This window comes from Coturnix japonica, chromosome 34 (genome assembly GCF_054131305.1).
Source record: "Coturnix japonica strain WE chromosome 34, WE-NBRP24, whole genome shotgun sequence".
NCBI lineage: Eukaryota > Metazoa > Chordata > Aves > Galliformes > Phasianidae > Coturnix > Coturnix japonica.
This window is the reverse complement of record NC_140696.1, coordinates 1,333,850-1,609,012: the sequence shown is the minus strand read 5'-3', so window position 1 is coordinate 1,609,012 and position 275,163 is coordinate 1,333,850. Positions and strand designations below refer to the sequence as shown.

Here is a 275,163-nt window from a genome sequence, read left to right as displayed (position 1 = left end):
GAGTTTCACTTGCCATGAAATGGCAACTGGGGAACTGGGAAAGAAATCTGTATCCTCTGCAATTAATTACAGCAACTTTATTACTCTTCAAAAAGGAATGAAAGTGAGGAAGGTCAGCACACAACCAACAGCACAGTGCTCAGGGCACCGAGAGCCCTACTGAATTAATTGCCAGGCACTTTCATTACTGATTAAATGGGAAATCTCCAAATGCCAGTAGAAAGTGATGATTAAACCACTCCTATAGGACACATCATCTCTCCTTCCTCATCGCACCAGAGGTCACCTTCCAGTTGGCAAATTCAGAAGGAGAAATCTCCAGTGAGGAGGCATCGGTGATAAACAAACAGTCCCATAGAGGTGGAAGCTGTCTTTCTGGAATGAAGTTGCAGACACCTTCACCACACTGCAGCTGGAGCTGACCTGGAGTCGACCAAACTGCCCACCTCCCAGGGCTGCAGTCCCTGGCTTGCCTCACACGTACAAATCCCTCTCTTCCATAGCCCAGATATCCCTTATACCTTTCCCACAATTACTCAAAGAGCCATTCTTACTGCCGCAGGGCCAGGAGAGGTCAGCTCAGCCCCAGCCTCATTTATAGACCCACAGCAGCACCCACACCTGCAGGCAACTCCAGCCCCACACCCAACCTCAGTAGCCTTCAGAGCTGTCCTGAACACAGCACATCCCAGCGTGAAATGGGGACACAGGCATGAGGGCTGTGGCATCTCGCCCCATTGGGCTGTCCTACCATGTCCTACCAGCCATGTCCTACCTCTGCCGGGTTCCTCTGACCCTAATCTTCTCCAGAGCTGTCCGTGCACACTACTGTGGGCCCGGCTGGGACTGCAGAACCACAAACTGGTGGATGTAGAAGGAATCCTCAGGTCCCTCTGGCCCAAGCCCTGCTGCAGCAGGGATACCCAGAGCAGTGCCCACGTCCTCAGCCAGGGCTGTGGAAAGCTGCTGCCATCTCCTGGGCAGCCCGGCACCTTGCCCAGCAGCAGCTCCTCCCTGGGGCTCCCTGAGCTGGGCAGCACGGTGCAGAAGCCCTGCAAGCTGCGGCGGCCATGAGCCCTCTGCAAACAGGGGTGCAGCCTGGTAATGTCTCTGGGCAAACACACTGCCCCGCAAGGCAAATAAAGCACGGGGAGCACTAACAGGTCCCAGCTGAGCTCCTGCTCCACTCTCCAGTGATGTACAGGGCTCCAATCTCTCCCAGGCATACACCTTTCCACGGAAAGCTGATGCAGTGCTGGTGTCTGGCACCAGATCTGCTCGTAATGGCACTGAGACGCTGCACTACCCCAGATGGCTTTCCCTTTCCTCAGCAAAGTTTGCAGGAGGGAGATGGCAAAACCTCCAGGAAACCCCTCAAGTGCTGGGGCTGGAGGCAGCGGGCTGGCAGCACTGGGACAGCCAGGCAGGAGCTGTGCCAGAAGCAGACACCAAACGGGGCCAGGTGTGGGCCAGGAGCTTGCAGGTGGCAGCAGAGATGCCATAGCTGCAATTTTTCCTGCTCCCTGTGATGGAGGATGGAGGGCAGGAGCACGGGCAGCCGCAGGACCCTGACTGGCTCAATGGGGATTTGCACCAGTGCAACCTGCCAGACGACAGAACAGACGTCAGAAGCTGGTAAATGGAAGTGCTGAGAGGCAGTGGAGGCCAGGCAGGAAAATTCCCTTTTGTTAAACTGCTCCCTTTAGGGAAGTGCCTTTTTACAACGCCTTTGTCTTTTAAACAAGATTCCTCCCTTGCAAACACCCTCCTCCCTGCCCTGCAAGCTTTTCTGATGCAGATAACAAAGAGGTCTTCAGGACTTTATCCCTCAGAACCAAATGCAGAGAACAATCCTCCTTTTCTTATTCACGCCCAGATAAAGCCCCTCCAGGGCTCTCAGGCCAGCCAAAAGTCTTTATGGGAAAATCCTACCGCGGGGACTGGGGCAGAGGGCTCCAGTCCATGGGATGTTTCCCTGCAGCAAGCCTGGATCTCATAGGGAAATAGTGGCCTTGCAGTTCTGCTGCATCCTATTAGTGCTGCAGCCCCAGCCCTGAGCTGCTGTGACCCCAGGGAGCTGCTGCAGAGCACGGACAGGGGGGAGGTGCCACACACCGTGCACAGCACAAGGGATCTCTCAAAGCCAGCTCAGCAACCAGGCAGCAATAAAACACCCTGTCGTTACCGAACAAACCAGACCAGTAAACCAATAAAACACCCTGTCGTTACCAGCAAAGCAGACCAGTAAACCTCAACTACCTGCTGTTCAACTCGAGCAAATAAATAGTCCAATAAAGCCATGCAGGGGAGATCAGAGGAAACACACCACCCATGCCTTGGGCAGAGCTGGCAGCCTCACAACACCTTTCTTGCTGCACCAGGGAATGCCCGGCAGGTGGGAAGGAGCCCCACCACGCAGCACAGCCCTGGCCCTGTCCCATTCAACCCCAATGGCATCACCTGTTCCAGCCACAGTGACACAGGACAGATAGTGCCAGTCCTGTTGTGAGTCATGGGAGCAGGTTGTTGCATGCGATGGTTTATTATACCACTGGGTTTTGCTACGGGCACTCCCTCACATGCCGGCTGCTGCTGTGAGTTTCGTTTTCTCACCTTCTGCTCTCCCCCAGGCCAACAGTGCTGTGGGGCTGCAGCTCTGCACCTGCAGCACAGCCCTCACCTCGGGGTACTGACCTGCTCCAGTCCTCCACCTGCGGAGGGAAGGTGCATCTGTCCCTGGGGAAGACAAAAAGGAGATGAGCTGATGTGAAGAAGGGAGTGGGGAGAGGTCCCCATCCTATTGCTCGAAGCAAAGGTCAAAGGTCTGCATGGGCATCCCCAGGGATGGGCAGATCCCAAATCTGGCTGCTCACACACCCTGAAGACAGCCACAAAGGCAAAGTGAGGGGCCCAGTTCCTGTCCCCGCTGGTTCTGGGAGGCAGAAGCCACCTCCTGTGGATACGCAGAGAACAGCACAAGGCTTCTTGTAAATAGTCATGGTTTGACCTTGAAAGAAACATGTGGAATCTGCAGCTTCAGTTTTGCCCATAAATACACAGAAGACAGGGCAGGGAAGGAGCCATGGCACGTGTGCCTGCAAGGAGAAAGAAGGGCAAGAGAACACCTCCTGTCCACCCACCAAGAGGGGACATAAGTCCATCCCCAGATGAATCAGACCATGAAGCCATTTCTGAGCTAAAAATCCCCTTGTTATTGCTTCCCCCAGTGATCCTTCCAGCTGTGTCCTCTCACCATGACAGATTTCTACTCTCCCTTTCCCATGGAAAATACAGCTTTCATCTATCTGCATAGTTGAAGAACAAAACTGAAAATCTCCATGCAGTACATATCGTGTAACGCACACTGCCACTTCCATCACTGCTTACAAAGATCTCTTTTGCTTTGTACTATTATTTGCTATGTGGTTGTAACAGGACTTTCCTTGTGATATATGTGACACCATCACGTCCTGCCTTTTCTTCTCCAAAATTAATTTCCCTCTCAGAAGCAAACTCATCTGTTTCCAACACCCTCTGCTCCAGTGACACTGGACTGACTCATCCTCATCAGCAGAGAATGGCATAGAGCTTTTGCAAAGATACTATGGGTGAAACCCCCAGGGGCAAATAGCGTCATCAGTGAGGCTGTGCTTGCAAAACCGTCTGCTTCCACCTTGCTCTGCTTTTTCCCCTCTCCATCCCCTCATGGCTGGCTGCCTTCCTTTCTTGAGCTCCTCTGGCTCTCTGTTGCAGGACAACAGACCCTGTTTGTGACAGACTGTGACCCTCTGGGCTCCTTCCACCTCTGCTCAGGGACACCTAGGAGGGAGGGAGGAGTGACCAGGTAACATGGCCATGACCTCAGCCAATTTAGTGAGCCCAAAGAACTCGATCTCCCATTTTCTCCACACCCTTTGCATTACCTCTGCAAAGTTTACCTCTGACCCACATCAATGTCACCAAGAACATACCATCTTTCCCAATACATTCCCTTTTTCTTCCACTCTTTTCTGCTTCTCCCTTCTCACCCTGCTTGTCCTGAACCCACCTATTTTCTGACATTTTCTTCCACTTCTGTTCAGCTTTTGTTTGAAATGTTGAACACAACCATGCATAGTACAGGAGGAACAAAAGGGAACCACCTGTGTGAGGTGGTTTGGTGTTGAAAAAAGGGAAGATGAGAAGGGGAAGGGAATGCAGAACTCCCAGCCTAGAAGTGGCTCAGCAGAATTCAGGTGGGCTCAGCAGAACCTCAATGAGGGTCTCCAGGAACCAGCATGGGGCAGATGGAGGCAGGAAGGGCATTCCCTGCTGACTCAGGCCTGCCACCACCACTGATGAGCCCCACACCTCTGATGAGTGCTGCACACCCCGGATTTTGCTCAGGCTGGTGGCAGGATGGAAAGGCACTGCCAGCCCACGCCGTCACCTCCCTGATGGCTCAGGAGCGCTTGCAAAAGTCAGCCTCTGGCATCCTGGCCAACAACCCATGAGAGCACAGAGGGGAAGAATAGCAAAGCTCGGGCTCCTTTGCACAGAACACTGAGGGCTTTCACTGAGCCGGCTGTCTGCAGACACCTCTACCATCATGGGTTGGTTTGATTGCTAAGGAAAGCAGGGTAGGGGTTGGCAGTGGGAGCCCAGCGCTGCTCCATGTCCCCATGGCCTGGGGTTCCTGCAGAGGTCACTGGGACTCCTGCACAAATGTGCACAAAAGTGGCTCAGGGGAGCAGGCAAGCGGGGACTTGCTTTACATCCATGGGACTCCCCCATGATACACATGCTGTGGGTTTTACCCCCGCACAGCTCATCACCCCTATATTTTAGGCAGTTCACCCAGAGGCCAAGAGACCAGGAGGAAGTAATCTCTAAAACCATGAGAGAAACCTCCCACCAGGGGTGTGTACAACGAGCTGGATGGGGAGGGGGAAATATTTGCATTTACCTCATCAAAATCTCCATATAAATAGGCTGTGAAACGGTCAGGCTTTCTCAGTTCCCAGGTGCACGAAACAGGGACATCCAAGAGGATGATGGCAGCTCACTACTTGCTGCAATTCCTCCTCTTTGGGACTCTGCTTGTCCCCGCATACCTGCAGACGGATGTATGTTATTTTCTCAGTAATGCAATGGAGGAGGGCAATTTCTCATTGACTGTGACACCTCAGGAGTACATGGCCAACACAAGCTACCAGGGTAAGCCACCTTCCATCCCACTGTGCTGCCTCTGCTGCCTCTAACCCAGTGGGATCCTTGAATCTTATGCTGTTCTTAGATGTGCTTAGAACCTGTGCTATCTAATGATGTTTTACTTCAGGCAGGAGACAGTTCTCCTGTTTGTACCCTGTGTATTCCTATTCCATGTCTATACGATCAAATTCTCTTTCCTTCCTTAGGGTGCTTTTTTCCACCTTAACCTTTTGGCCAAAACACGAAGGACTCAAAAACATGGAATTTTGGGGGGTGCTATCTTGTGGTTTTGTTCCCTTTCCTCCTTGAGGATTTGCCCTGGTTGGCAGTAATGGCTCTACAGAGAAGAAGTTGCTTTGCAGTTGATGCACATTCAGCATCAATCACGGAAAATGGCTTTTAATCCTGTAAGAAATTTGGTCCCAGCATCCCAGACCTGATGACAGGCGTCCCTTTGCCTTGAGGTTAAGAAAATCTGAACACTGAGAGCAGGGAAACAAGGACATTCTGAGCCCTTCCTTTTCTGCTGGGATGGACAGGCACAGCTTCCCTCGAGCCTCACTCCAGGGCGCACCCACTGCAGATGGCTGCATTTTTCACAGGAGAGGGTTTTGCTTACAGCTGTTACCTTGAGCTGTGATTCTTTCTGAGCACAGGATTTGGGTTTTGACGCTAACAGCAATTTCACACCATCTCCTCTGTCTCTGGCAGTCCTGAGGGGTTTCACTTGAAGCCGTTCTCACCTGAAGGATGCTGAGGGCCAGGAGGGCTACAGCCAGGTGGCACACACAGCTGTATGCACCTGACTGCTGGCAGGCAGGTCTCCCCATGCTCCAGTGTGCTTCCAGTCCCACTGCTGCATTCAGTAGCAGCGTGGTGCACAGCAACATTGCACAGACTTGTCACTGCTGTGAATAAGCAACCTGGGATGGAGACTGGGAGAGCAACAGGGTGGGGATGGCAAAGTCAGCTGCGGGCTGCTCACCAGATCATCCCCTGCGTAATTTCCACCCCTGCCATTTGTGTGGGAGCCAGTTAAGATTTCCTCCCAGGAGCTGTGGTTTGACTTGGTGTCGTCATCCTCCATAGCAGGGGCTGTAGATGGGGACTGAAGAGATCCCCCTGTTAAGAGCAGGGGGGAGGTGAGAGGCTCTTCTTGCTTTGGTGAGGGGACACAACCTTCCCTGAGCCTCTGTGTCACACAGAGAGCACTGTGCGAGCTCCCTTGGCTGAAAGCCCTGAAGGCAGGGGATCTGAGATAGCAGTCCTATGGGACAGACAACTTACTTTGTCTCATTTGCTTTCTTTGCAGTTACAGTAAGTGTTGACAGAAACTACACCGCAGACAGAAATGTGACCATGTATTTACTTCAAGCCTTGTCCCCCCAAAATACCAGTGAAGGAGAATGGCATGGAGTAGAAAATCAAACCTGCGATGATGTTGAGACAGCAACATTAAATGGCGCTGAAGAACTTTCTGCAACAGTAAATTGGACATCTCCAAGCAGTAACCTATCTTCCGTGGAAATAAGGTAATGCTATGTCCCAACTGGGATAGTACTCACCTACACCAGCTCCCAGCAATGCCCACAATCAGGAGCCCACCCCCAGAACAGCAGCTGTAACAAACTCTTGTGCCTGCTCCAGATTTTCACTTGAAAATACAAAGGAAATATTTTCTGCAAAGCCAAATCTGGAGGTCACTCCGCTGCCAGCCTAGTGGTTTGCTCACTTTAGAAAGGATGTAAATTAGTTCAATGGAAATTAAGGGACTGAACACCCCTTATTTCCATGAACACTAATGAAGCTGCACCAATGGAAAATATTTACCAAAGGAAACCATAGCCATTAATCTGATTGGCCTTATCTGCCAGAAGGAAGAATGCGAAATCTCATTACTCTAGTGATTACCAGGAACACTGCTGTTACAAGGAACAGGTGGTCACAGCACACATCCCATCTCATGATCTGCTCTTCATGCCTTTTCCTCTCTTCCCTCCCTCCATAGGGCATACATCATCTTTGACAACAGTTCCACTGAGTTCAAGAAGGTGACCCTGCAGGAAGGTAAATAAATAGGGTGCAGTGGGGTGGTCTCTCAGTGGGGTGAGCAGTGTGCCATGGTGTTGGGTTTCCCATCTCTCCAGTAGCCAGGAGACAAGGCAAAGACACCCAGAGAGGTGAGAAGATCTTCAGGATTAATGCTATACTTGAACTTATAAATTCTTCCTTTCACCTTTAAGGGACACTAAATAGCCACAGAGAAGTTGCAGGTTGGATATTAGGAAGAATCTCCCTTCCAAAAGTGTGGGCAGGCACTGGAACAGGCTGCCCAGAGAGGTGGTGCAGTCACCATCCTTGGAGGTGTTTAAGGAAAGGGCAGGTGGTACACGCAGGGATGTGGTTTAGTGGGCAACAGTGTTGGTAGGTGGATGGTTGGAGTGGATGATCCTACAGGTCTTTCCAGCCTTACTGATTCTATGGTTCTAAGTGCAGAAGGTACATGGAGGCTTGCCATCATGGGTAATGCTTCTGTAGTCCAGGGGATCCCCTGCCCCCAGGAGCCTCAAGCCTAACCTGACAATGCTCCACTGATATCAGTGGATATACTCATACATCCCACTCCATACCACAGGTCTGACACATTTCTGAAAAATGACAGCAAGTAGGTCTGTAGTTGGCCCTGTGCTCTTCTAATCTACCCTGGGGGTTTCTTTCAGATCCACAAACAAATCCAACCATAGCCACGACAACCCCTGACTCCGTCTCCGCAATCCAGAGCAGCTTCTTCTTCATCGCCATCACTCAGCTGCTGATGCTCCTCACTACAAGCAAACTGCTCTCCTAGGAGATGGGGAGAGGAGATGACCCAGCTGTGCTGCTCCTCTCCTCACCCACAGCACAGGTGGGAGGGCAGGCAGCTGATCTACTCAGGAAAATCACTCACTTCTTATGTGTATTAAGATGATAACTGCACTTCTACATTAGATTATAAGGGTCTATGGCCACAGAGCTGATCTCCCCATACTTCCCTCACCCAGGGCCAGCAAACGCAGCAAGATTAGCAAGTCAGAGATCACTCTGCTCTGAACAGCTGGAGGAGGTGATTTAGGAGCAGACCCCTTCTAAGCAGGAGCACTGGATGGGTTAATCCTTTCCTCAGCACCTGGGGTCCCGTGAAGCACAAAAAAAAGCATGAAAGTGCTTAGAGAGGGGAAAGGCCCTCTCCTCATCCTAGTACTGCTGTGTGCTGAGGAGCTGGAGGAGAGGTCTGTGAGCCACAGCCAGGGCAGAGCTGGCTGCTCTTGTGTCCTGGAAAGCTCCCTTGGTTTGGTTCTGGCTCTCTTGAATGGTGGAGAGGGTGGTTGTTTTTATTCTCTTTTTTAATTTTTTTTTTTTATTCAGTTTTTAATCAGCAGCAGTTTCTGCTGTGGGATGTGATTGGACGGGCCATGGAATGTCTTGATTTTTATTATTTTTTTTTTGTGTTTTTATACAGATGGAATTTATGAAGGAAATTGCAGTAATTGCTATTATTTTTATTTTATTTCTGAAGCAAATCTCAATAAACCAAAGAATAAAAGCTGGCTGTTGCACTGAGCAGTGTTTGCTGGCTGGGACATGGCCAGGCTCCAGCCCCAACCAGCACAGTCTGCCCCTGCAGCTCATGGCTGTGTGTAAGGGGAATTTGCTTTCACCTGTCCTTGAACCCAGGGCACAGCCCTCAGCCCTGTGGACTCCAGAGCCTGGCTGCCTCCCCATGATGTGTTCCTCTGCTCCCCACTGAGGCTCTTGTTGCTCTGACGTGGACATATCTCACTCAAGTCCACTTTTGTTCAGATTTTGTCTCAAAAAGCTGTGGTTTGCCTCCAAAGAAGAAATATCCCTCCCTCTCATAGCTGGGTTTTGCAAGGCTGTAGTGAAGCCCCACTGATTTCCACTTATTCCCACCCCTGGAGATCTGTTGGCTGGCTGCTTTATAAAGTCAGCAGTCCCAAGCACAAAATTAAGCACAATATTATGAATGATATTTCCACTGCATGGAGTGATTGATGCACCTGTGGAATGTTTCACAAAATTTCACTGAAATACGTTTCTACGGCCCAGCTATTACAGCTGCCTTCTGTTCTGCAGGCAGGTTAATTAGCAGCTCCTGAGTAACTGGAATAATGTTATACTTTCCAAGATGGCAGTGCATAGCACTCAATAAAATCCTACTTAGCGCAGTATATTGCCTTTCTACTCTAATCTTCCTGTCAATATGACTATCTGGTCAGATAACGTATCAAATCTCCTCCAGGTAACCTTACAGCAACACCCTGTTACCAGGCTTAGGGTGGGGAGCAGGCTGGGATGCTGAGCACTGGGCTGCACCCCTCCCTATGTGCAGAGAATGAGGAACCCCTCGTGCTTACAGCTCCCACAGAATGCCCCCAGCTTCCTGTCCTGGCTTTCCTTCTGTTTAAGCATTGCCAGAATGGCTGCAGCTGTGAGCAACAAAGCACTGCAGCACTTCCCCACCCTTCCATTGCTTCCATTGCTTCCATTACTTCAACTTCATGACACCCAGGGAAGCTCAGTGCTTCGTGGAAATCAGAACAACCCCAATTTCTTGGAGTGCAGACTTAACCTTTTACTGCTATTTCTCACCCTTGATACAGCAGGAGGAAGTATACTGCTCATTCTGAGATCAACATGACCATCAGGATTAAACATTAACCTTCCTTGCTCCATTTCCACCCTTGCAGAACAAGGGGTGGATCCAGCCCAGCTCACCACTGCCCCATCTTTCCCAGCAGCAGCAGCCCTGCTCTGAGAGCAGAACACATAGGGCTGTGTTCTGCTGTGCCAAAGGGCTGTGCCAAAGCCTTGCACACTTCTGCATCACTTTGAGAGCAGTCATTGAGTTTCCCAAGCCCTGCTGCAAGGAGGGAACAAACAGCTCCTGTCTCTGGCGCAGTGACAGCCAAAGGGCTGATGACCCTCCCATCCTAATGGCTTTATGGCACTTGGGGACACACACACCCAAGCAATAAAAGATGCATTGGGTGTCAGGACAAAGCAAGCAAACATCATGTTCGGATGGGTCGGACACACAGCAGCACCCCTGTACGTGTGTTGCAACCATGCGCTCCTTCCCCCTCTGAGCACACAGATGCGGTTCAGCAGCAGATCCACCGCTCCCTGCTCCCCAGCACTGCCCTCCTCACTGCACACAGGGCCCGGAACCACATGCCATGAGCCAGGAACTGCAGCCTGACCTCAGAAGGAAGAGCTGGGCTGCCCCATCAGACACACTGTGTGGGTTATTCATTAACGTGGTCAATGTTGGGACTACAGTGAAATACAAACAACAGCCTTGGGAGTGGCACTGAACTTGGCTCAGCCCCAGTATTTGCCCCCACCCCACAACACTGCCCCTGTGTGGGACAGGAAGGCAGGAGGGGGTCCCTCCACTCAGTCCCTGCTGAATTCAGCACAGCGTGTTTCTGATCTTGCCATCATTACACCGCTATTTGTGTTTCAGTGTGTCATGCTCCTACAGTAGCTCTCCTGGGATTAGCTTTGAAATTTTAATTGCTGTCCCGGACACCCCTGTCACCTGAACAGCTCTCCTGTTTTCCAATTTCATCACTCAGTAACTAAGTCACAGCACTGAAATGCCTAATGTTTAACGATGCTAACTCTACACAGCCCTCCCCAGCCCATGAATTTGGATGTTGATTCCTGCAGACTTTCTTGCACGGACTCACACATTCCTGCAAAGAACAAGACCCCTGTGAGCAGAAGGTGAGCACCAGAACCCCTGGGGCATCACAATCTCAACACTGCCTGCCCCCAGCACCCCCACCATTTCCCAGTCCCTGCTTTATTTCCATCACTCCAGCTTTGCTGCAATTTAAACCTAACAGATCATAGAATCACTGAGGTTGGAAAAGACCTCTAAGGTTATCCAGTCCAACCGCCCACCTACCACCATTACTGCCCACTGACTGTGTCCCTCAGTGCCACATCTCCACATTTCCTGAGCACCTCCAGGGACGGTGACCCCACCACTCCCTGAGCAGCCCGTGCCATTGCCCGACCACTATTTTGGATGAGTTTTTCCTGGTATCCAAGATCAGACAGAAGGACCCGAGTACTTCCTGGACATGCAATGCAGCAATAAATACAAATTCCCCAGTTACTGTGGGACTTTGTCAGTGTTACGTTGTACAGCAGTAAAACTAATGTGGGCTATTCTTTTCTGGCCCAGTACCCAATTTCACACTAAGAATAGTACATTGCTGTACTTTTTCTTGTTTATTGTCATCACTATCGATAGCTACATTATACTTCTGAGAAAGCCACCACGTGGTATGTTTGGGTCCCTGTGACGTACTGAAGATCCAAAGGACCTGTGAATCACACAGCACCATTTATATCACAGTGGTTAGGCAGCCTGATGCATCACACCTGAGAATGAGAGAACAGCAGAACTTGGTGAAGGGGCACAGCTTCCCCAGAACAAAGGCTGCTGTGCCCCACACAGTGAGAAACAGAGGGCTGTGATGCCATCAATGAGATCTGAGCACTCCCACCTGTGTGACACTGCAGAGCATCGGTTTTCAACCTTCTGGCTTTCCTAGGCCACACTGAGTGAAGAGGAAACGTCATGGGCTGTATATACATAGGCCGCACTGCAAATAATGCCTTCCTTTTATTTGCAAGGAAACTACAACTGATAAAAGAGCATAACGCTATTGAATAAAGCAGGTTCTCAGCTACAAAACACTGTTTTTCAACATAGGCACCACCATTAGCTGTGCACTTTCACCAGCAATGAGCAAGAGGTGCAGCTGCACATAACAAAACCTGCACCAGCAGAGGTGACCCACTTTTGCCACTGTTGAAATGCACCACCCACCTCTCACTGTGCTCACATCCACTGTTTGGTCTCCAGACACCTTCAGCAAATGTGGATTTATGACAGTGGGGTCATGATTCCACCCCTTTGCTTCCTCTGCACTTCCACGTCAGACACCGCTGTGTTCAACTGCCCCTCTGCTGCCATCTGTCACACAGCAACAACATGGAACGGGATATTGGTGGGAAGGTTCCACCTCTACTGCTGTGCCACCACCATCTGCCTCCAATGTGGTGGGCTGACATCATAGTACAGGAGGCATTACTTTTGGAGCAGCTCTCATTAAATATACAATGTAGTTAACATACACAAGTAATCAAGCTTATCTTAATTTTGAATATTTTACAACATTAAAAGAAAGAGGGCAGCAAAGCCATTGGGGTCTGTGACCCTGTGGTTGTGAAGCTAACAAACACATCAGTGTGGTTCGGTGGCAGTGGCTTCAGCTCTCAGTGAGGTCTCACAGTGTTGGTCAGAGATGTTGGATGAGATGTTACTCTTCCTGTGCTTCATCCTTGAACACAGTTGCTCTCAAACCCCGTGCCCTGGTTTCAGCCCATGGCACTCTGCAGTGGGCACAGTGAGCAATGGATGCACACCTGGAGCTGGGCTGTGTGAAGCTGTGTGTGGGTTGGACACAAGTGCTGCAGAGCCTTCAGCTCCCACAGCACTGCCCTTAGGAGGACGGGGGCACTGCCAGAGCTCCACAGCTCTGCTGTTGCAGAGGATGAGGTCAGCAGGGCATCCACTTCCTGAGCTGGACCCAGCCACAATGTCTGAGCAATAATGGATGAAGACATGGGACCATCCTCATGTCTAGCAGACATAGTTCTAAATAAAGCAGTCAAAGTATTTTCTGGAGCCATAACCAGCACATTCCAGCCAAAGGTGAACTATTAGGTAAGCTTCATTAAGCCTTTCCAAGTGGTGCTGTTTGCTGTCATTATTCAACCGCAAACTTCCTTGTAGCGCTCGTAAATTATTACTCTGGGTATCACCTTTTAATTATATGCATTTAGTTATTCTTTGCGGCCATACCTCCCAATGACTCTCAGTACCGCTTGGCACATTGCTCATGTGATAGGGAATCACACGCAGAGCTGCTCCAGCCCAGGCTGGCAGGTGGGAGGCCCTCATTGCAGCCAGCTGAACTGTGCTATTGTTCCCTAACTGGCTTTACGCGCATTCCTCTCCCAGTTCTAGGATTTCACAGTATCCTCAGAACTGGCTGCCATTCAGCTGAACACATCACAGCCCCATCCTCTGCAACCACCCAGCTGTGGGAGGCAGTGGAAGCAGCAGCCCCAGTGGTTGGTGCACACCAAAGGTCTACACGAGCTTTCCAGACTGTGGTTCTTTTGGTGGAAAACCCCACATAGCTGCTGATCGCTGCAGTTGGGAGCACCCATTGGCTGCTTCCTCCAGCAAAGGGAGAGCTTCATGCTGTTCCTACAGAATTCCTAAGAAAAGCACACTTTATCTTGCTGCTTGTGCCACAAAGCTTTTAGGAGTCTACAGTCTCAAAGCATCCCAAGTCAAGGGCCAATAAACTGCATTTAGGGTCAACTTTTTACATGGGTAGACAGTGACAGGACAAGGGGAAATAGTTTTAAACTTAAAAAAGGGAGATTTAAATTAGATGTCAGGGGGATGTTTTTCACAGAGAGGGCGGTGAGGCGCTGGCACTGCTGCCCAGAGAGCTGTGGGTGTCCCATCTCTGCAGGCACTCAAGGCCAGGTGGGATGGGGCCATGGGCAGCCTGAGCTGGTGGTCAGCAACCCTGCCCATGGCCGGGGGGTTGTAACTGTATGATCTTTGAGGTCCCCCCAACCCAAACTGTTCTATGACTTTAAGACATATATGCTGCCAAGCCAGCTCCTCTCTGGATAGCTGCTTTATTTAGCATGGTACAATTGCATATTGCACATCAGCTCAGCACTCTGGTTTTATGAAACCGGAATGTCTTGGGTAAAGGCAGATGCATCAGTGAATTGTGATAACCCAAACTGCTGCAAGATCTCTAGCAGAAGAATTCCCTTGGTTGGTTCTTTTGCAGTACATAACCAAGGCTTCATTTCAGAACACAGTGAGCGGGGCTGATGGTGTCACTGACGTGAGCAGGTGTCAGTTTCCGACCAGCTGAGCTTCGGCTCATTTCACCTCTCAGAAATTGTTTCTTCTCCTTTATAGACCACAATGTTCTGGTCCGTTTCATACACTTTGACTTTATAAAGCATTCCTGCAGGCAGAAGCCTCTTGAGGTTTTCCCAGATGAACACTGCAACGTTCTCTGTGGTGCTGGGAGAGAAACATCAGCAGACTCAGAACCATCAGCAATGGCACTCACAGCGCTACCCCAGCTGAGGTCTGAGTCCTGCACTGACTGCTGCCCAGCCCTGCAGCCCCCCCAGACCTCCACCCACCTCACCACCTCAGTGAAGTAGGGCACATCCTTATCCAGGTTTTTGTGGTCGAGTGGCTCCATGATCGCCTGCTGCAGAAAGAGAGGAGAGTCCAGGCTCCAGCACTCTGTACACAAATGTGCAGATATCCCTTCATCCACCCATTAACCTCCCAGCTGAGACATGGCACTGCCTCACATCACCGTGCTAAAACACTTGAGTCCTTAAATCACTCCTTAACTTCTTTGTTTACCACCACTGTTAACTCACCATGTTTCCAACAGACAAACTAACACAGGGGTGTCTGGGAGAGGGGTGCTTTACCTGCATGTACTCCTTCAGGTCTGTCAGGTTTATAACCATTCCCGAAACAGGGTCAATCTGGAGGGAAAACAGAAGGCAGATTAGTAGCCTAGCTACGGGCCCTTGTTACCAAGGCTGCCTTGAGCTGGCACAAATCAGAGCCATAAGAAAAATCCCTCTTCACCTTCACATATTGAGTCCCTACTCTACCCCTGTATGTGCACACAGCAGCCTGCGGCTCTGCTCCCTGACACCAGGGGGAAAAGACTGCCTGCAACACACAGAATCATAGAATCACAGAGGTTGGAGAAGGCCTCGAACACCACCTCGTCCATCCACCTGCCAGCAGTACTGCCCACTGACCACGTCCCTCAGTGCCATATCTCCACACTTCCTGAACACCGACAGGGATGGTGACTCCACCACTTCCCTGCGCAACCTGTGCCACCACCCAACCACTCTTTCCTAATATCCAACCTAAGCAATCCAATCCAATCCAATCTAACCTCAGTAACCTCAGCCTCGTTAGGGGCAAGGTGAACAGCTGAAGTTTGAAAACCTTCCACAGTGATGCACATACCACAGGAAACCCAGCAACTAAACTGAATCTGCTGGAGACAGAGCCCTATTGCCCCACTGCCACTGCTGCAAGGAATGAAGGAACACTGAGCATTACTCACCTCTCCACGCACAGTGACTATAACTGCAATTTAAATTAAAAGGAAAACAAAGAGGAATTATTAGATCATGTGTGTGACACCATGAACCTGAGATCAACCCTACTGGTGATGGAGGCAGAGAACCCATTCAGCAGTTCCTCACCAGGTGCAGGCTGCACAACACTTACAAGCACAACTCTTTTAATTAGAAGTTATCCACTGCATTAAGAGTAGCAGCTCTGAGTCATGCACTCACAGAGGCCATTCTACTGATCCCCAGGGACACCCTCATGTCCATGAAGAGCCACATGCACACATGTACACATGGAAGCCAACTCCTTACCCTTGTAGTTGTGCCCGTGGCCATTGGGATTGTTGCACTTCCCAAAGAGTTTCAGGTTTTCTTCATCACTCAGTGATTTACTGCAGGAGGCAGACAAGGCACTTCAGAATCCACTGCAGATTTGCATGGTGTCACCCCAGCTGCGTGTCCCAGATCCCCCCATTGCTCCCCCCAGGCCAGGTTGGATGGGAATAAGGCCAGGCTGGAAGAGATGCTGCACAGCCCTGCCTATGGCAAGGGGTTGGATCCAAATGGTCTTTAAGGTCCCCTCTTAACCTGCGCCATTCAATGACTCACCCCCTCCCGAACTTAATCCACAATTTCTCCCACCCCGAGGGCAGCACAGAGGGAGCACAGCAGAGCCTGGCTTGGATCACCAAGTCCCATCCCATTCGTCTCATGCAGACATGATGGCATTGTTTGTTTGTTTGTTTTGTTTGTTTTTCTGTCTCGCTTTTGTTCTTAGGTCAGCAGTTCCATACATCCCGCCTGCCTCACCCCGGCTGCAATTCATGCCTGATCAGCACAAAACCATTCGGGTTCCTGGTAAGCAGCGCCAGAACTGCAACAAGCGCTGCGTCTTACGAGCGAACCAACAAACCCAGCGGAACTTCCCCGTGCAATACAAAGCACGGCGACAGGACGCGACCCGGCAGCGCCCGGCGGAGCAGCGCCCGGCGGAGCCCCCTCACCTGTGCAGGCGGTGGCAGGCGCTGAAGCTGGCGGTGCGGGACAGCCGCGCCAGGCGCGCTGCGGGCGGTGCCATTGCGGGGCGGCTCCATCCGGGGCCCGCAGCGAACGGCTCCGCAGCGCCTCCCGCGGTGCCCGGCCCGGAGGGATGCTGCGCTGCTGGGCGGTGCCGGGAGCAGGTTCTGCTCTAGGGAACGGCAGCGAGAAGCAGCTGAGTTTAGTACAGTGTGGGCTGTTAGACCAGGGGGGTTAAGGCCAGAGGTGGGGGTCGGCCTCTTCCCACAGCAATAAGATGAGACAGAATGCCTTTAAATTGCTCCAGGGGAGGGCAGAGTGGATATTAGGAAAAACATCTCAGGAGAAGTGGTTGCGCACAGGCTGCACAGAGAGGTGGTGGTGGTGGAGTCACAATTGCTGGAGGTGCTCAGGAAACATGGAGATGTGGCACTGCGGGACACGGTGATGGGCAGCATTGGTGGTAGGTGGGCAGTTGGACTGGATGATCTTGGAGGTCTTTCCCATAATGATTCTATTATTCAGTGCTGCTTTGTGCAGACCTTCAGATCTACATGCAAACACGCTCTCAGGGCTGTCTGCAGAAGATCCCATTTCTGGATGTGGTCACAGACTCAACATTTGTACACTGTGCACATTATTTTCCCTTTCACCCTTTCATTCATCCTCACAGAGGTGATGTTAGCACTGGTTGGGCCCACAGGGCAGTTGTTTGACCTAGTTTGTTGTTTGTTTCCTTATAAATAACGACAGCTGCAAGTCGTGTTCATAAGGCATCAGTGTACAGGGGTGGGCCTGCCAACTTCCCTCCCAGGTAACAAGTGCACGCTGGACCTTACGGAGCAGTGATACCTGCAGAGATGGGATGGAGAGAGCTCCGCGGAGCCACTTCCTACCCCCGAAGCAGCTGAGCTCGGAGCTCCGCAGCGGAGCCGACCGCCCTCTGGCGGCCCTGGGCGGCTCTTCAGCCCTTCCCTCCGCCGGGACCTGTACCAGGGTTTTGTCCCCAGTCGTGTCCCCCCACCCGGCTGCTGTCAGTGAGGGCCGCAACGTAAGGAAGAAACGCCAGAGGGTTTTATTTGAGGGCACAGTTAGTGTACAGAGACAGCACTACGAGTACAGCTTCTGTGAGCGTTTTCAGCTATTCTCTCAGGCTCACTGAAGGCAATCTTTGTGCAGTGGGGGCATAATTACAGCCCTGCACTGGACCTAGATGTTAGTCCTTGGTTTTATTTCTTTTTTGTGCTTTACATTTTTCAGCCAAAGCCACTGCAACTGACATGTACTACTCTCTTCCCTTCAGAGCACATTGCTACCCATGACATGACAGGTCATGGTCATTTTCTCCCTTGCAAGCCTTATGCCTGGCAGCCTTTGTGAACTGCTGCTATGTGTTCTAGCAAGTTAGACAGAAAACTAAGATAAAGCAGTGGGCTGTTAGAGAGATGGAGCTTCTGTCTTCCTCAGTCCTGTTGAACACGGCAGTAACATAACCCTTAGAGAAGTGGCTCCTTCAGCCTTGGCATAATGTAAAGTTGGAAGGTAAAAGAAAGCAGAGGCTTCTTTCTGAGCCTAACCTTGCCCTGAGATATAGGAGGTGGCTCTCTTTTCTCTCTCTTAGCGTGAACTGAAAATCCCATGGAATCCATAAGGCATTTGCACTGGGACTTCTGCTCGCCCCAGTTCTCTGAAGGTCTCTGCATCCAAGACAAGCAGGAAAGCACTTCGGTTCTGCAGGGTGAGAAGAAAGCCATAATTAACAGCCATGCTGAAATCCCTTCCACTTTCCAAAACACTAAATCTGCCCCAAACTCAGAAGCCCAAACACACAGCCATGCACAACCATAAACCGGTAAAACAGCACAGCCAGGGGCACTGATGGTCACCGGTGTCACACCAACACTGACATTCCCAGCTGAGGTTCATCTAGCTGTGTTTGATAGTTACTGAGATACACACCATAGGAAGCACGTGTCCAGTACTTCCTTACTATATCAGGATCTCCTGTAAGTTTATTGAGAACGCTTGTGGCTGTAACTGTGTTAACAGTACCTCTATCAGCAATGGACCCATGAAATCTCCAACTAGATTTTTGTTTGTATTTACCGTGGGGTTATTGGTGTCTTTATTCACACATTGACATAATTATTGACATTAGTTTTCTTCAGCCTTGTCTGTTTCATTAATATAATTGATCTACTGAATATTTAGATAATAATTAGGTATTTGTTGGGTGAATGACTTCATAAATCTGCATTAGATCAGAAATAGATGTCAAAGAAGAAAAAACATTGGCACCAACTAGAGCTATAGGCAGACATTTCTTTCTCTTTTTCTGTTTTCAAATGATGTATTACATTGCCCATTAGTTTCCTAATGTTAGTGAAATATTTTATGGGGACAGATGTGCTTTACTTAAACAAGAGATCTATCTGCCAGAGAGCCTTAAATTGTTGTGGTTTAGAACTGTGTGACTTGTATGAACTAATAGGAATAAGTTACCTCGTCAGGGGAGATCACAACAGACAAGATGACTCCACTGTCTTCTGCCGTGGCGTTAGGCACTGGCACAAAAACAGGCTCTGAGGGGTAGGATCCATCCTCCTGCCAAATCTATTGAGAACAGTAACATGTGGACATATTTCATTTCATGATGTTTGTCTGCTACAGTTAGCAGAGCTGCAAGTTAGAAACCACCCTGCAGAGTGACCCAGTTGCACCTCATGCCCGAAGGAAACCACAGTTCAACCTTTTGAGTCATCCTTTTGATTTGCACTAAGAGAATGCTGGTGTTGTGACAGAACTCCCATTGTGCCAAGCACTGTGCAAACAGGCAGTGAAAGTGTTCCTGGTACTCATTCCACCCAGCATCTTATACTGGCACAGGTGCCAGCTAGAGGCTCGGAGAACACCAGCATCCAGCTTTACACAGCCAGCTGCACACCACAATGTGCCCAGGCAGAATTTATATGCCTTGCCAGGAGAAATCTATCACTACCACCACCTAAGGGCACAGATTCTGTCCTTACTGCAGTCAGAGCTACAGCACCCAGCGCCAAGATGAAGGAGAGCACTCTTACTGGAAAATGAGTACCTGGAACAGAATGATTCAAGTCAAGCCATCCCTTTCTAAGAATTCCTAACTTCCTCGAGCCCCTGGCAAAGTTCCAAATTCATAAAGGCTAAAAGCTATGGAAATAATTATTTCTCTGTTTATGGGAGACACAGCATAAATCTTCTTTTTGGCCTGAGTTATAAATGCCCTGGCAATGTCTGTGGTTGATTGATGCTATGTGGGTCTTTTCTATTGTCTGGTAAGAGATGACTCTTCTTTGACCTGGGAGAGATGTACATTCTTTATGTTCTGTTTCCCCATCTATTTAGGAACCTGGAGTGATATCCTCTCCTGTTTGGTAGGAGTGCTATGTGAGAGATAACATTAGGAACTTCATCTCATACCCTTGTGGAAAAGAAGAAAACAACACCTAAAGCACATTGTCCCTCGTAGGTGGCAGAACTTAGAAACCAGCTGAGAGGAATGACTCCCAGAGCTGAGAAGAGAGAATCTTATTTCACCTCACCTTGAAATCCTTGGTCTCCACATCAACCTTCATTAGGGAATCTCCGATGAAATGCCGAAAACCACACCCATAGAAGTAACGGTATCTCCTACCACTATACTGAGAGTAGTTAATTTGGGGGAACTCCAAGCCACCAAAGTTTTCAAAGCCATCAGGGTGGAGATTTTCATGTGTGCACCAGACCTAGAAGTATGCAATGCAGGAGCATCAGTTCAGCTTCAACTGGGCAGCAGAGCCTACTGGTCCCAGCAACCTCACATGTTCTATTCTACCTAAAGCTATAGGACTGTTCAAAGCTAGAAGCAAAGCACAGTTTCTGGACGCTGGTGAAAGCATGGGAGATTTTGTCAGTGAAGAACTTCAAATCTGACCAGTTGTAGTAAAGGCTGTTAACACACCTGTGCATTTTTTATAAGTCACAACCTGTCCTTGCTTTCTTGTGTAAGGTAATGTGGTTGTACTGAAACACCAAGTCCCACCCTAGTTATGAACAACTCACCACAGCTGTACATGCAGTTATGTAAGTCTCTAACGCATACCTTGCCATCTGAGTCTTTCACAGCCTTTGCCAGCGTGTAAGTCAGAGGGTTCAGATTCTTCCCCACAGGCGTATCCGAATTCACATTCAGTGGGAGAACAAAGCGACGGGGGAAAGTTCGGGCTACCGACCCAAAAATCTGTAATAGAGCCAGAAAGTTATGGTGATGAAGAGAGCACAGCAACAGTTTATGCAGTCCTATGTGGAGCCAGGAGCTGGACTTGGAGATCCCCATGGGTCCTTTCCATTGCAGGATATGCTGTATATGAACACTGACCATACTACCTGCTATTGATCTGAGTATAAACATTCGTGCTTCCTAAAATTAGTGTAAGTAGGGTTTGTTCCAGAGCGCAACTGGAAATAGCTGACTTAATGCTATATACCACACTCTGGAGGAGCCTTCCTCATCCCTGGAAAAAAAAAAAGCTCTGTTCAAGTACAGTTTAGAACCTTTAATACTCCCAAATATTAAACCTTCCAAATTAAATAAGTGGCAGGGACTCTGTGTTGGAGTTTCTCAGTTACTTTACATGTAACCAGTTTGATGTGAAACTTCATTTTAATCACGTTAATTCCTATACTCTATTTTTAAAACTTTTGTGTTTCGCATAGAAACAAGGAACTGATTGGTTGAGGAGATCTCTCAGACAAATGATGAGTTAGTCAACAAGCAAAATCACTAGTCATAATTTGGGGAAAAGAGACAAATCATGCTTGGGCATGCCTTAGTTTTTGAGTTCAGAGTAATTTTAAGACTCAGTTTTGAAATGACTTGCACTCATGTGTCTGTGTACCATTTAATGTTTAGGCTACCCAGTTTAGAAACATGGGTAGTGGAAAACATGATCTAATGTTCACATACAGGTACCTTCAAATATCAAATGGCAGCTCTTTTGTGCTCAGACAAGACTGAACAAAAGCTAGAATCAGTTTGCAGAACAAATGGCCATATTAACACTATGCTGTACTTGAATTAATGTTCACTGTGTCTTGGGGATAAGAAGTGGGGGGGGAGAGAGGGGGGAAACAAAGCAAAATATCCCTGTGGAGACACAGCAATGCGCTTTTCAGATCAGAACTGGATTGCTTCCAGACAGCTCAGAACATAGAGGAAAATTCTGATCTGTCTGAACAATGTTGCAAAAACTGCCCTTCACCCACCCAAGCAGGACAGTCTGCCTGCGTGGTGGAGATCTGTATAACACACACATTTTCCACTTTCAGGGAAATGCTCTATAGAGATTATCTACTAAGAGCTTTAAAAAAGAAAAAAATAAAAGGATCATAATGTTATCTTTCCTGTACATCTGGTTCTTTCTTTAGTCCATATCCCCTGCTTTGTGCTCTGTCCATCAAGATCTCTATTCCACCAACATAAACTTTGCTTTAGAAAAATAACTCAGCCAGCTTGGGTTCTCTGCAGGTCCAAAGCAACACAAATGTAGAGATCTTACCTGATCTAAATCTGCTCCACTCTTCCTCATGTTCTGAAGCTTGTAGACAGCCAGAGTTTTCCCATCATCCTGGCAGCACAGGTCAAGGACCACACAGCCATGGTCTTCAAAGGCATTGATTTGATGGAAAGTAACAAAGGGCTTAGTATACCATTGCCCTGGCAGCACCTACAGCAACCACAGGAGAGACTGACTTTTCCTCTCAGAAAATGGTAGCCACACTTCCAAGATTTTCTCTTCTTGCCTTCATTCCATTACCCACTTATTCCTTGATATTTGTATAATGCCCTCATGTTGCTACATGATGGCTGCTTTAAGCCAGTTCATAGGCAGAGCCAGATAAAGAAAAGCCAACCTAGGATAGGATCCTTGCTGTCATGGATCTGTTTGTGCTATCCGTCCATGGCTCCATGCACACATGGAGGCATTATTCACAGACTCTGCCTCACCCTTTTATACTTAATAGTACTTAATGGGGACTTCTAATTTCTTACATCTTCCTATTCTTTTAGGGCTGGGAAGATGAATCAAAAGAGCTGAAAATGCGTGAAGTCAGGCTGTTTATAAGAAATCTACTTCCATGCTTGTAAAGCCTATACTCTGGGAACTTCTGCATTGATTCATATTGCTTTCTGTGGCTGCTACCAATCACTCTTCCACTGGGATCTAAGATTCCAGCTATGGCTGCACAGCTGTTGGAAAGGCCAAGGATCTACCTACCTTCCCAGTGCGCTTATCCACCATGTGGAAACGAGTGTTGTACTGAGGCTCCCAGTTAATCCCTTCAGAAATGGGCTTCCCACGGAACTTAGAAGTGATTATCCGCAACAGATTCAGCTTGATGGGCTGCTCAATGAAAATGATATAGTTTTCACTCATCCCTGAAAAGGGAGGGAAGGACGTATCACTGGAGAACTTGACAAATGAAACTACAACAACAAATATTTGAGGCAGAGGGCAGTGAACAGCCCCTTGTGCTGCACAGTAGGTTAAACCCATGGAATATGAGACAGGAAAAATTCTTACCAAAGCTGTGATAGTAGGAGGGTTTCATGTTGTCCGTTGGAGCAATGGAGCACAACACTTTCGCTCCCTCTAATGTCTCGTTGCAGTTTGACTTTTGTGGAGGGACCTCAATGATATTATATGTAGTCCCTAAGAAGTAAAAAGGGGGTTCAACACCACTGAGATGTGGAGCTGCCCGGATTCACAAAGATAAAGTCAGTCTCAGTTCCTTTCTGTTTCCTTAGTGTAGGTAGAAATACAGTAATTATATAAGTGGGCAGAAAACAAACAAAAAGTAACAGTTACAAAGTCAGTAAAGCAATCAGAGGATGACCACCAAAAAAAAAAGATGTCAAATGAAGTAGAAGGAACTTCTCAGTCTGGTTGATAACTGCCATCGGTTTTGTTTTCTATCTGTAATACACTTTTTACATTGACTCTGAGTCATAATCATAAAATAATAGCATCAGGAAGAAAACCAAGTGCATTGCTGAAGTATCAAAGCAAATGAAAACTTCGAGCCCTGGTGATGACTCATTTATGAACTCTGAGCATATGGGCAACTATGAAGGAAATACCTGAATAATAACTGCAAGTTTAGTCTGCCCAGCTGAAAACAGCATATGTTGTAAAGCTAGAAGTTGATAAAGCCAAAAGGAAATGAAAACAGCAAGAATGAAAAACAACCAAAACTGAACAAATGCTCAGTGAATTGAAACAACCCTTAGGTATAACAATAAACAGCAATGGCTCAAGTATCTGAAAAAGAGGGCCTTTGTGTAATGAGTAGTGAATGTCAGCTCTCAGCTGCCATGTAGATGTAACTAGTCTCTAATGCAATGCTTTTCTCATTTTGAGAAAAAAAACATATCCCAGAAATTTCAAGTTTACTGTAAAATAGGCAGATTGCTGTAATTATTCAATTTCTTTCTCCTTATTATTCTTATTAAAAGCCAATTAATCTAACTGGAAAACTTGCATCTAATGTCAAAATTCTTTGGATGAAGCATCAAGGTCAGATGATACTAAGTATGATGATACTAAGTATCTTCCTTCTGTTTCTCATAAAACCTTAGAACAAGACTTGGGAAATCTGTTGGCCAGAATCAGAAGCATCTGAAACAAACTGCCAAGCAAAGGTATTTGTATGGGGCAGACTGACTCCTTGAAAAAAGGACTAACCAGATTTGCCATCATTTTCACACAAAGAGAAGCAGAAATTTCTAGGTCTTTTCAGATAATGAAGCTTTACCAACAACCACTCCTTGCAGCAGCAGGGAGCAGCCTGCATGCAGGCCAGGTGTGGCCATGCCCAGTCTTACCAAATTTCCCATAGGAGTTTCCCATGTTGTATGCTGTCCCATCAGGTGCGTAGTGAGGATGAGCAGTGGCCCCATTCACAGCAACAAACTTGGTCCAGTCTACCTGCAAAAACCGAAGATGTTCAGTCAGAACAGAAGCTTCCTGTTGCTCTCTAGCAAGCCACAGGCTTTCTAAACATTAGTTTTGTTAAAATCTGAGGAAGAATAGATTAATTATTATGGCCCCAGTGTGGGACCTGAATTTAAGCCTTCATTTTACCTGAAATCTTCCTGAAATCCCTGAAATTTAAGCAGGTTCATTCTACCAGCAAAACAGGACCAGTAGCAGCAACCACTTCCATGGGAAACATGAGCACCACTACTGGCCAGGAGCTCACAAAACCATGCCCTATCAAGGCATTTCAGTTCAGAAATTCTTAACGTGGAATCATCCCTTCCCATTCTTCACTTATCAAAAAAATGCTAGTCCGGTCTACATCTAAAAAGAAGCTTAAGGGGATTGGTTCTTTAAAATGACAGGATGGCTGAGCACTGAAACCTGGTACACCACCTACATGCATTTTTTTCATCACAAGATTGTGGTTTACAAAACAGGAAACAGCAAATCATCAAACTCTCAATTTCAATATGCAAGTAGCACACAGTATCTCATAAACAGAGCTTCTTGATCCTGTAGAAAGGTAGGGACTGCTGCAATGCTTCTCTTGGAGCAGTGAACTGAGATGGTATTTTCCAGTACTAAACAATCTGTAGTAACATATAAGGATGACAGTAAGTAATCAGGAGCAGCAGAATCTCTTTTCAGTTCTTCTCAAAATGGTTTAGCTCAGCAAATATCCAAATCCTCTCTAACATTGTCGGCCAGGGAGCCATTTTGTAAGTCATGCTCTGTCCCCAGATACAGCCTTGCTCCTGTGAGGCAAAGCATAGATTGTGCACTCAGCTTTTGGTTTGTTGGCTAGTATGGGGAAGAGTAAACTGTCAGTTGGACTTCGATTTAGCTTTACAGTGGCTTCACCTCTCAGTGGCTACAAAGAGGTTTTAAGACCTTGCAGGGCTGATTTGCAGTGTTTGGAGCTGTGCGTGCATGAAGAGATAAAGAGAACAGGTGGGAAGAATGAAGAGGCTGCAAGAATGCAGATCTGAGACCAGTGATGCTAACTTCTTCCTGTATGCACGTTATTCTCCATACACAGGCAAGTACAGACAAGTACAGACAAGTACGGACAAGCAGTGAGCGTGCTGGAAAAAAGACAATCAGAAACCACCCTGCAAGCCTCTCTTCCTTTGCCTGCTGCAGTATCTGGAGGAGAGCTGCCTTACTGCTGAGCAAATTCTTCAGGAACTCAGGCATACAGAAGATGCTTACAGCTATGGCTTAGAGCTGCACTGATCTTTGTTTTGGAATTCAGTTTCTCCTCTGCTTCTCACACGTTACTGACGGCCTTTAGGAACAAAGCAGAGAGATGCTCTTGTGCCACAAGTCAGCCCCCTCGTCCCACCAGCCCATACCTTTCCCTTCATTTCAAGCGTTTCTGGGTCCACTTTGTACATGCAGTTGTTCTCACCGGTGACATAGTAGTCTCCTTTATAGACAACGTAACTCACATTGGCATTGTCACTTGGCTCTGAAACAAAACTCAAGCTCTGGTTAAGCTTGCACGACATCATATCAAGCTAGACATGTTTAAACAAATAAACCCATTTGCTGTGACATTAATCCTCCTTGATTAGAAGTATCTCACTAATCTACAAAGGCACTCCAGGAAAATGTCTGGACAAGTGAGATCAGGACAAAAGGACAAGAACTGGTGCCTGCTGCATTTTCTCAGCCCACTGCTGGATCCCAGTTACCTATCGGTGCACTGCAGCTTCTTGGTACTAAGAAAAAAGAATTCTCTGCCCAAAGTATATTTTTATGTTGCTCAAAAGCTATTCAATTTGGACACTCGGGCCTTGTCAACATTGTCAGTTGGTCCAGAACCAACCCTCAACTCAGCAGTCACTCACATGGTGCCAGAGTGAGGTTCTGGTGTTGTTTCCTACTGAGTTTGGAAAACTTCTGCAGCAGAACTTAAGTTGAAACCAAAGAAACTGAGCTGTTGGTTTTTTTAAGTTATGGAAATATATATATGTAAGGGAGACTGCTGATCACAACCTGAACCTCTGATATAACCATCTGAGACAAGCAACAAGTCAGCTGCGGGAACACAGGTGAAGGTAATTCAGGTGGAGATTGACTACACCTCTCCTAGATCCCATTTAAGGGCTGATCACCACTAAGGTAGCATCTCTTTCTGGAGATTGTTCGTTGTGGAGTTTTTGTGGTGAGCCTCAACATTGGTGAGCATCCATCTCAACTGAAAGCCTCAGCACTAGTGTCTTTCCTTAGGTACCCTCTGGCTATTTACTCTGTAATTACAACTATACACTTGTATTATTCCAACTATACAGTATACAATGCCACTAATTCCTAGAGACTTAAACAGGTTCAGTTTCTCATGTCTGCAACAAATGCATTGTCTAGATGACATCCAGTAGTAATACAAGCAAAACTGCAAAACTCTGTTATCTTCAGGTAAAAGGCTTGATTTCTGTTTCCATCTACTGCATTTTAACTTGTCATCTTCAAAAACACACCAAGTTATAGTTCTAGTAAGGGAGGTGTGGAAATAACTCTAGTGAAATCAAGATAACCTTGGTGCTCCCATATGCCCTTCACATCTGATCTCTTATTTCTTCACATTCTCTCCCTTTCTTCCCCAGCCAAGATTATCTCCAAGATTATCACCAAGATATATCTGACAGCCATATGATGAGTTCTGTGTTCAATTTACACCTCTGGAAATGAGAGGTAATACTTGAGGCTACAACGGGCAAGAAGTGGGAAGCTGAGGAGCAAGGCAGACCAGTGAGTGAAGGTATAGGCACCTTTAAAGAGAATAGATGACAGGCAGGACAGGAGCCATCACCACAGGAACTTAAGCAGCAGCAAGTTGCAGACTTTTGGTCTGTTCTGGTTTTAGTGACAGACACTTGGCTTAAAATTAAGCCTACTTCTTTTTTGCCATACACAGTATCCCATAGGTAGTGATACTTCCATTCCTGTGCAATACCCTCTGTCACCCTACTTATTATCATCCCCTGCACCTTAGTACAGGAAGGGAAGGATTAGCCCACTTACCCTATAAGCTTAGCAAGGTAAGGTGTTTTAAGGGCAAAGTGTCTCAGGGAGAATAACAGATTGTAATGCCGGTTATCAGGTCTGTATAGGGTGTTCTTCGGGGAGTCTTCTGTTGGCTATTTGCAACAAACTGGGACCAAGTGAGCCAAAGTGGTACTAAAACACTAAAGTGAATGTGCATCTTCCAACTACATCTGATATCAAATGGTTAATGTTCAAAGGGACCACCTTCTAAGAAAAAGATGGACCCAGAATAGGCCTACAGCAGACTTCTTCACAGCTCCCATCAAAGCTAAGCACCAGTTCCCTAAGAAAACCTCAGAACCTTTTGTATTTTTTAGACAGCCTCTTACTTGGTGGGTCAAAGCGTGACAGGAAGCGTGCAAAGACACTCTTGCATGGATCTGGCATTGCCAACGTCCCAAATTCTGAGACCACAATGCGGTTGTGCTGGTTGTTAATCAGGTAGGAGTTGCTCTGCAGAAACTTGCTCTGGTATGTCACCGTGCCATTCCTCAGCTGGAACTGATGCAGCAGGGCCATACCATCAAACCAGTGGTTGTATCTACAAGCAGTAATAAATAGAAGAACAAGAGTTGCACACTGTATTCTGCTGCACTGTTCTCTCTTGCCTTTAGGTTTGTTAATGCCCATGACAAGCTCATGCCGATGAGCACATAAACATACACAGCCTTGTGATGAGTCTCAAGAGAGTGAAACTAGTCAAGTGTATTTGCAGCTTGAAGTTAGGTACTCACCACCAGAGAAATTTGGACTCTCTGTATCATTTCTGAAAATGCTATGTATGGGAGAAATGATTTGATCTGGTTAACCAACCACACTGCAGATTTCTGCATAAGGAGAAAAAATTGTGCATTGAAGGAGTACAAATTATTGCTGAAAGCCTAACCACACAATGAGCCTTTATCTTCCAGCTATTTGCAGGGTGCCATTCTCTCCACAAGGGAAATCTAGGTGTTTTTAAGACACCTCTGGAAATGTAATGATTGTCTTCGGACAGTTGCTGCCGTCATATCTGCAGGAAGAAGAGCTAGAGCTGTGTTTGTCAGTTTGCTAAAATGGCAGATTCCAAGCCAAATGTTTTGATATGTTATTCATAAAAACTTAAATATATTGATATGTTATTCATAAAATGAGCTGTATTTGATTCTAAAGCAACTTGCCCAATTTAGTGTGCTCATCTTTGAAAATTGTTCTCTGGATTTCAGAGTGCTCACAGGATGGACTTCTGTTAGTGACAAAGGCCTGGAGGTATGTACATTTTAATCTCCTTCTCTGGTCTTTCATTACACCATTCTGGGTAGGTCACAGCTTTTCTGTGACTCAGCTTCTCCAGACTTAATAAGTTAACCATGCTTCCTATTTTCAGAGCTCACTGAGCTCTGGTGAGGGAGCAGATGTTCTGAGAAGAAAGATGATGCAAGCCTTTCCTCTTAAGAAACTACAAGGTGCTCCAAACAGTAGTGAGCCATTGAGGGGCTTCCTCTTTGGGTTTAGCTAGTGCTCAGGCTGGAATCTTTTGACAAACTCACCAAACCCAGACTTACTTCTCCTCACCAAACTCAAATTTCCCAGGGCCATTCCTCAGAAGATTCCCATTAATCCATTCAGGAATATGTCCTCTGATCTTGGCTGGGATGGGCTCTGGGGTCTCCTCCACTGTCTGCACTAAGGGAGAGATGCACTGCAAAGTGGGCAAGGTGAATTCCTCTTTCGGTGGACTGGGCAGTGAATTCTTCAGACCTGCACAGAAAGCAATGAGAACAAAAAGCAAGTAACTAAGATTTACACTTGAATGAACAGACAATTTCTAGAGCTTGAGTTTACATATCTAGTGGAATGGTACTCAGAATCTCCCAAGTAGCCAAACAGTAGAGGATGTTCAGACTCAAGTTTTCTTCCATAATATTCCACACATCCACAGGGAGCTACAAGTCTACAGAGCTAGATACTTAACTATACTCAAACCATTAGAGACACTTGTTCTGCAGTCCAAAGGAGGTAATAAAATATTTAATGATAGGAAAAAAAAGAGATCTTCAATTAAGGAAGCTCAAGGTAGGAACTTATTTCAGTAAGTAACTGACAGCAAGATGTGCGTTTATTTGTCAAGATTATCTGTTGAGTTACATTTAAAACAAATAAAAACTGTTCCAAATTGATGCATAGAGTAACACAAAAGTGGAGCCCTACAAGTAATTCCCCTGTGCTTTCTGATGGTAGCCTAGTGAGAAAAGCAACAGGAAAATAGCTTGTCCCTCAGGCCAAAGCTGTGATCAGAGGGATGCACTAGGAAGCAGTGTGCGCAGCACTTATACCACAATGTTGCAAAAAGCAAGGCAGAGCTGGGCATCCTCAGACAGAAAAACCACATTCTAACGCTAACTCCACCTCCGTATCACAGTCACAGTATGTTAAAAAAACAGTAGTGGAATACTTTCCCAGAACATGTAATCTAATCAAACATCACACAAGGAGTTTCCAGAATTAAAGCAGAGTGCATAAAAACAAGAACACATCAGAGATTATTATTCTTGTGCAGGATATGCTGTTCACTTCCTTTATTTTACTACACTTAAAATTTTCTTACAGTCTTTCTCCTGACCAGTGATTAGTGGTTGGCCTTCTGTCTTTATAAGTTATTCTCACTACTGGCTCAAATGCACACCCAAATGTTCTCCCTTTGCTTTGGAAAGTGTTTTAAAAAGTACCTGAATGCAAGAGATTTTGCTCTCTGGCATTAACAGCTGTGAACTAATTTTGTATTGGAATTACTAACTGCTGCTTACGGATGAAGTCACCAATGCAGTGACATACAACTTAAGAAGACTTATTCAGATTTAATCATATTTGATGTTGCTGCAGATACTTCTGGATAGGAATTAGTCTGAGCTGGTTTTAATCAAGGACTTCTGAAACAGCATTGAAAAATCTGTGCTACAAGGCTGCTCACAGTAAGCAGCAGTATACCCTGAAGCTGAGGATAACACATTATATTCCTAATGCTGAAAATTTCACAATGAAGAAATTCTATACTATTATTAGTATTCCTTTTAACCTCAATAGTTAACACTGGAATTTGGGGGAGGGGATATATCATGGCATTAAGTTTCTTCAAATTGTTATTATAATAATTATTGTTATAATAAATCATTCTTTTCTGCCCATAGTACAAAAGCTCTTCCATGGTCAAAGGAAAAAAAATATATATATATTTACGTAAACACACAGCACCACAACTGGCAAGAAACAAACCGCTCACTAGAAAGAACATCCCAGAGAACAAAGAACAACCTCCAGTGCTCCCAGTGCAGTACAGTAAATCCAGGCAAGCTATAGCTTGTTAGACAAGAAGATTTTACAAGCTTGATGTCAGAGAGTTCAAAACCCTGGAAGAAAACAGGCTGTCAAATATAGGTTGCCATGTTTCCTCTCTACATTGCACATGAAGGGCTCCGCCAAGTTGGCAGCACCTGTAATGCGGTAAACCAGAAGCTCAGACTGCTGAAAGGTGCACAGGTCAGTTCTCAAACTCACCGGGACAATCCGATTGCAGGAGCTCAGAAGGTAATCACTGGCTTTTGCCCTTGCAGACCTCCCCCTCCCTGACAAAAAAAAAAAAAAAAAAAAAAAAAAAAGGAGAAAAAAAAAAGGAAAGGAAAGGAAGTGACAAAGAACACATACATGAAACTGAGCCAAGGTACACTGTCATGAGAAGTAGAATAGGCAGATTTACCTGATAGGGAAATAAACAACTGCAGAAAAGGGTCACTTCTGATGTAGCCTCCTGTTTGGATATTGTTAGGCAGAGCCATAGGACAAAAGCATCAGTGAAGCATGAAGAACAGGGAATGCTGTGTGCCAAGGGCACACTGTTAGTTATTAGCTCCAGTAGCCTGGTTTGCAAAGCCTCATCAACACAAGGATTGTTATAGCAATCCATTTAGCAGCAAAGGGGGATTTACCTAGAAAGTGCACAGGTGGTTGCTTTCCCTCCCAGTGCTTCCACCTCCTCACCTGCACTAGGCTCCATTTCCACAGGTCAGAGGAGCTGCTCTGCTGCATTGTTCTATCCTTCCCATGAGGCTATTTAGCCCTGAACTAAACAAGAACAGATGAAGATACAGATGTAAGACAAACACTGATATAAAGGATTGCTTGGCATACATAAATCCATTCCTGAACTCGTTCTAGGACAGAAAAGGCCTCAGGCTGAACAGACTGTAGATTGCTAGTGACATTTTATTGTCGTAGTTTATTCTGATGATGGCAATCACTTTCACCACCGCAGATGCTTCTTCTAACCTACCTTCTTTAATCCAAGTGATTAAGTGAAGCTTCTGCACAATTCACCTGTGAGCCTCTGAAACCACATATTCTCATCTATAGAGAACAAGTGATATTTCAGAGCAGGAGAATATCTGCAGAAGACCTGTGCTGGCACACAGCGTTTCCCTGAGCTCACTTCTTTAGAACATCCTGACACAGAATGAGTGTTAGGCATAGGGGAAATTGAATTGCAAGCTCCCTTCTGTGTACTTCTCTGGCCTGCCAATCCTCAAATCCTCCTCTAGATCTCTAATATGGTAAGTCAGCTAGATAAAGAATTCAGGCAGCTGGGCTAAAGCAATTAACCTCAAACCACCAACATCCTCTTCCTCTTAAAATTCAATTAAGTTCTGATTAAATCCTATATGAAGCACTCAATCTGATCCCAACATTAGTGCCCTTAGTATTTCCTTAGACACAAGGAAGAGGAAGCTTTCCGTATCAACCAATACCTGGCAGGTCTAATGATCATCACCAGTATTTGCAGAAATAAACCCTTAGTAGGCTGAGAAGTTTGTGAAGATGTAAAAATGTAAACAAACAAACAAACACAGGAGCAACATGTCTGTAAGGAGACATTTTTAAAGCCATGCAAAAACAAAGATGACATAACCAAGGATGGAACTACAGAAAAAAGCTTCCTGGAAAGCTGCAGAATTACCTACGGGAATTTAGGAAGCTATACTTCACAAGGACTGAAAGAGATCTCCATCATCTCCTCCCATCTCCTTCTCCAGAAAGTTTTATTTGAACTCCATCTTAAAAATGACTCTTTCGTGGCTCTTACGCTTTACTTGGAAGGTTGCTTTGGAGACAATTGCCCAGATGATATTAAAAATGCTAAGAATTCACAGAGAGAAGTTATTAGTGGGACAGTTTATCCTTTATTTTCTTCTGTTAGCACTGTTGTGTGCATCAGCATTCCTCCCTCTCATGTTGTGTTCTCCATCTGGTTGGCATGTTTTGTATTTGGAGTGAGCAATCGTATCATTTACTAAGCTAAATAAACCAAGTTTTCCTCCTTCTATGATAACCTTGCTATTCACATAATCATATTAGTAATCCTTCTAGAAGTACAGCCTTATTAGTCTTACTACATGCAAGACCTTCTTCATGGTAAGGGTGATGAAGCACAACTGGCTGCCCAGAAAGGTTGTGGAGTCTCCTTCTCTGAAGAAGTTCAAGACCAGCCTGGACATATACCTGTGGAACCTGGACTAGGGAGCCTACTTTGGCAGGGGGGTTGGACTTGATGATTTCTAAAGGTCTCTTCCAGATCCTACAGTTCTGTGATTTTGTGGATTCATCTTTCTTGAACCTAGATAGTCACTAATGAAAGATTTCAAGATGTAGCACAGAAATCATCTAAGATCAGGCTACACACAACAAAAAGCACAGCAGTTATTGCCTTGTGCTATCAGACCACAGAGAGAGCAAGAAGCACAGTCAGACAAGGGACAAGGGAGACATCTTTCCTTCTGGGTACTACTCAAGTTAGATGAAGATCCTGACAGTAAAATGTGCAAAGCGTAATCAAATCATGATGCCCAGATGAGTCAGAACAGACATTTTCTAGGACAATTTTGAAAAGAAGGGGGAAAAAAAAAAAGAAAAAAAGAAAAGGAAAACAAAGTTTGTGCTGATGAGTTGCCTATGAAAAGACTCAGGACAAGAAACAAACAACAGAAATAAGCAACGACCTCCCCCATATTCAGCGCAACACACACAGAAAGAAGTATCTTGCAGTCATGTTATGTAAGCCACCTCATTATTGCAGCCCACTGGACAGCTCGGGGAACAAAGTGGCTGGCAGCCCTCACCTACAAAGTAATGTTTTTAGGCAGTTTGGGCGGGTGTGTGGGTGGATGTGATCAGGCAGGTGCTGGCAGAGACTGAATGCAACCTGTGTTTTTGCGCGTGGGTGATGAATTAATATTTTGTAATGCACCAAGGCGCAACCAGTAGCAGAAAATGCCATAGGATAATTAGAACATGGAAGTAAGACCAGAATGACAGTAAGATCAGCACAACACATTTCTCCTGTTGGCACAGAAAAGGCTTCCATCCACTAAAAAAAATTTAAAAAAATTAAACCATTATAATAGCTATGGCAGGTCAGTACAATACAAAACAGAGAGTTCAAAGGAAATTGTTTTGTTGCCACTCTGAGCCACCGTAGCTGTGTTTAGGAACAAAAAAACAGAACTGCATCTGCCCAATGTGTACTTCCTCCCTGTTACAAGGAAATCTCAATAAAGTCTACCCTCCAGATTTAATCAAAAATTAACACTAAAACCTGTTACATTTATCTGCACCTACTCTGAAATGCATGAAGCAGATGAAACAGAAATGCTTTACAGCCGAAGGCACTTCTCAAGAGCTATTACCATGAAAGCATTTCGTCATCATACTGGAGCTCACATATAAATGTGGAAATTAATATTCTTCACATTTAATATTTAGCCACTTAAGACACAAATCTCTGTTGAAGACAAAAGACAGGCTGGCTTTTCTTGTTGAGCAACAGGTACATAAAATAAATGCTGACTCTGCTGGCAATGGCAAGCAGCTTCTTCTGTGATCTCTGTAAGATAAACCTATGGTTGTTCGAACCACAGACCAAGATGGAAGAACTTGAACAAGCAACAAAGGTTTGCTTCAGCATAATACCTGAAAATCTGTACAAGATTTTAATCTGCCAACTCGAAGACAATATTTCCAGGGTCTAATTTCCATGTTGCTGCCAACCTTTAAAATAAGCTTAAGACCTAAATACAATTTGACATACCAGAGCAGGGGCAAAGCCAAGTACAGTATGTACTTTCTCCTCAAGTCTTTCCCAAAGACTGCAAGCTATTATCACATAAATACCAGAGCCTGGTATTGTTTCTTCATGCACTCTTTCCTTCAAATACAAGTATGCCATGATTTCTCTCCCTGTCACCAACTGCCATTTTGTCATGGATTGTTCATACTCTGAAGAGATAATCCATGCACTTTGGGCAGGACAGCAATGAATCTGACACAAAATAATGGCTAATGTTACCTTCCCTATAAATTATGAATTGGAATTAGAAGACAAGCCAAATAGATTTCTCCCTTCCCCACACCAAACCAAACCAAAGCAGCTGTGGCTATCATTTCACCCATCCAGTCTTTAGCTTTGGCCCCAGCCTTTATCAGGGTTGGATCGCCAGGGCTGGCAGTTCACTTCTGTGCACACAGATTGTTGAACTGAGGCTGTTGCACTTGCCTTGTGACTGCTGAGAGGTCCTCACACTTGGCTCCTCGTTCCATCTAGCCAGGAGATTCCCCATTGCCAGGGAGTCAGCCACCCACTTCCTCGCTAACATGCAGTGAAACAAAGAACAACACACAAAAGAAAAAAAGTGACAGAAAACACAGGGGAAAAGTAATGGAGAAAAGGGGAGGACAAAGACACGACAAAGGACAGAAAAACTCTAAACTTTGGGAGGGTTATTTGATGACCTGAAGGAAGTACAACTTTTTTCTTAAATATTGATCTGCATAATGCAGCCCTTAGAAAACACTTTTTCTAGGAAGATGCCATGAGTAGGGTGCGGGTTAGGAAAATGTATCAGAAAGAACAAATTTAACTCTCGCTTTATGTCTTATGTTTCTCACTGTTTCACTCAAATGCTTGAACAAAATAATGGAAAGCATTCTTTCTCCCAATTTAACATGCCTACTTTTTAGCTAAGTTGAGACAATATTGTATCATCAGCAAGTGTCACTAACAAGACTTCAGTAAAAGTCAGGGAAATTCAGCATTTTCACAAGGATGCAAATAATGAAGTAAATAAATTCCCCAGCTTCTCGTTTTAATTAGATCACCAAAACTAGAAACGTAAATCTTTACATGCCTACACAGTTCAGTTTCAAAGGATAACAAAGGAAGCTGCAGGAGAACTGAGCAAAGAACCGCAGTTTTAACTAAGCAGTATAGCTGTTGCAATCTGTTAACGAGCTAAATAACATCATAAGGGCTTTGTTTCCAGCTGAAATGTACATTATCCAACTCTGAAATGCTATCACAGGTTGTTTTATATATCATTTCCAAAGCTAGTCTCCATACTTAGTCATTTATTTTGCTCTAATTAATTGCTCTGCCCCTGATTGTTCATTCATGTGTGACAGGTTTCAGGCAGGTTCAATGGCCTTTCAGAACTTTATATCCCACAAAAGCAACCCTTGAGTTCTAAGGGGAAACGAACATCAACAAAAATAAGTAACAAAGCAGAGATTCTGGTAAACTAAGTCATGATCTGCCTTGTTTTCCTACTTTGTGGTAACAGGTTTCAGTCTCTTCGACTAAAAAAATGACCACAACTGTTCAGTGACAGCACAGACTGCAGAGTCCCGTGGTGATACAAAATCCCACTGCACCATTTGCCGCTTGCTGCATTCACACCAAATCCTCTAATAATGCCCGAAAAAACGCTCTCCCGAGCCGCGCACACACCTCGCAGCAGCCTCCCAGCGCTAAACCTTCTGCATATGCCCATAATCCGAGAGAGGCTGTGCAATGTGCTTGCCTCTCACACTCATCTTTTCAATAATAGCAGATAACCTCTGGCTTCTAGCAGACATTTCGAACTGCTTCGTTCCTCGTTTCTGATCGCTACCAACAGAACCGCTCCGCCGCCGTGTGCCAGCAGTACCCGCTACAGCGGCTGCCGGCAGCAGCTCGGAGAAACCTCTTTCCAGGATGATGGGATAGAAGGATTTGTTTGTTTATGCGTTTTACCTGGAACGAATTGCATCAAAGATGAGAGCAAATGCCGCAAATTAGCAAGCAGGATGCTGACGGCTGACAAAGCGATTTTGGAAAACATACTCTGCTCTGAAGAAGGCATCGGAGATGGTGCGGGAGGAGAGCGGGGCCGGGGCGGCAGCGCGCAGCGGGGCACTGAGGCTCGCACCGAGCTGCCTGACATCATCGCTTCAGAATAAAAGCCGTGGCTGCACGCCAGGCCGGGATGGAGGATGCGCTGCCACTCCGTTGTGCGGCGCACGGCCTGGCCGCAGCCCCGCAACGCCCGCAGCCTGGCCGGGCTGGACAGCAGCTCAGGTGCCGAGCAGGGAGAGGATCCATCCCCGGGCGGAAACGGGCGTCCGGCCGTTCTGCCGGCTGTAGCTGGAGAACGTGCCGGGAAGGAAAGGGAGAGCGTCCGAGTGCAGGTACACAGGTCAAAACTGTTGTCGGCTTTCCTCGGCTTTTTTCACTTGACACAAAACACTTGGTTTTGTTACAAAAATAGCAGCTTTGCACCTCAGAGATCTCAGGACTTCAAGAACACTGGTTGCCACAAGAGGCAAGAACACCACATCAGGCAGGACCAGAGGTGTGCTGCGTCCTGTTGCTGCTTGGTGTTAAGGTGAACCCATCCCTTTCCCTCAGGACATAAAGAGAAAAGCGCTGCCGTTGTGTGAATGCACTTCTGTGGTCTTGTTAGCTTCATTTTTTCCCAGTATCTCTTAGGAGCTGCAGGGCAGGGCATGTACAGCGTAACCCATCCCACTGTGCCCTTAAGATGGGGCAGATTATTACTTATTCTAAATCTTCCGCCACAAATTAAGCTGATTTCTTCCTGTCCTTTCTGTGAGAAACGTTAAATACCTGATTACTGTCCTTTTTATCACTGATGCTTTTACACCTTCCCTTGTTTTCTGCTTTCTCTAAATTAAACTTCAACCATTCCCAACAGAGCGTGGCTTTTTTGGTCAATTATTATTTCCTTTTCCCACTCCAGACTCTGCCAAGCCTGTTTTCAATTCCCCAGCTGAGACATGGCTGGTACAGAGCAAAGTACAATAGCAATGCTTATATGCCTTACTCACTATCCTTTAGTTAAAGCATCTCCTCTTTTTCTCCCTTACCCAATGTCATCTCAGCAGCTCTGGCCATTGCTTTGCTTTGTAAGGAACACTCCATTCCCCTGGATAAGTGTAATGCTTCTCCCATCTGTTCTGAGTTTTATCTTTATTTTAGGTCCTTTCCTTATCTTATTGAGATTACAAAGAATTTTCAACATACGTTACTGATAGGAACTGTGACCCTGTAACTGCATTCTCCAATGACATTCTTCACCATCATTCAGGATAATACAGAACAAACCAGGCTGGAGGCAGATACCTGAAGAACGCCACCCAAACTGACCTTTCAGGAAATATCAGTATGATTCCTCTGATTAACTTCTAATCTCCCTTGTAGCCCCTTTTTCCTGGTGGCTTGTATTTATATATAATACAACACACAAGTGTCAGTTGCCTTACATCAAGCTACAACACCCCCTTCCATCCCTGTTTTCACATACATATTAAGTTAGCAACTCTGACTAACATTCTTTTTGCTAATGCTTTGCTTCCCAGATGCTTTTGAAGCGGTTGTTAGGAAATTTAGTTGAGAATCAGCACAGGATGAGATACAGACTGATCGATCTATAATTCTTCATCCTTGTTTGTAAGTGCTGCCTTGTTACCAAGTTTTCAAAGAGGATTCAAAGAAAATCCTAGAGGTTCATAGGTGAATTCTGACATGCTTTAGCCTGAATTTCATGAGCCTCAAATACAGCTATGACCCACACCTTCTCTTCTGCTTTTATCCACACTCCTACATCTACGCACAATGGCAATTCCAATTAAAGAGGAAAGTCTTAACTGACCTTTCTGGGTGAAGAGGCTTATTCCCCGAACACCTCAGCTATCTCCGTGTTATTTGCTATTCTCCATTTTCAGCTTTTAGATAAAAGCGGAGCAGTGAGAACAGCTGAATATTAGCTTTTTGTCACTTACAATTTCCAGCTTCTGAAGGCACCCACTGCAAGCTCTGAAATGCAAGAGAGTCACAGCTGAAAATCCCTGCAGCTTCAGGAGGGACAGGACTTCACCTCAGATGCTTCTATGATTTCTAGAAAAATCCATTTATATTCTGTTACTGATCTGTCATCTTAGACCTTCTTGCTAATTTGCTAAGGCAATGCAGCTTAAACAACATGGGGAGAAGCTTAAAGAAAATGTAGTTACCAGCTGAGCTTTGCTGATCAGATTTGGCAGCTTTAAAGCCAATTAATTTTCAGTTCAAACCTCCTTCAGTAAAACTGGAAAGCGGATAGTGATGGGATAGGTGCCAGCACGACTTCATGTGCAGCTTCATCCTTCTAAAAGTACAGTTCTGCCATCTCTTATTGGATTTTAAGTTTTTAAATGGAGCAGAGTACTGCAGCTGTACCACTATGAATCTGTGTTCTCTTGATCCTCTAAGGGAAGAAACTTACAGTATGTGATCCAATACGACTTTTCCATATCATATTGAAACTTGAGAGTAGAGCAAGAGCTTTGCAACTTGTGTTTATGAGCCATGCAAACTAAATCTAGACAAATTGAATCCAGCTGACCTAAAAAGGCTGTGTGATGCTGCTCTCCTCTTTCAGCTTTGATAAGCTCATATTTTTTCTTAGTTCCTTATATAAGTAACTACAAGAAGATTTTCACACACTTTCTAGATGTCAGTTGTAAATTCTGCTTTTATTCGACTTCATAGATGATTCTACATGCACCAAGTGCAATGTTCTAGACTTAGCTTCCAAAACTTCCTCCCCTTTCTCCTGCTCTTCCATTTGAATAGAAATGACTGGTTAAAAAATGACCAGAGCTCAAAGATTATGCATACTTGTGGTGAGATTTTTGTAAAGTCTTTAGATGCTAAAGATGCAGATAGGCATCTTATGGGATCTTTAAAAATTCCTAAGCATCTAAGGCGCTTACATGCGTAGGCACTTTGAAAATCCTACTAAATACGCAACTGCATCTTTAGGTGCCTTGGAAAATCTCTTCACAGATGTCAAGTTTCAGAGTAACAGTGTGAGAGGTGGCACGTTCAGTTGTGGCCTTTCATAGGTAAAAGGGTGAAAGGAGGATTAAGTCTGAAAATATTTCAAGAGCATGGGAAGGAAGGGATAGGTTGAAAAAACTCCATAATCATCCTTAAATAAACTAGATTTAAACAGTAAAAAAAAAATTAAAAAGATCAGAAGAATTGTAGATAGTATTAATATCATCTTTTATTTACTGATACTACCAGAAAAGTTTTGACAATGCATTTTTATATGAAAATGCTCATTTCATTTGAAAAGCTGAAGATGCATCAAAATACGTATTTAAATTAAGACTTAACCCCTTGTTATACACTTCCAAAGTAATGCTCCTAATAGAACTCTCCTGTTTCTAAGCTTCTCTTTTCAGTCATGTTCAATTATGTTCTGAGACAACAATGAAAGTGAGATTCAAGGTACATTCTATTAGGATTTGGGTACCAAAAGTTAATGTTCTTGGGATGGAAGGATGGGGGCAGTCTAAACAATGGGTCAGCAACTAAGAAATGCCGTTCTAATCTGTAGCATCCCTTGAAATCATTGTGGGATTCAAAATAAATATTTAGTGTCTTTTGTACTACTGCTACTCTTTATAGTGCATATACTTATTGAAAACATAAGATGCTGAAGTTGATGAATGTTTCCTGAACTGCTAGAAATATTTACAGAAGATACATTTGAAGCATTCATCACATCCACCATCGTTTATAAACTTTGTGTGTCAAAGCTTATTACAACAATGAGCATTTCCACAGTGTAACAGATTTAGCTTTGCAGAGTGTTTGCAATCACAGCAAATCTCTGCTTCAGACTCTCTTTCTTCTGCTTTAAGTGGTTTTCTAGGGTTCTTGCTTCCTTCAAGATTCCATCAAGCTCTTGCACATACGATGCATCCATTTCTGCTCTCTCACTTCATTGGGAAAATAAAAAGAAAACATATAAGTGAAAGTTAAATTCAAGACCAAGGTCAATGATTTCCTCACTACTTAGATCTGCTTTTGTTTTACTTAAAAATGGAGTCTATCAATACTCAAATGCTGTTGTTACTGTATTGTTACAGAGAACATTGTTTTTATTCCATAATCTACAGTTTATAATTTTTAACAGAAAAAATAATAACAAAAAATTAACTGCAGCCAGACTCATCCATCACAGCAAGAAGAGCTGCCCAGAGAGGCTGTGCTCCATTCCTCAAGGTGTTCAGGACCAGGTTGGATGTGTCCTGGGCAGCCTGGTCTAGTACCAGATCTGGTGGATCCTTGGGGTCCCTTCCAACCCAAGCGATTCTGTGATTCTATGACTCTACAGATGTGCAAATGAGACCACAGTAACTTGCCTTAAGATGTGGGCATACTTTGCCAATAAGTTCTTGATTTCTTTATTCATCTCTGTTAAAAGAAAAAGTGACTTCATTTAAACAGCGGAACAAATCCACCTCAGCATCCAATTAGTGCACTCAGCAGTGGCTCCAGGTGTATGTGTACATCACCATTTAACAGCTGCTCCAGGGGCTCCGGCTTGTACAGGGACTGCAAACCATCTGACAGCACCGGGTCTGCTGCATCAGAGGAGGGCAGCTGAGGGCCTTCTGTATCATCAGCCTGATAACACAAGAAAACTGTGTATATAAATACACACACACACATAGACGCACGCACACAAACAGGTTCTACAGCTTGAAACAAGCTCAGCACCAGAATTTACTTCAAGAGTGCAACAAACATCTGAAGTTGCTTCCAAACAGAGCACAGGTGCTGCTGAGGCCTCTCCTCACCTCCAGCTCTTTCTTGCGTTTACTTCTGCCTTCATCGGGTTTTTGTGCACTGCTCGCCATCGTTACCTGTGTAACAGACAGACAGAATCAAGCACAACACCGGCTGCTGTGTGTGGAGATGGGCGCCCCGCAGCGCCGCTCCCTCCGCTCCCTCAGGCGGCTCTCGGCTTTCCCGCCCTTGGCGGCCCTAATGGCGGCCGGGCGAGCAGCGGGCGCTGCCCTGGGGCGGCTGTTGGGACAGAGTCGGAATAGCGGGGAGGGGGATTTTTCGCATCTTTCGCTTCTGGTTTTAAGGGAAGAAAGACGAGCGCTGCCCGGAGGTGCTCTGAGAGCCAGAGCTGGCGGCAAGAAATGAAACTGCTGCGAGAAGAACTGAGCGCTTCCTCAAAGCGGAGGCGCCGCTCCAGCTGCTGCCGGGGCTGCCTCAGTGATGAGGAACCACATCTAGACAGATATCAGAGCGATACGCGAATTAAATGTTAATTAAATTATCACATGCTCATATGTTTTCATGAGCAGACACCTAAATTTAAATAAATGAAGTACCTGAGAGCCTTTTACCACATTCTGAATGTGATCGTTGATGGAAAGAACGCGGATGGGAAAGAAGAGCATCTAAGCCGTCCCCTCACGAGCAGCTCCGGTTCCTTTGGAACCTGAGATGTTAAAGTGTCAGGAGAAATGTCAGCTCAGAACTGACATCGGAGCTACTTGTTACCAGCCAGACCTTGGTCCTTAAACACACGAGTGTGTAAAGGCAGAAAGAACTCTGGAACCCAGTGACATCTTTATGGTCTCAAAGGTTGACATGAACGACCAGTAATAATAATAACCAATAACCAATGACTTCCTACACACGCTGCAGGCTGGAAGTGACGGGGCTGCACAAACTTTGGGACTGAGTATAATACTGCCATCAAATGTTTGCATGGGCCTAAAAAAATAATTGAGAGTGAAGGAAAAAGCACATTAATGTTATCTTGAATGGGAAGAAAAATTATGCAGGGGTAGAAACAAAGAGCGGAAGCTTTCTGTTTCCATTGGAAAACTACCGTAGTTTATAACTTCTGGAAGGAAGCTAAGGGCTATTGGGACAATGCTGAGGAACTAGAGAACAGGGCAGGAGTCACTTATGTTTTTATTGACTGATCTGTAGATATCACTGCAGGAAACCGCCATTTCTTTTTGTTTATTTTAGAATTACTGTTTTAGAGGAGAGACTGAAAGAAGCTGCTTTGTCCTCAAAATCAGATTCCTCGTTTTCAGGTGTGAGCCTTAAGGGCACACCTGGCTTCCCCCACCGCCCCAAAGCAATAGGTATGGGGTAGGGAGAATGTCTCAGCTTTGGTCTTGGTTTGCTTTAGGGCTTCTTCTTTTTCTCCCACAGACCTGGGAGCAAACCATTATTTCTCCAAGGCTGCAGAACTCTGGTCACTTACGCATTACCAAGTTCATTTTCCTGTGCCGAAGCTTGGAGCAGAACAAAGGGATGGGGGCACCAGGGAACGGACTGCAGTGTGTCGGTGTGCAAACGATGTGCGCTGACATCTGAGTGAGATAACGGGAGTCAAAACAAAACAGTTCCCTTTCTAACCTCACATTTACATGATTGGGTTTGTCCACCGAGGAGGAGGAAGTGCCACCGAATAAATGCAGACGTACACAGACAGCAGCGGGAATGAGCCCTGCATTCTACCCACCGCTGCTGTTCCCGGACGCTGATGCAACCAGCCTGAAGTCCCCCACCCTCGGCCGCTCCTCCCGGGGCTGTGCCGTGCAGGCGGAGGCTCCGAGCGCCGCTCCCGGCACCCGCCCGGCTCCGCGCCGCCTCCCGCCCGCCTTCACCGCGCCGCAGCCGCCGAGGAGCCCGGTAGGATCGCGCCCGGCTGGAGCCCGTCGGGGGCAGCGGGCGGCCGCGCGGCGGGTGCCCCGGGGCCGGGAGCGCGGCGAGCCGGGCGGGACGTGCCGCGTGGGCGGCGGCTCTCCCTGCGCGCTGCCTGTATGGGCACGTCGGGCCGGGCAGCGCCCAGCCCCGCTCCTCGCTGCCCCTACCGTCCCGCTGCCACCGCGTCCTGCGCTGCCCTCCTGTGGCCGCTGACCCCGCTGCCCCGGCTCCGCTCTGCAGGCCGCCCCCCTCCTCCCTTTATCCCCTCACAGCGGGACAGATTGCTGGGTCGCGTTATGTTTGCTATGGGCTTTACCCACTAAAGCGATAGCCGCCTTTTCCTTTAATGCTTTATCACTAAATCTGTCGTGTGCTTTTGTCACTAAATCTGTTGCGTGCTTTATCCTTTGATTTAGAACAAACGAAAAGTCCTCGGTTTCTTGCACTGCTGCGAATGAGGCGTGCTCTGCTGGGGGTTATTTCCTTGCAGCCCTGGGCTGTGAGCCGCACGCCTGTCCCGCAGCCAGCAGCTGGGACCCGAGACCGCGCAGGAAGGAGAAACGCTGCCATTCAGTGCACTCCTAACACTGCTTGCCCAAATGGATGAGGAAATCGCTGTGATTCCGCTGGCTACACTGCCAGGCAGAAAGAATGCCTGTCCTCCCCTGCTGTGCTCTAACTTCCTTTATTCTTATTCTCTCTTTCCTTTACGGGCGGCAAATGCTGTTTGAATTTAGAAGAGGATACACTCATCAGGTTGTTTTTCTTTTTTGATAAATACATTTTAGTGTTTTCTTACAGTTCTTGTTTCCCACTGCAGCCATCCCAACAGCCAGGTCCTTGTCAGGACAAATTTCTCCTTATCACTTCTAGTTTGTCATTTTTTCCCTGGTCTGTTGCAACAATTCAAGTCATCACATAAGCCAATGAAAAGTATTATAAAATAACAGAATTAGAAGGATGCTCTATATAATTGTAATGATAAAAAGGAACAGAAAAAGGGATCCATTTTCCTTTACATACAAACAGTTCTTCAACGTATAGTGAAACATGCTGGCCCTAGCACTGTACTGTGCACTAGGAGAGAACTAACCCTTAGCTCACAAAGAAGCCTGGCTCTTAGCTCCGAATCCTCTTGGTGTGTTTCTGGCAGTGTGAAGATGAGCTGTGAAGAAATTGCTGTGTGTGCAGTACTGCTTAGAGAAAACCTCTGCCTCTATTTTGAAGGTAATTATTAACCACGGCTGAAAGACACGCGATATTTCTGATAACTGCATAGAAGATGAAAAGCTGCCATGGAATTGAGTCCTTTCCTTAAGCAGGCATCCCTGGGTTTGTGGAATCCCTTCTTAAACTCCCACACCACCAGAACAACCCTCAGAGCAATTACTGTCCCCACACACTTATAGAACCATTGTTCTTAGATTATGCAGCCAGGCTGTTCAATGCAAATAACATCTGTGTTTGAGGCAGCTGTCCCAGTGTGGCAACAGGTCAGTACCATATTGATGCTGAACACCTTGAGCTTTTACTAACTTCCTCTGTTCCAATATTGATGAAGCCCAAATTCTTTATTGCTCTGATTTCACGTAATTTTCCCCTAAGCTTCAGTTTGAAATTCTGTCAGCAAATTACTTGTCAGTGAAATTGTTACTGTACAGTATTCCGGTAAAGAATCCTCTGAAGGGTTGGAACACTGTGGGGTGGAGCTGGGATAAATGGCTACCTGCCAATCTGACCTTAGGAAATGCTATCTTCTTTAGAAGTGATTTTAAATTGCTTGTAATTTGCTCACTTGGAATAAAGGTGCTGATGGAAGCATAATTTTGCATGCCGTTCATCACCTGGTTACAGGTCTAAACTGAATTGAGCTGCTCACCCCATAATATTTTGCATGCCTCTTGGTTTGGTGATAACTCCAGTTCTCAAAAGATGTGGCTTCAATGTTGAGCTCGTTGTGCTCACAGATGAAATGCTCTGTAGTGAGAAAAGCTCTGCTTGGTGTGTTACTGGAGGTGCGTGGCTGGCTGGCTGGTTTTCAGTCTTGCAATACAGAACTGTTTAGAAATGGGTTTCTTTTTGTGGGGCAGATATTAATGATGTATTTTTTCCCCCTCATTGCTCGCTTGGGACCAAGATGATGGTAAGCTGAAAGCTCATCATTTATTACTTCATTATCACTTTTATATAAATTAACCTGCTAACATGTACTAACCCACAAAAGCTTTGTGTGCCTTAGAGAACGTATTTTCCAAATGATTAATGGACATACTAAAAATAGTTACAGATCACCTCCTTCTGAATTTGCTGTTGCTTTATTTCCTACAAAGGTACAGGACAGGGGCTTCCCTAAAACAAGGAGCTTTTTGTGCAACTGTAATTGTTGGGCAGAAGAGAGCACTGCTGCCTCTGTATTACCATTAACAGATTTTGTAGCTTCTCTTGCTCGTATTCTGAGAGACTTCTGTCTTGCCTGGGCTGCTACAAGCCAGGGGTGGGAAGAGTGATGGCCTCTGCTCTGTTTGAGATTGCTGTTCAGTCAACTTGTTACACTATCTTTAATCGCAAAATTAAGCCTGCAGTGATCTGCAAAGATCTGAGCAGATCAAAAGCAGTGGTTTTGTTTTTGTTTTTAATTATTGTTTGTTCCCCTTTGCTTAATATTTCTGCAGAACTGGAATGTGATGCCTTTTGTAAGGAAAAAACTATCAAACGATTCTTTCGAAACGTCAATAGCCAGTTGCTTGTGGTTCGTCCAGATTTAAACGTGGCAGCTTTTGAAGATGTAACAGATCAGGAGGTGAAATCTGGTATGCTGCTTTTCGTATCTACACCATAAGCACTGTCCCATTTCTTTATTCTAGATGTGCTTATGTTCTTTGTAATCACCGAGTTGAAATAACAGTACAAAGAATTAAGAAAAGAGGTTTAAGCCGACTGTAATCCGCACTAAATGCTTGTACTTCTAGCAGCAGAACTTACTAGGAATTTATGGTTTTGTTTCTTCTTTGTGAGTGCCTCAACTATTCATTTAGAACTGTATGTATAGAACACACATAAACGACTTAGCACATGCATCTGGGAATCAGGCTACATATCCAGTTCTCACTTTATGCATGAACACAAAAAGACTGGAACAGCTCTCTTCTGAGCAAGCTATTAATAATAACCAACTCATGTTTAGGCAGCGGAATGTACTTCAACATTCACTGTTACAAAACCACCGCGCCTTCAGCAGGGATGCCTGTTGCATTCAGCGTCCAGGTAGAAGATAAGAGTTACTACATGTGTTGTGAGAAAGAGCATGGGAAAATGGTTGTTCGATTTAGGGTAAGTATTTGCTTTCAAAACCCCGTGTATATTGAACCAGGAGGGAAAACTGAGAATGCAAACGTGAGCTGATAGAGAACTGCTCAAATCTTGTCCTGAGACTAACCCGTCCTTTTTTCCACAGGAAGGAGAAGTTCCCAAAGACATTCCTGGTGAAAGTAACATCATATTTTTCAAAAAGACATTTACATCTTGCAGCTCCAGGGCTTTTAAGTTCGAATATTCACTTGAACAAGGGATGTTCTTGGCCTTTGAGGAAGAAGACTCCTTAAGAAAACTAATTTTAAAGAAACTGCCAAGAGAAGATGAAGTTGATGAAACCACAAAGTTTGTAACAAGTCATAATGAAAGGTACAACCTATGATATATTTCTACACTCTTAAAACGTAATTTGGCTTTTTACAAAAGAAGTCTAATTCATTCAAAATCCAAAGGAAAACAATTGTATATTTAATATATTTCCATATAGCCAGCTACAGTAAGACAGTTCAAAAATGAGCATCTCCAAATGCAAAACAAATGCAAGTTCTTGGGGAAAAGCAGCAGAAGAATGTTTTCTAGCAAATGACAGCAAGAAGAACTACAGATTGAATAAACAAGAACACACGTGTGTTCACAGACTTGTATAGTCTGATTTCAAACATCTTTAGAGCTTGTTGAACAAACAGTTTTGAAGTAAATTTCTCATACATAGAGAAGAAGTATTGTGAGGATGGAGAGAAAACAGCTGAAAAAAGCAGACCATGAATCTCACCAATAAACACAGCTTTACTTTAAACCCCCCCTCCCCCACTCTTTATTTCTTGTCTTCACCTATTTCAGTTACACAGGGGCACTGGTCCCTTCAAGAGAAGCGGCAACAAGCTTTTACTGGAAACTTAACAGCATCATTTACTAGAGAACTGGTAACTTACCTCAACAATTGGAATTTTAATGATACTGTTTGTCTTCAAGAGAAGCGGCAACACGTTTTTACTGGAAACTTAGCACCATCATTTACTAGAGAACTGGTAACATACCTCAACAATTGGAATTTTAATGATACTGTTTGTCTTCAGAGAAAATGAAGGAAACGTTCAAAGGGGCTTTGAAACTCGAGAGTAAGCTGCAGATGACTATAAAATGAAACAAACATTGGTGCATGGAACAGGCTGTTAATTACAAAGGTAGAAAGGGCTGTGGGGAGGAAGCTATCTTTGTGTATGGTAACACAGGACATGCTGTGGTCGAGCTGTGCACTCTTTCACATTTGGAGCTGAGTAAACAGGAATTCAGCAAAACATGGTACATGTAACACACTGCAAATATTTCCTCTCCAGAGAGTGTATGAATCCTAGCTTCTGTGTATAATAGAGACATCGCTCCTCCTCTCCCAAGCCAACTGCAGGCTGCATTACCTGGACATGGTTTGAAGCTGAGGTCCTGGATCCTCACATTGCCAGGCAGGAGAGGCAATTAGAGGGAGGGTACAATTGTCCTATCTCACACAGGCAGAAGTAATCAGAGAAAAGAGGAAAGCTTCTGTCAAGAAAAGGAAAATTCCTCAAATTTGCAGAAGACAATAAAAGCCTCAATATTTGCTTTGGTATTAAAAAAAAAAAAAAATCTAATTCAGGGGCTTTAAAAATAAAAGCACAGAGGCTGGAGACATGGAAGTGCTGTGATGACCATCAGTTTTCATGCTGTGCTGCTTCACCAACGCAGCTGCTGCAGGAACACTAGGGGCAAGGAAAGCAGTTCTCTGGAATCACATACAGGCACCACTGAATGCACCACGGCTTAGAAAGAATTCGCTGCAGGTGCTTAAATTAAAAAAATGCATTAGCATGTACAGAGCTGTTTTAACTTGCCCGATGAATATTCAAAAAGGGATGAAACAGTTACAGGTGAGTAATTTAGAACAAAAGAAAAGTACATGGAACCAGCAGAATTGGAACACGTGCTTCTTGCAGAGAAAGCTGTGGCTGTAACCTTCCCATTCTGTCCGCAGTAGCACAGGAAGCTGGTCACAGCACTGCCAGCCTCTCAAACAAGAATACCACATACAGATACAGCCCACATTTGGCCTCAGAAGAGGAAATGTCAATTTCTATTGACAGCTGCTCAGATTCTACAGAGCTACTGAGTCATGAGTCACACTCATGTATCCTCCTCAACATAGTGTTACATCAATACCTACATCAGATCATGTCAGATAGAAACCATCGTCTCAAATCTGGCAGCAAGTTTAGCCAAACTGAAGTGGCAGCTGCACAGTATTTCCTGTGGTTATATGAATGAAGAGAAACAAACAAAAAAAGCCCAATCATTAAAAATATTTTTAAATAAATCAGGAAATCTGCAGAATTCAGCAGCTTACTCATCCTGTCCATTGCCTAATCAAACTGATGGTAACACGACTTTGTGTTCCTCTCGCTATTAATAGAACCACAAAATTACTGAAAGAATGTGGGAACAGCTGCTCCTCACCACTGTGCAGGTCTCAGCACAAAGCTGGAAACAAGAAATGCACTTTTCCCTCTGAAATGATTTCAGATGTAATGACACAGGAAAGAATATCGAGCCTGGAGCCAAACTACGCCATAAAGGTTTATGTTCATTCTCTTTTTGGTCACACAGGAAAATGGGTACCTGTGGTTATTTACAAAATAAAAGGTGCTGCAGATGAACACAGGCTCAGGGGAAACTATGACATCTGTTGGCTATTTACAGCTTCTGAAATTAACCGATGAAGATCTCTATGTCAATTCTTGCTATATTTTTATTATGAACATCGCTCTTATATAAGGTATGTGTTAACTCTTTAGGAATTAAGGACAATGCATATCCATAACAGTATTGCTTGTTTATAATATCTAAATGAATAAAACAAAGCTATAACGGCTTGAATGAGTATTTGAAGTGATTTTAGAAAAATATATAAATACGCAGAGAAAAAGAGCTGTAGTAAAAATCATTGAGAACAACAAGCAATTTCTGCAAATTCTTTATTGCATGGATTAAGAAAAAAGTATTCCCTTTCTACATGAACTCTCAGGGCCCAAAGAGTTACAGGGAGTGTAATACACACAGTTCAGTTGTGACGTCAGAAATAATAGTTCAATTATCACTGAAGTTTGCTTTACAAAACACAAGACAATATTCCAGGAAACCACTCATGGAAGCTGCCTGTACAAGGAAACTACCCTCAGCTGTACTTTATTATTTATGCCACCCCTTCCCATTTGCGGTGCAGCTCACATCAACTCAAAGTGGGACATTACCCACTTTAAATCTACTCCTTTCCTTATTTTTTTTTTCCCACTGTAGCAATAAATCAAAAGAAAGATGGGGACTTATTTCTGAAAGACGAGTTCCGGATTGGCTGCTATATGTACATACTACGGGCCCTTGGTTATTCATTGTTCTCACATTAAGCTTCTTGTTAAAAATATGGTAAAGCAGAGGCAGCAAGGAACAATCATGTTTTCCAGCAACTTGTTGCATCTCAGATGCTCCACAGCATGGCCACAGCCTTGCAGATACCAACATCATAATAGTTGAAGTAGCAGAGGCCAGCGAAGGTAACGGCCGACAGTACGTACAGACCTGTATTGGCCACTTTGATAGGAGTATCTCCATGGACGTAGTCAGTTATCACCTGTCCAAGACCCCTAAAAAACAAGAGAAACAAGCTGAAGTCAAGAAAGAGCTCATGGCAGCATCATGCTGAAGCAGCACTGCTACGAAGGCGCGAATTTTCAGCACCTCATATCAAAATTACCTGGAAGATACCCAGCTCCCACTCAAAGAAGCAGATGCAAGTAAGGAAAAAATATATTAAAATATTCCATACATTCTATTAAAATATATAAACATTGGCTCAGTTTTCTTAATGACAGGGTGGAAAGCGCTGAGTACAGCTCCCCCAAACACAGACGTGACTCAACTAAGCCAAGGGGAGCTAATCTGACTTCAAAGGCCTGAAAAAAACAAACAGAAGGAAACAGACTTTTTGCCTGAACTCTGGGACCAGCCCTTGTCACACTGCGAGAAAGACTCCAAGACACACCTTGAGGTAAGAGCAGTTAGGAATTAGCACAGTTTCTATTCCTACATCTGTCCACCTTGAAGTGAACTCTCTGCTACAGAATAAAATCATTCAGCAACAGGAAGAGAGGATGCTTTCAAACTGATGTTGCAATTCTCTTCCCCATATCACAGCTGTTTAACTTCTGCAGTGACAGGTGCCAATGAGATAAAAAAACTAATCAAAAACAGAAGCACTTTCCATTTTTTTCCTAGGATTTTACTGTACCAAGACTCCCAGTTCTGCAACAGATGCCGCCACCAGAGAACACTGAGCTCAGGTTCATTTAGACAGGACTCTGAAACCTTAACAGTGAGAATTTGAGAAACTGGGGTGCAAGGATAGAAAAGATAGAAGAGAAGCAGAAGATGTAGCAGTCTGAAAGGCAACTACTCCTCCATTATGATGGTCATTGTCTGTAACACGGCAGTGGAATAAGGGTCAGGAGTACGAACAGCCACCCCTAAGCTGCCAGCTGTGCTAACCGAGGTACAGCCAATCCTGCCAAAGGCTGTGGCAGTCACTAGAGTCTGCCTGCATTTCTTTCCAGCTGTTCTACAATGAGAAACCACCAACTCACAGCCACACCCGGTCCTAAGACTTAGGACACCCCCACTCTCAGACCCCATTCAGTTTTGAGGAACCCGCTGTGCTCACCAATGGCCATGGAGAGTCAGAGCTGCAGCCAAGGAGTAATCCACGGCGGCTCCAGGGTACAGGTATGCAGCAGGGAGCAGCCCCAGCAGGAGGGCACTGACTGCTCGCTCACTGGTCCAGTGCAGGGATGCAGCCTTGGAACCGCCTGCAGGGAGAGCGATTTTCAGTGCAGAGCCACGATCAAGTGCTGCAGCCACACGAACGGGCAGCCCGGCCCAACCCACCTCACGGCATTTTCTCATCCTGACTGCGATGCTTTGAGCTGAGCAAAAACAAAATGCTGCTCCCCGCTCACCCCACACACAGCACGGCAGTTCCGCCCGGTCTCGCGGACGTACCGTGGCCCTGCGGGGCGCCGCCGTGGCTCTGCCGGGCCGGAGCGCTGCGGTCGGCGGCCGCCAACACGGCGGGACGGCGGAGGAGGGATCCGCGGAGCAGAGCTGCGGAGAGAGCGGGGCCGGGTGAGCGCCGGGAGGGGCGGGCGGCAATGCGGGGCGGCAATGCGGGGCTGCAGGGCGGGGCGGCACAGCAGAGCGGCACTCACCCGTCGGGACGCCGCGGGGCCGCGCCAGCCCCGCCCGCAGCAGCACCAGCGCCGCCATCCTGCCCTGCTGCACAAGGGCACCGTGCGCCGGAACCGGAGGTATCGCAAACGCGCTTCCGCTTCCGCGTGGCCACGCGTGTGGGTGTGTGCGCGGCTCAGCGGGGCGGGGCGCGGCTCTCGGGGACGGACCCGGCAGCGCCGCCCTGGGCCGCCTCGGGGCTTCATTCCAAACAGCAACAGGAGCGTCAAACGGGGCTTCGATTATTCATCTGGTGAAAACAAGGCCTGGCTGCCACCTGCAGGGACCGCCGCTGCACCCGCTTCCCGTTAATACACCGGGCGGAGCAGAGCCACAACACAGTGCACACTGAGGCACCTCTGGCACCACATTCAGCGCCCCCAGGAGCTGCCGGCACAGCCCAGCGCTGCCAGGAGCTGGAGAGCCCTGAACCATCACTGGCATCTTCCTCATTACAGAAGGGTCGGCGCATTGTGCTGAAGAACATCCCCACGTGCTCCCCTCGGTGCCCCGCTGACCTGTGCACGATCCACGCACATCGTCTGGAGAGGGGAAAGCAGCGCTACCACGGGGCTGAATGCAGGGACATTTCATTTTGTCAGCAGCTGATGGGCTCCTTGTTGCTCCCTGCTCTTATTGCAAGTTTTGGTCATGACTGGGGTAACTTCCCCCACAAAAAACAACCAACAAACAACAACTCCAAACTGGTAAAACTTAATTTAAAAAAAAAGAAATGGTGCAAACATGGCTGTGTTCCCTGCAGACAGCATGGAACTATTCGATCATCAACAATCAACCCAGTCATACAAAGAAAACCTGCAGTTGGCAGAAGTAGCCAATGTGCAAGGCAGGTAACTGCTCCCCTGCTTTCCTCAGTATCACAGCAGTGAAAAGCAGGGGGCAGCTACAGCTGGCTGCCAGGGTTCAGCATCTTCCCTGCAGATGGCAGGATGTATAAACCACAGTGCTGAAAGAAAAACACCTGCCTCTGTTCTCTATGGCATTGTCTGAGCCACAGCCCGAGCTCAGCATCTCCCCTGATATCAGTCCTCATCTGAGCTGTCCTCCGACTTCTCATCGGTGGCCACTTTCCAGTTCTTCCTCTTGCTCCTCTTCTCTGCTACCTCACTGTGCCGCTCCGACACCGAGTTGTGACGTTTCTTTCTCTTTTTAGTGAGCTGTTTCTCTTTTTTCTCCTCATGCCCACTGTCCTCAGAGCTGCTGCTGGTTGAGCTGCTTGCAGGGGAAGAGTCACTTTCCTGCTCAGAGGAAGAGGTAGGTTTCCTAGCAGGCACTTTCCTGGTCTTTTTCTTGCGCTTCTGTTTCCCCTTCTGAGTGCTTGAAGTCTCCTCTTCAGAGCATTCGTTCTCCCTGGAAGAATCCGACGATGACCTTCCCTGCTCCTTTTTCTTTTTCTTTCTCTTTTTGTGCGATCTCTTTTTTTGCTTTTTCTTGTGTGATTTCTTTGTTTTTTTCCGTCTGTGCAACTCGTGGGCACTTTGTTTTCTCAGATGAGATTTCTTCTTTCCGTTGACAGCGTTTTGTTTGCCTCCTTCTTGCTGGTCACTGTAAGAACAACGGATGATAAGAAAAAAGCAAACAGGCAGAAAGCAGCCAGGACTTGACTGTCTCTAAGTTTCAAGCAAGCCCATTGATTCAGTTCCATAGTTCAGGGAAGCACACTTAGTAGCTGTATTTTTGTTTCAAGTGCTGGTTAACAGCTTGAGTCCACACCTTATTAGTACCTCCATTTAAGGCATCTGAGCCAGAACCAAGGAGAGCACATACTGAAAGCCACCGATTGATGAAAAAACAATTCATGAAGGGTTATTTCCAATCTGCAAGTCTGACAAACACTGTATTTGATTACTGCTATAGGTGTACCTCAAAATGATTAGTTCTAAGATCTTATTTTAGAGCTAAGTCTCCACTTTCCAGGGTACTGGGAGAGTTGATTCTCTCCAGATAAGGAGCAAACCAGAAAACACTGGTACATTATAATGCAAAGGGGCACCCTGAGCTGATATTTGATTCATCTGATTTGGATTCAGCCAACTGCTATGGCTCTGTTGGCCCAGACAGACCCCCAGCATTCAGAGTAACTCAAAGCCAAATGTCTAACTAAGAGATACGATCCTCTCCCGAGACTCAGGCAAGAGGGGAACCACATTAATGGACTACATTTTTTTTCAGTGGCTGCCTGAAACCACGTAGTGCTGCTTTGACGTTAAAAGTAGATTCATAACAAATCTCAGTTTGTCAAATTCCTTGTATAACCTGACAAATCTGGGATACAGCTGTGATCCCGTTGGCCTTACCTGTCTGTATCGAACTCTTCAGGGTACAGCTCCTTATAGCCACTGTGGCCCCATCTGTAAGAAAGCAGAATGAGCATTAGTTTAGACAAGAGAGACATCAGAACCTTCCCAGTAACAAGAAGAAAATAAAAGGAAAACCAACTGATTTGGTTAGTACTGTTTAAAGGCACTTTCTGTTTTTAAGCTTTTTCCTACTTCTAATTACAGCAATAATACAACTCATCTTTACTTAAAATAACCCAGGGAGCACTATAGTGCATCTTTAAACGTTTCCTTGGACAAAGTAATAAATACTAAACTCAGATGGAAAATGTAGGGCTGAGCTTTTGTTGCTTACTGTGACTTAAGATTTCTATCAATAAATACAAATGTGGTAAATTCAAACTAGGCGCTCTGTGTGACACAGCAAAGCCTGTGATCTTACTGACTGAATGAGATCAAACAAACTACTTCCTAGTAAATTTTCAGTACAGTACTCCAGAATACAAAGGGGAATGGTTTTAAACTGAGATAAAAGAGATTTAGGTTGGATATCAGGAGGAAGTTTTTCACCCAGAGGGTGGTGACGCACTGGAACAGGTTGCCCAAGGAGGCTGTGGATGCCCCATCTCTGTAGGCATTCAAGGCCAGGCAGGATGTGGCTCTGGGCAGCCTGGGCTGCTGGTTGGTGACCCTGCACACAGCAGGGGGTTGAAATGAGATGACCATAATGGTCCTTTTCAACCCAGGCCATTCTATGACTCTGACTCTACAAAAGATAATTACAGTTATGGCCACAGAATATAAATGCCCTCCACAGACCTGTCTGGCATGTTGGCTTCACATTCGTAGATCTTTTTATTCCACGACCGCATTCTAAAAAGATCATCTTCCACTGGGTCAAGAAAATGGGAGTTCTTTGTTTTCCAGTCAGCCCTGTGACCCTCCTCATCAAAGCCATCACTGCGCATCCGGCTGCTGCAGAAAGAGAACAGTTGTCCTTCAGCTGTCAGTTCTGATGGAGAAACTTTCTGATCAAGGGGTTAGTCCAGCGAGGCGAGCAACATTCCAGCAAGTCTCGGGTGTCCATCTATGCAAGAAGATCAACTATCATTTGAACAGACAGTCATCGTTAGAGCTCTTACAAGAACCAGGTCAGTAACTAACACCGGTTTTCACATTTATTACTGCCTACTGCACACAGTAAATTCTTGGCATGCCGGGATGCTCAAGGCAGGGAACTAGAAGGGGTCACCTCACCTATCACAAGAAACAGCTCCCTCTGCAGGAGACTGACAATCTGCAGTGAGACACAGCTGTTAGAAACACAAAAGATGGGGAACTCAGGGAGCAGAACTGAGCTCACCTAAATTGCAGTTTGATCAGCACCAGACTTTGGAAGATTACAAAGATGGCCTGGAGCATCTCCAATATGAGGAAAGGCTGAGAGCCCCTGGGGAAGAGAGAGCTGAGAGTGCATCTCAACACTGTTCATAACTACCTGCAGTGTGGGAGTTGAGTTGACAGGAGCAGACTGTCTTTGGTGGCGTGCAGCAATGGAACAAAGGGCAACAGGCAGAAAGTGCAACACAGAAGGATCCATATGAGCACAAGGAAGAACTTATTTACTATCTGAGTGATGGAACAGGCTGCGCAGAGAGGAGAGATGGTGGGGTCTCCTCTGGAGATATTCAGGAACCTTCTGGATGCCCATCTGTGTGCCCTGCCATAGGGAGCTGCTTGGGCAGGTGCTGGACTCAGTGAGGTTCTGTCCAACCCCTGCAGTTCTGTGGTTCTTTGATGCAATGTCAGATATAAACCCTACTCTGAACACTTGCACGTGAAAATATAATTATATTATACAACCACTATGGTCTCCATGCAGTACTAAGAATCAGCAATCACAATCACAAAGCGCTCTTTGCTGTGGTAAAGGAGCTGAGCCGTGTCCCGCGGTGCGGAGCCCACCTGGAGGTGTCTGACATCGCCCTGCTCCGCTGCCGCCAGCACGTCTGCTCCATCTGCTCTGCCTGCTTCTCCCACTCGCGGATCTTCCACATCTCCGTCTCCTCCTGGATCTGAAAGTAGCGAGAAGGGAACGGGCGTCACGGGAGGGAACGGCGGCACGAGAGGGAACAGCGGCACGGCGCGGTACGACAGGGAACGAGCGAGTGAACGAATGAGCCCCTGCCCCGCACCGCGAGCCTGGGGTCACGAGTGTGAGCTCAGTGTGAGCTGAGCGGCTCCGAGCGGCCGAGATGCGGACGGACGGATCCCGCCTTCCCACGGCCTGAACCCGAACCCGAACCTGCCGGTACCGCCGGCACCATCCCCGAGCGCTCAGCACCAACACAGCGACCGGGCCGGGCCGTACCTTGTTGTGCGCGCCCGTGTGGCGGATGACGTTCCGCAGCAGCACCTTCCCCACCGGCACCCGCGACATCGTCCCGCCCTCAGCGCGGAGCTCGGCGGAACGGAACGGAACCGCACGGAACGGAACGGAACGGAACGGAACCGAACCGAACCGAACCGAACCGCGCTTCTGCTGCTGCCGCCGCCCGTCCCGCTCCCGGCTCCCGACCGGAAGTTCCGCAGCCCGGCACCCCGAGGGGCAGGCCGGGACCGGAAGAAGGAAGGCACTTCCGGTTGCCGTTGCCGCGCGACGGGACGCGATGTCGGACGCGGTGTCGGCGCTGTGGGCGCTGCTGGACGAGATGGCGGAGCAGCGGCCGCAGCTTTACCGCCAACTGCAGCGGGAGCAGCGGCACCACGCGCAGCGCTACTGCGGCCGCCCCGAGCCCCGGCTGTGCCTGCGGGCTCTGCCCGTCCCTGCGGAGCGGCTCCCGGCCTCGTGCCCGGCTCGGGGCGCTGCCCGCGGGCCGCTCTTCGTCAACGTGTGCGGCTGGAGCCGGGTACCGCGCCCCGCGGAGCCCCAGGGCCGCATCCCCGTCATCGCGGGGCCGATGGAGGCGGCGGGAGGGGACGGTGCGTGCGGGGCTGCGGGCGGGGGGGGCTCAGCGCCATAAAAACCCGACGTGATGGCGGCCGGGTCCTGCGCAGGACACGCGCTGTGTATGTGCGGGTGCTGAGCGCAGCCCCTGCACCGCACACACCCGCACACGGGGAGCGGCTCCGCCTGGAGGCCACGAACCCCATTCATTGCTTTCAAGTGTTATAGAGGGAACCGCGGAACGGCTTGAGTTGGACGGGACCTCAGAGCCCACCCAGTGCCACCCCCGGCCATGGGCAGGGCTGCCCCCACCAGCTCAGGCTGCCCAGGGCCCCATCACACCTGGCCTTGAGTGCCTGCAGGGATGGGGACTGTAGACACAGCAGAATGTGGTGCCAAAGCAGCAGTTCTGACACAGCCCATTTTCTGCAGACTCTTACAGCGTTATAGATATCGCGTATAACCCAGATGTTCTGCAGAGGAGAGAAGAAAACCCAGAAGCAATGGGACATTTGATCCATTTAACGCTTAAATTCATAGAGGATCAATGCAACCTTATTCTTTCACATTCATACGAGATTGAGTCTTTCAAGCTGAAAGGAAGCCCTGACAGAATGTGGCAACGACTGAAAAGCAGGCAGCCACCACCACCCCTGGGTCAGGATACACTAAAAGGTATGTGGGAAGCTGCTTCTGCTGTCTTAAAGGACCCAACTTCTACAGCATCCCTGACCCTCACCTCTCTGACCCCACTTCTTAAGCTTAAACTTCTACAATTAAATTCAGAGTAAGAGGGCAGCGTTCATAGCAGACTGCTGCCTGTTTGTATTTATCTGTGTTGCTTGACTCTATTTTCCTTTATTTTAGGCTTAAGAAACTAGTGACACTGAAGGAGTAAATTCCCTTTTCCTGTAGTCACTAGACATGGGAACTCTGCCAGGGTCTGATCCTTTGTGGTGCCAAGTTTCTTTTCCTCTAGAGTAGATGTTGCTGCTCTGAAAACAGCAACTTTTAACAGCTGGGCAATGATGGCAAGTCATGAGGGAAGAAGCAGCAGCAGTCTGCTTGACTGAAGTGCTAATTGCAGAGCTAAGATTTGTGTGATGCATTTGCCAAGCAGGTAACATTCCAGTTCTTAGTAACTGACATGTAAAAGCTTTACTTCTCTTCAAAGAACTGACACTCGATCAGCTGCTGCACAGCATAGAAGCTGAGGACCACAGCGCTGCTCCTGTCCTGCTGAAGGAAGGAAGCACCACACAGTCTAAAGTGCAACTGATAGAGGAAATCAGCAGCACAGAAGTGCTGGAGGAGCTGAGCACCCCTGCCTATGAGATGAGCACTGTGAGGGATGCAAATAACAAGCCTGTAAGAATTGAACTGAAAGTTGAGTTGCCTGAGGTTAGCTCTGTTTCTGAGTGTGATCTAGGAATTTCCAAGGTAAGAAAAAAGAATAACTTTGCCTTTTCTGTCTGCATCACATTCTTAGCAATACTTGTTGCTAATTCACTGTTAAGTAGTTAATCACTTATTTTCTTGTTTTAGGATGACGTGATCATTGATGTCCCTGAAAAATACAAATTACAGCTTGATCTGCCAGAATTAGTGGATGAAGAAACAACAACAGCGGTATTTAATAAAGGAAAAGGGGTGTTGTTCATCACGATGCCTGTTGCCAAGGCTGGGCAATAAAGGCTGCGTTGTTTAGTTTGTGTTCTCAGACAACAGAATTAAACAACAGCCCAGAATGAGAATCCTGACTCCTGGTTGGCAATGAGTCAATGGACCTTCTCATCTTCAGAGGTGAATATCTCAAAGGAAAGGAAGTCAGGAGGAATACTGGCCCACTGAGCTTTGGAAAACATAAGATTGTAAATACTCGAGAAATAACTGAATACATTAACAGTTCTTAATGCACACATGCACAGTTGTACGTAAATGCATACATACAGTTACTACATCATTAATATACAGCAGTTACAGGTTGGTTTTTTTTTTGTTATTGTTGCTAAATAAATTATTTTGCTTACTGGATTGAGATGTGGTTAGAGCAATTCTCGCATGTACTTGATGCTGCAGTAACCAGGAGAGGCATCGGACACGGTTCTACAAGTCCTGCGTGTCCTGTTTGCTCACAGACAATCTGTGCTGACCTTCACTTTGTAGTTCCATCACTAACTACACCTGACCTCACCTCTTATGAGGTTAGAAACTTGTGAATGAGACCAACAAACAGCAGACTTGTGCTCCTCAAAGCATCATAGGAATTGAAGTGCCAGGATACAAAGAAATTCAAACATTACTAAGGACAATTAGGGGAGAACAGAAGGGAGCTTAGTGCCCATGACAAATTCGCACATCACGTTATTGTAGTGATGATTGTTACATCACAAATCAAGACAAAAGCTGCAACTTTAAAATGCAAACTCCAGGAAGACCATGAAGAGCCAGGTTTTCCTTTGTTTCTCTGTAACCTAAGAGGTCTGTACAGAAGTACCTGGGGATTTGCAGCTATCAGAGCTGGCCTGCTGCAGGCTGCGAGCAGCAGTGTACTCACCACCAGCACTCTAAGCACACACATGAGGCATAGACCTGCAGGCTAACAAACCTATTCCAGAGTCATTTACTGTTCTTACTGCAGGGAGAAAGCCAAAGCTTTAGTGAGCCAGAACTTGAGCTGCTGCTGAGAAGTGCAGCAAGGAAGGTAGGAAGACTCAGGCTTGGTTCTGTGTGACTCAAGACTCAAGTTTGGTGCGACAGTCATTAAGCATGGGATAACCTGGGATATCTGTGATTACAGCTGAGGGTTATTAGGGTGAGTGTCACTGTTAGATGGAAAGGCTGAACAGCTCTGTTTTGCCACAGCGGTACAAACAGCCACACGTGACTCAACAGAAAAGCACTGCAACATGTTTTAGTAGTTGTCAATTCAAAACTTTTAATAGAACGTAGGTTCACAAGAGCAGGTCTGGAACCCAGATATTTTAGAACATTAAAAAAGAACCCAAAAACATAATGCACTTTTTTTTTTGCTTAAGCCAGGCATGAAAACCAGCTAACACAGCAACCAGACATTAAATAGTTCCCACAAAAATATTTAATTTCCACAGTATGTTCTTTCAATATCTTTAGTGAGTTTTGTATCAGAACTTTACAGGGGACTGTACTTAATGCGATACACAGAACGACAGATCAGCTTCATCTGTTTTTGGTTTTTGGTTCAGTTTTTGGTTCACTTCTCCCCCCTGTTCAATTCTCCAGGTCACGCTGAAGTTACTACACAACCCTCCTTTTTACATGAATGTTTCCATGTGGAAAGTGGAATTTAAGCACATTCAGCACTGCACCCCTTTCAGGATACAATGACTGGGGTAACTGGACTCAAGTCCAACAAGCAATTCCAACATCTCACATACAATATATACACGGATAGCACATTCTGCTGCTCACTGAGGCTGGAACAACACAGACAGTTCAGGGAAGAACTTTAGTACAGTGACTAATGCAGAGCTTCCTATGTTAGAATGCCTGAAAAAGTTGTCAAATGTTTGTGTCACCACATGATTAACACCCAGGGGTGGGATTATGAGCATGTGCCATTTGCCTACATGGGTTCCAACACACAAAGTCTCTTGAAAATTCTGCAAAAGTTACTTCCATGGCATCATAGTCTGATACTAACTCAGCAAGAGGAAAAGCAATTAAAGAGTCTTCATATGAGAAGCACACGTAAGTGAAAGTCTACAACAAGACAGCACGTTCCCTGTGGTATCTGAGATATGATACCACAGGTATTGGTGTTCTTTCACCTTTAAAGTGCTCAGAAGGGATCCCAAAGCTGAGAAGTTCCAAACCAGTGCTAAATTCCAAAAGAGACTTGGAATGCTAACACTTGGCCTTTGAGAAATTATTCCCAGCGGCTTCAGTCCCTTTAGTGCATCTGCCATTGCCACCCCATCCCAGCAGGAGAACAGAATAAGGGAATTCAGCTTCTGTGTTTCAGTTACCATCTCATCTGAACTCCTGTGAAGAGATGTTTGCAATTCAAATTTCTGAGAACAGAGGCTGTGAAATCACCTGCTGTGCACCCCACCTCATCCAACATAGTTTAGAAACAGATGGCAGCACACACACTGCCTGGATCATTTTGAAATCGGGGATGCTAAACTGTTTTGAAAGAGTTTGCAAGTTAACCAACTGTATAAACATACAGTACAGCTGTAATATTGCCTTGAATAGCATTTCTGCAAACCTTTTCTCTGTACAGACTGGTAAGAACGTTACCAGATAATATAATACATATTTAAAATTAAAAAAAAAAAAAAAAGGAACTCTTTTAATAAGTCTGAATACTAAAGTCTAAATAGCTCGTTTAAAACAGAACAGTGTGATCCAGGAACATTTTGCTTTGCATGTTTCAATTATAGCAGCATGGTTACTGGCTTTTCAAGGAAATTCTTGAATTCAGCAAGCCACTGTGCTCCAACAGCTCCATCTACAACACGATGGTCACAGCTCAGTGTAACGGACATCATACTGGCCACATCAAATCTGGAAAAGAAAGGAAACAAAAAAACATTCGCAGAATTCTCTACAAATTGCTGCCAAAGGTGGTAACGCTAACAAAGCCAAACTGCTTTTGTCAGAGAACTGGCAACGACAACAGAGCTTGGAGACAGATTCTGTCTCCCTGTAGGCACTGGACAAAACGTTCACACTGGAAAGCAGACCGTAATAACTCCTTTTCTACAAGGGAAAAACACAACCGTGTTTATAGCTGTTATTTCAGAGTTTGAATCCAGAAGCAGAATGCAGAACCAGAGGAATTCTGGTTACTTACCCTTTCTCATTGTCAGCTGGCACCAGCCTTTGCTCTGAGGAACCAACTGCAAGGATGCAGGCTTGAGGCGGATTGATTATGGCAGAGAAATTCTTAATCCCATACATTCCTAAATTGGAAATTGTGAAAGTACCACCCTACAGGAAGACATTCACAGAAAAGTCAGAAGAGGTGTTTCACGTAGAATGACTGAAATATCACAAGACAGGCTTTGCTCATTCTGAACATGGACAGAAGCCAATGGCAGCAGTAATAGCAAATGTAGTTCCTCACCTGGAATTCATGTGGCTGAAGTTTACCTTCTCGGGCTTTCGCTGCCAAAGAGACCACGTCCTTACTGATAGAAGCCAGGCCCTTTATATGTGCATTATACACAATAGGAGTTATAAGCCCTGCAGGAGTGCTCACTGCAACACTAACATCCACTACATGATTTCTGCAAGACACAACAGAGATGTCAGTTACTCAAGCAAGACAAAGAAAAAAAGATAATAAAAAACATTAAGACAATTCTAAGTTAATATTCACTTTGCAACAACTATTTCACCTTGTGCACCAACCTCAGACACAAGATTCTCAGCAATTGGATTGAACCCCCTTGATCTTTGTACAAAACCTGCTCCCCTCCCTTCTTGAAATATCACCAGATCATCTGCTATTGTGCCACGAACTCTCTACTGAACAAATAAAGTTTCTGGCTTCGACCGTACCATAAACTTACTGCCTAATAACTGTGTCCATCCATGAAGAATTTGCCTCAGGCACTTTCAAGCACGCCAGAGCAGAAGCTTTAATTATAAAGTCGTTGACAGAAAGCTTAACATTATCCGAGACCACCTGTAAATGAAGAAATACGAGTTGTCAGTTTGTCCCTCACACGTTAAATAATTTGGATAGTCGCTGCCATGGAGCCTTGTTTAGAGAAAACGTAAGAAAACAGTCATACTAACTGTAAACATTAATATCAGAAGTGCCAAGATAACGTAGGAGGTGAATACACCTCCTTTACAATTTAGGGCACAATTTTTTAGTGTCTATTTTCCCCAGTCTTAGCTTATAATTAATATATTTTGCTTCAAGTTTTTACCCTTTCTCGTCTTAAACACCTTTTCAATCTTTTTCCCTACTTTTTGTCTGAAAGAACAGGACACAACCACACAGAGCACAGAGTGGCTCTCTTAGGGAAGTTCGATGTCAGTGCACTGCCCCTTGGTAATAGTTCTCCTGTCACTGACAGTCCAAAGCTGATCCACAACACGAAGGTAAGACACTGAAAGGACTATTTTTCTCCAAGTCAAACTGACATATCACCAAAAAACGGTTGGCAAACCTGTGAGAGAATGCAGCTTCACCATGGCTCCCCAAATACTTCACCTGATTAAGCTCTTTTCGTAGCACCAGTACTTCTCCCATGTTTACATCAACAGAAAGATAGTAGTGAGGTATTGTTTGTTTAGACTGCATCAACCGCTGAGCAATGACCTGTAGGTACACGACAGAGATGAAAATAAACGGATTTAGGAAACTCTAGATTGCAAATCACAGTGCCAGGAATGGCAAAAATATTCTCACCCTCCGAATGTTGCTGATAGGGATATCTGTGAAGGTCCCCGCTGGTGCTGCTGCAACTGCAGCAGCTGCAGGTATTGCTTCTACTGCTGGAGCCTACAACCAGAGAAGGACAGCACTGTTGATAGGACCATACAAATATCAATTGCAGAGTAGCTCAGTACGTGAGGCAAGCACTGAGGCTATGCTGTCTCTTGCTTCAGAGCAACAGACACTTATTCAATCTCTGGCCACAACTAGATTCATGCCAAACCCTACTACTGATTATTAAGTGTAGTACTTGAGTGATTTTGAAACATGATACTGATATACACAGCTACGAAGTTCCTAAAATGGCAAATCCTGCCAGATGATTGTTCTGCATACCCATTGTTAATGACCTGAAGTCTACTCACTGGGGCAACCTTTGGCGGCACAAATGACTCCACATCTTTCTTTGTGATTCTACCATCTGGTCCAGTACCTGAAGGTGTCAAAGAAAAATGTAAGAGGATTAGTAGCAAAAGGGCATTGCTTCTCAAGGAGGTTTCGTTCAACAGAGATTGGTGGGGACAGCTGCACAGCAAGGATGTTCCCAGCAGGGAAGAAAGCAAAGAATAGACAAATATGCAGCTAGAGGGACAAACAAACACCTGACAGTGAGAGCACCTTACCTTTCACTAGTGAAAGATCAATTCCTTTTTCTGCTGCCAGTTTCTTTGCTAGGGGACTAACCAGGATCCTTCCCTTCCGGGGAGGCAGCCCAGCTGTGGGGACTGTTGGAGCTGGAGGAGCAGCAGGTTGGGGAGGAGGAGCAGCAGCAGCAGGAGTTGCCACCACCTTAATAGAACAAACAAAGCCATCAGCTTCATGACTGTTTTGCAAAACAGTTAGTCAAGGGAATAACAGAACTAATCTGTAATCTAAAAGGATTCAGAAAGGCTTCTTGCACTGGAAATTACATCGGAAACTTCCAGTGCAGGATGTCAACCAACCTATTTAATTATACACCGAAACAGTAAAATAATGAATTTTATGCCCTCAGTTTTCAGGGAGGCATCGGAACTGGTAAGAGCAATAGGTCAAGAAGCATTCATAACAAATGTTGTTCTAGTTTTTGGAGGGCCAACTAGTTGACCTAAGAAGTGATCTCTATCACAAATGCACAAGTTAGCCTTGCACTCACAGAATCATAAACTTTACTGGAGTCAGGGCTTCACAGTCTAACCAGCACCACACTTCAGACCCAGCCAGTGACTCTTAATCGTCCCTGTAACTTTTCTCCCTGCCTAAGAAGGGTCCTTACTGGTGGAGGAGGAGGTGGAACTTGTGCCTTCATGTCAGTTACTGCAGTCTCTTGGTAGTCAGCGAAGGCAGGAATATCAGACTCCTTCTCCACAATGATGCATAGGGTTGTTCCTAATGGCACATCTCTTGTTCCTTCAGGCACCAATATTTTTGCCAGGTAGCCTTCCTCCTGTACTTCAAAGCCTGAAGGGGAAAGAAACAAAATTGTTTTGGTGCCTGTCACACCAAACAGTAACTCTGAAAGACTTCAGTAACTAAAGCTGTGTCTGTATCTGGTAGACAATTCTTTTTTTTTATTTTTTCAGTGTAAAAGGTAGGAAATATCTCTTGTGCACTGTACATTCCTACCAGGGACTGATGGGCAAACAGTTATTTCTGGGAGCTCCAGTGGTTCTCTCTCCAGCAGCATGAGAGCAACAAAACACTTTTTAACTGCCCCACATCTTCATGTCCTGAGCAGCTGGGGAACAGCCAGCACAGAGGCTCCTCTAGATCCTCCCTCATCTGTTCTTGCCTTTGGAGTTGACTCACCTATTGTGGCTTTGTCTGTCTCAATTTCTGCTAGTAAGTCTCCCTCGTTCAGTTTCTCCCCGACCTTCTTTTCCCATCTCTGCACTGTGCCCATTGTCATGGTGGGTGACAGAGCTGGGAGAGCAACCTGTAAGCCAGAGTACGAATGCATCAGATTTTGGAGACTCAAAAGGAACAGTGACATAGTCGAGAACTCTTGACTAAATGATGCCAACGTAAAGGAGCAGAAAACGTTTAACACACTCTTAGATCTGTTTCCATTACAGCAAAGCACAGTTTCGTGCTGTATCTCAAGTTTGGCTTCTTTTGTCAAGGCAAGAAAACAAGCAAATGCAAAAATGAAGAAATCTAGATAATTAGTACCATCATCCCTGGGGACAGTCTTGCAGCTGCTGTCTGTAAGGCTCAAAGGAAGGCTACAGCAAGTTACTTTTGACTCTGACAAACATGCCTCGTTCCTGTAACAGCTATACAGACTTGTCTTCCACTAAGCGCTTAAATGTGCTGTAGGTTTAGACACATACTGTGTAAAACAAACACAGCACACATAACAGCTTTAGAACAGAACTGGGCAGATAATGCAATTAACCAAGTAGCTGAATTCAAGTCAGATCAAGAAGCACTGAATTAATACCCAGTTCATGTATTGACTTTCCATAGCATCTCAGACAAATCAGTTTCTGCACGTCTTTAACTGTGAAAGGAGATATTTTGGATCTCGGGTTTCAAATTAACATCACAGAACTACCCTGCTATAAAGTGCTCAGACAGAACAACGATGGATGCACACTTCAGTATCTAAGCAAACAGATTATCCACAAATAGAGCTCATTTTCAGTTGCTCACAGACACATCTGGTATGTTCAGAGTATCACAGACTTCTGGGTTCTGCTGAGATCTGAGCAGGGCCCTCAGGCCACTCACACTAAGTACAAAGTCTTTTTATATCAGAGCTGTCCAAACCAAAGGAATGCAGCAGTTTTTTTCTCATCTGCTCAAGTAGCCACGAGAAACAAGTTATCTCCTACCAGCAGCTGGGATAACAAAAATCATTGTAATAAGAAAACTTTCTGGGACCACCACAAACAGCTGCTTTAAGCACACACCACTTTGAGAGCCATGTGCTCCTGTGGTTGTAGCTAATGCTCTCCTGTTCCTGACAGTATTTATGACAAAACGTCCTAAATCAAATGAGGCCAAAAAAAAAGAAAAAGCATGCAACAAACCTCAGATGGTTAATAATGCTCTGTTACCTGCATGTGAGGAGGATAAGAGCTGCCAGGAGCCTGAGGAGAAGGCGGAGGTGGGGGTGAGGGTGCTGCAGCTGGAGGAGGAGGCACTGAGGCTGCAGGGGGAGCAGATGCTGCAGAATCCAGAGTGTAATTTTTAAAGGCATCGACATGTTCAGGCCTAAAAAAAACCAAACAATCAGACCAATGACACTGTCATGGCCTTTAGCACAGGGCACACACAAAGCCCCAACAGAGAAAATTCAACTAAAGGGTTTGGAAAATACATACTTCTCTACTGTGATACATATTATGGCCCCAATAGGAACATCTCTTGTTCCCTCCGGTACCAGGATTTTGGCCAGGTAGCATTCCTCCAAACTCTCAAAGCCAACTGTTGCTTTGTCCGTCTCCACCTTTCAAAGAAAGAACAGGACATTGTTATGGAAAGGGAACAGCCGTGAGCTCAGAGCCCTCCAGTGCCATAACGTGGGGTCTGGGAGCACAGAGCCCTGGCACAAACCAACAGCTCGGGAGAGGATTCCTCTCGGAAGGGGTGGGTGCTCCTCCTGCACAGAAGGAACAAACCCAGCAGCCAGTCCTGGCAGGCTGCAGGTAATCCATCTCCAGCAAGATCTTCACAAAACGTGCTCAAGAGAGGGCGGGCAGTGACAGAACCCAGAGCACACCCGCAGCCCAGTGTAAGCCCGGCACACCCCGCGCCCTCCGATACCTCCGCGATGAGATCCCCTTCGCTGATCTTGTCGCCCTCCTTCTTCTCCCAGCGCGCGATGGTGCCCATCTGCATCGTGGGGGACAGCGCCGGCAATGCCACCTGCAGGGGGAGGAGCAGCGTCACGGCACGAGCAGCCCCCGGAGCCGGAGCTCGGGGCAGGGCGGGACGGCAGGAACAGCCCGACTGCCACCTCCCGGCGGGGCAGGAAGGTGGGATGGCGCTAAGCGGGGGAGCTGTACAGAACGGGCCTAAGGGCGCCGGAGGAACGGCGGGCGGTAGCGGGGCTCGGGGAGCGCGGGCAGGAGGGGTGGAGGGCCCGCAATGCCGAGCGGGGCTCGGAGCGGGCGGCAGAGCTCTCACCTTCTGGTGCGCCGGCAGGCTGCAGCGGCGGCACGGCACGAAGCGGGGCCAGGCGGGAGGCGGCAGCAGCTCGTTGGGCCTCAGTGCCGGACCGCGGCCCCGAGACACGGCGCCCACCGCCGCCGCGCGACCGGCCCCGGCGGAGCTGAGCGCCCGGCAGCCCCGCGCCAACCCCGCGGCCCCCGGGGCTACGCGCTGCGCCAACACCCGCCACATACTGCACCGGAGCCGCCGCACCGCACCGCACCGCAGCACCGCTCCGCCGCTCGGTGACCTCCTCCGTCCGGGCGCGGCGCCGCACGGCCCGCACGACACTGCTGCGCTGCAGTAAAGCGCGGACGGAGGGGGGGGGGGGGGGGGGGAGGCGCGGAGTGACGCCGTGTGGGCATGCGCCGCGTCCCGCCGCGCTCCTTAAGGCAGCTCGCACAGAAAATGATGAGCACCAGGTCGAGTTAATACGAAAATATAATGTAACGTATAACGGGGTACAGCGTCAGCTTAAAAGTATGGGAGCGGGCAGTAAGTTGGCAGACAGGCAGAAATAAATACGGATTCCAGCCAACGGAGCGGAGGTCCCGCGTGCAGCATGAAGAGCACGTTTACAAAACAAACCCGCTGAAGTGACTGCGGTGGCAGCACCATTTCATGTAGATACAACAGCTCCTTTCCCATTGCAAACTGGGTACCAAAAGGGCAAGGTATCCCTTAGAAGCTCTGATAACAGCTCCGCCATCAAACAACATGAAGTGGCAGCTACAGACCTTGAGAACTGTCTCCATAAAATCCTGTCCTGGGTGTGTGACCCTTGGCTGAAATAGAACCAATGAGCAAAACTCGATGAAACGCTTGAGAAACAAACTGCAATTGAATTACAACTGATTCCAATAGAACAACCCCATGCTGTATTTAACAACCCACTGAAACACAAGCATCAGAAAACTATTTCCAGGGGGGACGAAAATCCTTCTTTTCCAAGCGAGATGTGTTCCCCTGCCTGCAGCTATTGATGCATTTACACGCTGATGAGCTTTTCTACTGATACCAGCCTCTGTCCATAAAGAAAAAGTCACCACAACAAATCATGCAGAGCAGCAGCTGTGCTGCCCTTTGCCAGGCTGGCACAGGGCCCTGTAAAACCCTTCAGCTCTTTCTTGCTTGTACAAGCGGGCAAAACATAAAATCCAGTGGGAACTAGTTGAATTTCCAAAGTAAAATAAAGTCAAACCCAGTGTTGTGTGAACAGAAGACAATACAAAACATCTCAGGATCCACCAGAGAGAAAAACACCATATAATGCGTGCAGAAATATACAGAAAGCACTTGCACTGGTATAAAAATATCCACGGTCATCAGACAATGTAAACTGGTACAAAATAATTCCAAACAGTAACATATTTACAGAGGGATGTGTTAATATAAAACAGTAAAACCAGGTTCACCCTCTCCCAGCCTCATGCACGGTACAGACATGTGGGCAGGCCGTGAAAGGGCCACACAGACCAAGAATGAGCAGAGCCTTGACTTGCCATTTGAACTTTAAAGTCAACAGTGCCTGCTGCAGACCGGAGCCAGCGCTGCGCAAGTGGAGCTGACAGGTAGCAGGAGGACAGAGCAAAGCAGGGGAAAAACAGAACAAACAAAAGCCAAAACAAACAATCCCCACAAAAGCCTTAGGGATCTGAGGGCTCTCAATCGTCCAGTCTTTCAGAAGCCCCAGCAGTAGGCATAGCAAGGAAATGGTGCCACTGATAGGACTTATCCTATAAGTGTATTTATGTTTGGTGGCTCTGGCAATCAGCAGACAGTAGCACAGTGATGCCTGTGCACAGGAGTTGACAATCAGTTGCTGTGCTAAGAAAGAAGGCAGACAGGGCTTAACAAAGAGGGGGGGGGGGGGGAGGGGTGTCAAAAGTACCTTGAGGAAGCAGCTGATTGCAGTTCCTGCCTCCCCAAATGAAAACTTTCAGCAGAAAAGCAAGTACCAAGATCCCACAGTCCCCTGGCAACAAAACAAACCCAGAGGACCTCAGAAGTACATCTTTGGGGGACAGGCGGGAGAAGCAGGGCTAGGAACCAGAAGCCTGAATCTGGAAGAAAGGGAGCTTTGCCAAGCAGATGATCTTTGCTTCAGATCATGCATAAAACCTCCAGAAGACTGTCTTCCTTCCCCAGGTCCGCTCAGTCTGGACTGTCCACAAAGTTCACTCTGCTCCTGCAACACATGCAAGTTCAAGACCAAAGCTGGTCAAACCTTCTGCTCACATAATCTAGCCGTTTCTTCTGACTCACAAAGGCAAAACTTCATATTTCTGCTATCAGTGTAGATTTATGCAACACTTTGTACAACAAACCAGAGGTGAGATGCTCAGCTCATGGACTGCAGCACATACAGCAGGAATGGAGAAGCAGGGGAAAGGATGCATCATTAAGGCCTTTAGGGTTTAGTTGACAGGAACAAGCAAGGTGTTTCTTTCCCACAGATAACTGTTTCAGTCCCACAACGGTGTCTGTATTTGGCCACAGAAGGTCAGGTGTCCATGCCAGGCCTCCATGCACACAACATGCACTACCCGTTGTTTGCAGAGAAGCCCTTTCTCTTGGCAGCTTGAGTTGGACTCCTTCCAGCACACATGCTTTTTGGTCATTCTCTGAGCTCAGCAGCCAGTTACAGGTTTCCATAGTGACAAGACCTAAAAGCTTGATTAATTCTCCCCATGGTCTTCTTCCACCCAGGCCACAATTTTCCCCTCCCAACCAGGAATGATGTCATCATCATGGAATACCTATGAAAAAAGAGTCCAGTCACATCTGAAGTCTGGACACTGCTCTCCCACATGTGAATAGTATTAGAGGCAGATACCAAGTCAGAGATCCTAGTTACAATTCTACAACACAGCTCACATAACTTACACCTCACCCAATACTGATACACATCTCAGTGTTTTCAGATTTTAAGTTCAAAACTAGTTCAAAACTTTACAGTCATGATTTTTTTTGTTGTTGTTAGAAAAAAATAAACACAGGAAACATGCCCCTTCTTATCCATCAGAATCCAATTCCCATCTGTTTCTGCAGAATAGCTAACTAGTCGGCTGACTGTCCCCAAGGGAAGGTAACCCTTCGCACTTGTCTTCATCAATTTGTGAAACAGGAACCACCCTCAACAACCTTTAATGAATCCAATCCATACCAACACCAGCCTAAGCTCAGACAGTGGTATAGTGCAGCACACAAAGGAAAAGGTGCCACAAACATGGCCACCTCTGAAAGACCTTTAAAATGAAGTAGGAGGATGTTTTTTTGTTTTTTTTTTTAAATAAATGTTGCAACAGATTTCATAAAGCCACTATAAGAGCCAGAAGTGTAGCCTGTATTTTGCCAACAGCCTTTGCCTACAGGGCTCTGGAAACCCCAGACAAGCAATCATGTTAGTATCTTTGCTCTGGCTGCAGATGAAAATATCCCATTTTTAGCTTCTTAGAAGAGGAGCTTAACCTACAATTGTGAAAACTGGCAGTTTGCTTGAAGACACGCTCAAAGATTTTTTTAGTTTAGAGGTGATGTGTCCAAGGTCTCCAGGGCTGTGTCACAACACTAAACTCAGCACTGGCCAACAGTTAAATTCCACACCTACCTCCTCTTTGACTGTGCCAAACTCTGGATCCAGGGCTTTGAAGTGGTACCGGTGTGTTCCTTCACGATCAATAGCTACCTTAAAATCCTTCAGTGTCACTTCCCCTAACCTGCAAAAAGAGTCCAAAACTATTCCATAGTACACTGGACAGGCTTTATCTCAAGTGTTATTGTATGACATGCAGGGGCACAGCACAAGTCAGGCTAAATACTCAGAACATCAGCCACAAGACTGTACCCCTCCAGGAACACACCTGTCAACCCCAAGGTCTTCTTCAGAGGAAGAATTTCCTCCTAGTTTTCTAGGAACCACCTCAAAACAGCCTTTCTCCCTTTCCCATTTTCATTGACTGATGTGTTTTTTGGCACAGGGGTCCTGTACTTCATGCTACATGCCAGAATAGAACTGTTTGGATGCCTTCTCTTTGAAATTAGTTAAAAACCAACAAATTTCCTAGAGCTCTAAAAACAAAAAAGTGTCAGCTAGGGGACTGCTTTAGGCAATTATCCTCATTCAGTGGTATAAAACCTAGTGCCTAAGTTAACGCAAAGCGAACCTGTGCTAGTGGTGACCATACCCAGAAGAGATCAGACTAATATTTTCAAGGAAAACAAGCATCTCCCAAATAACAGAAGCAAGGCAAAACTAAATCTCACCTCTTTGGTATGTTGACCATGAAAGGTGTGAGGGATCGGTCAGTGAAGTACAACACTTTGGTGCAGGCACTGGTACTCATCACAGGTGTGCTGTGAGAATGAGGCAGTTCTGCAAATGAAAGAGCCCAGAGCACAATAATAGGAGAACAAACTGTCTCACACCACAGCAGGAGACAGGAGGTGCTCTTAGCATCAAACTTGCCATCAAGAACAAAGAATCTCCAGGTGGGATGAGATTCTTACAAGGGTAACAATCCCTGGGAGGGACCAGGTATTCCTCTGCTTAATGAAAAGCTTTAGATTTTAAGGTAACAACAAATCCAAATGTATTAGCTTGTAAGATTTTCCTACCAGTGCTCTCTAGGATTCCTATTCTACCTACTGAGCAGCTTGTTGCTTACCATCTACTCCACAGGCAATGACAGGAAAACCCTTCTAGAAGAGGTGACTGAGGAGTAATCCATTCTACTGTTTAGGCTAACTACAGTACCACTTGCCTTCACTTGCAGATGAGTAGAGCAGGATGGTCTGATTAATCACCATCGTTAAGGCAAAAGGTTACCTATATCCTCCCCATCTGCCCACTCAGCTCCACCAGGATGAGTGTTTGTGCACAGATTTTTCTTTGCTAAGTAGTGTTTCTCTCCCTCTGGATACTGCCTAGTATCCCATACCCTTTCAATGTTCTGTGCTGAAAGCTGAAGCTTCACACTGAGGATCTCTACAATTTCAACTCTCAGCATGCAGAAAACAGTACGGACACCAAGTTATAGGTTTTCTACAACTTTTGGAGCCACCTCTTAGAACTCTTTACACCTGAAAGATTTTAGGTTTATGGCTGCCAAACTCAATTTTCCTGCAGTACCACAGGTGACAAAGCCTGCTAAGCCTTAATGAGAAAGGGAGAGGTATAGTACACGTGTAGAGACCCTAAAATCTGCAGTTTATAGGAGAGAAGGGAGAACTCAACAAATCCTCCCCAGCCTCCCTTTCAGATTTCTGAGTATCTGTCCTGCTTTCCTGCACATCCTGTACATGATGCAGGCTACCCTGCTGCTGGATGCTGCAATGCAGCTGAAAGGTGGCCTTTGCCTTTCCCCAGTACCTGGAAACCTCCACAGCTTCCCTCACAGACTTCCCAGGAAACACTTTTAACCAAAGCTTGAAACAAACAGCCTTTACAATGAAAAGCAAATGTGGAGCTGCTGCAGCTGAAGCCACAAAACATCATGTCTGAAATTGTGCTGTTCTGCATACGTGAAAGGAGCCAGACACCGAGGGAAGCAAGAGGAAAGGCATCTGTACAGTTACGTGTCCACTAGATGGTGCAAACCAGCAGTAAAGATGAAATAACATATTTCCAACTCATCCCATGGGTAATTATTTCTACCACAGTACTACCCAAATGGTTCAGACATTTCACAGCATAACAGTACTTTACAAACAAGCTGACCATCTCTGACCTCCTTCCTTTGCTTGGACGCCAAGTGACCAAAGTGGGGATAGTAAACTTAAGTGAAGGGCAGAACAGGTGGTAGATTCCCAAGAAGATGCTGCATCCTACTCTTCACCCAGAAAATCTGAGGAATTAATTCAGAAGTGAAAGAAGAGGAACTGAAAGATGCTTACTGGAGTTTGGAGGCCAGGAGTCTCTACACTCATTTGTTGCTCTGCTTGCTGGTGATTTTCCCCGGATCTAGGGATGTGAAACCAAAAGAATGAAAATGAAGTATTACTTCCCAGCTGGGAAGTGGTAGTTCAGTTCAAGGTTCTGTGTGAAGGGCAGAAATTAAGAGGCAAGCACTAGGAAACCTTTACCCTTCTCTCTTGTCTCTTCTGTGTCTCCATGCGGTGTAGCCGTTCCATCAGACTTGATATGCCCTGCTCCAGGCTATCAATAGTGTGGTGCTGTGGATCATGGCCACTGAAACTGTTCCTCAGGCTACGAAGTGCATCACGAACAAGCTGCAAGTCATTTGTCTTGCCAAGAGACCAAAAGTTAATCAGATTACCTCCAGGCTGCTTTCTTCCTATCTAAAGCCACAGGCCTCAGAAAGGAGAAATAGCCCTTAACAGATTCCAGGACATATGAAGCCCACGCCTCAATCTGGCTGGGAAAACATCCCTTCATACACTTACCCCTCGGTGGGCTGTGGGAGCAGCTCCTTTTCCTGCTGTCTGGAGGAAGCCATTACTCTGAGCATTGTGACTGCTATATGCCATCACCTGTTCAGTGGAAGATGCATGTGGTGCCAGGAATATAAGCGTTAGGAATTCCCTACAGGTCTCAGTTTGCCAACTTCAAAGTGTGATGAGAGGGCATGAAAAACATTCATATACTTTCTGGTAGGTAAGTACATGCACTTAAGGAGCATGCAGGCAGTCCTATAGGCCAGAGCACAAATGAGATTTCTCACGTGTGGGTGAAGAAACACAGGCAGAGACAGGAAATGCCTTCCCACTGCCACAGAGGCCTGTTAAAAACTCTAGAGATCACTGTGCAGGTACTGACAGATACTGGGGCTGGTGCTCTTTCTACCAGAACAGTTCTAAGTTCTCAATAGCTGAGTCACCAGGAAGAGGAGGAGATAAGAAGGTAAGTCCTGGCCTAGCTGCTAGCCTGCATTAGACCTGAAGCTAGAGTCCAGGAATCTTTGATATCCACTTAATCCTGAGCTTTCCTTATTGTTTCATCCCTTATGATTTTGACACCAGAAGCTATGCAAGTGAGCTAACTGCTGAGAGCTCTGGTAAGATGAATGCTTTGTGAAGTAAGCCTGCCTTGCTCAGGGCATGGTCAATTAGACTACACTGAGCTTGGCCTCTCTAGGATGGATATAATTTCTAAAAGACAGTCAGCTAGAGGGTGCTGAACGGAAACACCAGTCCAACAGAGTGATATGTTGACAAATGCTTCAGCTTCCCATACCTCTTCAGCTTCTCTCTTCATGCAGTGAGCTAGCAGGGCTTCTTTGTGCTCCAGCTCCCGCTCCAAATCCACCTGTAAAAGGAACAGAAGAACCAGCACAAAATGAGCCACCAAGGGTAAGTACCAGCTCCCAAGACATCAGCAGCCCACCTGGTTCCACACCTGCTGGTAACTGGCCTCAGAAAGTTGCCTAAGCATTTCATCCAGTTTGGTTTGATGCTGTTGTAAATGTCGATCCTTCTGGCCCAGTTCCTTCTGTAAAAGGAATCAAAGCATGGTAAGGCTCACAATCATCATTATGGAAGGGAATACGTAGTCTGCCAAGACAAGGCTTGTCTACAGTTTGACCTACGCAGTCTGTATCTGCTTAGCTAGATGTTAGATCTGAGTATCAAAGCCTTGTTTGAAAAGGTTAGTCATAATACTGTTGCCTGGAGCCTCCCTGGCCAGTCAAGGCCCATGACTGAGGCCGGACAACTGATGCAGAGAAAACAGATTGATGAGGGATCAGTAGGTAATCGAGTGACAGACTGTAACCTGGCTTCTGCACATTAGACATCCAGCAAGCCAAAAGCAAGACAATGAAAGATCCACTATGAAAATGAGTTTGGGACAGAATACAAGAATTATCTGGTCCCTCTTTCTCATAGCAAACATGCATGGGCTATTGCAACTTATTCACTGCCCACAATGCCATTCCAAGAGGTGAATGAGTGCCAGGAAGAGAGCAGTCACATTCACAGGAGAACCACCAGATACCATCCCCAGCAAAGCCCCCAGTAGAGAGAGAGATTCCATTACTTTGTATTCTGCCAGTAGCCTGTTCCTCTCTTCAACCTTCCTCTGAAGATCAACCTGCAGAAACAACAATTAGGTGTGAAGTCTACATTCCTGAAGAGTTAGCAACAACCTCTTTGTGCCTTGTGCTAACAGAAGGCAGGGTGTGAGGGAGCTGGTCTACTTTCTGGCGCAGCAAACTTTTGAACAGGGCACTTCAGGCAAACACCACGTTGCAGCTCCACCTGTCAGTGTTCTACTTGCAAATGCAGAGAGCAGCATAAGGAAGGAACAGCGCAACTGCACTGAAAACATAATGGGAATCTCCTCCTTGTTTCAGCTGAAGGTCCATGAGTACAGGAAGTGGGGGGTGAGGAACACAGAGGTAAGATGAGGTAAGCTCCACAGACGGCTGTAGATTCTGCAGTGTTTACTGCACAGACCTTTGACTGGTCTTTCACTATCCCATAACCTCAAAAACTACAAACACCATCCTTTGGCTGCTGGAATTCCCAGGGCCACCAAACTCTTTCTAAAATAATAGCAGCAGCAGCAGCATAGTGACTCACATTCTGATTGTGCAACTCTTCCTTGTCCATGTTCGCTCTCAGCAGCTCCTGCTTTAGCTGAAGAACTGAAGCATCCTGTTGAGCCAGCCTCTGCTGTAGAGCATCCTAGGAAAAGACATTGATAGGTAAGTGCAAGACAAAGGCAGAGACCTTTCCATGGAAAGTGATCTAGATCTTATGCACCAGAGCTCAAATGTTGTCAAAGGCCTGAAAGAACAGGAGACATACAGACATCTGCCCCAACAGCCTCTCATAGCCCTTCTGCCTTGCTCTTGCCCAGTGGCAATTTCCCTGCTAATGTTTTAGCATTTAGCATTTGTGACAGAATGATTTCCCTCCTTCTTCCTGAACTTTCTGTTTCAGAAGTGTCCTGACAATTCTCCCTTATGGAAGAAAACAGCAGTGTCTTAGAGGGTGTTTACAGCAGCCTACAGCTCGTGTCTCCAGCTACACACACACAGCAGCTAGAGGGTAGTAAGAGGCCAGTGTCGGGGAGGGACACAAGGAAACAAACTCTCAGCATGATCTAATTGCGCAATGAAATCCTCTCCGAAAAGGCCACAGTCAGGACTAATTCTGTAACTTCTAACTCAGTATTACCCAGAAACTGAGAGCTCTGCCTTGGACAGGTGCTGCTGTCTTCCTTCTCAGAAGCCTAACAGGCAGCTCTAAAATACCTCCACTCAGGAGCAGATTATGAGTGTTCATAACTCTAAAGGGAGAAACTGAGCAAAACAAGACAAAGAGGTGAAAAATGCTGCAGTTGAAAAGGACAAGGATACCTCTTATGCTGTTTTACCTCTTGTCAAGAGTTTGTGTGGCCAGTTCTACTGTGCCTACCCCAACCCTGCAGACAGAAACAGAACCCAGGACTCCTCACTCCTAGCGCCTGTCTCAGCTGCAGTCTCTCCCAAGGACCAGAAACAGAGCACAGGATACCCTACCTCCAACTGCCCTACTACAGCTCCTTCTACTCTCTTGGATTTCACAGAAGTGTAAAACTGATTGCCCTACTTGTACTTATGGGATGTAGCAAACTCCAGAGCTTTAATGTTTATATTTGATGGAGCGTCCTTTTCCTTACCTTTATCCCCTGTAGGTTTCGAGCTTCTTGTTTGTATTTCAACAGCTCCTTCTGTAAATCCAAAAGAGTTTGATTAAATTGCATCTTTTCATCTGTTCAGAATCAACCCAAGTCCACGTTCTCCTTTTCCCACATGGCAAATCAAATAAGCAGCTCCTTAAGCCCCTGTTATTAAAGGCATGACAGAAAAAAGAAAATAAATTCCTCTGACCTTTAGGTCTTGATTTTCTTCCACACTCTGGTCCAGACGACTTCGGATTATGATCTGAACACAAAAACCCATGATTATTACTTTGTAAAACACCTGCCTGTGGCAGAACATTACCTAGGGCTGCTCAGTTAGAGAAAACTAAATGCAACTATGTTCTCACCAGCTGCTCTTCCGGGCAGGCTCCATGTTCACAAAGTTCAAAGGACCCTTCCTGCTCATCCTCAGGTAAAGATCCATTGAGCAGTAAAGCCTGAGAGGATGAAGGAAAAAAAAAAATTCTTCAGAGGTTTAAAAGGAAAAACCAGGCTAGCTAAAGACCCGGCTAATGGTCAGACATATCAACAGTTTCTAGAAGCATGGTGTTAACACCTTCAGCAGCTCCAAGTAGGCCATGTCTGCAGGAGTATGCGAGAATCTCCACTGTAAACTGAATCCAGCCTGAAGGATGGATAATCCTGTACTGTAGAAAGTGTGACTGGTAGGACTGATTTGCTCTAGCTGGTGCTTTCACAGTGACCTTTCTGTCTCAGGCTTATAGGACTCAGTGACATACAGGTATGTGCCAGGATGCTTCACAGTCAATAATTCAAAGTAATGTCTTTTTCTCTTAAATTATTTTTCTATTTTATTTCTGTTTCAACTCTATAGCTACAAACATAATTTGCAGCAATACTCCAGTTCAGCTCCAGAAGATTCAAGGCTGTCAGGCCAGGTTCTGCCTGCTGACAGAATCTTCCCCCCCAGAGTGCTGCAACTGCTGTTGAGTAGCAAGCAGCCAGCAATCTGCATTCAGTTAATGCAAAACCTCTTTGGGAAACTGTTCCCTGAGTGCATCCCAAAGTCTGCCCAGCAGGACAATCAAGCAAGAAGGAGCATAAAAAGCTGTCATGGTTTTACTCCTTATGGGGCACACATACATCAGGTCCCCGGTATTCCAGTCAAACTCTAATGAACTGGAGGCTGTAAGATATTGAACAAGAGGAGGTTGAAGAATAATCAATTAATCAAATCCAATTTCTTGGCTAGCAATATCAGCTGCCTCTTCCTACTCCTATATGATAAGGGAGCAGCAATGCCAGCTGCTCACCCTCACTCCAGAGATGTGGGGCCAAAGGATGGAAGAACGGGACATGCCAGTCCTTCCTGCACTGTCTCTCCCTGCTCCCAGTGGGCACATAATGCAACCGGATTTTACCAGTGCATGAGCACCTATTTTCTTTCAGAGTCTTTTGTGTCCTGTCCATTGTCCACAAGGAAAGCACCCTCCCAGCTGCCTGTGCTTCTCAGACAGTCTCTGCTTTGTTTACTGGCACATAAATATTTACAATTCAAAGCCAGTATGGTTCCCAGCACAAACAGAAAGGAATATTCCTGAGAGAGTTCAGGGTCTTTACCATATGGAACAGGGGCTTTATTCCCCAGGCAGAATCACACAAACACATTGGGTTGAGGGTCATTTGGTCAGAGAGGGACTGGAACAGTGCAGTGAGAAAAAGATCCCCCAAATAAATGGTCATTGGCTGAAGAGGAGTGTGTTAAGCATCATAGTTCAGCCCAGTTCACCGAAAGACTGATGCACACCAATGTGACCCTTGATCACCCTGTGAATCTTGATTGATTTCCCAACATTTCTTGCCTCCTTGCATTACTTCTGATCACAAATCACAGAAAGGCTGCTCTATTCTTCCAGACCACCAGCAAAACCTGCAGGCTGCTAAGTACCCTGGTGAAGAATGGGAACCTCAGCCCATGGGAAAACACTACTGTATCTTTACCATTCTGCATGGCAACATGTGTGCTTTGCATGGCAATAGCATATACACAGGTCAGAGACACAGGGAGGAGCCACCATCCCCACTAAGCAACTGACCTCTTGACAATCACCCCAGGAGACCTCCCTGGGCCAGGACTCTTGCTCAGCTCTCAAGTTCCAGACTCAGCTGCAGGATAATTTACTTCCCAGCTACAGCTGGTATCACAGTATCACAGTCTTGTGCAGGTGGGAAGGGACCTTAGAAATCATCGAGTCCAACCCCCAGGATTCGAGCCTCTGTGCTGCAGAGTGGCACTTCTACCACTTGCGCCACAGGGGATTCGAACCCAGGCCCCCGGTGTTGCAAGTGGCATTCCTACCACTGCGCCACCGGAGGTAGAAAGAAAATGAATGTGTATGGAAAAGCTGGCTGAGAATAGTATCTCTTACCTGCAAACCTGAAATCATCTTCTTTGCTTCTTCCATTTCCTTTTCCAAATGATCCTGTTGTTCCAATAGCTGCTCCTCCCACGAATTCTCCAAACATGACCCCAGGTTCTCTGCTTGCCATTCAGGCTGGAAGTGAGATTCTATCTCTTCTGAAAGAAAGAACAATTGAATGAGGCCATCACATACAGAGAGACAGAAAAGACTTGCACAACACTGTAATTGCCTCTGTCCATAATGTCAATCACATACAAACTGGCATGTGTTCTAGTGGGTATCGAGGAAGCTGCTACAGGTGAGACATCCTGTCTGTTTTCAAGGATTCTCAGTTCTCAATTCTCATTCTTCATGCAAAGGAAGCTTTCCTGAATATGCCTGCATCAAAGATGATCAGTATCCTCCCCCTTCATTAACTTTACTGTATCTGGTGAAGTTTTATGGCTACTTATAGTCGCTACTTAGTTAACCAAAGATGAAACCAGCCAGCTCAAGCTGCTGTGCATCCACAGACACGCAGCTGTAGTACACAGCTGAACAGGCAGCAAGTGCACAGAGAGTGCTGCTAAGAATTTAAGAAAGAGCCTGCCACGGCCTGCCAGCTAATCCACCTGCTGAGGTAGTCATCAAATACTTTTGGAAGAGCACTGAATCAGACTATACTGGCTGAGGCAGCAAAGCATTTCCTAGGAGAGCTTCTGTCATTCGCTGTTGGGATAGAAGCTAACCAGAAAGAGCTATTATTAAGCAGCATTCTTGGAAAGGGAAAAAAAAAATAAAAAAAATCACCTTAGGAGCTTCTTTGAAAACATTTTCTTCAATCTGCACGAAAATTTCAAGTGTAAACTGATGATATCACAAGGCATTTTTGGAAATACAGCAATAACATCAATGCAAACACCACAAGAATACTTCAACTCTTTTCAAAGAGTCACTCAACCTATGTACAGATGCACTGTAAACACAGACTCCTCCAAAAAGTCAAGTTCTGCATCACAGGCTTTACAGGTTCACATGGACTGTGTCTTTAGGAATTTTATTTTTTCTCCCAACACAGCTTAATGATATCGTGATTAAAGCACTGACTCTACAGTGAAAATTGTATGTGATTCTTAAACCTCCAGAGCATGGTGTTTTCCAAGCATCAGTTAGCAAGCCCTCACAAACACTGACATATTAATGGCACCACTGTACTGTTAAAAGTTTTGTGATCTTACTTTATGTGAAGTTGCCCAGTATCCCATTTGCTACATTAATTTCAGTCTCTGGTGAACTTTTTAGTAAACAAATGCAAATAAATCCCAATGAAAGTGCGAGCTGTTAAGTAGTATCAGCAAACTACCTGTTTTAGTTTCTGCTTCCTCAGCATGGATAATCACAAACCCTGCTTTCTCCTCTGCCTGGGTTACAGTGGATTCACTCTTCGTGCTATGGACAGGACTGGGTGATGTGAGACTGCAGAGGATACAAGAAAGAGTTATTTCAGTGCACTGATCAAAACCACTCTCATCTAAGCTAAAAGCAAATATGTGGGAAATCCTGTTAAAAGAATTTTCTTCATAACAGGAATGGAAGTCATCAGCAGTAGGCTGATGATCAAAGTAGGCATGTAACTCACATAGAGGTAACACCACACTCTATTAAAGGTCTGCTCAGAAGCAATTCATAGCAAGTCTTGCATACTGCAAGCTAAACAAAAAGCCGCCTTAACTTTCTTCATGTCTCCCTCCTGGGCTTTAAAAGCATCACTGCAATCAGAAAACAAACTTGAAATTCTAAGGGCAAAACATCTGTAAATGTCAGATACCACTCATCCAGGAGTTCTCAGGTTTAAAGTTCTTGAAAGTATCCAAATAGCTTCATAGGAGCCATCTCAGCTGACTGTGAGGTCCAAACACTAAGCCTTTTCTCAGAAATCCTTCTGAAATGCATCATCCAGATGACATCAAAAGGCAGCTGAAGCTCACTGACCCATTCAACATACATCCCAAGTCTCAGGAACTAATCCTTGCAAGTGTAAGCAGGAGTTAATTTTTCATTCTCCTCAGCATAGAAACAAAGCACAGAGAACAAAAAGGGAAACAACGTGGAAGTAATAGCTCATAGATATTATAGAATATCTATGAGAAGATATTCTCAATATATATGAGAAGATATAGAAGAAAAGCTCCAGCAGCTCGTCTTCTGCATCTTCCCAGCACTGCTGATGCACATTCCATGGCTCTCCCAGAATCAGTGAAGCCTTGCAATATAAATGAAAACTACTTGCTAGCGGCTCTGTCTCATCCATTCCCAGAGTTAGTGCTGGCTTATTTTTCATTTATACTACAGACTTCTAAACAACCTAGTTTTAAAGGTCTGCTCTTTTTAGACTTTCACCACATTAAAGAAAGAGATGAAGGTGAATTAATAAGTGAAAAAACTATAACCTTCTAATGGGGATCTCTAATAGTTGTGCCTGTTCCGTCCTGCTCAAACAGGGCGTGTGGTTGCTTAAGGGCTCCAGGCCACCTGACTTTGCCGAAGGATTTACCTTCAGGAAGACCAACTGCATTACAGCAGTCCTTAATTAAACACATTTTATATATAATATTTGCAACCATTTGCTTGCTACTGCTTATCACTGAATGAGCATACCATGTAAAATAACTGAGAGACCAGTTAATATACCTGGGTTTTGCATTACACAATAAGGATCATAGCTGGAGCTTTCAAACAGCATAAGTACAAAGCTCAGCTGATCTAACAGGTCCATTATCTGAAAGATTTTTTTCCTATGAGCAAGAAATCTTCACTTCCCCCTCCCCCCTCCAACCGAGACTTTGAATGTGCCATCATCCTGATATGGCCACTAGGAAGCACCCTGCTGGTTCTCATCCACGCTAAAGGCTAAAGGATGAGAGACATCCAAGAAAAACAGCATTAGCAACTACTGGATGAGAAGGTGGCAAAACTGAGGTATGAGCAGAGAACTGGAAGGAAAAGTGAACAGAACATGCAAGATATAAAAAACAAGGGAATACAGAACATGGAAATAACATTCCCTCTCTCCCCAAATCTACACCTTTCAGAACTGGATCCACAGCCCAAAAGAAATACAAAGACCCCCAGTTGGGGCAGGGATAGGCTGTACTGTCACTACAGGTTTCCACACCATACACTATTACAGACAATCACTTAGACATTCCTATGTCCATGGTCCCCTGTCTAGGCAGCTCCCTTATTTAAAGAGGCCAGAGGTTTTACATGGCACCAGAAACAAATTCTAAAACCGTGCCAAACAGTGGAAGCGACACTGAAATGCGTGCAGATGCCTGATGAAGCAGTATCAGGGATCATGTGGTTCCATTCATTACGCCATCAATGAGTTAACGCTGAAAACATTGCTACACTTTTTCTATCAGTTGTCAAGTCACTTAGAGCATGAAATATCCACTTACATGATTTTCTCTTTAAAGTATATCATAATTCATGGTTAAAACATGCAGAAATACACACTGGGAAATTAAAGCTATTCCCATTTTTGTGATGCAAACTGTTCCACTTTATTCCTTTCACCACCTCTTGGATTCTTAACCCACATATCCTTGCTCAGCTGAGTCCCAGAGATGTCAGTGTCTGCACAGCCCAGGCTTCAGGGAAACAGCCCCAGCGATAAACATGAACTCCCACAATTTTAATAAACACTCCACCCCCGCTGTTTCGAATGACAATGGCAACAATCGCTCACCATTTGACCTGCTTCCCACCCATGATCCCACTTTAACCTCTCGCCTCACAGAATCCGTTTCCTGGGAAGCCTCAGGATTTGAGCTACAAAAATGTCTCGTTCCTTCACATGCTCAGAATTCAGTGCAGAAGATGCCAGCTCTTGTCAAACTACTGGAGAAACATTTGCAAGCCAGACTGCTTCACATTAGCTGAAATATTCACAGCCAAAAAAAAAAACCAAACCCTCAAGGTCTTTGCAAGAAACCGCCTGATGGCAGATTAGCAGCCCCTGTGCACGGGTTTGATTGCAGAGTCAGGAAATTCTGCTGCCTGGGTTTTGCTTTTGCTGATTTTCCTCCCGGGTTATTTGTCTCTTGCTGCTGCATTTTGGTCAGCTGCACACCCAGTTGTTTGCATCACAAGACTGATCTGGATTGCCAGTGGCGTTTCTCATCCCATTCTGCCCTCTTCAGACTCCAAGCACCTGCTGCAGATGCCAGCAAACAGCCAAGAGAAGGTGCTCCCGCAGGTAGTGGGTTCCCTGCTCCTCCAGACTCTGACGCTGGCTCAGAAGGCGACATGCAGCTCTTCCCAGCCGCGCGCACGGCTCCTTTTCCTCGCTGGCTCCAGCTCCCTCTCCCTCCTGCTGTCACACGGCTGTACGAGGCACAGCCTTTCTCCGAGCTGCCTGCCTCAGAGAGGGGGAGGGAGGGCTGCTGGAAGGGGAAGGAAGGGGAGGAGGGATGCGCGAGGGGCTCGGTGGCCTGGGAATCAGCCTGATTTCGGCAAAATTTCCATGAATCATTTCTATTACATATGGTTATTAGATATCTTGTCTCTGGGAATTCTGATATTCAGGCTGCAAACTCCCTGAAGAGTTAATGCAGAAAATAGCTGATATGGAAAGGAAGTGCTGCCCTGGGACAGGCTCAGCAGCAACACAATTATTAGGAGGGGGTGGCTGCTGGTACAGACCTCATCTCACTAATACAATGGCTTGTTGCTCAGCTACTTTGCAAAGCTAAGCTTGTAAATTTTTCCATAAGGGAAGAGAAAGAAGAATCTAATTTTCACCACAGAACCCGCTGCCAGCAGAAGACACTGCCAGGAGCTGGTGGTCACGTTGCTCCTGTTTTCTTTGGGCACATCACTGACCAGAGCTAGAAGAAAGCACGGCCATTGTGAGCATCAACACATCAAAACAAAATACAGAGTATCGCTGCTACTGAGTCTTATTTCTGAGGCACCAGGCGGTGACTGGTGCCCTGTAACAGGGCAATATAGATATTCCTGATTTCGTAACACTTGATATAAATAGATCCTTCCCCACTTGGCAGTTCTTCCTGCAGTTCAGCAGCCAACCTATGTGTTTGTAATTGCTCTGCCTCCCGTTAACGGCGTCAGATAAGCCCAAATCTACTCTCTCCTTGCTCACACACAAGTTCTGTGTCAAAGCTATGGTCTTGCCCTTTGGCGACAGAGAGAGCCCAGCACTCACACGTCTCTCCCAGCCTGTCTCCTAGCTGATAAACACAGCACAGCTTCTGACCCTCTTCTCTGAGGTAACAAAAATCCATGATAGGTAGGGAATTTTCCTATTCTCTAGATACTGTGATTAAAATTTAATTACATATTGCAGCATATTCCCAGTTTTAATTAAAATTGTTTTAGCCCCAGCTTGATCCAATCTCTGATCATTTCCTGTTGAGCTGCCAGTAGCTCTCTGTGCATCCCATAGCACAGGATTAGCAGAACTGTAGGATAAGAAAAACACTGGGCAGCCTGCAAAGGCTCAGGCCCCCCTTCTGCTCCTTATGCACAGATAAATGAGCACAGATTGATCACTGAGAACAATTTTTGGTAGTTTCAAGACCTTAAACTCCAGATAAACAGCTCCTGTTAGTGAAATTAGGCAACGCAAAAAGTGTTTCTGTGCTTTTTTCCTTCTTCCCAAGCACCACACAGAGTTTCCAGAATTAAAGCTTTGCCAAACACATCAGCCCTCACTATTTTGGCCCCAGGCCTCTATCCACCCACATCAGCTCACATTCACAATGCCTACAAGACACACTGTGCTCCAGTGTAGAGATGTGCTATTTTTCTCCTGGAAAAAAAACAAAACAGGTTTTAAAGTTCCAAACAGAAACAGACCTGCGTGGCAGAATGTTTTTTGAACCCACAGTAAATTTTGGAAGTCAATGATGACATAAAGGCTTTCACCATGTTATGTCCTATCAGCAACAGTGTCACCATTTCCATATGGGAAAGGAACTCCTGGCACAGCAGGGAAAAAACAAAGCGATGTAGGATTTGTACACAGAGTTTAACTGAACAGCAAAATACAGCCACAAACAGCTGTTGTCCTACAACCCCTGCCTGACAGGACAGGAGAGTACCTATGGCTACCATAAAATGAACAGTGAGTGCAGGGAGGCAGCATAGTTCAGTCATTATCCTGCTGAGATTTCAGTTCAAGAATTAACACCAAAGTCCTGTGACATTAACCAAGAAAGTGCTGTGTCCTGGACCAGAATTTTTTTTCCTTCCCCTGAAACAACAACTTCAAAGTACACTCTCTACTGACATCATGTGGAGGCACTAGCTCACAGGGAGTTTCCACACCCATTCAAGTATGTGTGCCTATGTTTAAAGCAGACCTCACATTTACACAAAACAAATTTTGTGCAGAAGTACAAATGGTTGTGTTTCCTTTTTTTTTTTTTTTTTTTTTCCTTCTCTGTTGGACAAGTGATCCTAATGCTCAGGTATTCAGAGGCCTCTTCATAGTATGGAGCTGAGAAATCCTGTGTCCCGAGAAACTGTCAGTGGCAATTAGCCCTAAGAAAATGAACCTTCTCATCTCTGCATGAGAGCCCAGCTGAGACGCTCTCAGGGAGTGGCCCTGGCAAGACAGAGAGGCAATGAAATGGAGTTAGGGCTTACACTGGGGACAGGAAATTTTGAATCAAATTGCTGCAGCCATGCCTACACAGCTCTTAGCTCCTGAAGAGTGTAAATGGAGCAAAGGATCATACCCAGAGGGAAACCTAGTATGTTCAGTCAGTGTGCAAGCTGGTTTCTTGTTATCTGGGGAAAAAGAGAAAGGCTGTTCTTTACCAGAAATCTACCCACAGTAGATCAACTCCCCCATCATAATGTAGTTTTTCTTCTGCTATCTACAATGTCTCTCCTATATCCATGAAAATCAGAGTAGCCACGTGTTCTCCCTGCCTGCTGAAGTAAATGGGGGCAAGAGTTCTGAGTTATTCCCTAAAGCAAAGAGGAGTGAGAAGGGCTTGTAAGGCACCAGTCTATGTGTTGTGACTGGCACACGCTCCCCAGCTTCACAGCTGCAAGTTATACCACCTCATACTGGAAATGTGTTACATGCTGCTATTTTAACCAATCCTGGCTTCCACAGATTCTGTTTTTTAGAAGGCCTTCCACTTCCCCCAGCTTGGCCCTGCTTTACTTGCGCAGTCAAGAAACTGAAGGCAGTTTATAGCACAGAACAGGTACTTCACAACATCCAAGTCTGCCTTTAAAGAGCAAAGCCAGCTCCAATGGAAACTACAGTGAACTCCAACTTTTGAGGCATCAAAGCAACACGCAGGAGATTTTTCAGCCAAATAATGTTGCATTTTAGATTGAAAGTGAAAGCCTGGAGGATGGAAGGGTAATAGACATAACTGTAAATCTAGAAACAATTGAAGCTGCTGGATGAGAACATGATGCCAATGAAGACAACTGTAGATCATCCAGGGACTGCAAGACTGGATTAAAGAATGTTGTGTGCTTCTAAGAGCTGTTCACATCCACACGCCCCTCACGCCCATTTCCACCAGCAACAACGTTTGTGTGATTTAAGTTCCTTTCCCCCACATTTCTTCCATTACAATGACAAAGAGCATTTCAGGCAGTGCCTGACAAATAATCGTGACAGGTCATGACTTGGCAGTAAAGTTCCTTACCTGGAGGACTGGGACTCCAAGGGTATGTTATGCTGTCCTTCATACTGCTGCACCAGTGCCCGAACACTCCAGTAGGGGGTTTCAATCTCCTCATCCATACTGCTGTTTCTGGAATTAACAATCAAAGAATGAGTGATGCCTCATGTAGTAGGGGGCAGAAATTCTTTTGGTCTTCAAGGAAGAAGGGAGGAAAGCTAAAGGCAGGAGGGAGGGAACAGCTAGAAAACTTCCAACTAAAAAAGCTTTCCCACAGGGAGCTCCACTTCATCATCTTGGTGAGAGGGAAACAAAGGCAAACAGAAGCCCCCCCTTTTAAACTCACAGAATCATAGTATTGTTAGGATTTAGAGATGTGTTTTTAGAGTTAGGGTAGTATGGTTACGTTGAGGTTGAACTTGATGATCTTAAAGGTCTTTTCCAACCTGAGTAGTTCTCTGATTCTATAATTAGGTTTCAGTTCTCTGATTCTATAATTAGGGATAAAGATCGTCTAGTCCAACTGTCCACCTACCACCAGCACCCATAGGTCCTCTCCCTCCACACAGCCTTCCAGCTACTCTGCCTCAAGCCTGCAGTGACTGGTCACCAGCTGGATGTAACTCCATTCACCAGCACACTCTGGGCCCAGCCATCCAGCCAGTCTTTACCCAGCAAAGAGTGCACCTGTCCAAGTCATGGGCTACAGCTTCTCCAGGAGAATACTGTGGGAGACATTGTCAAAGGCATTGCTGACGTCTGGTAGACTACATCTACAGCCCTTCCCTCGTCCATCAGGTAGGTCACCTGGTCACAGAAGGAGATGAGGCTGATCAGGTAGGATCTGCCTTTCATGAACCCATGCTGGCTGGGTGTGATCCCCAGGTTGTCCTGCATATGCTGTGTGACTGCACTCAAGACGATCCAGATGATCCTTGCATAACCTTTCCTGGCACCAAGGTCAGGCTGACAGGCCTGTAGTTTCCCAGATCCTCCTCATGACCCTTATAGATGGGCATCCCATTAGTAAGATTCCAGGCATCTGGGACCTCTCCAGATGACCAGGACTGCTAATAGATGGTGGAAAGCAGCTTGGCAAACACATCTGTCAGCTCCCTCAGCACCCCTGAGTGGATCCCACCTGGTGCCATGAACTTCTGACAGTCCAAGTGGAACAGCAGGTCTCTAAATGTTTCTACCTGAATTGTGGTGGGGTTTATTCTGCTCCCCACCCCAGACATCCAGGTCAGATAACTGGTCTAACTATTAAAGACTGATATAAAAAGAAGGCATTGCATTCATCCTTAATTTTGTGACTAGAGAACCAGAAAAGCTCTGTGAAGGCAAGGAAAAGAGCAAAATTTGCAAACAGAATAAAGAGTGTGTTTCTCTGACAAACCCCTAACCCAATATCTTTGGAAGAGAAATCTTTAGCATTTAATTAAAACAAACAAATAAAACAAACAAACAAAAAACCCACCATCAATAACAAAAAAACAACTTCAACCTCACTTCCACGCTGCCTCATGGGTACACCCCTAAGCCAATATAAAATGAGCAAATGACCTTTAGCTGTGTAAATGAAACCCTCAAAAGACAGCCATCTGGCCTCCATTTAAATGTCATTACTATTATAATCCACATTGCACCTTTTGCAAGTGTTAAATGTGCATTCAAAATTACACATTCCTTCTGTACATGGATAATTTCCCCTCATTATCACCAGAACTCCTCCATTTACATGGTAGGATGCATCATCTGATTAACAACACACAACACTGCATCTGCTGACATAGCAGTAAATGGAACACTGGGGAGAGCAGAACGTTGAATGCAGAACGAATATGTACAACAGGACCGAGACCGCAGTTCTGGCAACAACTGCTTGCAAACCTTTAAGCAGCATATGTAGATAAGATGTTAGCTTTGTTTCATTTGAAATGGGAACTTCTGCAAGAAGAAAGCACCTAGATGGCACTGTGTTCAGCTTGAAATGGGGAAGATGTAGCAGCAGAGGTCCCTTTGTCTTGGCCATAAAGACATGTGCTTTTTCGGTGAACACAAGTTCAGAAGTTGTTTTGCTGTAAAATCCAAAAAAGACCTGGGATACCTGTAATTTCCATTATGAGGCATCTGGGCTACATGAACAATCCCCTTTGTTAGGCCACCAGCAATTCAGGTTTTAGTGAGACAGCAGTGGTTTGTATCTTCTTGTATCTTGACACAATTTAAGCTGCCTTATGTCAGGAATTGTCAGGATAAAGAGGCATCTATTTTGAAATGAATTGTGTCCACCTGCTAACACTGTCTGACCACACATAACTAGGAAAAATTCATTACCTCTGTCTGTGCCGGAAAACATCCCGGCCAGACTGCAATACATCTTGGCGAACATCTGCCAGTGCAGCCACCGCCCCTTGGGCCACTGCAGCAGCTGAGCAGGGCCTATGACTGACAAATGATGCTGCTGAGCTCTTCCCCATCATGCCAGCAGGGCTGTGATTCACAGCTCTTCCAGAGCCTGGTTTGAAGTGAGCAGCTAAGGCGAGGATCAGCCTCATGATAGATTTTAAGTTACCATCGACAATATCTACAAAATACAAATAAAACCAAGGACAATAACATTAACATTACATGCCACCAGAGCTGCATCTGACCAACAACATGAATGTAATTGAGTGAGATCACTCCAGTGAATAAGGACTACACAAGAAGAACTGCATTACAGCACTGATGTTTAGCTCTGCTTGTTTTGTTCACAGCAAACTGACTGCCACCTACTGATCACATGTTTAAATGCTTTGGACAGTCTTAAGCCTTCCTCCCCCCTGTGGCCATTTCCAACAGTCCAGCAGGTCAAATTACAGTATATTATAATTTCTGAAAGCTCCCTGGAAAGAGCACAGTAGTTACTGAAAAGAACCACTGTAATGGCAGTCACTTCAGTAAGTGCACTTTTCTTTAATACTGAAGACCAGAGATTAGCAACATGCTTCTTCAGCAATAAGGTACCTTAAACTGTTTGTAGCACCTTGCAAATATTAACTGATTAGATTTAGTTATTTCATGCAAAGCATTTCCTCCAGCATACAGGTTCAAGCATGTTGATCTTGTGTTCACTGCATTTTCAGCCTTTTTAAAATTCTTTCAGGATTTTTAAAAAATATCTTAGTTTGAGATACTCAAAATCTATTAACATAAAAGGGATAAGACTTCCAAATTTCAGAGACAGCCTTAAAATAATATCACAGGCACTGGAAGTATGAAGGCTGGTTATTTGCTTTGGTGTCTGAAGAATAGAACTAGCAGGAAAGAAAAAGACACAGACTGTCACCTCTGTTAATAAACTACAGGGGAAAAAAAACTCCTCCTCAGATCAACATACTGTCTGTTTCATATGAAACAAAAGTAGAACTAGGCCTTCAACACTTAGAATCACTTGTGGCAACTGCCAGGGGCTCATACCTTTTGCTGATGTCTGATGCATACGTATTTTTTTTGACGCCACAAACTGTAAGACTTTCTCCACATTTTCCCTCATCTCCTGCTGGCTGGTCGGGTTGACCTGAACACCATTCAGCTTCTCACCAGCTAAAGAAGCAAAAAAAATTATTACAGACAACAGTGTAGTGACAGTGTCACTTCCAGTACTGATAGTAGGTGTGATACTGATTTTATGTCTTGTCATAGACTGCAAGAAGACATGCATTTCTTGTCCTGCTTATACTTCGTACCAGGAATAACTAGGTAGACCTTATAATGCACTATTAGCAAAGGAGCATTTTTAAGTGTACTTCCTTATTCCATGATTACTCCTGAGCCACAGTAACCTTATGAGTGGATATATTACAGTGTTTTGCAAAGAGACAGGCAGAATTATCCCTCAGAGCTGATTCTGCTCTCACTTCTTATAAATATCAGAATTTCAGCAAGCAGATCACTCTTCCAACAATACCATACACTAACACCATTCCCTTATAAGACAAATGCTTCTATAACTGTTCCAGCCTTGTGGGAGTTACTGGGTCCTGGACAGGATTCCATGTGTTTGTCACGTGATACCTGAGAGACCACATACATAGTTCGTAAGGTCTGCAATTTGGCTGTTTAGCAGCTGTCTGCTAACACATATGGCCTTTAATGGAACTGTATTTATGATTTGCTTTATGATTGTTTTCTTTCCAAGTAACCCTCCCCCCAAGCTCTGCTGCCATCATTAGCGCTCTTCAATCTGCCCAACAGATGTCAGAGCCAAGGCCAGACCATTTTACTGGAGCCCTAAAACTGCAAGATGAAAAATAGTGCCATATGGCATTACTGACCTACAATCTCGATAAGTGAGGCAAGGATGACTCCATCTCTGAGATCTTGTCTCAGGTCTTGAACTGGCTTTATTGTTGGCTTCTTCTTCAGCTGGGAATTTACCCAGGCCGCATATGCCTGTAGCTGTTGCTGAAAATGGAAAACAAAATGCTTGCACATCATTGCCATTTCAGAGGGGAGTTGCACAGTTGTTACTTTTCTGTCTTTTGACTTGGAAAACAAATGGTCTGAACCCCAAAGCCTACTGAGCACAACCCTGACATCATGGCACGTTGTGGTGCAGCTCGCTGCATGCCAGGACAGGAAGAGCAAGCAGGCAGCACGACAGTGCCAGAACTGATTGGCTCACTGCATGTCACGTCCCCACTCCCAACTGCATTTTTTCCAGGTATCTATAAAGTAGAAAACCCACAATGCAGAATCAAGAAAAATCTATGCTATTCCCATTAAACTCTGCCATCTATTAAAATAAACAATGAGGATTATTTCCTGGAAAATAAATAAGCCTTTCCCTGTAGCACGGATCACTCATGGGAGCACACAGCAGGGAAGGGGTATACTGTTCTAAAGCTTTTCTCCCAACACCAATTCCATAGAACTGCATCAGCATTTCTAATAGACCAAGTTCGTGTCTGCATAGTAACCTATACACCAGCAAACTGGCTTGCCACAGCACTTAACTACCTGCAAGACCTGACAGCAAAAAGCACCGCCTTTCCAGTGGGTCACACTGGGTGCTGCTTCATCCAGCTGTGAGCATTACCAGCAGAGGAAGAAATTCAGGGTTCAGGTGAATGTTAGAAGTGCAGGGACAGCAACCTGCAGGTCCTCTATGCCTTCATTTCCACCCCACCCCTGCAGCACTTCCACAGCCAACACGAGCCCTGGTGACACTGAAATCCCTTTGGGTTGGGCTGGTGTAGCACACAGAGGGTAAACAAACTGATCCATTTATGGGATTACATCCTGTTTCACTAAGCTTCCCATTATTCAGCCCATGCAGCAGGTTTTAAGACTTCATTCCATATTATCTCAGCAATGTCAGAGTTTATGCTTTTACAACCCATCAAAGTCACAATCTGATCACGGATTCACTTGTAATTATCCTGACATAGGAAATCCAACATTAACCACACCATGGCTCAGTCTGCTGGCTCAGAAAGGTGCTTGGACCTCCATGAGGCTGTTGCTGCTTACTCAGCAGAGATGGAGAGCAGGATAGAGGATGTGAGCTTCAGGGACTGCTGCTGGCTTTTGGAAAGAAAGCAAGCAGAACTGGAAAAACTGTGCAGACATGGCCTTGTCATATGGACTGACTCTGCAAACTTTTCTTCTGTTGTAATGGCAACAGTGCATGCCAGTTTTGCCTGCAGTTTCAGTCTATTTTCAACCTAACGGGAACTGTGAAGAACCAACAAGTGCTAACTTCTCTCTCCTGTACAAGTGAGTAATTCTGTGTCGATTCCCAGAACAGCAACGACAAGTCTTGCCAGCCTGCAAGAAGCTGCTCTGTGTCTTGCAACAGTATTTTAACTGATGCTGGATTTCAGTGCCCCTAATCTCACAACAGTCTGATTCCAGCACTAGAGAGAGCACAATCCTTCTATTACTCATATTCAATAAAGCTTTATTCAAGCAAGTACCAGTACTAATGAGGTAGGCTTGTTTACAGCAATACAACATTATTATAGAATTATCCAGATTCAATAATGAAGACCTACTGAATAGGATTGCATGAAAATTGTACCTGAAGTCTCTGCAATTTGGGAAACTAATCTCCCTGTAACAACTGGGTTGACTGCCTTGCTGTCATTTTTCAAATCATTTTACAAAGTTCTGAACTGGAATGTTATATTAATTCCACAAAGGCAAAATCCTTTCTGGTCTACACAAAGTTTGCAATTTTACACCGGAGTTTACATGCCTCTTCCATTCAGATACTTTTTCCAGTCAATGTGAAAAAAAAAGACTATTTTCTCTCATCCTCATGCAGTAAGAAAACATTTTGGCAATCTTTTAGTCTCCGTGTCTTAAAAGCACAAGAATTAAAATTTTATTATTAGAACAAAAAGAAAAATCTCTCCTAAAGTTTGGTGCACTTCCACTTTTAACAGTGTTGATAAAAGGAGGATTCTAAGGCAATGGGAGATGGATGTCACCACCACAAAGGAAAGAATTTCATAGCAGTAGCTGCTGTAACACTGCAGACTAACATTTCATTAGCAGACTTACAGGTTTTTATATTTTTTCCACTAAAGCAAAAGATTTTCCTGTGTAAGCTCAAATGGTTGGAGTGATCAGAATTTCCTGAATTGATATCAAAAAACTAAAGAGCTAGTGACTTTACCAAGAGTCCGAAATAGTTGCAAAGCAAAAAATACCCCAGGTATCATCTTCCAGCACATACCAACAAAAAACAAGATTTGCTACACTACCCTGCCAGGAGAACTGCAGCTCCACACAATTTACCTCAAACAGCTCCTGTCTGACAGCTATATCCAAGAGCAATCAGAGAGGGAACAGCAATGGTTGGTCCTGGCTTGTCCCTTTCTTTTCCCTGAGTAACTCTTCGCTCAGCTATTTACCACTGAGGAGATTTCTGCTACTTCTTTATATGCTGGTCTGAACTTTTGTTCACCTAAATCCTGAACTTAATGGAGAAGACACTAAGCTCAAGCCCTGCATCAACATTTCTTTCAAAAACAGCATTTTCAGAGGAAAAACAAAGCAGCCTAAGGTTTGCTATACAGAGCAGTTTATCAGGATTGTGGCGGACTTGGGCTTAATCCTATTTATATTAACAGAGCTTTGTGTTCCAAAAAAAGGCTAGGTTTCCTTGCACTCTGCAACTGGAAGAGTAACTCTCCTACCTGCAGGAACCTGGAGCCCAGACTGCTTCAGCTCCTACACAGATCATTGTAGAGTTCTTGCATTTCAATGACTCTGGAAGCCCTAACAGAATTTTCACCGAGGAAGAGGATTTGAAAGCTGGGCACTAAGGGCCATCTGCAGTTGTAAGGAGTTCAACAACATAAAGGTACTTTTGTTAGCAAATTACAGGTTCTTTAGTAAATACACTTTGCAGTGCAGGATTTCATTTTACAGCATTTTACTAGCACATACTCTGAAGAAGGGTCTTGGACCTCCCACCTATTGGAAAGCATTCTTCTGAGGAGCAACTTCGTGCTTTCTCTCCACAGCCCATGATAATGGTGTCTTCAGGGTCAGCACTTTATCTCATGTTCTGTGAGCCCCTACAGATAATTATAATTAAAAGCCATTACCTGACATTTTCCACAGGTGTAAGAAAAGTAGCAATTCTGCTTCAAATCTGCCAGTTCTAGATCTCTATGCTGTTCTCATTTAAGCAGCGCAATTCACCACCTGCTGCTTAGGGCTCATGTTTCTTTCAACCATGCATCAGCACAGTCTGCACTACAGTAAATATCGGTAGATCATGGTGCTTTGATATGCTACTCTGTCTTTTACTTTCAGTGCCATCTATGTGGCACTGTATCACGTTAAATTTTCACCTCCTCTGAGATTAGGGGATTGCAGTTTTTGAAGCTGTCCACATATTTCTTGGCAAAGTCATTCTGTAGTTGGTAGGTGCTTTTAAAGGGCCTGACATCCTTGCTGTCATGTTAGACTCCCAAGTTCTAGAAGAGAATTCATCTTTTCTGCACACACACAGTTGATGAAAACGAATCTATTCTTATTGTTGGATTTAGGGACTCTGCCTTGTAATCTTCACTCTGTTTTTTTCTTCATAGCCTGGTGGATGTTACCCAAACACCAGCTCTAACAAGGTCAAAAATAATAGGCCTTGTGCTACAAGTATGGTCTCAGTACGAAAGGTGTTTAGTGTCCTGTCTGTTTAGAGCACTGAACCAAAAGTCAGCAACAACAGAGTTCAAAGAACAGACTAATTGCATCAGGATGTAATTTTAAGGCCTTGTGTAATTTCTATGCTTTCTGACATTATTACCTTAATTAAATAAGCTCTGTAATTTGCCACCCTGTGCCCCTCAAGTTTGAGGTTTCTTTTGCTTTTGTTTGGGAGGCCTTTGTAGAAGCAGACTATAAAAACTTTAATGCAAAGAAAACAATGTTTCTCTCAAAGCCAGCAGAAGATGCTTTTCTTTTTTTTTTTTCCTCTTGAAAATCACTGCTTAAGAAGTATGACACTCGTGTATGTTAATCTCCTCTGCGCAGATTTGGAAAGTACATCCTTGTATTCCAAGGTATCTAGTCACCAAGAGTCACCTGGGCAGAAAGGATGCTCTATCAAAAGAACAGCAGGCCCTGGGTTAGCAAAGCAGTTCCTGCAATACCTCAGTTCATTGTGTGAAATGAAGTCTGACAGGAGAGTGAAGGTCAGTTTTTATGGGGGTAGAAGGACTTTTTTCCACAGCTGAGCAGCCTAAGGGTAAAACCAGATGCTCTGAGTGGAACTAGCACTGAACATAAAGTTGTTCTTTGCTCTTATTAATATACAGATTACAATTAGCTTACACCAGGGAAAGATCAGCTGCTCTCAAGAACAGGAAGCCTCCACAGCTTAAACTAAAGCTACTAGCTACGCTACTAGCTAAAAGCAAGACTGAGATACTCTGTGGTGGAGGGGACGGAGTATTTATACGGTCAGTCAAAGCAATCAGAGGAGACCTGTGGCTGGCATGAAGCTGTGAGGCTCACACTTCATACCCAGTTTGCTTTCCCCTTAATGACCGGTGGTGTTAAGTCCAGGATGGATGTGTGTTTTCTGCAAAGAATGGAGCATGGGAGTGGAACAGACAGGTGGTGTCTGGGCCATGAAGGGATGAAAAGAACCAGGAAACACAAACAAAACATAAAATAATAAAAACACACCAAGAGACCATCCCTGCCACCATGTGAGAATGGACAAAGCAGCCAATGTTTGCTTTCATCGTGAGCCCTCACGATAGTCCTTCCTCCTCAGCGTACTGGCAGCTAATGGTGCTCCAGCACAGTTTGCATAAGGAGTGCAGCCAGGTAGCAGCTACCCAGGCATTCTGTACTGAGCGCACACAGAGTCCAACCAAACCAACTTCTTGTGCTCCCTGAACTGGGAATTCAACAGTGACCTGCCTTCCCGCTGCAGTCACAGGATTCCCAGCTCTGGAATTTCTTGTTAGTTCTCACTCCGTCTGATTTATCTGTCCCCCCAATGCTACAATAATGAAAAAAAGAGCACTTTAAAAGCAGCATTTTCGAGAGCCAGGTGAATTTTGATCCCTCTGAAATTCAACCTACTGAAGACGATGGGAAACAAAAAGACACCATGCTCATTGTCAGCTTCTCCCAAAAGCTGTGTGTTTACAGGCTTTCTACGAGCCATCAGATACACAGACCTCACGTACTCAAGAAAGGAATCCATTCCATAAAATAAGCCATTCTCCATAACTCGTCGCAATTTATATTATTTTCTTGTACAAATGTAAAAGCTATATAGAGAAAATAAAAATTCCAAGTTAAAATCATCAGCTGTAATCCAGCCACAAACTTTTTAGAACTACTGGTTTGCAGCCCCCCCCGTGGAGCTGCCCCATATTGCCTCCTGTTAGTAAACAGCTCTCCCTGCTCCCTGGCCACAAAATCTTGCTCATTTTTCTCCTTTTCTTCTCCACAAAACACTAGGAGACACATCAGTTCCTAAGAAACGCTGCAGAAAAGCACACTGCCTCACCCTGGAAAAGCTCACATGCGATTTGGATGCATGCATTTACCTCTGTGAAGCCCTCCTGCAGAATATCCAGTAAATTCCCCCTGGCCAAACAGGCAAGCATTCTCCTCGAGCCCACTGAGGGGTGAGGGTCTCAGAGGGCGTTTGGCAGATCCTCCAGCTCTGGGCACAGCCTCTTCCTCCTCCTCCCAAAGACAAAGAGTTGGAGCTCATCAGGAACCGCATTCATATCCCATATGTGCAGCCCGTTAGTGCACGCAGATAGTTGAGCCGAAGTCAAGGCTTGCACTGGGCATGCTCACGAGAGAGCTGCTGGGGGAGCAGTGGAGAGATGTCATACGGTTCCTATAGAAACGCCTCAGCTTACGAGATGCAGCCCAAACGCTGAGTTAGGGAAACATCTGAAACCTATTTCCAGCAGTTGTACTCACATGAAACCTGCTGCGGAAAAGAGGTTTTCAAACCCACCAAACACAGACAGCCCTGTCTGGAGTGGGGGCAGGGAGCGAGTCAGCAAATAGCAGATGTCTTGCTTAGCTAGAAAGCGAAAGACTGTAAGAGCTGGCCAACTTAAACTCCACAGCCCCGAAGAAATGGCACCATTTTTAGCAACCCTGTAGAGACAGGAAGCTGCAGAAGAGGCCACAACACAGCAAATAGCATCTGCACAGTGCTGACCTCCACTCTAGCTGCTGTGCAAATGAAGATGAAAGAAGAAATAAGGAAGAAAACTTTAGATTAGAATGAAATACAATCCCCAGCAATGTTTCTAAATCAACAGTAACAACGTTCATTCCAGAAAAAAACAAAACAAAACAAAAACGTATTAAATATCTTCAGGCAATCTCCCAAACTTCATCTCACATTAGAAGAAGTGCCCTGAAAAAAGAAAGAACCCATGGAGAACCTCCTGCCAGGGGCTGCCTGCCAGTCCTCATGGGCAGTACATCAAACCCTGCCCAGCAATACACCGTGCCTTCACAGTTTTGAATACCTGGCCAACCATATCTAAGGGTAGAAACAAACATGTTTTTCTGCCTAAGTATTGAAGGCTCTGGAGGAAAAAGTCACTGCATAAATTTACCATGCTAGTTTTTTCTCCATCAGATATGGAAGATGCAGGTAAAATACAGAAAGACAAATAACAGCTGATTTCCTTCTACAACCAAGACAACTAATTAAAAAATGAATCACTTTCCACTTGTGACATGAGTTTTAAATATATTCCTGTTTGTGATTCCTATTTATTTTTTCCAAACTCAGTAGGAACTGAGACTTTTGTTTTCTTTAATTGCTATGTCCGATCTGTTAAGCAAAACAATACAATATCATGAATCCTTGCAAAAAATCTTGCAAGGAGGCAATGCTGGTGGTTAGCACCTTGATCCAATTTGCTCTTGAGACTCAAAATGACTCATAATACCATTAACTAGATGACAGTAAATATTTCTCCCCATTTTGTACAGCGCAGACAAGTAGGTTGTGCCTTGCAATTTCAATGACATTTCATGGAAAACTTGAATGAAAGGGTCCTCCGTCAGCAGATGACTTTGTTTGAAAAACAAAACTAATTTGAGCCTTTTCTGTGAACTTCATAAAAATCTTAAAGAAAAAGTAATATTTATTAACTGTTTTTCTATGCTACACAGTAACATTCACTCATAGAAAACATTTACAGGTCAGAGTACTGAGCCCATTCCTTCCTTATACCCCTTCAGTTTCTGGAAGTAAACACACACACACAAAAAGCCAAATAAACTGTGGAAGTACTAAAGTGAAACCAAATGTACTTTGGCTGTACAGAGAGGTGGCAGATGGCTGAGAGGTGTTCTCTGATTGTGTTTGGAATTGGTTTTATGAATCTGATGGCAGATTGAGAATTATGTGCTCACAATCCCTACAAGCTCTAGATACACTTGTCCTTTGAAGAGGAGATAAGCCACAGGCAGTCCCCCACCACAGACTTTATACTGGAGACATGACCCAAATTGTCAGGATTTCGAAATGGGAGTAAAGAGATAATCTGTGAAAACAGCAGAGAAACAAAAAGTGTAAAAAGAATTTAATGTGTAAATAGTATTGTTTAAATCATAGTAAACTGATAGACTGCAAAAAGAGTTCACTGATTATGGAGCTTGGTGGCATTTAGTAGAAATTACTTAAGAAACAACATTTTTTGTTATCATAGCAATCATTTCTCTCACCCCTACTCCCCATTCCCCTATTTCCTGGTACAAAACAAAGGACTTAAAGCTGGATGTGTCACTCATAGTGTGGTAGTGCCATCCCTGAGAAATGCAGAAGATTGTCAGCTGAACATCCTGGGGGAGCAGTGAATAATTTTGTTTGGTTTGGAGACAATGCTCAGGTCAGACACCCTCCCCTACATTCCTTTTTGGAGCAACAAAGAAAAGCGGGGACTGAAATCTGAAATTCAGGTGGGCTCTTTCCATCTCATATCCCTACCAAGGAGCTTCCGCGCACTAGAACATGGCAGGGGGTGGTGTTCTCCTTACTCAAGGCAGGTCCAGGGTCTGACCTGCTCACAGTCCATCAGAGATTTTGTCATCAGAAGATTTGGTTGCGACATGGGGATCCTTATCTCTGAAACAGAACTGCCTCTCTTTGGCAACAGAAATACCAGAGAATAGAAACTAGGTCATTTCTGATGGCTAGAATGAATGGCAGAGTATGCCGGGCCATTCTTGTGTTTATCGTGGCATCACATGTGCATTTGGGTACGTGTGTGTGCTGAAAATAAGTTTTAAAAATCAAATTCCATTTTGCATTTCACTCATAAATATCAAGCCTCTTGTAGCAGGAATCATATTTTCCTTTCAGTTTTATAGTATCATAAAAGATCCCTTTGAACGTTTTGTTTGCAATAAGAAAAAAACAACAAAAAAACGTTCATCTCAACTAAAAATAATTCGTTGTAATTCTTACTTTCAAGAAGGACTTTTAAAATTCCTGAAAAAAACAATTCCAAAATGAAGGGAATGGGAGGCAGTGATGCAAAAAAGGTCTTGGCTCTACTGCTCCCCATAGCGGGCCTTCAGAACAAACACACAGCCCCGATTTGGTTGGCAGCATTGCCCTCTCCTGGCCACTTTCAGCGTAACCGTCGTGTTGAAGCCTGGGCAAGATGCAGGACAAAGCACCTTGGTGCACACCGAGCTGAGTGGTGCAGCTGGTACAATAGAAAGAAGGGATGCCATCCAGAGGGATTCTGACAGATTTTAAAGGTGGGCCCATGTAAACCTAAACATGCTCAACAAGGCCAAGTACGAAGTGCTGCGCCTGGGTCAGTGCAATCCCAGATATGCATACAGACTAGAAGAACTCCTTCAAAGCAGCCCTATGCAGAAGGATTTGAGGATCCTGGCAGATGAAACTTAACATGAGTGAGCAAGTGTGCATTTGCAGCCTAGAAGGCTGACAGTATCCTGGGCTGCAATGCCAGCTGGGCAAAGTGGTAGGTGTTTCCCTCTACTCTGCCCTTGCAGCCCCATCTGGAATACTGCCCCCAACACAGGAATGATGTAGAGCTTTTGGAAAGGGCACAGGGATGGTCAGACGGCTGGAGCACCTGCCCTACAAAGACAGGCTGAGGGGAGCTTGACTTGTTCAGTCCGGAAAAGAAAAGGCTGTTGGGAGGCCTTGTTGTGGCCTTCCAGTATATAAAGAGAGACCATAGACAGGAGGGAAATCAACTTTTTACATGGGTAGACAGTGATAGGACAAGAAAGAGGTTTTAAACTAAAGGAGGGGGTTTGGATTAGATGTCAGGGGAAGTTCTTCACAGTGAGGCAGTGAGGTGCTGGCACTTATGGGTGCACCATTCAAGGCCAAGCTGGATGAGGCCCTGAGCTGGTTCTTGATGTCAGCAACACTCCCCATGGTGGGGGAGTTGGGACTAGATGATCTTGGAGGATCTTTCCATCCCAAGCCATTCTGTGATGCAGTGATTCAGAAACACAGCTCTTGGAGTTTCCCCTTCCATCCTCCCCACACAGCGCCCCACAGAGCGGTCACACTCACAGAGGCTGCAGGCTGCAGTGGGTGTCGGAGCCCCACACCCAGCGGCGTTCCCATGCCAGGTGTCACAACTCAGCGCAGCAGGAACGTGCAAGCAGGACAGCACCCCTTCTGTCCTCAGTCCTGATGGGGAGAAGCAAAGGCATCAAACAAAGGGAATGAACGCTCAGCAGTGCAGTGCCTGTATACACCCTTCTGTGCCGTCCTACATGCTGTCCTACAATGCAGTGGGTGCATGCAGGGCACAGAGGGAAAGTTGCTGCCTTCTGTAGAAAAAAAAAACACAAACACTTAAGTTTTAACATTTGTGGACTTAGGGAAAGTTACTCATCTTTTGTTTTCTTCCACGTGTAAAGCAAGGATAAAACAGGACAGCTGATGACATCGGCTTATAGCACGCTTGGGATCTAACCATCTCCTCTTCTGGAGGAGGAATCCAAATCAGCACTGCCAGTGCGGCAGTGGGGATTACTAATTACACAGGAAGGCAGATAGGTGCCGGGCAATGACAGGCCGGGCAGTCGGAGTACGGGGAAAGAGCGGAACCCCGGAGAAGGGGTTCCGGGGGCTGCGGAGCCCCGGTGTCATGGTTATTACAAACCCATGACACCCGGGGAGGGGATTCTCAGAGAGGTCGGGGCTCCGGGTGAGGTCCCAGCCCGCTCCCTACCTGCGCCCGGCCCGCGCGCGTCGCCGCTGCCATGGGGACGGGACGGGAGCGGGGCGGAGCGGCCGCCGGAGGGCGGGAAGCGGGCGGGGGCAGAGGCGGGAACGCGTGAGGGGCGTCCTCCTGTCAGGGCCGGGAGGGGGAAGAAAGGGCGGGTTGGTCAGCTGGAATCAAAAATCGATCTATTAACACTCATTTAACTCCTACGCAGGCCGATCTTGGGAAACAGAGGAGACAGGCTGTTGGAGTCTGTTTTCAGTGCCAAAAAAAGGCTTTTCGGAAAAAAAAACTTGTGTGACTTTGGCTACTTATCAGTTCGGGGCATAGCGATCAAAACTGAATCATTACCGCGGTTCTCAGCGCAGGGCACTGGGTCACATTAAGGTCTTTTCCAACCTAAATGCACCCTTATGTTGCAGGCCTTCCAATAGCCCAGCTGAGCTGAGCCCAATAGCACAGGCAGAAAGAAAATATCCTGTTCAGGTAGAAAAATAGAATGTCTCCATTCGTTATTTAAAATGGTCTTTTTGTAAACCTTAGTCTGGCCTTACAACAGCCCCGTTAATGTCTGCTGGACAGCACGAGCAAAAAGACCTGTTCAGGTGGAAAGTCTGTGTGATTGATCCTCACAGCACTTTGGTCTCAGCACACAGTTCCCGTACCAGCTTTATTTTCTGTTACAAGGAAGAACTCCCTCATGGTTTTCCTTTTACATTTAGATGAGCCATAATATGCAAAGCTTTGCACATTTATAGAAGGTACCAGGATGTCCATTTTTCAACACTGGCAATAAAGAGGTCGCTCCACGACCCGTGTTTGGCTGTGCAGACCATTACTTAGGAACAGAACGTGACAACTACTGACTTAGAGCCCAAAGACACTGCTTGGGAGCCCTCTCAGCTGCCAACACCGTCAGATGCAGACCCATGGTAGAAGATTGTGGACGACTGCTGTCCTGCATTGCTAGCACTATTTTAAACCCATAAACAAATTCTCCAAAGCGTCTTTGGGAGCTTTCACAGAAGACCCCATGTGGCACGTGCTCCAAGTTGCAGGGTTTATAACTAAGGCTACAACACAAAATAAAAAATTAACGGAGAAAAAGTGTAAAGCCCTTTTTAAGGTTGCCCAGGATCCATTCACAGTGTCTCAGGCATGAAAACAGCTACTGCAGCCCTAGGACTGGGTAACTACCCTAAACATAGGCTGCCTTTCAGATCAGCTGCAGGTTTTCCTTCTTTCATTATTAGAAAGAAGAGCTCATTGCTCACTTCTGTGAATGTGAAGGTAAGAATGTGTGTTGGTACCACCCTTCAATTGAAGTAATTGTTCTGTACCCCTCAGTTAATTCTTCATTCTGGGCCTTGGCCTCAGTGTGTTGTGCACTGAGACAAGGAGATGCACTACGTGTGTAACTACAGTGTGAAGCTGGTACCAGAGGAAGACCGTATGGCAGTTACTGCAAGAACTGCAATCTCCTCCCAGTATCAACCACATTCTGTTCTTGATATCAACATAAAATCCCATGGCAACATCTCCTTTTCCCCAGAACAGAATTCTGTATGCTGCATTCCCACACAAAGCTGTACAGAGCCAAGGAGAACAGGTTGGTTTTTGGACAGAAGAACCAGAGGCTCCTCAAGTGAGAGTAAATGCATCTGTGTCCTCGTGCAGGTGGAAGACATGGCCGCTCTACTCTGCAGGCAGGCACAACACGTTCATGAGGTTAGTCTGAGCCTGCAGCATCTCTATGTCTGTGGAATCCTTTAGCTGCTGAAGGAGGCAGGGTCTACCAAGCTTTTTAAACCAAGGTCCCATTCTTGCTGTCGTATTTCAGCCTGGGCCGGGGGAAGTTGAGGGTGGCATACTCTGTGGCATTCTGCATTTGCAAATTCTTCACCTCTTCCGCAGAGCGCTCCCGCACCTTGGTGAACACCTGGATGTCTGCATAATGAATGCTGTCATCCTGCTTAGTGTTCTTGGCTTTATTCATGGTAGTGTAGACTGGAAACTCTGTGACATTTTCATACGCCGGAGCCTTTGGGAAAAAAAGAGCTTAGAGTCAGCTTCTCCTGCATGTCCTACACGCTGCCCCCACACCACCCGGCCCACTGACACCTCAGGCTCAGAGACAGGCATCATCCCACTGCTTCTTTTGCATTTCAGTGAAAAAGAGTATCACAGTGCAGCAACACACACTGCTCCCACAGCCCTCCTAGCCTACACTGGATGAGCCATCACAGCTCAGAAGGAACAGCCCAGGTCCGTCTGACCCTTCTAGGCCAGGAAGCGATGGTCAACTCTGTTCTGCAAACATCCAGTCAGGAAACAACCCTGTGAAGCTGTTTACCTTCCCGCCAGGCTGGTGCTGTTGGTTCTCATGTCTCACACTGTCTCCTGAAAAAGAGACACCAGCGGATCAGGTTAACACAGCTGTTTATTGTTCCAGCTTTGAGTTCTAAAAAGCAGCATCTGGCACATGGGCTTTCTCCCCTGGACACAAATCAAATTTCCACCCCATCTGACATCCTCAGCCCTCACGCTGTCTCTGAGGCCCACCTCCAAGAAGAAAGCCTGGGCTTGTTTCTTTGGAAAAAATAAGGTTTCCTGGGATGACAACATGCTGTGGACCACAATGTTCTTGGCAGAACCCAGAAGGATGTACACAGCACAGAGAGCCTCCTTGTCAGGCCTTTGGAAAAGTCACATCCAGATTTAACTTTGTTATTTCCTCTGCTGCCTGCAAACGTATTTTGCTTAGCATGGTCCAAAGGCCACAGGACACAACTGGGCTATTAGTTCATCCCTGCTTTATTCTAAGCACTGATGTCAGAATGTTTGCAGCTCTTATGGGAGTTTGATTCAGTTCCTGCTGTGCTGCATGACAGAGTACTTACACACTTTTTGGTGCACAATTCAGATATTTTGGAGATACCAATGAAGCCCCTTCCCATCCTCTTGCCAAGTCCCATGGCATATCAACCCCCTTTAAGTTGTAATGAAATTTTTCCTTTTCCTTTATCAGGCTTCTCTTGAGAAAGCTCAAGGATGGAAGAGTCTGGGAGAGGATCTCAGCTACGGGATCCATCTGCAGCCAGTGCTGATGAATGCCAGCTATCCAGGAGCTGATGCTCCCATTGTTCTTGCACTCTACAGCACCTCCACAAATCCTTACCTTGCTTTTTCTTCTTCCTTTTAAAAAGTGAAGGACAGTTCCTGGAATCAGAGAGAGATGTCAGCTTCGAGAAGCTTCACCATCTGCTTTCATCACATGCAAACTCAGAAGCACATCCCAAGGTTCTGCATTTGTGCAGGGAGATAAAAGAGCCCCTCCATCCCCTCCCCCAATCCAACCAGCCTTGTTTGGGTGTCTGGGACTGCCAGGGTCCACTGAGAGCTTTGTGAGCAACTGTGCAGACTCCAGCCCTGGTAAGGAAACGAGGCACCTTCTGAATGTGAGTGAATTTTCCAGGGGTTCCTCTTCTATGACTCCTATGCACTACAGACACCCCCAAGGCTCCTTGCCTTTCAGCCCTGCCTGGCAGTCCTATTAAGCACGGTAATCAGTGTGAAGGAGAACAGATTTCACTGCAACTATGTGTTCACAGCTGTATAATCAAAGTTACAGGATACTGAACATTATCTTCACTAGCACGAAACGTTTCTCTTAGAACAAGACACTCTGACAGCCCTGTGCCCGTGCTTTGGCTTCCTTGCCCACAGAGCAGCTGTGCACAGCCAACATGCTAGTTTAATCTTTCAGTGTTTTTTCCTGATCGCAGTTTTCCACTTAGACACAACCAAACCAAACAAGCTGCACACTTTATATAAGCCAAGCCAAACACAAATCTTGTCTGTACCTGTGTGACCAGAGAGACAAGCCAAACACAACCATGTCCCAGCCATGGAGCAAATGTCAGCCAAATTCATTCTGGATGCAACAGCAGAGCTGAACTCCCACAGGCTGGTGCTGGCCAGGCAGCAAGGCCAGAGCAGAAACGTGTCACATTCCAGGCCAGATGCATGCGACAAATGTTATCTTTGCAGCATGAAGCAAATGTTATCCTTGCAGAATGCTCATATGGCTAGAAGGAAGCAGGTGCCAGCCCTGGTGCAGCTGCTGCTGTGCACACACGTGCACCTAGCAGAGCACAGCTGAATGTGAACAGCCAGTGCTCAGAGGGGGCTGGAGAGCTCCCGGAGATCACCCAAAGTGCATAGCACTTCCTGCATTTGCTGGACAGATCTGCCACAGTTAGGAGCAAAGAGGTGCATCAGGCACAGCTTTTAGAGGCAGTTTTGGGAGCAACAGAGCTGGGCTGAGTGTATGGTAATGGCTTTGGTGTTCTAATGGCAAGAGGAGAAAAGGAATGGCAAAGAACCAGGAGACCTTCAAAACAGCTGGTAATGATTAACCAGGAGCTGGGAATTCAGGAGTTGCTCTGTAGAATGTAATGGCTGTACAAAAGGATCCAGCTCAGCTTCTTATGGCTTTGTCCTGGTGTAGTTCGCACCTGCAGATCCCTCCTCCACTGTTGCTATAAGCCTGCAGGGTCTCCCTGCTGGAGCTCTTTGCATCTTTGCAGGCAGGTTGTGTGCTGTAATTAAAGCAGCACCAAGATCAGCAGGGTCCAAAGTCTCTTTGCTGGGAGGCACGTTCCAAACCCAGCTTTCCCAGCTGCCTTGGCTTGTTTTGATTGCCTTTGCAGAGTGAGCATTAGCAGCCAGTGTGTAGTCTGGAGCTGTTCTGAGACTGTCTGCAGGCTAATCACAGCCAAGCAGGAGACAGCATCTCTCTGCCTCAGATCTGCAGTAATTAGAATGGATGTTGCAAGGGAAATAAGCAAGGCAAACCTCTCCGCTCTTCTCAAAATCAGGTCAGATGAGCTGTAACTAACTCACAGCCTGCTGGATGCAAGTTGTATTCTGCATGACAGCATGTGTCCCTGCTCCTGCATTGCTGTTTCTCCTTTCTCCATTTCCTTACCAACTTAATTTCTGCTTCATGCTGGGTCCCAAATTCTGGCATCCTTTGCTGCCCATGCACATTGAGGTGAGAATCGTACCCAGGGCTGAACTTGCACCCAGACCCCAGGGCACACTTTCCTTCACTGGCAGCTTCTGTTTTGAAGGAGTTTACTGAAATGGATCTTCTTACGACTTCAGGAACCTTCCATGCAAAAGGCAAGCACCTACCTTACCTTTTATAAGTCTCAGCTTTAGTTAGGAAGCCCAGCTCTTTGATGTTGCTGTGCAAATACCCAGAAATAAAAGCATTACTTGTGCCTGGAAACACCTGAACTAAAATGAAGCAGCATCTTTTTTACCTTTGTCACAAGGCAAAGCTTCTAACTTTCCATTTGGGAAAAGCACCCAGAAGGACACAGCAGTCCTGGTCCTGCAGCCTCGGGACAGCAGAACTTGGCACTGACCGTGAGCAGGCAGTCACAGCCAGGCTGCCACTACACTGCTCCTCAAGCACAGCAGAGGGCTGCTGCCCTGCTCAGCCCTGACCGGGCAGGTGACCATCCAGCCTGGGTCTGGGCTTTCTTTAGGAGGCAGAAGTGTTTGTGTACGGACTGGCATTGCTCAGACCAGGAGGTGTCACACGATGCGTGCTGACAGTGCTCGAGTATTCTTTTGTTCACTGCAGCCATGAAGAAAGTGCCCTGAGCACCTTGTTTAACCCCTGCCATAGGGAAGTGGAAGTGGAAGACAAGGAGATGCCAAGAACCAGCCTCCCCCCTTTCATCTGCAATTCCTATTCCCGAATCCCAGACTATGGGTGCACACCCCTCCTTCGGCTCTAGCCACTAGGTGATGCTGTGCCTCTTAATTATTAAAAAGCTCCGATGATTTCCTATTACTTGAGCAAACGCGGTGTTGGAAACAACTTTCCCTGCGCTTCACCTGACACCCGCAGCTCTCCCCGCGCCCTGCTCTCAGCGCTCCGTGTTCCCAGCCGGCACCGTGCGATGCTCCCCGCGCCCCCACCCCGCACGCTGGGCCGGCACAGCGTCAGACGGGGAGCGGAGCCTCCCATCCCTCTCGGGAGCCTGACAGCACCTGAACGGCACGGCGCGGACCGCGCAGAGGGGCTGGAGGAGCCGCTGCCCTTCGGAGAAGTGTCGCAGCCTGGAGGTTTTACCTCCCTTGAGGCACTTATAGGGATTTCAACTCCATCCTCGCAGAACCCAGCTATAGCAGCAAGGAGGCGAGCCCCCCGGCCCGCCCCGCCCCGCCCCGGGCAGGTGCGACGTGCAGCCCCGCTGCTCCACCGCTGCCCGAGTCTGGCTCGTGCCGCCGCCCCCCGCCCCGCCGCCGGACTCACCGCGGGCGCCCGCAGCTGCAGCAGTTGCCCATGTCGCTCCTTCCTCCATGAAGCCGGAGCGTTCTGTGCACGGGCACGGCTTCTATTTCCTGGTTCCCCGCTCGGCCCCTGGCTATTCCAAGGGAGTGTCTGCAGGATCAGATTTCTCGCCGCCGCGCCGGGCCCGTGCGTGCCATCTACCGGGGGGCTGCCGCCGGTTGCCCGGGGCTGGGAGGGGGGGCAGCTGCAGGTCCCAGGGCCTAGGCCTGGCGCTGGAATTGTGCCTCCCGCTGCACCGCTCCCGGCGTGCCGGCAGGGAAGGGGTGCAGGAGGGGCTCAGGTGTGCGCTAAAGAGGTGCTCTAAAGCGGGAGCTCGGGGGGGAACAGGAGCTGTCAGTTCTATTCATGAGTATCAAGTGGAATGTCTGGAAAATGTGTGGCAATACATGGGGAAGGGAGTGGATCTCCTGCGAGGGAGGCAGTGGCCCAGCAGAAGTGGGAGTAGCTTCATTGAGTACAACTGGTAGTTGAGCAACTCAATATCAAGTCGATGTTGCCCTGGAACAGAAACTGCTACACAGCCTCAATTTGGCAGCTCTGTGTGGGTCTGAGCACCTCAAGGGATGTGCTGACGGCTGGGGGAGCTCCCATTCTCTCTTCTGGTGGGCTGAGGGGTGGCAGCCCTGCTCCCAGCCCAGCATCGCTTGTTTGCCTGAGCACAGAGCAAAGCCTGGGGCTTTCCAGCAGCAGCAGGAAGAGGAGAGTTCTACTGTGGGTCAGCCAGGGGCACGGCTGCTTTCCTGGGGGAGCTGCACTGGGTCTTGAGCTGAATCTGCTGCCCTACACGGCTGGGCTCCAGCAGAGCCCTGCAGCCTGGGGCTGACCAATGTGGGCGGGTCAGCTTCAGCCCTGCTCCCAGCAGGACCAGTTCTTGGGCTGCTGCGCAGCCAGGGTGGTCTCAGGAGTCTGAGCACCCTTGGGAAACCACAGACTCTCTGTCTCGGAATTTGTCCACAGATGCTGTTGATTCAGTGAGCCACTGTTTTGATTTCTGGGATAACTACGTTGCTTTGTGGAGAGGAAAAACAAAGAGGCTGGGAGCCTTTTCCCATCAGTCCCAAACACGAATGCTGGAGCTGCTGCTTTGAGCTCCACTGGAAAAACAGAAAGGCATTGAAAACATTGGCAGAGCCGGGGAGCCCTTGGCTGCCGCTCTGCATTCCCCTGCAGACTGTCAGCACAACAGGAGCCGCCTGGCTCCAGCGCCAAGCAGCGAGCGTCGGGCACAGCCCCGGGTGGCACCAGGCAGTGACAGTCGTCCCCTCCCCAGCAGCTGCCCTCGGTATGTCTGGGTGACAGGCTGCGAGCCTGGCACAGCACGAGCCTGGAGAGCCCAGCGGTGGGGAATGAACTTTCTGAAGAGCGTGGATGTGGCTCATAAGAGAGGGACGAGAACTGTATAATGGTTGTATTGCTGTGTTAGCACTGCTCTGTGTCAGAGACTGGGAGTGCACTGCGATAGGTATGGGTGCAAGGCAAGCTGGCATCACCACAGAGAGAACTGTGAGCTGCTACAGGCCCGCTTCTCTTAGAACCCATGCCCTGCATAGACCCAGCCGAGGCCGTATGACTGCTCCAGGGGCAGGGGTGGTTGCTGTGAGTGGGAAGGGGTGTGCTAGGGGCTGCATGCAGTGGGGCAGTCTGATCCGGAAGGAGCAGTCAGTTCTTGCCCTTCCAAGCAGGTGACTGGTAGTCACTAATGTGGGACTGTCTCTGGAATTATTACTAATAACCTCGACAAAACCTGCTGAAAAGGTGATTTTTATTTTGGCGTCATCTGAATTATTCACTGGCCCTCCTTCCTAACAGAGAGGAGTGCAGAAGACTGCAGCCACATTCTGGCAGGAAGAGGCTTTTCTCTATCCCATAGGAGGGCTGCACTGATCTGTGCCAGTGCCCCCATATTTGGCCAGTGACACAGCATTCTGGCTGCTTTAATTGGCACAGACAAGGATTGTGCCTGACGCCTGCTGAACCCTGGGGCTGGCTGGGCAGCAGGTGCCACTGACAGCAATACACCCGATCCCCGGCCCCACGTCACAGGGCTGTGAGGACATTTCTCATGTAGCTGGTAGCTTCACCATGACTGAAAAAGGGGCAGAACTCTCATTTATGGGACTCTTCTCCAGACGAGCTCAGCATGAACTCTCCACTGTTCTGCTCCTTGCATCCCAAGCCACCAAGACATCATCCATCCTTCCTGCTGCGAGTACTGTGACCAGGAACAGTGTGAATCCAAGGAAAATGAGAGAGGCTTGGAGGCAGATTTATTCCTCTTTCCATTCTAGAGCTGTGGGTACTCAGCAGCATTGCATCTCCACACAGGCCAGCCACCAGCAAGGTGCTGGGATTGCACAGGCAGGTGCAGAGCCTCAGAGCATTGGGTGAGAACATCCCTTGCACTGTGGGGCAAGAGAAGGCCATGGTGCTTGATGGGCACCCAGGAGAAAAACTTGCATTAGAGTCCCTCCCATGAACACTTTAGTCCCCCTGTTTTTTCATTTCCAAGCCCCTTCTTCCAACCATCAGCCTTGAGAAGCAGAAGTCTGGCATATGTACAGCTGTATCCCAGCCCTTCTAAACGTTGATGGTGAGAAACAGGGGCCTGGCACAGTAACTCCCCTCACTACCCTCCCCCCCTTCCCTGCTCAAGCCCAGCTTTGGGGCCTTTAGGATTCTTCCCTCCCTTTTCCTTCCTCAGACAGTTCTTCCTGCCCCGTTGTGTCCTCCTGGATTATTTTCACTTTGATGATCCTGGCCTTCACCTCCTTTCCCGTTCGGGGTGCCACGATGCTCAGAATGCCATCGTGGGACAGGGTGGCTCTCATCAGCAAGGGGTCGACGTCCAGCGGGAGGATGTAGGTCCTGGTGAACTCTCTGGAGATGAAGCCGTGGCGGTCAGCCCTCTGGGGGTGCTGCCCCACCACCTCCAGCAGGTTGTCCACAGTGCGCACTGTCAGCTCATCAGGCAGGAAGTGGCAGACATCCAGGAACACCTGGTACTTGTGGTCATTGAGGCTGACCTCTGAGGTGCCTCGATCCAGCTGCTTGTTGATCCGAGGCCTGATGTAGTAGCCATGGTACAGGGCAGGGGCTAAAATCTCGCATGGGGACACACCTAGAAATAAGACCCAGTGGGAAGTGTGAGGTTTCCCAGGGAAAGGGGTGGAGAAAGATGATCAGTGGGGAGGCTGGGTCCTGCAAACACCTTGATTTTGCTGCTGCATCGGTTCTGCGGTGGGGACAGAAGCTCTGCCATTTCCTACCTTTGCTCCTCCAAATTGCACACTCAGTGCCAGACGCCCATCTGCCACAAGCTGAGGGCTGGCTGGGCATCTGCTGGGTGGACTGGGAGAGGCTGGTGGATGCATTGGGTGCTAAGCAACGCAAAACCCATGGCTGGGGCTGGGCATGGAAAATGCTGATGGTGAAGACACTGCCCTGAAGAACTAAAGGCCTTTTGTTTGCCATTGTCCGGAGGGCTTTCTTTGGATCTTTTTGCCTTTTCACGCTGTTGTGCCGATGCTGAATGGTTCTGCTGCTGCCCACATTCTTTCCTCTCTGCCAGCCATTGCCAGGCTTTGTACTTAACACCCCAGCTCAGCTTTTCTCCACGGTCCCTGGCTACAAAATCTCCCCCACGCACACCTCCCCAGCAGTAGTTTTCTAAACTCCCCCTGTCCCGCTGTAGGCAGGGTGGGACTGCTGCTGGCTCATCTCTCCCATGAGCAGGGTGCAGCCTCCACTGGCAAAGGAGATGAGCACTGGAACATGTCCTGCATAGCCTCAGCCTCTGTGAGGTGTGTGTGAGGCAGGGGGCATGAGGGAGCAGCGCTTTGCTCCATGCTGCAGAGCATGTGCATGAATAACAGGCCACTGGAGGCACAGGGGAGGGACACAGGAGCCAGCACTGGGCATGGAAGGAGGAGGTGGACCTTCCTCAGAGAGTCCCTGACTGTGCCTTGGCTATCCTCCTGGTTTTGCCTGGGATCCCATGCTTGGTCTTCCTTGGATCCTGAAGCTCCTCCCCAGAGGGACTCTATCAGCCCCCTGCACCTGAAGACAGAGAACTGCTGGGGGTCCCATCTCCCTGCTTACCTTCTCCAAAGTTCTGGTCGTAGATCTTGCTGGGGTTGGCGAACTCGTACTCTGAGCTCATGGGGTAGGCGTGGGGCACCGTCCGCGCGGCCATGGCAAGCTGAGGAACAGGCCTGTCCAAGCTCTCACTGCCTCTGAGAGCGAAGGCTGCAGATTGCAAGGTTTTAGTTGGGTGAATTCCACAGGGAGGAGTGTGTGATAAAAAGACGGACCAAAATAGCTGTGCACACAGGCCCCGGGCCGCCTCGCCAGGGTGACGAGGGCAGCTCCTCATTGCATTCCTGTAGAGCTGCAGGCTCTGACTGCCGGCGGGGTGCAATCCTGCACCCCCTGGCTCACCACCTTGGGCAGGGAACAAGAGGCAGGAACAGGGCACCCAGCACTGCCCCTGCCAACCCAGCAGGGCACAGGGCTATGCCTAATGGTGGCTGATGCTTGGTCAGGTTGTGTGCAGTCATGCAAAGTCATCGCTGTGAGTTTATCGCTCATATCAACCCCACAGAAAGGGATCTGTTTCCCCCAGAAGCTGAGTCTTTTGTTCCTGGGAGTGGTAAGGTGCTGCAGACCGCTAAGTGGCACTGAACAGGGTGCAGACCCTGATGCTGACACTCCAGAACTGTGCCACTGTGAGCCAGCTGACCAGGCTGTGCCTTGGCCAGGGCTTCAGTGCTGCTCAGTGGGACCAGAGAAATGCCTGTGCTGGAGGTGGTGCATTAACCAGAGTCTGAAACTGGCCTAGATCCACTTTTACTGAACTGGGTGTTAGTACCCATTTAAGCTCCTTGTACTCTGAAACCAGAGATTTCCATGTCTCTGCAGTGCGAGAGAGCAGGTGCACTACTGCTGACGTAACATGGAACTGGATAAAGTATTTATGGCTGGGGCTTCTGCAGAGAGAATTCTACACCCTAATCTTGCAGGCAAGTGAACAGGAAGAGAGTCAGGCCCTTTTGCAGGGGACCGGTGGTGCTAGCAGTGAGAATCATGTGCCCTCAAGCCAGAAGTCTGTATTTAAGTTGCAGATAATCAGAGCTCTTGTCCTTAAAGGACAGCTGCTGGGCTGAACCCAGCCTCATGATCTGAACTGATAGCTGCTGGGCACAGGCAGATCAAGGTAGTTTGCATCCCAGAGAAGGCAAGCAGTGGTGCAGCTCTGCAGGGCTGCTGTGTGCCTGCTTTATCTCTGCTCACAGGGTGCTGGGCTCTTCTGCCCTCTCCAGCAGAGCGATTTCTCGAGTGGGCAAAGGACAAGAGTTGTCAGCTGATGCTCTGTGGAAACCATCCTTAGTGTGCACACACCAGCAGGTGCTCAGGTATGGTGCTCACCAGGCTGCAGAGCTGCACACCAGGGTACCTCAGCACAGACCTTTTGGGGTCCATGTTGCCCTCTCATTAAGGCCTGGGGCTTCCTTCACTTTAAGGGAAGGCAGAGCCCTTTCTTGGCGCGTGGGTGCAGTGGGGAACTGTAGCCTTGGTGCCGTCACTGGGAACAACAGTCCCTTGTCCTTTTCCATGTGAACCAAAGATAGGAGCTGCATTGATCCTGCTGGCATCCAAAGCAGCTGGGAACATCCGCCAAGCCTGCCTGGGACTCAACAGATAAACAGCACGTGGGGTGCAGAGAGGGTGGCTGGGCAGCTTGGCTTCTTGCTGTCCCATTAGTGTCCTTCTTCTCCCCTTCCCCCTCCTCCTTAGCAGTCTGTTCAAACCCCCGGACGCTCCTGGGCACTGCTGAAGGGACCAGTCCCGGACTGGGACAATAAAATCCCTGACACCACTATTTGAGAGGCCTCGGGGGGAGAGGCCCCGCCAGCCGCACGGGTATAAAGCTGCCCCCTGTGCTGGGCACAGCACCGCAGCAGTTGTTTGCTTGGCTCCTCTGTCGCACTCCGATGGATATCACCATTCACAACCCCCTGATCCGCAGACCTCTGTTTTCTTGGTTAACACCGAGCCGTATCTTTGACCAGCTATTTGGAGAGCACCTGCAGGAGTCAGAGCTGCTCCCTACGTCCCCCAGCTTCAGCCCCTTCCTGATGAGATCCCCCTTCTTTCGGATGCCCAGTTGGCTGGAGACGGGACTCTCAGAGGTAATCTTCCTTGCTTACTGTTTCTTGTTACCACTAGGTGCACATCCTGACGGGTCTGGAGCTGGGGACCCGGGAGAGCTGGGACACTGCTTGTAGGTAGTTAATAGGAAATCTATTATGAGGAAAAGAGTGCTGAGTTCTTGCCTCTGCTCCTTGGTGTTAGGCAAGGACCTCTGCACTCTCTGCTAATCACTTGTAACTGAGAGCAAATATTGCCACAGCCATGGGCACAGAGACAAACTGAGCTGTGTGTGTGCTGTGAATGACTGTAGAAGCCAGCAAGAGAAAGGAGGAAGCCTGATTTCTCTGTCTGCCCTGAAAAATTTTACATTCTGCGTCCTCCTGAGAAGCAGAGGGGCAGTGGGACCCCGTGCCAGGCAGCATGGGAGCCCCCAGATGCTGAGTAGAAAGGCCCAAGCTAAAGCATCTCTGCCAGGCAGAGCAGTGTTTTCAGAGAGATATGGGATGGGAGGACCTTTAAATGGCCATCTGCTTCGGGGGCTGAGGCACGCAGCTCAAATGACTTTGCTCAGCATGCAGGTCAGATGCCTATGTGCAAATCTGAACTGATAGCTGCAATTACAGAGTTACTCAAAGCCAGTGGAGTGAGAGGGAAGTATTTTCTTAATCTTTGCTTAATGTTTCCCTTGGTTTAGTCACCTGGTCTGGTCATATGCTGAAGCAGCCATAATAAGCACCACAGGTAACAACATCAACATCTGACTTTTTCAGTGGAGAAATCTTCACAGTAATCTAGCAAAAGGAGCAGGAAGCCCTCCAGGTAAAACTGAGGAAACCAGTAACCAGAAAGCTAGAACTGGCATGGAAGCTGCCTCCATGTCCCAAAACAGAGCTGCAGGAGGCTCGCGTTTTCCCTGACTGTGACTGCAGCAGGAAGGCAGAGACAGCCAGCCTGCATTGCCGTGTCCCACTGACTTATCCAAGACAGGCAGAAAATGCAAATTCAACCTCAGGAGCAAGCAAAAAGCAGCATTTGCTGGAGATGATAAAGTGCAGAATGGAAGGTAAGGATGCAAGATGAGCAGCAGGTGACTCAGAGTTTCAGCAGTAGCCCTGCTGCTCAGATAAGAGGGGTGAGCTGGTAGTGCTGCTCAGCTGAGACACGCTATTTTTGTTTTTAAAGAGTGACAACGCAGGGGAAAGCCTGCAAGTGACACAGATGAGCTGCAGCCAGCTGCACACTCTGTTTCTTTTTCCAGAAAGACTTAGCAAAATCCAGCTGCAGAGACTGGAAATCTCCAGACACCTCAGAAAAAGTAGATAGGAGTCAGTTTTAACAAATTCAGATTGAGAAAGTCTCTTTCTTATTTCCCAGAAAATATCTATTCTCTGTTTATCCTGAGAGAAAGCATCATGTTTTATGTGCTGTAGTGGTGGGCATGAATGGAGCAGGCTAGCAAGAGCCAGATGAGAACCCCAGGACTGAAAACAGGAGGTCAGACAGTGCGTGTGGGGAGCCCAGCGTGAGCGTGACTTGCTGCATGTTGAGAGTCTGATGAAGCTGAAACCTCTGCCTGAAGTCGTCTCCTTGTTTTACAGATGCGACTGGAGAAAGACAAATTTTCTGTAAATCTTGATGTGAAGCATTTCTCCCCCGAGGAGCTAAAAGTGAAGGTGATTGGGGACATGATAGAAATTCATGGGAAACACGAGGAGCGCCAGGTACTTCTGTGTCACTGTTAACCAATGTGTGCTTCTTCACCTATGGTTAAACAAGGAAGCTGCAGAACAATCCTCCTCTGTGCTCTTCTGAAACACTTCCAGTGTTTTTGATCAACCAGTCCTAATGGAAGATGCTCTATGCAAACCCCCAGCTGATCCCAGACTGGGCAGCAGCAGAGTGGAGATTTAGTGCTGGTATTGCATGAACTGTGAACTGAACTGGAAAATCAACTTTGAAATAAGCATTTCTGGGCCTCCCTCTTTCTGGAAGAGGACAGGAATGCAGAGAAGCATTCAATAAGTTAACAATGAGCTGTAATAATTAAACCGCATAACGAATGAATGCATTGCCATGTTCCATTAGCAAGAAGCTATCTCTTCTTGAAAAAATACCCATTTACCAACTTACAGTCCTTAAAGGCTGTACTCTGCTGTCAGCCATCCCATTGCTTACTGGCTCTGTGGCAAAAGGTCAAAGAGAGGCCAAAAGCCACGTCCAAAGCTGTATGTAACAGGGATTACCTATCCTCCTATCCTTGCAAGAAGGAAACAAATCCTAAAGTACCTGTGTCATTGTACCCATCAGCTCCAAAACTTCTGGGTGCCCAGATCTGTCAGTCAAATGCAGCACTACTCATAGACACTGGAAGCCTGTAATTCTGAAATAGCTTCTGCGGGGTTTTTTTTGTTTGTTTGTTTTTTGTTTGTTTTGGCTAAGAAATGAATCCAGAGCTAGAGCTGAGATGAGCTCACTGGGGAGCTGCATATGCTGTGGGCCCTGGAGACCCTCAGGAGGAGGAGCTGCTGGTTCTGCAGGTAGCTGTAACTCCTGCATCTTAGCCATGACAGCACAACACTGTGAAACGAAGCTGGCAGACACAAGAGCTGGAGGAGAAAGCCTCATCCTGCAAAGGGTGCCTGCACCACCTGCAGGGGCAGGGTAATCTCACTTCAGCTCTTCTCAGATTTTTACAAAGGCAATCTCATAATAAAAACTCTTTTAACTTACTGAAAAGTTTTCTTTTGGGAGCTGAAGCTTTCTCAACTCAGACTATGTGCTGAAGGCCCATAGTATAGGTGGAGCTGAGGGAACACTTCTAATCAGGGCTGTTTCTTCTCTTCTCTTTTTGAAGGATGAGCATGGCTTTATTGCCAGGGAGTTCAGCAGGAAATACAGGATCCCAGCTGAAGTGGATCCCCTGACCATAACCTCATCACTCTCTCTGGATGGAGTCCTGACAGTGACCGCACCAAGGAAACAAAGCGATGTCCCTGAGCGCAATATTCCTATCACCCGTGAAGAGAAGCCTGCCATTGCAGGATCCCAGAGGAAGTAGGCTGCTATATAACGTCATGCCAAGGCCATTCAAGAGCACTTCCCATCAGATGCCAGCTGTACTCAATGGCCACTCTTGTTTATTTATGCTGAGTAAATTTACTAACAAATAAAACACGAATAAGCACTCTGTATTTTTTCGTTTGGAGCACCTGAGACAATGGAAGTGTTGGCTCAAGAAAGCCATGTAAGTTTGCTGTGTAGGGAAACATACCTGGCATCATTCTTGCTTACAGCTTGAGTGGCAGGTGTGCCCAGGAGAGCTTGTCTCAGTGTTCAAAAATACTTTACTGGTATAACTTCATTTACTCTGATGTTTTGCAAACATCTAACTGCATGAGCCTTTCCTTTCAGTGTTTTCTGAGGATTTCTGGGTGTTTCACAAACAATAGAAGAGTTTCTCCAGTGGAGATTATGCCGGAATGACAATTTCATGACAATCAAAACCTATTCAAAGTGTGGGTGTCAGATAAAAACTGAACAGGGAACAGCTGTATCTTGTATTTCTAGAATGATTCATGCCACACAAAAGCATTCAAGTGCTGCAATCACTTGGGAGCGGTTGCAGATGACAACTGCATAGCTGCAGTAAACAAAGATACATCCAGAGAGAAGTAAAATGTCCTGCTCTCATGGTGCAAACCACATCATGCTGAAACTATGTTGTCTGTGCCCTTCAAACAATAAATAGCATCTGAAGTCTAGAGTATTCATCTGATTTATGCTAATGCTTTTGAATGGTGCAAAACAATACTAAGTCCTTCTCGTGTGTCAGAATCTGCTTAGCACCTCTCTTCAAAGAGATACATGCAGAAAGGGAAGTCTGTATTATTACTGGAACAATTTCTATAATTCTTGAAAAAAGAAAAATGAGAGGAGAGGAGAGGAGAGGAGAGGAGAGGAGAGGAGAGGAGAGGAGAGGAGAGGAGAGGAGAGGAGAGGAGAGGAGAGGAGAGGAGAGGAGAGGAGAGGAGAGGAGAGGAGAGGAGAGGAGAGGAGAGGAGAGGAGAGGAGAGGAGAGGAGAGGAGAGGAGAGGAGAGGAGAGGAGAGGAGAGGAGAGGAGAGGAGAGAGAAAAAATGCAACTGATCTGTTGCACAGGTCATTGTACTCAGCTATCACTGATGAGGTATTGGAACAGACTGTCCAGGAAGGGGTGAAGTCTCCACACCTGGAGGTGTTTAAGGAAGGGGTAGATGTGGCACTGACGAGCACAGCTGGCAGTGAATGGTTGGACTGGATGACCTGAAAAGGTCTTTTCTGACCTTAATGATTCTATGATTCTATGACCCATTTTCTACGTCCCTTATATCTGCTAAGACAAAAAATTAGAAGAGATTGGTTAAAATATCAGATAAACTCAGCATGCAAACTTCTTCCATGGCTTTAAGTGAAAGGAATACAATGAGCACTCAGTGATGTGGGATCATTTTCAAATACACCAGATCCCACCTGAATGCCAAGCTCTAGTTTAAGAAGTTCTACCAGATAAGGTGTTAGTTGAGCTTCAGTGACAAGGTGCAGCATGACAGAAACTCTCAGGTTAATGACAAACAATACAGCTGAGAAAGCAGGAGCAACATATTTCACAAGATGCTATATTTGGCTTTAATGCAGGACAGGTTGTTTTGGTTTGAGGGATATCTTTGCAGCACTGCTAGCAGACAGGCCTCCTGTTATCCTGAAGTCATAGTCTGCAGATTCCTTCACCTATTGCTTTTTCTGCATCCTTTTTGTTCCTTCTCTGAGTGCTGGACATGAGCAGTTGCTAAGCAGAGGCTTGTGGTCTATTGTGTAGCAGGACCGGGCAGTTGATTTGAACAAAGGAGGTTCCAACTCAGGCTGGTGGCATGGAAACCAGTGAGGTTCTTGTTGAAATCCTGAAAGAAAAAACAGCCAACTTGAGAAAGAACATTTAAAATAGTAAGAAGTTTTCCAACAAGTGTAAATGGGGGAATCTTTTCTACAGAACAGGGATTTGTTAGAATCACAGAATCATTAAGGTTAGAAAAGGCCTCCAAGATGATGTCGTCCAACCCACCACCTACCACCAATATTTCCCCACTAAAACATATCCCTCAGTACTATATCGACCCTTCCCTTGAACACCTCCAGGGGCAATGACTCCACCACCTCGCAGGGCAGCCTGTGCCAGCATCCAACCACTCAGAGAAGAAAAGCCAGCTCCTGCTGCTGACGTAACCAGGATGCTGTTGGCCTTCTTATACCACCTGGGCACACTGCTGGCTCACGTTCAACCTGGTGCCAACCACCACCCACAGGTCCTTTTCTTCCACAAAAGCTCAGACTCAGAAACAAGAAATGGGACTTTTCAATGTAAACTTCCCAGGAATAAGTGTGATGAGGGCAGGTAGGCAAGAACACATGATATGCGAGCGCTGCTCCCTGAAAGACTCAGAAGATCTGTTCTGTGATGGTGCAGGTATACAGCTCAACAGTGAGAGAACAGCAGTCTGTCATCTCTGGGCACAATGTCATACAGAAGATCCTCCTTAACCTTGCGACAGAACAAACAGGTTTTGTTTCAGTTTTGCACACATACTTCTTCTTCTCTGATCCTTGTCCTTGTTGTAATCCGAAGAGTACGTTGTTTCAAAGCAGTGGGAGTACTGGAAAGAAAAACTCACATTTAACGCCGCCAAATATAAACTAAAAACTTCAGCATTTTGTATGTTACAGGAGGATCAAAGTATCTGCAATCACACCCCTACTTTAAAGTCTGCCTGAGGTAAGATCACAAAGCTTGGGTGACTTCTTTTCTTTCACCATCTGAAGGCAAAGAGTAGGGCTGAGAAGAAATGAAGAAGCATTTCTCACAGCTTCTGCCCTGCAGTAGAACTATTGTAGAGTGCTCACCAGAGGAAAGGGATTGGCTTTGCATTTTGAAAATCCAATAGAAAAGAGCAGGAGCAGGGCAGCAATAAGGAAGCTATTCATGGCAGGCTCACCTCTATGATACCCAAAGCTGATGGAATGGATAATGCCCTGTGTATGGGACTAATTCAGTGATCAAGGAATATCTCAGCTGAGATTTGCTACATCCATGAAAGGCCCAGCACGTACTTGCGAAGGAAGTGGTTTGTGTTGTGCAAAGTTCCGGATGTCATAGCGCTCTTCATTCCAGTTCCCTATAAGTACTTTGGGTGAATAATCGCTCTCATTGGTGGTGCACCTCCAGCCAAACTGGGAGAACTTGTTGGTTTCTGTCCACACCTCCCCATAGCCAGTTGCATGCTTAAGGCCATTGAGGAAGCTGAACATGGTCTGAATTTGATCTGGGTACAGAGCGCAGCAGTGAGCAGTTTAGGCTTAAGCCACACCTAACAGCACAGAATGTCACACTTTCACTACCCCGGTAACCTGGCAGGGACCACACCTCTCTGGCTGTGACAGAAGCCAACAATCCTAGAACTGTTTGAGTTGGAAGGGACCCTGAAAGGCCGCCCAGTGCCACTCCGTGCAGTGCACAGGGACACCCACAGCTCCAGCAGTGCTCAGAGCCCCGTCCAGCCTGACCTTGGCTGTGTGCAGGGACGGGGCACCACCGCCTCTCTGGGCAACCTGTGCCAGTGCCTCACCGCCCTCAGTGCCAAACTTTCTTCCTTAACTCCAGTCTCAATCTCCCCTCTTGTAGTCTGAAGTCATTTCCCCTTCTCCCATCTCACAGACACCACTACAGAGTCTGTCCCCTTCCTTCTCACAGCCCCTTTAGATACTCACAGGCCTCTCTCAGCTCTCCCTGCAGCCCCTCTTTTCCATGCCTATGAACACATGCTGGGTCCTCTCATAGGACCCAGCCCCAGCTCTCAGCCTGTCCTCGCAGGGAGGGCTTTCATCCCTGGCCCCATTTCTGTGTCCCTCCTCTGGACTCGCTCCAGCAGCTCCACGTCTCTCCTGCCCTGAGGACTCCACCTGTGGACGCAGTGCTCCAGGTGAGCTGGCACAGCACAGCAGAGGGGCAGGAGCACCTCCCTGCCCTGCTGCCTGCACTGCTCTGGGTGCAGCCCGGGCTCCGCTTGGCTTTCTGTGCTGCGAGGGCACACTGCTGCCTCATGTCCAGCTGCCACCCACCAGTACCCCCGGCCCTTTTCGGCAGGGCTGTGCTCTGTCCTTACGTCCCCCAGCTTGTACTGACAGCGGCTGCTGCCATGACCCAGGTGCAGACCTTGCACTTGGCTTTGTTGAACCTCCTGATGTTCCCCTGGGCCCAGAGCTCAGCCTGTCTGGGTCTCTCCGGATGCCATCCTGTCCCTCAGGTGTATCAATGGCATCACACAGCTTGGGGTCATCATCAAACTGCTGAGGGTGTACCCGATCCCACTGTCAGTGTCACCACTGATGATGTTACAGATCACGGGTCCCACCACTTGCCACCCGTGTCCATCTGGACATTGACCCATTTACCACCACAGCCAGCGGCATCAGAGGACGGCATTCATTCATTCCAGACGTGACAAAGCTTTCTGGGTGGTACATTAAGCATTTACTTTCCTAAAAAAAGGAACCTAAACAAGAATTTCTCCGCTTCACACGCAACCACGAGGTAACTCAGCCACCTTACAAACAGAGGCATTCATTCACCCAGCCCGCAGAGCACCCACGCCCAGACCAGCGCTGCCCTCCCGGCTGAGCCCCGCGCCGCCTCCCGCACGGCTCGCGGCGCACACGGAGAGCGGCGTCACCGGGCGGCGCCGGGCGGAAGCGCAGCCATCGGGGAGCGGAGCGATGGCGGAGAGCCGCGTTCTGCTGCTGGGCGAAGGCAACTTCTCGTTCGCCGCCGCGCTCTGCGAGGCCGCCGGGACCCGCGTGGTGGCCACCTGCTACGAGAGGGAGGAGGAGGTGGTGGCGCGGGGCCGGGCCGCGGAGAACATCCGGAGACTGCGGGACAGGGGTGGGTGGGCGCTGCGGAGCATCGCGGGTCCCGCGTGCCGCTCGGGGTGGGGCTGCCCGGGGTATGAGCGCCCACGGGCAGAGCGGCCGAAGGACCCGTTAGTGGAGCTCTGCGCGGAGCAATGGGAGAGTGGACGCGCCCGCTTTCCTGACACGTGGGTGGCGAGAGCACGGATGGGCTCTAATGTGGGCCAGTCCTAGAATGGTTTGAGTTGGACGGGACCCTGCAAGGCCGCCCGGTGCCACTCCGTGCAGTGCACAGGGACACCCACAGCTCCAGCAGTGCTCAGAGCCCCGTCCAGCCTGACCTTGGCTGTGTGCAGGGACGGGGCACCACCGCCTCTATGGGCAACCTGTGCCAGTGCCTCACCGCCCTCAGTGCCAAACCTTCTTCCTTATCTCCAGTCTCAATCTCCCCTCTTGTAGTCTGAGGCCATTTCCCCTTCTCCCATCACACAGACCCCACTAAAGAGTCTGTCCCCTTCTTCCTTGCAGCCCTCCTTTGTATACTGAAAGGAGAGCTTTAATTGCTGGCTTATTTAAAATACTCCGTAACGAGATTCTTGGTTTTTGTTTACTTTTGAAGGAGCTGAAGTTCTGTTTTCTGTGGACTGCACCAAGCTGAAGGACTATTTTTTACAAGCAAAAAGAGAATTTGACTGCATTTATTTCAACTTCCCTCACTGTGGGAGGAAGGCTGGGGTGGTGAAGAACAGAGAGCTGCTCTCATGCTTCTTCCATAGGTGAGTCGAGCAGAGTTAGTCCTGGGCTCACTGACTGCAATTGTGAAGGTTGGATGAGACCCCTACGATCATATAGTCCAACCACACACCTACTGCCAATGCTGCCCAGTAATTGTATCCCTATATACCACATCTCCACAGTTCCTGAACACCTGCACAGACAGTGGCTCACCACCCCCCTGGGCAGCCTGTGCCAGTACCTGACCACTCTTGGAGAAGAAATTTTTCCTAATATCCATCCTGTGGTGTAACTTGAGGCCACCATCTTTCATGTTGTTGCTGTTTTGTAGGAACAGAGGCTGACACCCACCTCTCTACAGCCTTGCAAGGCAATATACCTTCCTAGCACCGCTGCAGCTCCTTGCAGGCGTTGCATGATTTCTGGATGTGCTAACATGATGCCTCTTGTTGCCTGCTTCCTTTCCAGCTGTGCAGAAGTGCTGACGCAGGATGGAGAGGTGCGTGTGGCTCTCTGCAGGGGGCAGGGTGGCACACCTGCCGATCAGCCCAAGAGAGAGTGGCACAACAGCTGGCAGGTGGTGGCAGTGGCAGCAGGAGCCGGCTTCATCCTGAGTGACGTTCATCCCTTCCAAGCAGAGACTGCCCATGGCTATGAATGTACGGGGTACAGGTACCTGCGGTGTGGCAAAGCTGAGAAGATACATGTCCATACATCATGCCTGTCACACTCATATGACCTTTTAGTATGTTGTTTATTGGAGAGAGAAACTATTTAATTTCCCTAAAACAGCTGCAGTTCATCTTTGCCTGTAAGCAGAGTAGCCCAGAAGGAAATGCAAGCTTATTGAGAAAGTACGCTTTAAAAGATAAAGTTATCTTAGAACTTTAAAGGTCAGAATGGTCTGTTTCAGAGCAAAAGTCAAACTTAGCCTAAAGACAACGTGGGGACTGGGGTATATGTGTCTGACTGAGACAGCCGCAGCATGGTTGGTGTTGGCAGGGACCTCCAGCAATCAGTTAATTGCAGTTCAACTGCAGAGCCAGGTAGAACAAGTCACTCAGAGCAAGATGCAGACCAAACATTATTTGTGCAGGTTGTTTCAGTATTGGACCATCTATCCATAAAAAGCTAAGTTGCATTTTTGTTGTGTAACAAGATCAAAAATTCAGCAAGGGTTGTGTTAGTGTTAGGGTGAATTATCTTTGTCACCCTCACATTAAGTCTAGGAAAGAGTCAATGATTTTGCTGTGCTTTTATGTATTGCCAGGAGTCAAGATAAATCCTTCTGTATAGAGGGTGCTTTAAATCATGTTTTTACACGAAGCACGCCACTCCTGTATTACAAACCTCTGATCTGTGAGATACAACTGGAAAGACAAAGAATTTCTTTTCAAGTACCACAAGTACTTGTGGATAAAATTAACAGGTAAGTTATACAGCTGGTATCAGTTTGGCTTTAACACACACGTACTCTCAGTGGGAATGACCAGGATGGGCCTCTGATAAAAAGGAACTATTTCATATTCTCTTCTTTTCCCTGTATAGAATTTTCTTTCCCATTTCTTCTTGAGGTCTGCTTCATGTTATGGTTATAGTTATGGCCTACTTAAAAAAAGTCTGTGGAAGAAAAAAGAAACTCTGTGGTTGAGTCTGAGCTACTGTATGCTTGCTCACACAGATAATGAAACCTTTTGATCTGTTTTACTGTACCTTGGAAGAAATGAGGAGCTGACTTTGTGTCTGCTGCTACTACAATCCTAAGGCTAGCTAGGGTAAAGACTACTCATCTCTTACATGCCCTGCTGTCTGCCTTGGAGACTGTGCAGGGGTAGGAAAAAGTGACTGGTTTCCATAGCTTGGTAATGCCATCGATGACTGGAAACTTGGTGATGCTGACAGTTAAGTTCCATTCCTTTCCACCAGCAAAAGCGCAGGTTATGTGAGGTTGCAGCCTAGAGATGTACCCAGCATCCTGACAGCATGTTAGTGGCTGCTGCACCCCATGTGAAAGGCTTGACTAGTTGCTGGAAGCAAGCTTAATGTCTGATATTACTTTGGGTAAATTGATGTGCTCAGATTCTGACAGGAGAGCATTGCAGGGAAGTCTGTCTGGTTTGTAATTTTCATTTTTGTTTTTCACAGGGGTTTCCTGGAGCGAAATTCAAATCATCCAGTACGGACAATAAAGGAGAAGCTGACTGCAGCGCTCAGCCAGGCCTTCCGACTGCAAAGCATCGACTACTGCCTTTCTCTGCTCCTCCAAGGTGACCTCAATGCCACTTGTCACTCAAACATGTTTTGGATCCCTCTGAGCCCAGAGGAGACTCCCAGTGCTGAAGAAATGGCCAGTGGGCGAGCAAACGCAGTTCTGTTTTCCCATGTTGATTTTCATGAGGACACAGGTAAGAATGTACAAGAGGGATGTCAAACTCCAAAACAGTGTTATCTTAGGCCTTCCCTTCTGCCTTATGGTCAGGCAATAATAAGAAGTACATCCTTTGTCCCGGGGACACTTTACGTTTTTTCTGGCCCAGTCTTCAGGAAGTGCCATGTCTCTCCTTCCTCTATGCCTGTTTTTCATGAAATGGTTCTTGTGTGTGCAGTTAACAGAGGTTCAGAGAACAGCTTCATACAGATGGTAGTGGACACAATTAAAACCAGCGTACATTCTCTTCACCAGACCATTTCTGATCATAAGCTGACCTTCAGTCTGCAGGAATCAACAAGCTTGGGAACAGCCGAGCTCAGTGACTTTGCCACTTTTGAATCTAAGCTTGGTGAAGTTCAGTTCTTCCTCTGCATGGAGGCAGATACTCGGGACTGCTCTGAGAAGGGTTCTTGTGTGGGTGCAGTAAGGACTGCTCCGTATGAGCCAGCAGGCAGTGATTTGGTTGTTGTCTCTGCTTCACTGAATCTGGACCTCGTGGCCATGCTCATCTGTGCCATAGATGACTGGCGCATGCTCTGGACATCAGACTCACGCTTCCTCCGTCAGTTCCCTGCAGGAGAGCTACGGATTTTCAGGAGCTTCTCTCTCTACCCACCTTCTTATGTGCATGATGTCAGCTTCTGGCTTCCTGACGAGAAACAATTTGACGATGTTGCTTTTCACACCATTGCCAGAGAAGTATCAGGTGAAGCAGTAGCATCCATCCAATTACTTGATAACTTCCAGCAGCCGGGGACTGGTCGAAACAGCCTGTGCTGCCGGCTCACCTTCCAGAGCTGCGACAGGGCGCTGGGCCACGGGGAGGTGGCAGCCATGCAGCTGCGCTTCAGGGAGGAGATCTCTCAGCGGCTGCGTGTGACCCTGCGGTAGGGCTGTATGGTGCTGGGCAGAGCTCTGCATGGCCCTACAGTAGGGCTGTATGGTGCTGGGCAGAGCTCTGTATGGCCCTACAGTAGGGCTGTATGGTGCTGGGCAGAGCTCTGCATGGCCCTACAGTAGGGCTGTGTGGTGCTGGGCAGAGCTCTGCATGGCCCTACAGTAGGGCTGTGTGGTGCTGCTGTCTGCAGAAAGTGGCTGCATCTCGCAGTACTGCGTGGTGTTGCAGTGCCTCCTACAAAGGTGGGGTTCAGCATCTGCATACATTGTAAATGGGGAAAATAAAAACTGGACACTGCCGTGCTGTGTGTGTGTGTGTAATGAAAGCTCGTTTCTTAAAGGAGAGCCTTTCTTTGATAGGGTGAGTTGATAAGTGACTGGAAAAAAGGGAAACATCACTCCCATTTTAAGAAAAGGAGAAAGGAAGATCTGGGGGAACTACAGGGCAGGGAGTCTTACATCTGTGTCTGGGAAAATCATGAAGTGGATCTTCCTGGAAGAGAGGTTAAGGCACATTGAGATGAGGGGGTGATCGAAGACAGCCAGCACAGCTTAACTAAGAGCAGAGTGTGCCTGACCCATCCCATGGCCTTCTGTGGTGGAGTGATGTCATCAATGGGCAAAGGGAGGGCAACTGTTGTCATCTACCTGGAGTTGTGCCTTTGACACAGTCCTGCACCACATCCTTATCTCCACATTGGAGATAAATAGATTTGAAAGCTGGACTATTCAGTGGATAAGGAATTGTTTGGATGGTCACAGCCAGAGGGCTGTTGTCAGTGGCTCCATGTCCAGGCGGAGGCCGGTGATGAGTGGTGTCCCCTGGGGTCCATCTTGGGACCGGTGCTGTTCAGCATCTCTGTCAGTGACAGATGATGGGATGGAGTGCACCCTCAGCAGTTTGCTGATGCCACCGAGCTGAGTGGTGCAGTGGACACAACAGCAGGAAGGGACACCATCCAGAGGGACCTGGACAGGCTCTGAAAGTGGGCACATGAGAACTGATGAGGGATGTGGAGCTGCTGGAGCGGGTCCAGAGGAAGGCATGAGGATGCTCAGAGCCCCGCCGTTCCCTCTCGCACTCTCCGGCCGTACCGGCGGAGCAGCCCCCGCCCCCGGCAGCCGAGGCGGGCGAAGCTCGGCCGTGCCCACACCCGTCATGGCGGCCGCGGCTTCAACGTCGCTCCCGTCGCGTCCTCTGGAGGAAGCGAAAGTGTGGGCGGCCGCCCGCAATCGGCATGGCGGCCAAAGGGGCCCGGCAGCGGCCGCGGGCAGGGGGAGGAGGGGGCGGTGTGGAGGCGGCCCGGCCGCGGCCGGAGGCGGCTGTTGCGGAGGAGGCCCGGGCAGAGTAGGTGTCGGTGTGAGCGGAGCGGGGCTGCGGGACGCGCCGTGTGCCCGGGGCGGGCGGGAGGCGGTGACGGGCTGCGGGTGGAGGTGGAGCGGCCGAGCCGGAGCCGACGGTCCGACGGGAGAAGGACGGAGCGGAAGACGGGGAATGTCCTGGGGGGGGGGGAGGTGTTCGGAAATGCTGCGGCTTCTGGAAGCCTTGTGTGCTAAAGGGACGTTCCGTGCGGGCCAACGTCAGCCTCTGCCCCGTGTCACATCGGCGGTTCTGCTCGTGTTACGGTGTCTTTGCAGTGTGTGTTTTGTGTTCTCTGCACCAGACCGTCCGGGAGCAAAGCAGGGCAAGTGTGGGCCCCTGAAGGATCCACGGCCTTCAAGTGTCTCATCTCGGCCAGGTTCTGCGCTGCGCTCCTCAGCAACATCTCTGACTGCGATGAGACCTTCAACTACTGGGAGCCGGTGGGTGGCAGCTGCTCCTGCAGCACTGCACAGCTTCACCGAACGGCTCAGGTTGGAGGGAACCTCAAAGCCCACCCAGTGCCATCCCCGGCCATGGGCAGGGCTGCCCCCACCAGCTCAGGCTGCCCAGGGCCCCATCCCACCTGGCCTTGAGTGCCTGCAGGGATGGGGCACCCACAGCTCTTGACACCCTTTTGTTAAGTTGTGTGTTCAAACTGTGGTGTGAGGCACTTTATAAACATATGTTAATTTCCATTTTAGACACACTACCTCATTTATGGGAAGGGGTTTCAGACATGGGAGTACTCTCCAGCCTATGCCATCCGCTCCTATGCGTACCTGTGGCTTCACGCCCTACCGGCCTTGTTCCACGCTAGAGTCCTGCAGACTAACAAGGTAAATCAGGTGCATCAGAATTGTTCTTGTGATGAATAAATGCATTTTTAGTTTGCAGTGCGCGGCTGCTTTATTGTCAGAATTAAGAAAGAAGTTAGTGTTTTTATGAACGCTATGTGTACGAATGCTGACCTCTCTGTAAGGATTTGCAAGGGTTTGTGAGGCAATTGGTGAATAACCAAGGAAGAGGGAGTGGTTGGTTGTAGGGAGGCTCTGCCAGGGTTTGGTTTGGTTGGGGAACTGTCCCAACATGGCAGGTGTTTCCTGGCCACTTTGAGTGTAGTTACTCAGTAGCCATGGGCTCTCCTGACTTCTGTGGGCTGCCTCTGTTCTCTCTGTCTTAGAAGCTTCATTGCAAACCTTGTTCTGACTCTGAGTATGTCTCCTAGGTTCTTATCTTCTATTTCCTACGATGCTTCCTGGCATTCCTGAGCTGTGTTTGTGAACTCTACTTTTATAAGTGAGTATTAGAATCTGTCTGTTATGAATAGTTTGGAGCAATGTGGGTAGCATACTGTTATTGCCAGAGGAAGTACCCCCTTTAAGCTGATGTATAAATATGCAAATTGGATTACTTCACAGTGAAACTTCAAAATACATATTTGCAGGGTAACTTAATGAAATACTGCTGAATGTACAGTTACCTTGTCTGGGCTGAGTTTTTACTTTTGCTTGCTGCCTCTTCGTTTGTGACTTTCAAACTATTGTGTTCCAATGTGTTTCTGTTGGTAACAGTATGGTTTAAACAGTGTGAGCAGGGTTTTTTTTGCACAACTCTGTGATCGGTGCATATCTTAGACTGATGATGATACAGTTTCTTCCTGAAACTTTCTGAGTGGAATTTACACTGGCAGAGGCCAAGTTTTGCACTTATTATAACTTAGGAAGGTCTTAAATACAAAGCCAGGGGCAGCCTTCAGAGTGCTTTTGGTGTCTGAGTAATGAGAATCACTCACCTTAAAGCTCTTGGGATGCTCTGTGTATTATTTGTGGCTTTGCATGCATTGACTACTATTATTTCATGTACTGGGATTATTTTCGTGATTTCAAATTCTCTTTTGCTTTCTTAGGGCTGTGTGCAAGAAGTTTGGACTGCATGTGAGTCGTCTGATGTTGGCTTTCTTAGTACTCAGCACAGGGATGTATTGTTCATCGGCAGGTGAGTTTATGTAGCAGTGATACCAGGAATGACCTTGTCTATAAAAAACGAAGACATTTTAAGAGAATTCGTATTGTTCTGTATGCAGTGGTCCAGGATATTTAAAGGGGGTATCTGTCTGCCTTCCTTGAACATGTTCTGATCCAAGGAGGGACTTTGTCTTTTTGTACTTTGGCACTGTCACCTGCCTTTGCATCCTGCCCACTGGCTGGCTGTATGCATTTGCCAAGCCAGCTACTGTAAGGCTGATTTAGCACCTGCTGTAAGTATTGAGTGAGGTGTGAAGACAGGCTTTGAGGAAAGGCTTGTTCTATTGTGTGTATGCAGAAACTGAAATGGAACTATAACAGCTTCTGAGTATTAGTATTTCCCTTTTGTCTTTTATTTTTCTGTGGTGAATGTGGAAATGATGCTGCAGGAGCAATGTAAGAAGTCCTCAGTATACTTGTGCTTTGCTCACTTTTCATGAGTCTATACCCAGTTGTTTTAGAGACTGCCCTGTCAGGTCACGTTTCCTGCTGCTGCTTGAGCAGATACTTTTCATTTTCTTTCTCAGTCTAGCAGAATGTAGAAGGTAAAGCAGGTGTTGCAGGTTGTGTTCCACTGCAGGCTTGGGTGCTGTCAGCAGGTAATCAACCACTGCTGGGTACCACTGAGGAGTATTTCTGGCCTTGGCAGAACTAGAATCCTCTCTGAAGTGTGAATTTGCAATATAGCATCCCACTTCCAGTGGAGCAAAGAAAGTGTTAGTGGCCTTATTTTGTATCACGTAGTTTTGCATTGTGAGAAACCTGTGCTAAGCCCTTTTATTTATTTGTTTGTTTGTTTGTTTGTATTGCAGCTTTCCTCCCAAGCAGTTTCTGCATGTATACCACAGTAATTGCCATGACTGGTTGGTATATGGACAAGACCTCTGTAGCAGTGCTAGGCGTAGCTGCTGGAGCACTAGTAGGCTGGCCCTTCAGTGCAGCTCTTGGGTAAGGAGATGGGAACCCAGGAACTTGGCATTTTGTCTGATGTTTCTTGCCTGTTTGAGAATGATATTCTCCAGTTGATGCTTGGTCTCTGTTTCAGGCTTCCTATTGCCTTTGACTTGTTAATACTGAAGCAGAGGTGGAAAAGCTTCTTAAACTGGTGTGTGGTGTCGTTGATCCTGTTTCTGGTAAGTCCCTGTAACAGTACAGAGATGGACTGATGGAGAAGGTTGCGGGGGAGAAGAGAAGGTTGTGGGGTGACCTCATTGCAGCCTTTCAACACCCAGGAGGGGAGTAAACTCTTTGAAAGGGCTGACAATAGCAGGACTAGGGGAAAAGGATCCAAGTTGAAGGAGGGAAGATTTAGGTTGGATGTCAGGGGGAAGTTCTTCACTAGGAGAGTGGTTAGGCCCTGGAACAGGCTGCCCAGGGAGGTTGTGGATGCCCCGACCTTGGAGGTGTTCAAGGCCAGGTTGGACGGGGCCATGGGCAACCTGATCTAGTAAAGGTGTATGTTTGGTGGCCCTGCCAGGCAGGGGGGTTGGAACTACACGATCCTTGAGGTCCCTTCTAACCCGGGTCATTCTGTGATTCTGTGACTGGATTTGGTTTACAATGGAAGGGTCAAGTTCAGTTAACAAAATTAGTCAGAGCAGTTGGGTGATCTAGCTGAGAGCTTCTGGCACCCTGCAAATAACAGATGCTTTCTTTCAGGTGCCCCTGGTAGTGGTGGACAGCTATCACTATGGGAAGCTGGTAGTTGCACCTCTCAACATTGTTTTATACAATGTCTTCACCTCCCACGGACCTGATCTCTATGGTGAGCTTAAGAAAAGATGTGGGAGGCGATGGTTTTCTTGCTGCTGTCGGGGGCAGTTATACACCAGGTTTTGATGTCTGATCTTTTTCTGATGCATTCAAAGACATACTGCAAGCTCTGAAGGGCTGCAGTTTTGGCTATTTTGCCACAGAATGTCTCCCTCAAGCTGGAATTTGACAAGGCACTGTCGAATATCTCAAGCTGCTTCTCTGTGCTGTGAATTAAGCAGCCTTTGTTCACTTTGAAGCCCTATCAGCCATCATGAGGTGTCTCAACAACACAGTGTCAAAGCAAAGTGCTGTTAATAGCACATTTGTCTGCATGTAACACAAGTGTAGTAAGCACCCACTTCTTGGCTATGATTTTTCCTTGCAGTCAAGCTGCAGAACCCTGGGAGGGTAGATAGCAGTGCAGAACCATAGTTCCTTCAGTTCATATCAGTTCCTTCTATGCTCTGGGGTTACCATAAAGGCATCTTTGAGACTCTGGAGAAGAAAGAAAGGGTAATAATTCCACCTGCTGGAATCGTGCTGCGTTTCAGCCAATCTGACTTACAGAAGCAGCACCTGAGCTTTTGGATGAATAAATTGAATTGTCCTGAAGATTGATGAGTTAGAGAGAGTCAGTGACAAGGAATGATAACCATGCTTCAGTTCCTCCTGCTGTCTTTCTAGGAGCTCTTTAAAGAAAAAACTTTCAAGATATTCCCCTATATGCTTTAAAGAGTTTATAGATACTCCCTCCTCTTTTTATTTTTTTCCATAAGCAATGCAAAAATTATCTGTGCTTTTCCTTTGTAAAGCTGGTGCTTTGCTTAAACTTATGGAGACAGAGCTAAAGGCAGTATTAATGTTTCATTTAGTACAGTTTTATGTTAGCAAAAACTGAGAATTGATGCAGAAGGCCGTTTCAGACAGCGTGTAGTTAGACATGGAAATTACTGCTCTGAGAAATAACTAAGCTGGTGACCTCAGTAGAATTCCTGAAGACCTTAGAAGTAACTGGTGAATGTCAAGGAGCATCAGAGTTGTCGTCAATGATATCTAATTAATAGGAAACTCATCTGCCTTTTAGGACTTTCCAGGTATTGGCCCTTTGGAATATTGAATGACCTAGGTTAGGTCTGAACCATGGCAGTACCATGGTGCTTACCTGGAAGCTGCTGCTGCATCGAGTAATTCACACTATGTACTTCTAGAGATGGAGAGATTACATTTCTAGCAGGGCTCCAGAGAGGCAAATAGAGACTTTGGGGTGCTCAGGGCAGAGGTTCTCTGCAGTTCTCTGCAGCATCTGTCATGTTTTTTGGAGGTACTGTAGGAAGGATTTGGCAGTGGTTGATAGTGAGGCTTTCTCCGGATGTGCCCTGCAGGCCATATTCAGTAGTTTATTTGAGGGGCTGTTTTGGGTCATGCTGAATGGTGACTTGTTCCTTGTCTTGGGACACAACGTGGCAGCAGCTGCTTTGCTGTGGTCCTTTGTCTCTGCAGGAAGGCTCTGAAGTCTGTTGCTGTGAATTTTCTGTAATGAGAACTTCAGGCCCTGCCTTTGGGTTTTGGAATAGGCCCGTGCCAGACATTTTCAATGCTGGTGCATGAGTTCTTTCCAGGAGCCTCCATGGACCAGTCTGTTCTGAAGTGTTTTATTAGTAGTGACATTTGTATGTCATCCTCAGACTAGTAAAAGATTCTGCTAGAAACTGCTCTTCAGTGCAGTGTGGCCAGGACAGCGTGAGTTTGGAACTTCAGAACACTTTGTTGCAAGGGAAGATGAAAGGCTGGCCAGTACCTTATGGGTTTGCAGCTGGGATTTCCCAGCTTTGGTGTGATGGGAATAATTAACCTATATCATCTTCAGCATAAGCACTGCAGTATTTTTTTGGTTTGCATAAAAGCTTGAATCCTAGAGAAAAGGCTGTGTGTGGTTTTTTTGTTTGTTTTTTCTTTAGCAATGTTCTCCTGGACTAATGTCTCATATTCAGACTCTCACATGATGAGGATTGTACTGCTGTGGGACTGGAAAGAATTATGAGGCACGTGGAGGGAGAGAGAAGATGAGCTAATTATTCACTCCCTTCATGATCTCTGCTTCCCTAAACCTGAGCTTGTAAATGCTGTTTGCTTTCAGTGCTAACAGCTGCATGTTTTGTATATCTCAGTTGCTTGGAATTTGATGTGGTAACTCCAGCTGCATGTTTCTGATGTTAATGGAGCATCTTCTAATCATGTTAATAGTAGGAGCTGCAGAGGATTGTGTTTTTTCTTGCTGCTTTTCAGTTGTCTGATTAATTGCAACATCTACCCTTCTCTAAGTGTCTGTAAGTGCAGGAAATTGCTGTGGCATGTGACTCTTGTCACAATTTAAACACAATTTTTAAACACCGTCCTGCCACTCACTGACTGGTTGAGATCATCACACTGCAAAAGTGGCAAGTGTGTGGAGAGGACCCGGCACTCCTTATTGTTCAGAATTTTAAGCATCATGAATTGAGAGACCAATTAGGTGGTAGTTTCTGTCAGTCCTTCAAAGCTTGCAACTAATACCAAAGTGCAAAGTATTAGGAGGCTTGCTCCTCTTAAAAAGTACCTTTAAACACCAACTGAAGCAGGGAAACCTAAAAAGATTTTGCTGCTGAGGAGGTAGCAGAGCTAGCATCTGGATGAACTTCAGTGACAGTCTTTGTTGTTGGGGGTAAGTGTGAATGTGAACTCTTAGTCTGTTTTCTTTTCCTGCTGACACGTTGTATATACACATCATCACTCCAGGGTGGTAATTGTCTCCTATTATCATTGTGTGGTTTTGTGTTGCATCTTTTGCTTCTCTACAATTAGAATGAGTTTTGAGTAGAATTTCCAAATTTCACAAGTTTCAACCTCCTTTCTTGCTTTGGAGGCTTTCTTGGAGCAGGGGTGAATTCTGTGTTGCAGAATCTGTTTGTTACTGGGCAAGTCTGACTGTTAAAGTGGCTTTTGATACATGAGCAGCACATGTGATGTTGATAAGTGGAAAAAAAGAGAATAGTATTTTATGACAAAGAAAACAATTATATTTTGTACACACCTTTTCCATTCTTTGCTTTCAGTATGCCTGCAGTGCAGAGTACTGCTGTCTGCTGCTGGATATGTTCCTTGTGTCAGGCAAGAAGGAATGAAGTTGCTATGTCATCCAGATCTCATGCATCCTTGTGCTTAGAAACTTTCCCTTTCTCTTCTTTCAGGTACAGAACCCTGGTCCTTCTATTTCATCAATGGCTTTCTGAATTTCAATGTGGCATTTATTCTGGGACTGCTTGTGCTACCACTTACTTGTCTCATGGAGAGTCTGCTTCAGAAATTTCATGGTGAGTGCAGGACAGATATGAGAGCCAAGAAAAGACAGATCACAGCCTTACTAGTAAAGGGAGAATTTGCCAAAGAGCAGCTTTCCTTTATTGGAAGTGAAACCAGGATCAGAGAAAGTCTCTGGAATGAAAGCAAAGTTCCTAGACATCATTACTTGGTTCAGTATTGACCCCACAATAGAATTTGTGTAGAAAGTTGAGGCAGTGAGATGTATCTGCTTTTGTGGTGTCTACAAAAGGGCAGGAATATGTTTTTCCTGTTTAAGGATAACTCCTGTCTTTTCTGTCTTCACCTCAAGAATAATAACACTGTGTTGTCAGTGCTAAATTCTTCATATCTGAAATAGGCTTAACAAGAGCCCTGGCAGACAGTCTTGCTACTGTCTGCACTGGGAAGTATTCCTGCAGGCATGGGTATACCAATGGTAGAGAAAGGAGGAAGTGGAACGTCCCTTCCTTCATACTGGGCTTTCTCTTAAGTAAAATAACATCAGTTGAAATGTATATTGTCTGGCAAATGACTATGTAAGAAAAGATGTGTTGAAAGCTTGAATTTTCCCTTGCTGTTTTCCAGAGGAGGGCTCACTAAGTGTCAGCTGAGGCCTCCAGTTTCATCAGCCCATTTGGGGTTCTGCTGTCTGAATTTTTATTTATTTATTCATTTATTACCGAATACAAGAAACAGTAATATCATAATCCTTGCTGATAATGTATGTTAGTGGCTATTTGCAGATATGTGTCCTTTGGACGTGGCTGACAGACTGTCAGAAACAAGTAGGTGCTCAGCAGGAGATCCTGTAAGTGCAAGATTTCCTGCTGTTCGTTTGGTGTTCTTGCTTTTAACAGCAGGAGCCACTCTGCTGAGTGCTGTGTTCTTATTGTCTGTGACACACTATTAACTTAATTGTTTCTCTCTGCTGCTGGCAGTGGCAAAGAGGCAGAAAAGGACTGAAAATTGTTAGGTATTATGGGGTGCCTCCTCAGTGTGACTAAAATTCAGGGTAACTTTTGTTATTTTTGAATCAGTTGTTTCTTGCGTTGAGCAGAAGGTACCTAAGGGACCTCTTGTGCTGTTATTTTTGTAATGACGCTACAAGGGTTGTAGAAACACCAGAGCCCAAACAGACTTTTAAAAGAAAAGTATAGATCCAGAGGAGGCTTACTCTGATCTTTGCATGCATAGCATAATGCACGGCAGGAACTGCGGAGTTTCTGCCTACCTTCTTCGACATGTCAGTTCTTGGTGGATTTTGTCACTTACGTGAATCCAATAACCTATTCACTTATCTCTGCATTTGTCTTCAAGAGTTTGTTGACAGTGTTATGTGAAGCAATGACAGCTGTCTGAGCAGAATTCTGTGCTGACTGGACGTATTACCTAAATTTTAGCTGTTCAGAACACAGCGTGTTTGTCTGAAGGCTGTGAGTTGGTTTTGAAGAATGGGCTTTTGAATATAGGATGTGATAATGCACTCAGTGGGTGTGTGCAAGAGGAAGAGTAGTGTAGGCATGTGATGTTGCTACTCTGCTGAGTGCCTGTTTCTTTCAGTTCAGAATCTGGGCCGTCCCTACTGGCTGACACTAGCTCCTATGTACATCTGGATCGTCATATTTTTTAGCCAGCCCCACAAAGAGGAGAGGTTTCTTTTTCCCATCTATCCTCTCATATGTCTCTGCAGTGCTGTAGCTCTGTCTGCTCTTCAGGTAAGTTTCTGGAATATGGGTTTTATTGTTTCGTTATGAGCTGATAGCTTTAGGGAGTTAAGTGCTACCTCTGTTTTTTAACACTGTTTCTGAAAGTTTGGGAATGTTCGTAGAGTATGTGTGACACAATCTATAATGATTACATAGTTCAGGACTGTCCCATGCATAACTTTTGGTCACTTTTGATCTGCTAACTAATTTTCATTTTTGGACCATGTTTCATAGATAGGTCTTGAGACTCTGGAAGCAAAATGCATTAATACTGAACTGTGTGATGCTGATTTTACAACATAAACTGTAGTCTCCCAGTATAATTTGACTGAGAGTACGTCAAAATCTGTTAGCACTCTGTAAATTATGGTTACAACAGCAAAGATATTTAGGATTTCCCTCTCTGGATATCATACTGAATGCTCTTATCTAGTAATTTTAGCCTCCAATGCAGAATTCATAATAGTCTGGAATATTAAAATCCCCATCCAGAGTTATGTTAAGTGATAAACAGTTGAAATTATTTTCTCAACTGATTATTTCATGATGACTTTGAGTTGTTCTGTTTTCCTGGGGGAATTGCTGGTGAGGAGCACTTCTGATGTTCTGGTGCTGACATAACATCCAAGAGATGTCACAGTGATTAGTAACTTCCTTATAGTAGTCTCACTGATTTGAAAAAGTAATCTTGTTTAGGCGTAAGGAAGTTGTTTTGGGCATTTGAAGAACCAAAAACTATGTTGGGTAAAAAGCAGCTGTGATGTTTGATAAAGAATCCTAAACTGATCAGCCTTCCCAAAGGTCCATATTATTCATCTCTCTTCTGTGAAAGAGGAGCAGGATTGCAGTTACTCATTCCTGTTAGAACCCATTGCAGCTGTTCTGCCTCATTCTGTTTGGGCTCCTGCCCTGAGCTTCCCTCACCCCCACAGCTTGCTGCTCTTCTGGCTCTTGATTTCTCCTCACTTATTGCTGCTTTGCACTGCTAGGCTGCCTTGCAGCCTGACTAGAGGCCTTCCTAGCGGAAACAACTGAAAAATCTATAAATACCCTAGAGTTAAGAAACCTGACTGAACCATGGAAGTTTCTTCATATTTCTTAAGTGTTAGAATGAAAAATGCTGACACGGACCAAAGACTGGGTGAGAGATGTAGGCTGTGCTTTTAGGTCTGTTGGAAAAACCATTTTGATAAAATTGCTCAAACTCTGAAATGTTTATATGCTCTTTTTTTCTTCCTTTCCTCAGAAGTGTTACCACTTCATATTCCAGCGCTATCGCCTGGAGCACTACACAGTCTCTTCCAACTGGTTGGCACTGAGCACTGTCTTTCTCTTTGGCCTTTTATCATTGTCACGCTCTATTGCCTTATTCAGAGGTTAGTATTTTACCATTGTTCTGGGCTTTCATGGGTATTAGTCTTGGCAAGTCACAAGGCCAGCCAAAGTCAGGCTGGCCAAACTAGAGAGCACAATAAGGAATCTGAAAGCTTGGATGTTGTTGAAGAGAGAAAAATGGTGTCCTCATTCCTGTGTACATGCACATGTGTGGTGTGTATCTATGTGTGTGTCACTAGAGTTGTACCAGTTAAAATTTTTCTGACTTTCACCTTCAGCCAGTACTATATGTATGTACTATACAGTACAGTGTGCACCCAGGCTACTATTTAGGTAGAAATTAGAAACTTGCAGACATTGAAATAATATTTTCCCATGAAAAACACGTCATTAGGTTCATTTGTCCTTGATGGAGATGAATTAAGGACTGTACCTAAGTGTTTTCCTGATTCACAGCTGTGTAGCATGTTTCCACCTCATTGAAGTTAGGCAGCATCAGTACTTTTTGCTTGATACTAGACACTGACAGTCAGGACAGGAGAATGTGAGGAAAAGTTTTTTAGTATAAGCACCCTTTATAGGATAGGGAATGTTGGATTCCAGTTACTTCTTAGTACATACAAATTATTATATTCAGTAAGTAACCAGTTTAAAAATATAACTGAGTATTTACTTGTAGTGTTTTAAAAGAAGTCGTGCAAATATTGTCTATTTATTTAGCTTTATTTACAAACTTCTGTCTCCCATAGGCTACCATGGGCCTCTGGACCTGTACCCAGAATTTCACAGGATTGCTACGGACCCAAGTATTCACACTGTACCGGAGGGGAGGCCAGTTAATGTCTGTGTGGGGAAGGAATGGCACAGATTCCCAAGTAGCTTTCTGCTGCCAGACAAGTGAGTTGTGTAATGTGAAAATTATGATTTGGTGTTGATCCAGAAGGAGGGTCATTTCACACAAGAAGTATTTTGGGAGTAACCTTCAAAATCTTGCATCTCTGTTGACAGCAGCACATCCAAAACAAAACATTTAGAAGTTTGGTGTTAACAGATTATTGGTCACAACTCAGTGACAGTTTTTATAGTGTGTTTGCTCATCTAGAAAAGCTGTCTGTCCTTGGGAATGAAATTCCCTTTGTTAATGCTTCTGTTTGATTCTGTACAAAATGTTACTGCCTCCTGCAGTTTCCTGCTGGGATATCTGACACTGTTCTCTGCAGTTGGCAGCTCCAGTTCATCATGTCAGAATTCAGGGGCCAATTACCCAAACCATTTGCCAAGGGACCAATGGCCACGCGGATCATTCCCACAGACATGAACGACCAAAACAAGGAAGAGCCATCTCGATATGTGAGGATTACATTCTTGTTTTACATTCCTCACCTTACTGTGCCATCCATATTAATGCAGTGCCTAGAATGTGGTTGGGTTTCTCCATTTTGTGTTCTATGGGCAGTACAGTTACAAACAAAAAATGGGCTCTCTGCTGCACTTAGAAATTCTTGATTGATGATGCAAGTCTGGTATCTGTTTGCACTTCTGTATGGGAAATTGGTAATCACAGCCTGAGCCTCTGATTAATCAGCTGAGGCAAGTTTCAGGTCAGCTGTGGAAGCACAGGTGAGGGTAATTCAGCTGTGCTCCTGGAAGGGGTGGAGCCTGGCTCCATCTCCTCCAGACCTCATTTAAGGGCTGACCACTGCTGAAGCAGCATCTCTTTGAGATTGCTCCTTGGTGGAGTTTGCCTCAGCATTTTCCAGCAGGCTGAAGGCCTCTATTGGGTGAGTCTTTTTTTTAAATAACCTTTTGAATGCTTATCACCACCTCTCTTGTACTGTCTTTGTGTTATTGTCACTATACATCACTGTACAACTTCATCTTCTTATTTTCCATTTAAAGAGGTTGGAAAAAAAAAAAGGTAATTCCTAGTTATTGCAGTTTCGAGTTCACTACAATGTTACTGTGATAACAAAAAAGTGAATTGGTTTGAAATTCCCAATAGAAGATATTTGGAGATGGGAATTTTCCCTTCTACTTTCTTTAAGAATATGAGTATACTTGATGTATTTGCAACAGAGGAAGAGGACCATAATTTGGGAATCAGTGAAACAGTTGTGTTGGTGATTTCTATGGGAAGCTGTTAATGTACACTGCTATTACTGACTTGTTTTCATATTACCCAAACAAAAATAGTTAATGCTTACAAATATTTTTAAACTTTTGTTTGCAGATTAAGTCTTAGGAGTGCGCTGAATATTCTCTGTGGTACAGATATTTAATTGTCCTTTCTTTTCTTCCTCAAGAGTGAATGAGGGGGGACTGCTCATATACATCTGTTCTTTTCTTCATCCTCTCTCAGTACCTCAGAGGATGGTTTTGATATTTGGATAGGGAAGTGATTGCCCCCCTCTGCTCGGCTCTTGTGAGACCCCACCTGGAGTACTGCATCCAGGCAGGATGTGGAACTCTTTGAATGGGTCCAGTGGAGGGCCACTAAGATGATCAGAGGGTTGGAGCTGCTCTCTTATGAAGGAAGGCTGAGGGAACTGGGCTTGTTTAGCTTAGAGAAGAGAAGGCTCTGGGGAAACCTCATTGTGGCCTGCCAATGTTTGAAGGGAGTATATAAACAGGAGGGGGAAGAGGCTGTTTAGGAAAGTAGATAGCGATAGGACAAGGAGGAATGGTTTTAAACTGAGATAAGGGAAGTTTAGGTTGGATCTTAGGAGGAAGTTTTTCACCTAGAGGGTGATGATGCACTGGAACAGGTTGCCCAAGGAGGCTGTGGATGCTCCATCCCTGCAGGCATTTAGGGCCAGGCTGGATGTGGCTCTGGGCAGTACCCTGTACATAGCAGGGGGTTGGAACTGGATGAGCTTTGTGGTCCTTTTCAAGCCAGGCAATTCTGTGATATTCTATCAGTACGTTAGGAGCACTCCCATAATGGATCAGGTCTCTCCTTTACATGAGCAGCGTATCCTTGTTGAGGACAGTGGACATGCACTTTTTAATGTGTCTCATTACTCTGGCCATTTAAACATTGCATGAGCACTTGTGATCGCCTCAGAGGAGTAGATGGAAGGCAGCACTGTGACACAGGAGCAAACCACGTGGATAAAAATCTGCTGAATGAAAGCTCTCTGATTTTGGAATTCGTTAGGTAGTTACTAGAAATGGAAGGAGGCAAATTACCACCTGCAGAAAGTTCTCTGCTACACTGCATTTAATTTAGGAAATCTTCAACTGTGGCATGTTTATAATGGAGACAAATGACTGGCACATACCCTGTTACTGATGCAATGAGAGACACTTTTGTTTCATGATTGTTTCTTAATATCATCCTTTACTATTTCTCATGCAAGCAAAAGGGCCTGGAACATGTTTAGAAATTAGCTACTTCTTGTGAATTTTAAACACATTTTTAAGACTTTTGCTTCTGATCTGTTAATACCAGGAGGAACAGGATCTTTCCTCAAGGACTGCAGGCATACACAAGTTAAAAAACAAAACAAAAGTCAATAGGAACTGCAAAGGACCATCCTAGCAAATATATGTAAATAAAGCTCAATGTCTGCAGAAATGAGACCAATTTCAATATTTCACCTGTGAGCATCTATTACTGCTCTGCTTGAAAACTGAAGATTAAGTCTTCAGTCTTCTCCACGTTGTTTGGAATGTGACCAAACCTAGTTCTCAGTCACTTAGTTGTATCAAATAAAAAGACTGGGAGGAGGGAAAGGAAAGAAGAACCAAAGGGAGTAGGACGTAATTAGAAATTCATTTAATCTCTGTTTACTAAGACTCATTTAATGCAGAAAAACACTTCAAGATTTGGACACTGCTAAAATCTTGTGTAAACCCTCAAATAAATAGTTCTGCTGGCCCTCTGACCAGGACGAATGCTGTTATTAGCTTCAGTGTGACTTGTAAGAGGACACTGTGTTCTGCGTGAAATGGTAGAAGTGGACGCCCGTTTGTGTGTCAGATGATTCATAAGCGTTGGAGGTGCAGCATTTGGAGTAGAAGTGGTGAGATCAGTCTTAGTGCTCAAAGCAGTTACTTTTGTTTCTCCAAGAGATTCTATGTAACTTAGATGAAAAAAAAAAATTAAAAAAAAAAATCTTGGTTAGTGGTTTAGGTGTCCTTGCTAATGGCCAGAGCCTCTCCCAGGGCCTGGAATGTTCTTCTGATGCAATGCAAGAAGTGGATTCAAGATTCGCGTTAGCTAAGTTTCCTGTGGTGTAATTTCATTTACCTCTCAGTTATGATGCCATAGAGCCATCTGGTGGCAAAAAAAATCTGCTTATATTTTAGGCAGTCAGAAAATCAGTCTTTCGTCTCTCCCTTGTGTTTCACAAGGTTGAAACATCAATGTGGCTGATGAGGCTGTTGTTAGTTTGCAGTTGTTTATTAATCAGGAATTACAAACTATCTTCTGTTCCACTTAACCTGAGTAGAGATTCTGCTTGGGACATTTTCTGTATCTAAATGCATGTATTCTAGTTCTGTGATGTCTCCCAGATCAAAATATCCCGAGAAGTGGAGGAACAGCCTATAGTTAATAGGTTGTTCTGTATTCCACTGGTGGCTTTTTTCCAGATATTTCAAAACACCGCTACGTTTTAATGTCAAATGCTCAATGCATAACAGTGGCAGAATGGGAATCATTAGGCCCTTTGGTATGTGGGAGCACTGACATGTTGCAAGGAGGGGGTAGTAGGCCCAGAAAACCAGAAGCAGCATCCAAGAGTTACAGGCATTCTCAGTTGGCAGAAAGAAACACTAGAGGTGGGCCATCCAGATTGGGCATATCTGGGGGGAAAATAACTGCCTCTGAGGTCACTACTGTGAACTATTGCCAGAGTGATTAGTCTGCGTGCCAAATATGAGAATGAGTGGCCCTTGGTTTACGAAACCTACTGCCAGCAACATATGCAAGTACGGAGGCAATAAGTGCTAGGAGTTGCTTTGGTCCAGTGGCTGAGTCATAATGTCACCAGAAGCTCAGCCTCACTGCTGCACCTGTGGGAGGTTCCATTCATTGGTGCATTGCAGGGTGCAGCCATCCTGATAAAATGTAAACATGGCCTTTAGGCTCTAGAGTTCTTAATTCACTTTTGAAAATGACTTTTGGTGCCACTTAGACACAATTAGATGTTCAAGAGGAGGTTATGAGCCTTTATTCATCTATACCTGTCTTATTCCAGTGTTTTCTGCCCTGTGTTGAACTGTCTTGTACAAAACTTATCCAACATCTCATGCTTATTGTTAAAAGGGAGTTTGTCCTGATAGGAGCTCAAATCTTCTCTGTATCTGATAGCTGATATTTATCTCAGCAGCTCACATGCGTGTCTGCAGGGGAACCTGGAAGGAGTGAGGAAAACAGGGGCAGGAGGAGCATGCTGTTGCCTAGAAAGGACAGTGCTGTGTATGAATGAGCAGTATTCCCTGCTCATTCTCAAGAGCACTCTTCCCCCACTGGAAGGAAACACAATGTGAGGACACTTGCCCACAGCTCACTTAACAGAGAGGTCGCACACACATAAATAATTTATGACATTGCTACCTTGAATACATTTCCATAATTTAACCAAGTGTTACCAAACATTTTGGTCAGGCAAAGAAGTTAATTGGGTCATAGGCAGCTGACAAAGGCATGACTGCACTGATAGCAAGTGCATGTGGTCTGAGAGGTGCAATGGGATGTACATCTGCTGCAAGAGAGATAGTGGGCGTCACCAGTGCTACAGACCAGGTTATTCCTGCACAAACCCAGCATGATTTGCACCAGATAACATGCTTGCTGTGCTGGGACTGCTTGCTTTCCATGATTTGGTCTTGCAGAGTCAACTAGTTATGGAGTTTGTTTAATCATTTATTGGTTTTGTTTTCCATGTTCGTGGTGGAAAACAAGTAGGAATGGGTAAAAACTGAGACAAAAAAATATTCAGTTGAGACACCAGGAAACCTTTCCAACAATAAAGATAATTATGTCTTTTGTCTGGGGAGCTCATAGAGTCAGCATTATGAGAAGTCTGAGTTTGTTAGAGTTGTTAGTAATGAGAGTCTGTTAGACAACCTCAAGTTAAACACCAGCAGAATTGCTTCTAATGCCTCAGATACCTCCTCTGTGACTTGGTAGTTCCTCAATAATAGTAGTAGTACTTCCTCATACAGGCAGACCAGGTTTCTCTTCCTGCGGTAGCAGTAGTGAAATTTTTTATTCCTCAAAAAAAGTTTTACTTAAAGACACTCAAAATCTTTTACCATAAAGTATTTCTCATGTTGCTAGAAATTTAAACCCATTCTCGTAGGTAAGTAGCAGCTTGTATGAATAAAAATGCCTACAGGAAATAAACAGCAAGAGTCTTTATTTTTACAGATCGACATTTCTAGATGCCACTATCTAGTGGACTTGGATATAGCAGCAGAAACCCCAAGGGAGCCAAGATACTCCGCCAACAAAGAGGAGTGGGTAACCATTGCCTACAAACCATTCCTAGATGCTTCCAGGTATGTCTTACTGTTTGAAATTAGTGACAGACTGACAGATCTGTGAACTAATTTTGTGCAATAATCTGTTTACAACAGCTATACACAGAAAAGAAAGATACACTGGCAAATGCCAGCTTGAAATCCAGTTTCCTGTAAAGGCAGCTTGTCTGGCTACAGTGGAACCTTAGTCAGACTTGTATGTGCAGTGTTAATTACGCAGGTTGCTTTAGAGGGTGAAGCAAGCCAGGAAGAGGGGGGAACAAAGATTATTTTTACAAGGAGTCCTTCCTTGGTCCTTCTTGCTGATGTAATGTTTCTTTTCCTTTCTAAAGAAGTAAGGTGTACATCATCTTTTACCAGTAGACTTTTGAATTTGCAGTCTTGTTTCAGTCAAATTTGGTAGATAGATGGATGTAAATGAAAGATGTTTGATAGAGAGGGATGTGGTCCCTCTGAGCTGCAAAATGAGCTGGTCAGACCAGTTATCCTCAGGGTACCCTGCACTCTGACCTGGTAGTCTTGGCTGGGGGGCACACTAACCCCCCTGTGATTCTGGAAGGAACGGTCTGAGACTTTTCCAACTGGACTGCCACAAGTCCATGGGGCTGGATGAGATCCACCCAAGAGTGCTGAGGGAACTGGCAGAGGTGACAGCCGAGCTGCTTTCCATCGTCTATCAGCGCTCCTTGTTGACTGGTGAGGTCCCGGAAGACTGGAGGCTCACCAACGTGATTCCCAACTACAAGAAAGGTCGTAAGGAGGATCTGGGGAACTACAGGCCTGTTAGCCTGACCTTGGTGCCAAGGAAGGTTATGGAGCAGATTGTCTTGAGGGAGATCACGTGGCATGCATGGGATGATTGGGGGATCAGGCCTAGCCAGCATGGGTTCATGAAGGGCAGGTCCTGCTTGACCAACCTGATCTCCTTTTATGATCTAGTGACCCATCTTCTGGATGATGGAAAGGCTGTTGGTGTGTCTAGACTTCAGCAAAGCCTTTGACACTGTCTCCCATGCTATTCTCCTGCAGAAGCTGGCAGCCTCTGGCTTGGATGGGTACACTCTTGGCTGGGTAAGGAGCTGGCTGGATGGCCAGGCCCAGAGAGTGGTGGTGAATGGAGCTAAATCCAGCTGGTGACCGGTGACAAGTGGTGTTCCCCAGGGGTCAGTGCTGGGACCTGTCCTCTTCAACATCTTTATTGATAACCTGGATGAGGGCATTGAGTGTGCCCTCAGTAAGTTCTCAGATGACACCAAATTGGCAGGGAGTGTGGATCTGCCTGGGGGTAACGAGGCCCTACAGAGGGATCTGGACAGGCTGAAGAGCTGGGCTGAAGCCAATGGGATGAGATTCAACAAGACCAAGTGCTGCATCCTGCACTTTGGCTACAACAACCCTGTGCAATGCTACAGGCTTGGGACAGAGTGGCTGGAAGGCTGTGTAGAGGAAGTGGACCTGGGGGTACTGATTGATGCTGGGCTGGACGTGAGTCGACAGTGTGCCCAGGCATCCTGGCTTGCATCAGGAACAGTGTTGCCAGCAGAAGCAGAGAGATGATTGTCCCCCTGTACTCAGCACTGGTGAGGCCGCACCTCGAGTGCTGTGTCCAGTTTTGGGCCCCTCACTGCAAGAAAGACATCGAGGCCCTGGAATGTGTTCAGAGGAGGGCTACAAAGCTGGTGAGGGGTCTGGAGCACAATGGGGGTATATGAGGAGATGGTTTGGTGGAAGCTATTGGTAATAGGTGAACAGTTGAACTGGATGATCTCATAGGTTTTTTCCAACCTTGGTGATTCTGTGATGCTGTAAATCAGTCTCACAGTAAACTCCTAGATGTCTTATGAAAGCTGTCATATAAAGAAAGGAGGCGGCAACAGTGAGTGGAAGTGACCAAGGTGACACCTTTATTAGACGTTGGAGAGCTCCTGTAGCAGACCTTTGTTAGAATCAGCTCTTTGTTGGTTCTGCTGCTTACTGAGTAACTGTTGGTGTATTTGATGAGGAGTTATTTTGAGAAGCAGGGGTTGAATTTGCCATCCTTCAGGCTAACTGTGTAATCCAGTTAGTTAAAATTGGAGTATTTCTAATACATGCCTACAATGACAGAAACTCTCAGCTCTTCGGGGATGGGTTTTTAGCCATTTAAAGCTTTGGCCATACAGCTGTCATATCAGGTTGGAGAGCATAGGGTTCAGTGCCCTCTGGTATCCTATATGAGATGTTATTACCTCCCTGTAGTAGATCACTCCAGGGAGCAGGGCTGGTGAAAGCAGTTAGACAGTGAGAAATAGTGATGATATGCTTTTCCGAGGGGTTGCTGTCATGTTCCTGCCTTTCTCAGATGAATGAGTTTCCATGACACCTTGTCATGGCTTTTTGTTTGCCTAAAGAAATGCTGTTATGTAAAAGCAGGACTTCAGGAAAGGAGAATGAGGTGACCAGTAACTCATTAATGAGGCAACAGAAGCACCTGCAGATTACTGCAGAGGACTCTTTGCAGCGTTTGCACCCCCAAATGTCTAAAGCTCTGTGCATTTTTGCTTATAGATACATTCAGGTGTTTCTGCAATGCTGCCTGGGGTCAGCACACGGTGTTATATTAGAGAGAAGTGCATAGCTTAGTACTGAAGTGAGTCTTTGTCATTCTTCCCTCCTGTAATCCTGTTTCCATGAAGTTTTTCTTCCTTTCTTTTTCTTTCTTTCTTTCTTCTTCTTTTTTTTTTTTTGTTAATTCCTCTTCTTATTAGGGAAAATGTGTAAAATTAGATAATTGCCCTATTTACATCTAAACATTAGCACATTGCCAAGCAAAAATATCTGGCTGGCTGCTCAGGAATGTGGCTGAATCCGCAGGTAGGGGGATTTACAGCTCGGTGCTCCTGGGGGAAATACTGAGTGCTCCTCGATAGTAACTTATTTACAAAGCAGTGGAAACTTGTATGATCGTTTTGCTTTGGGTAACAGGTTGGGTTCTTATAGCAAAAGTAGAATCTCACCGTGGGGCAGCAGCTTGTTGTGAGGAGTCTTAGATGCTCAAACTGCAGAGCGTTCTGACTGAGGAAGCAATGAGGTGAAAGGGCAGGAAGCATGTTAGGTGCTGGAAATTGGTGAGCTGAAAGGATCCAGAGCTAGTGGGTCTGTGGGGAGAGGTCTTCCTTGAGTGTGATAAGAAGGTTTGAGGGGAGGGTTGGTGGAGGTGCATCAGGAGCTTCATGCAGTGAACCAGGCTGTGTGTTTCTCTGAGCACATGCCTCCCCTGCCAGCTCAGTGGAATGATGCAGTTCTTAAAGCTGGCACCTGCTTCCCTGCAGTGAGTGGAAAAGTACCCCTTGCTACCTAGGAAGTGAGTGTAAAAGCACTGTGAAAATGCAGCTTTTTTTGATGAAAGGGAGGAGGGAATAGGACAGTGTTACTTCAAACTGAGCTGTGAGGGAAGCAGCCAGTAGAGATTTCAGGTCTGCAGCTCAGTGGCTGCAGAGCAGGGAGCACTTAAAAACAAAACAAAAATCCTTGCAGATCTTATTCTTTGAAAATAAATGACTCCAGCAATTCCATTCACTCCTGCTGAACTGGAGACTTCTGGAACTCACTGTGAGTCTTACATTGGTGTCAGTAAGTGTAAATCTCAGCTGCCTCTGAAAAATAGGGCTGCTTATTAAATTAGAGAGCACTCCCAGCTGCAATTATGCTCCTCACGAAGCTGCTTTGTTCAGGTCCATTTAATTCTGTACTGGCTGAGCACTCCAGTTCTGGGACAGAAGAGGGAGAATAGCTGACGGCTCCCTGCTGAGGAGTACCCGTTCCAGCTCTTTAGGTTGAACTATTTGCTCACTCCAAACACTTGAGCTCTCACCCTTAGATTTTCCATCACAAAATAAATAAATATGTTCTTAGTGTAAGTTTAATGATGCAGTCACCTTGTGCTAGAATATCATTACCCTGGTTTAATAGGTGACCTTCTCATTCCCGTCAGCGATGCTTTCCTTATTTCATGAAATAGTTTCCCTGCTTTTGTTTTACAAGTAGCTAGATCACTTTTCTGGGGCACATTTGGTGCAATGCGTGATATATAGAGAGCTCTCAGAGAGCTTTGGTTGTGAGCTTCTGGTGTATGCCCATGTCCTGAAAGTGTGAGGTCTGGCCCATGTGGCAGAAATTGAGCTTCCTCCCGCCTTTTCTTTTTGCCTCTTCTTCCTTGTCGAGCTTCATTCTAAATTGTCTGAAGTGAGAAGTTTGGGTTGCAAGACACAGTTAAGAAGAGCCCACACCCTCATGTTTCCAGCTGTTTCTATTCCATGTCAACCTTTGCATTTGGGAAGGGTGACACAAGAGTCACAGTCTCACAGACTCGTGTGGGTTGGAAGGGACCTTAGAGATCATTGAGTCCAACCCCCGGGATTCGAGCCTCTGTGTAGCAGAGCGGCACTTCTACCACTTGCACCACAGGGGGATTTGAACACCCAGGTCCTGGTGTTGCAACGCGGCATTCCTACCACTGTGCCACCGGGGCACATGCATCTTCACTTTATTCTTGCTTCCACTGGTGTTAGTAGAACAGGGCTGCTGAGAAGGCCAACAGGTGATTTGCAGAAGTCTGCTCAGCACTAAGGAGCACCTGTGGTCCCAGTTCTGCTGGGCCTACTGGCTGTAGTAGAACTCTGTCATGACTGGAAACTGCTCTGGGTGATGCAGCTGTTGTTTCTCTACAAGCAAACAACTTGACCCTGCCATCTTTGGGCAGAATGTGCCTGGCTCTGACCTGGAGCCAGCCTTTCTGCAGCTGTGTTGCACATAGCTTGGAGTGACTGTGGACTTCATCTTGTTACCAACACATTACTTATGAGCAGTGCGCTGATTAAGGCTACACGCTCATGGTCTCCTAGGTCCAAACTGAGAAGCAAATACAAATAGAATGTTATATATGTTAACTGTCCTCTGTCATCTTCACCCCTTCCATGTGCTATCTGTTGCCTGAGCCTGATGAAGTGAGGTGGCAGGAGGTAAAGATTTGACTGACCTCAGAGTTGTCACATGAATTCTTGAGCAGGAGCATCATCTGCTGTGGACTTCTTAATAGAAGCAAGGGCTCTGCTCCATTGTTACTGGCAGCAGAGAGCTCTGCCTTGCCTTTGTGCATGCTAGAGTCTTATTGAGAAAGTTGTTGCGTAGCATGCACAGAGGCTGAGCTTATATCACTGTGGTGTGATACGGTGGTGCTATCATTTGCCATGCCATTTTCAGGAATTCTTATTTGAGATGTGATTATCTCATCACTTATGTTTTTAGTAAAACATAAAGAAGAGCAATGAAGCCATCAAATTAGTGGAATTTGTGACCTTGTTGTTATGAAGCTAATGCATCAGTCTGATTCGGTAGCAGTGGCTGCAGTTCTCAATGAGGTTTCACAGTGTTGATCAGAGATCTGTGATGAAATTTTGCTCTTTCTGTGCTTTATCCCTCATTGTGGTTGTTTACAAGTGTATGTGCTGCCAAAAAGGGAATAAGGTGCGATTATGAATTGAGGGATGTTTATTATCTCTGATAATAGGGGGCCTGTATATGTCTGTTAGAGAGACATGATCAGATCTTTGACTTCTTGAAACACTCTCAGATTCCTTTATTAGAACAGAAAGCACCACTTTGTATTTTTCACTGCTCACAGGACTGTGTTTAGTCACTGTGTCACAATGTGCACTGCTACTAGTCGTCACTGGGGTCAGCACTGTCCTGTGTCCTCTCTGTGTCTTGGGTTCAGAGCACACAGTGCCCATCACATGGTGCTGTGTGGCTGCTGGAAGCAATGGGTGCACACCAGGGCTGGGCTGTGTGTGGGCCAGGGGGTGGATGGGTCTGCCTGTATTACAGCAAGGCTGAGATCCCTGGGAGTCCCTGAGAGATGTAGTTCATAGTGGCACCTTCTGCCATTTCTTCATAGTTTTTCGGAGATATCCAGTGCTGCCTTACAATAAGCAGACAAAATACGATCTTTCTTCTGAAAGATTGACTTGAATTGGAAGACTGGAACCTTGGCTATGTTATCAGCCAAACGGTGTGAATTAAAATGGCCAGCAAGTACTGGCAGCCTCCAGCAAACTGCTGTGTAGGCTTCAGGATGTTCCATCCCTCTTTAATGCAATACCTGCAACAGAAGATCTGCAAAAGAGCTAAACTCCATAATTCTAGTGCCCATCAAAATTTGTCTGCCCTTCAGGCACTTGTGGAAGAGTAGGTAATCAAAAGTATTGGCTAGAGAAGAGGCAATGCCAAGAGTTAAAACACAGCCTTGCTATCTTCCACCTTCAGGATGTGCTCTGATGAGTGGGAGACCTGCCAAGCTGTATGGTGCTGAAGGCCCTCAGGGCTGTTCTGTCTGCTCTTTGGAACCTGGTATCCCAGAGCTAAGCTTCTTAACCCTAATGTCCCACTGGAATGGTTAGCAGGCAGGCTGAAGAATGGGGCAAGCTGATGCCCTCAAGTTGGTGATGCTGGCACAAGCCAGCTTTGGTCCCACAGACAAGAATAAAAAGAGACTGGGCTTTTTGTGTTTGTTCCATTGACATTCCTTGCATCACTGACTCACCGGCACAGCTCTTTTGCAAACCTTCTGTTTTTGTTGCTTTGAATGTATTAGCTAATGAATAATTTAAAGATTACTTATCTTTTTCTTTCTGGTTTCAGGTCCTCAAGGCTGTTGCGTGCATTCTACGTCCCTATCCTCTCAGAGAGGTACACACAATATGCAAACTATACAATTCTGAAATCCCGGAGGTTGAAGCAAACCAAGAAAAAAATGGGAGGCTAGTAACACACCTGGGTAACAAAAACCAACTGATACTCTGGGACAGCTGCCTAAACCTTCTTCCGTTTCCTTTCTGAAAGACTGTGCTTGTAAGATCCACTAGCAAAGATTTCCATGAGGTGATTTCACTCTGCAGGTTTCCTGCTGTAAGAAGGATACATCATCTGCTTTCAGTTCTCAGAGTCAGGTGTCTGCTCTGCCTGCACAGAACCTGTTGATTTAGAACCAGCTGGAACATCTAACACCACCTACAAACATATTATCTTTGCTGCTCCCTGTGTTTATACCTATTATACCAGAGAACAGAAAAATGGAAAATAAAAAGAAATTACAGTATCAGGTTCTGGTCCAGGTTGTGGTCTGGCATGTGGAAAATCCGGCTTTACTCCTCATCTCTCTGATCCTTATCTGTTGAAGTGGTGTTCAGTTTCTTATAGGGATATTTTTTTTTCCGACAACAGATCTTACAGTTGCTTTCTGTTGTTTCTGCTTTTTCTTTTTCAAACCGAAAAGAAGGGGGAAAAAGGAAAGCACTTGAAAGACAATTAACTGTGAAATGCACTGAATCATTGAGTGATGTAGCGTACACCATGGAGAAACAACCTGAAGTTGCTCTGTACAGAAGATACTCTCAAGGAAAAACTTGCACTTTTGGGAAAAAAGAAGGCTACAGCAAACTTACAAATTGAGCCAATTATCTTTTCTCAGTGGGAGCGGGTTGCATTTGTTATATATGGCACTGTGAAACACAAAGGATTAGCTCATTATTTATAATTTTTAAAGATGCCTGTAACATGCTTTCAGTCCTAAATGCAGCTTCTTAAGTTTATGGGTTAAGGCAGAGAAGAAAGGTTGATTTTATTTTATTTTTTTAATCTGTTTTCTGATTATACCAGGTAGAGTGTATTTATTCTGTTGTTCTAATATGCTCCAGAGGAATGCTGTACTTAATTTTGTCTTCATTTTAAAAGCATGCAGTATTATGGGCTTAATGGAATCGTTTTCAGCTGCTTTCTTGGAGTTGTGCAGGAATAGGATGGCATGAGATTGGAGCAGAGAGGAAGTTCCCTTTGCAGAAGAGGCTATGCAAACTGCATGCTTTGCTGAAATTGATTACATGTGATTACATTAGAGTGTGTATGCAGTGACAGAATGCTGGTGCAGGAGGATCAGGGAGCAGATGGGTTGATATGCAAATGGGAAAGCACCTGTTCTTGAGCGCCATGTGTCAGTGCAGAATATTAGGCAGGTCTCAGCCAGTCTGCAGGTTAGCACCTGAACAGGATGGCAAGGGCAAGTGGCACCAGCCGGGCTGTGATCTAATGTGAGACAGAGCAGGATGAGAAGGAATGCAGAGGTTGAACTGTAGGGGAAACTTGGAAATGTAGGCAGAGGCATTTTGAATCCTCTGCCTTTCATTTGGAAGATTTTCAGCAGTACTGTGCTCTGGTAGAGACAGCCTATGATAAGAGCAAATGCACTTTGGTTGATTGCAGCACGGAGAATATAGTATACTACCCCCACTGTATGCAGAAACAGACTGAAGCTGGGACTGTGAATTTAAACTTGGAAGGTTTAGGGTAATCACTTGTGACGTTGGTGACCTGGCCCTGCTTAGAGAATAGACTTTACCTTCTGTGAGTATCCTAAGGGTCAAGCGTGGAGCTCATGGATTTCTGCTGAGCAGTTGGTGTGCTTGGTGAGCCAGTGTGGGGGTGATGCTCACAGCATTCCTTCCCACCCTCCAGCCTGCTCTTCCCCTCATGCAAACATACATCAAACAGGGCTCAGTAGTGGTGAACCAGAACCAGATCCGTGGCCCTTTTTGTTGCCTCTCCCCTTGCTAATCTCTAACCTTAAATAAACAAATGTAGTTGAAGAATCAGCTGCACTTCTCACTGGTGCTGTTTGTGTGACTGTTCCATGCTGTTGTAGTCTTTGATCTGATGTGAAGACAGTCAGTGAAGATGTGTTTTAAATGGCTGTGGCTGTCCCACCTTCCTCTCTAGTTTAATTCATAAGTACGGGCTGTTGTACACTGTCCAGTTTAAATGCAGTTGTGTGTGCAAAGAGGTTTGTTCCAAAAGGTGGAAGTGTGTCCAAAAAAAAAAAAAAAAACAACAAAAAACCAAAACCCAAAAACCCAAAGGCTTTTGTAGATTGCTTTTCTGATTTTTGTTAGCAAACTTGTGGGGAGGGGTTTTAATTTTTTTTTCTTTGTTGTTGCTTTGACCTTTGTTAAGGCAAATGCATGATCTTGTTACAAGGGGACAGGTTTGGAACATCAAATTTATAATCTGTATTAAAAAAAAAAATAAAAATCTTGTGGTTTGCAACCTTGGGGACAAACAGTCAGACCAGAGACTGCTGCATGGGTTCCCAGCCCTGGGCAGGAGGGCAGCTGTGCCTATACCTGCTGGGGAGCCTGCTGGGACGCTGCCTGCAGTCTTGGATTGATTTTTGTTCTAAGAGCTGTGCTTGTTCACTGTTGCTTGCAGAGCAAGTATTGATATGGTTATCACACGAGAATAAGAGGTGTGGGAGGAAATATCATCTGCTCACATCAACATCCTGGTTGGTTACGTTCCAACCACTTATCTCTTTAACATCACAGCTCTGGGCAATGTGTTCACAGCCTCGTGTTTGTCAGCTGTATCTGAGTACCCAGGGTTTGGGCCAAATGGTATATAGACATCCAGCTGTCATCCAACTTCAAAAGCCTTAAAGCAGGAGGGGGGATGCTGTCCCTCATGAAGGCTGGTGCAAGTTGAGATGTTGAGCTCAGAGGGGTGGCCTTGCCAGAGCACAGTATTCCTGAGCTTAGCTGATACACTGTGACATCCTCTGACTCTTCTGCTTGGAGGGAAGCAGACTATGTGAATGCCTGAATCATTGAACAACTAGCCAAGTTGATATGCTCCATTCTGAAGCCTGGATCATTGTTTGGCTCAGGTGCTTTGCATGTTCATCTTCCCCTGGCAAAACTCTAGCCTGCTGTGGGCTGTTCCTGTTCAGCCAAGCTAATGATAAGTTTTTGCAACAGAAATGATGGAAAAAAAAGCACCATACAGACAATTATGAGAGGTGTTGGAAAAGAAAATCCTCTTCACCTTTCCAGATGGAAAGTTAATGACTGTGTTGAATTTCCCCTGTAAAAACGTGGGGCCAGTGTCTGCTGTCTGACACAATGGGAGAGTTGCGTCGCCTCCTCTGGTTTGAGCAGCTTTGTGGAAGAAGAAAGCACCCACAGGCACTTGGCCATAAAAAAGAACTGTGTGCTGTAAAAGAAAACCACAGATAAGAGGGAGGATAAGAAAGCAGCAGCACAGACACCACAGTTCTGGGGGAGGTGCTTTATTTTTCTAAGACTTGATAAGATAATGTCAAAATAACCATTTTGTTTTACAGTTTCACCCTTTGGATCTCTATTAAAAAAATGACTTAAAGAGAATGAGGACCAGAAAAGGCATGCATATGTATGTGTACATGACAGGCCATGCCAAGAGGCCCAGGGAAGAGGTAAATGAAAGACACTGCCTTGTATTTACTGAGAACTTCTCATACAGTTGGTTGGTCAGCAGAAGGTTTGGGAGCTCCCTGAAGTATATTTTGCAGAGGGTGCTCATGCTGCGAATGTCACGTACAGCTGTCCTGGGTTAGGTCAGGAATCTGCCTGGAGTCAAATTCATGGCTGGAGAGAAGGACGCAACAATGGGCAGAAGGGGTTGAAAAAGAGGAAAACTGCAAGTCAAAAGCAATACAAAATACAGTCAAGAAAAGGAAGGGGTTCCTGATTTACAGGAAAAAGCAGTCACTAATGTAAGCCATGCTAGATGTTTCCAAAAGGAGACCTTTCTTTTTGCTAAGGCATTTTCAGTTACGCTGACAACTGGCTGCCTAGTCTACAATCACATGCCAGGAGCCCAGACCAGCAAGGAGGACTGTGTCCTGCTCCAAAGGGCTCTGCAAACAAGAGGAAACTGGAATGAGAGCTGACAGCAGTGATACCGCATTCCCAGAGCCTTCCAACACTCCATCCTGAAGGAGAACTTCCTGCACCAGCAAGTCTACTGAGCATCCTGTGTTCTACAGAACAGCAACAAGCCTGGTGCACCACTGCTGAGTGCACACTGCCTGCACAGATCTGCCCCACAGCACGGGTCTTTGAATGCCCAGAACATGGCACATGCCCCATTCTACCCCTACTCACTGCAGCTGTGTCAGTTGCAGCACTCTTACTGTAGTTTGTGGATGTTGGACGTGGTGCTGGACAGGCGGTACATCCCCTGCACCATGCCATGCTGCCCAGTGCATCCAGTGCAGTTCTGGGGGACCCAGGGGGCTAAACAAGTGCCACCAGTTAGTTGAGCTTGTTATTCACGTTCTGGTTCAGGCTCTTCTCATATCCCACCTACTAAGCCCAGCTGGGCTACTGCTTTGTTCTATGTTAGAGGAGAAAGCTGTCCAAGATGCCACTGCAGGAGCCGGTGAAGAAACTTGACAGTGATGTGTATTTGGCTTTAAAGAATTGTCAGGACCTATGAATCAGCCCTGAGAAAGCAATTCTAGGGAAGCCAGAGACATTTCAAGTTTCAACACAGCTTACACAAGAACAGTGATGTTAAATCACATAGAATCATAGAATTGCTCAGTTTGGAAAAGACCTTAAAGATCACTGAATCCAACCTCAACCTAACCATACTATCTTAACTCTAAATCATATCCCTGAGCACCACATCCATATGTTTTTTAAGTACATTCAGAGATGGTGACTCAACCACCTCCCTGGGGAGCCTGTTCCAGGGCTTAACAACCCTTTCTGTAAAGAAGTCCTTCTTGATCACAGAATCACAGAATCACAGAATTGTAGGGGTTGGAAGGGACCTCTAGAGATCATCGAGTCCAACCCCCCTGCCAAAGCAGGCTCCCTACACCATGTCACACAGGAAGGTGTCCAGGCGGTTCTTAAATATCTCCAGAGAAGGAGACTCCACCACCTCCCTGGGCAGCCTGTTCCAGTGCTCCGTCACCCTCACTGTAAAGAAGTTCTTCTGCACATTTGTGTGGAACATCCTATGCTGTACTTTCATCCCATTACCCCTAGTCCTATCCCCATGCACTACTGAAAAGAGACCAGACTCACCACTATGGCTCCCACACCTCAGGTATTTATAAACCTGAATCAAGTCTCCTCTCAGCCTTCTTTTCTCAAGGCTAAACAGACCCAGTTCCCTAAGTCTCTCCTCATAGGGGAGATGCTCCAGGCCCTTCACCATCTTAGTGGCCCTCCGCTGGATTCTTTCCAAGAGATCCCTGTCTTTTTTTGTACTGGGGAGCCCAGAACTGGACACAGTATTCCAGATGAGGCCTCACCAGGGCAGAGTATAGGGGGAGGATCACCTCCTTCGACCTGCTGGACACGCTCTTTTTAATACACCCCAGTATGCCATTGGCTTTTTTGGCTACAAGGGCACACTGCTGGCTCATGGTTAATCTGTCGTCCACCAGGGCGCCCAGGTCCCTCTCAGCAGAGCTCCTCTCCAGCAGGTTTTCCCCCAGCCTGTACTGGTGCATGCAATTATTTCTACCCAGGTGCAAGACTCTACACTTGCTTTTGTTAAACCTCATCCGGTTTCTTACTGCCCAGCTCTCCAGCCTGTCCAGGTCTCGCTGAATGGCAGCACAGCCTTCAGGTGTATCAGCCAATCCTCCCAACTTCGTGTCATCAGCAAACTTGCTGAGGGTGGTCACTATCCCTTCATCAAGGTCGTTGATGAAGATGTTGAACAAGACCGGACACAGCACAGACCCCTGGGGGACGCTGCTAGTTACAGGCCTCCAGCCAGACACCGCACCACCAACGACAACCCTCTGCACTCTGCCAGTCAGCCAATTCTCGACCCACTTCACCATCCACTCATCTATCCCATACTTCCTCAGCTTTGTTATAAGGATGTCATGGGGGACAGTATCAAAAGCCTTACTGAAATCAAGGTAGACTACATCTACCACCCTCCCCCTGTCCACCCAGCTAGTGACATCTTCATAAAAGGCCACCAGGTTGGTCGAGCACGACCTACCCTTGGTGAACCCATGCTGAGTACTCCTGATAACCTCCTTATCACCCAGTTGTCTGGAGATGGCATCCAGCACAAGCTGTTCCATCACCTTCCCTGGGACAGAGGTGAGGCTGACTGGCCTATAGTTACCCGGGTCTTCCTTCTTGCCCTTTTTGAAGACTGGAGTGACACTGGCCGTCCTCCAGTCTTCAGGCACCTCCCCAGTTCTCCAAGACCTCTGACAGATTACTGAGAGCGGCTCAGCAACGACTTCTGCCAGCTCTCTCAGCACCTGCAGATGCACCCCATCAGGTCCCATGGATTTATGGACCTTAATGTTTCCTAGGCACTCACAGACCACCTCTTCCCTGACTAAAGGGAAATCTCCCATTCCCCAGACTCTCTCATCAACCTCCAGGGTCTGGGATTCCTGAGGGGAATATTAGGTTGATATTCAACCTAAACCTCCCCTGGTGCAAATTGATACCATTTCCCCTTGTCCTGTCACCAGTGAGAAGTGAACAACCCCACTCTCACTGCAATCACCTTTCAGATACTGGAAGAGAGCAATAAGGTCTCCCCTCAGCCTCCTTTTCCCCAGACCAAACAGCCCCAGTTCCTTCCATCACTCCTCGTAAGCCATATTCTCCAAGCCCTTCACCAGCCTTGTTGCCCTTCTTTGGATCTGCTCCAACACCTCAATGTCCCTTCTGCACGGAGGTGCCCAAAACTGAACACAGCACTCAAGGGGGAGCCTCACCAGTGCTGAGTACAGGGGCAGGATGACTTCCCTAGTCCTGCTCACCACACCATTCCTGATACAAGTCAGGATGCCATTGGCCTTCTCGGCCACCTAGGCACACTGCTGGCTCATATTCAGCCAACTGACCATTAGTACACCAAGGTCCCTCTCCATCAGGCAGCTTTCCAGCTGCTCCTCCCCAGGCCTGTAGGATTGCCTGGGGTTGTTGTGAGCAAAATGCAGGACCCAACACTTGGCCCTATTGAAACTCATACAATTTACCTTGGCCCATTGATCCAGTGTATCCAGGTCCCTCTGTAGTGCCTTTCTTCCCTCAGGCAGATCAACACTCCCTCCCAACTGAATGAGGGTGCACTCAGTCCCCTCATCAAGATCATTGACAAAGATGTTAAACAGGAGGACTGAGTACCAGTACGGAGCCCTGGGGGATACTGCTCATGACTGGCTGCCAACTGGGTTTAACTCCATTGACCACAACTCTTTGGGCCGGGTCATCCAGCCAGTATTTCACCCAGCAGAGTGTATGCCTATCCAAACCGTGGGCAGCCAGCTTTTCCATGAGGATACTGTGGGAACAAGATTTTACTGAACTCCAGGTAGAACACATCAACAGCCTTACCTGCATCCACTAAGTGGGTCACCTCATCATAGAAAGAAATCACGTTTGTCAAGCAGGATCTACCTTTCATGAACCCATGCTGACTGGGCCTGATCCTGTGGGAATATAAGGAAGACTATTCAGAGTGGGAATACAAGGAAGACTATTCAGAGCAGCAGCTGAGGAGCAAGATAAACAGCATGGAAGAGCAGTGCTGAGAACCAAAGATATCTCCTGAAGGAAGAGAAAAGCAAGTCAAGTGAGCTGCATATAGCTGTGTGATAATTACCCTCATGGCTCAGTTTGGATAAGTGTCTGGGTGCACAGTGAAGGAGTATTTGTGTGATGTTCTGCTGGCATCTAAAGATGGGTGGGAAAGTTAAAAGAGGAAACCTGTGGATGTATATAAGCAATGATAGAATCTGTAGTAAATGATTTGGATCATTCACATCTGAGTCAGTGCCTCATTGCCACATGATCCCCTGGCTGACCTTTAATTAATCTGTGATGGCTCCTGAGATTATCTGTTCCATAACCTTTCCTGGCACCAAGGTGAGACTGATAGGTCTGTAGCTACCAGGATCATCTTTCCTGCCCTTTTGGAAGATGGGTGTCACGTTTGCCAGTCTCCAGTCTGCTGGGACATCCCTGCTTAGCCAGGACTGTTGGAGGATGATGGAGAGGGCTTGGCAACCACATTTGCCAACTCCCTCAGCACTCCAGGGTGCAGTCCATCTGGCCTCATGGACTTGTGGGTGTCCAGCTTTTGAAGCAGGTCCAAAACCATTTCCTCATGGATCATGCAGGGCCTGTTCTATTCCCCATCCTTATCTACCAGCGCAAGGGGCTGTGAGCCCAGGAAAGAACTAGCCTTACTATTAAAGACTGAGGCAAAGAAGGCACCGAGTACCTCAGCCTTATCCTGATCCTTGTTCACTGTGTTCTCCTCTGCATACAACAGGGGTGGAGAGTCTCCTTTCTTCACTTTCTTCTGTTTTTCCTACTTTCTCTCCTTTCTTGTCTTCCTTTCTTTCTTATCTTTTTAACTTTTTCTTTCTTTCCCTTCTTTCTTTCAGCCTAGATGAGCCAAAGAGGAGGAGGCCATGGGGGAGTTGTGCCATGGGGGAGTTGTGTTGGGCTCGGCAGTGCTCCAGCACCATGGGGTGGGCCCGGGGCTCAGAGCGCCACCTCAGCTTCTAATGGGGGGTGTTCAAGGGGGCACCAGGGTGGGGGCTGGGATTAAGGTGTTGGGGATCCAGGGGGGGGGGGGGGGGGGGGGGCTATGTGCCTCTCTGTGTTGGCCCCATGGGGCCTCTGAGGTGCTCAGGGCTTCCACTGGTCACCCACAACCCCCTCCTGTACCTCTGTGTAACCCCTGTGTTACAGTGTCCTGCTGTTCCTCCCCCCCCACCTCCAGTTCCCCCATTCTGATCACAGAATCACAGAATCACACAGAATTACCCGGGTTGGAAGGGACCTCAAGGATCATGTAGTTCCAACCCCCCTGCCTAGCAGGGCCACCAAACATACACATTTACTAGATCAGGTTGCCCAGGGCCCCGTCCAACCTGGTCTTGAACACCTCCAAGGACGGGGCATCCACAACCTCACTGGGCAGCCTGTTCCAGGACCTAACCACCCTTCTAGTAAAGAACTAGAGTCTCCTACCACCACCCAGTCCCCTTTATTTGACCCCCAGGGTCCCCTGTTCTTCCTTCTCCCCTGACCTCCTTACCCCTTTCTCTGACCCCTAGAGTCCTCTGTACCCCACATGCCCTCCTCCCTGACCCCTGGAGTCTGTTCCCCCATTTTGATCTCCAGTCCCCCCAACCAGACCTTTTTTCTGCCCAATAGAAGCCCCAAACAGCCCCTGGCTCTCCCCTCCCATCCCTCCCTCAGCCCCCAGATGCCCTTTCTGCCTTGTAGAGACTTTGTTCATCCCTTTCCCTCCCACAAACCACCAAGTTCCCCCCCAGACACTCTTTCGACCCTATCAAGACCCCACTCTCCTATTCACCCCCCCAGTACCATCCTAAGGTCTCCCCCAGACTCCCTTTCCACCCCACAAAAGCCTCACTAACCCCTTTCTCCCTCTAACAACCTCCCATATCTGCCCCTGGAGTCATGCGGAAGAATCTGGAGATGTCCTAGAGGGGTTTGAGGCATCCAGAGGGTCCCTAGATGGGTCCAGGGGGTCCTTGGATTCATACAGAAGGGTCTGAAGATAGCCCAGAATGATCCTGTAGGGTTCAGTGGGTCCTCAGGTGGGTTCAAGGGGTCACGTCATCCTCTGGAGATGTCCCAGAGGGGTTTCAAGGTGACTAGGGGGTCCCTAGGAGTTCCTGGAGTCTTCCAGAGGTCTCAAATGGGGATTCTGAGGACAATGTCACATAGTGACATGGTCTTGCTCAGCTTTGTCCCTGTGGGGACAAAATGTCTGTTTCCATTAAAATAAATACTGTGTCAATTGTATTGTATTTTTTATTCCACTTCCCTTCAGAAATAGATTGTTCTTACCAAACCTCTGTGCAAAGCCCCACCAAAACAACTTCCCAGAGCCACTGGGTGACACTGGGACAACCGCTGGTGGTGTTACCACTGGGACAACTGCCTGCTCCTGAAGGTTTCACTGTCACTGTAACTATGGAACCTGGGGCCGTACCAACCAGTCTACCTCGAGAGCCCCTTTTCCCCTTTCCTTTCCCCTTCCCCTTCCCCTTTCCTTTCCCCTTCCCCTTCCCCTTCCCCTTCCCCTTCCCCTTCCCCTTCCCCTTCCCCTTCCCCTTCCCCTTCCCCTTCCCCTTCCCCTTCCCCTTCCCCTTCCCCTTCCCCTTCCCCTTCCCCTTCCCCTTCCCCTTCCCCTTCCCCTTCCCCTTCCCCTTCCCCTTCCCCTTCCCCTTCCCCTTCCCCTTCCCCTTCCCTTCCCTTCCCTTCCCTTCCCTTCCCTTCCCTTCCCTTCCCTTCCCTTCCCTTCCCTTCCCTTCCCTTCCCTTCCCTTCCCTTCCCTTCCCTTCCCTTCCCTTCCCTTCCCTTCCCTTCCCTTCCCTTCCCTTCCCTTCCCTTCCCTTCCCTTCCCTTCCCTTCCCTTCCTGTCCTCATAAGCCCTGTGCTCCAGACCACTCACCAGCTTTGCAGCCGAGCAACGCACCGCCAGCACCAGAACACACGGTGCTTCATCCGCACACAACGCATCACCACACACTATAATGAACACACAGCCAGCACCGAAACACACGGTGCTTCATCCGCACACAGCACAGCACCACACTATAACCAACACACAGCCAGCATCGGAACACACGGTGCTTCATCCGCACACAACGCATCACCACATACTATAACCAACACACAGCCAGCATCGGAACACACGGTGCTTCATCCGCACACAGCGCAGCACCACATACTATAACCAACACACACCCTGCATCGGAACACACGGTGCTTCATAAACACACTGTGCAGCACACACACTATAACCAACACACAGTCAGCACCGGAACACACGGTGCTTCATCCGCACACACCACAGCACCACACACTATAACCAACACACAGCCAGCACTGGAACACACGGTGCTTCATCCGCACACACCACAGCACCACACACTATAACCAACACACAGCCAGCATCGGAACACACGGTGCTTCATCTGCACACAGCACAGCAACACACACTATAACCAACACACAGCCAGCATCGGAACACACGGTGCTTCATATACACACTGCGCAGCACACACACTATAATTAACACACAGCCAGCATCGGAACACACGGTTCTTCATCCGCACACAGCGCAGCACACACACTATAATTAACACACAGCCAGCATCGGAACACACGGTGCTTCATCCGCACACAGCACAGCAACACACACTATAACCAGCACACAGCCAGAATCGGAACACACGGTGCTTCATCCGCACACAACGCATCACCACACACTATAACCAACACGCAGCCCGGAGCTCCCACCTCCCCACTCCCAGTGCTGTGATTTACACCGTCCCACCCACACTTGAACTCAAGGGGAACCACGGCTGCCAGCGTGCAGCTGGGCTTCCTAGGGCAAACAGCAACACACAGTGCATCAGAAGCTGAAAGAGCCCTCAGGGAAGAGAGGCCAACTCAAGGGGCTTAGCACGGGGACACTCTTCTTCCTTCCGCGCCGCTTCCCCTCCTCTGGTTTCTTTCTGTCGGTCCTCAGAGAGCAAGGAGATGATCACAGCCTGTCAGCAGCATTTACGGGTTGACTGAAAGGCCACAGGTTGGCAAGACGAACAAGAAAATGGGGGAAAACCTGCACCGTGTCAAGGGAGAGATGTGAAGCCGACCGCTTCATCGCCCTGTGATTGCCAGCCCGAGCGTGGGACGTTCTGACCACACAGAATCACAGAATCACAGAATCACAGAATGACCTGGGTTGGAAGGGACTTCAAGGATCATGTAGTTCCAACCCCCCTGCCTGGCAGGGCCACCAAACATATGCCTTTACTAGATCAGGTTGCCCAGAGCCCTGTCCAACCTGGTCTTGAACACCTCCAAGGATGGGGCATCCACAACCTCCCTGGGCAGCCTGTTCCAGGACCTAACCACTCTCCTAGTAAAGAACTTCCCCCTAACATCCAACCTAAATCTTCCCTCTTTTAACTTAAAACCATTTCCCCTAGTCCTGCTATTATCAGCCCTTTCGAAGAGTTTACTCCCCTCCTGGGAGTAAGTTCCCTTCAGGTACTGAAAGGCTGCAATGAGGTCACCCCGCAACCTTCTCTTCTCCAGGCTGAACAAACACAACTCCCTCAGCCTGTCCTCATAGGGGAGGTGCTCCAGCCCCCTGATCATCTTCGTGGCCCTCCTCTGGACCCTTTCCAAAATCTCCATATCTTTTTTGTACTGAGGGCTCCACACCTGGACACAGTACTCCAGATGGGGCCTCACAAGAGCAGAGTAGAGAGGGACAATCACCTCCCTATCCCTGCTGACCACCCCTCTCCTGATGGAGCCCAGAATCCCATTTGCTTTCCGGGCTGCCAGAGCGCACTGCTGGCTCATGTTAAGTTTCTCATCTATCAGGACCCCTAGGTCTTTTTCTGCCGAGCTGCTCTCAAGGACCACTCCTCCCAGCCTATACAGGTGCCTGGGGTTCTTCTGGCCCAAGTGCAAAACCTTGCACTTTGCCGTGTTGAACCTCATTAGGTTCACCCGAGCCCAGCTTTCCAGCCTGTCAAGGTCCCTCTGAATGGCACCTGTTCCCTCCACCGTATCGACTGCACCACTCAGCTTGGTGTCATCAGCAGACTTGCTGAGGGTGCACTCCATTCCCTCATCGATGTCATTAATAAAGATGTTAAAGAGCACCGGTCCCAAGACAGACCCTTGAGGGACACCGCTCGTTACCGGCCTCCACCTGGACATAGAGCCATTGACCACCACCCTCTGTCTGCGGCCTTTCAACCAATTGCTTATCCATCTAGTTGTCCACCCATCAAATCCACTTCCCTCCAATTTGGAGATGAGGATGTGATGGGGGACCATGTCAAAGGCCTTGCTCAGGTCCAGGTAAATGACATTGGTCGCCTTCCCTTTGTCCACCAACGCTGTCACTCCATCATAGAAGGCCACAAGATTAGTTAAGCATGACCTTCCCCTGGTGAAGCCATGCTGGCTGTCTAAGATCACGTGCTTGTTCTTTATGTGATCAAGCATGTTGTCCACGAGGATCTGTTCCATAATCTTCCCAGGCACGGAGGTGAGACTCACCGGCCTGTAGTTACCCGGGTCCTCCCTGCTCCCCTTCTTGTAAATGGGAGTGACGTGACCCTTCCTCCAATCATCCGGGACCTCACCTGACAGCCACGACTTCTCAAATATGATGGAGGACCAGCTACTGAAAGAGGCAGAACCACTTTTAGAAAGTTCGCTTCACTTTTATTGTGTACAAATGTATTTGTCTTCTATTTATTACCCCGCCCCCACCCCAAAATGAAACCCTGGTGCCGAGGATTTCTGCTTAGCAATCAGTCACTCAGCCTCCAGTCAGACCCAAGGAAGAGCCTGACCCCGGGGCTACGTCACCTCCTCTCTCTCCAGTCCCAGACAGCCCTATTTCAACCTAGCCCTACACTGGCCCTGGCCTTCAAGAGACACACCCTGAAGGACCACAGCATCTCCAGCTCTTGCCATACATCAGGTGCTATGCAGGTGAAGCCCTCTTTGCTTCTAACGCAGCACAAGCCCTTCCCTTCCAGTTCCCTTCCTTCCTCTGCTCCATCCATGACAGGGAAAGCATGGCTGTGCCAGAAAACCAGACTGTTGAGTCAGCTGCCTTTGGAACCACCTCCAAGGAAGCGTTGCAGGTGGTTCTGCTGTCCTTTGTGGCTTCTTGCTCAAGCCCTCATCATTGCTTTTGGCTTCCCTTCTCAGCTTTCTTCCTCAGCTGAGCAGCGCTTGCCTTGCCTCAGCTTTCTTCACTCTCTCCCAAGTCTCAGTCCCCAAACTCTACGAGTCCTACAAGAATCAATTCAGAAACGCTCAGGGAACCTTCTCAGCTAACAACTGGCTGACAGCTCGCTTTGGGAGCTCAAGTCACCCTCCTGGGCACGTTGGGCTGCCAAAACCGGGAACTGCCTTCCTGACAGTCGGGCACACAAGAAACTCCACCTCTGTCTCATTCCCCGAATCCCACGCAAACCAGAGTCTAAAGCCCTTTCCTGCCAGGCGGTTCCTGCACGGGCAGGTGGACCCTCTGCCTGGCAGCTCATAGGGCGCAGCAGCAGCTGCAGGATAAGACGAGCTGGCATCTCCAGGCTGCTGGCATGTGGAAGGAAGGACAGAACCAAGTGCGGCACTCTCAGCAGTGCTGGGGCACACTGCCGTAGGCAACAGCTACAGACGGTTCCCTCCCAGCTGGTTGCCTGTGCCTTTCTCTCAGCCTGTGAGAGCACCACTTACTGCCTTTGGGGACTTGGAAACTGGCAGCATGACGGCCAGCACACACACAAGCTGCAAAACAGATCCATAGAAGAGTCTGTGGCGCAGCACGTTCTCCATTAGTGTGGGCTCAGGGATCTCAGGTGGCCAGAAATGCCGTTCCGCAGCCATAGCGCAGACAGCTGCTGCTCTACTGCTCTCATGGAGGCAGCTTGCTGCAAGAGGGAAAAAAGAGGTATCGTTACTCTCAGGCACTGTGATGGGGTTGCTTCCTGCTAGAAACATTTCCAGGCTGACTTAGAGAGATGCTCTGAAGATATCCTTGGGCTACAGACCCGAGAACAAAGAAAACAGGGACATCAAACTTACACTTCAGTTGCCCTTTAGCGCCTGCCTCAGAAAAGAGCCCTCACACTTCAGTATTGCTGCACTTGCAGGTGAGGGGAAGAAAGAGCAGACAGGTGGAGGTCAAAGAAGGGAAAAGCTTACCAGGCAAGAATAAACCTATCCCTGAGCTCCATAACACACGCATGAACACTGCCTTACTACTATGAACAATAACGTCACTCACACGGTCAAAGTTACCCACGTTCATGAACCTGGTTGTGGATGTGTTCACGGCCTCGTTGCTGCTGTGCTGTACAACGCTGGCCACAGCAATAAAGCGCACAGAAAGCCCATCTGTTGCAGACAGAGGAATGAGCCGTGCTTAACCAATACTGCTTCAGCGCATGCTTACAGTAAGGCACACCTATCTTGCGCTGGCCACGCAGGAAGCTCGTGATGCAGCTCCAGACTGATCTCCTGAGGCCCAGCTTCATTTCACGGCCACTCACGCTCTGCTGCTGGACATTCTGCAATGGAAAAGCCACAGGATGCAAGTCCCATCCCTCGCAGATGGCATCAGACCTCTGCTCTCATGGCAGTTACTCTCACGACTCCGTGGGAGAAAGCAGACGTGTGCTTACCGAGTGAGCGCTGTTTGCTGCCAGCTGCTGTTAAGAACCCACACATAACTAGACAGACAGAGGAGTGAGCTGTGCTTAACCAACACTGCTTCAGAGCACACTTACAGGAAGGCACACCTACCTTACAATGGCCACACAGGAAGTTACAGACACAGCTCCAGACTGTTTCCATGAAGCCCAATTGCATTTCACAGCCACTCACGCTTTGCTCCTCGACAATCTGCAACAGAAAAGTCACAAGATGCAAATCCCATCCCTCGCAGATGTCAGTAAACCTCCACACTCATGGAGCAGCACTCATGTCATTGGTTGAGAAAGCAGATGTGTGCTTACCGAGTGAGCACTGTTTGCTGCCAGTTGCTGGTAGGAACCCACCTAACTCTAAGTACAAACAGTAACCTATGCCTAACTCTAAAATAGAAACAAAAACCTAGACCTAGCAATAAAATATGAACAGTAACCCATACCTAACTCTAAAACAGGAACAATCATCTACTTCTAACACTAAAACGTGAACAATAACCTACTCATAACTTAAAAACACTAACAATAACCTACTCCTAACACTACAACTAAACAAGAAAATCAACAATAGAAACAGGGTTAAGGTGGAACCAGCAATTAGCAGAGCCACTGCCTGGCATGGCTGGAGCCAGCCCTGGGGAGCAGCGCAGCCACGGGCTCTTGCCTGGCTCCTGCTGTGCTGCCCATCACCCCCTACCCAGCAACACCCCCACGGAAGGCAGGCCCCAGGAAGTGTACTACAGGGCCGTGGGGACACAGCCTGACTTCTTGCTCCCAGCGCTGCTCAGTTTGGGTCCCATCTCTACCCACTCACCTGCTCCGCGTGCTTGCCACGGAGCAGCACAGCTCTCCTGGATACTCATGGCCACCAATAGGAGGAAGAGGACAAGGCGGGCAGGGTCCATGGCTGCCCACACTTGCACCACGCTTCCAACACCACCGCTGCAGCCACAGTGAGTGTCGCACAGAGCCAAGTCTGTGGCCAGGCAACAGTAGAAACCGGGGGCCCGCAGAGATCTTGAAGGAGGAGCTGATGTTAAATGAAGCCACCCAGCTAATGCCGGGGGTGGGGGCTGCGCAGATGGTAAGGAACCCAGCACCTGGACCAGCGATCCTGCTGCTGAGATGGTACTGATGCGGGGCCTGGCTCGGCGGTGTGGTGCCAGGCCAGCTGTGCCGTGGGCAGATCCACCTCCATGGGCTCATCTGGAGGTAGATCCACCTCCATGGACTCATCTGGAGGCGGATCCACCTCCATAGGCTTATCCTGAGGTGGATCTACCTCCATAGGCTCCATGGAGGTGGTCATGTGGCTGGCCCAGGAGCGATGGGAACGGGGTCTCTTGCCTGTCTGCCTCCTGATGGTCCTGGCAGGACCTCTCCTCCTCCTCTTCAATCCTGCAGTCCCCGGCACCATCTTCCCACCTAATCTCTCGCCATCCTCCAGCCTCGCTCTCTTTGGTCCCCACATGGCTGTTAACCAGCAGAGCTCTCAGAGGCGAGAGAAGAGAGAAAGAGAGATGGGCACATGCAATGGGAACATTTCTCCTCTATCCGTGATGACAGCTGTGCCTCCAGGAAGTGGCTTACCAAAGCCTAGGTTTACCCCACTCCATGCAGTTGAGTTTAGAGCTGGGGTGAACTCCAAGAGGGCGTTCCTCTGGGCAGTTCCACGCAGGATTAGTTAAGTACGATGGTGAGGCCCCTGTAGGTAGCCAGGAACTGTTTCCGAGGCGCTCCTGTGCGGAAGGGAGAGAATAGTGTTGTGAAGGAATCCCTGGCTTTAATTGCATCCTGCGTCCTTCTGGCTGAAAGGATGCTCAGTAGCAGTTGCTCTGTCCTGCGTTCGTTTGCAGATTTCACTAGAGGAGTTGATCCAGCTTCCTCTCTGAGATCTGGAACTGAAACTCTGTCAGATCGTGCAGGTATGTCATAGCTTTGAAATTCTTTAGAGAGCTTTTGCTGCCCGTTTCATGGCACAGTCCCCTGTACGCTCTGCTACTCAGTTGATGCTGTAGTGTGTGACTGAAACTTTTCATGGGTCTTTGGTTGCAGAAGTGCCCCCAGTGTGGGCCTTGCCCGGTCATCGGTTTCCTCCCGTGCTGGAGCCCAGCTGGAATCCCAGCAGTGAGTACTTTGTCTTCACTGATTTGGGTGACTCGACGCTGATCTTCAAAACTTCATGCACATGATATTTAACTTCATATGTTCTGTTAAGGTCCGGAAAGAGAAGAGGATGAATCCAAACGTGGAAAATACTCTCAGGGCTCATCCTGTCTCCTGAAGCGACTGCTGAAGGAAATGGAGAAGGCAGAGCGTGGTGGGTATACTTCAGTCTGTTCACTGTGGGACCTGGGAAGCTGAGGTGTGATATACAGGTGTGGGCAGGCTGTAGCCTGCACAGCAGGAAGGGATGGGTCAGAGCCGTGCTGCAGCTGTGTTCCATGTATCACCTTACAGGTGCTGTCAAGCACCAGAGCTGGTCTGCTGCCAGATGGTCTGCATCCAGCCAAGACCCAGAGGCAGCTGCTCCCCCAGCACAACTATTACTTGTCAGAGCTGCTTTGTGCAGTCGATGGCAACCAGATGGCAGCAAGTGGCAAAGTGGCAAGCGCTGTGCTTCTGTTCATCCAAAGCCCTCCGTGCAGCTGAGCAAGTTCAAGGCAGGAGGAGCATCCCGAGCAGGGTTGGCTGCTTTTGCTAATGCTGGAAATGAGGTGGAGATGCTAATTCTGAAGGCTTGGACTGTGTGTTAGAGCTTGGATTTCAGCCTGCAGCCACCTGGCTGTGATGGGCTGGTGACAGCACAGTGTATGAGGGCCTTGCACAGGAGCTGATTCCTCAAGAGGTGTGAGGGAGTCAGCATTGTCCAATAGCTGGGAGGGCCCAAATGCCCTTGGGTAACAGAGGGGCTCACAGTGTACTGGGGGGGGGCCTGGACTTTACCTGAGCTCAGGATTGGAGAAGCTCAGTTTTTGATGAGGGCATGTGACATCCCAATCCTACTGCCCCGCTTTCTTTCTAAAGGAACGGACCAACAAAGTGAGCGGGATGCACTCCAGGAAGGTGGATATCCCACACTTCCGGTCCCGGATGCGCTGCAGGAAGGCGGTTATCCCACACTGCCCGTCCCGGACAGAGGAATGCAGGCAGCACCAACCGGCATGCCGGGTAATTTCTGTCCCATGATCATACGGTGTCACAAACCAGAGTCACTGCATGCCTGCAGGCTCTTGCTGCCAGCTCTTGCACACCAGGTCAGCAGCCAGACCTGAGCGTGTGAGCGTAGAGCACATGTAAAAGAAGCCAGGCGTGGCTCTCTGAAAATGGCTGGCCTTCGTGGGGTGTGGAGAGTTGTTCCAGCAATGTGCCAGAGAAGGTACTTACAGACCTCTGTGACCCTGCTCAGCTCCCACCGCTCCCGGATCCCAGAGTTTGCCCTTTTGGAACGAAGCCACCTGAGGGTAATGAGCAGGGTCTTGCGTGGTAGGAGCCTGCAGGAGTGTTTCTCCCCTGGGCTGGCTCTGGCTGTGCCCTGTGCTGGCTGAAGCCTGACCTTCAGCCTGGGGGGGCGTCCCACAGGAGAGCTCAGGACACGCATGCCGGGAAAAGCGTGAGGGATTCTGCTCTGTAGCTCTCCCCATGGACCAAGCCCAGACCCCAGGGTACAGCCCCAGCTCTCGGCCCAGAGGAGAACACGGGTAGTGCCTGTGCAGCCTCTCCCTACGCAACGAGAGGTGGAAGCAATCCTTCTTGTCCTCCGGTGCTTCGGCACCAGAGACGGAGGCACCCACTGACAAAAAAGACCTCTTGGTCCATGAAGCACACTGAGAGATTATCTGTAGTGCAGCTGAAGGTAATGTGGGACATTGTCTCATTTCTTCCAGGGATGAACACAGGCAAAAGCACAGAGGCTGCTGCTCACAGATCTGTGCGGAAGCGCCGCATTCCGGTGACGGTCTCAGCGATGCTGCTGCCTGCGCTGGTACCTGTGTAGTTTTTGAAACTACAAAAACTACCTGCCTTTCCCCAGAACACCTTATTGCTGCATTTGGCAATGAAGCATTTGTGGTGCCAGGATCCTGGACGGCCAAATCAGCCGCTGGCAGTACACTGCCAGGACTTAGGTTGCAAAGTCTTTCAAGTTTCCCCTTATTTCCTGTCAGTGAGTAGTGCCTTCTGAAACTCATTCTCACAGAGTGCGCAAGAGGGAAAAGAGAGCAGCAGAAGCAGCAGATGGAGCTGGGGAAGGCAACGAGACAGACTCTGACCCAATCAAACAAGAATCTCCGTAATAGCTCCAGTCCGTTCCATTCTGCCATTGAAGAGGCCAGAAGTCTTCAAGGTCATCTGGAAGACCTGGAGCTTGAACTCAAAGCCATGAAAGAGATCCTTGGGAACAGTCCTGAGTGCTGCCTTCTGTCAGAGGACGGCCCTGAATGTGAGAGCAGAGCTTTTGTCCTTCATCCTGCATTCTCCAGGACAGGTATCACCAGCAGTTTGAAGATTCTTAGCTTGACACAGCTACATTCTTGTTGAGGGTCCTAATGAGGACCCAGAAAACGAGCTTCCTCTGACTGCCGGACAATGCGTAATGTCTTTGGAGATGTGGGTGAGAATGGCTGGTTTCAGGGAGAGCTGACAGATGGCACAAGAGGACTGGTCCCTTCCAATTTGATTGCGGACCTTTCAGATGGTGAACTGGATACACCTGGAGATCCTGTCAGAATTCCTGCACTGCTCCATCTGCAAGACTACCATTGCTCCACTTGATGTTGAGCAGAATGTGGTTGAGCTCCTTCGGGAACTCTCTGAGGCGACTGACAGCGGAGCTGCATAGTTTTATTGTATATTAAAAACAATCAAACAACTGTCTTCTCTACCTACCCGCCCCCCTTTCCCCACCCCCCCCTCCCCCCCCCAAAAAAAAACAAAAAAACCCCAAAAAACCCCCCAAAAAAACAACAAAAAACAACCCACCCTCAATAAAACAAAAAACCAAAACCAATTAAAATCTCAACGCTGTTCTTTTTCTGGGATACACTGAGGTGACGCTTCTTCTAGCTTAGACTTTACGTTTGTGTCACGGAGTTCTCTCTAGAGCTCACTCGGTGACAGCGGGAACAAGCCCAGGGAGAAAAGGAACAAAGAACCTTCCCTCTCTAACAGCGCGGTGCGGCGTGGTTGAGAGGGGAAGGGAAGGAAGATTGCGAGTGGGTCTAGGAGGGAAAAAATGAAAAAAAAACAACGATCTGAGAATGAACAGCAGTTTAACGAACCCAGTGACACTAAACAACAACGAGAGAGTTTCAACAAGGAGAAAAACAAGTCCAAATCTCACCGGCGGGCTGTGGGAGGCAGGAGGTTCCAACCACGCTGCCTCCACACAGGGAACCGGGCAAAACCCCATCCCCTTCCCGACCTCCTCTCTGTTGCTGTAAAGCTCAAGTTGTCCCAGACATGGTCTTCCTCTGTCATGCTCAGCCTGCAGGGAGAAGTTCTTCCTGTGTTTCTGCAGGCTTTGCTCACTTTCTCAGGCACAAGATTCAGTCCAGAGCTCAGCTCAGTTTACCTACAGCAGAAATCCAGGCTCTGCCAGCCAGGTTTTTCTCTCTGCTGAAACACCGAAGTCCCTTTCTTGTAATGTCATGCAGTTCTCTGGATCAATCCATGACCATGACAGGAGGGCAATAGGCCCGTGGGCCCCTCGGGTCCCAGAAATGTGAAAGGAAAAGGGAAAAGGGGTAGGGAGGTGGGAGCTGTCCTGTAGGAAACATGCAGCAGCCTTTTTTGCTTACTATGATATCGGAATGCAAGATAACACAATATAAATGACCTTGCTCCTGGCCCTTGTCCCTGCCTACCCATGCCCTCAGAGTGCAGCCACCTTCTCTTGAGGAGGGTAAAGAACTGGGATAATTTATACTTGCTTATCCTGGCAGTGTCTGTGGGCCGCTAAGAGAAATCCCTGCATTCCAGAAAACAGAGACAAAAAGGGAGAGATAGAGGATGTGTTCACGGCCTCGCTGCTGCTGTGCTGTACAACGCCAGCCACAGCAATAAAGCGCGCAGAAAGCCCATCTGCTGCAGACAGAGGAATGAGCCATGCTTAACCAACACTGCTTCAGCACATGCTTACAGTAAGGCACACCTACCTTGCGGTGGCCACGCAAGAAGCTCGTGGTGCAGCTCCAGACTGCTCTCCTGAGGCCCAGCTTCATTTCACGGCCACTCACACTCTGCTGCTGGACATTCTGCAATGGAAAAGCCACAGGATGCAAATCCCATCCCTCGCAGATGACATCAGACCTCTGCTCTCATAGCAGTCGCTCTCAACTCTGGGGGAGAAAGCAGATGTGTGCTTACCGAGCAAGCACTGTTTGCTGCCAGCTGCTGGTAGGAACCCACGCCTAACCCTACAGTACCAACAGTGACGTATGCCTAACTCTACTATGGGAACAATCATCTACTCCTAACACTAAAGCATGAACAGGAACAAACTCCTAACAGGAAAACACCAACTCCTAACACTAAACCTACTCCTAAACCTAGTTCTAACACTAAAACATGGACAATAACCTATGCCTAACTCGAAAATATGAACAACAACCTACACCTAACTCTAAAACTAAACTTAACCCAAAAACCAACAAGAGAAACAGGGACTGGGATATACAGGGTAAAGATGGGACTGGGGGCCCACAGAACTTGCCTGCAGAAGAGGCCCAAATGAGGTGCAGACGTTAAATAATGCCACCCAGCTAATGCCAGGGGTGGGGGCTGCGCAGTGAGTAAGGAGCTTAGCACCTGGACCAGCCACCGTGAAGCTGCAATGGTGCCGATGTGGGGCCTGGCATGGTGGTGTGGTGCCAGGCCAGCTGTGCTGTGAGCGGATCCACTTCCATGGGCTCCTCTGGAGGTGGATCCACCTCCATGGGCTCCACATGGGTGGTGGTCACGAGGCTGGTGCAGGCGTGATGGAAACAGGCTCTCTTACCCTTCCTCTGCCTGATGGTCATGGCAGGACCCCTCCTCCTTCTCAGTCCTAGTGCCCCCAGCTCCATCTTCCTGCCTGAAACTGGGGAAACTTCCAGACTCGCCCTCTTTGCTGCTGACATGTCTGTTATCTGCCACAGCTGTCAGAGGCGAGTGTGTTGCGTGAGGCAGTGGTGACCAAGGTGACGTGGAGAGGGCTCTAACATGGCGGTCGCACTGCTGGCACTGGCATTCCACATAGGATGAGGAGGGGGCTGGAGGACAGGGCACGGCACGGGAGCCAGAATGCACTGCCTGTGCCCAGCGGGTAGCCCTTCTCTCCAACCAGCATGAGGGCACAGAGGAGCCGGCCCCAAGTAAAGGGTCCTCGGCCTCCTTCACCCTCCTCCTTCTTCCACAAGGGATTCTTTTCAGGCTGCCATACTGTCGTGGTTTTGCAGTTTTTCTATTGCTATTCTACATTATAACATCATCTGGAGATCATAGATTGATCTATCAGTCATAGATTGATCTAGATAAGTCCGTGACACAGATGCAGCACGCAGCGGCACGCTGACGGGGCTCCTGAGCTCAGTGCCAACAACGGCAGACTCCAAAGGGACCTGACTACGCCTGCCTCTGGGGACACACAAGCTCTGCTTTCCATAGTCTCATCCAGTGTCTCTCCTTGCACAGCACCTTGGCGGATTCAACCCTTACCTACAATTAAGACCTCAGACTGAATTGGGATTCTAGTCACTCTGATTACATCCCAAATCCCTGCTGCAGGCCCTCCCACAGGCCCACGTGATGCACCCAGCCACACCGGCTGCCCCAGCTCCAACCCCGCAGCCCTCCTGCAGGCGGCACAGCCCCATGCACTGGACTCGGCCCCAGCCCCCAGGAGCTGCTGCACAGGACTCAGCCCCCGCTGGATCCAGACCCACACCTAAGATGCAAAGGCCACTTGAAGTACTTGGTTTCCCTCCTCCGCAACCAGCTCCATTGCTTCACACAACCCGACAATCCTCTCTTTCACCTCCAGCAGCGCTGCTTGCTGCCAAGCACGCAGGCAGGCAGGCAGCAGGAGGCAGTGCCTCGTGGCTCGCTGTACCAAGTCCACTGTGCAGGCTGGTGGAAGGAGGAAGACACCAAGGCGCCAATTGAAAATTGCCACCAGACACTCTTGGCATCCAGCCTCTTCTCTTTGGGCTCTGGCTCAGCAACGTGCCCTCACAGCACCCTGGCACTAAACACACAGCACTGCTCATCATGAACCATTGGAGCTGAAGCAGCGCAGCACAGCTTGGGGCCCTCCTGGCTCCCAGCTCAGCTCTGGGCCTGAGGCGTGTTCACCTGCAGCCCTCCCACTGCCCTCTCCTCCTCCACACGTGCAGCTGGGCTTCCCAGGGCAAACAGCAACACACGGTGCATCAGGGCTTGGTCCGTGGGGAGAGCTACAGAGCAGAATCCCTCACGCTTTTCCCGGCATGCGTGTCCTGAGCTCTCCTGTGGGACGCCCCCCCAGGCTGAAGGTCAGGCTTCAGCCAGCACAGGGCACAGCCAGAGCCAGCCCAGGGGAGAAACACTCCTGCAGGCTCCTACCACGCAAGACCCTGCTCATTACCCTCAGGTGGCTTCGTTCCAAAAGGGCAAACTCTGGGATCCGGGAGCGGTGGGAGCTGAGCAGGGTCACAGAGGTCTGTAAGTACCTTCTCTGGCACATTGCTGGAACAACTCTCCACACCCCACGAAGGCCAGCCATTTTCAGAGAGCCACGCCTGGCTTCTTTTACATGTGCTCTACGCTCACACGCTCAGGTCTGGCTGCTGACCTGGTGTGCAAGAGCTGGCAGCAAGAGCCTGCAGGCATGCAGTGACTCTGGTTTGTGACACCGTATGATCATGGGACAGAAATTACCCAGCATGCCGGTTGGTGCTGCCTGCATTCCTCTGTCCGGGACGGGCAGTGTGGGATAACCGCCTTCCTGCAGCGCATCCGGGACCGGAAGTGTGGGATATCCACCTTCCTGGAGTGCATCCCGCTCACTTTGTTGGTCCGTTCCTTTAGAAAGAAAGCGGGGCAGTAGGATTGGGATGTCACATGCCCTCATCAAAAACTGAGCTTCTCCAATCCTGAGCTCAGGTAAAGTCCAGGCCCCCCCCCAGTACACTGTGAGCCCCTCTGTTACCCAAGGGCATTTGGGCCCTCCCAGCTATTGGACAATGCTGACTCCCTCACACCTCTTGAGGAATCAGCTCCTGTGCAAGGCCCTCATACACTGTGCTGTCACCAGCCCATCACAGCCAGGTGGCTGCAGGCTGAAATCCAAGCTCTAACACACAGTCCAAGCCTTCAGAATTAGCATCTCCACCTCATTTCCAGCATTAGCAAAAGCAGCCAACCCTGCTCGGGATGCTCCTCCTGCCTTGAACTTGCTCAGCTGCACGGAGGGCTTTGGATGAACAGAAGCACAGCGCTTGCCACTTTGCCACTTGCTGCCATCTGGTTGCCATCGACTGCACAAAGCAGCTCTGACAAGTAATAGTTGTGCTGGGGGAGCAGCTGCCTCTGGGTCTTGGCTGGATGCAGACCATCTGGCAGCAGACCAGCTCTGGTGCTTGACAGCACCTGTAAGGTGATACATGGAACACGGCTGCAGCACGGCTCTGACCCATCCCTTCCTGCTGTGCAGGCTACAGCCTGCCCACACCTGTATATCACACCTCAGCTTCCCAGGTCCCACAGTGAACAGACTGAAGTATACCCACCACGCTCTGCCTTCTCCATTTCCTTCAGCAGTCGCTTCAGGAGACAGGATGAGCCCTGAGAGTATTTTCCACGTTTGGATTCATCCTCTTCTCTTTCCGGACCTTAACAGAACATATGAAGTTAAATATCATGTGCATGAAGTTTTGAAGATCAGCGTCGAGTCACCCAAATCAGTGAAGACAAAGTACTCACTGCTGGGATTCCAGCTGGGCTCCAGCACGGGAGGAAACCGATGACCGGGCAAGGCCCACACTGGGGGCACTTCTGCAACCAAAGACCCATGAAAAGTTTCAGTCACACACTACAGCATCAACTGAGTAGCAGAGCGTACAGGGGACTGTGCCATGAAACGGGCAGCAAAAGCTCTCTAAAGAATTTCAAAGCTATGACATACCTGCACGATCTGACAGAGTTTCAGTTCCAGATCTCAGAGAGGAAGCTGAATCAACTCCTCTAGTGAAATCTGCAAACGAACGCAGGACAGAGCAACTGCTACTGAGCATCCTTTCAGCCAGAAGGACGCAGGATGCAATTAAAGCCAGGGATTCCTTTACAACACTATTCTCTCCCTTCCGCACAGGAGCGCCTTGGAAACAGTTCCTGGCTACCTACAGGGGCCTCACCATCGTACTTAACTAATCCTGCGTGGAACTGCCCAGAGGAACGCCCTCTTGGAGTTCACCCCAGCTCTAAACTCAACTGCATGGAGTGGGGTAAACCTAGGCTTTGGTAAGCCACTTCCTGGAGGCACAGCTGTCATCACGGATAGAGGAGAAATGTTCCCATTGCATGTGCCCATCTCTCTTTCTCTCTTCTCTCGCCTCTGAGAGCTCTGCTGGTTAACAGTCATGTGGGGACCAAAGAGAGCGAGGCTGGAGGATGGCGAGAGATTAGGTGGGAAGATGGTGCCGGGGACTGCAGGATTGAAGAGGAGGAGGAGAGGTCCTGCCAGGACCATCAGGAGGCAGACAGGCAAGAGACCCCGTTCCCATCGCTCCTGGGCCAGCCACATGACCACCTCCATGGAGCCTATGGAGGTAGATCCACCTCAGGATAAGCCTATGGAGGTGGATCCGCCTCCAGATGAGTCCATGGAGGTGGATCTACCTCCAGATGAGCCCATGGAGGTGGATCTGCCCACGGCACAGCTGGCCTGGCACCACACCGCCGAGCCAGGCCCCGCATCAGTACCATCTCAGCAGCAGGATCGCTGGTCCAGGTGCTGGGTTCCTTACCATCTGCGCAGCCCCCACCCCCGGCATTAGCTGGGTGGCTTCATTTAACATCAGCTCCTCCTTCAAGATCTCTGCGGGCCCCCGGTTTCTACTGTTGCCTGGCCACAGACTTGGCTCTGTGCGACACTCACTGTGGCTGCAGCGGTGGTGTTGGAAGCGTGGTGCAAGTGTGGGCAGCCATGGACCCTGCCTGCCTTGTCCTCTTCCTCCTATTGGTGGCCATGAGTATCCAGGAGAGCTGTGCTGCTCCGTGGCAAGCACGCGGAGCAGGTGAGTGGGTAGAGATGGGACCCAAACTGAACAGCGCTGGGAGCAAGAAGTCAGGCTGTGTCCCCACGGCCCTGTAGTACACTTGCCTGGGGCCTGCCTTCCGTGGGGGTGTTGCTGGGTAGGGGGTGATGGGCAGCACAGCAGGAGCCAGGCAAGAGCCCGTGGCTGCGCTGCTCCCCAGGGCTGGCTCCAGCCATGCCAGGCAGTGGCTCTGCTAATTGCTGGTTCCACCTTAACCCTGTTTCTATTGTTGATTTTCTTGTTTAGTTGTAGTGTTAGGAGTAGGTTATTGTTAGTGTTTTTAAGTTATGAGTAGGTTATTGTTCACGTTTTAGTGTTAGAAGTAGATGATTGTTCCTGTTTTAGAGTTAGGTATGGGTTACTGTTCATATTTTATTGCTAGGTCTAGGTTTTTGTTTCTATTTTAGAGTTAGGCATAGGTTACTGTTTGTACTTAGAGTTAGGTGGGTTCCTACCAGCAACTGGCAGCAAACAGTGCTCACTCGGTAAGCACACATCTGCTTTCTCAACCAATGACATGAGTGCTGCTCCATGAGTGTGGAGGTTTACTGACATCTGCGAGGGATGGGATTTGCATCTTGTGACTTTTCTGTTGCAGATTGTCGAGGAGCAAAGCGTGAGTGGCTGTGAAATGCAATTGGGCTTCATGGAAACAGTCTGGAGCTGTGTCTGTAACTTCCTGTGTGGCCATTGTAAGGTAGGTGTGCCTTCCTGTAAGTGTGCTCTGAAGCAGTGTTGGTTAAGCACAGCTCACTCCTCTGTCTGTCTAGTTATGTGTGGGTTCTTAACAGCAGCTGGCAGCAAACAGCGCTCACTCGGTAAGCACACGTCTGCTTTCTCCCACGGAGTCGTGAGAGTAACTGCCATGAGAGCAGAGGTCTGATGCCATCTGCGAGGGATGGGACTTGCATCCTGTGGCTTTTCCATTGCAGAATGTCCAGCAGCAGAGCGTGAGTGGCCGTGAAATGAAGCTGGGCCTCAGGAGATCAGTCTGGAGCTGCATCACGAGCTTCCTGCGTGGCCAGCGCAAGATAGGTGTGCCTTACTGTAAGCATGCGCTGAAGCAGTATTGGTTAAGCACGGCTCATTCCTCTGTCTGCAACAGATGGGCTTTCTGTGCGCTTTATTGCTGTGGCCAGCGTTGTACAGCACAGCAGCAACGAGGCCGTGAACACATCCACAACCAGGTTCATGAACGTGGGTAACTTTGACCGTGTGAGTGACGTTATTGTTCATAGTAGTAAGGCAGTGTTCATGCGTGTGTTATGGAGCTCAGGGATAGGTTTATTCTTGCCTGGTAAGCTTTTCCCTTCTTTGACCTCCACCTGTCTGCTCTTTCTTCCCCTCACCTGCAAGTGCAGCAATACTGAAGTGTGAGGGCTCTTTTCTGAGGCAGGCGCTAAAGGGCAACTGAAGTGTAAGTTTGATGTCCCTGTTTTCTTTGTTCTCGGGTCTGTAGCCCAAGGATATCTTCAGAGCATCTCTCTAAGTCAGCCTGGAAATGTTTCTAGCAGGAAGCAACCCCATCACAGTGCCTGAGAGTAACGATACCTCTTTTTTCCCTCTTGCAGCAAGCTGCCTCCATGAGAGCAGTAGAGCAGCAGCTGTCTGCGCTATGGCTGCGGAACGGCATTTCTGGCCACCTGAGATCCCTGAGCCCACACTAATGGAGAACGTGCTGCGCCACAGACTCTTCTATGGATCTGTTTTGCAGCTTGTGTGTGTGCTGGCCGTCATGCTGCCAGTTTCCAAGTCCCCAAAGGCAGTAAGTGGTGCTCTCACAGGCTGAGAGAAAGGCACAGGCAACCAGCTGGGAGGGAACCGTCTGTAGCTGTTGCCTACGGCAGTGTGCCCCAGCACTGCTGAGAGTGCCGCACTTGGTTCTGTCCTTCCTTCCACATGCCAGCAGCCTGGAGATGCCAGCTCGTCTTATCCTGCAGCTGCTGCTGCGCCCTATGAGCTGCCAGGCAGAGGGTCCACCTGCCCGTGCAGGAACCGCCTGGCAGGAAAGGGCTTTAGACTCTGGTTTGCGTGGGATTCGGGGAATGAGACAGAGGTGGAGTTTCTTGTGTGCCCGACTGTCAGGAAGGCAGTTCCCGGTTTTGGCAGCCCAACGTGCCCAGGAGGGTGACTTGAGCTCCCAAAGCGAGCTGTCAGCCAGTTGTTAGCTGAGAAGGTTCCCTGAGCGTTTCTGAATTGATTCTTGTAGGACTCGTAGAGTTTGGGGACTGAGACTTGGGAGAGAGTGAAGAAAGCTGAGGCAAGGCAAGCGCTGCTCAGCTGAGGAAGAAAGCTGAGAAGGGAAGCCAAAAGCAATGATGAGGGCTTGAGCAAGAAGCCACAAAGGACAGCAGAACCACCTGCAACGCTTCCTTGGAGGTGGTTCCAAAGGCAGCTGACTCAACAGTCTGGTTTTCTGGCACAGCCATGCTTTCCCTGTCATGGATGGAGCAGAGGAAGGAAGGGAACTGGAAGGGAAGGGCTTGTGCTGCGTTAGAAGCAAAGAGGGCTTCACCTGCATAGCACCTGATGTATGGCAAGAGCTGGAGATGCTGTGGTCCTTCAGGGTGTGTCTCTTGAAGGCCAGGGCCAGTGTAGGGCTAGGTTGAAATAGGGCTGTCTGGGACTGGAGAGAGAGGAGGTGACGTAGCCCCGGGGTCAGGCTCTTCCTTGGGTCTGACTGGAGGCTGAGTGACTGATTGCTAAGCAGAAATCCTCGGCACCAGGGTTTCATTTTGGGGTGGGGGCGGGGTAATAAATAGAAGACAAATACATTTGTACACAATAAAAGTGAAGCGAACTTTCTAAAAGTGGTTCTGCCTCTTTCAGTAGCTGGTCCTCCATCATATTTGAGAAGTCGTGGCTGTCAGGTGAGGTCCCGGATGATTGGAGGAAGGGTCACGTCACTCCCATTTACAAGAAGGGGAGCAGGGAGGACCCGGGTAACTACAGGCCGGTGAGTCTCACCTCCGTGCCTGGGAAGATTATGGAACAGATCCTCGTGGACAACATGCTTGATCACATAAAGAACAAGCACGTGATCTTAGACAGCCAGCATGGCTTCACCAGGGGAAGGTCATGCTTAACTAATCTTGTGGCCTTCTATGATGGAGTGACAGCGTTGGTGGACAAAGGGAAGGCGACCAATGTCATTTACCTGGACCTGAGCAAGGCCTTTGACATGGTCCCCCATCACATCCTCATCTCCAAATTGGAGGGAAGTGGATTTGATGGGTGGACAACTAGATGGATAAGCAATTGGTTGAAAGGCCGCAGACAGAGGGTGGTGGTCAATGGCTCTATGTCCAGGTGGAGGCCGGTAACGAGCGGTGTCCCTCAAGGGTCTGTCTTGGGACCGGTGCTCTTTAACATCTTTATTAATGACATCGATGAGGGAATGGAGTGCACCCTCAGCAAGTCTGCTGATGACACCAAGCTGAGTGGTGCAGTCGATACGGTGGAGGGAACAGGTGCCATTCAGAGGGACCTTGACAGGCTGGAAAGCTGGGCTCGGGTGAACCTAATGAGGTTCAACACGGCAAAGTGCAAGGTTTTGCACTTGGGCCAGAAGAACCCCAGGCACCTGTATAGGCTGGGAGGAGTGGTCCTTGAGAGCAGCTCGGCAGAAAAAGACCTAGGGGTCCTGATAGATGAGAAACTTAACATGAGCCAGCAGTGCGCTCTGGCAGCCCGGAAAGCAAATGGGATTCTGGGCTCCATCAGGAGAGGGGTGGTCAGCAGGGATAGGGAGGTGATTGTCCCTCTCTACTCTGCTCTTGTGAGGCCCCATCTGGAGTACTGTGTCCAGGTGTGGAGCCCTCAGTACAAAAAAGATATGGAGATTTTGGAAAGGGTCCAGAGGAGGGCCACAAAGATGATCAGGGGGCTGGAGCACCTCCCCTATGAGGACAGGCTGAGGGAGTTGTGTTTGTTCAGCCTGGAGAAGAGAAGGTTGCGGGGTGACCTCATTGCAGCCTTTCAGTACCTGAAGGGAACTTACTCCCAGGAGGGGAGTAAACTCTTCGAAAGGGCTGATAATAGCAGGACTAGGGGAAATGGTTTTAAGTTAAAAGAGGGAAGATTTAGGTTGGATGTTAGGGGGAAGTTCTTTACTAGGAGAGTGGTTAGGTCCTGGAACAGGCTGCCCAGGGAGGTTGTGGATGCCCCATCCTTGGAGGTGTTCAAGACCAGGTTGGACAGGGCTCTGGGCAACCTGATCTAGTAAAGGCATATGTTTGGTGGCCCTGCCAGGCAGGGGGGTTGGAACTACATGATCCTTGAAGTCCCTTCCAACCCAGGTCATTCTGTGATTCTGTGATTCTGTGATTCTGTGTGGTCAGAACGTCCCACGCTCGGGCTGGCAATCACAGGGCGATGAAGCGGTCGGCTTCACATCTCTCCCTTGACACGGTGCAGGTTTTCCCCCATTTTCTTGTTCGTCTTGCCAACCTGTGGCCTTTCAGTCAACCCGTAAATGCTGCTGACAGGCTGTGATCATCTCCTTGCTCTCTGAGGACCGACAGAAAGAAACCAGAGGAGGGGAAGCGGCGCGGAAGGAAGAAGAGTGTCCCCGTGCTAAGCCCCTTGAGTTGGCCTCTCTTCCCTGAGGGCTCTTTCAGCTTCTGATGCACTGTGTGTTGCTGTTTGCCCTAGGAAGCCCAGCTGCACGCTGGCAGCCGTGGTTCCCCTTGAGTTCAAGTGTGGGTGGGACGGTGTAAATCACAGCACTGGGAGTGGGGAGGTGGGAGCTCCGGGCTGCGTGTTGGTTATAGTGTGTGGTGATGCGTTGTGTGCGGATGAAGCACCGTGTGTTCCGATGCTGGCTGTGTGCTGGTTATAGTGTGTGTTGCTGTGCTGTGTGCGGATGAAGCACCGTGTGTTCCGATGCTGGCTGTGTGTTAATTATAGTGTGTGTGCTGCGCTGTGTGCGGATGAAGAACCGTGTGTTCCGATGCTGGCTGTGTGTTAATTATAGTGTGTGTGCTGCGCAGTGTGTATATGAAGCACCGTGTGTTCCGATGCTGGCTGTGTGTTGGTTATAGTGTGTGTTGCTGTGCTGTGTGCAGATGAAGCACCGTGTGTTCTGATGCTGGCTGTGTGTTGGTTATAGTGTGTGGTGCTGTGGTGTGTGCGGATGAAGCACCGTGTGTTCCAGTGCTGGCTGTGTGTTGGTTATAGTGTGTGGTGCTGTGGTGTGTGCGGATGAAGCACCGTGTGTTCCGGTGCTGACTGTGTGTTGGTTATAGTGTGTGTGCTGCACAGTGTGTTTATGAAGCACCGTGTGTTCCGATGCAGGGTGTGTGTTGGTTATAGTGTGTGTGCTGCACAGTGTGTTTATGAAGCACCGTGTGTTCCGATGCAGGGTGTGTGTTGGTTATAGTGTGGTGCTGTGCTGTGTGCGGATGAAGCACCGTGTGTTCCGATGCTGGCTGTGTGTTGGTTATAGTATGTGGTGATGCGTTGTGTGCGGATGAAGCACCGTGTGTTCCGATGCTGGCTGTGTGTTGGTTATAGTGTGGTGCTGTGCTGTGTGTGGATGAAGCACCGTGTGTTTCGGTGCTGGCTGTGTGTTCATTATAGTGTGTGGTGATGCGTTGTGTGCGGATGAAGCACCGTGTGTTCTGGTGCTGGCGGTGCGTTGCTCGGCTGCAAAGCTGGTGAGTGGTCTGGAGCACAGGGCTTATGAGGACAGGAAGGGAAGGGAAGGGAAGGGAAGGGAAGGGAAGGGAAGGGAAGGGAAGGGAAGGGAAGGGAAGGGAAGGGAAGGGAAGGGAAGGGAAGGGAAGGGAAGGGAAGGGAAGGGAAGGGAAGGGAAGGAAGGAGAGGGGAGGAGAGGGGAGGGGAGGGGAGGGGAGGGGAGGGGAGGGAAGGGAAGGGTAGGGAAGGGAAGGGAAGGGAAGGGAAGGGAAGGGAAGGGAAGGGAAGGGAAGGGAAGGGAAGGGAAGGGAAGGGAAGGGAAGGGAAGGGAAGGGAAGGGAAGGGAAGGGAAGGGAAGGGAAGGGAAGGGAAGGGAAGGGAAGGAAGGGGAGGGGAGGGGAGGGGAGGGGAGGGGAGGGGAGGGGAGGGGAGGGGAGGGGAGGGGAGGGGAGAGGAGGGTAGGGGAGGGGGGGAAGGGGAGGGGGAGGTGGAGGTGGAAGGAAGGGAAGGGAAGGGAAGGGAAGGGAAGGGAAGGGAAGGGAAGGGAAGGGAAGGGAAGGGAAGGGAAGGGAAGGGAAGGGAAGGGAAGGGAAGGGAAGGGAAGGGAAGGGAAGGGAAGGGAAGGGAAGGGAAGGGAAGGGGGATCCAGTATGTTTACTGGAGAGTCGGGAATATTGTGAGCCTGAAGTACTCAGCCAATGAGGAACCAGGGGAGAGATCAGCGTGGAATAACAGGGCCTAAAAATGCAACGCTGCTTTCTGCATGCTCTCCTGCTTGCAGGGGACCTGCCATTGCAATTACCAATCAAAGCTGCTTGATCACAGATAGCATCCTGATAAGTGATCTGGGTGTTTCCAATAGCCTGAGGCCGCAGCCACAGCCCAAGAAGCCAGCACCAGCCCTGGGCCATAAAGCTGCACTACCAGCCACAGATGCTGGCACCACTGCTCGGACTAAAGCCACAGCCACAGGCAAACAGTTCGGTTCTAGCCCTAGAGACTAAAGCCACAGCCTGGAAGAGCTGGAACCAGTCCAGGGCCTTAAAGTCATGGCTGCAGTCAGACAGGCCAGCACCAGCCCTGGTGTGAAGGTACAGCTGCAGCCCAATCGGCCAGAACCAGACCAAGGCCTAAAGCCAGAGTCACAGCCCAATTGGCCGGAACCAGGCCAAGGCCTAAGGGCAGAGTCACAGCCCAAGAGACCAGAACCAGTCCAAGGGCCTAAAGCCAGTCACAGCCCAAGAGGCCTGCAGTGGCTCCAACGCCAAAAGCCACATCCCGGGAAGCCTGCACTGACCACAGGGCCTAAAGACCCAGCCACAGCACAGAAGGCCAGCTCCAGCTTTGGGCCTAAATCCACAGCCACAACTCAAGAGGCCAGCACCAGCCCAGGGCTGTAAGACCACAGTTACAGCCACAGAGGCTGGCACCAGAACCAGAGCCTAAAGCCACAGCCTGAAAGGCCGGCACCAGCCCTGAGGCATACAGATGTGTATTCCTGTTTGTTCCTACAGGTTCTCCTGGGACTCCATTGATCACTATGAGGCCATGTTGGTCATTACTGGTCTTTATTGGGCTGCACAAGAATCATCTTAACTCCTCTGTTATTTTGCTTCAGATTAACCTTACTGAGTGACCGTGACATTGGTTTGGATCCGGGAGGCACTCTCTGAGCTCACAACCGTTGCCAGGTGGGAGCATTTGTGCCACAGCTGGTGAGCAGAGCTGGTGCTCTGGTGAGTGTCTGCACGCAGACCGAGCTCTGGGCCCTCCTTGGAGCTGATCACCCTGTGAGAGCCTGTCTGAAGCAGCGCTGCAGTGTGTGCGAGAGGCAGTTGTAGGGAGAGTGGATCCAGCTATTCCCAAGAGTGCGGGAGGTTCTCTCCTGTAGAGAGAGCCCTCAGAACTTGGGCTTCGTCTGAGACTTGAGCAGCCATGGCTCAGCAAGGGGCCAGCTGCTCTTCCTGTGTCTGCTCTGCAAGAAGGAAGGTGAGGCTGGATTTCCTTTGATTGGGTTTGCTTTCTTTATCTCTTTTTTAAGGGAAGGGATGGAGCAGGAGGAGCCCCACTGCTCCTTTGTGCCCTCAGTAACCAGTTGGGCTCTGTGCTCACTGCTGACAGCCTGGGCTAATGCCGTGGCACGGCTCAGGCTGTATTATCCCTTAGTGATAAATGATGTCTCAGCACTCTGATATCCCATGTCTGGCACCATCTGGAAGCTCTCTGCAAGACTGGGCTGCCTGTTCCCACCACCGTTTCTTCCTTTCTCCATTCAGAAGCAGCCAGCAGGCTGCCAGAGATCCAACTGCACCTTTCATCGCACAGAGGGACGTGATGGGGACAGCCTGTTTTCACTGCCAGGCAAAAGTGAGTTTCCTCAGCCCTCTGTCAGGAAGTGTGGAGGGATTTGGGTATTTTACTTCTGGGCGGGGGCAGTGCTGCAGGGGATGTCAAGCAACCATCCATTTGGAGCGCAACAAGGAGCAGCAAGAAGTGAGTAAACAGACTGTGTCTGGGCTGTCAAAGTAGCATCCTTCTGTTCTGGGGGGGGGAAGACATGGGCTTACTGGACAGTATTTTTGCTGCTTTCTGGTACCTATGAAATCAACACGTGACCTGTTGTTGTAGGGATGGAGCCTGAGTGTCCGTGGAATGGAGCGAAGCAAGGGGGGAAACAGAAAGCCTCTGTGGGTAGGAAGCTCTTGTGAGCTGTGGTGTGGGTACCTGCCTCTAAACAGGGCCGCGTGAAGGGAAGGGCAGGATGTGTGATGGAGGAGAGAGGAAAGGGCACTACAGAAGTGGCACAACACTGTAGCAGTGGAAAGGCAAACTGAAGAAACTGCTCTTGACCAGAAGCTTGTGGTTGGCTGTGCTCAGATCCTCCTCCAAAGAGATGCTCTTCATGCATTTCTTGTCTCCTTTCTCTCAGAAGCTGATGGAAGCAGCCTTCCAGCAAATGGCAGCCTTGCAGAAAGCCAGGGGAGGAGCACAGAGCCAACAAAAGATGAGACTTTGTCACCAGGGAAAAGGGAAAGGGGTAGGGAGATGGGAGCTGGGAGCTGGGCACAAGGAAACAAAGAGAGCGGCAGCAACGATCTAAGGAGGAAAACTTATTTCACTAACTATGATAAGTGAATGCAAGGTAACCCAGGCCCCACAGGCCGGACAGCCGGCTTCTAGCCTGGCAGGGAGCCTTGGTCTGGATGGGTTTTGGCCTGGCAGGGACCCCGGCCTGCAGGCTTTTGGCCTGGAAGGGCTTCCCCGGTCTGCAAGCATTTGAGCTGGCGATGCCCCCCAGAGCAGACAGCTCTTGGGTGATAAGGCTGTGAAGCAAAGCCAGCCGGGCACTGCTGATGTATCACTGCAGGGCTAGGAAAGGGCAAAACAGAGCAGAGTCTTTCAAGAGCACAAAGCAGTGAAACACAGACATTTATTGCCTGCTTAAGTGATCTTCTGTGGGCAACTTTGAATTATTCATGAGACCAGTAGGGGGCTTCCCCCGGCATTCACTCTTAGCGAGTAAAGAGGTCCAAGAGGGACCCCTCACTGCAAGAAAGACATTGAGGCCCTGGAATGCGTTCAGAGGAGGGCTACAAAGCTGGTGAGTTGTCTGGAGCACAGGCCTTATGAGGAGAGGCTGAGGGAGCTGGGATTGTTCAGCCTGGAGAAGAGTAGACCGTGTGTTCCAGTGCTGACTGTGTGTTGGTTATAGTGTGTGTGCTGCACAGTGTGTTTATGAAGCACCGTGTGTTCCGATGCAGGGTGTGTGTTGGTTATAGTGTGGTGCTGTGCTGTGTGCGGGTGAAGCACCGTGTGTTACGGTGCTGGCTGTGTGTTCATTATAGTGTGTGGTGATGCGTTGTGTGCGGATGAAGCACCGTGTGTTCCAGTGCTGGCGGTGCGTTGCTCGGCTGCAAAGCTGGTGAGTGGTCTGGAGCACAGGGCTTATGAGGACAGGCTGAGGGAGCTGGGATTGTTCAGCCTGGAGAAGAGGAGGCTCAGGGGAGACCTAGCTCTCTCTAACTTCCTGAAGGGAGGTTGTAGTGAGCTGGGGGTTGGCCTCTTCTCTCGTGTAATCTATGATAGAACTAGAGGGAATGGTTTTAAGCTGCGCCAGGGGAGATTTAGGCTGAACATTAGGAAATATTACCTGTAAGAAAGGGTAGTCCGGCATTGGAATGCACTGCCCAGGGAGGTGGTGGAGTCACCGACCATGGGAGAGTTCAAGAAATGTCCGGATGTTGTGTTGATGAATATGATTTAGCCGGGAAGTATGGGGAATGGTTGGACTGGATGATCTTCTAGGTCTTTTCCAACCCTGATAATTCTGTGATTCTGTGACCAGCCTGCCCAAGGAGTCTCCCACCATCAGATCTGGATTGCTGCCACCCAGACGGGAAAAAACGGGGTCTCCCACTGACAAGATGGCGGCAGCTGCATCACGTGTGGAGCCCAGCCGGCCCGAGGAGCCGTCTGCCCTCAGATCCAGATCGCTGCCACCCAGCAAGGAAGGAACGGGGTCTCCCACAGAGGAGATGGCAGCAGCAGGGGCTGACTGATCATTGGTCAGCTGCTCATCCCGCCCATGCCGGCCTCTCATTGGTCAGTGGCAGCTCTGCCCCGCCCCTGGCCTCTCATTGGTTAGCAACAGCTCCGGCCCCGTGTCGCTGTCTCATTGGTCAGCGGCAGCGCCGACGCGTGTCGCCCTCTCATTGGCCAGCGGCAGCGCCGGCCCGCCCCCGCCCTCTCAATGGTCAGCAGCAGTGCCGCCGGCTCCGATTGGCTGAGGCTCCGCGCGCGGGAGCGGCCGCTATATTGTGGCTCGGGGCCGCCCCGCATGGCAGTGCCGCTGCAGCCGCTGCGCGCCGGAGCTGTCCGGGCAGCACCGAGACGGAAACGCGGCACGACGGGAGCGGTGCTGAGGACGGCGATGCCGGAGGTGTGCGGGAGAACGGGGCCGGGCCGGGGCCGGGGAGAGGAAGCGGTGCCCCCCGGGCCTGAGGTGGGCTGTGTGTGTAGGGGGCAGTGGAGGGGGTGGGAGAGTTGAGGGGGCTGTGGGGTAATGTGTGGCTGTGTGGGGGCTGTAGGGAGGGTCTAGGGTAATATGGGGCTGTGGGGTCAGTGGGATGGATCTAGGGGTGAATAGTGGGGGAGATGGGGTTGTAGTGGGCTGTGTGAGGCTATCGGGAGAGATCTGGGGCTCTAGGGAGCACAGGAGGGGCTGTAGAGGGATATAGAGCTGTGCAGGGTTTCTAGGGGGATATGGGGCTGTACGGTTCTAGGGGGACTGCAGGGGTAGATGTAGGAGTATGTGGGGCTATGGGGAGCTTCCTAGTGGCCATAGGAGGGGCATGGGGTTCTAGAAAGTTGTCTGGGACTTTTGATGTGGTGTAAAGGTATATTGGACAGTAGGGGCTCTGGGGAGAACAGAGATGACTGTGGAGGGGATAGAAGGCTGATGCTGGGCTGTGGGGGGCTACAGGGGATCATGGAGCTCTAGGGGTCTGGGGTGCTCTATAGGGCTGTGGGGGAGCTCTAAGGTTCTAAAGGGGGGGCGTAGGGTGCTCTGGGTAGGCTATAGGAGGATTATGGGGGACATGTGTCTCTAGGGCGCTGTGGGTGGGCAGTAGGAGGATTCTAGTGGGATGCAGGGTTATAGGGGATGTATGGGGCTATACAGTGGGTTATAGGGGCATGTGGGGCTAGAAGGTTCTCCCTCACTTTCCCCTTTCCTTTTCACCTCCCTTTTCCCCTTCCATAGCAGGGTGGGTGAAATGCTAGTCCTGAAATTTAAATTAGAATTGGAAGAGAGAAGGGAACGCAGGAACGGATCAGCCGGGCCATGGGCAATACCTGCTGGGGAGGTACCGGATTTTGGGGAGATGCTGCCCCCAGTACCAGGTGGGGGGGTTGGGAAGGGGCTGGGGGGGGGAGGCACTGAGGGGGTTGGGGTAGAGGGGGGGTCCGAGGGGGGGGCTGGAGGGGATAGTGGGGTGCTGTAAGCAGGGGAGCTGCTGCCTGCATTGCCCGGTGGGGGGACCAGGGTATTGGGTGGGGTTATGGGGTGGGGCGGGGTCAGGGTTGGGGTCATGGGGGGGGGGGCGTTAATGGAGCCAGGGGTGGGGGATTGTTATGGGGGGGGTGTTACTGTTGGGGATAGAGAAATATATTGTGGGGTCATGGGAGAGAGATGGGGATGAGAGTGGGCCGTGGATCACGTGTGGCCATGGTGCCATGGATCACCCTGTGACCCCTCCACCTCTAAACTGTACCCCCCCACACAGACCGTTCTCATACAGGACCATTAGCCGCAGCTCTATTGTGTCACCTGACAGGAGCTGGAACGGGGTGAGGTGTGGGGGGGAATTGGGGGTCAGGTAGGGGATGGTGGACGTTGGGGATGGGATGGGTTACAGGGTGGGGTGGGTGGGGAAGCAGGGGGAAGGGGATGAGATGGGGGGGTTATAGAGGTTATGGGATGGGTTTGGGGTTGGAATGGGTTATGGGATGGTGCTGGGGTGGTTTACAGGGGTTATGGGGTGGGATCGGGAGGGGGCGGGGGCTCACAGGGAATGTGAGCAGTCCCCCTCCCCCTTTAACTCCCATCCCCCTAGAGGCAGGGACACCTACCTCCAAATGAGGTTGCTCTGAGCCTGGTCCAGCCAGGCCTTGAATGCCTGTCCGGGCACCCAGCACCTCTCTGGGCAAGACATCCCAGTGCCTCACCACCCTCCAGCTAAAACCTTCTTCCTCCCACCCAAAGCCAGTCTTCCCTCTTTCCGCCTGAAACTGTTTCACCTTCTCCTACCCCAAGTGACCCTGCTAACAGCTTTAGAAAGACTTCGTGCATCATGAAAACGTGCTTGTGAGCAGACGAGCAGAGAGAGCAGCAAGGATTGCTGCTGCACTGCCTCACACCGCTCACTGCCTTCTCCTCGCTTACAGGTTCCAAATGGAGTTAGTCCCCAAACTGCTGCCCCTGCTATGCCGCAAGTCCTCCGGGAGCTCATTTGGGGCACAGAAGTCAACAGAAGAAGAGACTTTGCCACCTCTTACTGGGGACAAGAAAGATAAAGTGGCTTCCAGCTCCTTTCCACAGCACGGGCAACCAACTGGAGGTGGGCAGTCCCTTGCTGACCATCAGCCCAGGGCTCTCACTTGCAGCAAACCTTCCTGCCAGCTCAGAGATGGTTTCAGGGCAGGTTGTGGGAACAGGCCTGAGTTTAGTGCTGCTTGTGAGCGAGCCAAAGGCTTGACGGCTAATCTCCTCTTGCTTCCCTACTGCAGTCAGATTTGATAACAAACCAACCTACATCAGATGCCTCAGCATTATATTGTATAATATTGTGTTATCCTGTATTTCGATATAGTATTTAGTAAATAAGTGTGCCTCCTTAGATCGTTGCCGCTGTTTTCTTTTCCTAATTAACTTTTTTTCCTTGCAACCTAGGGCCCCTCCGGGGCCCACGGCCACTGTCACGGACGCAGGTGGATTTTTTCGTTCAAACCTTGGCAGAGGTGGAAGTTGTGGGGCGGGATGTGGCACTTGTGGGGCAGGAGCTGGCACTTTTAAGGCAGGAGGTGACACTTGTGGGGAAGGAGTTGGAAGTTGTGGGGAAGGAGGTGGAAGTTGTGGGGAAGGAGGTGGAAGTTGTGGGGAAGGAGGTGGCACTTGTGGGTCTGGAGGTGGCACTTGTGGGTCTGGAGGTGGCACTTGTGGGTCTGGAGGTGGCACTTGTGGGGCAGGAGGTGGAAGTTGTGGGGCAGGTGGTGGCACTTGTTGGGCGGGAGGTGGCTATTGTGCGTCAGGGGGTGGCACATGTTGGGCAGGAGGTGGCACTTGTGGGGCTGGAGGTGAAACTTGTGGGGCAGTAGGTGGAAGTTGTGGGGCAGGAGGTGGCACTTGTAGGTCAGGAGGTGACACTTGTGGGGCAGGAGGTGGAACTTGTGTGAGGGGAGGTGGAAGTTGTGGGGCAGGAGGTTGTGGGGCATCAGGTGGCTCTTTTGGGGCAGGAGATGGCACTTGTGGGGTATGAGGTAGCAGTTGTGGGGCGGGATGTTGAAGTTGTGGGGCATCATGTCGCCCTTGTGGGGCAGGAAATGGCACTTTGGTGCGGGAAGTCGAAATTGTGGGGCAGGAGTTAGCACTTGTGGGGCAGGAGATTGCAATTGTAGGGCAGGAGGTGGAACATGTGGGGCAGGAGGTGGCACTTCTGGGGTGGGGGGTGGCACTTCTGGGGCGGGAGGTGGCACTTGTGGGACAGGATTTGGCCCTTGGGGGGCGGGGGGTGGCACTTGTGGGGCAGGAGGTAGAAGTTGTGGTGCAAGAGCTGGCACTTGTGGGGCAGGAGGTGGTAATTGTGAGGCAGGAGGTGGAAGTTGTGAGGCATCAGGTGGCCCTTGTGGGGCAGGAGGTAGAAGTTATGGTGCAAGAGCTGGCACTTGTGGAGCAGGAGGTGGTAATTGTGAGGCAGGAGGTAGAAGTTGTGGGGCAGGAGGTGGAAGTTGTAAGGCAGGAATTGGTACTTGTGGGGCAGGAGGTGGCAATTGTGTTGCCTGAGTTGGCACTTGTGGGGTAGGAAGTGGCACATGTGGGGCAGGATGTGGCACTTGTGGGGCTGGAGGTGCCTCTTGTGAGGCAGGAAGTTGCACTTGTTGGGCGGTAGGTGGCACTTGTGGGGTAGGAGATGGAACTTGAGTGGCAGGAAGTGGAAGCTGTAAGGTAGGAGGTGGCACTTTTGGGGCAGGAAATTGCACTTGTGGGGCAGTATGTGGCTCTTGTGGGGCAGGAGGTGGAAATTGTGGGGCAGGAGGTAAAACTTGTGGGTGGGAGGTGGCATTTGTGGGGCGGGAGATGGCACTTGTGGGGCAGGACGTGGCACTTGTGGGGTAGGAGGTACAAGTAGTGAGGCGGGATGTGGCACTTGTGGGGCAAGTGCTGGAACTTGTGGGGCAGGAGGTGGAAGTTGTGGGTCAGGACATGGTAATTGCAAGGAAGGAGGTAGAAGTTGTGGGGCAGGAGGTGGCATGTGTGGGGAAGGAGGTGACAGTTGTGGGGCAGGAGGTGGGAGTTCTGTGGCAGGAGGTGGCACTTGTGGGGTAAGTGGTGGCACTTGTGGGGCAGGAGGTGGCACTTGTGGGGCAGGAGGTCGCAATTGTGGGGCGGGAGGTGGACCTTGTGGGGCAGGAGATGGAAGTTGTGGGGCAGGAGTTGGCAGTTGTGGGGCGGGAGGTGGCACTTGTGGGGCGGAAGGTGGAACTTGTTGGGCAGAAGGTGGCTCTTCTAGGTCAGGAGGTGGAAGTTGTGGGGCGGGAGGTGGAAATTATTGGGCAGGAATTGGCACTTGTGGGGCAGAAGGTGGCAATTGTGGGGCGGGAGGTGGCACTTGTGGGGCGAGAGGTAACCCTTGTGGGGTGGGAGATGGAACTTGTGGTGTAGGAGGTGGAAGTTGTGGGGCAGGAGGTGGCACTTGTGGGGTAGGTGGTTTCACTTGTAAAGCTGGATGTGGCATTATGCAGTAGGAGGAGGCGCTTTTGGAGTAGTAGGTTACAGTTGTAGGGCAGGAGGAGGCACTTGTGGGGCAGGAGATGGAAGTTGTGTGACACGAGGTGGCAATTTTTGGGCGGGAGGTGGAAGTTGTGGGGCAGGAGGTAGCACTTGTGGGCAGGAAATGGAAGTTGTGGCATAGGAGGTGGCATTTGTGGGGCAGGAGGTGGCACTTGTGAGGCAGCAGGTGGAAGTTGTGTGGCAGGATTTGGAAGTTGTGGGGCAGGACATGGCACTTATGGGGCGAGAGGTGGAACTTGTGGGGCTGGGGGTGGAACTTCTGTTGAAGGAGGTGGAAGTTGTGGGTCAGGTTGTTGCAGTTGTGGTTCGGGAGGTTGAACTTGTGGGGCAGGAGTTGGAAGTTGTGGGGCGGGAGGTGGCAATTGTGGGGCAGGATGTGGCACTTGTGGGGCGGGAGGTTTCACTTGTGGGGCGGGAGGTGGAAGTTGTTATCTCGATCCAATTTAGGAGTGAGGCAAAGGTTCTTTTGATATGTTATGCCTGGCGTGAGATTAAGAAGAAGAGCATTCAAATGTTGATCTGACCAGGTGGAATCATTGAATTTGCTACAGACACCACCCTGTGATTCTTCAGAAGGGGTGACACAAATATTTCATAATGAATAAAAGGTAGAAAGTGAGAAGGAACAGCCGTACACTGAAAACAACCATACATTTAACAATAACCAATAGTAATAAATAAACAAGTAAAATAGGAATATTTATATCAAGAGAACTTTCCACTTGAGCATTTCCAAAGCAGTTCAATTGTTGAGAGATATAAATACTAGTCTGGTAAGTTTAAGAACTGTTGTGGGAATCAAATGTTGTTTCTGCATTTAGAATAAGATAAGAATATTTTATTTCAAGGTCTCATTATATAAGTGAAGCAGTTTGTAGTTATTAGGTAGAAGTTATTAGGTACAAAGACTGCAGCTCCTGTCTGTCCAGCTGTCTGAAATAGAACTACTGGTTTTTGGTGCTGGACAAATAAGACCTGAGTAATAAAGGATCCAAAGAGGAGAAGTTGAAATAATTAACAATATGCCTGTATAAACCAGCAACAATGTATGTTTTAGTGTTTTGTTGTACGCATTGTAAAAATACCTAAGGATGTGCCTGAAGAGATATCGGGAAGGACTGGAATCACCCCCCCCTCGGGCTCTTTATTTAACGACGGTCTCTGGGACAGAATGAAAGAAGCTTCAAAGGAAATCAACATATCAATGCGATAAGATACCGAGACATCTTGGAAAGAAAACCAGCGGGATGGCGACTGACTAACACAAGATAACGTGGGAATTTACAATTGTCAGAATGTGATTAACTAATGCAAACCTCGAGTAAAATTGTAACGTGGAATACTCAATCAAAGGGGTAACAGGAGGGGAAAATGTATGGGAGACAAGGTATAAAAACTGTAACATCATGTCCATAGGGGCGCTTCTGCCATCAGGGCGCCCGCCATTGCAATCGCGAATAAAAACTGCTTTTATCAGAGATACCGTCCTGACCAAAAATTATTGAGGATATTTCCAACACTGTTAAAGTCACAACATAGTGTGGGATACCCCACAATTTAAATCATAGGGAGCAATCCCAGAAACATACACATCTCCTATCAAAAACTCAGACACTTTCCAACAACCGTGTTTTGGATGGAACCCCTGGACTGATGAGACACTGGAAAGCATCAGTGCAAAGGGTTTGGATGATAAATTTCACTTTAGTGACCACACCTAACAGATATTAGATAGGTCCCATTGCTCATTTCCCAATTCATTAGGAATTTGGAAAACCATGGAGATACATGCAAATCATAATCAAGTTAGACCAAAAGAGGTGAAAGAAGGGGTCAAAAGGAATGATTATCACTGTACAAAGAGGACCAGAAAGCCAGGATGACCTGAAAAAAAAACTCTGAACCCAACTGTGAAGTTTAAACAGATCCAAAGACTGATATCAATCACAACTCACAACTACAGCAAACAAAAACATAATACTATTGCAACAAAATATGTAATAAAGAGGTATATCAGTATTCTAGCGTGATCACATCTTCAATCTTTCTGTCGCAAAACACAAATGGTTCAAATCAGCTACAAGTCATTCTGTTCTGTGAAGGTCCTACGGGGATCTTCTGAAAATAAAACAAGACAACTCGCCCTTTGGGGGCTTTGTTAATACAATTATCTTCTCCTTTTGTTGTGAGCTTTCTAACACATCCACCCTTCACTGCCTTCCCCCCCCCACCTCCCTCTCACCTGGGGGGCGAACGTATCAACCTTCCTTGGGCTTTTGTTCTGGCCACAAGTTAACTAATTTCTCTAGCCTGACTGTGGGTAATCCATTCATCGAATCTCGTGGAACACCCTTTTGCCAGCCCAGTGTCCAGAGACTATTACGTTTATGATCTATATTTCGCCTACCTGTTCTTACTGGCAATGAGACCCTTCCAGTTCCACTGAGGTTTGGGCTGGGTGGCCTAGGAGCAAGGGTGGTTGCTGCGAGCCTTACTTCCCTTGGCTCAGATTTACTGGAAGAAGCCACAGGCCCAGATTTCCTTTCATAATTAATCAACTCTTGGGCAACCTCCCCCCATGTCCATACCTTATACCCTGACTGCAAATGGCCGGAGGTGCTGAATCCCAAAACCAGGAAAAAGGATAGGGAAAAGATGTTTAAATATTGTGTCAGATATGGCCTAGAAAGCCACTACAGGGAAAATCAATATTTGGCCAAAATATGGATCTGATGAAGGTTGGGTTTGTCAGATCTCGAATTTATATGTAAAGAACAAAACCCCTTTTCAAAGGAGGAATCAGAATATGCTGCCTGTTGGATACAAGAAATCAGCCTGTTATTAGTAAAAAGAAAAAGGCCCGGACCAGGAAGGAGAGGAATTAGAAAAGGAACTAATCAATGGGACCCTCCTGAGAATCTCTCCCCCATATAACCCCAATGTAGCACAAAGGGAGACAGGCACTGCCCCAGTGAGGGGAAATGGTAAAGCACACAGGGACATTTCACAGAAAAGGGGGGAATGCTGGGCTCAGGAGAGAATTAAAACAATGTGAAAGGGATATCAAAAAACTTCTCCTTTCCCAAACACCAGCTGTACCGGCACTTCAGTGCACCCTTTATGGGAGGCTCCACTGGGACAAGGACAAATACGCTATGTAAACTCCCCACTCACTAGTGGAGAAATTAGAAATTTTAAGAAGAAAATAAATTCTTTAATTGAGGATCAATTAAATAAGAGTAAGATTAGCAGAACAATTAGATCAATTTCTGGGGCTTTCAAAATTTTGGACCCACCAGGAGCCCCTGGTAAATACAAAAATGGGACCTGAATGGGAAGAAGTTGTGGTTTTAGTTGACAGGGGGGCAGCTCATTCATTGTTGGCACATAAGGTGTCAGGACTCAAATTAACAAATGAGGCCTTAAAGATAATAGGAACCTGGATGACAGTACCACTTCTTGAGAACACTGAATTCAAACTAGGGGATAAAGATGAAATTGGGAATCAAGAAAAAAAATGAAAAAAGGCCATAAAAATAAGGGTGGAACAGACCAAGGAACTGAATGCTATGGATTGCTAAAGGAAAGTTATATGGTACTAGGGTGTTTGTGGAAACTGAAGAACTATATTGTTTGATCTGTGGGTTCTGAAGGGAATGGGACAAACTGCTTTAATGGTATAAGAAAGTGTAATTGTTAATAATGTAATTGAGGGTATGTGGAAGTGTAACGGAGGGTACAAATAGTTTACAAAGGAAAAAGGGTTAAAGAGAAAGTGAGTTTCTGCACTGGTATGAGAGCAACCCCCTGCAATGCTCCCTCCCCCCCCCCCCCAAGAACTCTTGGAGACAGAGAGAGAGAGAGAGACAGCCAGAGACTGCTGCTGTAAACCACAAAGGGGGAGGTGGAAAGGGGGAGGTGGAGAGGCCAGGGCACTGGAAGTGAGAACAGTCTTCATGTGCAGAGGTCCGGGAAACGTGAAATTCCAGTGTTAGCAATGGACACCTCTGGAGAGGAGAAGATGAAACTGAAATAGGATGTTAGTAGTTTATGTAATGATGAGAGTTTGGAAAGTGAGAAAGTTTAGAACAGACACAGGCTGAAGAAGGCAAGGACTGGCAAGGTATAACAGGGATATCAGGACTGAAAAAAGTGAACGATATGAAAACAAAACAAAACTAGATTGACAAACAGATAGTAAGGGAATTGGTGATAATAACAGCTGTTACTGTTGTGGTGTTACAATGGGGCCGTAGGACCCAGAGGTCCCCTCAGGGAGAGGTGGGGGCAGTGGGGGCTTGAAGTGCCCAGGGAGGGCTCTGCCCCACTGGAAGGAAAGCGGGGTGCAAACTGCAACCAGAAATTGCATCTAGGGAAGCAGGATAAAGAGGTTTATTTTCTGGTGGATATGGGTGCTTCTTACTACTCATAGATGGTTTTGTAACAGTAGTTACAGAAGCTATTGTCCAACAAGAAAAGATTTACATTTTTTCGGATTAATTAAATATAAACTAAGTAGGAATGCAGAAATTCTTGTACCTGCCAGGTTACTCTGGCAAGAAATTTAATAAAACTGGAGCTAAGGGTCCAACAATACTGACTGATTAAAAACTGCAAGTCTGACTTCAACACAAATGGGGAAAAACAATGTTGTACCCCAGGAGTCACAGCAATATCAAACATGAGGCACTTAGGGGTGTGGGCATCAGGGCCAAACATGAAGCCCTGAATAGAAGTTAAAAGCAAGAGATTGCCCAGTCAGGATAAAGCGGTACCCTAAAAGGATATGTAACTGTAGAAGGATAGAAGGAATAACAGATAACTTTTTGGAGTTTGGACTCCAATTTTGCAAAAATTTTTGATAGCAAGTGCCGTAGTTTGGTACAAGACTTGAGGGCAAGTAATAGAATTGTTGAATGCATACACTCAGTGGTGGCAAATCCATGCACTTTATTAACGCAGTTAAGGAATGAATGGGTGGAGTTTACCTTCTGGAATTGAAGGATGTTTCTTCTGCCTGCTTTGGCCAATACGGGGAGAAGAGACTCAGTTAACCAGGACAGTGTTACCCAAGGTTGTGAGAACAGATGAATGATTTTTGAGAACTGGTCAGCTCTGAGCCTGAGATCTGGGATCCTCCATCCCAGGGTGGAACTTCACTGCAGCATGTGGATGCCAGAGCAACAAAAGAGAACTGTGCAATGGTCTGTGAGTTTGCTGAGTTTCTTGGTTTACAGAAAGCACAAATAACTCTAACAGCAAGTGACATATTTGGGAGATTACAGCTGGACTTTGAATCTTAAGGACTGCCAGGAAAGAAGCCATCTGCCAAACCCCTGAGCCGCAAACTGCCAAGGAAGAGAGTAAGGGATGGCCAGGGTGCCTGAGGGTGGTGACTGCACTGGTGCTCAATATTCAAGAAGCCTGTAAATCTACACTGGGCCAGAGGATACCAGTTTTAATGACTCATACAGTGTTTACAGTATTGGAGGCAAAAGGGGGACACTGGATCTCACCCCAAAGATTCGTGAAATACCAGGCCCATCCTGGTAGAGCAGGATGATGTAGAAATAACTGTGACTAACATTGTCAACCCAGTATCTTTCCTTAGCAGAACTCCTGGAGAACCAGTATCTCCTGACTGCTTTGAAACAACTGAAGCTGTACATTGCATCTGGTCAGTCGGACCTGAAGGACAAATCCTTAGAAGATGCAGAAGATGCCTGCTTTACCAACAGCTACAAGGAGACTTTTACCCATTTCAAGCCAGGGACTGGATCCTGATACAGTCTGGGAAGGAGACAAAGCTGCAACCTGACTGGGAAGGACCATTCCAAGTACTTTTAATGACTGAAACAGCTGTGAGGACAACCGAGAAAGGATGGACTTATGACACTGGTAAAAGCATCCACTAGCCTTGAGGCATGGGAAGTGTTGCCACAGAAAAACATTTAAAATATAAGAATTAGAAGGAAATCATAAAAAGTTTTTTATATTATTACTATTATTTTAAATTACCTTTGACTTCTCCTTGAATAGGTAAATAAATTGATTATTTAAGTGGGACCTGGAAAAGGTGAAATTTGACAATAATGCAGGGGAAGGACCAACTGATGGTTTTGATATGAATAAGGGACTCTTGTAGTGTATGGAATGATGTATGGTGGACAACTGCCAATTGAGGCTGGACAGATACACTCCTTGAAAATACCCAGAATGTCCAGGATAGGGAAGAGCTTAAAAAGGGGTAGAAAATCTTCCTAAAAACCCTGCAGTTATGACAATTGAGGAGATAAAAGACGTTAATGCCTGGGTAGAATGGACTAAGTATACTGTCCAGAATCTCAACCATAGCAATTGCTGTGCTTGTGCATCGGGACGGCCCATAGCTCAGGTGGTACCCATTCTGCTGGGATGGACCAAGGACCCCAAGAGAATGTGATGCATGATTGCCCTGTACCAAGAGAAAACTGCCTGAGGAAACAGAGACTGCAGATCTCTCTCCCTCTTGTTTCCTCCAATGCCTGATACAGATGTCAAGATCCCTCCTGCAGTCTCTACAGCGTTAGGTAACCATACAGCTTGCCTCTCACGGCAGGGTGTGAAGGCTACCAGGCCTATAGGAAACTTTTCCTTATGCAGTGAGGTCTTGAATGTTATGGAGGATTCAGCAGGAAATTATTCAAGATTGGGAATCTCCAGGGCAAATCTCTGGTGGTACTGTGGGGGAAAGATTTTATGGTCCAGCGTAACCATCTAACTGGGGAGGCACCTGTGCACTTGTTCAATTAGTTATACCATTCACCCTGGCATTTGAAAAAGAAATGTATATAGATTCAGTTGGGGTACCTAGAGGTGTCCCTGATAAATTTTAGGCAAGAAATCAAATTGCTGCAGGATTTGAGTCACCTCAGATGGTGGTGGTGTGACAATCAACAAGAACATAGACTAGATTAACTACATATAAAATATACAAAAATGCAATTAAGGGAATGGCAGAATAGCTAGATGCCACACACCGGAAAAGGAATGATCTAGCAGGAGAGAAATCCTGCTAGATTAAAGAAAAGGGGGGAATGAACAGTGATGCAGGAAACTTAAAGGTAGTTTATAGAAACAAGTAAAGGAAACTTAAAGGTAGTTTATAGAAATAAGTAAAAGAAACTTAAAGGTAACAAGTAAAAGAAACAAGGGGCCTGGGAGAGCAGGGAGGATGCAGATAAGGACTGAGACCTCACGGACGAGGAGTTGCATTCCCCCTGATAAGAACAAGAGGGGGTCTGCATGCTAAAGACAAGAGGGGGTCTGTATGCTAAAGAGCTATTGAATATGTACCAGAATTCCTAGAACTATTGACTATGTATTAGAAGTCTAAGAAATCATTGAATATGTATCAGAATTCTGAGAAATCATTGACTATGTATTAAGTGTACCTATATTTGTGTCATGATTTTACAAGTCGGTGTGCAAGTTTGGAGGAGCTATCCCCCTTGCACCCGGCGCTGCACAACGCTGGAATAAACACACCTGCTTTATAACCCATCTCTGGATTATAGAGTTTCATTCCGCAAGTCAGTGCCAGTTCCTTCTAATGCTGCTTGGGTTCTTTCTCCCTGAGGCACAGCTTGTATTTTTCCCTGTAGTTGTATGCCTATAGGTTTCAGTGATTCTGGAAGCCCCCTGATTAAAGGAGTCATCCGTTCAGGATCAACAGGCACCATCATAGGTGATTCATGATGTGGCTGCAGCTTTCTATCACACATCATTTACAGACAAGCAGCCTTTTGAACACTCTCAACCAATTGATCAGTTGTCCCAGTAATGGCAAGAGGGTCTCCCCTTTCTAAAGGGTTAAGACTACCTGCCCAATAGGCAGCCCTTTGTGTTAGGGACCAGGGAGCACGGTTGTTACCAGTAGTTAAAAATACTCCTGGCTCCCAATAACCTTCAGCCTCCTTTTCGGTTAACATTATTTGGTCTCCACCAGTTAGACCGACTCTCCATACATATTCTGTTTCCGATTCCTTTGGAGAGCGGCTAAAATCTTTTCTCAGTTTTGCTAATTCAGTGGCAGAAAAGGGAATTTCTTTAACATTCATTTGAGGATCCAGGTCCTCACCATTATCAAATGTATATTCTGTTTCTATTAAAGGGCGCAGAGGGGCTATTGGGGTTTCGGTCTTTTTAAAACTTTCTTTCGTTTCTTTCAGTTCTTCCTGAGGATCCAGTTTTTCTTGTGGTGCACCATGAATATCAGTGTCACCCGTATCTTTATATGTTAACATTTCCTTAAAAGCCATTTGTAACAAGGCCGAATGATGTCTCTCTCTTTCCAATTGTACTTCTAGATTTCCAATTTGGTTTTGCAAGGATTTCACGAGTTCCTAGGTTGTAAACGACTGTATAGTCTGGTTTTCCGCCTCGAGCTGCTGGTCTCGGAACTCCACTTTTAAAGCAGCGCCGAGTACCGCACAAATAAATGATTTGCCTTTCCCGGCTCGGGTACGAGCCCCATGTTGTAAAACGCAAATGCGGTCAGAAACAGCCTGCAAGTTGTACCAGTTTGCACGTGCCCAGTCCATCCCTGATGACGATGGCCGAGACACGTGCTTTTCAAGGATATCAAACAACATATTTTCACCTTCTATAGCAAATGTAATTTTACTCACAACAAAATCTACAGGCAACGAAATCTACGCTGAGGGGGGAGGAGGTGATTCCTTATCTCCTCAGAGAGGCAAACACTGAACAAAACCAACAACTGCTCAAAACACTCCTTTACACAAAAGACCAAACGACTCAATCAACACTTCCAAAGAAAGTGTAAACACCTCAATCGGTCCTGGCTATCCTGTCAAGCCACAACGAAAAACTTCAAGCTTTGAGCAACAAAAGTTAGAAATAACTTCTAAGTTTCTCAAAAGTAATAAACTTCTTGGAGAAGCACACACCACTTCCCCAAGAAGCGCACACACAAAACTTTTTAAAACCAAAGGTACGTCACAAGATTCTTAAAACCATCACGTAGAGAGGTATCTGATGACAGAAAAGCTCCTTGTTTCCGTAGTGAGGCATCTGGTGTCAGAAATCCTCAATTCGGGGTTTGTCCGCGCCCTTTTTATCCTACTTCTTCCCAGCCTTCCTGACATTTCTGAAAGGCTCGGGTCAGAGTCATGTGAATCCCTCGGAGATGGCCATTTCCTTCAGAACGGCCCACACAAAAAGACCACTTTAGGGCCATTAATCTGCATCTTAGCTCTCTTTGTAGCTCCCAGACTTGTCCATCTCATGAACAAAGGGATTTCTCGAACCTTGGTTCCTGTGTGTCTCAGACAAAGGGAGTCCTGCAACCTTGGCCAGGACTTGCCTGAACTTGTCCATTTCAGCAAACTTTGAGACAGTACTGTAAAAAGCATGGCCTCTTACACGTCCTGAACCTTGAGAATTCTGTGATTCTGTGAGGCAGCATCTCTTGGACATCGCTCTGCAGTGAAGACCGCCCCAGCTTCCTCAGCGAAGGCATCACCACTGGTGAGTTTCTCTCTCGCTTAGAACCTCTGTACATTTGTTACCATCTTTGTTACCATCTGTATAGTTACCACCTAGACAGGGGGACATAGAGAGACACTGGGACCCATAGGGACCCATAGAGATCCAGAGGAAGACATTGGGACCCATAGAGAGACACTGGGACCCATAGGGACACATAGAGACCCATAGACAGTCACTGGGAGCCATAAGGATAAATTGAGACCCATAGAGACCCCATTGAGACTCATAGTGCCCCTTAGTGCCTCAAAAAAACCCATAGCGACCCCATAGTCACCCATAGCGACCCATAGGGACACAAAGATACCCCATAGAGCCCCATAGACACCCCATACACACCCCATAGTGAGCCATAGGGGCCCAAGGAGACCCCATAGCACCCCATAGCTACTCCATAGTGCCCCATAGCAGCCCATGGAGCCTCATAGACACTCCATAGTGCCCCACAGCACCCCATTGCACCCCATAGGGACCCATAGACACAACATACTGCTCCATAGAGCCCCACAGCACCCCATAGCACCCCATAGTGCCCCATAGACACCACATAAGGCCCTACAGCCACCATATAGAGCCCAATTGAACCATATAGACACCCCATATCGCCCCATAGTGCCTGTAGACACCCCATTGAGACCCATAGAGACCCACTGAACCCCATACAGACCCCATGCAGACCCCAAAGATCACCATAGACACCCCATAGTACCCCATAGGGACCCCATAGTGCTCCATAGACACCCCAGAGATCCCCATAGAGAACCCATAGCCACCCACAGAACACCATAGAGCCCAATAGACACCACATAGCACACCATAGACACCCCATAGTGCCCCATAGAGACCCCATTCTTCCGCAAAGAGCCCCATGGGGAACCCATAGTCACCCATAGCGCCCCATAGGAACCCAAGGATACCCCAAAGCACCCCATAGCCATCCTACAGCACCCCATAGCCAACCCATAGAGTTCCATAGACGCCACATAGTGACCCATAGCGCCCCATAGGGGCACAAAGAGACCCCAAATCATCCCATAGCTACTCCACAGTGCCCCATAGCAGCCCATGGAGCCTCATAGACACTCCCTTGTGCCCCACAGCGCCCCATTTGTTATGGTTTTGCAATTTGGTTGGTGTTGGTATTCCACATCAGAACACCATGCTAATAATGGGAGTAAAGGGGACAAGTTTTTTTTTCTGTGAACTGCCTTAATGAGCATGTGGGGTGGGGCACCGGAAGGGAAGTGAGGAAGGGGACGGCGTTGCTGGACCGGCTCCCTGCGAGGAGACAACGTGGTCAGAGCTTCCTGCCTTCCACAGCTCCATTGGTGAGATTTGGGACTTGGTATTCTCTTTGTTGAAACTCTCTTGTTGTTGTTTAGTGTTATTAGGTTATTAAACTGCCATTCGTTCTCAGATCACCTTTTTCCTCCCTCATTTTTTTGTTAGACCTAATCGCAATCTCCCTTCCCTTCCCCGTCTCCCTAAACGCACGTGGCTGGGCCGGGCCGCGCCGCACTGCCGCTAGAGAAAAGGGGGGGGGCTTTTGTTCCTGCTGCCCCGGGTTTGTGCCCACTGTCCCGGAGTGAGCTCTATAGAGAACTCCGTGACATTTTTGGTGGAGAATGCGGGCAGAGCTCAGAGCAATGTTTTGGGCAGTAATTAGGTGGTTTTTTTCAGCAGCCCTGTATGTAGGACTGATAGTCCCTAGGTTCCTGTGGTCCTGGCTTAAGGACTTCCTGATGTTGGGGGTAGGGGTAGATTTATTAAGCCGATGGCTGGCAGGGATAGAGATATCTGCCTGGCTCCTTTCCAGACTAACGAACATCACAGGCACCGTGCTTGAACTGGCTCACGAATGCTCTGAATTCCTTAAGTATGACTGGGGTGTCAATTGGAATACTGTGTTGTTAGTCTCTCTAATTGTAGTAGTTTACTATAAATTGCAGAGAGACTTGCAAAGAATAGTGCAGAGAGACCCAGGAAAAGGGCCAGAAGCATCGGGACCCCCAGTATCAGGTAATCTCACCCCTGAACACCAGAGGGACCTTGGGAAATTAATAGAACCCCTGAGTGAGTGTGGGAGATCAGGGGGATCTCAGAACGAATGGCTTATGAAAAAGATAGAGAGTCTCGAGAATGAGATCCAAATCCTAAGGGGAAGGCAACAAGTTAATCCCAGCCAACCACAGGAAGCACCAGCATCAGTGTCAGTCGCCCCAGTGGAAGGCCAGAGATGGGAACGTGTGTCCTCACGTCTGGAACGGATGGAGGAAGTAGAGGAAGATCCGGGCGAGGGACCCTCCCCAAAACCACCAAGGAAGGCAACTCAGAAGACTAACAGACATGGAGAAGATAGTGACGATGAAGGCCAGAGATGGGAGCGTGTGCCCTCACGTCTGGAACGGATGGAGGAAGTAGAGGAAGATCCTGGTGAGGGACCCTCCCCAAAACCACTGAGAAAGGCAACCCAGAAGACTAACAGACGCGGAGAAGATAGTGATGATGAGGGAAAAGTCACTGCTTCCTCTACTCATAAACCTCTGAAAATTACTGAAATCCAAAGTGCGAGGAAGGAGTTTGCCCGACTCCCAGGTGAACGCCTTGTCACTTGGCTGCTCCGGTGTTGGGACAGTGGGGCCTCCTGCATGTCCCTAAGCTGCGATGAGGCTCGTCAATTAGGAAACATTGCTCGAGACTCATCTATTGATAGAGGGATCAGCAGATGTCTCGATGGAGTCGCCAATCTCTGGGAGAGGATTCTATCAGCTGTAAAGGCAACCTGTCTTCTCAAAAGTGATTTGGAGCCTGTACTGGAAAAATGGAGTACAGCTGAGGAAGGTATCCAGTACCTGAGAGAAATGGCTGCGGCAGAAATGCTGTTAGATCCCACGTTTGTCCCTGGGGACCCAGAGGATTACCATGACCCAGAAAAGGTGAGCGGTACTCCGGAAATATGCAAGAAACTCATACGGTCAGCACCAGTGAAGTATTCCAGTATACTATTAACGAACTCTAACAGGTATGATGAGCTGGATAGGAGACCTGAAATTTTTGAGCTCATCCTTTCACTGCAAAATATCGAATACTCACTACTGCCACACCGTACCACCATCGCAGCCATCTGTAAAATGGTGGATAGAATGGACCGAATGGAGAAAAGACAGGACAACATGCAGAAGAGCTGGTCTGCGGCAAGGAACCACAGTGAACCTGTGGCAGTCTCAGCTGTCAGACGCAAACGCACACCTGTCCGAGTGAAGGACCGCAGTGAGCCTATGTCACGTGGTGCCATGTGGAACTACCTGCGTGACCATGGAGAGGATATGAAGAAGTGGCATGACGAACCCAATTTTGTACTGCGAGCACGGGTAAGAAAATTACAAAAGAGGTCAGCCACTACTGAGGTTGCCTCTACCGCCTCAGACAACCAATAGAGGGGCCCTGCCCTCAGCCAGGGGGGGAGAGGGATAATAGAGTGTATTGGACTGTGTGGATTCGGTGGCCTGGCACATCAGAACCACAAAAATATAAAGCACTGGTGGATGTCATCAATTTATAAGCAATACGCCAATGAGTCAACGATATTCCAATCAGAAAATTTTATTAATTGTAGCGGGTAAAACAAAAAGGCAATTCAGCGCTGGACGACAGGGGATTATCGTTCCTCCAACTGCCGCGCGTTCCTGTTCCTTGCAACTTCTTTTGTATTGTCAGGTCCCGGGTGTGCTGGTATCCGACTGGTCGGCCGTGGTCGTTAGGCTAGTGTGTCGTTAGTTGATTGGTCCTTCCTTGAGACTTGCTGAGACTTGCAAAATCCACCTGCAAATTCGCGCGCTTTGCAAACATTGTTGCCACATCCTGGTCTTAATGAGCAAACACTTTATCACAGTCCCCCCTTTTCTTTTATTGTACCATTTTGTTTTGCTCATTAAACCGTTTTAGTTCTTGTCGACTCCATTCTAGAGCATCCTCTTCTGGTTCCCCATTAATGGGTTCATATTTTTCCCTAACCACCATTAGGTGGGCTGCCTCAAGTCGATTCTTAACGATAGTTATTAGTTTATTAAAGATACAAGGTCCGAAAGTCAGCCCCAATATTATTATAACTACCGGTCCCATTATTGTTGATAATAAGGTGGTGAACCAAGGGGAACTATTAAACCAATTTTCATACCAGATACTTGACATTTGAGAACGCGAGCGCCTGGGGTCATATTTGTACTTATCTGTACCTCTGTGCCCCATCCTCCATTAATGAGACTTAATGCCATTATTAAGTGAAATAGTCTTAGATAGGCGGTTTCCCCACTGCAGTAGCAGGTCTTTAATTGTTTAGGGGGGTTATTCCCAGCCTTGGGTCGTTTCCTGGATCCTGAGTCTTTGGATCCATTCGTAATGGAGCAAACCCCTCCACACACTTTATCTCCTCTGCCTCGCCCATCGACTCGGTTGCCTCGAGACATGGGGTGTATCATCTTCTCGGCAGCAAGAGTATTCTTCAGGAGGGGCAGTTGCTTGCTCTCCTTCTAAGTGGGTCTTAAGGTACAAGTAGTTCAGTTCTAATCCCCGATCTTTAGGATGCCACAACCTGCTCCTTTTACCCACCGATGACACACCCACGTAATGCTAGTCAGGATCCGGATTTACCCCTTTTCTTTTAAATTTTCCCTTCTAAGAGAATCCCCGTTTCTGCAATGGGTCCACCACCTCTCTAAGTGTACAGATAAATGGCAATTGTGTCTACAATAAACGTATTACAAATTATTTATACATGCTAAGTCTAAGTATTCCACTCTGGTACACTTATATAATCAATGAACCACCAACAATACACTAACTCATATTTTTATGTTCCCCATCGGAGGTCTTCGTGACAGTTTTACTCTCAAATCACCTGCTGGACTAGTGACTCTCCATTCGTGATTTTGTATCGGGCCCTTAACACGACTAGCATGTGTCCATCCTTTTTCGGCAGTCCTGATGGCCGTATTAGTAGTCAATAGTACCAGATAGGGACCTTCCCATCGAGGCTGCAGTGTGGTTTCTCTCCAGGTCTTTATCAGAACCCAATCTCCAGGCTTTATTTGATGGAGGGTAATGTCCAGAGGGGGTCTTTGAGTCAATTGTCCCTTTTTCCACAATTCCTGTTTATACTTCATTAATTCCGTGATATAAGCTTGAATGTTCTTATCTAACACCCCCGGGTGATCTTTAGGGGTTCCCGCATCATATGGCATTCCGTATAACATTTCGAAGGGAGATATCCCTATGTCAGCCCAGGGCTGGGCCCTAAGGTTTAAGAGGGCCAGGGGGATGCATTTTATCCATGAGAGTTTAGTTTCTAACGTTAATTTGGCCAGTTGCTTCTTTAGTTCTCCATTCATTCTCTCTACTCGCCCTGAACTCTGTGGGTGCCAGGGAGTATGTTCTTTCCATTTTATTCCCAAGGCTTCAGCTATATTTCTAGTGATTCTTGATGTAAAGTGTGGTCCTTGATCCGAATCTATTACTTCTGTTACCCCATACCTAGGGATGATTTGTTCGAGTAATATTTTTGTTACTACCTGAGCTGTTGCTTTAGTTGTGGGGAATGCCTCTACATAATGTGTGAGGTGGTCTATTATGACTAATACATATTTATATCTTCCTACTTTAGGAAATTCGGTAAAGTCAATTTGGACTCTAGAAAATGGCCTAGTGGCCAAGGGTCTTCCCCCCATAGGCAGTTTTTTTTGTACGGCTCTGTTTATCTTTAAGCACGTAATACATCCTTGAGTAATATGTCTAGCTAAATTATGTAGGCCTTTACACATGTACTTAGTGGCAAAATGATCTATTAAAGCTTGGCTTCCCCAGTGGGTCCGTTCGTGCAACTGGGTCAGCACCTGAGATGCTATTGACTTAGGCAGTACCTCTCTTCCATCAGCTAAGTGCCACTTTCCTTCTGCGTTTTTCGTTATTCCCATTTGATTAAGTTTTTGTTCCTCCTTCGGAGTAAACGAAGGGGCCTCATCATGTGTCAATTCTTCCTGCCTCTCCTGCCTCAGGACCAATTCCCTGAGGGCAGCTTGCTTAGCTTCTAGGTCTGCTGCATTATTTCCTCTAGTTTTGTAATCGGTCCCCTGTTGGTGTCCTCTAAGGTGTACCACCGCTATCTTCTTTGGTTTTCGTAGGGCCACTAAAAGTTGCTTTATTAATTCTTGATGTATTAAGTCCTTTCCTTGGGAATTTATCAATCCCCTTTCTTCCCAAATCTTCCCAAAGGTATGTATTACCCCATAACTATATTTGGAATCGGTATAGATAGTGCCCTCTTTTCCCTGTAATCTTTTTAGTGCCTGTAAAACAGCATACAGCTCGCAAGCTTGAGCTGACCAAGTGTTACTCAAGGGTCCTGATTCCAATACCCGGAGGGTCTTTCCATCTACTATTGCATAACCTGATCTTCTCTTTCCCTCCACTACTCTAGAGGATCCATCCACAAATAATTTTTCCCCTTCTCTTAATTCTTCTTCCTCTAAATCTGGTCTGATTTTTGTTTGTTCTTCTATCGTATGTAAACAGTTATGAATGAGTCCCACATTTTCGGGTTTTCCATATAAGAATTCTGCAGGATTCTGGAGACTTGTGGTCTCCAGGGTTAAGTTAGGGGCTTCCAGTAAGATACCCTCATACTTTAGAAGACGAGAATCAGATCTCCATTTTTCAGCTTTTTGTTGGAGCACATTTCTAATATTGTGTGGAGATAGTACCTTTATATTGCTGTTAAAAGTAATTTTCCTGGCTTCTTCTACCAATAACGCACACCCAACAATTGCTTGTAAGCAAGTGGGCCATCCTCGGCTCACAGGGTCTAATAATTTTGACAAATATCCAACGGGTTTCTTCTTCCCTGCCCAATCCTGTGTTAAAACCCCATACGCTGTACCACTGTCTATGTTAACGAATAAATAAAAGGGTCTTTTTAAGTCAGGCAGGCTCAAGACAGGGGCATTGATGAGATCCTCCTTCAGCTTTTGTAGATTCTCTTCATCTTGTCTATCCCACTTTATTAATCCATCGGTACTGAGCTTTTGATATAGGAACTTTACTTTACTGCTATAATTTTCAATCCATTGTCTACAATATCCCACTAATCCCAGCAATTGTCTTATTTGTCTCTTATTGCTTGGCGACGTCAGGGACAATATTCCTTGTATCCTTTCAGGATCTATCTTCTTTTCTCCTTTACTCAGGTAATGCCCTAGATATCTAACCTCCTCTTCCACAAATTGCAATTTCCTTTTTGATACTTTAAGTCCTTTCAGTCCCAAAAAGTTCAGCAATTTAATACTTTCTTTCCGAACCTTTCCCTCATCCTCTCCAGCAATCAATAGATCATCTACATACTGTATTAATTTGGTATCAGGATCTAGCTGATACTCTTGCAGGATCTGTTCTAGGGCTTGCCCAAACAAATTAGGGGATTCTGTGAAGCCTTGGGGGAGTACAGTCCACCTTAATTGCTGTTTTCTGTTAGTATCTGGGTCTTCCCACTCAAATGCAAAAAAATTGCGGCATGTCTCATCTAAAGGGCAAGCCCAAAAAGCATCTTTTAAGTCTATGACACTATACCACAAGTTGTCGGGCCCTAATTTACTTAGCAACGTATAGGGATTAGCTACAACTGGGAACCTAGATACAGTGCGCTTGTTAATTTCCCTCAGATCATGAACCAACCGATATGTTCCATCAGGTTTCTTTACCGGTAATATAGGGGTATTAAATGGGGACATACAGGGTTCCAGTAATCCTTTGCTCACTAATCTATCTATTTCTGGTTTGAGACCCCTCCTTCCTTCCAGGGAAATAGGATATTGTTTTATTTTTACTGGGATTTCAGGATTCTTGATTTTTACCGTGAAAGGGGGTATTTTTAGTTGTCCCACACTCTCGGGGGTATACCAGACATCAGAATTGATCTCTTGTTCATCCTCTACCCTAAGAGGGCAGAGTTTGATTCTCAATTCTTTGTTCTCTACTTCTAGTCCTATGCCTAATGCAATAATCAGATCCCGTCCTAACAAATTGAACTCCGCTTCAGGCAGTATCAAGAAATCACCCAACCCCACTTTGGACTCTGCTTCTATCATTACATTTTTAACTATCCCTACTGTGAAGGGTTCTCCCTTTGCTCCTATTACTTTGGTAGTTTCCCGGGAAGGTTTGCATCCGAGGGGGATCTGTTGTATAGTAGACCTTTCTGCTCCTGAATCTACTAGAAACTCTACCTCCTCAGCTTGGGGACCAATTTTCAATTTTATCAAGGGCTCCTGTTGTTTCTGCGTCCCCAATATATATAGCCCCTGACACCCCTAGTCTTCTTGGAAGGACTTTTCGTCTCTCATTCTAACCCTGCAGTCCCTCTTCAGGTGTCCCTTTTTCCTGCAATAATAGCATATTCTCTCCTCCTTCCTGTTTTCAGGCTTCCTAAATTTTTGCTGTCCTGGAATTCGATTTTGCGTCCATCCCCCCATTTTCCTTTCCAATTCCCTACTTTCTCTGACTGCCGCTACCATCATCCTAACCTGCCTATTCTGCCTTTCTTCTTCCTGTCTTACATATACTTTTTGAGCTTCCCTCAAAAGTTCATCAAGCCCCCGATCCTGCCAATTTTCTATCTTCTCTAGTTTCTTGCGGATATCTTCCCAAGCTTTAGCTACGAACTGTGTTTTGAGCAGAGCCTGGCCTATCGGTGCATCAGGATCCAATCCTGAATATAGTTGTAAATTCTTGCGTAACCTTTCTAGCCATTCAGTGGGTGTTTCCTCCTTCTTTTGTCTCTCATTAAAAGCTTTATTGATATTTTGACCTCTTGGGACCACCTCCCTAATGCCCTGGATAATAATAGTCCGTAGGTCCTGCATGTGAGTCCTATGATTCTGGTTCTGATGGTCCCAATGAGGATTTTGTAGAGGCCACTTATCATCTGCAGCAGGCCCATGGGCATGTTGGGCATCCCAAATGCGCATCCCCGCACGCCTAATCATGCCTTTTTCTTCCACTGTAAATAATATACTTAAAATAGACTGTAGTTCCTCCCAAGTGTAAATATTTGGCCCTAAGAATTGATCTACTCTGTCCGCCACCCCCAGGGGATCTTCCAGTATGTTGCCCATTTCTTTCTTAAAATCCCTGACATCCCCTGAATTTAGAGGCACGGATATAAATCCCATCTGGGGTTGTGGGCCTCCCATGGGCATTTCTCTTAAAGGAAAAAGGTTGTTCTGTCGTGCCCTTGCTCGTGTCAAAGGCCCTCCTCTGTCTGTTCCTCGTGCTTCTTTCTCCTCTCTTGGGTCCAGTTGCCCATAATCCATTTGAGGGGGAGAAGGAGGAGGCAAGGGAATTGCTGGTGGTGTTGCATATGGTGGGGGTCCTACTAAGGCCTCCTCTTCCTTTCGGGATCTACGTTTTTCAATGCCTTTTTCTGTTTGTGTCAAATTAAAAATTGAGAACCCTGAACCTTCTGGATGTGTGACCCATACGGCTGCATAGTCGCTTTCTTCCTGATTGAAAGGGGTTCTGGAATTTACCCAAAAATTTAACTGTTGTTGTACCCAGTCTTCACTGGAACCGTATTTAGGCCACCATACTGCTGGGCCAATTTGTTGCCCACCCCAAATTTCTACGCAATAATATATCATCTTTGCCTTATCCTTATTTTCCGTCCCTGGGTAATGTGTCCAGACACTTAACATGAATCCTAGAGGCGAATCTCTAGGAACGGGTGGCTGCTTAGGAGGGGCAGATGGTTTGGTTTTACTTTGCCCTATCTCACTTCCTACTTCTTGATCTCTTGCCTCACCTAGTAACCCTCCCTAGTGCCCGTAGCTCTAGGGGAATACCTAATAATAACCCTCCCTAGTGCCCGTAGCTCTAGGGGAATACCTAAGAATAACCCTCCCTAGTGCCCGTAGCTCTAGGGGAATACGTAAGAATAACCCTCCCTAGTGCCCGTAGCTCTAGGGGAATATCTGATAGTAACCCTCCCTAGTGCCCGTAGCTCTAGGGGAATATCTAATAGTAATCCTCCCTAGTGCCCGTAGCCCTAGGGGTTGTGGTGGTGAAAGGGTCCCGCTTATACCCTGTACCCACCCTTCAGCATGCCTTCAGTCAGTGTTGCATTCACTCGCTTCCCCCAGGTCGTGGCCCACGCCCTCGCGGGCAATGGGAACCGCACTACTGTGGGGTCCACACTCGCTCGGGTTAGTGCCGGCTGCCGGCCCCCCTTCACAAGCACACAACACTCGCCACACGCTGGATTCCTGACCCAGACCAGATTATACTCACTTGTCCTGTGTCTTCGTCCGGACTTTCGTGCACGAAATTTAAAGGGTTAACCGGTTTTTCCTTGCCTTTGTGTTTTAAATTTCGGATCGTCAGCGGGAGTAGGGCGGGAGGATAGGAGCCGAGGCCACCTATTTAGGCGGGGCGCCCCCTCAGGCTCCTTATACCTACGCCAGTATTCCCATCCGAGTCACGGCACCAAATTGTCATCAATTTATAAGCAATACGCCAATGAGTCGACGATATTCCAATCAGAAAATTTTATTAATTGTAGCGGGTAAAACAAAAAGGCAATTCAGCGCTGGACGACAGGGGGATTATCGTTCCTCCAACTGCTGCGCGTTCCTGTTCCTTGCAACTTCTTTTGTATTGTCAGGTCCCGGGTGTGCTGGTATCCGACTGGTCGGCCGTGGTCGTTAGGCTAGTGTGTCGTTAGTTGATTGGTCCTTCCTTGAGACTTGCTGAGACTTGCAAAATCCACCTGCAAATTCGCGCGCTTTGCAAACATTGTTGCCACATCCTGGTCTTAATGAGCAAACACTTTATCACAGTGGATACCGGTGCACAGTGCACTCTGATACCCTCAGGTTTCGAAGGGACAGAATGGATACATATACATGGGGTGACTGGGGGTTCGCAGGAACTGTCTGTATTGGAGGCCGAGATAAGCCTCACTGGTAGAGACTGGCAGAAACATCGTATAGTGACTGGCCAGGGGGCTCCTTGCGTACTTGGAATAGATTACCTAAGAAGGGGACATTTCAAGGACCCCAAAGGATACAGATGGGCTTTTGGAATAGCTGCTATAGAAACAGACAATATTAAGCAGCTGTCTGATTTGCCTGGCCTATCAGAGGACCCGTCTGCTGTGGGGTTACTGCAGGTGGAAGAACAACGGGTGCCAATTGCCATGAGAACAGTACACAGACGACAGTACCGTACTAATAGGGATTCCTTGCTCCCTATCCATAAGCTCATTCAACAACTAGAAAGTCAGGGAGTAATTAGTAAGACCCATTCACCCTTCAATAGCCCCATATGGCCAGTGCGCAAAGCCAGTGGAGAATGGAGGCTGACAGTGGACTATCGTGGCCTTAATGAGGTCACACCCCCATTGAGTGCTGCAGTGCCAGACATGTTGGAACTCCAGTATGAGCTGGAATCCAAAGAGGCAAAATGGTATGCCACCATTGATATTGCCAATGCATTCTTCTCTGTCCCTTTGGCCACAGAGTGTAGGCCACAGTTTGCCTTTACTTGGAGGGGTGTTCAGTACACTTGGAATCGTTTGCCCCAGGGGTGGAAACACAGCCCGACCGTCTGCCATGGGCTGATCCAAGCCACATTGGAACAGGGTGGTGCTCCAGAGCACCTGCAGTATATAGATGATATTGTTGTGTGGGGTGATACAGCGACGGAGGTTTTTAAAAAAGGAGAACGGATAATCCAAATCCTCCTGTCTGCTGGTTTCACTATTAAGCGAGACAAAGTGAAGGGCCCTGCCCAAGAAATCCAGTTTCTAGGGGTGAAATGGCAAGATGGGCGTCGCCACATCCCAACGGATGTGATCAACAAAATTACTGCAATGTCTGCGCCCACTGACAAAAAAGAGACACAGTCCTTCCTGGGTGTGGTAGGCTTCTGGAGGATGCACATCCCAAATTATAGCCTCATTGTGAGCCCCCTCTATCAGGTGACCCGAAAGAAGAATAGCTTCGTGTGGGGCCCTGAACAGCAGCAGGCCTTTGAGCAAATCAAGCAAGAGATAGCCCGTGCTGTGGCCCTGGGGCCAGTACGGATGGGACAGGATGTGAAGAACATCCTTTACACTGCTGCTGGGGAGAAAGGTCCCACTTGGAGCTTGTGGCAGAGAACCTCAGATGAGACCCGAGGCCGACCCCTAGGATTCTGGAGTAGAGCATACAGGGGGTCGGAAGAGGGCTACACTCCAACTGAGAAGGAGATCCTAGCCGCATATGAAGGGGTCCGGGCTGCCTCTGAGGTAATTGGCACCGAAACACAGCTTCTCTTGGCACCTCGACTTCCAGTGCTGAATTGGATGTTTAAAGGGCAGGTTCCCTCCACTCACCATGCCACAGATGCCACATGGAGTAAGTGGGTTGCACTAATCACACAGCGGGCCCGGATGGGGAACCTCAGCCGTCCAGGATCCTAGAAGTGATCATGGACTGGCCCGAAGGTAAAAAGTTTGAAGCACCACCAGCAGAAGAGGTGTCACGCGCCAAAGAGGCTCCCCCGTACAATGAACTCCCGGAAAACGAAAAGAAGTTCGCCCTGTTCACTGATGGATCGTGCCGCATTGTTGGGAAACATCGCAGATGGAAGGCTGCAGTGTGGAGCCCCACACGACAAGTTGCAGAGGCCACGGAAGGAAGAGGAGAATCGAGTCAATTTGCGGAGGTAAAGGCTGTCCAGCTGGCCCTAGACATTGCTGAGCGGGAGAAATGGCCAGTGCTTTACCTCTATACTGACTCATGGATGGTGGCCAATGCCTTATGGGGGTGGTTGCAGCAATGGGAGCAAAACAACTGGCAGCGGAAAGGTAAACCTATTTGGGCCGCTGAACTATGGAAGAACATTGCTGCTCGAATAAAGAATATGGTCCTAAAGGTGCGTCATGTAGATGCCCACGTGCCCAAGAGTCGAGCGACAGAGGAGCAACAAAATAACCACCAGGTAGATCGAGCTGCCAGAATTGAGGTGGCTGAGATAGACCTGGATTGGCAGAATAAGGGAGAGTTATTCCTAGCTCGGTGGGCCCATGAGACCTCAGGCCATCAAGGCAGAGATGGAACACATAAGTGGGCTAGAGACCGAGGGGTGGACATAACTATGGACGCTATTGCGCAGATCATCCATGATTGTGACACCTGTGCCATGATCAAACAGGCCAAGAGGATGAGACCTCTCTGGGGAGAAGGGCGATGGGAAAAGTATAAATATGGGGAGGCATGGCAGATTGATTATATCACCCTGCCAAAGACTCGTAATGGTAAGCATTATGTACTCACCATGGTGGAGGTAACCACCGGGTGGCTTGAGACATATGCGGTACCCCATGCCACTGCCAGAAACACCATATTAGGCCTAGAGACACAAATCCTGTGGCGACATGGCACCCCAGAGAGGATCGAATCAGACAATGGGACTCATTTCAAAAATTCACTGGTGAGCACTTGGGCCAAAGAACATGGCATCGAGTGGATCTATCACATCCCCTATCACGCACCAGCTGCTGGTAAGATCGAGCGCCACAATGGTTTGCTGAAAACCACGCTGAAAGCGATGGGTGGTGGAACCTTTAAGAACTGGGAGAAACATCTAGCAGAAGCCACCTGGCTGGTAAACACCCGAGGATCAGCCAACCGAGACGGCCCTACACAGTCCAACTCCCTGCGTACCGTGGAGGGAGACAAGGTTCCTGTGGTGCATGTAAAGAATATGCTGGGAAAAGCGGTTTGGGTCCTTCCAGCCTCTGGAAAAGGGAGGCCCCTCCGTGGAACTGTCTTTGCACAGGGACCTGGGTGCACCTGGTGGGTGATGCAGAAGGATGGGGATGTTCAGTGTGTGCCACAGGGAAATTTGATGCTGGGGGAGTGCAGCCTGTGATTCCATGTGTGTATATATATATATATATATCTGTATGTACATATGTAATGCATGTTAACTACTGTTCTGTTTATATGTTGATAAAAGTTAGGCATGATGTGATGATGTGTAATAAGGGGTGGAATGTTATGGTTTTGCAATTTGGTTGGTGTTGGTATTCCACATCAGAACACCATGCTAATAATGGGAGTAAAGGGGACAAGTTTTTTTTTCTGTGAACTGCCTTAATGAGCATGTGGGGTGGGGCACCGGAAGGGAAGTGAGGAAGGGGACGGCGTTGCTGGACCGGCTCCCTGCGAGGAGACAACGTGGTCAGAGCTTCCTGCCTTCCACAGCTCCATCAGTGAGATTTGGGACTTGGTATTCTCTTTGTTGAAACTCTCTTGTTGTTGTTTAGTGTTATTAGGTTATTAAACTGCCATTCGTTCTCAGATCACCTTTTTCCTCCCTCATTTTTTTGTTAGACCTAATCGCAATCTCCCTTCCCTTCCCCGTCTCCCTAAACGCACGTGGCCGGGCCGGGCCGCGCCGCACTGCCGCTAGAGAAAAGGGGGGGGGCTTTTGTTCCTGCTGCCCCGGGTTTGTGCCCACTGTCCCGGAGTGAGCTCTAGAGAGAACTCCGTGACACCATTGCACCCCATAGGGACCCATAGACACCCTGTACTGCTCCATAGAGCCTCACAGCACCCCATAGTGCCTCACAGCACCCCATAGCACACCATAGCGCCACATAGACACCACATAAGGACCTATAGCCACCCCATAGAGACCCCATAGAACGCCATAGAACCCCATAGACACCCCATAGTGCCCATAGACATCCCATAGAGCCCCATAGGCAACTCATTGTGCCCCATAGAGATCCCATAGCCACCCATAGAAACACATTTTTCCCCATAGACACACCATAGCCATGCATAGTGCCCCTTAGAGCCCCATAGACACACCATAGCGCCCCATAGACACCTCATAGAAACCTCAGAACGCCTCTTAGAACCCCATAGAGCTCCATAGACACCCCATAGAGCCCCATAGAGAACCCATAGCCACCCACAGAACACCATAGAGCCCCATAGGCACCCAATAGCCACCATATAGTGCCCCACAGACATCACATAGAGCCCCATAGTACCCCACATCGACACACAGTGCCCCATTGAACCTGATACAGACCTCATAGAGCCCCATAGACACCCCATAGTGCTCCATAGAGCCCCATAGGCACCCTACAGTGCCCCATAGCCAGTCCACAGCACCCCATACTACCCCATAGAGCAACATAGACACACATAGCATCCCATAGAAACACATAGGGACACATAAAGCCCCATAGCACCTCATAGACACCCCATAGTGCCCATAGACATCCCATAGAGCCCCATAGGCAACTCATTGTGCCCCATAGAGATCCCATAGCCACCCATAGAAACACATTTTTCCCCATAGACACACCATAGCCATGCATAGTGCCCCTTAGAGCCCCATAGACACACCATAGCGCCCCATAGACACCTCATAGAAACCTCAGAACGCCTCTTAGAACCCCATAGAGCTCCATAGACACCCCATAGAGCCCCATAGAGAACCCATAGCCACCCACAGAACACCATAGAGCCCCATAGGCACCCAATAGCCACCATATAGTGCCCCACAGACATCACATAGAGCCCCATAGTACCCCACATCGACACACAGTGCCCCATTGAACCCGATACAGACCTCATAGAGCCCCATAGACACCCCATAGTGCTCCATAGAGCCCCATAGGCACCCTACAGTGCCCCATAGCCAGTCCACAGCACCCCATACTACCCCATAGAGCAACATAGACACACATAGCATCCCATAGAAACACATAGGGACACATAAAACCCCATAGCACCTCATAGACACCCCATAGAGACCCCATAGATGCACATAGACACCCATAGGGAGAAATTGGGACACACAGGGGGACACTGGGACCCATAGAGACCCATAGACAGACATATGAACCCCATAGACACCAATAGAGACCCCATAGGGGAACACTGGGACCCATAGAAATTCCATAGGGACCCATTGAATCCTCATAGAGTCACACTGAGTACCATAGAGACCCATAGAAAGACACTGGGACCCATATGGGGACAAAGGGAGACATCATAGAGACTCATAGGGACACATTGGGACCAATAGGGACCCACAGAGAGACATAGAGACCCCATAGAAACCCATGGAGACCCCATAGAGGCACTTAGTTACACATACAGTGAAGTAGGGACCCATAGAAACCACATAGAGACTCCACATAGACATATAGGAACACATAGAGACACATTGGGACCTATAGAGACCCGATATAGACTCATAGGGACACATTAGAAGCCATTAAGACCCATAGGGACACATAGGACAACTTTGAAACCCATAGATGTGGGAATACAAGAAAAGCTGTTCAGAGCAGCAGCTGTGGAGCAAGATAAACAGCATGGGAACCAAGGACACCTCTGCAAGGAGAAGAAGAGTCTCACAGCTCTGATTGGTTATGTGCCTGCATGGACAGTTGAAAAGTGTTTTGTAGAATGCTTTGTTGACATGTAAGGTGTTTGGGAAAGTTGTAAGGGTGGATGGGAAAGTTAGAAAATAACAACTAGTGAAGGTATATAAGGGATGTGAGAACTTGTAATAAACGATTTGGATCGTTCACATCTGAGTCCGTGCCGAGTCGCTGCACATAGAGACCAATAGGAAGACATTAGGGCCCAGAGAAACCCATAAGAGACCCCATAGAGACCACATAGAGGAACATAGCAACGCATAGGGGGGACATTGGGACACATAGGAACACTTAGTGATCCATAGGGAGACACTGGGACCCATAGGGACCCCATGGATTACAGTGGGGTACAGTGAGACCCATAGAGACACATAGGGACCCCGCTGAGACCCATAAGAGACTCCATAGAGGCACATAGGGACCAAATTGAAACCCATAGATACCCATAGGAAGACATTTGGGCCCAGAGATACCCGTAAGAGACCCCATAGAGGCACCTAGCAACCCATAGGGGGACATTGGGACACATAGGGACTCCATGGATTACAGTGGGAGACAGTGAGACCCGTAGAGACACATAGGGACCACACTGAAACCCATAGATACCCATAGGAAGATATTTGGGCCCATAGACAAGAATAAGAGACCCAATAGAGACCCCATAGAGGCACATAGCAAACCATAGGGAGGATACTGGGACAAAGAGGGACAAATAGTGACCCATAGGGACACACTGGGAACCATAGGGGGACACTGGGACACATAGGGACCCCATGGATTACAGTGGGGGACAGTGAGACACATAGAGACACATAGGGACCCCGCTGAGACCCATAAGAGACCTCATAGAAACACATAGGGACAACATTGAAACCCATATATATACATTGGAAGACATTTGGGCCCAGAGATACCCATAAGAGACCCCATAGAGGCACGTAGCAACCATTAGGGGGGACATTGGGACACATAGTGACACATTGGGAGATACTGGGACCAATAGGGTGACATTGGGACACATAGGGACCCGCTGAGACCCATAAGAGACCCCATAGAGGCACATAGCAACCCACAGGAGGGACATTGGGAATCATAGGGACACATAGTGACCCATAGGGAGACACTGGGACCCATAGGGGGACATTGGGACACATAGGGACACCATGGATTACAGTGGGGGACAGTGAGACCCATGGAGACACATAGGGACCCCGTTGAGAACAATAAGAGACCCCATAGAGGCACAGAGGGAGCACATTAAAACCCACAGATACCCATAGGAAGACATTTGGGCCCAGAGATACCCATAAGAGACCCCATAGAGACCCCATAGAGGCACCTAGCAACCAATTGGGGGGACATTGGGACACATAGGGACACATATTGACCCATGGGGAGTCACTGGGACCCCTAGGGGGACATTGGGACACAGAGGGACCGCATTGATTACAGTGGGAAACAGTGAGACCCATAGAGACATTTAGGGACCCCATTGAGACCGATAAGAAACCACATAGAGGCTCATAGGGACCACATTGAAACCCATAGATACCCATAGGAAGACATTTTGGCCCAGAGATACCCATAAGAGACCCCATAGAGAACCCATAGAGGCACATAGCAACCCATAGGGGGGACATTGGGACACATAGGGACACATTGTGTCCCATATGGAGATACTGGGACCCATAGGGGGACATTGGGACACATAGGGACCCCATGGATTACAGTGGGGTACAGTGAGACCCATAGAGACACATAGGGACCCTGCTGAGACCCATAAGAGACCCCATAGAGGCACATAGGAACCACATTGAAACCAATAGATACCCATAGGAAGACATTTGGACCCAGAGATACCCATAAGAGACCCCATAGAGACCCCATAGAGGCACATAGGAACTCTTAGGGAAGACATTGGGACACATAGGGACATATTGTGACAAATAGGGAGACACTGGGTCCCATAGGGGGACATTGGGACACATTGGGATCCCATGGATAACAGTGGGGGACAGTGAGACACATAGAGACACATAGGGACCCCGCGGAGACCCTTAAGAGACCCCATAGAGGCACATATGGACCACACTGAAACCATTAGATACCATTAGGAAGATAATTGGGCCCAGAGGTACCCATAAGAGACCCATATAGGCACATAGCAACCCATAAGGTGGACATTGGGACACATAGGGACACATAGTGACCCAGAGGGAGACACTGGGAACCATATGGGGACATTGGGACACATAGGGACCCCATGGATTACAGTGGGGGACAGTGAGACCCATAGAGAAAAATAGGGACCTCTCTGAGACCCATAAAAGACTCCATAAAGGCACATAGGGACTGCATTGAAACCCATAGATACCCATAGGAAGACATTTGGGCCCAGAGATACCCATAAGGAACCTCATAGACACCCCATAGAGACCCCATAGAGGCACATAGCAACCCATAGGGGGGACATTGGGACCCATAGGGACTCATTAGTGACCCAAAGGGAGTCACTGGGACCCATATGGATACATAGAGATCCATAGGGGGACATTGGGACACATAGGGACCCCACAGAGAGACATAGAGACACATAGGGACCCATTTAGAGGCATAATAACCCCATAGAGACCTATAGGGACAGCTAGAGACCCATAGGGAAACATTGGGACCCATAGGGGCTGTATGGGAGATTGGTAATCACAGCCTGAACCTCTGATTAATCAGCTGAGGCAAGTGTGGGGTCAGCTGCGGGAGCACAGGTGAGAGTAATGGAGCTGTGCTCCCGGGAGGGCTGGAGCTCGACTCCACCTCCTCTGAGACCTCATTTAAGGGCTGACCCTCACTCGAGCCGCTTTCCATTATCTTTCCGAGCTCCCTGTTACCGGGTGAGGTCCCAGAAGACTGGAGGCTTGCCAACGTGACTCCCATTTCCAAGCAAGGTTGTCAGGAGGATCCGGGCAACTCCAGGCCTGTTAGCCTGACCTCGGTGCCAGGGAAGGGAATGGAACGAATTGTCTTGAGGGAGATGACAGATGCGGCAGGTGTGGGATGAGCAGGAGATCAGACCTAGCCAGCATGGGTTCGTGAAGGGCAGCTCCTGCTTGACCAATCTGATCTCCTTCTACGATCCTGTGACCCATCTGATGGATGAAGGAAAGAAAGAAAGGCTGTTGATGTGCTCTACTTGGACTTCAGCAAAGCCTTCACAACTGTCTCCCATGCTATTCTCCTACAAAAGCTGGCAGCCCTTTTCCAACCTTGAGAATTCTGTGATTCTGTGAGGCAGCATCTCTTGGACATCGCTCTGCAGTGAAGACCGCCCCAGCTTCCTCAGCGAAGGCATCACCACTGGTGAGTTTCTCTCTCGCTTAGAACCTCTGTACATTTGTTACCATCTTTGTTACCATCTGTATAGTTACCACCTAGACAGGGGGACATAGAGAGACACTGGGACCCATAGGGACCCATAGAGATCCAGAGGAAGACATTGGGACCCATAGAGAGACACTGGGACCCATAGGGACACATAGAGATCCAGAGGAAGACATTGGGACCCATAGAGAGACACTGGGACCCATAGGGACACATAGAGACCCATAGACAGTCATTGGGAGCCATAAGGATAAATTGAGACCCATAGAGACCCCATTGAGACCCATAGTGCCTCAAAGAAACCCATAGCGACCCCATAGTCACCCATAGCGCCCCATAGGAACACAAAGATACCCCATAGAGCCCCATAGACACCCCATAGTGACCCATAGGGGCCCAAAGAGACCCCATAGCACCTCATAGCTACTCCATACTGCCCCATAGCAGCGCATGGAGCCTCATAGACACTCCATTGTGCCCCACAGCACCCCATTGCACCCCATAGGGACTCATAGACACAGCATACTGCTCCATAGAGCCCCATAGACACCCCATAGTTCCCCACAGCACCCCATAGCAGCCCACAGTGCCCCATAGACACCACATAAGGCCCTACAGCCACACCATAGAGCCCTATTGAACCACATAGACACCCCATATCGCCCCATAGTGCCTGTAGACACCCCATAGAGCCCCATAGAGACCCACTGAACCCCATACAGACCCCATGCAGACCCCATAGAGCCCCACAGACAACTCATAGATCCCCAAAGACACCCCATAGACTCCCCATAGAGCCCCATAGGGACCTCATAGCGCCCCATAGAGACCCCATTCTTCCGCATAGAGCCCCATAGCAAACCATAGCACCCCATAGTCACTCATAGCGCCCCATAGGAACCCAAGGATACCCCAAAGCACCCCATAGCCACCCTACAGCACCGCATAGCCACCCCATAGAGCCCCATAGACACCACATAGTGACCCATAGCGCCCCATAGGGGCACAAAGAGACCCCAAATCATCCCATAGCTACTCCACAGTGCCCCAGAGCAGCCCATGGAGCCTCATAGACACTCCCTTGTGCCCCACAGCGCCCCATTGCACCCCATAGGGACCCATAGACACCCTATACTGCTCCATAGAGCCCCATAGCACCCCATAGTGCCTCACAGCACCCCATAGCACAACATAGTGCCACATAGACACCACATAAGGACATATAGCCGCGCCATAGAGCCCCATAGACATCCCATAGAGCCCCGTAGGCAACCCATTGTGCCCCATAGAGCTCCCATAGCCACCCATAGAAACTCATTTTGCCACATAGACACACCATAGCATTCCATAGACACCCCATAGAAACCTCAGAATGCCCCATAGAACCCCATAGAGCTCCATAGGCGCCCCATAGAGAACCCATAGAGGCACATAGCAACCCATAGGGGGGAAATTGGGACACATAGGGACACCATGGATTACAGTGGGGGACAGTGATACCCGTAGAGACACATAGAGACTCTGCTGAGACCCATAAGAGACCCCATAGAGGCACATAGTGACCACATTGAAACCCATAGATACCTATAGGAGGACATTTAAGCCCATAGATACAAATAAGAGACCCCATAGAGGCACATAGCTACCCATAGGGGGGATATTGGGACACATAGGGACAAATAGTGACCCATAGGGTGACATTGGGACCCATAGGGGGACATTGGGACACATAGAGACCCCATGGATTAAGTTGGGGGACAGTGAGACCCATAGAGGCACATAGGGACCACATTGAAACCCATAGATACCCATAGGAAGACATTTGGGCCCAGAGATACCCATAAGAGTCCCCATAGAAACCCCAAAGGGGGCCATTGGGACACATAGGGGGGACATTCGGCACTTAGGAACACATAGTGACCCATAGGGAGACACTGGGACCCATAGGGGTATATTGGGACACATAGGGACCCCATGGAACATAGTGGGGGACAGTGAGACCCATAGAGACACATACGGACTCCGCTGTAACCCTTAAGAGACCCCATAGAGGCACATAGGGATGTAATGTAACCTATGGATACTAATAGGTAGGTATTTTGGCCCAGAGATACTCATAAGAGACCCCATGGAGACACTTAGCAACACATAGGAGGGACATTGGGACACATAGGGACACATTGTGACCCATAGGGTGACATTGGGACACATAGGGACACCATGGATTACAGTGGGGGACAGTGATACCCGTAGAGACACATAGAGACTCTGCTGAGACCCATAAGAGACCCCATAGAGGCACATAGGGACTGCATTGAAACCCATAGTCACCCATAAGAAGACATTTGAGCCCAGAGATATCCATGAGACCCCATAGAGACCCCATAGTGGCACATAGAAACCCATAGGGGGGACATTGGGACACATAGGGACACATAGTGACCCATAGGGGGACATTGGGGCACATAGGGATCCCATGGATTACAGTGGGGGACAGTGATACCCGTAGAGACACATAGGGACACTGCTGAGACCCATAAGAGACCCCATAGAGGCACATAGGGACCACATTGAAACCCATAGGTACCCATAGGAATACATTTGGGTCCAGAGATACCCATAAGAGACCCCACAGAGGCACATAGAACTTGTGGGGCAGGAGTTGGCACTTGTGGGGCACGAGTTGGCACTTGTGGGGCAGGTAGTGGCACTTGTGCATGGGAGGTGGCACTTGTGGGGCAGGATGTGGCACTTGTGCGTGGGAGGTGGCACTTGTGGGGCGGGAGGTGGCATTCTTGGGGCGGGAGGTGTAAGTTGTGATGCAGGAGGTGGAACTTGTGGGGCGGGAGGTGTAAGTTGTGATGCAGGAGGTGGTACATGTGGGGCGGGAGGTGGAAGTTGTGATGCAGGAGGTGGTACATGTGGGGCGGGAGGTGGAAGTTGTGATGCAGGAGGTGGTACATGTGGGGCGGGAGGTGGAAGTTGTGATGCAGGAGGAGGTACATGTGGGGCGGGAGGTGTAAGTTGTGATGCAGGAGGTGGTACATGTGGGGCGGGAGGTGGAAGTTGTGATGCAGGAGGTGGTACATGTGGGGCGGGAGGTGGAAGTTGTGATGCAGGAGGTGGTACATGTGGGGCGGGAGGTGGAATTTGTGATGCAGGAGGTGGTACATGTGGGGCGGGAGGTGGAAGTTGTGATGCAGGAGGTGGTACATGTGGGGCGGGAGGTGGAAGTTGTGATGCAGGAGGTGGTACATGTGGGGCGGGAGGTGGAAGTTGTGATGCAGGAGGTGGTACATGTGGGGCGGGATGTGGCACTCATGAGCAGGGAGGTGGCACTTGTGGAACTTGTAGAAGGTGTAACTTGTCGGGCAGGAGGCGGCTCTTGTGGGGCTGGAGATTGATGTTGTGGGTCAGGAGGTGGCACTTGTGGGGCAGGAGGTGGATGATGAGGGGTAGGAGCTGGCACTTGTGAAGCATGAGCTGGCACTTGTGGGGCAGGAATTGGCACTTGTGGGGCAGGAGGTGGCACTTGTTGGATGGGAGGTGGTTGATATGGGGAAGGAGGTGGCAATTGTGCGGTTCGAGGTGGCACTTGTGGGGCGGGAGGTGGCACTTGTGGGGCGGGAGGTGGCACTTGTGGGGCAGGAGGTGGCACTTGTGGGGCGGGAGGTGGCACTTGTGGGGCGGGAGGTGGAAGTTGTGAGGCAGGAGGTGGCACTTGGGCAGATTGTGTCACTCGTGGGCAGGGAGGTGGCACTTGTGGGCCAGGAGGTGGAAGTTGTAGGGCAGGAGGTGGCACTTCTGGGGCAGGAAATGGAGCTTTTAGGGCAGGAGGTGGAACTTGTGCAGAAGGAGGTGGTACTTGTTGGGCGGAAATTGGAACTTGTTGGGAGGGAAGAGGTACTTGTGGGGCAGGAAGTGGCTCTTGTGGGGCAGGAGCTGGCAATTGTGGGGCGGGAGATGGCACTTGTGGGGCAGGAGGAGGAAGTTGGTCAGTCAGTGACACTTGTGGGGCAGGAGGTGGATTATTTGGGGGGGAGGAGGCAGTGGTGTGGACAAATGTGGCACTTGTGGGGCATGAACTGGCACTTGTGGGGCAGGAATTGGCACTTGTGGGGCAGGAGGTAGCACTTGTGCGTGGGAGGTGGATGATGTGGGGCAGGAGGTGGCACCTGTGGGGCAAGAGGTGGCACTTGTGGGGCAGGAATTGGCACTTGTGGGGCAGGAGTTGGATGATGTGGGGCAGGAGGCTGTCTTTGTGGGGTTAGAGGTGGCACTTGTGGGGCAGGAATTGGCACTTTTGGGGCAGGAGGTGGAACTTGTGGGGTGGGAGGTGGAATTTGTGGGGTGGGAGGTGAAACTTGTAAGGCAGGAGTTGGCACATGTGGGGGGGGAAATGGCACTTGTGGAGCAGGAAATGGCACCAGTGGGGTAGGATTTGGAACCTGTGGGGTAAGAAATGGCACTTGTTGGGCAGGAGGTGGCACTTGTGGGGCGGAAGTGGAACTTGTTTGTCATGTGGCCACAATTGTTGGGCGGGAGGTGGCACTTGTGGGGCAGGAGGTGGCACTTGTGGGGCAGAAGGTGGATGATGTGGGGCAGGAGCTGGCAATTGTGAAGCATGAGCTGTCACTTTTGCGGCAGGAATTGTCAGTTGTGCGGCAGGAGTTGGCACTTGTGGGGCAGGATGTTGCACACGGGCAGGAGTTGGCACTTGTGTGGTGGGATGTTGAAGTTGTTGGGCAGGAGGTGGCACTTGTGGGGCTGGAAGTGGCAGTTGTAGGGCTGGAGGTGGCACTTGTGGAATTGGAGTTGGCACTAGTGGGGCAGAAGGTGGAAGTTGTGGGGAAGTATTTGGCACTTGTGGGGCAAGAGGTGGAACTTGTGGAGCAGGAGGTGGCATTTGTGGAGCATGAGTTGACACTTCTGGGGCAGGAGGTGGCACTTGTGGGGCAGGAGGTGGCACTTGTGGGGCAGGAGGTGGTCCTTGTGGGACAAGAGGTGGCACTTGTGGGGCAGGAGGTGGAACTTATGGGGCGTTACGTGGAAGTTGTGGGGCGGGAGGTGGCTCTTTTGAGGCAGGAGATGGCACTAGTGGACCAGGAGATGGAAGTTGTAGGGCGGGAGGTGGCACTTGTGGGGTGGGAGGTGGTAGATGTTGGGCATGAGGTGGCACTTGTGGGTCGGGAGGTGGCACTTGTGGGGCAGGAGGTGGAAGTTGTGGGGCGGGAGGTGGCACTTGTGGGGCGGGAGGTTGCACTTGTGGGGCAGGAGGTTGCACTTGTGGGGCAGGAGGTGGCACTTGTGGGGCGGAAATTGGAACTTGTTGGGCAGGAAGAGGTACTTGTGGGGCAGGAAGTGGCTCTTGTTGGGCAGGAGGAGGCACTTGTGGGGCAAGAGCTGGCACTTCAGGGGAATGAGCTGGCATTTGTGGTGCAGGGGGTGGCATTTGTGGGGCAGGAGGTTGCACTTGTGGGGCAGAATGTGGATGATGTGGGGCATGAACTGGCACTTGTGGGGCATGAACTGGCATTTGTGGGGCAGGAATTGGCACTTGTGGGGCAGGAGGTGGCACTTGTTGGGTGGGAGGTGGACGATGTGGGGCAGGAGATGGCACTTGTGGAGCAGGAGGTGGAAGTTGCAGGGCAGGAGGTGGCATTTGTGGGGTGGGAGGCGGCACTTGTGGGGCAGGAGGAGGCTGTTGTGGGGCAGGAGGTGGCACTTGTGGGGCATGAGCTGGCACTTGTGGGGCAGGAATTGGCACTTGTGGGGCAGGAGGCTGTCTTTGTGGGGTTGGAGGTGGCACTTGTGGGGCAGGAAGTTGATGATGTGGGGCAGGAGCTGGCATTTGTGAAGCATGAGCTGGCACTTGTGAAGAAGGAATTGGCACTTGTGGGGCAGGATGTGGCTCTTGCCGGGCAGGAGCTGGCACTTGTAGGGCAGGAGGTTGCACTTGTGGGGCAGGAGGTTGCACTTGTGGGGCAGGAGGTTGCACTTGTGGGGCAGGAGGTTGCACTTGTGGGGCAGGAGGTTGCACTTGTGGGGCAGGAGGTGTCACTTGTGGGGTGAACGGTGGCACTTGTGGGGCAGGAGGTTGCACTTGTGGGGCAGGAGGTGGCACTTGTGGTGCGGAAATTGGAACTTGTTGGGAGGGAAGAGGTACTTGTGGGGCAGGAAGTGGTTCTTGTGGGGCAGGAGCTGGCACTTGTGGGGCAGGAGGTTGCACTTGTGGGTCAGGAGGAGGAAGCTGGGCGGTCAGTGACACTTGTGGGGCAGGAGGTGGATTATTTGGGGGGGGAGGTGGCAGTGGTGTGGCAAAATGTGGCACTTCTGGGGCAGGAGCTGGCACTTCAGGGGAATGCGCTGGCACTTGTAGGGCAGGAATGGGCACTTGTAAGGCAGGAGGTGGAACTTGTGGGGCAGGATGTGGCACTTGCGGGATGCGAGGTGGCACTTGTGGGGCAGGAGTTGGCACTTGTGGGTCAGGTGGTGACATTTGTGGAACAGGAGGTGGCAATTGTGGGCCGGGAGCTGGCACTATTGGGGCGGGAGCTGGAAGTTGTGGGTCGGGAGGTGGCACTTGTGGTGCAGGAGGTGGCACTTGTGGGGCGGTTGGTGGATGATGTGGGGCAGGAGTTGGCAGTTGTGGGGTAAGGGTTGGCACTTGTGGGTTGGGAGGAGGCACTTGTGGGGCGGGGGGTGGCAATTGCTGGGTGGGAAGTGGCAGTTGTGGGGCAGTAGGTTGAAGGTTTGGGGCAGGAGGTGGCACTTGTGGGGTGGAAGGTAAGAAGATTTGGGGTGTGACGTGGAAGTAGTGGGGCGGGAGGTGGCACTTGTGGGGCGGGAGGTGGCACTTGTTGGGCAGGAGTTGGCACTTGTGTGGCTGGAGGTTGAAGTTGTGGGGCGAGAGGTAGCACTTGTGGGGCAGGAGTTGGCACTTGTGGGTCAGGTGGTGGCACATGTGGGGAGGACGCGGCGAATGTGGTGCAGGAAATGGCACTTGTGGGGCAGGAGTTTGCACTTGTGGGTCAGGTGGTGGCTCATGTTGGGCGGGGGTCGACGTTGTGGGGCAAGAGGTGTAAATTGTGGGGCAGGAAGTGGCTATAGAGGGGTGGGAGGTGGCACTTGTGTGGCGGGAGGTGGCACTTGTGGGTCAGGAGATGGCAATTGTGGAGCAGGAGGTGGAAGTTGCACGTCAGGTTTTGGCACTTGTGGGGCGGGAGATGGCACTTGTGGGGCGGGAGATGGCACTTGTGGGGAAGGAGGTGGCAAATGTGGTGCAGGAAATGGCACTTGTGGGGCAGGAGGTGGATGATGTGGGGCAGGAGCTGGCAATTGTGAAGCATGAGCTGGCACTTTTAGGGCTGGAATTGGCACTTGTGCCACAGGAGGTGGCACTTGTGGGGTGGGAGGTGGATGATGTGGGGCAGGAGGTGGATGTTGCGTGGCAGGATTTGGCCCTTGTGGGGCGGGAGATGGCACTTGTGGGGCAGGACGTGGCACTTGTGGAGCGGGAGGGGGCACTTGTGGGGCCTGAGGTGGCACTTGTAGGGCAGGAGGTGGCATTTGTGGGGCGGGAGGTGGAAGCTGTGATGCAGGAGGTGGTACATGTGGGGCGGGAGGTGGAAGTTGTGATGCAGGAGGTGGTACATGTGGGGCGGGAGGTGGAAGTTGTGATGCAGGAGGTGGTACATGTGGGGCGGGAGGTGGAAGTTGTGATGCAGGAGGTGGTACATGTGGGGCGGGAGGTGGAAGTTGTGATGCAGGAGGTGGTACATGTGGGGCGGGAGGTGGAAGTTGTGATGCAGGAGGTGGTACATGTGGGGCGGGAGGTGGAAGTTGAGTGACGGGAGGTGGCAATGTGGGGCAGGTTGTGGAAGTTGTGGGGCGGGAGGTTGCACTTGTGAGACAGGAGGTGGCACTTGTGGGGCGGGAGGTGGCACTTGTGGGGCAGGAGGTGGCACTTGTGGGGCGGGAGGTGAATGATGTGGGGCAGGAATTGGCACTTGTGGGTCGGGAGGTGGCACTTGTGGAGCGGGAGGTGGCACTTGTGGGGCAAAATGCAACACTTGTGGGGCAGGAGTTATAACTTGTGGGGCAGGAGGTGGAAGTTGTGGAACAGAAGGTGGCACTTGTGGGGCGGGTGGTGGCACTTGTGGGGCGGGATGTGGCACTTGTGGGGCGGGAGGCGGGACTTGTGGGGCCAGAGGTTGAGGTTGTGGTTCGGGAGGTGGCACTTGTGGAGCAGGAGCCTACACTTGTGGGGCAGAATGTGGCACTTGTAAGGCAGGACGTTGAAATTGTGGAGCAGGTTGTGGAAATTGTGGGGCAGGAGGTGGTAATGGTGGGGCAGGAGGTCGCACTTGTGGGCCAGGAGTTGGAAGTTGTGGGGCGGGAGAATGAAGTTGTGGGGCGGGATGTGGAACTTGTGAGGCAGGAGGTGGAAGTTGTGGTGCGGGAGGTGGAAGTTGTAGGGCGGGAGGTGGCACTTGTGGGGCGGGAGTTGGAAGTTGAGTGACGGGAGGTGGCACTTGTGGGGCAGGTTGTGGAAGTTGTGGGGCGGGAGGTTGCACTTGTGAGACAGGAGGTGGCACTTGTGGGGCGGGAGGTGGAAGTTGTGAGGCAGGAGGTGGCACTTGGGCAGATTGTGTCACTCGTGGGCAGGGAGGTTGCACTTGTGGGGCAGGAGGTGAAAGTTGTGGGGCAGGAGGTGGCATTTGTAAGGCGGGAAGTGGCACTTGTGGGGCAGAAATTGGCACTTATGGGGCAGGAGGTGGCACTTGTGGTGCGGGAGGTGGCACTGATGGGGCAGGAAATTGAGCATTTGGGGCAGGAGATGGCACTTGTGGGGCGTAAGGTGGAACTTATGGGGCAGGAGGTGGAACTTGTGGAGCAGGAGGTGGTACTTGTGGGGCGGGAGGTTGGAGTTGTTGGGCAGGAGGTGGCATTTTGAGGCAGAAGGTGGCATTTGTGTGGCAGGAGGTGGCAATTGTGGGGCACGAGTTGGAAATTGTTGGGCAGGAGGTGGAAGTTTTGGGGCAGGGTTTGGCAGTTGTAGGGCGGGAGGTGGCACTTGTGGGGCAGGAAATGGAGCTTTTAGGGCAGGAGGTGGAACTTGTGCAGAAGGAGGTGGTACTTGTTGGGCGGAAATTGGAACTTGTTGGGAGGGAAGTGGCTCTTGTGGGGCAGGAAGTGGCTCTTGTGGGGCAGGAAGTGGCTCTTGTGGGGCAGGAAGTGGCTCTTGTGGGGCAGGAGCTGGCACTTGTGGGGCAGGAGGAGGAAGTTGGTCAGTCAGTGACACTTGTGGGGAAGGAGGTGGATTATTTGGGGGGGAGGAGGCAGTGGTGTGGACAAATGTGGCACTTCAGGGGAATGAGCTGGCACTTGTGGGGCAGAAATTGGCACTTGTGGGGCAGGTGGTGGCATTGTTGGGTGGGAGGTGGACGATGTGGGGCAGGAGGTTGCACTTGTGGGGCAGGAGGTGGCACTTGTGGGGTGGAAATTGGAACTTGTTGGGAGGGAAGAGGTACTTGTGGGGCAGGAAGTGGCTCTTGTCGGGCAGGAGCTGGCACTTGTGGGGCAGGAGGTTGCAGTTGTGGGTCAGGAGGAGGAAGTTGGTCAGTCAGTGACACTTGTGGGGCAGGAGGTGGATTATTTGGGGGGGAGGTGGCAGTGGTGTGTCAAACTGTGGCACTTGTGGGGCAGGAGCTGGCACTTCAGGGGAATGAGCTGGCACTTGTAGGGCAGGAATTGGCACTTGTGGTGCAGGGGGTGGTCGTTGTGGGGCAGGAGGTGGCACTTGTGGGGCAGGGGGTGGATGATGTGGGGCAGGAGGTGGCACTTGTGTGGCAGGGGGTGGATGATGTGGGGCAGGAGGTGGTCTTTGTCGGACAGGAGGTGGCACATGTGAGCAGGAAGTGGATGATGTGGGGCAGGAGCTGGCACTTGTGAAGCATGAGCTGGAAATTGTGGGGCAGAAGGTGGAAGTTGCAGGGCAGGATTTGGCATTTGTGGGGCGGGAGGTGGCACTTGTGGAACAAGTATTGTCACTTGTGGGGGAGGAGGTGGATGATGTGGGGCAGGAGGTGGTCTTTGTGGGGCAGGAGGTGGATGATGTGGGGCAGGAGGCTGTCTTTGTGGGGCAGGAGCTGGCACTTGTGAAGCGTGAGCTGGCACTTGTGGGGCAGGAGCTGGACTTGCAGGGTGACAGGTGGCACTTGTGGGGCAGGAGGTGGCACTTGTGGGGCAGGAGGTGGCACTTGTGGGGCAGGAGGTGGCACTTGTATGGCAGGAATTGAAACTTGTGGGGTGGGATGGGGTACCTGTGGTGAAGGAAGTGGCTCTTGTGGGGCAGGAGCTGGCACTTGTGGGGCATGAACTGGCACTTGTGGGGCATGAACTGGCACTTGTGGGCAGGAAGTGGATGATGTGGTGCAGGAGCTGGCACTTGTGAAGCATGAGCTGGCACATGTGGGGCAGGAATTGGCAGTTGTGGGGCAGGAGCCTACACTTGTGGGGCAGAACGTGGCACTTGTGGGGCAGGAGGTTGAAGTTGTGGTGCAGGATGTAGCACTTGTGGGGCAGGAGCTGTAAATTGTCTGGCGAGATATGGCACTTGTGGGGCAGGAGGTTGCACTAGTTTGGCAGGATGTGGCACTTGTGGGGCAGGAGGTGGCACTTGTGGGGCGAGAGGTGGCACTTGTGGGGCAGAAGGTGGATGATGTGGGGCAGGAGCTGGCAATTGTGAAGCATGAGCTGTCACTTTTGGGGCAGGAATTGTCAGTTGTGCGGCAGGAGTTGGCACTTGTGGGGCAGGATGTGGCACATGGGCAGGAGTTGGCACTTGTGTGGTGGGATGTTGAAGTTGTTGGGCGGGAGGTGGCACTTGTGGGGCTGGAAGTGGCAGTTGTAGGGCTGGAGGTGGCACTTGTGGAATTGGAGTTGGCACTAGTGGGGCAGAAGGTGGAAGTTGTGGGGAAGTATTTGGCACTTGTGGGGCAGGAGGTGGCACTTGTGGGGCAGGAGGTGGCACTTGTGGGGCAGGAGGTGGCACTTGTGGGACGAGAGGTGGCACTTGTGGGGCAGGAGGTGGAACTTATGGGGCGTTACGTGGAAGTTGTGGGGCGGGAGGTGGCTCTTTTGAGGCAGGAGGTGGCACTTGTGGACCAGGAGATGGAAGTTGTAGGGCGGGAGGTGGCACTTGTGTGGCGGAATGTTGAAGTTGTGGGGCTGGAGGTTGCACTTGTCTAACAGGTATTGTCACTTGTGGGGCAGGAGGTGGCACTTGTGGGGCAGGAATTGGCACTTGTGCGGCAGGAGGTGGCACTTGTGGTGCGGGTGGTGGCACTGATGGGGCAGGAAATTGAGCTTTTGGGGCAGGAGATGGCACTTGTGGGGTGTAAGGTGGAACTTATGAGGCAGGAGGTGGAACTTGTGGAGCAGGAGGTGGTACTTGTGGGGCGGGAGGTTGGAGTTGTTGGGCAGGAGGTGGCATTTTGAGGCAGAAGGTGGCATTTGTGTGGCAGGAGGTGGCAATTGTGGGGCACGAGTTGGAAATTGTTGGGCAGGAGGTGGAAGTTTTGGGGCAGGGTTTGGCAGTTGTAGGGCGGGAGGTGGCACTTGTGGGGCGGGAGGTGGCACTTGTGGGGCAGGAAATGGAGCTTTTAGGGCAGGAGGTGGAACTTGTGGGGCGGGAGGTGGAACTTGTGCAGAAGGAGGTGGTACTTGTTTGGTGGAAATTGGAAATTGTTGGGAGGGAAGAGGTACTTGTGGGGCAGGAAGTGGCTCTTGTCGGGCAGGAGCTGGCACTTGTGGGTCAGGAGGTGGCACTTGTGGGTCAGGAGGAGGAAGTTGGTCAGTCAGTGACACTTGTGGGGTAGGAGGTGGATTATTTGGGGGGGAGGAGGCAGTGGTGTGGAATAATGTGGCACTTGTGGGGCATGAACTGGCACTTGTAGGGCAGGAATTGGCACTTGTGGGGCAGGAGGATGTCTTTGTCGGTCAGGAGGTGGCACTTGTGAGCAGGAAGTGGATGATGTAGTGCAGGAGCTGGCACTTGTGAAGCATGAGCTGGCACTTGTGGGTTGGGAATTGGCACTTGTGGGGCAGGTGGTGGCACTTGTGGGGTGGGAGGTGGCACTTGTGGGGCAGGAGGTGGCACTTGTTGGGTGGGAGGTGGACGATGTGGGGCAGGAGGTGGCACTTGTTGAGCAGGAGGTGGAAGTTGCATTGCAGGATTTGGCATTTGTGGGTTGGGAGTTGGCACTTGTGGGGCATGAGGTGGAATTTGTGGGGTGGTAGGTGGAACATGTGGGGCAGGAGCTGGCACTTGTGGGGCAGGATGTGGCACACGTTGCCAGGAGTCGGCACTTGTGTGGCGGGATGTTGAAGTTGTGGGGCGGGAGGTGGCACTTGTGGAACAGGTATTGTCACTTGTGGGGGAGGAGGTGGATGATGTGGGGGAGGAGGTGGATGATGTGGGGCAGGAGGTGGCACTTGTGGGGCATGAGCTGGCACTTGTGGGGCAGGAATTGGCCCTTGTGGGGCAGGAGGTGGATGATGTGGGGCAGGAGGCTGTCTTTGTGGGGTTAGAGGTGGCACTTGTGGGGCAGGAAGTTGATGATGTGGGGCATGAGCTGGCACTTGTGAAGCAGGAATTGGCACTTTTGGGGCAGGAGGTGGAACTTGTGGGGTGGGAGGTGGAATTTGTGGGGTGGTAGGTGAAACTTGTAAGGCAGGAGTTGGCACATGTGGGGGGGGAAATGGCACTTGTGGGGCAGGAAATGGCACCAGTGGGGTAGGATTTGGAACCTGTGGGGTAAGAAATGGCACTTGTTGGGCAGGAGGTGGCACTTGTTAGACGAGAGTTGGAACTTGTGGGGCAGGAGGTGGCACTTGTGGGGTGGGAGGTGGCACTTGTGGGACGGGATATGGAACTTATGGGGCAGGAGTTGACACTTTTGGGGCAGGAGGCAGATGTTGTGGGGCTGGACATGGCACTTGTGGGGCGGGAGTTGGATGATGTGGAGCTGCAGCAGGCACTTGTGGGGCAGGAGGTGGAAGTTGTGGGACGTTACGTGGAAGTTGTGAGGCGGGAGGTGGCTCTTTTGAGGCAGGAAGTGGCACTTGTGGGCCTGGAGATGGAAGATGTGGGGTGGGAGGTGGTAGATGTTGGGCGTGAGGTGGCACTTGTGGGTCGGGAGGTGGCACTTGTGGGGCAGGAGGTGGAAGTTGTGGAGCGGGAGGTGGCATTTGTGGGGCGAAAGGTGGCACTTGTGGGGCAGGAGGTTGCATTTGTGGGGCAGGAGGTGGCACTTGTGGGGCGGAAATTGGAACTTGTTGGGAGGGAAGAGGTACTTGTGGGGCAGGAAGTGGCTCTTGTCGGGCAGGAGCTGGCACTTGTGGGGCAGGAGTTGGAATTTGTGGGGTGGTAGGTGGAACATGTGGGGCAGGAGTTGGCACTTGTGGGGCAGGATGTGGCACTTGTGTGGCAGGAGGTGGCACTTGTGGGGCATGAGCTGGCACTTGTGGGGCAGGAATTGGCACTTGTGGGGCAGGAGGTGGATGATGTGGGGCAGGAGGCTTTCTTTGTGGGGTTGGAGGTGGCACTTGTGGGGCAGGAAGTTGATGATGTGGGGCTGGAGCTGGCATTTGTGAAGCATGAGCTGGCACTTGTAAAGCAGGAATTGGCACTTGTAAGGCAGGAGGTAGCACTTGTGGGGCGGGATGTGGCACTTGTGGGATGCGAGGTGGCACTTGTGGGGCGGAAATTGGAACTTGTTGGGAGGGAAGAGGTATTTGTGGGGCAGGAAGTTGCTCTTGTGGGGCAGGAAGTGGCTCTTGTCGGGCAGGAGTTGGAATTTGTGGGGTGGTAGGTGGAACATGTGGGGCAGGAGTTGGCAGTTGTGGGGCAGGATGTGGCACTTGTGGGGCAGGAGCTGGCACTTGTGGGGCATGAGCTGGCACTTGTGGGGCAGGAATTGGCACTTGTGGGGCAGGAGGCGTATGATGTGGGGCAGGAGGCTGTCTTTGTGGGGTTGGAGGTGGCACTTGTGGGGCGAGAGGAGCTGGACTTGCAGGGTGACAGGTGGCACTTGTGGGGCGGGAGGTGGCACTTGTGGGGCAGGAGGTGGCACTTGTGGGGCAGGTGTTGGCACTTGTGGGGCAGGACATGGAAGTTGTGGGGCGGTAGGTTGCACTTGTGCGTGGGAGGTGGATGTTGTGGGGCAGGAAATGGCACCTGTGGGGCAGGAGGTGGCGCTTTTGGGGGAGGTGGTGGCATTTGTTGGGCGAGAGGTGAAACTTATGGGGCAGGAGGTGGCACTTGTAGGTCAAGAGGTGGAACTAGTTGGGCAGGAGGTGACACTTGTGGGGCAGGAGGTGTCAGTTGTTTGGTGGGAGGTGGCACTTGTGGGGCAGGTGGTGTCAGTTGTTTGGCGGGAGGTTGCACTTGTGGGGCAGGAGGTGGCACTTGTGGGGCAGGAGGTGGACTTTGTGGGGCAGGAGGTGGCACCTGTGAGGCAAGAGCTGGCACTTGTGGGGCAGGAGCTGGCACTTGTGGGGCATGAGCTGGCACTTGTGGGGCAGGAATTGGCACTTGTGGGGCAGGAGGTGGATGATGTGGGGCAGGAGGCTGTCTTTGTGGGGTTGGAGGTGGCACTTGTGGGGCAGGAAGTTGATGATGTGGGGCAGGAGCTGGCATTTGTGAAGCATGAGCTGGCACTTGTGAAGCAGGAATTGGCACTTGTGGGTCAGGTGGTGGTACTTCTGGGGCAGGATCGGGCACTTGTCTGGCAGGATGTGGAAGCTGTGGGACGGGAGGTGGAAGTTATGGGGTGGGAGGTGGAAGTTGTGGGGCAAGAATTGGCAATTTTGGGGCAAGAAGTGGCAATTGTGGGGCAGAGGGTGGCACTTGTACGGCAGGAGGTGGCACTTGTGGGACAGGACGTGGCAATTGGGAAGGACGTGGCACTTGTGGGGTGGGAGGTGGCACTTGTGGGGCAGGAGGTGGCACTTGTGGGGCAAGGGGTTAATTCTTGTGGAACTGGAGGTGGCAATTGTGGGCCTGGAGTTTGCACTTGTGAGGCGGGAGGTGGAAGTTGTGGGGCGGGTGGTCGCAGTTGTGGGGCTGGAGGTATCACTTGTGCGGCAGGAAGTGGCACTTGTGGAGCAGAAGGTGGCACTTGTGGGGAAGAGGTGACACTTGAGGGGCAGGAGCTGGCACTTGTGGGGCAGAAGTTGGCACATGTGGGTCGGGAGGTGGCACTTGTGGGGCAGGAGGTGGCACTTGTGGTGCGGAAGGTGGAACTTGTGGTGTGGGAGGTGGCACTTGTGGGTCAGGAGTTGGATTTGTGGGGCGGGTTGTGGCACTTGTGGGGCGGGAGGTGGCACTTGTGGGGTGTGAGGTGGAAGTTGTGGGGCGGCAGGTGGCAATTGTGGGTCAGGAGGAGGCATTTGTGAGGCAGGAGGTGGATGATGTGGGGCAGGAGGTGGCACTTGTGCGGCAGGAGGTGGCACTTGTGGGGCAGGAAGTGGCACTTGTGGGGCAGGAGGTGGCACTTGTGTGGCAGGAGGAGGCACATGTGGGGCAGGAGGAGGCTGTTGTTGGGCGGGAAGTGGAAGTTGTGGGGCAGGAGGTGGCAATTGTGGGCCGGGAGCTGGCACTACTGGGGCGGGAGCTGGAAGTTGTGGGTCGGGAGGTGGCACTTGTGGTGCAGGAGGTGACACTTGTGGGGCGGTTGGTGGACGATGTGGGGCAGGAGTTGGCACTTGTGGGGTAAGGGTTGGCACTTGTGGGGTGGGAGGAGGCACTTGTGGGGCGGGGGGTGGCAATTGCTGGGTGGGAAGTGGCAGTTGTGGGGCAGTAGGTTGAAGGTTTGGGGCAGGAGGTGGCACTTGTGGGGTGGAAGGTAAGAAGATTTGGGGTGTGACGTGGCACTTGTGGGGCGGGAGGTGGCACTTGTGGGGCGGGAGGTGGCACTTGTGTGGCTGGAGGTTGAGGTTGTGGGGCGAGAGGTAGCACTTGTGGGCCAGGAGCCGGCACTTGTGGGGCAGAACGCGGCAAATGTGGTGCAGGAAATGGCACTTGTGGAGCAGGAGTTGGTACTTGTGGGTCAGGTGGTGGCACATGTGGGGCGGGGGTCGACGTTGTGGGGCAGGAGGTGGCACTTGTGTGGCGGGAGGTGGCACTTGTGGGGCAGGAGATGGCACTTGTGGAGCAGGAGGTGGAAGTTGCACGTCAGGATTTGGCACTTGTGGGGCGGGAGATGGCACTTGTGGGGCGGGAGATGGCACTTGTGTGTCCGGAGGTTAAACTTGTGGGGTGGGAGGTGGCACTTGTGGGGCAGGAGGTGGCAAATGTGGTGCAGGAAATGGCACATGTGGGACAGGAGGTGGCACTTGTGGGGCAGGAGGTGGATGATGTGGGGCAGGAGCTGGCAATTGTGAAGCATGAGCTGGCACTTTTAGGGCTGGAATTGGCACTTGTGCCACAGGAGGTGGCACTTGTGGGGTGGGAGGTGGATGATGTGGGGCAGGAGGTGGAAGTTGCGTGGCAGGATTTGGCCTTTGTGGGGCGGGAGATGGCACTTGTGGGGCAGGACGTGGCACTTGTGGAGCGGGAGGGGGCACTTGTGGGGCCTGAAATGGCACTTGTAGGGCAGGAGGTGGCATTTGTGGGGCGGGATGTGGAAGTTGTGGGGCGTGAGGTGGCATTTGTGGGGCGGAAGGTGGCACTTGTGGGGGGGGGTGGCACTTGTGAGGCACGAGGTGGCACTTGTGGGGCAGGATGTGGCATTCTTGGGGCGGGAGGTGGAAGTTGTGATGCAGGAGGTGGTACATGTGGGGCGGGAGGTGGAAGTTGTGATGCAGGAGGTGGTACATGTGGGGCGGGAGGTGGAAGTTGTGATGCAGGAGGTGGTACATGTGGGGCGGGATGTGGCACTCGTGAGCAGGGAGGTGGCACTTGTGGAACTTGTAGCAGGTGTAACTTGTCGGGCAGGAGGCGGCTCTTGTGGGGCTGGAGATTGATGTTGTGGGTCAGGAGGAGGCACTTGTGGGGCAGGAGGTGGATGATGAGGGGCAGGAGCTGGTACTTGTGAAGCATGAGCTGGCACTTGTGGGGCAGGAATTGGCACTTGTGGGGCAGGAGGTGGCACTTGTTGGATGGGAGGTGGTTGATATGGGGAAGGAGGTGGCAATTGTGCGGTTCGAGGTGGCACTTGTGGAGCAGGAGATGGAAGTTGCGGGGCAGGAGTTGGCACTTGTGGGTCGGGAGGTGGCACTTGTGGGTCGGGAGGTGGCACTTGTGGTGCAAAATGCAACACTTGTGGGGCAGGAGTTATAACTTGTGGGGCAGGAGGTGGAAGTTGTGGAACATAAGGTGGCACTTGTGGGGCGGGTGGTGGCACTTGTGGGGCGGGATGTGGCACTTGTGGGGCGGGAGGTGGGACTTGTGGGGCCAGAGGTTGAGGTTGTGGTTCGGGAGGTGGCACTTGTGGAGCAGGAGCCTACACTTGTGGGGCAGAATGTGGCACTTGTAAGGCAGGACGTTGAAATTGTGGAGCAGGTTGTGGCACTTGTGGGGCAGGAGCTGTAAATTGTGGGGCAGGAGGTGGTAATGGTGGGGCAGGAGGTCGCACTTGTGGGCCAGGAGTTGGAAGTTGTGGGGCGGGAGAATGAAGTTGTGGGGCGGGATGTGGCACTTGTGGGGCGGGAGTTGGAAGTTGAGTGACGGGAGGTGGCACTTGTGGGGCAGGTTGTGGAAGTTGTGGGGCGGGAGGTTGCACTTGTGAGACAGGAGGTGGCACTTGTGGGGCGGGAGGTGGAAGTTGTGAGGCAGGAGGTGGCACTTGTGGGGCGGGAGGTGGAAATTGAGAGGCAGGAGGTGGCACTTGGGCAGATTGTGTCACTCGTGGGCAGGGAGGTTGCACTTGTGGGGCAGGAGGTGAAAGTTGTGGGGCAGGAGGTGGCATTTGTAAGGCGGGAAGTGGCACTTGTGGGGCAGAAATTGGCACTTATGGGGCAGGAGGTGGCACTTGTGGTGCGTGAGGTGGCACTGATGGGGCAGGAAATTGAGCTTTTGGGGCAGGAGATGGCACTTGTGGGGCGTAAGGTGGAACTTATGGGGCAGGAGGTGGAACTTGTGGAGCAGGAGGTGGTACTTGTGGGGCGGGAGGTTGGAGTTGTTGGGCAGGAGGTGGCATTTTGAGGCAGAAGGTGGCATTTGTGTGGCAGGAGGTGGCAATTGTGGGGCACGAGTTGGAAATTGTTGTGCAGGAGGTGGAAGTTTTGGGGCAGGGTTTGGCAGTTGTAGGGCGGGAGGTGGCACTTGTGGGCCAGGAGGTGGAAGTTGTAGGGCAGGAGGTGGCACTTGTGGGGCGGGAGGTGGCACTTCTGGGGCAGGAAATGGAGCTTTTAGGGCAGGAGGTGGAACTTGTGCAGAAGGAGGTGGTACTTGTTGGGCGGAAATTGGAACTTGTTGGGAGGGAAGAGGTACTTGTGGGGCAGGAAGTGGCTCTTGTGGGGCCGGAGCTGGCACTTGTGGGGCGGGAGATGGCACTTGTGGGGCAGGAGGAGGAAGTTGGTCAGTCAGTGTCACTTGTGGGTCAGGAGGTGGATTATTTGGGGGGGAGGAGGCTGTGGTGTGGACAAATGTGGCACTTGTGGGGCAGGAATTGGCACTTGTGGGGCAGGAGGTGGCACTTGTTGGATGGGAGGTGGACGATGTGGGGCAGGAGGTGGCACTTGTGGAGCAGGAGGTGGAAGTTGCATTGCAGGATTTGGCATTTGTGGGTTGGGAGTTGGCACTTGTGGGGCATGAGGTGGAATTTGTGGGGTGGTAGGTGGAACATGTGGGGCAGGAGCTGGCACTTGTGGGGCAGGATGTGGCACACGTTGCCAGGAGTCGGCACTTGTGTGGCGGGATGTTGAAGTTGTGGGGCTGGAGGTTGCACTTGTCTAACAGGTATTGTCACTTGTGGGGGAGGAGGTGGATGATGTGGGGCAGGAGGTGGATGATGTGGGGCAGGAGGCTGTCTTTGTGGGGCATGAGCTGGCACTTCTGAAGCATGAGCTGGCACTTGTGGGGCAGGAGCTGGACTTGCAGGGTGACAGGTGGAACTGGCGGGGCAGGTGTTGGCACTTGTGGGGCAGGTGTTGGCACTTGTGGGGCAGGTGTTGGCACTTGTGGGGCAGGAGGTGGAAGTTGTGGGGCGGTAGGTTGCACTTGTGCGTGGGAGGTGGATGATGTGGGGCAGGAGGTGGCACCTGTGGGGCAATAGGTGGCACTTGTGGGGCATGAGCTGGCACTTGTGGGGCAGGAATTGTCACTTGTGGGGCAGGAGGTGGATGATGTGGGGCAGGAGGCTGTCTTTGTGGGGTTAGAGGTGGCACTTGTGGGGCAGGAAGTTGATGATGTGGGGCATGAGCTGGCATTTGTGAAGCATGAGCTGGCACTTGTGAAGCAGGAATTGGCACTTTTGGGGCAGGAGGTGGCACTTGTGGGGTGGGAGGTGGAATTTGTGGGGTGGTAGGTGAAACTTGTAAGGCAGGAGTTGGCACATGTGGGGGTGGAAATGGCACTTGTGGGGCAGGAAATGGCACCAGTGGGGTAGGATTTGGAACCTGTGGGGTAAGAAATGGCACTTGTTGGGCAGGAGGTGGCACCTGTGGGGCGGAAGTGGAACTTGTTTGTCATGTGGCCACAATTGTTGGGCGGGAGGTGGCACTTGTGGGGCAGGAGGTGGCAATTGTGGGGCGGAAATTGGAACTTGTTGGGAGGGAAGAGGTACTTGTGGGGCAGGAAGTGGCTCTTGTCGGGCAGGAGGTTGCACTTGTGGGTCATGAGGATGAAGTTGGGCGGTCAGTGACACTTGTGGGGCAGGAGGTGGATTATTTGGGGGGGGAGGTGGCAGTGGTGTGGCAAAATGTGGCACTTGTGGGGCAGGAGCTGGCACTTCAGGGGAATGAGCTGGCACTTGTAGGGCAGGAATTGGCACTTGTGGTGCAGGGGGTGGATGATGTGGGGCAGGAGGTGGTCGTTGTGGGGCAGGAGGTGGCACTTGTGGGGCAGGAGGTGGAAGTTGAAGACAGGACCTTGCACTTGTGGGGCATGAAATGGCACTTGTTGGGCAGGAGGTGGCACTTGTGGGGCGGAAGTGGAACTTGTTTGTCATGTGGCCACAATTGTTGGGCGGGAGGTGGCACTTGTGGGGCAGGAGGTGGAAATTGTGGGGCGGGAGGTGGCACTTGTGGGGCAGGAGGTGGCACTTGTGGGGCAGGAGGTGGCAATTGTGGGGCAGGAGGTTGCACTTGTGGGGCTGGAGGTGGCACTTGTGGGGCGGAAATTGGAACTTGTTGGGAGGGAAGAGGTACTTGTGGGGCAGGAAGTTGCTCTTGTCGGGCAGGAGCTGGCACTTGTGGGGCAGGAGGTTGCACTTGTGGGTCAGGAGGATGAAGTTGGGCGGTCAGTGACACTTGTGGGGCAGGAGGTGGATTATTTGGGGGGGAGGTGGCAGTGGTGTGTCAAACTGTGGCACTTGTGGGGCAGGAGCTGGCACTTCAGGGGAATGAGCTGGCACTTGTAGGGCAGGAATTGGAACTTGTGGGGAAAGAGGTGGATGATGTGGGGCAGGAGGTGGTCGTTGTGGGGCAGGAGGTGGCACTTGTGGGGCAGGAGGTGGAAGTTGAAACACAGGACCTTGCACTTGTGGGGCATGAACTGGCACTTGTTGGGCAGGAGGTGGCACTTGTGGGGCGGAAGTGGAACTTGTAAAACAGGAGGTGGAAATTGTGGGGCTGTAGGTGTAACTTGTGGTGCAGGAAGTGGAACTTCTGGGGCAGGAGGTGGCGATAGAGGGGCAGGAAGTGGCACTTTTGGGGCGGGATGTGGCACTTGTTTGGAAGGAGGTGGAACTTTTGGGGCGGGAGTTGGCACTTGTGGGGCAGGAGGCTGCACTAATATGGCAGGAGGTGGCATTGTGGGGAGGGAGGTGGCAGGTTTTGGGCAGGAGGTGGCACTTGTGGGGCAGGAGGTGGATGATGAGGGGCAGGAGCTGGCACTTGTGAAGCATGAGCTGGCACTTGTGGGGCTGGAATTGGCAGTTGTGGGGCAGGAGTTGGCACTTGTGGGGCGGGAGTTGGCACTTGTGGGGCGGGAGTTGGCACTTGTGGGGCGGGAGGTGGCACTTGTGGGGAGCGATGTGGCACTTGTGGGCGGGAGGTGGAATTTGTGGAGAGGGAGGTGGCACTTATGGGGCGGGAGCTGGAACTTGTGGGGCAAGAGGTGGCAGATTTGGAGCAGGAGCTGGCACTTTCGGGGCAGGAGCTGGCACTTGCACGGCAGGAGGTGGCACTTGTGGGTCGGGAGGTTGCACTTGTGGGGCAGGAGTTGGATGATGTGGAGCCGGAAATGATATTTGTAGGGCACAGGTGGATGTTGTGGGGCAGGATTTGGCACTTATGGGGCTGGAGGTTACACTTGTGGGGCAGAAGGTGGAACTTGTGCGACAGGAGATGGCACTTCTGGGGCAGGAGGTGGAAGTTGTGGGGCAGGATTTGGTACTTGTGGGGCTGGAGGTGGCACTTGTGGGATGGTAGGTGGAACTTGTGGGGCAAGACTTGGAACTTGTGGTGCAGGAGATATCACACGTTGGGCAGGAGTTGGCACTTCTGTGGCGGGAGGCTGAAGTTGTGGGGTGGGAGGTGGCACCTGTTGGGCATGTAGTGGCACTTGTGGGGTGGGATTTTTCACTTGTTTGTCATGTGGCCACAATTGTTGGGCGGGAGGTGGCACTTGTGGGGCAGGAGGTGGATGATGAGGGGCAGGAGCTGGCACTTGTGAAGCATGAGCTGGCACTTGTGGGGCAGGAATTGGCAGTTGTGCGGCAGGTGGTGGCACTTGTTGGATGGGAGGTGGATGATGTGGGGCAGGAGGTGGCACTTGTGGAGCAGGATGTGGACGTTGCGTGGCAGGATTTGGCACTTGTGGGGTGGGAGGTGGAACTTGTGGGGCAGGAGGTCGAATTTGTGGCGTGGTAGGTGGCACTTGTGGGGCAGGAGCTGGCACTTGTGGGGCAGGAGGTGGATGATGTGGGGCAGGAATTGGCAATTGTGGAGCAGGAGGTAAAAGTTGCGGGGCAGGATTTGGCACTTGTGGGGCAGGATGTGGCACACGTTGGGCAGGAGTTGGCACTTGTATGGAGGGATGTTGAAGTTGTGGGGCGGGAGGTGGCATTTGTGGGGCTGGAACTGGCTCTTGTGGGGCAGGAGGTGGAAGTTGTAGGGCAGGAAATGGCACTTGTGGGGCAGGAGGTGGCACTTGTGGGGCAAGAAATGGCACTTGTGGGGCAGGAGTTGGCACTTGTGGGTCAGGTGGTGGCACTTGTGGAACAGGAAATGGCACCTGTGGGGCAGGAGTTGGAACCTGTGGGGTAAGAAATGGCACTTGCTGGGCAGGAGGTGGCACTTGTGGGGCAGGAAGTGGAACTTGTTTGTCATGTGGCCACAATTGTTGGGCGGGAGGTGGCACTTGTGGGGCAGGATGTGGCACTTGTATGGAGGGATGTTGAAGTTGTGGGGCGGGAGGTGGCATTTGTGGGGCTGGAACTGGCTCTTGTGGGGCAGGAGGTGGAAGTTGTAGGGCAGGAAATGGCACTTGTGGGGCAGGAGGTGGCACTTGTGGGGCAAGAAATGGCACTTGTGGGGCAGGAGTTGGCACTTGTGGGTCAGGTGGTGGCACTTGAGGTGCGGGATGTGGCACTTGTGGAATTGGAGTTGGCACTAGTGCGGCAGAAGGTGGAAGTTGTGGGGAAGTATTTGGCACTTGTGGGGCAAGAGGTGGCACTTGTGGGGCAGGAGGTGGTCCTTGTGGGACGAGAGGTGGCACTTGTTGGGCAGGAGCTGGCACTTGTGGGGCAGGAGGTGGCACTTGTGGGGCAGGAGGTGGTCCTTGTGGGACGAGAGGTGGCACTTGTGGGGCAGGAGGTGGAACTTATGGGGCGTTACGTGGAAGTTGTGGGGCGGGAGGTGGCACCTGTGGAAATGGAGATGGCACTAGTGGGACAGGTAGTGGCACTTGTGGGGCGGGATATGGAACTTATGGGGCAGGAGTTGACACATTTGGGGCAGGAGGTGGAAGTTGTGGGGCTGGACGTGGCACTTGTGGGGCGGGAGTTGGCATTTTGGGGAGGGTGGTGGCACTTGTTGGGCAGGAGGTGGCACTTGTGGGACGAGAGGTGGCACTTGTGGGGCAGGAGGTGGAACTTAGGGGGCGTTACGTGGAAGTTGTGGGGCAGGAGGTGGCTCTTTTGAGGCAGGAGGTGGCACTTGTGGAACAGGAGATGGAAGTTGTAGGGTGGGAGGTGGTAGATGTTGGGCGTGAGGTGGCACTTGTGGGTTGGGAGGTGGAAGTTGTGGGGCAGGAGGTGGAAATTGTGGAGCGGGAGGTGGCATTTGTGGGGCGAAAGGTGATACTTGTGGGGCAGGAGGTTGCACTTGTGGGGCAGGAGGTGGCACTTGTGGGGCGGAAATTGGAACTTGTTGGGAGGGAAGAGGTATTTGTGAGGCAGGAAGTGGCTCTTGTCGGGCAGGAGCTGGCACTTGTGGGGCAGGAGGTTGCACTTGTGTGTCAGAAGGAGGAAGTTGGGCGGTCAGTGACACTTGTGGGGCAGGAGGTGGATTATTTGGAGGGGAGGTGGCAGTGGTGTGGCAAAATGTGGCACTTGTGGGGCAGGAATTGGCACTTGTGGTGCAGGGGTTGGATGATGTGGGGCAGGAGGTGGTCGTTGTGGGGCAGGAGGTGGCACTTGTGGGGCAGGGGGTGGATGATGTGGGGCAGGAGGTGGTCTTTGTTGGACAGGAGTTGGCACATGTGAGCAGGAAGTGGATGATGTGGGGCAGGAGCTGGCACTTGTGAAGCATGAGCTGGCACTTGTGGGGCAGGAATTGGCACTTGTGGGGCAGGAATTGGCACTTGTGGAGCAGGAGGTGGAAGTTGCAGGGCAGGATTTGGCATTTGTGGGGCGGGAGGTGGCACTTGTGGAACAAGTATTGTCACTTGTGGGGGAGGAGGTGGATGATGTGGGGCAGGAGGTGGTACCTGTTGGGCAAGAGGTGGCACTTGTGGGGCAGATGCTGGCACTTGTGGGGCATGAGCTGGCACTTGTGGGGCATGAGCTGGCAATAGTGGGGCAGGAATTGGCACTTGTGGGGCAGGAGGTGGATGATGTGGGGCAGGAGGCTGTCTTTGTGGGGTTGGAGGTGGCACTTGTGGGGCAGGAAGTTGATGATGTGGGGCAGGAGCTGGCACTTGTGAAGCATGAGCTGGAACTTGTGGGGCAGGAATTGGCACTTGTGGGGCAGGAGGTGGAAGTTGCAGGGCAGGATTTGGCATTTGTGGGGCAGGAGGTGTCACTTGTGGAACAAGTATTGTCACTTGTGGGGGAGGAGGTGGATGATGTGGGGCAGGAGGTGGTCTTTGTGGGGCAGGAGGTGGATGATGTGGGGCAGGAGGCTGTCTTTGTGGGGCAGGAGCTGGCACTTGTGAAGCATGAGCTGGCACTTGTGGGGCAGGAGCTGGACTTGCTGGGTGACAGGTGGCACTGGCGGGGCAGGAGGTGGCACTTGTGGGGCAGGAGGTGGCACTTGTGGGGCAGGTGTTGGCACTTGTGGGGCAGGAGGTGGAAGTTGTGGGGCGGTAGGTTGCACTTGTGCGTGGGAGGTGGATGTTGTGGGGCAGGAAATGGCACCTGTGGGGCAGAAGGTGGCGCTTTTGGGGGAGGTGGTGGCATTTGTTGGGCGAGAGGTGAAACTTATGGGGCAGGAGGTGGCACTTGTAGGTCCAGAGGTGGAACTAGTTGGGCAGGAGGTGACACTTGTGGGGCAGGAGGTGTCAGTTGTTTGGCGGGAGGTGGCACTTGTGGGGCAGGAGGTGGCACTTGTGGGGCAGGAGGTGGCACCTGTGGGGAATGAGGTGGCACTTGTATGGCAGGAATTGAAACTTGTGGGGTGGGATGGGGTACCTGTGGTGAAGGAAGTGGCTCATGTGGGGCAGGATGTGGCACTTGTGGGGCAGGAGCTGGCACTTGTGGGGCAGGTACTGGCACTTGTGGGCAGGAAGTGGATGATGTGGTGCAGGAGCTGGCACTTGTGAAGCATGAGCTGGCACATGTGGGGCAGGAATTGGCAGTTGTGGGGCAGGAGCCTTCACTTGTGGGGCAGAACGTGGCACTTGTGGGGCAGGAGGTTGAAGTTGTGGTGCAGGATGTAGCACTTGTGGGGCAGGAGCTGTAAATTGTCTGGCGAGATATGGCACTTGTGGGGCAGGAGGTTGCACTAGTTTGGCAGGAGGTGGCACTTGTGGGGCGGGATGTGGCACTTGTGGGGCGAGAGGTGGCACTTGTGGGGCAGAAGGTGGATGATGTGGGGCAGGAGCTGGCAATTGTGAAGCATGAGCTGTCACTTTTGGGTCAGGAATTGTCAGTTGTGCGGCAGGAGTTGGCACTTGTGGGGCAGGATGTGGCACACGGGCAGGAGTTGGCACTTGTGTGGTGGGATGTTGAAGTTGTTGGGCGGGAGGTGGCACTTGTGGGGCTGGAAGTGGCAGTTGTAGGGCTGGAGGTGGCACTTGTGGAATTGGAGTTGGCACTAGTGGGGCAGAAGGTGGAAGTTGTGGGGAAGTATTTGGCACTTGTGGGGCAAGAGGTGGAAATTGTGGAGCAGGAGGTGGCACTTGTGGAGCATGAGTTGACACTTGTGGGGCAGGAGGTGGCACTTGTGGGGCAGGAGGTGGTCCTTGTGGGACGAGAGGTGGCACTTGTTGGGCGGGAGGTGGAACTTATGGGGCGTTACGTGGAAGTTGTGGGGCGGGAGGTGGCTCTTTTGGGCAGGAGGTGGAAGTTGTGGAGTGGGAGGTGGCATTTGTGGGGCGAAAGGTGACACTTGTGGGGCAGGAGGTGGCACTTGTGGGATGGAAATTGGAACTTGTTGGGAGGGAAGAGGTACTTGTGGGGCAGGAAGTGGCTCTTGTCGGGCAGGAGCTGGCACTTGTGGGGCAGGAGGTTGCACTTGTGCGTCAGGAGGAGGAAGTTGGGCGGTCAGTGACACTTGTGGGACAGGAGGTGGATTATTTTGGGGGGGAGGTGGCAGTGGTGTGGCAAACTGTGGCACTTGTGGGGCAGGAGCTGGCACTTCAGGGGAATGAGCTGGCACTTGTGGGGCAGGAGGTGGTCGTTGTGGGGCAGGAGGTGGCACATGTGGGGCAGAAGGTGGATGATGTGGGGCATGAACTGGCACTTGTGGGGCATGAACTGGCACTTGTGGGGCAGGAATTGGCACTTGTTGGGTGGGAGGTGGACGATGTGGGGCAGGAGATGGCCCTTGTGGAGCAGGAGGTGGAAGTTGCAGGGCAGGAGGTGGCATTTGTGGGGTGGGAGGTGGCACTTGTGGGGCAGGAGTTGGAATTTGTGGGGTGGTAGGTGGAACATGTGGGGCAGGAGTTGGCACTTGTGGGGCAGGAGGTGGCACTTGTGGGGCAGGAGCTGGCACTTGTGGGGCAGGAGGTGGATGATGTGGGGCAGGAGGCTGTCTTTGTGGGGTTGGAGGTGGCACTTGTGGGGCAGGAAGTTGATGATGTGGGGCTGGAGCTGTCATTTGTGAAGCATGAGCTGGCTCTTGTGAAGCAGGAATTGGCACTTGTAAGGCAGGAGGTAGCACTTGTGGGGCGGGATGTGGCACTTGCGGGATGCGAGGTGGCACTTGTGGGGCAGGAGTTGGCACTTGTCGGTAAGGTGGTGGTACTTCTGGGGCAGGATCAGGCACTTGTGGGGCAGGATGTGGAAGCTGTGGGACGGGAGGTGGAAGTTATGGGGTGGGAGGTGGAAGTTGTGGGGCAAGAATTGGCAATTGTGGGGCAAGAAGTGGCAATTGTGGGGCAGAGGGTGGCACTTGTACGGCAGGAGGTGGCACTTGTGGGACAGGATGTGGCAATTGGGAAGGACGTGGCACTTGTGGGGTGGGAGGTGGCACTTGTGGGGCAGGAGGTGGCACTTGTGGGGCAAGGGGTTAATTCTTGTGGAACAGGAGCTGGCACTTGTGGGCCTGGAGTTTGCACTTGTGAGGCGGGAGGTGGAAGTTGTGGGGCGGGTGGTCGCAGTTGTGGGGCTGGAGGTATCACTTGTGCGGCAGGAAGTGGCACTTGTGGAGCAGAAGGTGGCACTTGTGGGGAAGAGGTGACACTTGAGGGGCAGGAGCTGGCACTTGTGGGGCAGAAGTTGGCACATGTGGGTCGGGAGGTGGCACTTGTGGGGCAGGAGTTGGCACTTGTGGTGCGGAAGGTGGAACTTGTGGGGCGGGAGGTGGCACTTGTGGGTCAGGAGTTGGATTTGTGGGGCGGGTTGTGGCACTTCTGGGGCAGGAGGTGGCACTTGTGGGGTGTGAGGTGGAAGTTGTGGTCGGCAGGTGGCAATTGTGGGTCAGGAGGAGGCATTTGTGAGGCAGGAGGTGGATGATGTGGGGCAGGAGGTGGCACTTGTGGGGAAGTAGGTAGCACTTGTGGGGCAGGAAGTGGCACTTGTGGGGCAGGAGGAGGCACATGTGGGGCAGGAGGAGGCTGTTGTTGGGCGGGAAGTGGAAGTTGTGGGGCGGGAGGTGGCAATTGTTGACGGGGTGGTGGCACTTGTGGGGCAGGAGGTGGCACTTGTGGGGCAGGAGGTGGCACTTGTGGGGCAGGAGGTGGCACTTGTGGGGCAGGAGGAGGCTGTTGTTGGGCGGGAGGTGGGACTTGTGTAACAAGAGGTGGAAATTGTGCGGTGGGATGTGGCACTTGTGGGGCAAGGGGTGGCACTTGTGAGGCAGAAGGTGGCACTTGTGGGGCAGGAGGTGGAAGTTGTGGGTCAGGAGGTGACATTTGTGGAACAGGAGGTGGATGATGTGGGGCAGGAGGTAGCAATTTTGGGCCGGGACGTGGCACTAGTGGGGCGAGATGTTGCACTTGTTGGGCGGGAGGTGGCACTTTTGGGGCATGAGGTGAAAATTGAGGGACATGAGGTGGCACTTGTGGGGCAGGAGTTGGCACTTGTGTGGTAGGAGGTGGCAATTGTGGGGCAGGAGCTTGCAGTTGTGAGGCGGGATGTGGAAGTTGTGGGGCGGGTTGTGGCAGCTGTGGGGCTGGAGGTGTCACTTGTGCAGCGGGAAGTGGCACTTGTAAGGCAGGAAGTAGCACTTGTGGGGCAGGAGGTGGCACTTTTGGAGCGTGAGGTGGACGTTGTGGGGCAGGAGTTGGCACTTGTGGGGCGAGAGTTGGCACTTGTGGGGCAGGAGGTTGCACTTGTGGGGCTGGAGTTGGCACTTGTGGGGCGGGAGGTGGCACTAGTGGGGCAGGAGGTGGCACTTGTGGGGAGCGATGTGGCACTTGTGGGCGGGAGGTGGAATTTGTGGAGAGGGAGGTGGCACTTACAGGGCGGGAGCTGGAACTTGTGGGGCGAGAGGTGGCACTTTCGGGGCAGGAGCTGGAACTTTCGGGGCAGGAGCTGGCACTTGCATGGCAGGAGGTGGCACTTGTGGGTCGGGAGGTGGCACTTGTGGGGCAGGAGGTGGCACTTGTGGGGCAGGAGTTGGCACTTGTGGGTCGGGAGGTGGAAGTTGTGAAGCAGGAGGTGGCACTTGTGGGGAAGGAGGAGGCACTTGTATGGCAGGAATTGGAACTTGTGGTGTGGGATGGGGTACTTGTGGGGAAGGAAGTGGCTCTTGTGGGGCGGGATGTGGCACTTGTGGGGCAGGAGGTGGATGATGTTAGGCTGGAGCTGGCGCTTGTGAAGCATGTGCTGGCACTTGTGGGGCAGGAATTGGCACTTGTTATGCAGGAGGTGGCACTTATGGGTTTGGAGGTGGATGATGTGCGGCAGGAGGTGACACATGTGGGGCAGGAGGTGACACATGTGGGGCAGGAGATGCCACTTCTGGGGCAGGAGGTGGAAGTTGTGGGGCAGGATTTGGTACTTGTGGGGCTGGAGGTGGCACTTGTGGGATGGTAGGTGGAACTTGTGGGGCAAGACTTGGAACTTGTGGTGCAGGAGATATCACACGTTGGGCAGGAGTTGGCACTTCTGTGGCGGGAGGCTGAAGTTGTGGGGTGGGAGGTGGCACCTGTTGGGCATGTAGTGGCACTTGTGGGGTGGGATTTTTCACTTGTTTGTCATGTGGCCACAATTGTTGGGCGGGAGGTGGCACTTGTGGGGCAGGAGGTGGATGATGAGGGGCAGGAGCTGGCACTTGTGAAGCATGAGCTGGCACTTGTGGGGCAGGAATTGGCAGTTGTACGGCAGGTGGTGGCACTTGTTGGATGGGAGGTGGATGATGTGGGGCAGGAGGTGGCAATTGTGGAGCAGGATGTGGACGTTGCGTGGCAGGATTTGGCACTTGTGGGGTGGGAGGTGGAACTTGTGGGGCAGGAGGTCGAATTTGTGGCGTGGTAGGTGGCACTTGTGGGGCAGGAGCTGGCACTTGTGGGGTGGGAGGTGGCACTTGTGGGGCAGGAGTTGGCAATTGTGGAGCAGGAGGTAAAAGTTGCGGGGCAGGATTTGGCACTTGTGGGGCAGGATGTGGCACACGTTGGGCAGGAGTTGGCACTTGTATGGCGGGATGTTGAAGTTGTGGGGCAGGAGGTGGCATTTGTGGGGCTGGAACTGGCTCTTGTGGGGCAGGAGGTGGAAGTTGTAGGGCAGGAAATGGCACTTGTGGGGCAGGAGGTGGCACTTGTGGGGCAAGAAATGGCACTTGTGGGGCAGGAGTTGGCACTTGTGGGTCAGGTGGTGGCATTTGTGGTGTGGGAGGTGGCACTTGTGGAATTGGAGTTGGCACTAGTGCGGCAGAAGGTGGAAGTTGTGGGGAAGTATTTGGCACTTGTGGGGCAGGAGGTGGCACTTGTGGGGCAGGAGGTGGTCCTTGTGGGACGAGAGGTGGCACTTGTTGGGCAGGAGGTGGAACTTATGGGGCGTTACGTGGAAGTTGTGGGGCGGGAGGTGGCACCTGTGGAAATGGAGATGGCACTAGTTGGGCAGGTAGTGGCACTTGTGGGGCGGGATATGGAACTTATGGGGCAGGAGTTGAAACTTTTGGGGCAGGAGGTGGAAGTTGTGGGGCTGGACGTGGCACTTGTGGGGCGGGAGTTGGCATTTTGGGGAGGGTGGTGGCACTTGTTGGGCAGGAGGTGGCACTTGTGGGGCAGGAGGTGGCACTTGTGGGGCAGGAGGTGGTCCTTGTGGGACGAGAGGTGGCACTTGTTGGGCAGGAGGTGGAACTTATGGGGCGTTACGTGGAAGTTGTGGGGCGGGAGGTGGCTCTTTTGAGGCAGGAGGTGGAACTTGTGAGCCAGAAGATGGAAGTTGTAGGGCGGGAGGTGGCTCTTGTGGGGTGGGAGGTGGCACTTGTGGGTCGGGAGGTGGCACTACTGGGGCAGGAGGTGGAAATTGTGGAGTGGGAGGTGGAAGTCGTGGAGCGGGAGGTGGCACTTGTGGGGCGAAAGGTGGCATTTGTGGGGCAGGAGGTTGCACTTGTGGGGCAGGAGGTGGCACTTGTGGGGCGGAAATTGGAACTTGTTGGGAGGGAAGAGGTACTTGTGGGACAGGAAGTTGCTCTTGTTGGGCAGGAGCTGGCACTTGTGGGGCAGGAGGTTGCACTTGTGGGTCCGGAGGATGAAGTTGGGCGGTCAGTGACACTTGTGGGGCAGGAGGTGGATTATTTTGGGGGGGAGGTGGCAGTGGTGTGGCAAAATGTGGCACTTGTGGGGCAGGAGCTGGCACTTCAGGGGAATGAGCTGGCACTTGTAGGGCAGGAATTGGCACTTGTTAGGCAGGAGGTGGAACTTGTGGGGCGGGATGTGGCACTTGTGGGGTGGGAGGTGGCACTTGTGGGGCAGGAGGTGGCACTTGTGGGTTAGGATGAGGCTGTTGTTGGGCGGGAGGTGGGACTTGTGTAACAAGAGGTGGAAATTGTGCGGTGGGATGTGGCACTTGTGGGGCAAGGGGTGGCACTTGTGGGGCGGGATGTGGCAGTTGTGGGGCAGATGATGACACCTGTGGGGCGGGAGGTGGTTGTTTTGGGGAAGGAGGTTGAAGTTGTGGGGAGGGTGGTGGCACTTGTGGGGCGGTAGGTGGCACTAGTGGGGCAGGAGTTGGCATTTGTGGGCTGGGTCATAGCACTTGTTGGGCAGGGGTTGGCACTTGTGGGGCAGGAAATGTTACTTGTGGGGCAAGAAGTGGCTCTTGAAGGGCAGGAGGTGGCACTTGTGGGGCAGGAGTTAATTCTTGTGGATCTGGAGGTGGCACTTGTGGGCCTGGAGGTTGCACTTGTGAGGCGGGAGGTGGAAGTTGTGGGGCAGGAGGAGGCACTTGTGGGGCAGGAGGAGGCACTTGTGGGGCAGGAGGAGGCACTTGTGGGTCGGGAGGTGGCACTTTTAAGGCGGGAGGTGGCAGTTGTGGGGCGGGAGGTGGCACTTGTGGGGCGGGAAATGGAACTTGTGGGGCAGCACGTGGCACTAGTTGAGCAGGAGGTGGAAATTGTGGGGCGGGAGGTGAATGATATGAGGCAGGAGGTAGCGGTTGTGGGGCAGGAGGTGGCACTTATGGGGCAGGAGATGGTATTTGTTGTGCAGTAGGTGGTACTTGTGGAGTGGGAGATGGAAGTTGTGGGGCAGGAGGTGGCAATTGTGGGCCGGGAGCTGGCACTATTGGGGCGGGAGCTGGAAGTTGTGGGGCGGGAGGTGGCACTTGTTTTGCAGGAGGTGGCACTTGTGGGGCGGTTGGTGGATGATGTGGGGCAGGAGTTGGCACTTGTGGGGTAAGGGTTGGCACTTGTGGGGTGGGAGGAGGCACTTGTGGGGCGGGGGGTGGCAATTGCTGGGTGGGAAGTGGCAGTTGTGGGGCAGTAGGTTGAAGGTTTGGGGCAGGAGGTGGCACTTGTGGGGTGGAAGGTAAGAAGATTTGGGGTGTGACGTGGAAGTAGTGGGGCGGGAGGTGGCACTTGTGGGGCGGGAGGTGGCACTTGTGGGGCGGGAGGTGGCACTTGTGGGAAGGAGGTGGAACTTGTGGGGCGGGAGGTGGAAGTTGTTATGCAGGAGGTGGTACATGTGGGGCGGGAGGTGTAAGTTGTGATGCAGGAGGTGGTACATGTGGGGCGGGAGGTGGAAGTTGTGATGCAGGAGGTGGCACTTGTAGGGCAGGAGGTGGAAGTTGTAGGGCGGGAGGTGGCACTTGTGCAGCGGGAGTTGGAAGTTGAGTGACGGGAGGTGGCACTTGTGGGGCAGGTTGTGGAAGTTGTGGGGCGGGAGGTTGCACTTGTGAGACAGGAGGTGGCACTTGTGGGGCGGGAGGTGGAAGTTGTGAGGCAGGAGGTGGCACTTGGGCAGATTGTGTCACTCGTGGGCAGGGAGGTTGCACTTGTGGGGCAGGAGGTGAAAGTTGTGGGGCAGGAGGTGGCATTTGTAAGGCGGGAAGTGGCACTTGTGGGGCAGAAATTGGCACTTATGGGGCAGGAGGTGGCACTTGTGGTGCGGGAGGTGGCACTGATGGGGCAGGAAATGGAGCTTTTGGGGCAGGAGATGGCACTTGTGGGGCGTAAGGTGGAACTTATGGGGCAGGAGGTGGAACTTGTGGAGCAGGAGGTGGTACTTATGGGGCGGGAGGTTGGAGTTGTTGGGCAGGAGGTGGCATTTTGAGGCAGAAGGTGGCATTTGTGTGGCAGGAGGTGGCAATTGTGGGGCACGAGTTGGAAATTGTTGGGCAGGAGGTGGAAGTTTTGGGGCAGGGTTTGGCAGTTGTAGGGCGGGAGGTGGCACTTGTGGGGCAGGAGGTGGCACTTCTGGGGCAGGAAATGGAGCTTTTAGGGCAGGAGGTGGAACTTGTTGGGCGGGAGGTGGCACTTGTGGGGCAGGAGGTGGATGATGTGGGGCAGGAGGCTGTCTTTGTGGGGTTGGAGGTGGCACTTGTGGGGCAGGAAGTTGATGATGTGGGGCTGGAGCTGTCATTTGTGAAGCATGAGCTGGCTCTTGTGAAGCAGGAATTGGCACTTGTAAGGCAGGAGGTAGCACTTGTGGGGCGGGATGTGGCACTTGCGGGATGCGAGGTGGCACTTGTGGGGCAGGAGTTGGCACTTGTCGGTAAGGTGGTGGTACTTCTGGGGCAGGATCGGGCACTTGTGGGGCAGGATGTGGAAGCTGTGGGACGGGAGGTGGAAGTTATGGGGTGGGAGGTGGAAGTTGTGGGGCAAGAATTGGCAATTGTGGGGCAAGAAGTGGCAATTGTGGGGCAGAGGGTGGCACTTGTACGGCAGGAGGTGGCACTTGTGGGACAGGACGTGGCAATTGGGAAGGACGTGGCACTTGTGGGGTGGGAGGTGGCACTTGTGGGGCAGGAGGTGGCACTTGTGGGGCAAGGGGTTAATTCTTGTGGAACAGGAGCTGGCACTTGTGGGCCTGGAGTTTGCACTTGTGAGGCGGGAGGTGGAAGTTGTGGGGCGGGTGGTCGCAGTTGTGGGGCTGGAGGTATCACTTGTGCGGCAGGAAGTGGCACTTGTGGAGCAGAAGGTGGCACTTGTGGGGAGGAGGTGACACTTGAGGGGCAGGAGCTGGCACTTGTGGGGCAGAAGTTGGCACATGTGGGTCGGGAGGTGGCACTTGTGGGGCAGGAGTTGGCACTTGTGGTGCGGAAGGTGGAACTTGTGGGGCGGGAGGTGGCACTTGTGGGTCAGGAGTTGGATTTGTGGGGTGGGTTGTGGCACTTCTGGGGCAGGAGGTGGCACTTGTGGGGTGTGAGGTGGAAGTTGTGGTCGGCAGGTGGCAATTGTGGGTCAGGAGGAGGCATTTGTGAGGCAGGAGGTGGATGATGTGGGGCAGGAGGTGGCACTTGTGGGGAAGTAGGTAGCACTTGTGGGGCAGGAAGTGGCACTTGTGGGGCAGGAGGAGGCACATGTGGGGCAGGAGGAGGCTGTTGTTGGGCGGGAAGTGGAAGTTGTGGGGCGGGAGGTGGCAATTGTTGACGGGGTGGTGGCACTTGTGGGGCAGGAGGTGGCACTTGTGGGGCAGGAGGTGGCACTTGTGGGGCAGGAGGTGGCACTTGTGGGGCAGGAGGTGGATGATGTGGGGCAGGAGGCTGTCTTTGTGGGGTTGGAGGTGACACTTGTGGGGCAGGAAGTTGATGATGTGGGGCAGGAGCTGGCATTTGTGAAACATGAGCTGGCACTTGTGAAACAGGAGTGGGCACTTGTAAGGCAGGAGGTGGAACTTGTGGGGCGGGATGTGGCACTTGTGGGGCAGGAGTTGGCACTTGTGGGTCAGGTGGTGGTACTTCTGGGGCAGGATCGGGCACTTGTGGGGCAGGATGTGGAAGCTGTGGGACGGGAGGTGGAAGTTATGGGGTGGGAGGTGGAAGTTGTGGGGCAAGAATTGGCAATTTTGGGGCAAGAAGTGGCAATTGTGGGGCAGAGTGTGGCACTTGTACGGCAGGAGGTGGCACTTGTGGGACAGGACGTGGCAATTGGGAAGGACGTGGCACTTGTGGGGTGGGAGGTGGCACTTGTGGGGCAGGAGGTGGCACTTGTGGGGCAGGAGGAGGCTGTTGTTGGGCGGGAGGTGGGACTTGTGTAACAAGAGGTGGAAATTGTGCGGTGGGATGTGGCACTTGTGGGGCAAGGGGTTGCACTTGTGAGGCAGAAGGTGGCACTTGTGGGGCAGGAGGTGGAAGTTGTGGGTCAGGAGGTGACATTTGTGGAACAGGAGGTGGATGATGTGGGGCAGGAGGTAGCAATTTTGGGCCGGGACGTGGCACTAGTGGGGCGAGATGTTGCACTTGTTGGGCGGGAGGTGGCACTTTTGGGGCATGAGGTGAAAATTGAGGGACATGAGGTGGCACTTGTGGGGCAGGAGTTGGCACTTGTGTGGTAGGAGGTGGCAATTGTGGGGCAGGAGCTTGCAGTTGTGAGGCGGGATGTGGAAGTTGTGGGGCGGGTTGTGGCAGCTGTGGGGCTGGAGGTGTCACTTGTGCAGCGGGAAGTGGCACTTGTAAGGCAGGAAGTAGCACTTGTGGGGCAGGAGGTGGCACTTTTGGAGCGTGAGGTGGACGTTGTGGGGCAGGAGTTGGCACTTGTGGGGCGAGAGTTGGCACTTGTGGGGCAGGAGGTTGCACTTGTGGGGCTGGAGTTGGCACTTGTGGGGCGGGAGGTGGCACTAGTGGGGCAGGAGGTGGCACTTGTGGGGAGCGATGTGGCACTTGTGGGCGGGAGGTGGAATTTGTGGAGAGGGAGGTGGCACTTACAGGGCGGGAGCTGGAACTTGTGGGGCGAGAGGTGGCACTTTCGGGGCAGGAGCTGGAACTTTCGGGGCAGGAGCTGGCACTTGCATGGCAGGAGGTGGCACTTGTGGGTCGGGAGGTGGCACTTGTGGGGCAGGAGGTGGCACTTGTGGGGCAGGAGTTGGCACTTGTGGGTCGGGAGGTGGAAGTTGTGAAGCAGGAGGTGGCACTTGTGGGGAAGGAGGAGGCACTTGTATGGCAGGAATTGGAACTTGTGGTGTGGGATGGGGTACTTGTGGGGAAGGAAGTGGCTCTTGTGGGGCGGGATGTGGCACTTGTGGGGCAGGAGGTGGATGATGTTAGGCTGGAGCTGGCGCTTGTGAAACATGTGCTGGCACTTGTGGGGCAAGAATTGGCACTTGTTATGCAGGAGGTGGCACTTATGGGTTTGGAGGTGGATGATGTGCGGCAGGAGGTGACACATGTGGGGCAGGAGGTGACACATGTGGGGCAGGAGATGCCACTTCTGGGGCAGGAGGTGGAAGTTGTGGGGCAGGATTTGGTACTTGTGGGGCTGGAGGTGGCACTTGTGGGATGGTAGGTGGAACTTGTGGGGCAAGACTTGGAACTTGTGGTGCAGGAGATATCACACGTTGGGCAGGAGTTGGCACTTCTGTGGCGGGAGGCTGAAGTTGTGGGGTGGGAGGTGGCACCTGTTGGGCATGTAGTGGCACTTGTGGGGTGGGATTTTTCACTTGTTTGTCATGTGGCCACAATTGTTGGGCGGGAGGTGGCACTTGTGGGGCAGGAGGTGGATGATGAGGGGCAGGAGCTGGCACTTGTGAAGCATGAGCTGGCACTTGTGCGGCAGGAATTGGCAGTTGTACGGCAGGTGGTGGCACTTGTTGGATGGGAGGTGGATGATGTGGGGCAGGAGGTGGCAATTGTGGAGCAGGATGTGGACGTTGCGTGGCAGGATTTGGCACTTGTGGGGTGGGAGGTGGAACTTGTGGGGCAGGAGGTCGAATTTGTGGCGTGGTAGGTGGCACTTGTGGGGCAGGAGCTGGCACTTGTGGGGTGGGAGGTGGCACTTGTGGGGCAGGAGTTGGCAATTGTGGAGCAGGAGGTAAAAGTTGCGGGGCAGGATTTGGCACTTGTGGGGCAGGATGTGGCACACGTTGGGCAGGAGTTGGCACTTGTATGGCGGGATGTTGAAGTTGTGGGGCAGGAGGTGGCATTTGTGGGGCTGGAACTGGCTCTTGTGGGGCAGGAGGTGGAAGTTGTAGGGCAGGAAATGGCACTTGTGGGGCAGGAGGTGGCACTTGTGGGGCAAGAAATGGCACTTGTGGGGCAGGAGTTGGCACTTGTGGGTCAGGTGGTGGCATTTGTGGTGTGGGAGGTGGCACTTGTGGAATTGGAGTTGGCACTAGTGCGGCAGAAGGTGGAAGTTGTGGGGAAGTATTTGGCACTTGTGGGGCAGGAGGTGGCACTTGTGGGGCAGGAGGTGGTCCTTGTGGGACGAGAGGTGGCACTTGTTGGGCAGGAGGTGGAACTTATGGGGCGTTACGTGGAAGTTGTGGGGCGGGAGGTGGCACCTGTGGAAATGGAGATGGCACTAGTTGGGCAGGTAGTGGCACTTGTGGGGCGGGATATGGAACTTATGGGGCAGGAGTTGAAACTTTTGGGGCAGGAGGTGGAAGTTGTGGGGCTGGACGTGGCACTTGTGGGGCGGGAGTTGGCATTTTGGGGAGGGTGGTGGCACTTGTTGGGCAGGAGGTGGCACTTGTGGGGCAGGAGGTGGCACTTGTGGGGCAGGAGGTGGTCCTTGTGGGACGAGAGGTGGCACTTGTTGGGCAGGAGGTGGAACTTATGGGGCGTTACGTGGAAGTTGTGGGGCGGGAGGTGGCTCTTTTGAGGCAGGAGGTGGAACTTGTGAGCCAGAAGATGGAAGTTGTAGGGCGGGAGGTGGCTCTTGTGGGGTGGGAGGTGGCACTTGTGGGTCGGGAGGTGGCACTACTGGGGCAGGAGGTGGAAATTGTGGAGTGGGAGGTGGAAGTCGTGGAGCGGGAGGTGGCACTTGTGGGGCGAAAGGTGGCATTTGTGGGGCAGGAGGTTGCACTTGTGGGGCAGGAGGTGGCACTTGTGGGGCGGAAATTGGAACTTGTTGGGAGGGAAGAGGTACTTGTGGGGCAGGAAGTTGCTCTTGTTGGGCAGGAGCTGGCACTTGTGGGGCAGGAGGTTGCACTTGTGGGTCAGGAGGATGAAGTTGGGCGGTCAGTGACACTTGTGGGGCAGGAGGTGGATTATTTTGGGGGGGAGGTGGCAGTGGTGTGGCAAAATGTGGCACTTGTGGGGCAGGAGCTGGCACTTCAGGGGAATGAGCTGGCACTTGTAGGGCAGGAATTGGCACTTGTTAGGCAGGAGGTGGAACTTGTGGGGCGGGATGTGGCACTTGTGGGGTGGGAGGTGGCACTTGTGGGGCAGGAGGTGGCACTTGTGGGTTAGGATGAGGCTGTTGTTGGGCGGGAGGTGGGACTTGTGTAACAAGAGGTGGAAATTGTGCGGTGGGATGTGGCACTTGTGGGGCAAGGGGTGGCACTTGTGGGGCGGGATGTGGCAGTTGTGGGGCAGATGATGACACCTGTGGGGCGGGAGGTGGTTGTTTTGGGGAAGGAGGTTGAAGTTGTGGGGAGGGTGGTGGCACTTGTGGGGCGGGAGGTGGCACTAGTGGGGCAGGAGTTGGCATTTGTGGGCTGGGTCATAGCACTTGTTGGGCAGGGGTTGGCACTTGTGGGGCAGGAAATGTTACTTGTGGGGCAAGAAGTGGCTCTTGAAGGGCAGGAGGTGGCACTTGTGGGGCAGGAGTTAATTCTTGTGGATCTGGAGGTGGCACTTGTGGGCCTGGAGGTTGCACTTGTGAGGCGGGAGGTGGAAGTTGTGGGGCAGGAGGAGGCACTTGTGGGGCAGGAGGAGGCACTTGTGGGGCAGGAGGAGGCACTTGTGGGTCGGGAGGTGGCACTTTTAAGGCGGGAGGTGGCAGTTGTGGGGCGGGAGGTGGCACTTGTGGGGCGGGAAATGGAACTTGTGGGGCAGCACGTGGCACTAGTTGAGCAGGAGGTGGAAATTGTGGGGCGGGAGGTGAATGATATGAGGCAGGAGGTAGCGGTTGTGGGGCAGGAGGTGGCACTTATGGGGCAGGAGATGGTATTTGTTGTGCAGTAGGTGGTACTTGTGGAGTGGGAGATGGAAGTTGTGGGGCAGGAGGTGGCAATTGTGGGCCGGGAGCTGGCACTATTGGGGCGGGAGCTGGAAGTTGTGGGGCGGGAGGTGGCACTTGTTTTGCAGGAGGTGGCACTTGTGGGGCGGTTGGTGGATGATGTGGGGCAGGAGTTGGCACTTGTGGGGTAAGGGTTGGCACTTGTGGGGTGGGAGGAGGCACTTGTGGGGCGGGGGGTGGCAATTGCTGGGTGGGAAGTGGCAGTTGTGGGGCAGTAGGTTGAAGGTTTGGGGCAGGAGGTGGCACTTGTGGGGTGGAAGGTAAGAAGATTTGGGGTGTGACGTGGAAGTAGTGGGGCGGGAGGTGGCACTTGTGGGGCGGGAGGTGGCACTTGTGGGGCGGGAGGTGGCACTTGTGGGAAGGAGGTGGAACTTGTGGGGCGGGAGGTGGAAGTTGTTATGCAGGAGGTGGTACATGTGGGGCGGGAGGTGTAAGTTGTGATGCAGGAGGTGGTACATGTAGGGAGGGAGGTGGAAGTTGTGATGCAGGAGGTGGTACATGTGGGGCGGGAGGTGGAAGTTGTGATGCAGGAGGTGGCACTTGTAGGGCAGGAGGTGGAAGTTGTAGGGCGGGAGGTGGCACTTGTGCAGCGGGAGTTGGAAGTTGAGTGACAGGAGGTGGCACTTGTGGGGCAGGTTGTGGAAGTTGTGGGGCGGGAGGTTGCACTTGTGAGACAGGAGGTGGCACTTGTGGGGCGGGAGGTGGAAGTTGTGAGGCAGGAGGTGGCACTTGGGCAGATTGTGTCACTCGTGGGCAGGGAGGTTGCACTTGTGGGGCAGGAGGTGAAAGTTGTGGGGCAGGAGGTGGCATTTGTAAGGCGGGAAGTGGCACTTGTGGGGCAGAAATTGGCACTTATGGGGCAGGAGGTGGCACTTGTGGTGCGTGAGGTGGCACTGATGGGGCAGGAAATTGAGCTTTTGGGGCAGGAGATGGCACTTGTGGGGCGTAAGGTGGAACTTATGGGGCAGGAGGTGGAACTTGTGGAGCAGGAGGTGGTACTTGTGGGGCGGGAGGTTGGAGTTGTTGGGCAGGAGGTGGCATTTTGAGGCAGAAGGTGGCATTTGTGTGGCAGGAGGTGGCAATTGTGGGGCACGAGTTGGAAATTGTTGTGCAGGAGGTGGAAGTTTTGGGGCAGGGTTTGGCAGTTGTAGGGCGGGAGGTGGCACTTGTGGGCCAGGAGGTGGAAGTTGTAGGGCAGGAGGTGGCACTTGTGGGGCGGGAGGTGGCACTTCTGGGGCAGGAAATGGAGCTTTTAGGGCAGGAGGTGGAACTTGTGCAGAAGGAGGTGGTACTTGTTGGGCGGAAATTGGAACTTGTTGGGAGGGAAGAGGTACTTGTGGGGCAGGAAGTGGCTCTTGTGGGGCAGGAGCTGGCACTTGTGGGGCAGGAGGATGTCTTTGTCGGTCAGGAGGTGGCACTTGTGGTGCAGGAAGTGGATGACGTAGTGCAGGAGCTGGCACTTGTGGGGCATGAACTGGCACTTGTGGGGCAGGAATTGGCACTTGTGGGGCAGGTGGTGGCATTTGTTGGGTGAGAGGTGGACGATGTGGGGCAGGTGGTAGCACTTGTGGGGCAGGAGGTGGCACTTGTGGGGCGGGAGGTGGCAATTGTGGGGCGGGAGTTGGATGATGTGGGGCAGGAGGTGGCACTTGTGGGGCGGAAATTGGAACTTGTTGGGAGGGAAGAGGTACTTGTGGGGCAGGAAGTGGCACTTGTGGGGCAGGAAGTGGCTCTTGTGGGGCAGGAGCTGGCACTTGTGGGTCAGGAGGAGGAAGTTGGTCAGTCAGTGACACTTGTGGGGCAGGAGGTGGATTATTTGGTGGGGAGGAGGCAGTGGTGTGGACAAATGTGGCACTTCAGGGGAATGAGCTGGCACTTGTGGGGCAGAAATTGGCACTTATGGGGCAGGAGGATGTCTTTGTCGGTCAGGAGGTGGCACTTGTGAGCAGGAAGTGGATGACGTAGTGCAGGAGCTGGCACTTGTGTAGCATGAGCTGGCACTTGTGGGGCAGGAATTGGCACTTGTGGGGCAGGTGGTGGCACTTGTTGGGTGGGAGGTGGACGATGTGGGGCAGGAGGTTGCACTTGTGGGGCAGGAGGTTGCACTTGTGGGGCAGGAGGTGGCACTTTTGGGGCGGGAGGTGGCAATTGTGGGGCGGGAGGTGGATGATGTGGGGCAGGAGGTGGCACTTGTGGGGCGGAAATTGGAACTTGTTGCGAGGGAAGAGGTACTTGTGGGGCAGGAGCTGGCACTTGTGGGTCAGGAGGAGGAAGTTGGTCAGTCAGTGACACTTCTGGGGCAGGAGGTGGATTATTTGGGGGGGGAGGTGGCAGTGGTGTGGACAAATGTGGCACTTGTGAAGCATGAGCTGGCACATGTGGGGTAGGAATTGGCACTTGTGGGGCATTTGGTGGCACTTGTTGGGTGGGAGGTGGACGATGTGGGGCAGGAGGTGGCACTTGTGGAGCAGGAGGTGGAAGTTGCATTGCAGGATTTGGCATTTGTGGGTTGGGAGTTGGCACTTGTGGGGCATGAGGTGGAATTTGTGGGGTGGTAGGTGGAACATGTGGGGCAGGAGCTGGCACTTGTGGGGCAGGATGTGGCACACGTTGCCAGGAGTCGGCACTTGTGTGGCGGGATGTTGAAGTTGTGGGGCGGGAGGTGGCACTTGTGGAACAGGTATTGTCACTTTTGGGGGAGGAGGTGGATGATGTGGGGCAGGAGGTGGCACTTGTGGGGCATGAGCTGGCACTAGTGGGGCAGGAATTGGCACTTGTGGGGCAGGAGTTGGATGATGTGGGGCAGGAGGCTGTCTTTGTGGGGTTAGAGGTGGCACTTGTGGGGCAGGAAGTTGATGATGTGGGGCATGAGCTGGCATTTGTGAAGCATGAGCTGGCACTTGTGAAGCAGGAATTGGCACTTGTGGGGCAGGAGGTGGAACTTGTGGGGTGGGAGGTGGAATTTGTGGGGTGGGAGGTGAAACTTGTAAGGCAGGAGTTGGCACATGTGGGGGGGGAAATGGCACTTGTGGGGCAGGAAATGGCACCAGTGGGGTAGGATTTGGAACCTGTGGGGTAAGAAATGGCACTTGTTGGGCAGGAGGTGGCACTTGTGGGGCGGAAGTGGACCTTGTAAAACAGGAGGTGGAAATTGTGGGGCTGGAGGTGTAACTTGTGGTGCAGGAAGTGGAATTTCTGGGGCAGGAGGTGGCGATAGAGGGGCAGGAAGTGGCACTTTTGGGGCGGGAGTTGGCACTTGTGGGGCAGGAGGCTGCACTAATATGGCAGGAGGTGGCATTGTGGGGAGGGAGGTGGCAGGTTTTGGGCAGGAGGTGGCACTTGTGGGGCAGGAGGTGGATGATGAGGGGCAGGAGCTGGCACTTGTGAAGCATGAGCTGGCACTTGTGGGGCTGGAATTGGCAGTTGCGCGGCAGGAGTTGGCACTTGTGGGGCGGGAGTTGGCACTTGTGGGGCGGGAGTTGGGACTTGTGGGGCGGGAGGTGGCACTTGTGGGCGGGAGGCGGAATTTGTTGAGAGGGAGGTGGCACTTATGGGGCGGGAGGTGGCACTAGTGGGGCAAGAGGTGGCACATGTGGGGCAGGAGCTGGCACTTGCATGGCAGGAGGTGGAACTGGCGGGGCAGGAGGTGGAAGTTGTGGGTCGGGAGGTGGCACATGTGGGGCAGGAGCTGGCACTTGCACGGCAGGAGGTGGAACTGGCGGGGCAGGAGGTGGCACTTGTGGGTCGGGAGGTGGCACTTGTGGGGCAGGAGGTGGCACTTGTTGGGCAGGAGTTGGCACTTGTGAGGCAGGAGGTGTCAGTTGTTTGGCGGGAGTTCGCACTTGTGGGTCGCAAGGTGGAAGTTGTGGGGCAGGAGGTGGCACTTGTGGGGAAGGAGGAGGCACTTGTATGGCAGGAATTGGAACTTGTGGTGTGGGATGGGGTACTTGTGGGGAAGGAAGTGGCTCTTGTGGGGCGGGAGGTGGATGATGTTAGGCTGGAGCTGGCGCTTGTGAAGCATGTGCTGGCACTTGTGGGGCAGGAATTGGCACTTGTTGTGCAGGAGGTGGCACTTATGGGTTTGGAGGTGGATGATGTGCGGCAGGAGGTGACACATGTGGGGCAGGAGATGCCACTTCTGGGGCAGGAGGTGGAAGTTGTGGGGCAGGATTTGGTACTTGTGGGGCTGGAGGTGGCACTTGTGGGATGGTAGGTGGAACTTGTGGGGCAAGACTTGGAACTTGTGGTGCAGGAGATATCACATGTTGGGCAGGAGTTGGCACTTCTGTGGCGGGAGGCTGAAGTTGTGGGGTGGGAGGTGGCACCTGTTGGGCATGTAGTGGCACTTGTGGGGTGGGATTTTTCACTTGTTTGTCATGTGGCCACAATTGTTGGGCGGGAGGTGGCACTTGTGGGGCAGGAGGTGGCACTTTTGGGGAGGGATGTGGCACTTGTTGGGCGGGAGGTGGCACTTGTGGGGCAGGATGTGGCACTTGTGGGGCTGGAGGTGGCACTTGTATGGAGGGATGTTGAAGTTGTGGGGCGGGAGGTGGCATTTGTGGGGCTGGAACTGGCTCTTGTGTATCAGGAGGTGGAAGTTGTAGGGCAGGAAATGGCACTTGTGGGGCAGGAGGTGGATGATCAGGGGCAGGAGCTGGCACTTGTGAAGCATGAGCTGGCACTTGTGGGGCAGGAATTGGCACTTGTGGGGCAGGTGGTGGCACTTGTTGGGTGGGAGGTGGATGATGTGGGGCAGGAGGTGGCACTTGTGGAGCAGGATGTGGACGTTGCGTGGCAGGATTTGGCACTTGTGGGGTGGGAGGTGGAACTTATGGGGCAGGAGGTCGAATTTGTGGCGTGGTAGGTGGCACTTGTGGGGCAGGAGCTGGCACTTGTGGGGCAGGAGTTGGCACTTGTGGGGCAGGAGGTGGATGATGTGGGGCAGGAGTTGGCACTTGTGGAGCAGGAGGTAAAAGTTGCGGGGCAGGATTTGGCACTTGTGGGGCAGGATGTGGCACACGTTGGGCAGGAGGTGGCACTTGTATGGCGGGATGTTGAAGTTGTGGGGCGGGAGGTGGCATTTGTGGGGCTGGAACTGGCTCTTGTGGGGCAGGAGGTGGAAGTTGTAGGGCAGGAAATGGCACTTGTGGGGCAGGAGGTGGCACTTGTGGGGCAAGAAATGGCACTTGTGGGGCAGGAGTTGGCACTTGTGGGTCAGGTGGTGGCACTTGTGGTGTGGGAGGTGGCACTTGTGGATTTGGAGTTGGCACTAGTGCGGCAGAAGGTGGAAGTTGTGGGGAAGTATTTGGCACTTGTGGGGCAAGAGGTGGAACTTGTGGGGCAGGAGGTGGCATTTGTGGAGCATGAGTTGACACTTGTGGGGCGGGAGGTGGCACCTGTGGAAATGGAGATGGCACTAGTGGGGCAGGTAGTGGCACTTGTGGGGCGGGATATGGAACTTATGGGGCAGGAGTTGACACTTTTGGGGAAGAAGGTGGAAGTTGTGGGGCTGGACGTGGCACTTGTCGGGCGGGAGTTGGCATTTTGGGGAGGGTGGTGGCACTTGTTGGGCAGGAGGTGGCACTTGTGGGGCAGGAGGTGGCACTTGTGGGGCAGGAGGTGGTCCTTGTGGGACGAGAGGTGGCGCTTGTGGGGCAGGAGGTGGCACTTGTGGGGCAGGAGGTGGCACTTGTAAGGCAGGAGGTGGCACTTGTGGGGCAGGAGGTGGAACTTGTGGGGCGGGAGGTGGAACTTGTGGTGCGGGAGGTGGAACTTGTGGGGCAGGAGTTGGCACTTGTGGGTCAGGTGGTCGTACTTCTGGGGCAGGATCGGGCACTTGTGGGGCAGAAGGTGGCACTTGTGGGATGGGAGGTGGAAGTTATGGGGTGGGAGGTGGAAGTTGTGGGGCAAGAATTGGCAATTGTGGGGCAAGAAGTGGCAATTGTGGGGCAGAGGGTGGCACTTGTACGGCAGGAGGTGGCACTTGTGGGACAGGACGTGGCACTTGTGGGGTGGGAGGTGGCACTTGTGGGGCAAGGGGTTAATTCTTGTGGAACAGGAGGTGGCACTTGTGGGCCTGGAGGTTGCACTTGTGAGGCGGGAGGTGGACGTTGTGGGGAGGGTGGTGGCACTTGTGGGGCGGGAGGTGGCACTAGTGGGGCAGGAGTTGGCACTTGTGGGCTGGGTCATAGCACTTGTTGGGCAGGGGTTGGCACTTGTGGGGCAGGAAATGTTACTTGTGGGGCAAGAAGTGGCTCTTGAAGGGCAGGAGGTGGCACTTGTGGGGCAGGAGTTAATTCTTGTGGATCTGGAGGTGGCACTTGTGGGCCTGGAGGTTGCACTTGTGAGGCAGGAGGTGGATGACGTGGGGCAAGAGGTGGATGATGTGGGGCAGGAAGTGGCACTTGTGGGGCAGGAAGTGGCACTTGTGGGGCAGGAGGTGGAACTTGTGTGGCAGGAGGAGGCACTTGTGGGGCAGGAGGAGGCTGTTGTTGGGCGGGAAGTGGAAGTTGTGGGGTGGGAGGTGGCACTTGTGGGGCTGGATGTGGAAGTTGTGTGGCAGGATTTGGCACTTCTGGGGCTGCAGGTGGCACTTGTGGGGTGGGTGGTAGAACTTGTGGGGGGTGAGGTGTAACTAGTGGAGCGGGAGGTGACAACTGTGGGACAGGAGGAGGCACTTGTGGGTCGGGAGGTGGCACTTTTAAGGCGGGAGGTGGCAGTTGTGGGGCGGGAGGTGGAAGTTGTGCGGCACGATTTAGCACTTGTGTGGCTGGAGGCGGCACTTGTGGGGCGGGAGGTGGCACTTGTGGGGCGGGAAATGGAACTTGTGGGGCAGCACGTGGCACTAGTTGAGCAGGAGGTGGAAATTGTGGGGCGGGAGGTGAATGATATGAGGCAGGAGGTAGCGGTTGTGGGGCAGGAGGTGGCACTTATGGGGCATGAGATGGTATTTGTTGTGCAGTAGGTGGCACTTGTGGAGTGGGAGATGGAAGTTGTGGGGCAGGAGGTGGCAATTGTGGGCCGGGAGCTGGCACTATTGGGGCGGGAGCTGGAAGTTGTGGGGCAGGAGGTGGCACTTGTGGGGCGGTTGGTGGATGATGTGGGGCAGGAGTTGGCACTTGTGGGGTAAGGGTTGGCACTTGTGGGGTGGGAGGAGGCACTTGTGGGGCGGGGGGTGGCAATTGCTGGGTGGGAAGTGGCAGTTGTGGGGCAGTAGGTTGAAGGTTTGGGGCAGGAGGTGGCACTTGTGGGGTGGAAGGTAAGAAGATTTGGGGTGTGACGTGGAAGTAGTGGGGCGGGAGGTGGCACTTGTGGGGCGGGAGGTGGCACTTGTGGGGCGGGAGGTGGCACTTGTGGGAAGGAGGTGGAACTTGTGGGGCGGGAGGTGGAAGTTGTTATGCAGGAGGTGGTACATGTGGGGCGGGAGGTGTAAGTTGTGATGCAGGAGGTGGTACATGTGGGGCGGGAGGTGGAAGTTGTGATGCAGGAGGTGCTACATGTGGGGCGGGAGGTGGAAGTTGTGATGCAGGAGGTGGTACATGTGGGGCGGGAGGTGGAAGTTGTGAAGCAGGAGGGGGAACTTGTGGGGCGGGAGGTGGAAGTTGTGATGCAGGAGGTGGTACATGTGGGGCGGGAGGTGGAAGTTGTGATGCAGGAGGTGGCACTTGTAGGGCAGGAGGTGGTACATGTGGGGCGGGATGTGGAACTTGTGAGGCAGGAGGTGGAAGTTGTGGTGCGGGAGGTGGAAGTTGTAGGGCGGGAGGTGGCACTTGTGGGGCGGGAGTTGGATGTTGAGTGACGGGAGGTGGCACTTGTGGGGCAGGTTGTGGAAGTTGTGGGGCGGGAGGTTGCATTTGTGAGACAGGAGGTGGCACTTGTGGGGCGGGAGGTGGAAGTTGTGAGGCAGGAGGTGGCACTTGGGCAGATTGTGTCACTCGTGGGCAGGGAGGTTGCACTTGTGGGGCAGGAGGTGAAAGTTGTGGGGCAGGAGGTGGCATTTGTAAGGCGGGAAGTGGCACTTGTGGGGCAGAAATTGGCACTTATGGGGCAGGAGGTGGCACTTGTGGTGCGGGAGGTGGCACTGATGGGGCAGGAAATTGAGCTTTTGGGGCAGGAGATGGCACTTGTGGGGCGTAAGGTGGAACTTATGGGGCAGGAGGTGGAACTTGTGGAGCAGGAGGTGGTACTTGTGGGGCGGGAGGTTGGAGTTGTTGGGCAGGAGGTGGCATTTTGAGGCAGAAGGTGGCATTTGTGTGGCAGGAGGTGGCAATTGTGGGGCACGAGTTGGAAATTGTTGGGCAGGAGGTGGAAGTTTTGGGGCAGGGTTTGGCAGTTGTAGGGCGGGAGGTGGCACTTGTGGGCAAGGAGGTGGAAGTTGTAGGGCAGGAGGTGGCACTTGTGGGGCGGGAGGTGGCACTTCTGGGGCAGGAAATGGAGCTTTTAGGGCAGGAGGTGGAACTTGTGCAGAAGGAGGTGGTACTTGTTGGGCGGAAATTGGAACTTGTTGGGAGGGAAGAGGTACTTGTGGGGCAGGAAGTGGCTCTTGTGGGGCAGGAGCTGGCACTTGTGGGGCAGGAGCTGGCACTTGTGGGGCAGGAGGAGGAAGTTGGTCAGTCAGTGACACTTGTGGGGAAGGAGGTGGATTATTTGGGGGGGAGGAGGCAGTGGTGTGGACAAATGTGGCACTTCAGGGGAATGAGCTGGCACTTGTGGGGCAGAAATTGGCACTTATGGGGCAGGAGGATGTCTTTGTCGGTCAGGAGGTGGCACTTGTGGGGCAGGAAGTGGATGACGTAGTGCAGGAGCTGGCACTTGTGGGGCATGAACTGGCACTTGTGGGGCAGGAATTGGCACTTGTGGGGCAGGTGGTGGCACTTGTTGGGTGAGAGGTGGACGATGTGGGGCAGGAGGTTGCACTTGTGGGGCAGGAGTTGGCACTTGTGTGGTAGGAGGTGGCAATTGTGGGGCAGGAGCTTGCAGTTGTGAGGCGGGATGTGGAAGTTGTGGGGCGGGTTGTGGCAGCTGTGGGGCTGGAGGTGTCACTTGTGCAGCGGGAAGTGGCACTTGTAAGGCAGGAAGTAGCACTTGTGGGGCAGGAGGTGGCACTTTTGGAGCGTGAGGTGGATGTTGTGGGGCAGGAGGTGGCACTTGTGGGGCGAGAGTTGGCACTTGTGGGGCAGGAGGTTGCACTTGTGGGGTGGGATGTGGTACTTGTGGGGCGGGAGGTGGCACTTGTTGGGGGGGTGGTGGCAATTGTGGGGCAGGAGGTGGCACTTGTTGGGCGAGAGTTGCAATTGTGAGACGGGAGGTGGCAATTGTGGGTCACGTAGTGGCACTTGTGGGTCAGGAGGTGGTACTTGTGGGGCGGGCGGTGGAACTGGTGGGGCTGGAGGTGGCACTTGTTGGGTGGGAGGTGGCACTTGTGGGGCAAGAGGTGGCAATTTTGGAGCAGGACGTGGATTATGTGGGGCAGGAGGTGGCACTTTTGGGGCAGGATGTGGAAGTTGTGGGTCAGGAGGTGACATTTGGCGAACAGGAGGTGGATGATGTGGGGAAGGAGGTGGATGATGTGGAACAGTAGGTGGCACCTGTGGGGCAAGAGATGGCACTTATGGGGCAGGAGATGGTATTTGTTGTGCAGTAGGTGGCACTTGTGGAGTGGGAGATGGAAGTTGTGGGGCAGGAGGTGGCAATTGTGGGCCGGGAGCTGGCACTATTGGGGCGGGAGCTGGAAGTTGTGGGGCGGGAGGTGGCACTTGTGGTGCAGGAGGTGGCACTTGTGGGGCGGTTGGTGGATGATGTGGGGCAGGAGTTGGCAGTTGTGGGGTAAGGGTTGGCACTTGTGGGGTGGGAGGAGGCACTTGTGGGGTGGGGGGTGGCAATTGCTGGGTGGGAAGTGGCAGTTGTGGGGCAGTAGGTTGAAGGTTTGGGGCAGGAGGTGGCACTTGTGGGGCGGGAGGTGGCACTTGTTGGGCAGGAGTTGGCACTTGTGTGGCTGGAGGTTGAAGTTGTGGGGCGAGAGGTAGCACTTGTGGGGCAGGAGCCGGCACTTGTGGGGCAGAACGCGGCGAATGTGGTGCAGGAAATGGCACTTGTGGGGCAGAAGTTGGCACTTGTGGGTCAGGTGGTGGCACATGTGGGGCGGGGGTCGACGTTGTGGGGCAAGAGGTGTAACTTGTGGGGCAAGAGGTGTAACTTGTGGGGCAGGAGGTGGCTATAGAGGGGCGGGAGGTGGCACTTGTGGGGCAGGACGTGGCACTTGTGGAGCGGGAGGGGGCACTTGTGGGGCCTGAGGTGGCACTTGTAGGGCAGGAGGTGGCATTTGTGGGGCGGGAGGTGGAAGTTGTGATGCAGGAGGTGGTACATGTGGGGCGGGAGGTGGAAGTTGTGATGCAGGAGGTGGTACATGTGGGGCGGGAGGTGGAAGTTGTGATGCAGGAGGTGGTACATGTGGGGCGGGAGGTGGAAGTTGTGATGCAGGAGGTGGTACATGTGGGGCGGGAGGTGGCACTCGTGAGCAGGGAGGTGGCACTTGTGGAACTTGTAGCAGGTGTAACTTGTCGGGCAGGAGGCTGCTCTTGTGGGGCTGGAGATTGATGTTGTGGGTCAGGAGGTGGCACTTGTGGGGCAGGAGGTGGATGATGAGGGGCAGGAGCTGGCACTTGTGAAGCATGAGCGGGCACTTGTGGGGCAGGAATTGGCACTTGTGGGGCAGGAATTGGCACTTGTGGGGCAGGAGGTGGCACTTGTTGGATGGGAGGTGGTTGATATGGGGAAGGAGGTGGCAATTGTGCGGTTCGAGGTGGCACTTGTGGAGCAGGAGATGGAAGTTGCGGGGCAGGAGTTGGCACTTGTGGGTCGGGAGGTGGCACTTGTGGGGCGGGAGATGGCACTTGTGGGGCGGGAGGTGGAAGTTGTGAGGCAGGAGGTGGCACTTGGGCAGATTGTGTCACTCGTGGGCAGGGAGGTTGCACTTGTGGGCCAGGAGGTGGAAGTTGTAGGGCAGGAGGTGGCACTTCTGGGGCAGGAAATGGAGCTTTTAGGGCAGGAGGTGGAACTTGTGCAGAAGGAGGTGGTACTTGTTGGGCGGAAATTGGAACTTGATGGGAGGGAAGAGGTACTTGTGGGGCAGGAAGTGGCTCTTGTGGGGCAGGAGCTGGCACTTGTGGGGCGGGAAATGGCACTTGTGGGGCAGGAGGAGGAAGTTGGTCAGTCAGTGACACTTGTGGGGCAGGAGGTGGATTATTTGGGGGGGAGGAGGCAGTGGTGTGGACAAATGTGGCACTTGTGGGGCATGAACTGGCACTTGTGGGGCAGGAATTGGCACTTGTGGGGCAGGAGTTGGCACCAGTGGGGTAGGATTTGGAACCTGTGGGGTAAGAAATGGCACTTGTTGGGCAGGAGGTGGCACTTGTGGGGCGGAAGTGGAACTTGTTTGTCATGTGGCCACAATTGTTGGGCGGGAGGTGGCACTTGTGGGGCGGGAGGTTGCAATTGTGGGGCGGGAGGTGGAAGTTGTGGGGCGGAAATTGGAACTTGTTGGGAGGGGAGAGGTACTTGTGGGGCAGGAGGTGGCTCTTGTTGGGCAGGAGGAGGCACTTGTGGGGCAAGAGCTGGCACTTCAGGGGAATGAGCTGGCATTTGTGGTGCAGGGGGTGTATGATGTGGGGCAGGAGGTGGCACTTGTGGGGCAGAAGGTGGATGATGTGGGGCATGAACTGGCACTTGTGGGGCATGAACTGGCATTTGTGGGGCAGGAATTGGCACTTGTGGGGCAGGAGGTGGCACTTGTTGGGTGGGAGGTGGACGATGTGGGGCAGGAGATGGCACTTGTGGAGCAGGAGGTGGAAGTTGCAGGGCAGGAGGTGGCATTTGTGGGGTGGGAGGCGGCACTTGTGGGGCAGGAGGAGGCTGTTGTGGGGCAGGAGGAGGCTGTTGTGGGGCAGGAGGAGGCTGTTGTGGGGCAGGAGGTGGCACTTGTGGGGCAGGAATTGGCACCTGTGGGGCAGGAGGCTGTCTTTGTGGGGTTGGAGGTGGCACTTGTGGGGCAGGAAGTTGATGATGTGGGGCAGGAGCTGGCATTTGTGAAGCATGAGCTGGCACTTGTGAAGCAGGAATGGGCACTTGTAAGGCAGGAGGTAGCACTTGTGGGGCAGGATGTGGCTCTTGCCGGGCAGGAGCTGGCACTTGTAGGGCAGGAGGTTGCAATTGTGGGGCGGAAATTGGAACTTGTTGGGAGGGAAGAGGTACTTGTGGGGCAGGAAATGGTTCTTGTGGGGCAGGAGCTGGTACTTGTGGGGCAGGAGGTTGCACTTGTGGGTCAGGAGGAGGAAGCTGAGCGGTCAGTGACACTTGTGGGTCAGGAGGTGGATTATTTGGGGGGGGAGGTGGCAGTGGTGTGGCAAACTGGCACTTGTGGGGCAGGAGCTGGCACTTCAGGGGAATGCGCTGGCACTTGTAGGGCAGGAATGGGCACTTGTAAGGCAGGAGGTGGAACTTGTGGGGCGGGATGTGGCACTTGCGGGATGCGAGGTGGCACTTGTGGGGCAGGAGTTGGCACTTGTGGGTCAGGTGGTGACATTTGTGGAACAGGAGGTGGCAATTGTGGGCCGGGAGCTGGCACTATTGGGGCGGGAGCTGGAAGTTGTGGGGCGGGAGGTGGCACTTGTGGTGCAGGAGGTGGCACTTGTGGGGCGGTTGGTGGATGATGTGGGGCAGGAGTTGGCACTTGTGGGGTAAGGGTTGGCACTTGTGGGGTGGGAGGAGGCACTTGTGGGGCGGGGGGTGGCAATTGCTGGGTGGGAAGTGGCAGTTGTGGGGCAGTAGGTTGAAGGTTTGGGGCAGGAGGTGGCACTTGTGGGGTGGAAGGTAAGAAGATTTGGGGTGTGACGTGGAAGTAGTGGGGCGGAAGGTGGCACTTGTGGGGCGGGAGGTGGCACTTGTTGGGCAGGAGTTGGCACTTGTGTAGCTGGAGGTTGAAGTTGTGGGGCGTGAGGTAGCACTTGTGGGTCAGGTGGTGGCACATGTGGGGCAGGACGCGGCGAATGTGGTGCAGGAAATGGCACTTGTGGGGCAGGAGTTGGCACTTGTGGGTCAGGTGGTGGCACATGTGGGGCGGGGGTCGACGTTGTGGGGCAAGAGGTGTAACTTGTGGGGCAAGAGGTGTAACTTCTGGGGCAGGAAGTGGCTATAGAGGGGCGGGAGGTGGCACTTGTGTGGCGGGAGGTGGCACTTGTGGGTCAGGAGATGGCAATTGTGGAGCAGGAGGTGGAAGTTGCACGTCAGGTTTTGGCACTTGTGGGGCGGGAGATGGCACTTGTGGGGCAGGAGGTGGCAAATGTGGTGCAGGAAATGGCACTTTTGGGGCAGGAGTTGGCACATGTGGGATAGGAGGTGGCACTTGTGGGGCAGGAGGTGGATGATGTGGGGCAGGAGCTGGCAATTGTGAAGCATGAGCTGGCACTTTTAGGGCTGGAATTGGCACTTGTGCCACAGGAGGTGGCACTTGTGGGGTGGGAGGTGGATGATGTGGGGCAGGAGGTGGATGTTGCGTGGCAGGATTTGGCCCTTGTGGGGCGGGAGATGGCACTTGTGGGGCAGGACGTGGCACTTGTGGAGCGGGAGGGGGCACTTGTGGGGCCTGAAATGGCACTTGTAGGGCAGGA

At 49.9% G+C, this 275,163-nt stretch overlaps 16 protein-coding genes and 2 long non-coding RNA genes across 92 annotated transcripts; 6 read left to right on the top strand and 12 right to left on the bottom strand.

The window, feature by feature from the left end:
- Positions 1–4,979: 4,979 nt before the first annotated feature.
- LOC107324131 (uncharacterized) lies at positions 4,980–9,419 on the top strand. Its single transcript, XM_015883848.3, has 4 exons — positions 4,980–5,196; positions 6,503–6,722; positions 7,199–7,257; positions 7,911–9,419. The coding sequence occupies exons 1-4, from the start codon at positions 5,031–5,033 to the stop codon at positions 8,036–8,038; spliced, it is 573 nt and encodes a 190-aa protein (XP_015739334.1). The 5' UTR covers positions 4,980–5,030; the 3' UTR covers positions 8,039–9,419.
- Positions 9,420–11,474: 2,055 nt separating this feature from the next.
- On the bottom strand, positions 11,475–12,224 carry LOC146755274 (uncharacterized). Its single transcript, XR_014938197.1, has 2 exons — positions 11,772–12,224; positions 11,475–11,646 (listed from the first exon to the last, which is right to left on the bottom strand). It is a non-coding gene; the product is annotated as an uncharacterized LOC146755274 (long non-coding RNA).
- Positions 12,225–13,973: 1,749 nt separating this feature from the next.
- PTS (6-pyruvoyltetrahydropterin synthase) lies at positions 13,974–16,588 on the bottom strand. 2 transcript variants are annotated; one of them, XM_015883847.3, is made up of 6 exons: positions 16,497–16,588; positions 15,805–15,884; positions 15,483–15,505; positions 14,824–14,880; positions 14,521–14,591; positions 13,974–14,395 (listed from the first exon to the last, which is right to left on the bottom strand). In XM_015883847.3, exons 1-6 carry the CDS (start codon positions 16,568–16,570, stop codon positions 14,254–14,256), a joined length of 447 nt encoding a protein of 148 aa, XP_015739333.1. In that variant the 5' UTR covers positions 16,571–16,588; the 3' UTR covers positions 13,974–14,253. The 2 variants fall into 2 exon arrangements, with proteins under 2 accessions (XP_015739333.1, XP_085381992.1); XM_085525866.1 differs by lacking the exon at positions 15,483–15,505.
- A 973-nt stretch (positions 16,589–17,561) lies between these two features.
- On the bottom strand, positions 17,562–36,890 carry BCO2 (beta-carotene oxygenase 2). 15 transcript variants are annotated; one of them, XM_085525848.1, is made up of 14 exons: positions 36,715–36,890; positions 31,635–31,718; positions 31,155–31,222; positions 29,165–29,360; positions 27,950–28,161; positions 25,925–26,040; positions 24,413–24,515; positions 23,112–23,240; positions 22,806–22,966; positions 22,086–22,253; positions 20,630–20,767; positions 20,091–20,273; positions 19,012–19,122; positions 17,562–18,240 (listed from the first exon to the last, which is right to left on the bottom strand). In XM_085525848.1, the coding sequence occupies exons 5-14, from the start codon at positions 28,137–28,139 to the stop codon at positions 18,127–18,129; spliced, it is 1,413 nt and encodes a 470-aa protein (XP_085381974.1). In that variant the 5' UTR covers positions 28,140–28,161; positions 29,165–29,360; positions 31,155–31,222; positions 31,635–31,718; positions 36,715–36,890; the 3' UTR covers positions 17,562–18,126. The 15 variants fall into 15 exon arrangements, with proteins under 15 accessions (XP_085381974.1, XP_085381977.1, XP_015739313.2 ...); XM_085525851.1 differs by having other exon boundaries at positions 36,805–36,890; XM_015883827.3 differs by lacking the exons at positions 31,155–31,222; positions 31,635–31,718 and adding an exon at positions 35,200–35,292.
- Positions 36,891–40,012: 3,122 nt separating this feature from the next.
- On the bottom strand, positions 40,013–43,449 carry TEX12 (testis expressed 12). Of its 7 annotated transcripts, none has more exons than XM_085525874.1 (5): positions 42,162–42,341; positions 41,616–41,681; positions 41,331–41,442; positions 41,178–41,229; positions 40,013–40,751 (listed from the first exon to the last, which is right to left on the bottom strand). In XM_085525874.1, exons 1-5 carry the CDS (start codon positions 42,228–42,230, stop codon positions 40,607–40,609), a joined length of 444 nt encoding a protein of 147 aa, XP_085382000.1. In that variant the 5' UTR covers positions 42,231–42,341; the 3' UTR covers positions 40,013–40,606. The 7 variants fall into 7 exon arrangements, with proteins under 7 accessions (XP_085382000.1, XP_085381995.1, XP_085381997.1 ...); XM_085525869.1 differs by lacking the exon at positions 40,013–40,751 and adding an exon at positions 43,316–43,438 and having other exon boundaries at positions 41,021–41,229; positions 42,162–42,271; XM_085525871.1 differs by lacking the exon at positions 40,013–40,751 and adding an exon at positions 43,062–43,159 and having other exon boundaries at positions 41,021–41,229; positions 42,162–42,271.
- On the top strand, positions 43,210–48,435 carry IL18 (interleukin 18). Of its 4 annotated transcripts, XM_085525861.1 has the most exons (7): positions 43,372–43,485; positions 44,238–44,256; positions 44,654–44,727; positions 46,173–46,310; positions 46,685–46,830; positions 46,955–47,181; positions 47,653–47,870. In XM_085525861.1, exons 3-7 carry the CDS (start codon positions 44,661–44,663, stop codon positions 47,726–47,728), a joined length of 654 nt encoding a protein of 217 aa, XP_085381987.1. In that variant the 5' UTR covers positions 43,372–43,485; positions 44,238–44,256; positions 44,654–44,660; the 3' UTR covers positions 47,729–47,870. The 4 variants fall into 4 exon arrangements, with proteins under 4 accessions (XP_085381990.1, XP_085381986.1, XP_085381988.1 ...); XM_085525860.1 differs by lacking the exon at positions 44,238–44,256 and having other exon boundaries at positions 43,352–43,485; positions 47,653–48,435; XM_085525864.1 differs by lacking the exons at positions 44,238–44,256; positions 47,653–47,870 and having other exon boundaries at positions 43,210–43,535; positions 46,955–47,600.
- Positions 48,436–49,803: 1,368 nt separating this feature from the next.
- On the bottom strand, positions 49,804–52,675 carry SDHD (succinate dehydrogenase complex subunit D). Of its 2 annotated transcripts, none has more exons than XM_085525865.1 (4): positions 52,101–52,675; positions 51,781–51,996; positions 51,557–51,701; positions 49,804–50,483 (listed from the first exon to the last, which is right to left on the bottom strand). In XM_085525865.1, exons 1-3 carry the CDS (start codon positions 52,323–52,325, stop codon positions 51,573–51,575), a joined length of 570 nt encoding a protein of 189 aa, XP_085381991.1. In that variant the 5' UTR covers positions 52,326–52,675; the 3' UTR covers positions 49,804–50,483; positions 51,557–51,572. The 2 variants fall into 2 exon arrangements, with proteins under 2 accessions (XP_085381991.1, XP_015739321.1); XM_015883835.3 differs by having other exon boundaries at positions 51,895–51,996; positions 52,101–52,189.
- A 142-nt stretch (positions 52,676–52,817) lies between these two features.
- NKAPD1 (NKAP domain containing 1) lies at positions 52,818–57,022 on the bottom strand. 3 transcript variants are annotated; one of them, XM_085525858.1, is made up of 5 exons: positions 56,791–57,022; positions 56,385–56,494; positions 55,239–55,523; positions 54,438–54,491; positions 52,818–53,685 (listed from the first exon to the last, which is right to left on the bottom strand). In XM_085525858.1, exons 3-5 carry the CDS (start codon positions 55,385–55,387, stop codon positions 53,163–53,165), a joined length of 726 nt encoding a protein of 241 aa, XP_085381984.1. In that variant the 5' UTR covers positions 55,388–55,523; positions 56,385–56,494; positions 56,791–57,022; the 3' UTR covers positions 52,818–53,162. The 3 variants fall into 3 exon arrangements, with proteins under 3 accessions (XP_085381984.1, XP_015739318.2, XP_085381985.1); XM_015883832.3 differs by having other exon boundaries at positions 55,239–55,394; XM_085525859.1 differs by lacking the exon at positions 56,791–57,022 and having other exon boundaries at positions 55,239–55,506.
- A 48-nt stretch (positions 57,023–57,070) lies between these two features.
- On the top strand, positions 57,071–59,400 carry PIH1D2 (PIH1 domain containing 2). 2 transcript variants are annotated; one of them, XM_015883829.3, is made up of 4 exons: positions 57,071–57,401; positions 57,799–58,041; positions 58,541–58,806; positions 58,912–59,400. In XM_015883829.3, the coding sequence occupies exons 1-4, from the start codon at positions 57,089–57,091 to the stop codon at positions 59,056–59,058; spliced, it is 969 nt and encodes a 322-aa protein (XP_015739315.3). In that variant the 5' UTR covers positions 57,071–57,088; the 3' UTR covers positions 59,059–59,400. The 2 variants fall into 2 exon arrangements, with proteins under 2 accessions (XP_015739315.3, XP_085381983.1); XM_085525857.1 differs by having other exon boundaries at positions 58,887–59,400.
- Positions 59,401–60,278: 878 nt separating this feature from the next.
- DLAT (dihydrolipoamide S-acetyltransferase) lies at positions 60,279–68,263 on the bottom strand. 5 transcript variants are annotated; one of them, XR_014938195.1, is made up of 14 exons: positions 67,919–68,262; positions 67,556–67,657; positions 67,114–67,238; positions 66,847–67,003; positions 65,594–65,720; positions 65,061–65,245; positions 64,429–64,594; positions 64,171–64,238; positions 63,779–63,871; positions 63,537–63,688; positions 62,928–63,043; positions 62,480–62,642; positions 62,207–62,343; positions 60,279–61,917 (listed from the first exon to the last, which is right to left on the bottom strand). XR_014938195.1 is itself a non-coding variant. In XM_015883821.3 (14 exons), the coding sequence occupies exons 1-14, from the start codon at positions 68,132–68,134 to the stop codon at positions 61,788–61,790; spliced, it is 1,893 nt and encodes a 630-aa protein (XP_015739307.2). In that variant the 5' UTR covers positions 68,135–68,261; the 3' UTR covers positions 60,279–61,787. The 5 variants fall into 5 exon arrangements, 2 of the variants coding, with proteins under 2 accessions (XP_015739307.2, XP_085381981.1); XR_014938194.1 differs by having other exon boundaries at positions 62,917–63,043; positions 63,581–63,688; XM_015883821.3 differs by having other exon boundaries at positions 63,581–63,688; positions 67,919–68,261.
- A 916-nt stretch (positions 68,264–69,179) lies between these two features.
- On the bottom strand, positions 69,180–102,416 carry DIXDC1 (DIX domain containing 1). Of its 23 annotated transcripts, none has more exons than XM_085525833.1 (21): positions 102,372–102,416; positions 101,705–101,824; positions 91,956–92,085; positions 91,099–91,224; positions 89,974–90,223; positions 87,658–87,765; positions 81,318–81,430; positions 79,982–80,130; positions 77,939–78,028; positions 77,779–77,832; positions 77,568–77,618; positions 76,484–76,588; positions 75,939–75,992; positions 75,300–75,392; positions 75,138–75,209; positions 74,348–74,434; positions 74,027–74,188; positions 73,838–73,904; positions 72,209–72,317; positions 71,553–71,661; positions 69,180–70,701 (listed from the first exon to the last, which is right to left on the bottom strand). In XM_085525833.1, exons 2-21 carry the CDS (start codon positions 101,756–101,758, stop codon positions 70,621–70,623), a joined length of 2,064 nt encoding a protein of 687 aa, XP_085381959.1. In that variant the 5' UTR covers positions 101,759–101,824; positions 102,372–102,416; the 3' UTR covers positions 69,180–70,620. The 23 variants fall into 23 exon arrangements, with proteins under 23 accessions (XP_085381959.1, XP_015739301.1, XP_085381956.1 ...); XM_015883815.3 differs by having other exon boundaries at positions 69,180–70,130; positions 75,288–75,392; positions 102,372–102,415; XM_085525830.1 differs by having other exon boundaries at positions 69,180–70,130; positions 75,288–75,392; positions 79,982–80,127; positions 102,372–102,415.
- Positions 102,417–103,003: 587 nt separating this feature from the next.
- Positions 103,004–108,790, bottom strand: C34H11orf52 (chromosome 34 C11orf52 homolog). Of its 2 annotated transcripts, none has more exons than XM_015883837.3 (4): positions 108,700–108,790; positions 105,544–105,584; positions 104,719–104,765; positions 103,004–104,406 (listed from the first exon to the last, which is right to left on the bottom strand). In XM_015883837.3, the coding sequence occupies exons 1-4, from the start codon at positions 108,729–108,731 to the stop codon at positions 104,170–104,172; spliced, it is 357 nt and encodes a 118-aa protein (XP_015739323.2). In that variant the 5' UTR covers positions 108,732–108,790; the 3' UTR covers positions 103,004–104,169. The 2 variants fall into 2 exon arrangements, with proteins under 2 accessions (XP_015739323.2, XP_015739322.2); XM_015883836.3 differs by lacking the exon at positions 108,700–108,790 and adding an exon at positions 107,356–107,748.
- A 1,693-nt stretch (positions 108,791–110,483) lies between these two features.
- Positions 110,484–112,972, bottom strand: HSPB2 (heat shock protein family B (small) member 2). The gene is made up of 2 exons (XM_015883833.3): positions 112,837–112,972; positions 110,484–111,856 (listed from the first exon to the last, which is right to left on the bottom strand). The coding sequence occupies exons 1-2, from the start codon at positions 112,928–112,930 to the stop codon at positions 111,408–111,410; spliced, it is 543 nt and encodes a 180-aa protein (XP_015739319.2). The 5' UTR covers positions 112,931–112,972; the 3' UTR covers positions 110,484–111,407.
- Positions 112,973–114,688: 1,716 nt separating this feature from the next.
- CRYAB (crystallin alpha B) lies at positions 114,689–118,072 on the top strand. 2 transcript variants are annotated; one of them, XM_015883834.3, is made up of 3 exons: positions 114,689–114,926; positions 116,487–116,609; positions 117,743–118,072. In XM_015883834.3, exons 1-3 carry the CDS (start codon positions 114,729–114,731, stop codon positions 117,944–117,946), a joined length of 525 nt encoding a protein of 174 aa, XP_015739320.1. In that variant the 5' UTR covers positions 114,689–114,728; the 3' UTR covers positions 117,947–118,072. The 2 variants fall into 2 exon arrangements, with proteins under 2 accessions (XP_015739320.1, XP_032304979.1); XM_032449088.2 differs by lacking the exon at positions 114,689–114,926 and adding an exon at positions 115,440–115,951.
- Positions 118,073–119,526: 1,454 nt separating this feature from the next.
- Positions 119,527–122,031, bottom strand: CFAP68 (cilia and flagella associated protein 68). The gene is made up of 3 exons (XM_015884153.3): positions 121,029–122,031; positions 120,508–120,574; positions 119,527–119,824 (listed from the first exon to the last, which is right to left on the bottom strand). Exons 1-3 carry the CDS (start codon positions 121,224–121,226, stop codon positions 119,655–119,657), a joined length of 435 nt encoding a protein of 144 aa, XP_015739639.1. The 5' UTR covers positions 121,227–122,031; the 3' UTR covers positions 119,527–119,654.
- A 379-nt stretch (positions 122,032–122,410) lies between these two features.
- LOC107324267 (ALG9 alpha-1,2-mannosyltransferase) lies at positions 122,411–152,037 on the top strand. Of its 7 annotated transcripts, XM_085525827.1 has the most exons (18): positions 122,675–122,856; positions 123,442–123,598; positions 124,026–124,229; positions 124,828–124,986; positions 128,550–128,688; positions 128,950–129,084; positions 129,474–129,544; positions 130,155–130,243; positions 131,085–131,220; positions 131,318–131,405; positions 131,932–132,037; positions 135,255–135,377; positions 136,927–137,081; positions 138,319–138,448; positions 139,157–139,304; positions 139,628–139,757; positions 144,787–144,917; positions 151,578–152,037. In XM_085525827.1, the coding sequence occupies exons 1-18, from the start codon at positions 122,691–122,693 to the stop codon at positions 151,699–151,701; spliced, it is 2,391 nt and encodes a 796-aa protein (XP_085381953.1). In that variant the 5' UTR covers positions 122,675–122,690; the 3' UTR covers positions 151,702–152,037. The 7 variants fall into 7 exon arrangements, 6 of the variants coding, with proteins under 6 accessions (XP_085381952.1, XP_085381953.1, XP_085381951.1 ...); XM_015884148.3 differs by lacking the exons at positions 122,675–122,856; positions 123,442–123,598; positions 124,026–124,229; positions 124,828–124,986 and adding an exon at positions 128,075–128,233; XR_014938191.1 differs by lacking the exons at positions 122,675–122,856; positions 123,442–123,598; positions 124,026–124,229; positions 124,828–124,986; positions 139,628–139,757 and adding an exon at positions 128,074–128,233.
- Positions 152,038–154,649: 2,612 nt separating this feature from the next.
- Positions 154,650–159,471, bottom strand: LOC146755273 (uncharacterized). The gene is made up of 3 exons (XR_014938193.1): positions 159,408–159,471; positions 159,140–159,234; positions 154,650–155,439 (listed from the first exon to the last, which is right to left on the bottom strand). It is a non-coding gene; the product is annotated as an uncharacterized LOC146755273 (long non-coding RNA).
- A 29,212-nt stretch (positions 159,472–188,683) lies between these two features.
- On the top strand, positions 188,684–191,347 carry LOC146755272 (uncharacterized). 13 transcript variants are annotated; one of them, XR_014938242.1, is made up of 4 exons: positions 188,775–188,889; positions 189,715–189,851; positions 190,235–190,298; positions 190,896–191,347. XR_014938242.1 is itself a non-coding variant. In XM_085526075.1 (2 exons), exons 1-2 carry the CDS (start codon positions 188,701–188,703, stop codon positions 191,022–191,024), a joined length of 318 nt encoding a protein of 105 aa, XP_085382201.1. In that variant the 5' UTR covers positions 188,684–188,700; the 3' UTR covers positions 191,025–191,347. The 13 variants fall into 13 exon arrangements, 2 of the variants coding, with proteins under 2 accessions (XP_085382201.1, XP_085382200.1); XR_014938239.1 differs by having other exon boundaries at positions 189,712–189,851; XR_014938241.1 differs by having other exon boundaries at positions 189,712–189,814; positions 190,896–191,035.
- Positions 191,348–275,163: the final 83,816 nt, after the last annotated feature.

Excerpts from the sequence above, each read along its gene's own strand:
- LOC107324131 (XM_015883848.3), top strand. The coding sequence starts at position 5,031 with ATGATGGCAGCTCACTACTTGCTGCAATTCCTCCTCTTTGGGACTCTG. Across the intron at positions 5,197-6,502 it reads GGCCAACACAAGCTACCAGG|TTACAGTAAGTGTTGACAGA; the intron begins GTAAGCCACCTT and ends CTTTCTTTGCAG. Across the intron at positions 6,723-7,198 it reads CTATCTTCCGTGGAAATAAG|GGCATACATCATCTTTGACA; the intron begins GTAATGCTATGT and ends CTCCCTCCATAG.
- PTS (XM_015883847.3), bottom strand. The coding sequence starts at position 16,570 with ATGGCACCGCCCGCAGCGCGCCTGGCGCGGCTGTCCCGCACCGCCAGC. Across the intron at positions 15,506-15,804 it reads CCACGGGCACAACTACAAGG|TTATAGTCACTGTGCGTGGA; the intron begins GTAAGGAGTTGG and ends TTTAAATTGCAG. Across the intron at positions 14,592-14,823 it reads ACCTGAAGGAGTACATGCAG|CAGGCGATCATGGAGCCACT; the intron begins GTAAAGCACCCC and ends CTCTTTCTGCAG.
- BCO2 (XM_015883827.3), bottom strand. The coding sequence starts at position 36,823 with ATGCCTTCTTCAGAGCAGAGTATGTTTTCCAAAATCGCTTTGTCAGCC. Across the intron at positions 23,241-24,412 it reads AAACTCCTATGGGAAATTTG|GGACTACATATAATATCATT; the intron begins GTAAGACTGGGC and ends TTTACTTCTTAG. Across the intron at positions 20,768-22,085 it reads GTGGAGCAGATTTAGATCAG|ATTTTTGGGTCGGTAGCCCG; the intron begins GTAAGATCTCTA and ends GCTCTATTACAG.
- TEX12 (XM_085525874.1), bottom strand. The coding sequence starts at position 42,230 with ATGCTCTTCTTTCCCATCCGCGTTCTTTCCATCAACGATCACATTCAG. Across the intron at positions 41,682-42,161 it reads ATGTGGTAAAAGGCTCTCAG|GTAACGATGGCGAGCAGTGC; the intron begins GTACTTCATTTA and ends TCTGTTACACAG. Across the intron at positions 41,443-41,615 it reads AACGCAAGAAAGAGCTGGAG|GCTGATGATACAGAAGGCCC; the intron begins GTGAGGAGAGGC and ends TTGTGTTATCAG.
- IL18 (XM_085525864.1), top strand. The coding sequence starts at position 43,294 with ATGAGCCCTGCATTCTACCCACCGCTGCTGTTCCCGGACGCTGATGCA. Across the intron at positions 44,728-46,172 it reads CCTCTGCCTCTATTTTGAAG|AACTGGAATGTGATGCCTTT; the intron begins GTAATTATTAAC and ends ATATTTCTGCAG. Across the intron at positions 46,311-46,684 it reads AGATCAGGAGGTGAAATCTG|GCAGCGGAATGTACTTCAAC; the intron begins GTATGCTGCTTT and ends ACTCATGTTTAG.
- SDHD (XM_085525865.1), bottom strand. The coding sequence starts at position 52,325 with ATGAAGCCCCGAGGCGGCCCAGGGCGGCGCTGCCGGGTCCGTCCCCGA. Across the intron at positions 51,997-52,100 it reads GCCCCGCGGCGTCCCGACGG|CTCTGCTCCGCGGATCCCTC; the intron begins GTGAGTGCCGCT and ends CTCTCTCCGCAG. Across the intron at positions 51,702-51,780 it reads GGATGAGAAAATGCCGTGAG|GCGGTTCCAAGGCTGCATCC; the intron begins GTGGGTTGGGCC and ends CTCTCCCTGCAG.
- NKAPD1 (XM_015883832.3), bottom strand. The coding sequence starts at position 56,859 with ATGTCGCGGGTGCCGGTGGGGAAGGTGCTGCTGCGGAACGTCATCCGC. Across the intron at positions 56,495-56,790 it reads ACACGGGCGCGCACAACAAG|ATCCAGGAGGAGACGGAGAT; the intron begins GTACGGCCCGGC and ends CGCTACTTTCAG. Across the intron at positions 53,686-54,437 it reads GAAGAGTTCGATACAGACAG|TGACCAGCAAGAAGGAGGCA; the intron begins GTAAGGCCAACG and ends TTGTTCTTACAG.
- PIH1D2 (XM_015883829.3), top strand. The coding sequence starts at position 57,089 with ATGTCGGACGCGGTGTCGGCGCTGTGGGCGCTGCTGGACGAGATGGCG. Across the intron at positions 57,402-57,798 it reads GGAGGCGGCGGGAGGGGACG|ACTCTTACAGCGTTATAGAT; the intron begins GTGCGTGCGGGG and ends CATTTTCTGCAG. Across the intron at positions 58,042-58,540 it reads GGGTCAGGATACACTAAAAG|AACTGACACTCGATCAGCTG; the intron begins GTATGTGGGAAG and ends TTCTCTTCAAAG.
- DLAT (XM_015883821.3), bottom strand. The coding sequence starts at position 68,134 with ATGTGGCGGGTGTTGGCGCAGCGCGTAGCCCCGGGGGCCGCGGGGTTG. Across the intron at positions 67,239-67,555 it reads AAGGGGATCTCATCGCGGAG|GTGGAGACGGACAAAGCAAC; the intron begins GTATCGGAGGGC and ends TTTCTTTGAAAG. Across the intron at positions 62,643-62,927 it reads ATGGACACAGTTATTAGGCA|AAATCATGTAGTGGATGTTA; the intron begins GTAAGTTTATGG and ends TGTGTCTTGCAG.
- DIXDC1 (XM_015883813.3), bottom strand. The coding sequence starts at position 97,766 with ATGCTTGCCTGTTTGGCCAGGGGGAATTTACTGGATATTCTGCAGGAG. Across the intron at positions 81,431-87,657 it reads TTGGAGTCCCAGTCCTCCAG|TCTCACATCACCCAGTCCTG; the intron begins GTAAGGAACTTT and ends TATCCTCTGCAG. Across the intron at positions 74,435-75,137 it reads TGAAGAGAGAAGCTGAAGAG|GTGATGGCATATAGCAGTCA; the intron begins GTATGGGAAGCT and ends TCCACTGAACAG.
- C34H11orf52 (XM_015883836.3), bottom strand. The coding sequence starts at position 107,417 with ATGTGCATGGGCAGCAAAGGATGCCAGAATTTGGGACCCAGCATGAAG. Across the intron at positions 104,766-105,543 it reads AAGGAAGAAGAAAAAGCAAG|GAGACAGTGTGAGACATGAG; the intron begins GTAAGGATTTGT and ends TCTCTTTTTCAG. Across the intron at positions 104,407-104,718 it reads AGCACCAGCCTGGCGGGAAG|GCTCCGGCGTATGAAAATGT; the intron begins GTAAACAGCTTC and ends TTTTTCCCAAAG.
- HSPB2 (XM_015883833.3), bottom strand. The coding sequence starts at position 112,930 with ATGGCCGCGCGGACGGTGCCCCACGCCTACCCCATGAGCTCAGAGTAC. Across the intron at positions 111,857-112,836 it reads CGACCAGAACTTTGGAGAAG|GTGTGTCCCCATGCGAGATT; the intron begins GTAAGCAGGGAG and ends TCTTATTTCTAG.
- CRYAB (XM_015883834.3), top strand. The coding sequence starts at position 114,729 with ATGGATATCACCATTCACAACCCCCTGATCCGCAGACCTCTGTTTTCT. Across the intron at positions 114,927-116,486 it reads TGGAGACGGGACTCTCAGAG|ATGCGACTGGAGAAAGACAA; the intron begins GTAATCTTCCTT and ends CTTGTTTTACAG. Across the intron at positions 116,610-117,742 it reads GGAAACACGAGGAGCGCCAG|GATGAGCATGGCTTTATTGC; the intron begins GTACTTCTGTGT and ends CTCTTTTTGAAG.
- CFAP68 (XM_015884153.3), bottom strand. The coding sequence starts at position 121,226 with ATGTTCAGCTTCCTCAATGGCCTTAAGCATGCAACTGGCTATGGGGAG. Across the intron at positions 120,575-121,028 it reads ACAAACCACTTCCTTCGCAA|TACTCCCACTGCTTTGAAAC; the intron begins GTACGTGCTGGG and ends TTTTCTTTCCAG. Across the intron at positions 119,825-120,507 it reads CAAGGATCAGAGAAGAAGAA|GATTTCAACAAGAACCTCAC; the intron begins GTATGTGTGCAA and ends TTTTTCTTTCAG.
- LOC107324267 (XM_085525827.1), top strand. The coding sequence starts at position 122,691 with ATGGCGGAGAGCCGCGTTCTGCTGCTGGGCGAAGGCAACTTCTCGTTC. Across the intron at positions 128,689-128,949 it reads CCTTCAACTACTGGGAGCCG|ACACACTACCTCATTTATGG; the intron begins GTGGGTGGCAGC and ends TTTCCATTTTAG. Across the intron at positions 129,545-130,154 it reads TGTGAACTCTACTTTTATAA|GGCTGTGTGCAAGAAGTTTG; the intron begins GTGAGTATTAGA and ends TTGCTTTCTTAG.
- LOC146755272 (XM_085526074.1), top strand. The coding sequence starts at position 188,701 with ATGGTCAGCAGCAGTGCCGCCGGCTCCGATTGGCTGAGGCTCCGCGCG. Across the intron at positions 188,953-190,895 it reads CGGTGCCCCCCGGGCCTGAG|GTTCCAAATGGAGTTAGTCC; the intron begins GTGGGCTGTGTG and ends CCTCGCTTACAG.